Source organism: Schistosoma haematobium, chromosome ZW, assembly GCF_000699445.3.
Source record: "Schistosoma haematobium chromosome ZW, whole genome shotgun sequence".
NCBI lineage: Eukaryota > Metazoa > Platyhelminthes > Trematoda > Strigeidida > Schistosomatidae > Schistosoma > Schistosoma haematobium.
This window is the reverse complement of record NC_067195.1, coordinates 33,140,463-33,428,820: the sequence shown is the minus strand read 5'-3', so window position 1 is coordinate 33,428,820 and position 288,358 is coordinate 33,140,463. Positions and strand designations below refer to the sequence as shown.

Genomic DNA, 288,358 nt, shown 5'->3' with positions numbered 1-288,358 from the left:
TAAACATTGGTACAAGGAGATACCAAATAGATATGCGCGCACATAAACCATCTGATTTGTGTGATGGATGGGATACTGCTCAGGTGCCCAAACCAAAGCAAATGGTTTCTTTAAAAGTCCACAGCCTGAGCCTTTGACCCGAAGGTCTAATCAAAAAGGCAGTGAAACAATGTTAAAAGATGCAGTACCATATTAGACAGTGGTCAACAATTAGTTCATACGCCGTTTGTTCCCTTATGATCCTGGAGTCCATGTGCACCATTGGTTTGAAATCAGGGTTTTCCAACTCCTCCAGGTGGACCCTTCGTATCCAACAAACCGGTTAAAGCGCCGGACACTCATGTTTCGTCCTCTCAGTTTAGTAAACGATACCCCCGCCGCGAGAAAGCACTGAGTAGGACTTTCCTGGCAATGGTTGTATACACACGGCTATGTGAGACCATTTCGAGAGGGTGAACTAACTCTCCCCACTCTTGGCCATATCAGGGCACTTGGGGGCCTGGTCCCCTTTAATATCACACGAATCACGGTTACCTTCGATAATTAAGCCTCTGAATGACAAAGTATCCATCATAGATTAGTTGCAATCAGTTGCAATGATACACGGAGAACACCAATCCGATCACATTTGATGGAGAAGCTCTGGAAGAGGTGGATCATCGACGAACAAGCATGATTCAATGCAGATGTGAAGACGAGGATTGGCAAAGCAAGGGCAGCATTCCTACAAATGAACGATATATGGAACTCAAAACAACTGTCCGTCAACCAATATCAAAGTTAGAATCTTCAATATGAATGTTAAGACTGTTCCACTGTACGGAGATAAAAATTCGAGAACTACCACAACCATCAATGAGGAAGTTCAAGTATTTATAAATAGTTTTCTACACAGGATACCGAATATCCATTGATCGGATACAATCAGCAACAGTCTACTGTGCGAGAGAACTAGCCAGACAAGCGGTAACTTGGTATCTGAATTGAAACTGAAAAGAGGACGGTCAGAGAACAAACTGTGTCGGGAATCGGAAGCAGACATGAAAAGTATGGATAGAAACTGGAGAGAACTGGAAAGGATTGGCGAGACCAGGGTTGTATGGATAGTGCTTGTGAGCGTTTTATGCTCCTCCATGAGGGGTAACAGGCGTAATTAAGTTACGAAGTAAGTTTTAATGATATTTAGTTTTGTCACTATCCATGATAGTTTTGTCTAAAACTTTGTTATGTTGTTAGTAATCTTAAGCAAGTAATATCAACTGGTTGGTATTCTGAAATACGTACTGAATGGAAATCATTTAACTAGTTGGTATTTAGCACCTCTATTGACAACATCTTGCTGTATTCATTTAATCTTACCGTTTATTAGTGCTCTTTAGATTAACATTGGATGTTTTTATTAAAAATCTACTTTAGACGTTTACTATGAATATTTGATTAAGCTAAATTTCAAGCTACTATTAAGGAATGCTATCTCTGATAATAAATGAAGTCACTCTTCGTGAATGACAGTGACGAAATTTGAAGTAAAACCGTTTTTCCCAAATTAGAAGTAAGCACTTGGGGAAGTATTTATACAGTTATTTTAACTCAATTATTTATTATTTTTATGAGAAAGTGAGTAATGCTTATTGGCTTTAAAACAAATCTCATTATCAATTGTACTGAGAATATTCGAATTATTGATGAGACTAGTAAAATCAGGATTTCAGATTTATTCAATACAGTTGCACATTTACCTTCAAGAAATTATATTTACGCATTGTTTTCAATTGTTATTCGGTCTACAATGTTCAACAAATCTTTTTTTCTGTTTAGTTGGGAATTTATTTCTGTTTTAAGACATTACAATTGCCACCAGTGTTTTCAGTTGTTTATAGAGACAGATTCATTATTTTCCTTGTGTTATTCTTTCGCTAATTGTTCACTATTAATGATGTATCTTAATTTTATTTTAAAATTAACGAACTATTTATTGGACTTTATTTTCTTGTTTTGTTTAAATGAACACAACCGATTGTAAATAGATTTTAAATTTCAGTAAAATACTTGGGTTCTTATTATCAAGGTTTATTAATACTACTTCATTAATTCAATCAAGAAATAGAATAATTAAATGACTCTCGAAAGAAATAAATTATTGATCAAATTGATGAAGAAAAAGAAATAAAATTGTATGAATTCATATATCCATATCTAAAAGTAACCATTGGTAACAATCGCTGATGAATAACGTGAAATTTATTATTGCGTTGTTAAATGTTGAGGAATAATGTAAATTGTTTAATGTTTTAATTCAGTTAAAACTAAATTGACTTACCTTAACGTCACAATTCAGATATTTCATCATAGTTACTCTCGACAAGACAAATTGTAAAGGTACTCACATAATATGGTAAACTATGTCTAAGTACATATTTTATTTCCATCAATTAGTTCGTATTCTTATGCTCAAGGAAATACGTAAATAGATAGGATTTGTAATGTTTATTGAAGTGCTCATGTACAACATTGCGAAAGTATCGGGGATTTAATTGTGATATTGTCTTGATTATACACCAATCACAATCATCGAGAACAACAGATCATACGTAGAATAACATATGAACAAACAATTAGATCGTCATTAGATTATAATAAACATGAATATGAAAATGTATTAAATATTTAGGAAAATTTTGAACTAATCAAGATAATTTAATGAGTCAATGATCACAATTAAATCAATGACATAACTGCCTATATTAGGTAAGACATACAAATTGATAGTAAGATAATAGATGTACTAGTAATGATAAGGATAATAGAATAACAAAATTTCCAGTCAACAGTTCAACGTAGTAAAAAAAGTTTCTACAATTGCAGTCATGTAATAAAAATTGTGTAAATAATCATGCATACGAAGTTAGTAAAATCGTTTATTATATGAATAAAGCTTAGCAAAGAACATGATGTCACGAATTTCTTCTGAACACATGGAGTAGGTTTGTAGGTTTGAACCCCCTACAGATTCTGTTTTATATTGGAGATTAGATTGAACCGATGGCGAAATACGGTCGAACAGTCGAAATGACTCGGTTTTGTATACCGTACAACCACTGTCAATCAAGTATGCTACGTATTGCCTTCACCAAACCCTAACCAAATCAAGCTGTAAGATGTTAACTCGTTCGTTAGTTAAGTTGACTGATAGTGAGCTCAATATAACTTTCTCCTTATAAGCAGTTGAATTTGTGAATCCACATCTGATGTGAACAAAGAAACAAAAAGCTATTACAAACAACGGAAGCTACTTCTGGGGTCGTTATTTCACTCAATTCAAAGCTTGTACAATAAAAAAAACGTCTAGTTTTGATCATAGTTTATTATACAAACAATAAGCCTTTCTTTGATGTATGATTCACTGCCATACCCTTTTATGTCCCAAAGCTATTGTAATTTAAACGTAGTCTCTCGAACTCCATTTTTCTACACGGTTTGGACACATCTGTGTTTTCCTAATCCTTTGTGCATTGTGATAATGTTAGTCACATACTTATTTATGTGTCATTTTACAATAATCTGAATCAGAATTGAGAATGGATTGAGTAGTGTTCCAGTTGACTCATCTCTCTCTCGCTTGTCAACCAATCAGGTGACTACTGGATAGTTTTCTTCTCTCTACCCAGGGACATTAGCCTCAATTCGCATTCACGCATTTCTAGCCTCAAGGTTAAACTAGTTAGCCTGTCGTCAAGGCCTTAATATAGATCAATGCGATTTCTCTTCTGTATATTATTGGCTAGACAGATCGAAGATATAACGTCAAAGAGTCACTCATGTTTAAGCAAGCATTAATATAACGTAGAATGTCATTTTAACTGCCCTCATTAATCGATCATACAAGACAGCACTAGCTACGTCCGCTCTGAATTACGGTCTTAAGAATAAGGGGTTCCCTTTTGAACGACCTTCATTTTGTTTCTTCTTGCATACATGCACTTCCCTAGAAAACTTTCCGAGTTGCTATCAGAATTTTATTAATAAACTCCAACTCCTTTATAGTATCATCATTTTTGCTGTACTTGTAAGATATGTGACCAGATTTCTTTTGTAGTGGATGGGTGTAAAACTATAGAAGTAGAAAAACTGATACATGAAGGAGCTTATTTTTGTACAGGCTTCTGCTTAACGAGTTGTCTCCCTGTTTAATCAATGAGATATTAAGGACGATTAATATATTGCCACTCACCCAGACAAACAAAAGTGATTGCTATGTGTGCAGTGTCAAAGTGATTTAGGAGTTCTTTATTTATATTTCGACTGACAATGATGGGATTGTTGTCGATGTAACGGAAGTTTAGACCTAGTTTTCCGATGATCTCGTTTAGGGATCCATTTTCTAATTTTGCTAGTAAGAAATCAACTGAAATTGGACTTCAAGATGAGCCTATGGTTATTCCATCAACTTATTTACGATAAATACTGCTTAAAAAGAACGTTCATCGTAAACCTTAAGAGGGATTCCTTAGGATTATCCAACGTGAAGCCATTGTTGATTTGTTTTTCTGATATTTGTTTACACGATTTTCTTAATTAATGCTACTTTGGTGAATAGAGATATGACATCTAGTGATATATTTTTTCTGCTCGCACTCATATATCCCACTTTGGAAATGAAGCGAAAGGCATCATGGATGCTTCTCTTTAAAAATGCCTGATACAAAGGTGCGAAGATGCAAACTAGCCACTTCGCAATTTTGTGATATGGAGAAGTTTACATATCTAGAACCTGGCGGATGCGAAGACCAAACTGTAGACCGTATATTCGTGTAGTGTTTGATACAATGGGTTTAAGTGAATCATGAAGCTCAAACGAAATTATTTCCTTTAAGATGGTGGAGAAGATTTATAGCTCACATGGATGATTTAGGTGGCGCTTTGTTCTCTGATCTGGATGGTAGAAGTTTGAGATGATGTCGTTCAAAAGAACGATGAAAGCTTCACGACCAAATCATCCAGCTCAAAGAACAAAACTCCACCTACATTATTTCTTTTCATTTTAGTTCATTTTTATTGAAGTAAAAGGTTGCATCGGAGAAATTTAATTTCCTCTCAACGGTTATGACTGCTTTACTATATTCATTCCGTAAATGGCAAAACTGACTTTTTCACATTGTACTCAACAAAAGTTAGATTTTGGTGATTACAACTTTAACCACTGATGTAAGGTATTCTAATTATTTACTCGAATTCGCGAGTCGATTTTACTAGGCCGCCATTGAAAACTTGAAGGCACTGAACGGCCGTTTTGTCCTAGCATGAGACCTCTCAGCAGTGCGCATCCACGATCCTGAGCGCGAGCCTCGAACCCAGGACCTTCGGTCCTGCATGCGGACAACTGACCTCAAGACCACTGAGCCGGCATCCAACGATGTTAGTGGAGCTCTTCACAGTGCATAAACTTCATTGAATATGAGAAGACGTTTGACTGCGTGAATAGGGGAACCTTATGGAAAGTTCTTAGACCTTATTGTGTACCTGAGAATATTGTCAACATCATTCGGAGTTCATACGACGGACTACGGCTCAAAGTCGTGCGTGGAGGACAGCTGACCAATGAATTGCAAGTGAAGACCGGAGTCAGACAGTGTTGCACACTCTCCCCCTTTCTCTTTCTTCTGGTGGTCGATTGAATTATGAAGACCTCGATATCTGAGGAGAAGCATAGAATACAACGGACAGCTTGGATGCAACTAGACGATTTGGACTTCTCAGATGATCTAACCTTTCTATCCCATGCACACACACACTCACACACCAACAAATGCAGCTAAAGACAACCAGTGTAGCAGAAGCCTCTTCATCAGTAGGTTTCAACATACACAAGGGAAAAAGAAAGATCCTCAAATACAACACGGAGAACACCAATCCAATCACACCTCAGGAAGAAAGTCTGGAAGAGGTAGAAATTTTCACATAAAGTACCTGGACAGCATCATCGATGAACAAGCGTGATTCGATGCAGATGTGAAGGTGAGGATTGGCAAATCAAGAGTCACATCTATTCTTCTACAGTTAAGGAATATATGGAACTCAGAACAACTGTCTGTCATCCAATATCAAAGTCAGAATCTTCAATACGAACGTCAAGACGGTTCCACTGTACGGAACTGAAACTTCGAGAACTACCACAACCATCATCAAAAACGAACAACTATTTGTAAACAATTATCTACTCGAGACACTGAATATTTGTTGATTGGATCCCATCAGCAACATTCTACTGTGAGAGAGAAGAAATCAAGAAAAGACGTTTGACGTGGATAGGATATGTATTACGGAAATCACCGAACTGCATCACAAGGCAAGTACTAACTTGAGACCGTGAAGGGAAACTGAAAAGTGGAAGGCTGAAGAAAACTCTGCGTCTGGAATCGGGAGGACACATAAAAAGTATGAATAGAAACTGGAAAGAAGTGGAAAGGTTTGTCGAGTTAACGGTTGGATGGACAATGGTTGTGAGTGTTCTCTGCACCTCTACAAGAGGTGACAGGTGTAAGTATGTAAGTAAGTAAGTAGTAATAATATTGAGAGAAGCAGTTCACTTACGAAAAATACAACCATAAGATATCTTTTAGTTAAAGAAGTTAGGTTGACTTTGATGAAGAATGGTAATGTAGGATAACCGCTAGCTTCTGTTCTGCGCGATAACTGATAAAATCTCTAACCACTGTGTTGCAACAACTCTAACACCCCGATCTGGAAGTCGTAGAGGACTAACGTAAGCCAATCCTGTATGGCTTTCTTTCATACCACGACACCATGTCATACTCTGACTATTTCTACGCTTTTTTCAGCCAGTCCCAGCGTCGGCAAATTAAGCACGACTATAAGTGAAATAAACTCTTCACTCACGTCACCATCAGTGCTTATGCAACTACCCGGATACACGAATTTCTCGACTACTATGCTTACTACCCATGGTGAGTGCAGGATCTGTTATAGTCGAGGTTAAAAGTCTCTAGGTCAACAGCTCCACACCACCATTATCTACATTATCATAGCCGTTTCCTGAACGTTATCGATGGCAAAATTGAAGAGCAACGGTGAGATTAGATAAACCTGCCTAAACCCTTATTCTGCTCTAGGTATTTGTACATAGAGCCTTCCAGATGTTAATAAACTTTCAAGACACAAATTTTTTCAACAAACAATCGTAGAAAACAGTCATTTTTCAACGAATATCAAGAAGCACAACGATTTTTGACTTGTATTAAGTATGGCGATGTTCTAACATTTGGCGGAGGGTGAAGATATGATCAATACATCCTCGACTAGAACGAAAACCAGCCTGCTCCTCGCGAGTCAATCTTTCTCAGGTTTTGAACAGTCTAGGAAGTATGACGGAAGCCAATAGTTTAGACGCAATCGGAAGTAGACCTATCCCCTGATAGTTGTTGTAGAAACAACGTGAACACTTTTTAACGATAAGAAAAACTAATGACTCGCTGGACGATGTTGAAACACTCTTTAATCGCCAGACCTTTGTAAATAACTCATTCAGTTCCATGACCAAAAGGTTGCCAGTACCTTAAAAAACGACCGCAGCTAAGTCATCTGGGTCTGATGACTTGTGGCGCGTAAGGAGTTAAAGTCCCTTGCGCCTCATTTGGTGGATCAGTCGTCATAGATCATAGTAGTCATGACAGTCTGATCGATGTTCCCAGAACATCAGACTAATTTAACTGCTCCTTGAAAGACAGCCCGTCGTGTAAGACGTCGGTAGATGTTATTGATTGTAATCCCGTTATCTTCACAGATTATTTCACTCACGCCACACGTCTTCTGCCAGTGACTCGGATAAGTTGAAAGAACTTCCGGCAGCTATCAGATGCAGCTACTGTTTCCAACTCATTAGCACGCTCCGACCACTAGGCTTCTCGGCCTTTACGCAAGTTTTACATAATTTCATCACATAATAATCTTCTTTTATGGTCAAAATCGAGGTCACCCGGAGTAGACTGACGGACTTGAACGAGTTGTAAGGAGCCTGGAGAAACCCAGTACTTATAAGCGGGACGTTTTGCAAAGCCGCAAGCGACTTGACTTTCCATTTTCATGGCATCATGCAATTGCAGCCAATGTTCATCTTTACGTTTTGGTGGATTATTAGCTTGCCAAGAACCTAGCTCGGTTTGATATTTAGTTGTAACCAATTTACTTACATCGATCCATTCAGGACGATGAATTTGTTGGCCACTGAAAAGTAAGGTAAGGTTAGCTCATACAAGGGCATGGTCTAAATCTAGATAGGTACTCTGAAAGGATCGGCAGTCTTGTACACAATCACGACAGCGGTAGCTGATCGCTATGTGATCAATCTGAGTCCAGACTTGAGAATCAGAGGAAGGACACCCGGTAGCACACCAGCGTTGACTGTGCCGGTAGTTAGTACTAGCAGAAACAGGTTGTGGTCTGCGTACAGTTGCAGAAGAGGGTCCCCGTTATTTGACCCGCAGCCGACAAGTACCCATAGGTCACCTAAACGACTCTCTTCTGTGCCTAGACGCCTGATCTGGGCATTCAAGTCTCCAGCCAGTACTACAATATCTGTCGAACTCATTTTTTGTAGAAGAACTGTTAACTGGAAGTAAGACTCGTCCTTGATCACATCAGGGCTGCGATCTGTTGGATCATGGGCGAGATGAAGAAAAGACATCGTTTCTCACGCCGATTTCTTCGCACTTTGATGGAACTTTCTAATCTGACAGTGCATAACCGACTGTTAACGGGGATCCAATCGATTAGTGCTGCCCCAGCTCTAGCGCTTAGTGCGACACCAATGCCAGTGAAACCAGACGAAAGTGTTAATAGGGTCCCCGGATAAACGCACGTGAAATAAGATTGTTAAAGAGATAGGTGGAGACCGAATTTGTAGTTCTTCACTAGTCTTCAATATGGGTCTCGGATAGACAAGAGACATCGATTCTGAGACATAACCAACCCTACCTGTTGTACAATCTGTATTAGTGTGCGAACGTTGAAGGAGGCCAGTTTGAATAGTATACGTGATTTCGGAAATACTGTTTCAGTATTCTTATTTGACGGTAGCATTGAATTTTCGACCAGTCAGTGACTCAAGATCGTTTACATAAAACTGACTTTCCACCATAAGCGAACTGCTGTATAAGTTGAAAAATAAAATACGCAAAATGAGAATAAAAGAGTACATAAGTGGCGTTGTATAAAGAAATAAAAACGAATGTTATCATATGAATGTGAATATAATTTGTCTGAATGAGCATTGAAGCAGGAGTAATTTTTCCAATAGTAATTATCGCTGATTTGTGTGTCGGCTGTGATATTGCTCGAGTGCCCAAACCGAAGCAGATGGTTTCCTTGAAGATTCACTGTCGGAGCCTTTGACCTAAAGATCTAATCAACAAAGCAGTGGAACAACGTTAAAAGATGCGGTATCATGGTAGCCAGTGACCAACAACAGATTTTACACGCCATTCATTTCCTTAGTAGCTTAGAGCTCATGTGTACCATTGGTTTGGAATCAGAGTTTTTCAACTACTCTTGGTTGACCAAACCGGCTAAAGCTACGGATATTCGCTTTTCGTCCTCTCTATTTCATAAACAGCACTCATGCTGCGAGAAGGCAGTGATTAGGAACTCTCTGGCAATTTCTGTATATGCGTGGCCATGTGGGAGAACGTCGAGAAGGAGGGCGGACTCTCTCCATTCTTGACCATATCATGGTGTCCATGTCGTGTGTTAGACAGTTATCCACATCAGACAATGGATGACGGGTTGCGCAAGATCATGGATCGATTTAATTTAGACATTAACAGCGTTGGATGCCGGTTCAGTGGTCTGGAGGCTAAGCATTCGCGCCTGAGATAAAAGGTTCTGGGTTCAAGTTCCGCGTGCGGGATCGTAACTGCGCGGTGCTGATGTGTTCCGTGCTAGGACGAAACGGCCGTTCAATGCCTCCAGGTTTTCAATGGTGATCTAGCTTAGATCGACTTGTGAATTCACTGTGAATATACTACAACCTCCACAAATCCCCATACTGATAATAATTTAGTCACAATAATAGAACAGGTTCGGGACTTGTGACCATAAAGGGAATTATCAACCTGGAATAGAAGACTGGTAAATCCAATTTTTTAAAAAAGTGGTTAATTATATCAAACTTTAAAAAACAATTTCTCGTAAATTGCTCGTAATCATTTTTATTAATAAGTTAGAGAGAAAGTTTTTATAGACGAATGGCAAAACTTGAAACCATTGACCACTTTTAATCTTGAAATGCCATAGTCGATTAACAGATGTTCGAGTATAATTTAATTTCTCTTCTTAAATATCAAACCAGAATTATTTTGAAGGAATTGAAAAAATGTAAGAGAATCACATTTTCAGTTTTGAATAGAAAGGCATACGATCAAGAAAGAACTGGTTTCTTTACATTTTTGATTTATGGTAAGAAAAGATTTTCCATAAACAAAAAAATCCGTTTATAGATCATTAATTGTTGACATAGCAGAACTCATAATTGTATTTGATCAAATAAAGAATATGTATGTTCAAGTTTAAGTGGGACCGTATTGTATTTAATATTTTTTCATTGATATAATGTAGGCAACTTGGATAAGCACCGAACACACAGGATCACAAATTTGGTTTATACAATTTTCCCTACTTAAAAATAATATCAAGTATTTAGAGAATCAGATTTAAAAGAAATTGATTTTTTCATAGGCTCTTGTGAAGTTTTTGGTAAATGTTATAATGCGATTATTTTAACAGAACTACTTCATCCTTTTGATTGGTAGTGGTTTATTTTCGTATGGCTTGCTATTTCTACTTGAGCATTGTTATTAATGGTACAAAGGAATGATATAAATCATCAGAATTGAGTCTTATCCAAAACAAATCTCTTCAGTAATAAAGTAATAATATGTTTCTAATATTTCAATAAGAAGAACATTCAGTTACTGACGTTTCAAGATTTAGTGTAAGTCGATTTTTTTTCACAGAGAATGAATAATCTACTTAAATTAATATCAGTTTAAACAGTATTGAGTAACAAATATAAATATTTAGCGCAATCAAACAAATCTGACTATGCTAATATTAATGTCATTCAGGTCAAAGGTTGTTTTATGTGAGACGTTGATGTATGTTTTCATTCATATGTGAGTTGATGTGGAAATTGTATTTGTAGTATGAGGGAGTAGGAGTAGAGTTAATTTGTATGAATGTTCAGAGTGTGAGATGTGAATCGACTAAATATGATTATTTGAACAAACGTTTCATATTGAATGGATAGTTATGCCTCCTTCTTAACTAAAGTCAATGACGTTTAGAATCATATAAAAGCTTCAACCGCTCACCTATCTATGACTGCTAGAACTATTTTGATAGCTGTTTAGTAAATACAAATAAATACACATGTCTCAAGCAGAAACAACATTTGGTATAAATGACGTGATCCGATTTGTTTTGATTGCATTAAATATTTTGATTTCTTACTCAGTACTGTTTAAACTGATATTAATTTAAGTCGATTATTCATTCTCTGAAAAACCGACTTATACCAAAACTTGGAATGTCAGGAACTGAATGTTTTTCTCATTGGGATATTAAATTAATTAAGTTAAAACTTCATAATGATACATACGGAGTTCTTTTAGTGTAAATACTAACATTCGAAATCATCATCCATTAATAGTCTAATATTCATTAATGCCCGATATATTTGTTAACCGAAGCAATATGTGATCTCACTGGGATTAGTTTAAGTATGACTTTATACCATTGATGCAAAAATAGCTAGTATTTAGAGTAATTAGTTGCATTTCACCTCTCTTTGAGTGATATCATGCACGTCAAAATTCTCCTCTGTTTTGTATTAACACAGAAAATATACACTATTGTCTTAGTGACGAGAACATTCACATATACAAAAATTAGTGCTTGTAGTCTATCTTTTCAGTCTCCGAATTCACTGGACTTAGAGTTTGGAATTAATACTCCTTATTTATTGATTTAACTATCTTTGATGTTGCATGAAAATAAGCCTCAAGTATTTTAGTTTCTGTCAATCACAGTTTAACAGTATTCTCACTATCATATTTCTAAAGTAAATAAAGTGAATGAAATTTTTCTGTGAAAATGATTTATTTTTTCGTTTAAATAAGTATGATGATTTTTAAAAATCAACCTGTCGACAGACTTTATGTACGCACAACTATACATCAGATTTGAAACGGCTTAGGAATCAAGTTGGATGAAAAAATATGAAATACCTCCCTCTTATTTCTGATTATAATGAACGTCAGTACTGAGGCAATTGTTGCAATTGTCTAAATGTTTATTTATCAATTGAGAATAGTCGATATAATCATAATATGCTAATTATTGTTAGTTATATTTCTTATTTGCTAACTAATAAGAGTTAAATTGTATTATCAGACAAATCCATATTGTAGGTAATCCCGGAATAGAGCAGAACAGTCAAAATACATCTCACTACAGAAGTAAACAATATTCCTTAGTTTTGACTGATTCTGTAATTGAAATAAACACCGAAAACTATTATCATGGTTTAAGAGAAAGTTTATTTTTAAATTGTTTAAATGCAGATACAATAAAAGACGAATTTTTAATATTTGTTAGTATCCTGTTTATTGATTTAAATAACTGGTGAAAAATCACACGTGCGCGTGGGAATGTTTAAGGTGAGGATTGTTATAATGTTAGTTAGATCCAATCGTTCTGTACCAGTAAATATAAAAAAAACGATTAAATATCATAAGGAATCCATCGGCTCAAAGAGGTCATAAAATAGAAAGTGTATAGTCTCAAGGAAGACACATACATCTAAATGTTCCTTAATTTAAATCATTATGTGTCATATTACACATATTTTATGCAAAAATTAATACTAGACAATTCAATATTTCAATATTGTCATTCATCTCGTTTACAATTTAATAGCAAAAAAACCCCCACTTAAGACCACTAAATTAATATCTCTTTATTTTATCAAGCAGCTGTTTCATTGTCAAAACATTTCTCTTTAAGTCTTCCCTCTCTGGGATTTGACTTACGACTGCAAATAAGTTTTAAAAATCCAGTTCGAAATTTTTCAGATAAAAATGCATACAGAATTGGATTGATACTACTGTTTCCGTAAGCCAAACAATTTCCTAATATTTGTATTATTCTAAATAAATCTGTTTCTGGGTCTTTTGCATAATATTGTATTAAAAAGATAGCATGAATAGGTAACCAACTAATACCAAAAACAATGACTACAGTCACAACTAAGCGTGTAACCCGTCTCTTTGAACGTTGTGCCTCTGCTGAACGTGCCATTTTTGAAGATGGACCGCAACGTAGTCTCAATATTAGACATATATATAACAAGCAGATTACAACAAATGGGAATAAATATCCAAACAGAAAGAAAAGGAGAAAAAACATTTGTCCGCCCTGTCGATTATCTCTTGCGATATTTGTTTGTGCATCAAAATTGACTAACCATGAATATGTACAATATTCTGTAACACAAGAACTTTCACCCCCTTCCGGTGGGCCTTTTACTAAAATTGCACCAATAAATAAGGGTATGTTTGTGACCAGCACTACGGTCCAAGTAATAAATACTGCAATAGTAGTGTTCTTCTGTGTACGAATATGCATACATTGAATGGGATAGACTACAGCCACAAAGCGATCCAAACTCATCAATACTAAGGTGTAAACACTGCAATACACGGAGACATATGAAGAATAATAATAAATACGGCACAATGATAATCCCAATGGCCATTTACCGGCCACATAGACTATCGCTGCAGATGGAACACAAATTACAATAAATGCCATATCAGCTACTGCTAATGAGAAAATTAAAATATTTGTTGTATTACGCATTTGAGCGTTGGCTAGGACAACGATCATCACAAATAGATTACCAACAAATCCAATAATTAGAATCAGGCCAAAAACAACTGGAGTTACTATACGGGCAAAAACTAAGAAGACGTTGAGCTCATTCGCTTTAAATCCTTTCAAACATGATGAACTAGATGCTTTTGAATTAGTTCCTGAAGAATGAATATATGGTTCAGTTACAACAGTTGAAACATTCATTTGATCTTGAATTGCATGATTGACTCCCACAACAAATCCGATGAATAACCATATCAGCCAACAGGAATACATTTTCATGATTTATATCACATTGACAGTTTCATTCTTTTAAATATTACGTTAAAAGTGATAATCTGTTAAAATAAGAACATAAAGTACAATACTTCGTAACGTGCATTCAAAGAATTTATTTTTTGAATTTATTGACAAATAGGAAGCAGTAGGATACATCAATGAATTATAATCAGTGATTCGGCAATTTTAATACACTTAAACAGAATCAGAGTCATAAGTGGTTTTCCCACAAAATATTTGTATCAAACATATCTGGTGTATTTCGATAGCGTGGTATATCCACTAAAATTTCTCGGGTTTTATATTCTAATCATTCCTAAAAACAAAATCATTGTCTAAAAATAGACTCTTAACAATGCAGCATAATGATTTTTTGAATTATCTTAAGTGGATTTGACCCAGCTTTTATTTCGTTAAGTTCAGTTTAGTTTAGATGTTAATTCAAATCGGTAAATTAATTTCTTGTTAAAGAAGTAGTTTTTATTAAATATTTTATCAGTGAGCAGTTTAAGTTAATGTCAAAGAGATTTATTGATTTATGGGTACTCAACGACCAAATTATTATAATGAATCTCTAGTTCATGTTTAAGAGCGATAATATGACATATTACACCTTTACAAGCTGACTGAGACGTCGTTTCATTGTGGAATTCCTGCCATAGTGGTTTTAGAAATGAAAGTTGGTATAAAACTAATCAAGTTAATTAAATTACATATGAATTTATTTTTGATTGATGTTTATTCACTATTGTTCACCAGTTATATAAATATAGCACATTTTCGTCAACCCACTACTGGCTCTACTAGTAAAAGAACATTAGAATTATTCAATACAATGTCAACACATAGCATCAACGTATAAAAGAAATCTGCAGGTGCCTTTTTTAAAGAGTTCTGACGACCACAATATATGACTACCGTTTTCTAACGTCATCCGACTTATTTTTTTCATGTTCCATCTTGCTACTTCGAAAACGTTTTAGGATGAATATTGAAAAGTACAATGTGAAGAGTTGTAGTGTAAATATGTGCTACTGATGTCGATAGATATAAGTAGTATGTATCATCAATCAAAAGTGAAACACCTGGCGGCAGAAGGTTAAGAAGATCGAAGAGAATGAGAACAAAGGATGATTGGTGCGGAAATGAATGAACAACAAAATCTTAGACGATTGATTGACATTTCGCAAATGGAGTGTCTACTGTATGGTTCTCAGATTTTACTAAGCGATTCCGTAATCTCGTGTTCCAATTTATTCGATTGTCCCCACTTGTGTTCTCGTTCACTACAATAGGAAATGAATAGCACATTATGTTTCCTAGTTGCTGCAGATAAGTACTCTTTTTCGTTTTTTTTTCAATTTTATACAACTGTTTGGAGAGAAAAATCGTTGTATATCGTCTAACTTACATATCGGAACATTACTACCCTTACATTTTGATTTGTAATGATTAACGGTTGGGTAATGTGGTTTTCTTATTCTTGAGCTTTCGTCTTACCTACTAGCTATTACCGTAACTCCTTCTGTTCACAAGTCATTGTAACTGAGTCTTGAGTCTGTTACACCGATTGTTACCGCGAACACCTGATTTTTTGGTACATATTTTTCAAATTTTTGTGAGCTTTGTTCCAGCTGTCTATGTATTTAACTATGTATCTTTTTAAAGTTAGCTAGATTTGCTGGAAGCTCCAGAGGTTTTTTCTACTATTTCTTTCCATCTTCTCGTTCGTTTGTGTGGAAGTAAGTGCCTGAGAACCAAATCAGCTTCAACATAACAGATTACTTAGTCACAAGACTACACTAAATAGCATAGTTTATCGAATAAATCAATAAGATACGAGTCAATTCCCTTGCTTATCTAATTTTAAATGTAGTGGGAATTTCAATTTCATCAAAACAACATAAATTTTACGTGAAGATATTCAACCTGTAAGGGTTTAATCGTAATCCTATTTTGATTAACTTCAATTTAATCAGTTACTTGCAAAACAAGACACACATAATGTAAATCACTCTTTCATACTTTTACATCATACTTTAGAGTCACTGGTTTACACTACTTAAATAACTAGTAAACGACCAAAAAATAAACTTTCGTTTTTCAACGTAAACTGAAAATGTTCATAAATGAAACATTCTAATAATATGAAACACAAAAATCAGAAGTACCTTTCTTGGATTCTAAAATACATTTAACGTTAAATTTACGGTAATTTGTGAAATCAATAAAGCGGATCTTAAACGTTATGAAAACCAAGTGGTGCTTTTAGCATTTCTTCTATTAAACTCAGAACCTTAATATGTGTAAGGAATAGTCTGAAAATATAATACTTACAGCCTATTGTGATTAAGCGCACAAGCGAACTGTGATATAGCTGTAGTATACTATCTTTAGTGTATCCTGTTGAATGCTTTAATGAATATCGAAATATTTGAATGACCGTGTGACATCAATTCGATATAGTCTTTATTCGTAATAAAAAGTTTTGCTTCTTTGTTTTAATTACAATTCATATTTACTTGATATATAAATGAAAGAAGAATTGATAGCCTTTGAAATTCAAACGTGATAAGCTTTTTTATACTAATCATAGTCAATCTTTTTTGTGACCTATTTATCCAAACTTATGTTAAATCAGGAGAATGTCTTTTAATGAAACACGTTTTGCATGATCAAATTTCCGTTTTCATTTCAATCTTCCTGTCTTCAAAGTAATAATCGATGTTTACCTTAGAATATCCACTATAATCGACAAAAGATTACAGAACGTACACCAAATTTATAAATGTTAGATCGAAAATATTTAATTTAATGAAGATAAATAGAAAGTGTGTTATTTTATTAAAATTCAAATACCTTATCTAGGTCATTTGATTTTTCTTACTTTACAACAAGAGTTCTAATTTTGCTAACGGCAGAAAATTAGTTTCATTTTTCAATTTTTCGCTACTAGACGATACTTTACACCATTGTTCGGTATGAAGAAACGGTAATGCTGAATATAGAAATATCATGGGTTGTAATAAGAAAGATTATGAAGCTATTGTCCAGCATTAGACGAACAATAATAGCAGGAAAACTGTGTGCAAAGATAACCATTTCTATGGCTAAATATGACGTAACATATTAGCTAGTATCGTCTGAAAGGGATTATAGTGATCACCTCAGCATATAAACAGTTAGATAATCAGTAGAAGACGGAGGAGTTTTTCGATGGAGAAATATCTTTTGGTTTGTTTTGATTCGAAACATTCGAAAAATTATACACGGTGCTCAGCATCACTGGTTTATTTTTTAAAAATATGATTCTCATTTTGATAACACAGTACTGGCTTATCACTTCCTTTGAAATTTTGTATGTCCTCTTAATTTCAATTAACCCATAGTTATAGATTCTTAGAAAGATTTGAAAATACAGTTAGTGAAATGGTATCATTTCGTAATACGAACTCATCTTCCTTGCTAAAGTACTATCAACTAATTCAAGTTTATTGAAGTAATCATATTTTAGTGATTATCCAAATAAAATATTTTTAGAATGAAATTTTCTGTCAGATTGCATACACTTATATTCAACTTAAGCTGCGTGTAAAGTGTAAATTGTTCACGACAGAGATCTCTATTATCATGTCTCATTGTCATATTTCACTTCATATTCATTTATACTCGTTAAATTATATTATTTTAAACTCTGACCAAGGTACATTTAAAAAACAGTTAACAAACATTCTTATTTTTACTTAGGTCATCATAATGAAACGAATTGTTTCATCTTCGATGGAGTTACAATGGGTAAATCTGATATAAAAACGTCTATAAACACTTGTTGAATTTTATTTTTAATATGTACATTTGTTGAATGATGATTTAATCAGAAGTTAAACCGTTTGTTGAAGGAAAGATCCTTCTACGGGTATGTTAAAAATATCTACAGAGCCATGGCAGTGTCCATAATTCGTTCAAGACATCTATCACAGATAAATCTAAATTTTAACTATAAGCTCCTTGACCTAAGCATGGTGATTATGAGAATTTACTCAACTGTGCAGTCATGTGCACCAAACATCTTTATGACGTTATGAATATCTTATCATATTTATTGTTAGTCAGAAAGAAGTTCTCAACTATCATTACAAAATCTTATCTCCAAATACTCTTGAGGTTATCGATTTGTCAACATTTTCAAAACTTGGTATTCAACCAACAATAAATTTCAAAAAGTGTTTTTCATAATTACTATTAGAATAATATTTTAACTATTCTTTTAAAATATTGCGGATGAAACAATAGATTTCTTCAGTTTATATTAATTGGCAGTTTACTTCAAAGTGTAGTTATATCTTATTAAACGTTTTAATGGTCATGATATCTATTATAACAAATACTATTTAACCTTAATAATTCCTTGTACTGTATTAAATTTTATTTAGACAAGTATTTTCACAAATCGAGAGAATTCTGTTCAAGTTATAAAGTTTATTTTTGAAGAAATGGTAGAATTATGACAACTGTCCTACAATCAATTTTGTTTGTGTTTAATTTTGTCGAGCCGATTTATTAACTTATTTAACTGAGTGTTATTCCAACAAAAACATTTGTCTGTTCCTTTGTATCATTATGATCATCATCATGTATATATAAACGTGTTTGCTTGATCACAGGTGACATCCTACTCACATATTCCGCACTCTACCTTAAATGTTAATCCTTTAAATATCTATTGATGAATCAATCTCCTTCCCATATATATATATATATATATATATATATATATATATATATATGCTGGAATGTTAATAATTGCTTTTGTTTTGCCTCGCCTCGCTTAGCCTTTGCCTTGCCTTGCTTTGACTATATGCCTCTCTGCTTCAATTCTCTTTATGTGCTTGTAACTTTGTTATCTGTGCTTTCCAATGATAAATAGTAGTTACCGCTTCTCATTGCCCTCTGAGATGTTACACCGTTGGAATTTATATAGTAACGGTTATGAAGTTGATTGATAAACAATACATAAGGAATTATTTCCAAGCCAAGCCACTACAAAGTATTGGCCGATAGCCAACGTAGAATTATTTACCAAAACATGTATGCTTAATTAAATGAAGTAACGAATAGGTTTACGCACAATTTTCTGTTTGTTCAATAGTGAATTAATTACGGAACAGTTTCTACTAAGTCACTCAATATTTACAGGTTTAACAATCATTACAGTTTTACTGAATCACGCAATTTTTACCTAATTTGTATTAAAATGGCCCCGGTTAATAATTGGAATTGATAAACAGTCTGGAGATGATTGATGACTTTGTTTTTGAAATATAAACCAATAAATAAGGTTAATAGAAGCTTTGAAAAGAATGTTCAATGAATTAAATGATCATTTATTTATTTACCTATATAAGATTAATATTACGAAAGCCTATAACATTAGATACTCTTAAAAGAATTATCTTTAATCCTAGATAAGAAAAAAATATCTTTATTTATTTATGCGTCAGTGGATAAATCCATACTGATTAATGCTGTAGTGATTATTTATTGCTTTTTATAATTATCAGCATAATATGAGAAGGAGAATTGTGATTTTGAAAAATAAAAAAATAATTTAAATATTTAGCTCTTTGTTGACTGCGAGCACATTACGAGAACTGTCCGAAGATAAACTGTCTTAAATCTACTATTTTACCTTAAGCGTTTTTCTGTTTCTAAAGTAATTTCAATGAGTTAATACAAACTTTACAAATATCTAACAAAGCTGTTGATGCCCCTTTATTGATTTTAGAAGGAATTATATTCTGATCCGATCACAATTGTTTTGAAATACAAGAGAGTGAAGTGATTGTAAATTGTTATATATAAATTGCTAATCTTTGTCGAACTGTAATATTGTTTCACTGCTTTGAAGACAATGAATGACATCATTTAAAGAATCATTATTGCTTTATGATTCATCAAATATGCTGTCCAGTCATCAATATGTGAATCTAGTTAGTTATAACATTAAGCAGTCGTATGTTCAATCCAATCATTTCATTTCTAAACACATTCATAGTTAGAAATAAACCGTGTCAGCCAACAAAAAAAGTACCAAGACTAACGTTTCGGCGCTTAGTTTTAACAAAAACTTAAGTAGTAATAAACTTCATTTAAGTAACTCGAAAAGTTGTACATAAAGATGTAGTAACTATTTATTAAAACGCCTCTCTGAGCTTATTCTAGTTTCTGGACACATCAATAAAAGGAGACAAATCATTTGACATACAAATGATTTTAATGTTACTCTCTATTCTGTACACCTCTATGTATTTGCTCTTGTTAATTATCCACTTTGAAATTTGAACGTTTTTATGCATGTTTGTGTATAATAGTCGGTGTTTTTTTACTTATCTAATTGTATTTTGTACATTATTTACATAGAATGAGTCACGATTAACTTTTAGGGTGTTGGTCTATTAAGTCGTCTCCCCAAGTTTGTTTCTATCTACTCACCGTTCAGATCCTCGCATTTGAATTCCTCAAATAAACGTTCCCACCACGTTTCGTATTTAACTTTTCTTACTACTATTGCACGAGGGATTTAATCTATCACATACGAAGTTAGTTGGGGAATTATATTTCATTATCGTCATCAATAATGATGCCTCCAAAGGACTATAGAGCATCTAGGATATTATCACAATTAATAAATATTCTCACATTTTAGAACTCTACTTGGTACTACTGAAAACACAATTTATTGAGAATTTCCAGTTGACAGTCTTTTCTTAAATCCTCATTGTCTCTTCACTTATACGATGACATTTTTCACCAATCCGCAAAGTTTGAAAATGTTAGTTTTATAATCTCTTAGATCCTCTTTATACAAATCGTAGAAGCTATCGTAGTCGCTTGAAAACAAGAGTATAAATACATTTCAAGTTTAAGTATTTGCATTTTTCGAGTCATTGTTAATGTTTCCTCGAATTCGATTTTCACTTCTGATTGATAATTAGTGTTCACTGAACCAATAACCCAAATTATTTTAAAATTATTACTACTACCTAATTGTCTAGGGTCACTTGATATAGTGAAGTCGTTTAGAACGTCAGTTAGCTGGAAGCTAAAACATCATGTAAAACTTATATGCCGGTCAAATTAACTTCATTTCAAGCCGGGACATTGCGGTCAAAAGCTCAGGTAAAGAATGAGTGTTTGGCGTAGTGTTGGCAACGTCTTCCTCTAAAGAGGAACTTGTTAAGAAAACACGAATAAAAATCATTTACACTAATCAAGTTAATGAGAATAAACGAGAAGAGAAATCAACATATATTGAACGGTTCCATTTTCTACATTTTATCATTATTAAGCTAAACTGCCTACAAGTTGAACAAAATAGAGCTAAATAAGATGTTCATTATGTTAACCAGGTGAACAACATTCTTGTTACTCTTTTCAAAATCATCTATTCATGAAAAAGTTAAACATCCCAGTTCACTAGTTAAAGAAATAAACTTCTATAAAAAATATTAACCATTACACTACACAATAATCAAAATTATGTTTTGTCAGTTGTATTTCTTTCCGTCTCATGATACACTCACTGCATGGATAGTTTTGTGTTAATTATGATGAATATTTAAATTAACGTAACGTAAATTAACTTATTCAACTTAAGCACATTGAATGTATGTACTTGATTCAAATTTTTTAAAATATTTCTATTCACTGTAGAATTATAATAAACTCAATAACTTCAAACTATGTTTTCTATGAAATGAAAACTGACAAGAAAATTGGAAATCATATTGTTTTTTCACAATACAGACATATAGAACTATTGATGGATGACTTTTAATTAACTGTGTAAATAATCAAAAGCAAAAGAATTTTCAGTATAAGGGTTGTGGAGATTATTAAGTTTTTTATTGAGATCATGAACCAATTGATGTTAGACCATCGTTGGAAACCTCAAAGCACTGGACGGCCGTTTCGTCCTATTGTGGGACTCTGCAAAAACCTAATAATCTCTACAACCTCAATACTGATAATTAACATGTGCTCACTAGTGATTAGCTTCGTGAAGGAATTCTCGGAGTTCTAGTGAGAAGCCGTGACAAGTGGAGCTAATCCGTGTCGGGTAGAAACAGGTGTCTACCTCAGTACAATGGAAAATGGCCGCGTAATTTCGTGGATTGGTTGGTGTTAGACACCAACACCATCGGATGCCGGCTCAATGGTCCAGTAGGTTCGGCGTTCGCGCGCGAGACTGAAGGCCCTGGGTTTGAGTCTTGCGCTAGGCGGGATCGTGGATGCGCACTGCTGAGGAGTCCCACAATAGGACGAAAAGGCCGTTCAGTGCTTCCAGGTTTCCAACGGTGGTCTAACATCAATCGGTTCATGATCTCAATCAAAAACAAAAGAATTTATTGAGGTTTCTAGTGTTTCTAGTATTGCGTGTATAACTGATGATTTTGTCTTGAAACGAAATATTTATATCTTGTCCTACCTTCTTACATAAATCGAAATTTCATGTATCCTACATTATATTCAACTAACAAGATTGTTTAATAGAGTGTACTCAGTTTTTGTTTTTCTTCATCTTAATTATAATCGTCTGAAATCAATTTAAAACATCCAATATCAAGTAATATCAAGTATTATCATAAAATAGTGAGAGAGAGAGCTACAAATAAAATCTGAGGCAGAAATCAACCACTCAATTAATAGTAATAATATATTGTAGAACAATATCTAAGTGATTAAATTACATTAATTTAATTTAGTTGTTCAAGTGATTGTTGTACTGTGAGTCCTGAAGTATTCAGTTTCACATGGGTGTTCGTAGAAATACATAATTTAAAACTGAACTGAAATGCTATAATTGCTTCAATGCATACTTAGATAGTTAATTCAAGTAATTTATTCATACGTGACAAGTAAAACTATAGATTTTTATATTACTGTTATGCTATCTAATCGAACACTAATATTCTGATTTTACCTAAATTATTACGTGTTTTAAATGACCTCAATATTTCAGTTAAATAAATTGTAAAAATTAGTTCCATGTGCAGTACAAACCGACATGAATTAGTAAATCATTCCCAGTAGAGCACATTTCTAAAAAGTGCTAAACCAAACTGAATTGACTGTTTAATGTTCCTCGGCTTCAATAGTTTAGCAGTTAATGTCAATCAGTGTCGAAAACTGTCCTTAATTTGTTATACATATTTTTTTTCAACCTAGAATGTTTATTTTGTAAATTACTGAGTTATTCATCATTTGTAAATTTATTCAGTTTAAGCAAAATGAGATTTCAACAATCTTGAAACAACAAATTATATCTATAAAAATATAAAAGTAAAAAGAGGCAGAATATATTCGAATGCCATCCAAAGTTGTAGGTTGCCACTTACTTATCAGAAACTTTCATTTTCTTTCCCTTTCAATTAGTCTTGAACCATCTTAGTTGACTTGTTAAAGTAGTATGATACTAGTTGGTTGTGATACATAAGCAACTGTTAGCTAGATAATCAGGTTTTTAATTCACTACTGATTCTGTTAAACTACCCGAGTCTCACTAATAAAAAAACACTTTATAAATGTTTGAGAACATGATCTTATTTCGCTTATGATTATTATTTTTACACATTATGCGGTTACTAACTGTTGTCAACGTTACGGTGAATGTAAGGTAGGTGTTTGATAAGAGCGAACTAGTCAAAATGGTTTTATAGGCGCTAATGAGCATTAGGAATACAAAAATGTTGTATACTCTAACTTGTATAGTCAAAGAAGTGTTGTGGGATCAAAGTGAGTAGCTCTTTTGAAAATATATGTTAGCAGTTTTCATCATGAGAAGTAAAATGTTATTCGCCAGAAAATGAACATGATTACTGATTAAGGCACGATGTTTCTAAACTGTATACATTTAATTTGTATAAGTGATATTAGTGACAATCTCCACATTATTTTCGCTTTCGACTACATCATGTGTTCTTGTACTAAAATAAAAACTGGTTAAAAGTTCATTATACAAGGTAGGTAGTAAAATGTTTAACTGGGTAGTTATGTGAAAATCTCCTCTCAAATAATAGAAATCTAACTGAAATACCCTATCGTTTTCTTCATTTTCCTTTTTTTTGATAACTATTATGATAAATAAATATATGTTTTAGTCAAAAAATGAAACAAATTAAGGTCTTGGTCACAAATCTAAAAGTTTTCATCTAAAATAGGAAGTAATCTGAGTAAAATTTGGTTAATGAATAAATAGCGAATTGAATGCCTTTTTTCTAAACTTCTTGTTTATTTATATCAAAGAAGAAAACAGACAATTTAGAAATAGGGTAGATCAAAGCAAAAAGAAAATAGGAGTCGAAATGTTGTGTTCTCATCGAAATTCTTATCATAACAACTTGATAGGAATACTGTATGTTCCAGGTTTCAATTTTAACTAGTTGCCAATCAATAAAATATGTGACTGTTAAAAACAATGGTAGTTTTATATTCTATTACTTTGAAATAATTTTGAATAATAACGAAATTACAAGCGTCGGCGGTAAAAAAAATACTTTTTTAAATTATATATTCTCTTCACTACCTGGAAATAATTATTTTTTAACAATAACAGGGAACAATCACCATGAAAATTATTTAAAAATCGATACAATCAATTGAATATTGTCATTTAGAGATTCAGTTTGATATAAAACAACAAAAAAGTACTATTGACGAATATGAACATTCAGAGGGATATATGAAACCGTATACTCACTATTACAAGCACACACATTACATGTATATATATACATTGAAATCTAAGGACTGAACATTTCATATTAGTAAACTAAAGAACATATCAAATGTACAGGTGTCGAAAAGATCTTACATGTAAACTTGATCTAAACTGACCAAAATAAGTACTAGGTGTGATAACACACTTTATGACTCGTATTTGAAGATTTGAATGAACATTTAACCTGGTAGAATTAACTCCAGTTATGTATTATTAGTCATATCAAATAATTAATCTTATTTAAATGTCCGTGAGAAGCGTAAACTACTAAAAAAATAAAAGGTCTTATGGTGTAGCTGCGTCCTATAATTCCGTCGTTTATATTATCATATCTCGTGTCAAAACCGAAATTTGAAAAACGGCACTCACTAAAACCAAAATCACTGACTGGAGGTAAATTTAGTGTCTCTTATCCCACATAAAGAACTTGCACATACAGTAAATGTATTTGACGTCTTAGAATCCCTGAAATCATTATTCCGATTTTAATTCGTAAATAACTTGAAAATGTGTACGAAAATCAGTTAATTAGCACAAGACACTCGTTCAGTTGCTCTAATTACTGAATGGAAAACTGTTATCATTAAGTTAGACCCATACAATCTATTACATTACCTGCACTGCTTATATTTCGGCCTTATGATACCTCTAATTATCAAAACACATTCTTTTTTATCTTAAATTTCCTGTTTGATACAAAAATTTAAGGATGCAAGCCTGGAATGTCTTTGAGACTGGTTGAATTATTTGGAATTTAAAGCGCTAATAACATTGAAGATAAAAAACGCTTATTTGTAAAGATACCTCAGCAACATAATAGGATTTATCCATGTTACTAATATTTGTAAACTTGGGAAAACTGAACGTAGGTATATCAGAACTGACTGCCAAATATTCTACTTAGTTAAGTTTAAGACTAACCAAATGAACAATTTTTCTTAGGTTACATGTATTTTCCAAGGTAAAGGGAATCATATGAAACATACAATGATATAAAATTCAGAAGTAAGCACTATGTTTGATTAAGGACTATCGTGTTATTTACTATGAAACCCTACATAAAAATTTTCAAGTTTGTATATATTCGGCAATTAATACTTACATACCTATAAAATATGTAGTGAGGCTCTTTAATTTTGGGAACTATAAAAACCCGCATCTGATACGTTTCACAAGTACATTATTTTTTATGATTTCAGAAGTATTGCAAACAAACTTGAATGTTTTATTACAACAAGGTGTGAAACATTATGGTTTAATTAACTTCTCACTCCTTGATCTTTATCCATATTTGAAGTTGTAAATAACTGTTTTGGTCAATGGTTTCACGTCATAGTGTTTTCGAGGCTTCAGTAGAACATCAAATATACATGAAGTAAATCATAAAATAACCCTAATGTTAAGCAGTACATACTGAATGAATAATGACATCACTTGAATGACGCAGAAAAGTGCATAAATACATAATTTATAGAAATATAAATTGGTTTGCTACCGAAACTGGATACACTTACTTAATTTACAGGATACTACTGAAGAATTGGTTGAATGTAATGCAATTGTTAACATAGTGAATTAATATTGGAAACTTTTGACTAATATGAGAAACAAAACTTTCACTTATTAATGGCCTCGACGTTAAGTCAAATTAAATGAGGTATTTTTGATACGAAATAATTTGAAGATAATGCAAAAATCAGAAAAGATAAAAAGGAAAGGAAAATTTTGAGTTTATCAATGTAACGTTAATGACCAATACACTTGGCCAGTGATTTTGATTGGTGGATTTTTTCCTTGTACTGTTTATCTATCTCACTTTGTTAAAACGTTACACAATATTGGAAAATTTAGCTACTACGTTTTTTGGGAAACCTTAGATCTCTTGTACATTACTTAAATTATTATACAGTATCATGATATTTCAACTAGACTTTAATTAAATGAACCAAGAACTGATCGTTTACACGTAATTTGTTGGCATCATATATATATATATATATATATATATATATATATATATATATGGGCATGTGGTTAGCGACCCCATCCCATAGAAAACTAACTCGTTAAACAACGCTAACCAGAAATAATAATTCCGACTATCCAAACTCTGCCCTGTGAGTTAGAAGGTCTTCATTTAAAAGAGTTATGACGCCTCATGTTGATAGCCGATTTCCTTGAGAAGTCACGAGGCTGATGCTCCTTCTGACAACCGGAGAAGCCATCAATTTATGTACATGGAACACTCGTACAATATGAGAGACCGGGAGAGTCTTCCAAATTGCTGCAGAAATATATATAACAACCTCTAACAAATTGAAGAAGTTCAAACTTCACAGGTAAACCGTTCTAAGGACTGATTCATAAAAATATTCTTAGATAGCATGTAAATTCACGGGTTAAAAACGCTCAGTATAAAGTAGAGCATATTTTGAGGGTTTAAGTTTATGCAATCTCAATTCATAGCGTACAGAGACTTCATATTGATCACCTTGTCATGCAGCTGAAGAGAGATAATGTTCCGAAAATGGTAGGGTAAGTATATGTTGACATATGTTCAAGATGAAGTAGCATTAACAAATTCATAGATTTACAGTTAAAGGCTTACTTGCTTTGCTAATTTTATGTTCGCTTTTTCAGTTAATTCTATATCTCCGAGAAGTAAATAAGACTTTATATGTGAAGGATGAACCTGTAAAAGAAAAAGTCACACATATGAGAGAAATAACAAATTTTTGTCACAAAGTACATCAATCATTGCTCTTTAGATATGATCAGACAGATAACCAAAATGAACAATGACAAAAGAGGTTTATCAGTTTTCATCTTTCGTTTAATTCTGTTGATGTGGTTTAAGCACTTAACTTTCAGCTGTAGTACAAAGCACTAAACAAATTTTTCAGCCATTTAACAAGCAGAATAACAAAAATTAATTAAAATTAAACTAGTTAGGACTAAATTAAGGTCTAAAATATTTATTCAGTCATTCCAATAATTCACTTTGACTAAATTAATGAAAGAGCAATCTACGTCAACGATAAGCTGGTGTGCGAGATTCCTTGCATCATCTGGTATATATATATATATATATATATATATATATATATATGATGTTTGTTGTGCGAATAAATTAATGGTTGAGATAACAATTTACACAAGAAAGGTGAGTACGTCTTATACAGATACACTGTTAATAGTTAAACATTTTGAAGTTATTTCAAGATAGACCTGATAAGTCGAATTACAGATCAAGTACATATATTGGGAACATTTTTTTATTTATTTATACACCCTTTATAACTTACAAGTTATCTGAAGCGACAAATTATTTTATGGAATTCTTTGTTATTTCCAAAATGGAGATGAAGATGGGCAGCTTTTGACCCGCCTAAAGAAAAGTAACACAAAGGTTTCACGGTATATATGATAACGTTTTAAATGATTAAGCAAAGCTATTGATTGACAGCAAGGTAACTGAGTTCACTGAATTTAAACGAACGGTATATATGGTATCGACGTAAACAGTGAATAAAATGTGTCCATTTATCCTAGTATAACGAATTTTATGAAGCCAATTCAAATAAAAGACATAGTTATGCTTTATTGGGAAACATGCTTCACTATACCGTTATGTGTATGATATAAATGACTACTCAATGGTAAAACTAAATTTCTGTTTTTCAAAAGCAAATCGTGTCATTTGCATGTGTATACAACTTTTACGTCCCGTACAATTTTAAGAACTTCAAAAAGCACGTTACTATCAAAGAAAACACCGCCAGTCAACATCGAAAATAATATACAAGGAAGACAATCCTTAATCGATGTTTCATTTAGAGTCGAAAAAAATCAGATTGAAATCACAATTAATTATAGAATTAGCTTTCATCAAAGACTGACATTCTCACTTCGGACTAAGAAAAATGTAGATCAATGTTTGACCCTGTAAAAATCACCAGTATATCATTATCTCTAAGCAGAAATACTATCAAACAAACAGATGACCAATTTGTCTCGAATCAAGTGGTTATACTGTTAATTATTTTGATAGTAAATCTATCATTCACATATTTCATAATGTCAAAAATCGTAGGTGGGTTATCATTACAAATTTATTCAATTTTTTATAGATTTCTAAGTTAAAAATGTAGTCAGAAATTTCTATGAAATAGAAGTGTCTATATTTTTTATCAGCACTGGTCGACTAATATTCTTTTAACAGTTGTAAGGATATAATCACTATGCTTTTATTTACCCTTACTACGTTACGGATCGAAATTGTAGGGTACCAATAAATAACTTTGACTTATGCCCTATTAAGTATACACCGTTGATATAATCAGATCGTATGTTCCTGATCAAGAGATATATTTATAAAAAAAGTTCATTGAGATCTCGTGTAGCTTACAAAATGTCACCTTAAATGACAATTAAAATAATAATAATAGAAAGACAAAACTTAATCAAGGATAATTTTTCTTTTTCAAAAATAGACTGATCTAATAAAATACAATTTTGGGCAATAGTATTTCCATGACATTTTTTAAAAAAAATCAGTACCAAGATGTGAAATATCAAATTCACTTATTTGCAATTCAAAATCGTGATACACAAAATCTGGTTAAGTTTCAATGAAAGTGATTAGTTATTTGTGGAACCGGTTCATAAACGTTTTCTTCATAAGCATAATCTTATTGACTCCTTTTGATTCCCGTCAATGTTTTATGCCAAACGAAACTATTAAATAAATGTGCTCGATATGCACTGGAATTAATTATCATTCTTATTTGTCATGTACAAGAAAGTGACTAGTTCAATTTGATTCTCAATGCGTTGATTAGTGTGTGCGTTTTTTTAGCGTGATAAAATACTTCTATTATTAAAGATCTTTGCGACAAAACTGTAACCAAAATTCACTGATGGGAATTTTTTCTCCGTATTGGTAGAGGGTAAGATCACTCGTTTGATCTATTAGTTCACTTGCTCTTATGGATAAAGGTGTGTAAGCAGTAGCCACTACTTGCTTTCAACTACGATATGAGAACATATACTAGTATGGTTCTATAAAGGTCATAAAAATGCGGTTAAGAGTTCTATCCTTAGGTTTCCAAAGGATTCTAACCACTCCATTGATCCACAGGTCTATTAAAAAGTTGCTAATAGAATTTTTCCAAAGTTACCAGGATTCCCTCTTATTCACAAACAAATGAAGCCTGGGATGCATGTACAAAAGTTTTGCGTTTTATCATTGTCGCTACAATGGTCTTAAACTTATTATTAACATTATTATCACCATTTTTATTATTATTACTTTAATTTCTTTTATTAAACATTTGAAAAATTCCCCCTCACTTTATTTATTTGTCATATCCCTGTTGCTTTATTCATAATTATTTCTGAAGTCAATTCATTTCATTTAACTCCTCTAATACCCTTGATTATTGGGATGAAAATATTTCATGTCTTACTTCGTTCACATTATAATCCGCTGCTAAATGATTAATTTTTCACATACGTAACTGGTACCATATCTTCTTTTGTCATTGCTTACACTAACGACCTAGTGTTGTAATCTTTTGATTACATCATTATACCTATTGATTATTCATATTTCCTCATAAAAAAGTAGAGATTATTTCGCTGGACTTCGTGATTTGCAAGATGTATTCCAATAACGAAAGCAACGTAATTTTCACAAATCTGGTTCACTTCTAACCTTCATGTATAGCATCTTCGATTGCTGATGATTTTCAGTATCCATAACCCAACTACACAATGAAGTGCATATGAGCAAGAACGAATAATTCGTGTATACGTCTGTATGAAAAAATGAATGGAATTATGAACTAAGCAATAATTCAACAGTATGTTGCACGAATTTGTAAGAGCAATCATTTCATACTATAAAATTCAATCTTTTTTCATTTAGGCTGGCACCAGAAATGGTTTTTGAATATGTTATTGTTAAATAACTGATACTTTAATGTTCAGTGGAATTGTAGTTGATGCTTATAATTCATATTCTTCATTGGATAGCTTTAGGTTTAGCGTTTCAAATGGAAATTATAATAGGTGGTTTTGGCAAATAACTTACTGACATCTTTACACACACTACAACCAAGTCTCGTAAACAACCATGTTGTACTGAATTTAACCTAAAACTGAGTACCTTTAAAAGTGATCATTTTAGTGGGCATTACATAAATTTTGGGCCTTCTTAAGGTCGAAACTTATTCAAGCTAACCAAAAGTATCACAGGATTATCGAATAATGAAACTTACAGGCATTATGATATGTTAAAAAACATTGTTGCGAACACTTTCGGACCAATTTTACCCAATTTAGAATTTGTCAGAAAATCAATCCAATTCATGCGTGAATAACAAGTCTGACAACTTCTGTCTGTATAGCAAATTATACATAGACTGACAATAAGTTGATCAAATGAGGATAATGAAGGAAAATGAGATGAGTTACAAAAACTCAATGCGAAAGATCTGTTGGACGACATAAATAAAAGACAATTATTAGGAAACAGAAGCAATTCTATTTTAATTGATTTTAAGTCACGAAAATCATGCTGACAGATTTTTTTATTGTCTATTAACACTTCAACCAGTGATGAAAAATATAAATGTAACCAACTTCTCAACCAAAATGTTTCTTGTAAAATACTATTAACTCAATAGTTTACAAGATTCGAACAGTAAACCTTTGGAAAAATAATGAGCAAAGTAGTCCATTGTTGATTTCTCATAAAGAAACTACGAGGATCAATGAAGCAATAGTTATCCCCTACGGTGATGATCCATCCTTCTGAAATCTTTCGAAAAACGTGAAATAGGGGTCTAAGCATTTGTGCATCCATATTTTCAACATCAAATATTATGTTCATCAAATTTGAATAGTTCATCTAAATAATCATGGTATACTTGATCGTTTAAGTGCTCAAAGTAAAAAATGTTTAGCAGTATCATGATTTATTTTAGCGTTGTGGATTAACGAACCAAAAACTTTGCTTCTACTAAGTAGTCTATAACATGACTGGTTTCTCCTAAACGTATCTAGAAAACCTACATTTAAACTATCCTCATAAAATCAAATAAATAATGAACAGTAATTGAAACAAAATCCTGATTCGTAACACCACTGAAAAATGTATTAGTTAATGAAAGTTTCCCACTTGCAGATATATTTATATATACAAATCGTATACACTTCAGTGAGAATTTTATCAGAAAATTGACTTATCAGAGATATTTTGAGACTTCGTTAATGGTGTTGCCAGTTAATAGCATTTCACAAACATTAAGCTTAAAATAATAAGTATCATAAAGGGGGCTTCGTGGAGATTGTAGTAATTTCAATAGTTAAAATCATCAAACAGTTGAAGCTAGACCACCATGGAAAACCTGAATTGATAATTTATTTAAAATGTCTTGAAATACTACAAAGATTAAAGTTGAAATATATCTGATGAAGATGTGCAACAAACTGAAACTTTACTAACAATTTAGATCAATCATAAATAGAAAATGGATCACTATGAATTCTTTAAACTTTCCTTGAATTACTTACATTGTAAATATACATTCGCGCGTATAGAATAATTTCAATTTATTCATTCAATAACAGTTTCCATATAAACCACTAGAGATTTTGCATGAAAATTTAATTTAACAAAAGCAACATTTTAAAGATAAATATATTTTTCTTTCCAATTTTATATTTAGGGTTATGCATCAATAGTGGTCTCAGAATGATGCTAATCATTAATTAGATAAATCAGCTTATATGATGTACGTGGTTAATCAAAAAGATGACATTAAAAATATGCATTATATACTACATTTCCCTATTAACTACACGTTGTATACATACGTAAATGATCTTTATTCAGTGATATATTTGCATATATTTATTAGAATATAAACAGAATTATAAATTATTTGCTTACTTTTATTGTTTTCATTTTCAAAATTTATCTGATAGGCTTTTGTTTGAATCCAAATGTTCAAAATCATAATTCACATCAAGAATCTTGATAATTAAACTATTTAAATGAATAGGGCGGAAACAAGCTGATGGAAGAATAATAGTTGTTTGTGTTTTTTTTTTAAATGTCATTTCCAATAATTATGGGGATTTATTTAGGATTGTAAATAAAATCTTATTCATAAGAAGAAAACGAACATACAAGGATAAAACGGTTGCTAATATCAATTCATAAAGAAAATCCATGTGTTTACTCCGTTACGTTGCGGAGAAAGTGTATTGTATGTTGTGATTTATAATTGTTATTGATTTGCTATGTCGATAATGCAATCTAATGACAGGAATCCGTTTAACAACTTTTATTTCACAAAAAATGTATCTGGCCAGAGAATAGATGTTTCATAGTTCATGCAACTCTTCTGACTTGCAACAGTCCCGTAATTTCAAGACATGATATACATATAGCAGCAAAATTACGCATAAGAAAACAGATTTCCATTTATAATATCATCTATTAAAGAATTATATGACGCACACACTTAAATATTTATATGTTGAAGTGTTTGACATTTATATTAGTAATTGAAATAAAGTGTTTGAAATCTACAAACCGGCATGTATTTCAATATAGGAGAATTCGTTTCTGACCGAAGTTAGTCGAAATCATAAAAAAAAAGTTTTTTATCGGTGTATAAATTCTTCTTATCATTGCTACTCAAATACTTCTGTTTTTATTTTAAGAACATTGAAAGTTTGATTTAGGCCCGAGCCCAAAAATAATTCAAAATGTAAAATACCATTTTATTGAAGCAAATATCATTACATAGTAAGTATAATGCCTAAACTAATTGATAGATGGACTTATTATCCAAATGATCTTCTTTACAGGCTGTCTGGATTTTCAATATCATAAGATTAGAAAGGGCAATAATGTATCCAATGACAAGTTTGTGAGTATACTCCAGAAAAGCAGCAGTACCTTACATACTGTTGAGTATGGAGTGTTCAACAAAAAGTGTGATACATAATTTCATCCTTTAAAAACGATCAGCATAGTGTTTGGTAGTATTTATCAAGGAAGCTGTTTATAAACAATAAGAGGACTTTTTTCAAAAAAACATATTTTATTTGAACACTACAAATCTCAATTAGTCAACAGTAATTGTATTCGGTTATTGTCTGAAGTGATATGTTTACAAATTTCATTACTAATGTTATCGTCTACAATATTATTTATACTAAATTGATCATTTTGTGAAACTACAAACCATGCACGATAATATGTGGATGATTTTAAACGGCTACTTAACTGGAGAGTTATAAATATTTTGGAAACATAAGATGGTGGTTGGAGGTAGTCGACAGGAAACCTTGGATCTGGGTTTCATGCTACTTGGCACTCGTCAGCAAGGTGTACCTGTAATCTTGAGAGAACTGGTGCTCCCTGACGGATTCGATCCCGTGTTACCCAGCTTCACAGTCAGAGACGTTACCACTGGGCTATCCGGGCCGCGACTTGGTCGATAGCATTCGATCTGCACTAAGAAGAACTTGACACACATAACATTGATCACCACCCAGTGATCAATCAATTGTGAGTTCGGAAACATTTTAACAGTACCTCAAAATTTCTATGATTTTAACTCATTTTTAGCTAGAACACTGTTACGAAAAAATCACACCACTTTTTAAGGTAGGAATCAGCATTTTATTCATAAACGTTCAACAATCATAGTTATTCTTATTTGTAAGTCAACATGTATAAATGTTCCAATGATAACTGAAAAAGCTGTTTTGAAGAAATTTCATGAATATAAACTAACAAAACTTAATTAAAAGAAACACTATACTGGCCTATTGAGTAATAGTTTATCAGCATTTATGCCATAATAGATTTTTTTGTCCTAGGGTCCATTTATTGACACATGCTGAATAAGTGAAAACTACACTTTTCTGATTTAAAGTCATTATGCGACAAAATTTAAATGATTTCCTTTCAATTACTGAACAAAGAAGAAAATAAACTCGTGTGAACCAAAGCAGTTTTTGGCTGTTGCATTAACTGATTATTTTTATCTTGTACTAAATTAGAAAAGAACAGCTGTTGTTTTCTTTTTTTTTGTTTGTTTCAGGTACTAAAAAAAATGAATGAACTATTTATTGGAAATCACTAATTTGAAATTGCTCTATAATTTAATTTGATTACGGGTTTGAAATCCTTTAGTTTAATTTTGTCTTCCCATTTTCTATCATTATTACCTGTTTTCGAGACATCAGAAACTTTGACTATGTGACTGGGTTTGAACACTATTCCGCTTTTTTTCTTAGATGAAATATACCACAGAAAACTGAGTTTCTTCTATTAAATGGCGAAAAGATAAAAGAAGTTTACAAGTTTTATTAATAACAGTATGGGTTTTCGGAAAGAAAACCTACTAGACTACCTCTTGCATGTTTTTTATACAACCAAGTTGGTATTATTAGTCGCTTGGTTCTTCTTTCTTTTTAGCACCGTTCCATGGTAAAATTCAACAATGATTGATTGAAGAAATGATCGTATTGAATATATATATATATATATACATGGGAGATTACTTTCACCATAACCGAAACAAATAGTCAAAAGTAATCAACTAGATCAAAAAACAAGCCAGTTGAACGTATATTGTGAAATAAATCTTTTTGTATATTTTAACATCTGATACACAATGTATTTTCGTCATGACTTCTCAAGTTTAACAAGCATGATGTGATGAACGTAGAAGATTGTGCATAAGCCAGTTCCACTGATTTATATTGTTCAAACTTCTTTCCTATATTAAATTATTATTAAACTCACTTCTAATCAACTGATTGAATGTTAAAAACAGTTTTTCGATAAAAACTAATGAACAAATGAACCAATGGTATTTCTAACTGTTTAAGTGGACATACAGAAAACACTTATGCAAAACTACTCTCAACCAATTCATCTCCTTTTAAGAATAATAAAAGTCTTTTTTTTGGTGATGATGTTTGAATATCACAATGTAGTATCTTTTTTTCCTGGTTATTTTTTTCAGTAATTGACAAGTCCCTAGTATGTCAGTAAAAAAACTGTCACTGGATTAATTTCCGCGACAACTAATGAACTTAGTGATGTTTATTGAGAACACTGAACATGTTTAGTTCACTAATTTTTCTTTAGTTAATGGATTTAGAACTAATTATAAAATGCCAATACAGTTTAGCAATCAGGTACTCAAAATTTTATTTTATGCATGTATGTAATTTTTTTAAAAATCACAATGACCCCCTGTTATAGGTACATATATCGGCAAAATAATTTAAATGGTGGAAAGCAGTTAACAAAACTATATATATAACCATACAATAATCACAATCAAGAATTAAAATTGTTCACCAACCAGAATGACATTCTATATATTAGCAAACAATGAAAATAAACACTACTGATTAAAATGTGGTTGAGATGTGCACACCACAAACTAAGTGGCTTTTAATTTTGAAAGTAGTATATTGTTATTTTAAAGAAGAAATAAGTGCATCATCTTCATAATAGTTATTCTCAACAAATTTGGTTATAACACAACAAACAAAATTCAATTAAAGATTAAATAATTTACTTATTAGACGCAAAATGAGTAAACAGGCTCGGTATATTCAACGGTTGGATAAGTTTTCCTTGTAAATATATAATAGTGTTAGTGTTTACACAAATACTGTTGTAAACATTTAAGGGAAAATAAAGAAACAAAATAAATTCAGATTATTCTACTTCAGTTGTTGTTTTAGCTTTACTTAAATTCATAGGTCGAACTAATTATATGAAAATTATTTCATAACTCATAATGATGGAACCATACACTCGGATTTTTTTTCGCAGAGAATGCAATTTAACGAAATTCGATAAAACAATCCAGTTCATACTGAATATTTCTATATCAAACAGGTTTGAAGCAATACACTTTTCTACAGCCCAGATATGATTTGTAATTCGTCTAAACAAACTAGTCATTTGATGAACGAGTGAACTGATGAACAAGCGTCTAAAACTTTTCTGATGTATTTTGTCGCCTCTGTTCAAGATTTCAGTTTTTTGGTAGAACATTTGCCTATAGTTGTTTATATGCTCCAACACAAGCAAAGAAGTGTCGCAGCGCTTGACATTTAACTGAAATTCATTCAAATAAAGACGAAAAGAAGGGGCACAATGTCCGTTACAATTTGTTAAAATTGGATTAGTTTATTTCATTCTCTTTTATTATTTCACCTTTCGCCTAGCGTACGCTAGATTGAAGTGATTTCGCTAAACAAGTGATGCAGAAATACTGACCTGAAATAATGTTACCCTTTTAGTCTTATCATGGCTTCAGTGATCTCACTTGAGGATCTTGAGAGCTTTCATATGTGGTAGAATAATCAATTCTTCAGTTTCCATATTTTGTCATGAGCTTACTGATAATTTTGGCGGACTAAAATCAGTTGTTGTAAATAAGTCGATGAGTTCCAATAAACATTATTTTTCTGCTTCGAAATATTTGTGTCATTATTCATCAATAGGTTCATAGTGTCCTTCAGTAGCTTTAGTTTAACTTAAGCAAATAGGGCTGTAACGTTGAAGGATACCATCTTCTACTTGCTGATGATGTGAATGTCTTTAATCTCTTTTAGAAAATGAATAAAAATTGGAAAGTGATCAAATGAATCATTAAAATGTTTTAATTTTCTTCAAATTTCTTTTCATAGATTGTATGGCGGGGTCTCAGAAAGTTTTATAGTTAAATGTAACAGAATGTTGTGTTTGTGTATTTTCGGTTTACTGTATAATTGTAGGACAACCTGACCATTACATATCATATGCCGTTGATTTTGTTTAGATAGTTATACTGCGTTGATGATCTGTTGGAAATAAACAAATCCTGACACTGAATGATGTTGATCTAATTGTTACCTTTCATTTTAGCAACAATATCCATAAACGTTCTACTGTTGAATATGTAGTTTACGAACGTGTTATTTTTCAAGTTGTAATTTTAAAATAGTTGAGCAAATTGACATATAAAATTTATTCAGTAGACAATATGTAGTTGAAACTACTCATTTTGACTGATATACTTCCACTTTTAAAAACAGCCATAAAATTTGATTGACAAATGTTCACTGGTAAGATAGTGAATATTTTTTTGAATACATTTACAGTTTCTGAAATTTTTTAAGTCCTCATTTTTTCTAATCACGTATGATTTTTTCACTTGCAAAACTAAAAAGCGTATAAAGTCAAGACAGAGCATTTGTAGTATGTTAAAGAGATTAGTTTCCTGGCTAATTGTATTTAAGTAAGGTCTCAATCTATCGCGTCCAAATAGAAAATGATTGTAAACTGTCATTTACCAAAAATAAAACTACATTCGTGTAAAACGGTGACGCTAGGCTGAAATTTTGCTTCAATGTATAAATCATATCTGAAGTCATCTGAAAAGACCAAATGATACTTTCGTATATTACATTTAGTTATTGGTATGAAGGTTTGAAATAGGGTCTTAATGTATGTGCCTTATAGTTAATTTAATCGAACTCCGCCTGGAGCACCTCTGTGACTACTGTCGGTCCCAAGCCTGGATAAAGGAGGAGGGTTGGGCGTAGAAAACTAACTCGCTAAAAAACGCTAAAAAACGCTTATAGTTAATTTGATCTATGTCAACCTTACATGAATTAAAAGATTGTTAGACGATTTTAAGTTTTATACAAATTAAATGTACAGATTAACTAAAATGAACAAGTTAGGTGTAAATAATATTTATTTGATAGTAGAAGGACAACATTCATTCTTAATTTTGAGCTGAAAATCTGTATCTTATGATTAAATAACCGCTTGAAACAAGGCTTTAATCAGAACTAAAATAAAGCTTCCTACATAATAAGCTACAAGTAAGGGCGTAGATGAACATGTTATTGAAAATTCTTGGTCGTGATATCGATAACGTCTTGATTTGTATTTATTATCAATTTTAAATCGTAATTTAGTTTTAGATGTGATACTACACTTATATATCAATGGCTGATCAGCTACAAGTAAAAGTAATCAACTAGGACACAACGTGGTGAAACATCAATAATATTTCTGTTAATTATATAGACTGTTCCAAATGTGTTTCTCTTTAACGTTGTATTTTCACTAAGTGAGCGGAAAAATACTTGAATAAGAAAATGGATTATCTGGTAAATGCAAAATACAATCGTCGAATAATCAATTCATTTAGAGGAATAAACTCTTTAATATTCACCACTTTTACATTGTTCCGATCGAAAGCGGTTTTTCTGGTCGTGAAATAAAGGTCTCAGACAAAATGATAAATTGGTGAGGTGTGGAAAATAAGTCTTTTGAGAGTTTTAAGTATCACTATTAGTATAAACTTAGTCATCCACTTTCAAGATATTTTTGAGAGTAAGACAAAGGATATTAAGGTTTATGAAAGGAGTATCCCAGCGCACACAGAAATCAAGTGACTTGTGTGATGCATATGTATTCGGTGCCCCTTTGTACCAGTATTTACGTGTTCAAATAAATAAATAAAAATAAATTATGAACGGAAGGATTATCAGCCATTCAACAGGTTTATGACATTCTTATAAAGATAGAACTATTTCGTGCGAAAGCCGTTTAATAAACTGCCGTTTACAAACAAAACTATCATTGTAAACATCAAGTAAACATCACTGCGTAATAAATCAAATGGATATCAGATAACAATCTGTTATAGTTATGTAGTTGAACTGTTTATATCTAATTAAGAAACAAGACATTTCTTATTTATAGGTGACATACTTATCTTATTCATTTTTCAAGTGAATTCAAATTAAAAATATGAAATATGAAAGTAGGTCAAGCTGATAAAAATATCCTTTATTAGATGAGAGAAAAAAACAATCCTTGTTAAGAAAATTCAACACAACACCAAAACATGAAATATGCTTATAAAATACTTCATAGGTTAATCAAAACCTATTTTATTTTCAAATAAATTGAGATAAAAAAATCATTAATTGCTTGGACACTATGGAATATGCTTCTTAAAATTAGACGTCCCTTTGAAAAAATAAAAACAAATAGTTGTATTTATCAGCTGTTTTCAGATTACAGGTGATCTGAAGTAAATTCTTATTCAAAAGCATCCTGGTTAATTTAGTTCGTAGAATTGTGTAGGTTGCACATTTAGAATCAACCATTGTGAAAGATGACTTTGTATTATAAAGGTCAGAAAAATATCGACAAATGATATCACTTTTTAAGTTCCTTATTTCAAAAATTTCTAAAAATGGTATCTTTATTATTATTACAGTAAGTTGGTTACATTCCAAAGGACTACATAAGTACCTAACAGGCGTTTAATTTTAGTTTATTTTTACATCATTTATTTTAACCAGTGAATTAGTTTCTGATAACAGTAATATTCAGAAGACGCTTTCATATGATAAAGTACACAGATCGCAAGAATATAAAACTTCCGTAGTATTAACATTTTATGGTTTATATTTTTATGTTACGACAAGTATTACAACATATCTTCTTATCATTATATGCTTGAAGTGCTTAACTGCACGGAACTCTATAATGTCCATAAGTACTGGTTTTTGCACCTCACATATAAAACTAACATCAATCCATGTTCTGATCTATTAGGTCTTTTACACCTATAAATACCAAACTTGAAGGCTGAAGTTATTTACAGATTTATTTATTATGTAATACCTTTTATGGTTGAACGGTCTTGTCCAGCTCTGAGTTTCAGTAATTTTAAACTGTTTTATATTCCTTTGAATAAAAACTAAGGTTTAAATATCTAGACATCAAAAAACTTATTCTCATCTACGTAATGCAAAACCTTCGATTGTTGACAACTAATTATGCCAGAGAAAATGATTATGGTCTAAGAGATCTTAAATGTCATTAGTGAATATTTGTAGACATCATAGTTAGTGTTACGAGATAGGCATTTTGAGACACCTAATTGCAGAATGCGGAAATTCAGTTTCACAATGTGATCTATCGGTTTATATGAACATTCATGCTTATCTCTTCAGAGTATAATGATAAGCACACTCTAACTTACCAGTGAGTGATGACCTGTGTAGTTGCGAAATCCTTTTTTAGATTATATATATATATAGTACAACTGTTGTGCCTATTCACTTCAGCGAACAACAGCTGAGTAAGTAAACTGCAAAAAGGCAAACACTTAAGTTAACGTGTTTTATTTATGTAATCATGTTCGATGATAACACACAAAAACATGATTAATAAATTAAAAGTACTCAAAAATTATGGTAAAATCTGTGGGGACGGCTTCCGTAGAACATAAGGAACCTTTAAGAAGCTCGGAAAGAGCCGAGGACATTCCATCCAGTCATCATTTGGAAAAAATTCGAAAATCTCGACGTGTAGCTTCACGATTGGACAAATGCTAAAAACCACCGCATGAGGATCAAATAACTGTAATGCTGATTTCATTTTTACTCGAGTGTTTTGTACCATTTTTAACATTGTTTGGAATAAGATTCTTTGCAACTCATCTTTTGTCTTCTAACATGCGACTTGAAGGATTCTAGAGTTCGAGTGCTCAATCTGTACGCGGTATAGCGAAAATTCAAGACCTAGATTTAACAAAATCAATACAGAAAATTAGGTTTACATTTAATTTATATTTCAACAACTCCCTTACCAATGGACCAGAATAACTAATCACAAACTTGAACGAGTCAATACATCTATTTAATTTAAGATTAATTTATTTCAAATCAGTTTTAATTACTCCGTATCACCCAACACCAGTCTCAAATTTAAAATAAACATGGAATCCGATGAAGTACACCGGAAAACTATAACATATAAAGTGATAGTTACGTGGTTTGAAACCTATTCCCTGAAATAATTTAGGAGATACATTTTTTCTTTTCTAAATTTAGAAGAAATGAGAAAAAAAGTTGGGATGTCTTGTCAACTAGAATCACTTATTTTTATAGCATCGATAAACTATATTAGCAGGGCATACTTTTCGTTACTGTCTCTCTAACCATATTAGTCATAGACAAATGCGGTCATATTATAGTCAATTTAGTCCAAGAAACAAATTAAAAAATAAAAAAGATACTAATCAATAAATGTAACCTGAAGTGAATATGTTATGAGTTATGGAACTCTAAAATCTCTTATTTGATATTTACGCTTTGAATTCATGGAATTAGGCTGCTTGAAAATAGTAGAAAAAAGTTTCTATAAACATGTATCGTATTTTAATGATGACTATATTTCCTTCCTTTTTCTTTTATATTAAAAACATCATACAAAAAAACTCAGCATTACATTATTATCTAAGGTTAATTTGTTTTCACCAAAAATATTAGTGATTAATATTGACGATACATTTAGTTATTGGTATGAAGGTTTGAAATAGGGTCTTAATGTATGTGCCTTATAGTTAATTTAATCGAACTCCGCCTGGAGCACCTCTGTGACTACTGTCGGTCCCAAGCCTGGATAAAGGAGGAGGGTTGGGCGTAGAAAACTAACTCGCTAAAAAACGCTAAAAAACGCTTATAGTTAATTTGATCTATGTCAACCTTACATGAATTAAAAGATTGTTAGACGATTTTAAGTTTTATACAAATTAAATGTACAGATTAACTAAAATGAACAAGTTAGGTGTAAATAATATTTATTTGATAGTAGAAGGACAACATTCATTCTTAATTTTGAGCTGAAAATCTGTATCTTATGATTAAATAACCGCTTGAAACAAGGCTTTAATCAGAACTAAAATAAAGCTTCCTACATAATAAGCTACAAGTAAGGGCGTAGATGAACATGTTATTGAAAATTCTTGGTCGTGATATCGATAACGTCTTGATTTGTATTTATTATCAATTTTAAATCGTAATTTAGTTTTAGATGTGATACTACACTTATATATCAATGGCTGATCAGCTACAAGTAAAAGTAATCAACTAGGACACAACGTGGTGAAACATCAATAATATTTCTGTTAATTATATAGACTGTTCCAAATGTGTTTCTCTTTAACGTTGTATTTTCACTAAGTGAGCGGAAAAATACTTGAATAAGAAAATGGATTATCTGGTAAATGCAAAATACAATCGTCGAATAATCAATTCATTTAGAGGAATAAACTCTTTAATATTCACCACTTTTACATTGTTCCGATCGAAAGCGGTTTTTCTGGTCGTGAAATAAAGGTCTCAGACAAAATGATAAATTGGTGAGGTGTGGAAAATAAGTCTTTTGAGAGTTTTAAGTATCACTATTAGTATAAACTTAGTCATCCACTTTCAAGATATTTTTGAGAGTAAGACAAAGGATATTAAGGTTTATGAAAGGAGTATCCCAGCGCACACAGAAATCAAGTGACTTGTGTGATGCATATGTATTCGGTGCCCCTTTGTACCAGTATTTACGTGTTCAAATAAATAAATAAAAATAAATTATGAACGGAAGGATTATCAGCCATTCAACAGGTTTATGACATTCTTATAAAGATAGAACTATTTCGTGCGAAAGCCGTTTAATAAACTGCCGTTTACAAACAAAACTATCATTGTAAACATCAAGTAAACATCACTGCGTAATAAATCAAATGGATATCAGATAACAATCTGTTATAGTTATGTAGTTGAACTGTTTATATCTAATTAAGAAACAAGACATTTCTTATTTATAGGTGACATACTTATCTTATTCATTTTTCAAGTGAATTCAAATTAAAAATATGAAATATGAAAGTAGGTCAAGCTGATAAAAATATCCTTTATTAGATGAGAGAAAAAAACAATCCTTGTTAAGAAAATTCAACACAACACCAAAACATGAAATATGCTTATAAAATACTTCATAGGTTAATCAAAACCTATTTTATTTTCAAATAAATTGAGATAAAAAAATCATTAATTGCTTGGACACTATGGAATATGCTTCTTAAAATTAGACGTCCCTTTGAAAAAATAAAAACAAATAGTTGTATTTATCAGCTGTTTTCAGATTACAGGTGATCTGAAGTAAATTCTTATTCAAAAGCATCCTGGTTAATTTAGTTCGTAGAATTGTGTAGGTTGCACATTTAGAATCAACCATTGTGAAAGATGACTTTGTATTATAAAGGTCAGAAAAATATCGACAAATGATATCACTTTTTAAGTTCCTTATTTCAAAAATTTCTAAAAATGGTATCTTTATTATTATTACAGTAAGTTGGTTACATTCCAAAGGACTACATAAGTACCTAACAGGCGTTTAATTTTAGTTTATTTTTACATCATTTATTTTAACCAGTGAATTAGTTTCTGATAACAGTAATATTCAGAAGACGCTTTCATATGATAAAGTACACAGATCGCAAGAATATAAAACTTCCGTAGTATTAACATTTTATGGTTTATATTTTTATGTTACGACAAGTATTACAACATATCTTCTTATCATTATATGCTTGAAGTGCTTAACTGCACGGAACTCTATAATGTCCATAAGTACTGGTTTTTGCACCTCACATATAAAACTAACATCAATCCATGTTCTGATCTATTAGGTCTTTTACACCTATAAATACCAAACTTGAAGGCTGAAGTTATTTACAGATTTATTTATTATGTAATACCTTTTATGGTTGAACGGTCTTGTCCAGCTCTGAGTTTCAGTAATTTTAAACTGTTTTATATTCCTTTGAATAAAAAACTAAGGTTTAAATATCTAGACATCAAAAAACTTATTCTCATCTACGTAATGCAAAACCTTCGATTGTTGACAACTAATTATGCCAGAGAAAATGATTATGGTCTAAGAGATCTTAAATGTCATTAGTGAATATTTGTAGACATCATAGTTAGTGTTACGAGATAGGCATTTTGAGACACCTAATTGCAGAATGCGGAAATTCAGTTTCACAATGTGATCTATCGGTTTATATGAACATTCATGCTTATCTCTTCAGAGTATAATGATAAGCACACTCTAACTTACCAGTGAGTGATGACCTGTGTAGTTGCGAAATCCTTTTTTAGATTATATATATATAGTACAACTGTTGTGCCTATTCACTTCAGCGAACAACAGCTGAGTAAGTAAACTGCAAAAAGGCAAACACTTAAGTTAACGTGTTTTATTTATGTAATCATGTTCGATGATAACACACAAAAACATGATTAATAAATTAAAAGTACTCAAAAATTATGGTAAAATCTGTGGGGACGGCTTCCGTAGAACATAAGGAACCTTTAAGAAGCTCGGAAAGAGCCGAGGACATTCCATCCAGTCATCATTTGGAAAAAATTCGAAAATCTCGACGTGTAGCTTCACGATTGGACAAATGCTAAAAACCACCGCATGAGGATCAAATAACTGTAATGCTGATTTCATTTTTACTCGAGTGTTTTGTACCATTTTTAACATTGTTTGGAATAAGATTCTTTGCAACTCATCTTTTGTCTTCTAACATGCGACTTGAAGGATTCTAGAGTTCGAGTGCTCAATCTGTACGCGGTATAGCGAAAATTCAAGACCTAGATTTAACAAAATCAATACAGAAAATTAGGTTTACATTTAATTTATATTTCAACAACTCCCTTACCAATGGACCAGAATAACTAATCACAAACTTGAACGAGTCAATACATCTATTTAATTTAAGATTAATTTATTTCAAATCAGTTTTAATTACTCCGTATCACCCAACACCAGTCTCAAATTTAAAATAAACATGGAATCCGATGAAGTACACCGGAAAACTATAACATATAAAGTGATAGTTACGTGGTTTGAAACCTATTCCCTGAAATAATTTAGGAGATACATTTTTCTTTTCTAAATTTAGAAGAAATGAGAAAAAAAGTTGGGATGTCTTGTCAACTAGAATCACTTATTTTTATAGCATCGATAAACTATATTAGCAGGGCATACTTTTCGTTACTGTCTCTCTAACCATATTAGTCATAGACAAATGCGGTCATATTATAGTCAATTTAGTCCAAGAAACAAATTAAAAAATAAAAAAGATACTAATCAATAAATGTAACCTGAAGTGAATATGTTATGAGTTATGGAACTCTAAAATCTCTTATTTGATATTTACGCTTTGAATTCATGGAATTAGGCTGCTTGAAAATAGTAGAAAAAAGTTTCTATAAACATGTATCGTATTTTAATGATGACTATATTTCCTTCCTTTTTCTTTTATATTAAAAACATCATACAAAAAAACTCAGCATTACATTATTATCTAAGGTTAATTTGTTTTCACCAAAAATATTAGTGATTAATATTGACGATACATTTAGTTATTGGTATGAAGGTTTGAAATAGGGTCTTAATGTATGTGCCTTATAGTTAATTTAATCGAACTCCGCCTGGAGCACCTCTGTGACTACTGTCGGTCCCAAGCCTGGATAAAGGAGGAGGGTTGGGCGTAGAAAACTAACTCGCTAAAAAACGCTAAAAAACGCTTATAGTTAATTTGATCTATGTCAACCTTACATGAATTAAAAGATTGTTAGACGATTTTAAGTTTTATACAAATTAAATGTACAGATTAACTAAAATGAACAAGTTAGGTGTAAATAATATTTATTTGATAGTAGAAGGACAACATTCATTCTTAATTTTGAGCTGAAAATCTGTATCTTATGATTATACTATTTTCTTTATCATTTATCCTTAGGCTAAGTTACAAAAGTACACTAATTGAAAAACAATCAGTAACAAAACAATACTAGTAACGTTTACGTTTTATCAAAAATCAGTGATAGATTTTAAGCGCATACCAGTTTATAAAAGTAATACATTAGAAATGAATGAAGATAAACACATTTTAAGGCTTACAGTAGAATGAGAGAAATATAGTATACGAAAAACTATTTTTAGGAGTTTCAGAGAAATGAAATATTTCAAACAGATGTTACGTGTAAAATAATAGAAAGATATAGAAAGGTGAATTAGAGGACAAATTTACAGTTGAACTTATAGAAGTGTAATAAAACATATAAAGAAAGTGAGATAGGCTTTATTATGAGGCCATTTCAAAATCTACATAAATTGCTTTCACTGTCGTTATTTCAATCATTTTCTGTAACTTAAGTATGCTTGCACACGATTTTAACTAGAACCTAGGTTTTCTCGTAATATTTTGACCAGTGATTTCAGTGATTCGAATTCTGTCGTTTTTTTCCGTTCGGTACTAATGCATTGAATACAAAAAATCATTTTGTGAAAACGTACCGACCTCTATGATCAAACATTTTGATCAGTTTGTCCTTATCTAACACAAGGATATAGAAACATTAATTCTTCGTACCTGACACAACTATTTTCTGACTGACACAAAACGTAGTTTTAATCTCTCCAACACAAACCATTAAAAATTAACAGACGTTTTTGAAAATCTTGACCCTTGACTAGTAAAAAGAAGACCTAATAAATCTGTAGAACTCAAGAATCTACAATTTAAATCAACAAGAGCAGTATATATTATTTTAACCAAACATTGAATCGATATTGAAAGTATTAGAATCGTTCGAAAAGTCTCCAACAGTTACTGAGGGAAGTGTGTGGTTAAAGCTTTTATATGATTCTAAACGTCATTGACTTTAGTTAAGAAGGAGGCATAACTATCCATTCAATATGAAACGTTTGTTCAAATAATCATATTTAGTCGATTCACATCTCACACTCTGAACATTCATACAAATTAACTCTACTCCTACTCCCTCATACTACAAATACAATTTCCACATCAACTCACATATGAATGAAAACATACATCAACGTCTCACATAAAACAACCTTTGACCTGAATGACATTAATATTAGCATAGTCAGATTTGTTTGATTGCACTAAATATTTATATTTGTTACTCAATACTGTTTAAACTGATATTAATTTAAGTAGATTATTCATTCTCTGTGAAAAAAAAATCGACTTACACTAAATCTTGAAACGTCAGTAACTGAATGTTCTTCTTATTGAGATATTAGAAATATTAGATGGTGGTTGGAGGTAGTCAACAGGAAACCCTGGACCCAGGTTTCGTGCTACTTGGCACTCGTCAGCAAGGTGTACCTGTAATCTTGAGGGAACTGGTGCTCCCTGGCGGATTCGATCTCGTGTCACCCAGCTTCACAGTCAGAGACGTTACCACTGAGCTATCCGAGCCGTGACTAACCTCCTGTAGGACTGAGATGTAATCACTAATAGGGACTAGACAAGCATGAGATTGATCACCACCCAGTGATCAATCAATTGTGATATTAGAAATATGTCATTATATATATATATATATATATATATATATATATATATATATATATATATATATATATATTTCATACATTGTAATCGCTTGATCAATTTAAATAAAATGGGGAGAAAATTATTTGCAGAGTGAGATCAATCCATTATATTTAAAGGCTTTCCATTAACTCTAAACAGTCATTTACTAGATAACTAGGGAAAATAAGTTACTTACTATTCCATCTCCTATAGATCTTCCAAGGTTACTGCAGGTCCCAGGCCGGGGCAAAGGTGGATGGTTTTGCATACGATCAGCAAACCCTCCCCGTAGAAAACAAAATTGCTTAAAAGACGCTTACCAAAATAGAAAAATTAAACCACTTAAACTCTGACCTCCAAATTGAAAGATATTCATTTAGGAGAATTATGACGCCTCATAGAGAAGCTGAGATTCTTCGGAAATCACGAGGCCGATGCCACTTCTAATAACCAAAGCAACAGTTCATATAGGTACATGGAATGTCCGAACAATGTGAGAGACAAGGAGGACCAGTCAAGAAGCTATGAAAATGAGCAGATATATTTTGAGAGTTCTCGAAATCAGTGAAACCCATTGAACCCAATATGGAGAGAAAAGGATAGATTCGGGAGAGATGCTGCTGTACTCCGGTCACGAAGAAGAAAATGTTTCACACACTCAGGGAGTTGCACTGATATTGTTCAAAAAGGCAAGTAAAGCACTTGTAGTATGGGAATCTGATGAACTCACGATCTCCAAAATTTGAAAAATTCCCATATTGTGATAATTTAAATCAGCTTCACTGTTCATCGAATACCTGAGGTCTCATATTTTGGTTCCCGACAATACAATATATGCTCATTCTAATGACGGAACGTGCTACTTACTTGACATTAAAATAAAGGGTCGTAAAGACTAGTAAACGGATAATTCGAAAAATAAGCGTTCAACTTTAGGTATAGAACTATTCATATACGTTTTGTTTGTTAATTAGTTAATTATTACCTGTCCTCAATTAAACGGCGATCTGAAAATATTATCATGGCAACGTTTACATCACTTACTAGGTTTTGTATTCAATAAAAGATGTATTATTATGTAATGGTACTTACTGTAAACATAACCACAAATCCTTATAATTCACGATAGTGAATGGGAATACTGAATCACAAATGAAAGCAATTTGTAGAGGTCTATTTTCCTCCTGTTTCTACATATATCTAGAGAAGAGACAACAAAATTATATGGATTCATGACACAAAACTAAATGTAATGTTTATCCCTTAAGTGAATTTATAATAAAACATTCAGCATTCTGTGTAACAATCGTAAAGAAATAGTAATTACTTTCCAATTATCTCTCCTGAACACCTAATATGGTTCCACTTATTTCTCTTGACAACTTACGTAATAGATTACTTTCAAAAGACTGTACATGCCGAAATTTTAACCTCTCTTCCAGTATATATTTTTAAATAGTAGAACATATTATTTTCATCTTCAGTAATTACAGTTCACATCACTACTAAATTAAAGTTGACCGATATTTAAAATATGTATGCCCATTTGCATAAAATTGAAACCAAGTAGTAGTTTGCATTTTATTAATATCGACAATAGAAACTTCATAGCATTCATTATTAGACACAATGTTAATACTCAAAGTTAGTAACTCGCAAAAACATTCATATATGCTTTTTTATGATTTCGTTTGCATTCAACAACAATTGAATACATAGATATGTAGTAAATTTATGAATACACTTATAATCAGATATGTATCATCACAAACTGATAGTTTTTTTGTGGGACCCTTTATTTTGTCGTCATTTAGATCGAACGATGTTGTCGAAAGGGCTCTCCACTTTAGTGGCCCGTGGATCTGACTCCAATTAGATAGTATGAATGTTTGTTATCGCCTATCCTCGAATATAATCGTATAATCATAAATCGCGTTAGTCAATAACGAAATTAAATAAGTCAAATAACGAGAATGGACTTTTGAATACATATATTCTGTATATAAAGTGAATGGAATAGAACGAAGCAAAACGACGTGCAGTGGAGATGGCGGGTAAGCCAACTCCCATTTAACCACGCGTTAATCAATATTTATAGCTACACAAAAGTAAGTTACCGACATGTGATAAGTAATGGGATAAGAAATGTACACACACCTACGCGCCCATATAAAAACAGTCAACATTGATAAGCGAATAATTAACAAGGTCAGAATGTGACTCAAGTAGGATGAATAGAATGAGTTGTCCGAATGCTAGAATAAGGTATATGGGCTTAACATAATAACCGACACTACAAGTTTAATCACATTTGACACCAGTTTGATTTTATCCTTAAACCAAAAAAAGATGTTATTATACAGATACTTCTTTAGTAATCTAGGAGTCCCATACTAGGATGAAACGGCCGTTCAGTACTTCCAGGTTTTCCATGGTGGTCTAGCTTCAATTGACTCATGATTTCAATCTGTGAAATTTCTAAAATCTCCACAAACCCCTTCTGATAATAATCTAGTTTTTGTTCATACTAGAGACTAAGATGAAAATAAACACAGATTAATTAACAGGCCTTTTTGAAAACAAAGCTGACAAAAAGAAATCGAGTAAACGAAAATCACTTATAGAAGCAATGAACAAGAGAATAAATCAAATACCATAGAAATGACAAGCGAACACAAAACAAAACATCAAAGAACAAGCGATAATTACGAAGCTATAAAAGGAAATCACATCAAAATAATACTGCACACAAAGATGTCAGAGAAAAACAAATAGCCGAAGCACTCACATAAGATTTAAAAAACGGGATAGCCATGATAAACTGAGGTAAAAAAAAAACAATGAGGTCCCGAAATGAATGTCTCAAGGTGAATTTACACTCCAAAGTCATGACAGCATTGTACGACTTACAATGACATTTTATCCTCTACCCAACATATTATGATATGACAAACAACTACTATATATATTTTATTTATTCAACCTACGATAACAATGAGCAAGCCAAAACAAACTCAAAACGCTATTTCGAAAACTCTTGTTATGATAAAATACTGGGATTTGGATCCGATTGTATAAATTACCTCGTATTTCAGAAAGAGAACATTTCACTTCAAAAGTAAATTGATGCCACCACATTTCCTTCATATATATTTGTAATTTCATATCATAGCAAAACCATACAATTTGGAAAAACACTGTATTCTTTACTAAAAACTGAGATACATAACAGCTAACCTTTTTTAGTGAAAATGGTAAGTCACGTAAACTAAACATAGTTTACAAGCAGATTGTAACACAAGACATTTGTAAACACAAATTAAAAAGTGTCCCGTTCATGTCGACTACCAGATAGACAAGACAAAATTTGTCTTCTATTGACAATTATTGGTTTGTCTGGATAACAGTATCATCGTTATGATGAAATAATAACAACTAGGCCGTTAGACTGATAGCTTATACTACCTTATAAAACGTTTGTGACAGAAAAATTATCATTTTCGCAATTTCAACTACATATTATACTGAGGTTACGTCTTTATGATGCTACATTGAATAGAGTAGTGTCATGTTATTGAAGCAAAAGTCAGGGCTCAGAATAGAACCGCCATCAATCAAAAATAACGTTAAATATTCAGAAAATTAATGATTGAAATGAGTGGTTGAAAATCACACACAAAATGAAATTGTGATGAAGGAGAGGGAGCTGTTGCTAAATTCATATAAATGAATAAATTATGGAAATACGTGATAATAAACCAAGGCCACATTGTTTTGTCCTTCTAAAATCCTCCTTCATCCTGTAGCATAATAAAATCAATGTTCACACAGTTCTGAATTCAATTATAAATAACAAGCATTGCTCAAGTTGGAATGTAACAGAACAACATCTGTCTGCTCAATGACTGCGTGCCTAAACTCACTAGAAACATGAACAGCCGACACTAGATATTAAATGTGCAATGGATAATGTTATGTCAGCAGTTCGGCTCACTAATAAAATCTAATTAGCTCACAATAAAATGTATTCACAATATGACATAGGTAACACTAAATCATTGATGATCTTATCATTCTAACTAACCGCATTTATCATTCTTCTTTCCTGAGTGCATATTATTGTGGAGGAAACAACAGTATTTTTATGGCGTTTTCCACATTTCAATGTGAATATGGGAAGACTTCATTCAACTAGTATTAAACCGAATGATAACGACAGAGGGAGCTGAATTTAAACCAGTATACGGTGACTAATATACTGCCAATCAACAAGATGACAAATGTTGAAAACCATCATTTGGGCGTTCCTAACCAGTGTTACTTTGTTCATTTCAGAACTGTTGATGACAGCCGATGGAAGTTTGGAGGACCAGTTGAAGACTCCATGGTTAAATATGAGCCATAAAAATTCAGCGGTACAAACAGAATTGAATATCTGTACATATTAATTATCAAGTGAAGTATAGTAGAAAATAATTTGCAAGATGCAAAAAGTTGATAAACTAACCAACAAATGAATAGTTCTTCTTGAAAATTTACGGCTAGCATTCGTACAGATACTATTATAAATGATAAAAAATAACCACTACTGATACTGCTACTGCTATCATTACTAATACTACAACTACAACAATAAAACTACTACTACTACTACTACTACTACTACTACTACTACTACTACGACTAGTATTACTACTATTGCAACGACTAATGATACATATTATTATCTCCGCATATGTAGAACGGTCGCCTTATTGTGCTACGACAAATACTACATGTTATAACTTGTGAATCTGTGTGCCCTGTTTATTGTATAACGCAACGATACCGCCAATCAGAGAGCAACGAATTATCGATCGAACCAGTGACTCATAAAACACGTGCGAGCAGCCTAGACTCTTGATTGGTCTTGCTTCCTGTCTAGCCCAGCCAGTTAAGTCCAGAACACCAATCTCAGCCTCTGCAATATGAATAATTTATTCCAAACATACTCGGTTTATATACCAATCAAACAGACCACAACGTACCATAAAATATGAAACAACATTTGTACAATATTTAGTCAAAAGAAGCTGTGAATGAGGGAGATAGTAATTAATAGACAGGCCATAATTCAAGAATGGTAAATCGTATAGTAATAGTCTATCGGTCAAATTAAAGCTTATAATAAGAGCGACATGAATATGAACAGTTTAGTTACATAACAATTACACGATAAAAATATACTCATAGTAATGGCCCATAAATCGATCTCAAGAATTACCATTCATTATTCTTATCGGGATATAACACTACAACTGATATTACGCACTACATCCGGATGTCATTGTTATTCGAAAGATCTTGAGTCTGAGGGGAGCTAATTTAATTATACGAAACAATCTACATTCACTAAAAGGCGTCCACTAGTTTGCTCAAATCGGTCATTATTGTTTCTTATGTTGAAATGGCAGTAAATCAAATGACTCAATACAAACTAGCATTCATTAATGAATTACGACTTCAAGTTGCTGAATATAAATCGTTGTTTCCCTACTACGAAACAAATAAACACAGAACACCAAAAGTATAAACGATGAGTCTCTGAGAGTTGGACAGAGACTTGTTGTCAAATGAAACTTTCGCTAACTCTACTTAGAACCTATGTCATGTAGGGTCGAATAAGTAGGAACGAAAATAAACACTCGCTGAAAATGCTCGTTAAAAGCACTCGATGATCACTATTGTGTGCTGTGAGGTAACTTAATATGGAAACCGTTAACTATGTGATAGATGTCAAACCACTTAGCAAACGATAATTCGGTTAGTCCTTCACATACTAATATTGAATATTACACAACTCGTGATCGTAAACAAGTAGCTTTCTAATGATGATGAATCTTGAGCATAACGCAGATCATTTGTACAGAGTTCTGTAGTTTGTTATGCAGTGACCCTGACCAAATCAATCATCCATAATACTGCATATTACATTCGTTCCTAGTAATGAATCATCTCACTGTAAATCATGTGTTGCAGCTATCGCGAATAGCCGTTTTCTCGTAGAATCTTATCTATGTATACACACATGGAATGCAAAACAGCGACAGGCATTAAAACAAACGAGTATTCACTTTTGTGAAGTCATACAAATCGGTTTTCTCTTATTCTAACATCGATAAATAACCATTGTGGACCACGATCTCAGATATTTTAACACTTCATTCAGCTTGTGGTAGTTGAACAATTCACCTCAACTAGTCTTTCGTTACTTTTTAACAGTATTGATTTTGATTATCTCGAATCACTAACAATTAAACTAACAAAGTTTGGAATGCACGTTATAAAGTATTTTGACCGGCATGTCTGACAATAACGACCATCAATCCTGTAACTTTACCACCTACTTTCAAGTAAAATGCTTGCACAAAGGCCGTTGCATACTTTTAATTTTTCGATCTTCATGTCCATCAACTTTATTGATTTTGTTACGGTATTCACTGGTCTGTAATCGGAAATCAGAGTAATTGTGTGCGGATAAATGAAAAGTCAAAATTCGATAGTAGGGATAAACATCCATCATGCTCTCTTGCCGAACACATAATTGAAACAGGTCATAAGATCGATCTTAACTCGCCTTTTGTAGTGTTGTACAAAAGCGTAAGGTTTATTAAAGCCTTAGCCATACGAAAATATGAACCCGCTGTGTGTATTCGGAAACAGTTTGTCCTCACCTTAAACCCACCCTGGTAACATTAGCTTATTAACCAGTGATGAGATTTCATATTGTTTTCACAATAGTTTCCTTATTAACCTTGTCTCCTCTCACTCTCTACTTCTAGTATAGTTAACCTTTATTTTTATATACAAATGCTCTTAACAAGTATATGTGTGATCAGATTGTTCGAAATATATTGTGCTAATATATCACATAGTTCTGACAATCTTCGTCTTCTTATTACGCTATCGAAATTCATCAAAGAGAGTAATTGCTTTAAAGACAAAGTCAAAGTTATGGTATGAATTTCCAGTCATATGAGAGAGCTTCAGTGTTGAAAATATCTACATATTAATTACAAAACTCTTTGTGATGTTGTGCAGTCGTCCGAGTCTGATACCGAATTATACACTTCCTATATGGAAACCGAAACAAGCTACTTGATTAAGTAATAGGTTATATTAAGTAACTGAACCAATGAATTTTAAAATACTACGGTGGGATGTGACACGCTGATAGATATATCGTTATAGTAAAGCATGTCAATACTCTGGAAGCGTGCAGTGAAATTTACAATTCTTGCTTACTTACTTACTTGCTTACTAACGTCTGTTAGCCTTCATGGAGGAGCATAGGTCGTCCACTAGCATTCTCCATCAAACTCTGTCCTGGTCAATCATTCTCAATTATTTTTAAATTGAATTAATTTATTCCATGTCTTACTTTAATTCCCAACATAATCTATCTTAAACAGCTTACATATTATAAACTGCTATAAGACAAATTACTGACCATTAAATACATGAGATGATGAATCATCTGCAGTCCAAAACAATCAACAAAATAACCAACTGCCATATATAAACAAAATTATTTCTCAAAAGTGCATTGTTTGTTTACATATATTACAGAACAAAATTATTATTATTTATAATAATGTCGTAAAATAAATTCCTGCTCCAGGATATCTCCAGTCTCTTTGTATGAAGAGAGTATTATTTCTAATTAACAGATGAATTTATTTTACGACATTATTATAAATAATAATAATTTTGTTCTGTAATATATGTAAACAAACAATGCACTTTTGAGAAATAATTTTGTTTATATATGGCAGTTGGTTATTTTGTTGATTGTTTTGGACTGCAGATGATTCATCATCTCATGTATTTAATGGTCAGTAATTTGTCTTATAGCAGTTTATAATATGTAAGCTGTTTAAGATAGATTATGTTGGGAATTAAAGTAAGACATGGAATAAATTAATTCAATTTAAAAATAATTGAGAATGATTGACCAGGACAGAGTTTGATGGAGAATGCTAGTGGACGACCTATGCTCCTCCATGAAGGCTAACAGACGTTAGTAAGCAAGTAAGTAAGCAAGAATTGTAAATTTCACTGCACGCTTCCAGAGTATTGACATGCTTTACTATAACGATATATCTATCAGCGTGTCACATCCCACCGTAGTATTTTAAAATTCATTGGTTCAGTTACTTAATATAACCTATTACTTAATCAAGTAGCTTGTTTCGGTTTCCATATAGGAAGTGTATAATTCGGTATCAGACTCGGACGACTGCACAACATCACAAAGAGTTTTGTAATTAATATGTAGATATTTTCAACACTGAAGCTCTCTCATATGACTGGAAATTCATACCATAACTTTGACTTTGTCTTTAAAGCAATTACTCTCTTTGATGAATTTCGATAGCGTAATAAGAAGACGAAGATTGTCAGAACTATGTGATATATTAGCACAATATATTTCGAACAATCTGATCACACATATACTTGTTAAGAGCATTTGTATATAAAAATAAAAGGTTAACTATACTAGAAGTAGAGAGTGAGAGGAGACAAGGTTAATAAGGAAACTATTGTGAAAACAATATGAAATCTCATCACTGGTTAATAAGCTAATGTTACCAGGGTGGGTTTAAGGTGAGGACAAACTGTTTCCGAATACACACAGCGGGTTCATATTTTCGTATGGCTAAGGCTTTAATAAACCTTACGCTTTTGTACAACACTACAAAAGGCGAGTTAAGATCGATCTTATGACCTGTTTCAATTATGTGTTCGGCAAGAGAGCATGATGGATGTTTATCCCTACTATCGAATTTTGACTTTTTCATTTATCCGCACACAATTACTCTGATTTCCGATTACAGACCAGTGAATACCGTAACAAAATCAATAAAGTTGATGGACATGAAGATCGAAAAATTAAAAGTATGCAACGGCCTTTGTGCAAGCATTTTACTTGAAAGTAGGTGGTAAAGTTACAGGATTGATGGTCGTTATTGTCAGACATGCCGGTCAAAATACTTTATAACGTGCATTCCAAACTTTGTTAGTTTAATTGTTAGTGATTCGAGATAATCAAAATCAATACTGTTAAAAAGTAACGAAAGACTAGTTGAGGTGAATTGTTCAACTACCACAAGCTGAATGAAGTGTTAAAATATCTGAGATCGTGGTCCACAATGGTTATTTATCGATGTTAGAATAAGAGAAAACCGATTTGTATGACTTCACAAAAGTGAATACTCGTTTGTTTTAATGCCTGTCGCTGTTTTGCATTCCATGTGTGTATACATAGATAAGATTCTACGAGAAAACGGCTATTTGCGATAGCTGCAACACATGATTTACAGTGAGATGATTCATTACTAGGAACGAATGTAATATGCAGTATTATGGATGATTGATTTGGTCAGGGTCACTGCATAACAAACTACAGAACTCTGTACAAATGATCTGCGTTATGCTCAAGATTCATCATCATTAGAAAGCTACTTGTTTACGATCACGAGTTGTGTAATATTCAATATTAGTATGTGAAGGACTAACCGAATTATCGTTTGCTAAGTGGTTTGACATCTATCACATAGTTAACGGTTTCCATATTAAGTTACCTCACAGCACACAATAGTGATCATCGAGTGCTTTTAACGAGCATTTTCAGCGAGTGTTTATTTTCGTTCCCTACTTATTCGACCCTACATGACATAGGTTCTAAGTAGAGTTAGCGAAAGTTTCATTTGACAACAAGTCTCTGTCCAACTCTCAGAGACTCATCGTTTATACTTTTGGTGTTCTGTGTTTATTTGTTTCGTAGTAGGGAAACAACGATTTATATTCAGCAACTTGAAGTCGTAATTCATTAATGAATGCTAGTTTGTATTGAGTCATTTGATTTACTGCCATTTCAACATAAGAAACAATAATGACCGATTTGAGCAAACTAGTGGACGCCTTTTAGTGAATGTAGATTGTTTCGTATAATTAAATTAGCTCCCCTCAGACTCAAGATCTTTCGAATAACAATGACATCCGGATGTAGTGCGTAATATCAGTTGTAGTGTTATATCCCGATAAGAATAATGAATGGTAATTCTTGAGATCGATTTATGGGCCATTACTATGAGTATATTTTTATCGTGTAATTGTTATGTAACTAAACTGTTCATATTCATGTCGCTCTTATTATAAGCTTTAATTTGACCGATAGACTATTACTATACGATTTACCATTCTTGAATTATGGCCTGTCTATTAATTACTATCTCCCTCATTCACAGCTTCTTTTGACTAAATATTGTACAAATGTTGTTTCATATTTTATGGTACGTTGTGGTCTGTTTGATTGGTATATAAACCGAGTATGTTTGGAATAAATTATTCATATTGCAGAGGCTGAGATTGGTGTTCTGGACTTAACTGGCTGGGCTAGACAGGAAGCAAGACCAATCAAGAGTCTAGGCTGCTCGCACGTGTTTTATGAGTCACTGGTTCGATCGATAATTCGTTGCTCTCTGATTGGCGGTATCGTTGCGTTATACAATAAACAGGGCACACAGATTCACAAGTTATAACATGTAGTATTTGTCGTAGCACAATAAGGCGACCGTTCTACATATGCGGAGATAATAATATGTATCATTAGTCGTTGCAATAGTAGTAATACTAGTCGTAGTAGTAGTAGTAGTAGTAGTAGTAGTAGTAGTAGTAGTAGTAGTAGTTTTATTGTTGTAGTTGTAGTATTAGTAATGATAGCAGTAGCAGTATCAGTAGTGGTTATTTTTTATCATTTATAATAGTATCTGTACGAATGCTAGCCGTAAATTTTCAAGAAGAACTATTCATTTGTTGGTTAGTTTATCAACTTTTTGCATCTTGCAAATTATTTTCTACTATACTTCACTTGATAATTAATATGTACAGATATTCAATTCTGTTTGTACCGCTGAATTTTTATGGCTCATATTTAACCATGGAGTCTTCAACTGGTCCTCCAAACTTCCATCGGCTGTCATCAACAGTTCTGAAATGAACAAAGTAACACTGGTTAGGAACGCCCAAATGATGGTTTTCAACATTTGTCATCTTGTTGATTGGCAGTATATTAGTCACCGTATACTGGTTTAAATTCAGCTCCCTCTGTCGTTATCATTCGGTTTAATACTAGTTGAATGAAGTCTTCCCATATTCACATTGAAATGTGGAAAACGCCATAAAAATACTGTTGTTTCCTCCACAATAATATGCACTCAGGAAAGAAGAATGATAAATGCGGTTAGTTAGGATGATAAGATCATCAATGATTTAGTGTTACCTATGTCATATTGTGAATACATTTTATTGTGAGCTAATTAGATTTTATTAGTGAGCCGAACTGCTGACATAACATTATCCATTGCACATTTAATATCTAGTGTCGGCTGTTCATGTTTCTAGTGAGTTTAGGCACGCAGTCATTGAGCAGACAGATGTTGTTCTGTTACATTCCAACTTGAGCAATGCTTGTTATTTATAATTGAATTCAGAACTGTGTGAACATTGATTTTATTATGCTACAGGATGAAGGAGGATTTTAGAAGGACAAAACAATGTGGCCTTGGTTTATTATCACGTGTTTTTTTCATGTGTTCATTTTTCTTGGCATTGTAGTGACTAACATTTATCACGATAACCCGACTGGTTTAATAGAAACAATTATTTTTATAACCAACTTTACCAGTGTTTGTTTTAATGTGCTTTTTTTGACTGTTTTAATGACAGCTATATTGTGCTTCCATTCTTATTCTTACACTTTGATTGTTACTTCGCGCGAATTCGGTTACGTTCTGTAACCAAGCTTGTATCCTGGCACGATCTCGGTATCCTTTCGATACCACGAGATCGCCAGCAAATATATCTCGACTTGGTGCATTAACTGCCTTCTGATATTTGGCTTCTCGATGATTTTATGGATTTATTTGGTTAGGTTCAACCTTCGCCTTCTGATTTACTTGGCACATGTTTCTTGGTAGCGGTGTTCACAGTCAATCCCGACTCGACGCCACGCTACAACATGAATATCTGCTCACCATATAACACAACTTGGGCATAAGATGCCTTTGATTTCCTTTTCTAGAAAGTGATCTATAACTTTAAACGATACTTGATATCTTATTTTCACTGGACATCAATTAAACCGAGATTCGTGTGTTAAGCCTACCAAATAGATAAAAAACCTATGAAACAGTGTATTTAAATGGTACTTAAATGATGGAAAGAGCTAAAGAATAATGCATTCTGAATAAAGTTGTCGAGGTGAACGTTTTCTTCCACAAAATGACCATCACTTAGCTCATAAAATGCTTAATGATATTTTAGCCACCAGAAGAAATTAAACTTATAAAAAGAGGAAAAATAATCAAGTTAAACTAGGTAATCTCAATCATCGCTATCAATACCTATTCAATGCCGAAACATGTGAACTACGACTACTCAACCTACCAATAAACGCAATTAGGTATCCTTATCTAACAACCTAAGTATTCAAACTCAGCTTTTAAAAGTTGAAGAATTGCAAAATCTTCAACCCACCCGCATAACTACAAAAACTGTCAAGCATTGAAGCAAGCAGCTAAATAACGTTCTACTAGAATAATAGAATCTAGATTAACCCCAGAATCATATCAGACCACTGGCTAGGTGCAGACGTGATAAGCATCTTTAAAGAAAGGGTTTTAGAAAACAGGAACCATTAAAATATACTACCTATCCCATAACAACGATTCGGCATATTAAGCAGTGTCCCTTGGACACCAGTTGGACGCTAGTCATCATCCTGGTAGATCTTACAGGAGCTTCTGACACCTTTTTGATACCCTAATGAAAACTTGTCCATCAAACGACTTAATAAAATGAGCCGCCAAATTTCGAAATAATATCAGAGGATACCCGGATGGTTGATCAATTACTTGACCATCATACTACTCCGGCGCATAGCAGCGTTTCATTATATTAGTCGATTAATAGCTATACCCATGAATAACACCAACATGAAGTGCGAATCAACTCGGTTCCAAAATGACTTTAGTGAATACACACTTATTATAACACGCATATTAACATCAAATCAATTAAATAGTTAGTTCGTAAGACTCCAGTTGTGTCATTGACCCTAATTGGCCTGTTCAATTATAGGACTCTTAATGTATTTACTTTTCTCTTAATCTTATGTTTTAATTTTCCTGGTTAGCAGACACTTGCTGTATATCACCAGTTACGAGCCTGGATATAAAAGACGTTTCGTGTATGTGGGTAGCTGCGCAAGTGCTAGCGGTGACATTAGCGGTAAAATCAACCTCCGTGTAGATAATCAGCCTGGCTTATGCTAGTCTAAACTGTTTTCCGGAACTGTGATCCTGGTGTGATTGTAAAAGGTCGTATCCACCACACGTTTGTGAGAGAATTCTCGATCTGTGCCTCTGAAATCTAAGTTAAGGATTTTGAGTTACTCTCCTTGTTTGATCGTCACTGCCTCCGGATGTTTGCCGACATTTAGTGGCAGTGTCATGTTTGCAATACAGCGGTTCGAGAATTTGTGTGCACCGCGCGTTATTGACCGTCTCTAGGACCTGTTGGAAAGAGCGGATAGGCGGTCAGTGTTTGACTTTACGTCGTTGCATGAAAGAAATCTGTTCAAGGCCGGCTTCTGTTGGTCTCCCACGATTCTCTCATCTATGTCTTGGAGATGGTATGATACAGTAGCTTAAGACACAATCAGAAATGACTCAGAATTAAAGCCAATGATGATTCTGTCACAACGTTTCTGTAAAAATGAGAGTTATTTATTTGACCGTAAGAATTCCTTCTGGTTGTTTTCCCTAAATGAACTTTTGCTTACACTATTATTATTAACTTTACTATGGTTCTTTATTTCATTGTATTATCTTTTGATAACCGCACTGACATCCCTTTATCGAAACCTTGACAACCGCATTTTTATTGTATGGCGCGTATGCAATTTGATATTCCTTTATGTGTTGAAACAAAGATGAAATAATTACTGATCGATTGGGCTTAAAGTCAATCAAAGCAAGAGGAGTTGAATAAATTACTTTAGTAAGAAGCTCCGGCTTTTTGTCCAAATAGCTATCGCTTCTGCCATTTGGAAGACTGTGATTGGAAATTCTGCAGGAATTTACTGATTATAACATTAGGGATGATTGACTTGTGTTAACAATGTGATCAGCTTGAACGAAATTTTCTTGGTACCGCATGGCCTGTACAAAGTAGAGCTTGTCGTCTATACATCGACAGCAAAATATGAACTTACAGGTAAATTGTTAAAGTACAGCAATTTCTTGTTTAGCAAGGAAAATTGTCTTGGTCATCGAATCTTTAATTAAACACCCTCTTACTTCTGTTCCAAATCTCTATGTGTCTTTGAAAAATACACGATCAGTATAAGTACTTGGTTTTAAAGACCTATTGTGAGCTTTTGCCTTACAAAGTGTAATATTTGCCAAACACTCCGCCTGTAGCTGTTAGATTCCTGCCGGTCCCAAGTCCGGGTAAAGGAAGAGGGTTGTTATTGTTATTATTACTATAAACAAAAATCTTATGGGTACATAAGTGTTGTGAAGAAACCATTTCGGGTTTCTTCAAAAATGCAATAATACACAAGTTTCAATAATGTTAGCATTATATTTGCCATATTTGAAAAAAAGAGTAATAATAATAGAATAATATTAATAAATCAGGTTCTGTGTAATTGGGAAGAATATTGAATTGATTTTAAAGAAGGAAAGAGGGAAAATAAGGAAAGTATGGGGTAAGCAACTCCATTCCGTAGAAAACGATCTCGCCACAAAGACACCGACCAGAAAAAATCAATTAAGACCATTTGAACTCTGACCCTCTAGTTGAGGGATCTTGATTTGGTAGAATTACTATGCTTAATAATTAAAACCGAAAATTCTCGAAAATCACGAGGTCCATGTCTCTCCTAACAACCAGAGCAATCATTAATATAAACACCTCTCGTTTCAACTTCAAGGCACTTTTTTTAAAAATAGATTCTTATAACGCTTTTTGAAGAGTTAAAAATAGTAGTTGACGATAACTTACTAGTTTCTATTATATAAAATATTCGGGTATAATATTAAAACGAGGCTCAAACCGTTCATTTCTGAAGGGAAGTACATTTTTATTACGCATTTGTTGTTTTGCAATGATTTTCGTATAAACGTTTAAGCGTCAGGTATTTGGACAAGAGCAATCAAACAAAATCAGTCGATTTACTTCCAACAATGAGCTTTTGCATTCCTCAACTGATATTTAGTTGTAATAAAGCAGCCTTCTAACACTAAACAATACTGATTCGTTGTAAATTTTTCAAGCCCGCTAGGTATATGCAAGTAGTTGTCAGGAAGCTGATTTAAAACTCAAGATCGATGACTGTGTCTTCTTTTGTTTGAGTGAGCTGTTCCTCATCTTTAATATGTCAATAGTTACGTTAGCCATTCGCTCTACCAATCGTTCAAACAACCAGACATTAAATAAAGTCAGACGACCATATTACATATTAATCAGTTGTTCTTTATATAGAACTTTGGATCAGATAATACGCTATATTTGTAAACTATCAGCATGTGCTCCACTTTTTAATATTTAAAGGTATTGTATTTAAACAACAAACGTTTAAAAAGTGTAAAACGTACTTGAATGTATAGAGAAACGCATAGTATTAGCATGCAAGATTCTGGGTAATTCGAAAGAATATGGAGGCACAACCAGTTTGTTGAAACATTAGTGTTGTTAAGTTATTAGACATCTGAAAGTTTACCCACGTTAATATAACACACCAATACTTTTGACGTAATTGATCAAAAATAATGATCTAAGGGATCAAATAACAGTAAGAAATGTTCATCAATCTTATGGCTGTTTAATTCCCCTATTTGGAAGTTGGCTTTTAACTAAACTAATATCAATCCTAGGTCTTCTACGTATTTCCACTTCTTAATCCTGATGCTCGACTTCACCTGCTTGTTTGTTTCTGTGTATTCCAATTGTATATTGACTGTCCCTGTCCTCATTCCTCTATTGTTAATTGTTGTCGTTTTATTCTTCCTTTCTTGAATCTTGTGATGAGTTTCAATGGAGATCCATTCCTTATGATGATTCTTCTTGTGGCCCGGCGCCCAGTGGTACGTTGAAGATAATATGTTTCAACCTGTTTCCAGTTATCCTCCATAGTAGTTTTCTCTTCTATGAGTAAATTTTGTAAGGCTTGGAAGCTGTTGTTGAGAGCTATCTTGAGTTCGTTGACTTTAGCAGCATCTCGGAGGAATGCTGTATTAAACCTTTTAATTGCTGGAACAAGGGGTAAATTTTCGTGCATAGTAATATGAACCATGTAATAAATAATGATAAATATAATAACTATAATTATTTGTTATAATTCAAACAGAATATTTGGTACTCTGTGTTTCTACCTTAATGCCCAGTTTGGACACATTTGTGTTTACCTAACTGTATGTGCATTGTGGTCATGTTAGTTGTCTACTTATTCATGCATCTTTTTGCACTAATCTGAGTTGTAATTGGAATCGGAATAGGGAATAAAGCAAGTAGTGTTCGAGCTTACTCATCTTCTCTCTCGCTTATTAATCAATCAGGCCGTTAGTCTCAGTTCGGACTCCCAGGCTTCTAGACTCAGGGTTAAACCAATTGGACTTAATCTATATCGAGACAAGTCCACTTCTGTATATCATTGCATAGATAGATCAGGGACGTAACAGTGGTGGCGACAGAGATTCATTATTTTGACTGGTCCCAAACAAGATGTCTGTATCGTTGGATGACCTCAAAACTATTCTACAATTTCAGCAAGCGAAAAGCAATGCAAATTGAACGAGATTTTTGGATGCAATGACACAGAAGCTCTCGTTTTATTCAACGCCAACTTCTCAATTAGATAAATGTCAGTACATTACAAATTCCGCTTGTGAGCTCAACTATTATCCTGAATCTGATATTATATTTGACTCCTGGCTTCATCGTTTTGAAGATATATTCCGTGCCAAATGCCCAAATCTGGATGATGCAGCTAAAATGCACTTCTGAGAAAACGTGATGCCGCGAAGGTACAACAAAGGTGGAACCTTCTGGTTTACGGTCATTAAATCCGATAAAATCTTCTCTGAACAAAACAAAAGGAAAACACAACATCATGCTGACGATCCTCTATCACCATGTTGGTTTTGCGAAGCATGTTATTTTGTTAAGTTCATTTCGTTCAATAATCATAAGTGTCGCCAATGTCATCACACTGAGCATAAAGAATTTCGCTATCCATCAAATAAACGCCAGTCAACATGACGTAGCTGAAGTATGAGATAACACTCAAATAGTCAAATCAAGAGCACAATAGATTTAGAGGGAACGGAAGTATGTAAACGCATTATTGAAAAGCCTATTTGTTTTCAGATAGACACGGATTCCTACATTACACTGTTTTCCAACAACACTTGTATCTCCCCATATTCAGTCAACAGAATATATTGCCTGGGATGCTTCAGGAGATAAATTGAGTCTAACAGAAGGATTCAAGTACGGAGCGCAATTCAAAGAACAGAAAGCTTTCAAAGGTTTTTGAGTTATGGTCACTTCGCCAATGATTCAAATGCTTCGAATGTTTCGGATGCTCCAGATTTTATACCTCACATATGTAAGACCACATCTAACGTACTACATTTAAGTGACTAGCATATGTTGCTTAATAGATGGCGAGACAATTAAGTGCGTTCGGCGTTTGTGGACAAGTTAAGGAAGGATCATTCAAAACTTCTTAACAGTGACTGCTTAAAACGCCTGAACACTTGCCGCTTATCACGTCGTAGAACGCAAGGTGACCCTATAATAATACTGCATATCATTGGTAACGATTCGGGTGTTAACGTGTCTCATTATTTCGCTTCCTCTGGAACTGATAATCTTTGAAGCCATATCCAACAATTTAGAAAACCGTGTTTTAGTGATCACAGATGGGGCTCCAAATTTTTAATCAAGTGGTTGATGATGGTACAGGTATTCAGTGTTTGACGCCGCTTTAACCAGTAACACCCAATATGAAGCGTACCCACCAATAGAAATCAAAAGACAGAATCGAGGAGATGGGATGATATGTTTGTTGTCAATATATCGAGAATCGTTTGATCTAATCTGGCTAGCGATTGCAGTAGATGTTGAGCACGGCGTTCCCACACGTGATCTGGTGCGGATGCATGATCAAGTGCCTTCAGCTAGGTGAGTTGATTAAAACATCTGGTCAGCATCCAATGTCGAAAACTTACAGAGCTATTTATTTTGTGCATTTATTTACCGCTACATGGTCAACGAATAAGACTTCCTACCTGAACATGTTGTATTAGCCTCATCAACGTACGTGAATCCACACCCAAACACGAGCTGCAAGGAATACCACTGATCCCTCGACCTAATATACTTATTACTAGACACTGATTAAGAAAATTGACGAGACACACCAAAACGCGGTGACAGCTGGAAAATGAAAACATCCAAAATACTCGACAATACTTAACATCCGATCGGAAATCTGTTGGTTTTTCTATTTTCATGCCTTACTACATCACTTCGTAGTGGCAAGACAAGCATATAACCCGCCGACTGAAGGCAAATCGTTTGTGTCAAGGTCAAGCCGGGCGGTGTATTTAAGTTTTCTACGTTTCATGTGGTGATGCTGCGCTGTCTGTTAGTTTCTGAATGTTCTTCGAAACTGCAAGAGTCATCGCATTAATATACTGCTTGGCATACGCATGAGCGATTCTCATGCACCAAATGAACCTTCAGATGTTAATAAGGTAATATTTGTTTTCACTTTTTCTAGCGTATTGCAGTTTTTGCAAATTTCCCCGTCTAAATGTCTACCTAAGAGAACATAGAAACTTTTTTTACGTTATTCTCTTGTAATTTGTTCGTCTTGCGTCCTTCGTCCTTTCGAATATGTCACGCCAAATATTCACTTTCCTGAATAGTATGTTAAATGGGAATGATTAGATTTGCGTTGTTTTTTTGTTCAAGTACCTAATTGACGCACAGTTTATTGATCAGTAGCCAACGCAAGAAAAGCAAGCATCTAAATGTTTAAGCTCACGGTAGTTTTGTGTGAGGGCTTCTGTTCAGCTATATTTCATTGATTTCAACTGTGCAGCATCCAGAACTTCGTCTTTTATGTCCTACTCGCTGCCTTCTCGCGACGAGGGGTGTTGTTTACATTGTTTAGAGAACGAAAAGCGGGTGTCCAACGCTTTAACCTGTTTGGTGGATATGCAGAACCCACTTATGGGAGTTGGAAAACCCTGATTATCAACCGGTGGTGCACATAGACTCCAAGATCCTTAGGGAACAAATGGCGTATGAATCTATTGTTGGTCACTGGCTACCATGTGGACTGCATCGCCTAACGTTGCCCCACTGCCTTGTCGATTAAACCTGTAGATGTGTATTGTAAAACTAAAAATATAAGTTTTAATGAAGGGAGGTTTTGTGTGTATGGTAATTTAGTTGACTTGGTGGATTGAAATTCATGAGTCTTTTCTAAGTGTTGTATATCATGAAACGTGTACCTAGTTTGCCAACGTGGTCACATACGTTATTCTAATATTTGCTGTTACCATTCCTGGGATCAAATAAAATCTAAGGTTGGAAACTGGAGAAACCTCGGTTGCATGTATGTACTACTCTATGGATCCCTAGAAATTAGAAACGACGTCACAAATTTCTCGCTCACATTATGCACATTGTTACTTATATTTTCAGCTAACCCTCGCTATTTATTTTGTAAACATACTGCTTTAAATTGTTTATGTCAGCAGACGCAACGTTAGTTTTTCCCTAGGTTACAGCTCTTAATATCATGAAAATATTACCAACTTAAAACCTGTTTTCCATCCCTTACGTATCTACTTGCTAAACTGTTTAATTGACGTTTGTCTTTTCTAGCCTATGGCCACTTGCAAACTAACGTTTGGTTGTTATTCACATTTATCGTAAGAATAAACTGTACCAAATCACTGCTCGTATATTGAGCTTCAGTTCCGCAAATGAAACGCCCGAATCTTCCAAAAGCACATCATTTTGGATACATGAAGTGGATACAATATAAACTACCCAAATATTTCAAGGTGAAAGAGATGTAAAGTAATGCATCCGAACTACTTAAGTCCGTGACCCGAGGCCCTCATCCACTAACCTCCATCTAAGATATATGTTATCAAACTACCAGGACAATTGTAGACTTTAGTGTTAGCAACTATCAGTGGCTTTGTATATTGCTATTATTTTCAAGGGTTTGAGTCTAATGCCGTAAATGTTTAGGAATTAGAGCTGGTGATTTAAGTAGTGTTAAGTCCTTTAAAGCATTTTAATATTGTGGAATAAATTGTGCAGTTTCTAACGATTGCTTTCTTCCATTTGTCTTTTTAAAATGGCCTTAAATTAATATTAATATTAGCATTTAAGTTGGTCGATATTAAGTGTGGGAAGAAAAATTCTAGCTTTATTGCTACTTTCACTTAGTTGACTCAATGAATAAACCTTCTAATTATTATGCTTAGATTTCCAGCCATCAGCTTGTTACCAAACCAGATGTATCGACCTATTTATATTTGCTTGGAAATAGTTAACGTTAACTATACCCATCTTTATCATACTGTTTCATCATTCCGACCTCTTTTAAACAATGTGTTCGTTTTCCAAGTCGTAATATTTATCAGTTACCGATATTTTTTCAGACAGAACTATTTAATTTGGATAATCTTAGTTATCGAGATGAAGGAAATAATACAATCGTAGTATCCAATACAAAGGTTTGTGAAACTTTCTAAATAAATCACTTTTACAGACTAGTTTGATATTGCGCATTCGGAAAACCAATGTTGGACGAAATGTAAGTAATACTGTCATGTGATTTGTTACTAAGGGTTTTACTTTAGGGATACTGGTCTAAAGCTCACACCAAACGATCTGAGATATTTGCGAATCAGCGTATACTTCTTCAGTTCGGTTCGCAATTTCTTCGCAGCATAGTAAGTTCCCAAAGAATTTATTAGTCACTAAATCTAGAGTTCTGTTTTATTTGGGTTTTTATTATTATTATCAGCTTTATTGAGTATTATATTTTTGGTACAATATAGAATCCTCAACAGAGTATTTCAACGTGACGTTTTTTTGTTTCTTCATCGATATTGATGATAAACACTGTGTTATTGCCAGTTAGATATTAGCATTTCAGAAATTGACATTCCTTTCAATGCACATTGCTAGTCATCAGGATGTCTTCAATTGTAAATTTTTGTAACTTGTACAGCGAAAGGTCGTAAACTTTTCACAAACGCACCTGAATACGTCATGTAATTAATTCACATAATAATCTGTTAAAACAAACAAGGAAACAGATAACTTCTCGAAATATCTAGATGGCAAAGACAGGTAGCCCAGATATTCAAGCAGGCCGCCTAGGTATTCACTAACCATTCCTTTGTGTTCAAAGCGAATGTGTCCCACTATTTTTAAACTCAGTGGATCTTTTAAAGTTCTAAAGTCATAACTATGATTATAATCATCCGCGCAACATATTGTTAGCAGCAATTTTTCACATATGACGTAATAATACCATGGATACTACGATACAAGTAGACTGCGTGTCAGTCTGTAAATTCACTGTTTGGGTGAAATGAATCCATCCGTTTATACTAGTCGGTCGATAAAAAACCAAATAAAACAATTTAATCTGTTGTACATAGCACATTTGGCTGATCGATCATTATCAAGCCGGTTTTTTTTTCAGCGCATCACCCTCCAGTCAGTAGGACCTGGTTTAAATGATTAATTGGTTATTCTCATGCAGTATAAAACTTATGAAATTTTTTAGGTAATTAAACATACTAATTGAATTCTATTATTTTACATATAATGAGGATTTTTTGGAAATAACTAGTTCACTCATCACGTTCGACATTTTATGCGTTAGTACTTTCCAGATAGGCAAAACGGTTTACATCACATGACCTTTGTTTGAAATCGAATAATCATGTGCTTTAAAACCGATTTCGACTATTGATAGTCCTTGCACTAACTAGCAGTCAGTAACAAAACTTTAGTTTGTGCTAATTGATAATTTCACCAATATAATTTCCTATTTTTAAGGAAGATGTGTTTTTTGAGGAGTGGCTATTGTTCATTTATTTTATACATTCACCTGTGTTTTGGATAGTTTTCACTTACTGATCTGCTGAAATACTTATTATTTTATTCACGAGCGTAACAACTTATAAGGTTAGCATCGTATTACTGATTTGACTTTACGTTTAAGAAGATAGTTCTGAGTTTTTATGAACAGGCTTAACTGTTAAAATGATTAACAGAATGCTGGCCGGTAGGTTATGCACATTTATACAATATAGCTGATTAATAGCGGCTTATTATGCCGGATTATTGTCTCAAGCTTCTGAATGAACTGATGTAAAAAGTCAACAGTGATCTGAGGCACAGGTATTTCTTTTAACGAAATTATCTGGTTGTACATGGAGTGTTAAACACAAAAGTGGACATGCTTGAACCCAACCGAAGCTGCTACCTTGACGCGGTGGTCGGGCTTGCCTATCGTGATGACCCAACCGAGCTATATTGGCTGGAACATATGTTCCTGTAGGTTCTACCATGCCAGGCAGGTCGATTGGAGAACGGTAAGACTAAAAGCAGCAACTGAAGGTCTGAGGGAAAAGTCGTACTGCTGACTGTAGAGAGGTGTGACAGCAGTAAGGTGTTTCCCTCAGACAACCAGCATCTGCAGCGATGCTGCCTTCCCACAAGGAGGGGTGGTATTAGAAAAGGTCCACCCCAAAATGTCACACCTTACCTTACCTCACGGATTTCCGTCTCCGGCGGTAAGGCCCTTTGAAGAACGGAGCTAACACATTAAAAACCTTCCACGAAAAGGCCGTGCGTGACCGGCCTCAAACAGATGTCCCTTGGGCTCTGCGGTCACGCTCCCAGGTCTTTAAGACCAACACTAATTCAATTTCCTTTTCAGGTTCCTCAAGAAATACCCTTCCACGGTGTGGGCAGCCGGGAAGTGACACCAGCCCTCATACCCGTAACAGCACACGAGACCAAGTTGGTCACATTCAAACTTGGACATTTGAAACAGGTGATTGAAAGTTTTCGGTTTTGTATGCCACTTAAGAGCGAATGAAGTTACAACGTGGCCCCTTGCTATTATATATATATATATATATATATATATATATATATATATATATATATATAACTTTTAGTCCTAATGTGTTATATTCACTACACTTCTTCCTTATTCCTAATAACATCATTATGGTTTGAATTTGCATTTTAGCATCTCATCAAAACAAGTCCCACGTTTCTTCGTGAACTAGAAAAATCAATCGAACCTTTTAGACCCGGTAAATGGTTCTTCATAGTCTTTTTTCTTATTATTGTACAAATGATATTCTATGATGTATTTAAATTTGAATGAAAACATTAAACCTTTAACATTGCTTTTTTAACGATCAGATGTTCTCTCGAGGATGACTTTTTCCATTGAATGTACTAACTGGATTATTTTCCCAATGAATAGACTGATATTTTCCAGATTACAAAGTGCTTTCGGAAACTTATTGTTTATATATCGCGATTATAGCTGTACCGCTCAACTCTTCAGGAAAAGTCTTCGAAGTCATAAGCTTCTTCGTGTTTAATGAGTTCAGACAGCCATCGTTTACAAATATCGCTAAATGAATAAGTTATCGTAAGTCTGTCTTGCTATGCTATACGCTTGTGATACTTAGTATGATTGTCAGTTTGTTTGTGAGGCGAATTTTAATGTCAAACGGGACTTGAAATTTAGTATTATACACCAGGATTAATTCCTTTCTTACCTGCCTGATGGGCGTAATTAAACCAATTTCCAATAAATTGGGAGAAAGTGCAGAAAGATCATTGACAATGAACCTATCTAAATCGACCCAGACAACGCTCTCGTGAATCCAGAAGATGACTTGTTTTATTTAAGATGCATTTCTATCACCTCTCAAAACAGTTCTCCTCATATCTGGGTATCAAATGAAGAACTGAGAAATCCTATCTTTAATCAAGATTTATTTCAAAAATATATGCTAATAAGAGACTGATCAATTGCAGTCCTGAACGTCAATTAGAAAATTCAAACAAACGATACAAAAAATGCATCAAGGATTTATTTCATTTGAAACAAATAGAAATTGTTTCTCATCCCAGGTGCAGTTGCGAGAACTGTAAACAGAGATGATAAAACGACGTTGTTTCTCTGACAACTCCCTAATTTTTCTGACGTAATCATCATAAACAGTTATAAAAAATTAACCAAGTAGGACTATATTTCCCTTGGTACATGATATTACCCCAACATCAACCTGGACTAACACGGATGATACATGTTCTGTGGCTCGAAAAATTAAGTTTTTAACCCTACTTCACGAGTCTTCTGAATGCAGAACTGCATAATACAACAAGCTAAGAGCTGAGTTTTTCCATTGTTGCAACCAAAACTGCCTCTTTTCCGAAAGGTATATTACATTATTGAGAGCCAAAATAAAATTCATCTAACCTGCAGAATATTAATTTACAGGAAACTTTTAATCGCAATACTATGTATGTTTGCCCGTAGTTTCTGTACACAACGCTAAACTGCGTATATTATGTGTGAATATGGTCTCCATTGTGTGAAAAATCAGTAAATGGAGAGGAATTCCAAAATCGCTTTCAGCAGTGAGGGTGTAGTGACTGTACTTTATTTCAAAAATCCAAATCCTTATATCCTTGATGTCTCCTCAAATATCCTCCTTTACATTTCTTTTTTCACTACAGCCTACCGTAAAGTCAAAGGAGTGGACCTTTCTGAAAATTTCGTTTTTGTCACATCAGATGCTACACAGATGCCATCACATCTTGTAAAATATGCATTCGGTCCAACTTTAAGCGTAGAAATCAAGGTAATAATCATATTCTAATCCTAATATATTTTAGTTATTAAGGAGTTGGTTATCAAGTTGGCAGTTTAATTATGAAACATATTGCTTTTAATTAAACAAGAGAAAAGGTTCAGGATATCAGTTGTTCAGGTTATATTAGAGTTTTCAAGCAAATTCTATGCAAAAGATTGCTTTGATAAAGTTAAATTAGTTCCTGTGAACGTTCCTATTGGAAAAGTATGCTTAGCCACCGCGTTATCTGACAATTTTCATTTAATTGACTACGAATAATTTCCATAATTATTGTGTGCACTAGCTACGTATCATGGAGCATTATTTTCAAAACAAACTCGAACTACTGGTTGCGGTAATCTGCCAAAGCTTCGATAATATTAGTCATCGATGTCCTCATGTGAACCTACATGGAAGCTTATCTCCAAGATATATATTAGCACTTGTTAGTGAAAAAGAAATGAAAAATTGTCGTTTTGACTTCATGCGGCTGATATCTTTATAGTCACCAGTGCTATGGCCAATGTCCTCTCTTTTGTGCTTTACTGATGCCATTATTTAAATTACTGTATCACTTAATTTATTTACAACTTTAAAATCATATCGGTAATGGCAGATCTAGTAGCTGTTGTAATACGACTGCCCTGGAATTCATTAGTGTATAATCATTTCTGTCTACATATTCTTTCAACTAAAACACCAAATACATAAAGTATCTCAACCGCTTTTGGTAAAATATTTAGTTAGCTACTGAAATATGAGGCGTAAAAATGTTCGTAGCGCTGATTAGGAACTACTCAGTTTCATACATTTTAATCCTTAAATAACCACCTAATACGTTTTAGAAAACTGAACTAACAGCAAGCCAACTAAGCATGTAAACATATCGTACAGAATTTAAGCCATTGAAATGTAAAATATGTGACCGAAATCAGTTGACCGTGTTACTAACAATTAATAATTGATTGATCAAAAATAAAAGTATAAACGTTACAAAACAACTAGTGTTCATTACTTTGCTTGTTTTCTAAACTCATATTCAGTTGATAAATTTTCATATTTCTGTTCATAGTTCACTGGTCTCTAAGCCCATACTAACTTTAAACAAATATTTATATTCAGAGAACTGCATATGCCATGTGGATTTGATATTTTTCCTTTTGCAGCCAAAGTTTGGTGCTATCCCAATATGGCCTGCTACTGGAGTCGTCAATCTAGTTAAAAACTCGGCTTCACTGTTCTGTTTAAGGCAAGAACATTCTGTGAGTTTTCATAAATTTCGATCGTTGTGGATGTTTGTTGTTTTCCCTTCCCTTCAACGTTTTCCTTCAGGTTCCTCTGTTTAATTCGCATATATTATATATATCCTACGTTAGCATATATTTCATCCTTTGTCACAAGAGATCATGTCTATTGCCTTGTTTTTTACTTTATTTCTAGTTTGTCATAAATTCTTGTTCTTTCATTTTATTACCATGGACACAGTCTTGTATGGACTGGGTATTTTGAACAGACAAATATTTTCCCTTAGTCGTATATACATTTATCCTAGATGTTTAAGTTATCTTTCGCTTGAGAACCATGGACAGTAATTGGCTCATTGTTTGTTGAAGGCCATCAACTTAATCCTTATCTGTTACACTATAAAACGTAATGCTGTTGCACTCAGAAAATGTTGTACCACGTTTCCTCAACGTCAGTTGCTAGCTGACTACTTCAATTCCAGATTGATTGCATTATAAATCTGACTTTCTAATGTTGATTGTTTCGCTAATAATTAACAAGATGTAACAAATTATAGAATCAGCTTTGATGATTTGTTTATTGATAATTAATTTCAAATACTTGCTTTCACTTGTGTTATACATTCGTAATCCTCAATATTTTAAAAAGGAGTGAATAATTATTAAGGATGCATGTTAAGCACTAGCAGGAGTCATGTGAACTTTTATTAGTTTGGTATTGTAGATATTTTCGAAAATTGATTAATAGTTTCTCGATGTTTCGAAATAAACTAGACGATTGAAGTGTTTACCGCATTAACATATACCTGAATTTTCCAGCACAAGAGCGATTTTATTTATTAAAGTATATTTTATACTGTACAAAAATAAATGTTTAGATTTTTGATGTTGTATTAGCAGTTTTTTAAGTTGCTACTTTGTTTATTTTCAGAGTAAACGATCACGTTGGAAAGATCTGTCAACATATTGTCCTTGTGACCTATTTTCTGGGTGAGTGTTTACATATACTTTATACTTGTTCTGACCTCATTTTCTAACGAATAATCATTCTATACTTGTATATTTAGCATCAACTATTATTCCACTCGTAATGTACATCTGCCTAATCGTATAAATTACAAGAAATTTCTTATAATTTAATTCTAATTCGAAGTTAATAAATTTACCTCGTTAACCATATCAGGATTTAACCTAACCAATGTTTTTAAGTAGTTTTTCATATATATTTAAGCATTCCTTGTGACAATCAATAAGCTGTAATTTTGGGCCGCTTATACTTCTAATCACTCTCTGATTTTGTCGGAGATATATTTTAAGAGCTATACCTTGGTGAAATCGTGACCATTAATCCTACCAAAATGAAGTAAAAAACCATCACAAATCCCCTGAAATGGTCAGTGTGTTTATTCTCAACTTTTGAAAACAAATTTTAACTCCAAAATAACTGTATCCCTGAGACATTGTGTCTTCAAAGTAGGATTAATTATCCAACATTATTTATTTTGCCCCATGGGTTGGTGAATCCAATATGTGCTAGTTAAGCATGGTTTAGTTCTTCGGGTTATTTCTTGCGACTGTAGATTAAGGACTGGTATTTTAGTAATAATAATATGTTGATAAGCAACCTAAAATCGTGGATTCAGCTTAATAGCAAATCATTCAAATATTTCTAAAACTGTCCTTTAGAAATAGTTGCAGTTATTATGGTATAATCACTTATCCTTCATTGTAAAATGATTTAAAATTATCTGTTAATAGGAAAATATGCGGTTTTATTACTTTAGGCTTGACCACAAAGTAAGTTTACTTCCTCGTTCAGTTCATTCATACATGGTCTTGTTATACAAATAACAATTATCTTAAAAACTGATAATCATTAGAACGATGTGATAACATATATGATTGGATTATGTATTTGAGATGTTAACCTAGTCGGTATTTCTGTGGTCAGGATCATATTTTTCACTTTTTTAGTATATTGAATTTCATGCATCTGGTTATTTTCATATTTCATCTTTTTTACTAAAAATAATTTAGTGATCATGACCGGCTGGTACATGGTTTAAATGCTCTTCTGACTACGCCCCAAAATAATTTTCGAGTTTACTTGGTAAGTCAAATAAAGTCTATCTCGGTGTTTCTGTGATCTTATTACTAAGTTTTGACGTCGTTATTACAGTGTTTTAAGTTAACACATTCTTCACAACATAAATTACACTTTCGAAGTGTTCTCTACTTGAGTGCGACGCTTCTGTTTATAAAATATTGGAGACTAACTCTTCACTTAAAGGAAAGCTTTTGTGCTTGTAATTTTTCACTTTTTCAAAGCAGGTTATGCACCAGCTTTTTATCCTAGCTACCACTGTCTCAGTAAAATTTTCATCAAACCATCATGATGCTTTATTAATGAAACTGAAGTTCAAGTGATGTTTTTCTGTCTCATTAACAAATAAAGCATCTCACATTTGTTCACGATAACGAGAATGTCTAAATCCGTCGTGTTTTACGGGCCTTAAGCAGATTTCATTATAAGCTGTACTGTCAAAAAAACATCACGTCCTGTTTTTCCATGCGATAATTAAGGTAGGTATCAACTTTTATGTTGTTATTTACTTCTGTTTGCAAAACTCTTGCTCCATTCCTATACTACTTTTCTTAAATGCTGCCTGTCAGCAGTTTACCCAAGCACCCCTCCGTTCTAATTCGATGTCTCACTAAATGTACTGGAAACTCGTCATATCTTTAAAAGCAGACTTCCTTGTTATGGTTCTCAAGGTGTCAAAATTAGTGATTGAGAACTCTAAGCAAAACTTACTATCATATCCGTTATACGGAGGTGCGTTATTTTTGTAGCCTAATAATGTTGTATGTTTTCTACTTTCCCTTCCTGATAGTTTAAATTTTGAAATTGATTTCATCTGTGTGCTGCAAAAAGGTGTCACAACACAGGTCAGTTCACTATCAAAGCTATCTTAAATTGTAAACTACAGTGTGTCGAATACACCACGTATTCTACCTTTTGTTTATCAGTTCTTCTTAAACATTCAACGAGATGTCTAATTACATTTGATCGTAACATGAAACATAAATATTTAGAAAGCACATTGTACCTTGTGGTTAGCTCCACGTCAGTAGTTTGATACATTATCAAATAATTTTCGGAATGAAATTTATATATGTATGTGCACGTTCACATCACTTCCTTTTTTTTCATCATTACTGTGTAAACAGGCAATCTCATTATTCGCAGTTCCATAACTGGGTAAAACCCATTTAACAAAGCTCACCGTGATTCCTCTCATAATTTAAAGTACACAACCACTAAAAATAAAACACTTAATACCAGCTTAAAATGCCAGTAACATATACTGCTTGTCGAAATTGACTAATATGGTCTATTTTCACTAGCCATTTCTCATTTAATGTGTGTAGAGGCGTAAGATTTGCTGAAAGTAGTACTGGATAGAAATCGTCTGCTAACAACTTATCTGTTTGGTATCAGTTGACACCAGAACACTAACAACTTTTATATGTGAGACTTAAATTTCAAATGTTTGTTATATGTTGTTCGATAGATATACGTCTGTGGTCTCTTAGTCCAGGTCATCATTTTCCAACAATCAAGTACCGGTCTTTTTAACCCACGTATATCATCACTTACTTGACCATTACTATTTGTACTATTATATGCGCTGCTGTTCTACTATTTAAAATATTATTATTATTTTCATGACATTCATATTGGTAAGTGACAGTTTTTTATTAATATTGCTGAGTCATATATATATTCAGATAAGTAGATAATGCGTTCCTCATAAGTGCCGAAAGTTTCTTTTTTATTATGTAGGATAGTCATCCTATTTATTCTCACGACGTAGATAAACTAGATTATGGCTTGAATAAATTTTTTCACTTGGAAAATAATTCAATTTCTTCAAGTAAACAACAAAGTGAACTTCCTAATGGTTTTGATCATGGGAATGTTTGTAGTTGGTAGGTTTCTTCATTTCGTTTATAATGATAGGTTTATTCATGTGGTTTTTTAGTGACCGTATATATATATATATATATATATATATATATATATATATATATATATATATATATATATATATATATATATATATATAATTATTTATTTGTAGTATAAACCAATAAACCGTTAGTTATTTGTTAAGTGAAACGTTTCGAATGAAGGTAATGTCTCGCCTAATTTAGTACCTGTCTGAAGAAATGGCGTTTTTGATTAATAGGTTTTTCACACTGTCGTGTGAAATCAATATTAACGTTTATTTTCACAAATTAAGTCCATTTTTGTGAAGAAAAGATCGTGTTATCTAGTTGGTTTTTTATTACAGGTTAGTTCTCTCTTCTTCAAAGACAGTAACATATTCTGTTACCTGATTATCTATCATCGCTTTTAGTTAGATAACTTTATGATGTGCCTTGCGGTCATTGCTTGTTACAGTAACAAAATCAAGTTAAATCTCTTCAAATTTGATTTTTCTACGGAATATAAAGTTATCCTAAACGTTTCGTCTTTTCCCTCTTCATTGGCATATGCATTATTAACGTTGAAACGTTTGTTGTGTGACAGACATTCATCCTATCTGGGAATCATCACCTAGACTTAAGTTCCAGAGCCGATTTTCACCACTGGACTTCAACCTAGTAACGTTCATTTCAAACACCATCGCGTTATCCACTTAGCTACTGAGTCCAGGTAGCCACTTGTGCAACTGGTATGAAATGTCATTCAATTTAAAATGGTTCTGATTGTCTTGTCATTAATTCAAGTACATTCAACTGACGAGTCGTAAATAGAACAAAATGAGCATCATGGATCCCACTGTTAACCAAATCCCGTCAATTCTGTATTAACTTATGTCGTAGTAGTTATATCGAGACAATCCTCACAGGACGCATACATACCAACCAAGACTGACCAAGTCTCAGTCAAAATACCAATAACGGGATAATTCAAACCATTTCAAATTAAATCAGTTCCTTTCGTAGTTTTCTTTTTTTTCATAATTTGTGTGTTATTAAGAAGAATAAATTCTGTTATACTATTGTGCTAATCATAATACGTGTATGATTGCTTTTCCTTTAATTTTGCTAGAATATTGTAGTTTCATTTTGAATTCATGTTCTGGTATTGGTATGCAATGTACCAAATATTTTTGTCTCGTGATTACTTTTTGGTAGTGCTTGTAAAAAGGAAAACACAATATTGTGAAGAAATCGACCGGTGATAATGAAACAACAATAATAATGTCTTTAATGTATCATTTGGATTAAGAGATTTAGTTTCTCCATGCTTTATTACTCCTTACTTTTTTATCAAGGAGAGTAGTAAAGATATCTCAGGACAACTAAAAGACCACTCTATAGAGTTATCCTTGATAATATCTCAAGTAAGTTGTACGATATCTGATACCCTATTTATTGGGCTATAGCGTACAATCAGATGTTAGCTCAACAAAAATGTTTTGAAGCCCTCTTGTCTGGTGTTTTGAGGTCGTTGCGTTATATTTCTCTTTCACGTGTTGATTCATGATTCAAGACTACTTCTGCTATATTTTTGATCTTTTTTCGGTGTTTTGTTGCACGGTTGCTCATATTTATTTAACTACTTATGTCTTAGTTCCGAAGAATGTCAATTCGTCAATGATAGGGATCGATTGATACGTGGTACTCTACTGAAAGCATTATTGCACAAGTTTGACTGTACAAATGATGATACAAAGGCGCTCATTCCATTCAACTCAACTGATCGCCAACCTTTTTCAATGCATTGTGCATTACATGCGGATCGTAAGTAAACAATTGAATTATTTGTATTAAACAAATAGGGTTCTGTGTCAGTTTTTCTTGTTGAATAATTTGAGGGAAATACTGAGTACTGTTCATCATTTTACAAAACAAGCGAGTGAAAACTAGAATATACACTTTATTGTTAAAAGGGCCATTCGGCTCTATGATTTCACCTAGTTTATGCTTATTTTAAAAATTAGCTCACCAAAACTCAATAATCAAAATATCTAACATGATCTTTATTTCTGGATTGATTTATGCTTCAGCTATTTAACGTTGTTAGCATGTTGCTCAATTAGCAATGTTTTCATTGTCTTGTTACCTTTAATTAATTTTAAACTTCGCTCATCATACAAAATTCCAGTTATTCATATTAGGCCGTATTGCAATGTTCTGTTCGCTTGTTTGATGTTTTTATTTTCATGTTGTATTGTGTCACAGGCCATTAGTTTTTCATCATACGACATTCATATCCGCGAAAAGCTTTTCAAAATTTACCATTTTGGTGTCTTATATATTGTGTAATATTGGCTTTTCTCTCTTTCATGAACACAGAAAAATTTCATTCAACTTCATGTGATAGTTGTTATAGCATACAAAGAAATTGTACACTACCAGATGGTTGTGTTTTACAACGTATACTTTCTGTTCAATTATTGATCACGACAGATATTGCTTTTATCTTTCCGCATTATAAACGTGTACGTACTTTTTTAACATCACATGGATGGACATGGTGAGTGACAATTAATTTTAAATGGAAAAATATTATTTTACTCACAGACGTCGACTTATTCACGATCAATTAATGATATTATTTGGTGTATGTTCAAGTTAAACCCCTCAAATTAGGTGATATTTTGTGTATCTATGGTGTTTCTTTTTGGTATTTTGTGTACAGATTGTAAACAGCGTATCAACGTTTTGGATTATATGGACAGAAACGTTTATTTAGATGTCTAAGTTTTCGGTTTCTTGTAGTATTACTAAATTTTGCTTGTCAACTTACCCAATCAAATATTTATCTAAGATTGTTTGTAAGGAATTTAATCTCTCATGGTTATATATATAACAGTTAAGAAAATCACGATACCGCTCCACTTTGTTTTTTATTATTTTATATTGTGTCTCGTTGTAGTGTTTTAACATGGTAGGTTGGTGGTCGTATACTAAAAATTCTTTGTTTAGAATTTTCTGTATCTACATACATATCCACATGTATAAACATATTTCCATTAAGTTCATAAGGTTTTCAGAAAAATCAATGGTTGATTATTTTCATCCCATATCAACTTTTGATATCCATAAAATAGAGTGTAGAATGAAGAATTCACTAACAGTAATGCCATTTGTCAATATTCTCCCCTTTCTATGCTGTTGTAAGTTTTCAATGGATTGCACAACATTTATTTCCACTTTTGTAATCTTGCCTGTTTTATAACAATATTGTCTCGTCTGTCTATGCGTGAGACCTGATAGGTATACCTACAGCTACTATCACGTGCTACTTAAAATTAATGATTTACAAATTACATTATAAGTTGTTCATTTAAGGATTGTTAAAAAGGTATAATCATAGTGTCACATTACTATCTCTGTACATCTTTCTAGTTTGCTTGTTATGAAAGCTTCTTAAGTGTTTTTGTTTTCAAGCTAGATCTTAACTGTAGGAACTATTTAATTCTTGAGATTTTGTCACTATTCATTCTATCAGCAGTATACGGTTTTATTCTCTTCCTGTATGTCATTTGATTTCTTTTCATCATATGTTTTGTTATTGACCATTAAATCCCAGACATTATCCTCTACGTCACTTCAAGTGCATATCTAACTATAAATGGAATGTCAATCGTGGCGAACTTTATCCGCGAATATCTTGTGAAAGATAAATACACAATTATTCTGCTACCTAGACGTGTCTTTTTATCCGAACATAAATCGACTTTAGTTAAATAGAATAAAAATCAAATAAGAACTAGTAGTAGGCTCAATTCTTTCTGTGACTTTAACAGATTTAATGTTAGTCAACGCATTTGCTTTCTGTCTTAACTCAACAGTAAACAATTGATCGAACTATATTTTAACTCTTATTTGTAACATCTGTCTGCTACAAACTATGAGCCTTGCTTCATAATGCAGATGTAATCAAATGTCTATTTTAATCTCTGACATACTTTGATTGGTTCTATGTGAAAACATTTTAGATTTTAGACATGATTCTCGACATCATTAACGCTTTCGAATAGTGGATAGCGTTCACCTCGTAATTTATATACGTCAGAACGTATGTGTAGTAAACATACTTTATCCACTTTAATCCTATACAGACTTTTGTTATGTGCTTTTGTCCCTTCTCAAAGTGGGACATCTGTTTGTCTTCGTTTGTTATATATTGTTTGCAACTTCGAACACAATATTGTTTCTCTTATTAAAATATTGTTTTCTTTGGTCAAAATAACGCTTTTCAGGGAGATGTGGCTTAAACTAGCACAGAAAGGTGAAGTGTCAAAATATTTGGACACACAAGAAATCGCTGAAAGTTTTGACATAGTAAGCTTATTTTCTTTTTGTTCTCTCTAAATTATGGTAATTGGAACTTCTGTTATATAATCGAAGGTCTTTTCTAAAAAATGGTGGCTTTTCGTCTGTCATACGATACACTTCTCTCACCACTATGTCGCGATTGTATGGAATCACAAGGGAACCCCCCATTTAATTTTACATGAGCTTATAGGTAGAAATAATTTCTCTCAAACCTTCGAACACTCTTCACATTGCCTGTTGAAATTTCTACAATTGCAACCTATTCATTTCAAGTACCAATGCTCTTCCTTACACAAGCCCTTCGTGGATTGGGATTCGATGAGTAAACGAGGTTTATAATTGCTGAAATGAGTGAGTAAAATGTGGAGATATAAGTAATCGTGAGACTTAATTATTGACACAAGCCCTCGAATGAACCGATTTCAAATAAAAAAACCACCACCCAAAAGATTAACTTTTTAATCTAATAAGGTAACATGCTTATCTACAAATTATTGTCAGAAAAATATGCATGAATCGATGACGAAAGTGATTAGAGTTAATCAGTTTTGTACGTTACCCTCCAGTGATTTAAGGCCTGACTGTCAGGGTTAGTTCTAGTTCATCATATTATCGCCTACTTCATTTTGGAATTCAACCTAAATGGTCAGCTCGCTAATGTATTGCGATAGACTTTTCAAATACATTTTATCGTGATTTTATATGCAGTGAAACAATTTAATTACCATAAGAACCATCTTTTATTTATTATTCCTGTGATTTTTGTAGGTTGAAAAATATTTGATCGCCTTGATTGCTCGGGATTGCTCAGTTATGATAACTGTGCAACGTGCAAAACCTGAGTAAGGATTTCGCTTATTTTTCATATCACTTTAAACATAGAAGGTCTGTGTATCTAATTCGTACATCATTTTATCTATTTCCTTAAATACGTCCCCTATAAGTACCAAATACTGGTACATCTGTTTCATTTCCATACAAAATCTTACGAAGTTATTGAGGCCACTTTTATTTATACTAAAAAGTGAATGATACTTTCCTATAACAATATAAACCCTAATACAAAGTCAGTACTCCTGTTCGTCACTAGTGTGCGAAAAAAGTCAGTGGATTAATCTTTGTTATTGTGTTCTAAGTGAATTCAACAAGCATCTAGTCTAACCGTAAATGTACTATTTTGTGTTCATTAAGAGTTATCTAATCTGTAAGCTAACGTCCCACCAAACATGGAGTACTGAAAGATTGTGATAGTAATACTGATATTTTTATGTTTTGAAGTATTTTACACTTAGGTCTATTACAATTTCATTTTATTGTTATCTCCCCTCTTTTCAAAGCTGTCCACTACCATCATCTGTTATTTCGGGCACATGTTGTATTCCCAGAATGTTAATTAGTTGTGCCATTATAGATCTAGATCCGAAACCCTTGGATAAACTACGTGATCGACTAGATTTGGAGACAGCAGTTGCAATGGAAGCGATCAATCGACAGTTTAAATTGCTTTTACCGAAAAGTCTTTCATAATATATATGCTCAGATTCTTGTATTTTCTGTATTGGTTTTCAGCATTTGTTTTGCCTTGACTTTTAAATACTCCCTTTTTGGACACATATAAACCTACCCCTTAGTTTGGATATCCATATTGTGATTAAAATTTTCTCTTCTCATATAAAAAAGTACTTATGTTCTGTGTTGGATGATCTTTAGTGATAAAAGAACGTATGGGGAGTAATTCAAATACCTCTTTTTTGTAGGTTTGTACTCGCGTGCCTATTTTGTATGCATGATATAAATCATAACAAATGTAATTTATTAGAACTGTTATGTCTCTTTTGAAATCAACTGGATATTTCAGTTGATCCGAGTACTACAGTGTGCTTCCAAATTATAATGTAAGATTTTTCGTTATTATTATTGGTTTGTTTGTGCTCTCGTTTTAATGTCTAGATACGACGGCAAAGTTTCAAAGTTATTTTCTTGGTCCCCGACCTAACACTCACAGACTTTTTGTTCTTGCTACATTTTTCCCCTTCACAAAACCAACTAGCTCTGTAGAATTTCGCAACATTTTGTTATCTGTACAGTGTAAAATAAAGAAGTATTGTCATCTTGTCAATAAACTTCACAAGTCAACTAAAATGTCGTTTTCCTTGGCCACATAAATAAGCATAGATGTGAATTAACATAAGAGATGTTTCGCTGGCACAACATATAAGGGACTTATTTCCGTACGAATAAAGAGTCATACTGTCTATTGAGATGTCGGATAGCGTTATAAATGTAAATACGACCCTAAAAGTTTATCAAAAACACCACTGGTTTATAAAAAAGCGATAACAAAGATTCGAGTATGACAGCATGAATTCATTTTATTTTGTTCGGTCCTCGTCAATGCTCACAACCTATAGTGCTCAAAAATCGAAACTACAAAATGATTTCAAGTTATTTACATAAATGTGTTCATTTGTAAGCTATTTTGATGATGTAAACGTATTTAGGATGTTAAACAAAGTATTGCAAATATATTTATTACATCGAAGGATATTCTACAATAAATAATAGTTAAATGCTAAAGAGCTAGAAATAAGTGTTTATGTGGTGAACAAACGGTAACAAAAAGTAAGAATGAAGTGAGTAAAGCCTAGTTAACTAGAATAAAAAAACTGAACAAAAAGGGAGTCCGGAAAAAGTACAATCAGAAGAAATCTTTCAGTTAAGGAAGATAAAACCACATTTTACGAAGAAAGTAAAAGGTTACAGCAGGATCGCCACTGGCTTCTATTCTGAGCCATATCTGATAACGTCTCTAGCCACTGTGTAGCACCATCTCTCGGACCCAGTCGGGAAAAAGACGTAATGATCGAACTATTTTGTTTTCTATATTGCGCTATGCCAGGGAGTGGTCTAGGTTCAACACAGGCCATCCGTTTGTAGCTTTCTTTCATGGCACGACACATATCTGAAAACGTCTCTAGCCACTGTGTGGCACCATCTGTAAGACTACAACCAGGAAGTTGTGGAAGACCGACAGAAACCAGTCCTGTACAGCTTTCATACCGCGACACCATGTCATACACTGACCACCTCTTCGCTTCTTCCAACCAGTCCCAGCGTTGGCAAATGATGCTCGACGTGAAATTCTCTGGGACGACATTCGTAGAACATGTCCAAGCCACCGAAGTCGATGTTTCAAGATAGTGACACCAATTGAATTATCGTCTCTGTGCGCGAACACACGATGCTGAACCTCTGCAGTACTAACATGGTGTTGTCACTGGATATCAGCAACCCTTCGCAGACAACGATGATCAAACACAGAGAGTCGTCAAACATCCTCAACTCGGAGAGGCCAGGTTTCACAAGCACAGAGCAGAACTGCTCTCACCGACGCGTTGTAGATCCAACCTTTTACAGACAGACTGACATCACGAAGGCGCCAAACATGGCCCAGATTGGCATAAGCCGCTCTAGCTTTCACTATACATGTATTGATCTCATCGCTCACGCCACAACCAGCACTTATGCAGCTACCTAGATACACCAACTTCTCGACTACTTCTATCTGCTAACCATCCAGGGTGAGTACAGGATTAGAATCCTGCCAGTCTTGTAAAAGTACTTTGCACTTCGGAGGTGCAAAGCACATACCATACCTACGGACACTGATTGCCAACTGATTAAGTGCGGATTGCATGGCTTGAGCATTATCCCACAGTAAGAAAATATCATCCGTATACTCAAGGTCGAGAAGTCTTTCTTCAGGCAACAGATCCACACCACCATTACTTACATTCATCAGAGCTGTTTCCAGAATCTCATCGATGGCAAAGTTTAAGGGGAATGGTGAGATTGGGCAACCCTGTCTAACCCCACTGCTTGGATGGAACAATGGAGAGAGGTGGTTGTATGCCCTCACTCTGCCTGAGGTGTTTGTATATAGGGCTTTTAGGATGTTTATAAACCTCTCAGGCACACCCTTCTTCAATAATCAGTCCCAGAGAACAGTCCTGTCCAACTAATCGAAGGCACCCTGCTGTCAAGGAACACTACGATTGTTGGCCTGTGATAAGTATGGCGGTGTTCTAACACTTGGCGGAGGGTGAAGATGTGATCAATACATCCTCGACCAGAATGAAACCCAGCCTGCTCCTCACGAGTCAATCTTTCTCGGGTTTTGAACAACCTACGAAGTATGACGGAAGCCAATAGCTTGGACACAATCGGAAGTAGACTTATCCCCCGATAGTTGCTACAGGAACGACGTGAACCCTTTCTAAGGATAGGGGCAACTATCGACTCAGTCCATGAAGTTGGTGAGCTCTCTAGCTCCCAGACCTTTGTAAACAGCGTCGTCAGTTCCTCAGTCAGCATGTCACCACCATCTTCAAAAAGAGCCGGGAGTAAGTCATCTGGGCCCGGTGATTTGTAGCGCTTCAAGAGTTGGGGTTCCCTGCAAGATTCCGCTTCATTTGGTGGATCAGTCGTCACCGACCATGGAGGGCAGGACAGTCTGACCGATGTTGCCGAAGAAGCAGGCCAGTTGAACTGCCCTTAGAAGACTTCTACCCATCGTCCACGACGTTGATGGATGTTAGTGATTGACATCCCGTCATTCTCACAGATTGTTTCGCCCACACCAGACTTCTTGCTGCCAGTGTCTCTGATGAGTTGGAAGAGCTTCCAGTAATTACCAGATGCAGAAATTGCAACCAACTTGCTGACATCAATCCGCTGGTGATGATTACTTCGTTGGCCACTGAAAAATAAAGTAAAATTGGTGCAGACCAGGGCATGATCAGAGTCCAGATAAGTACTCCAAAAGGAGCGGCAGTCTTGTACACAACCACGCCAGCGGTAGCTGATAGCGATGTGATCAATCTGAGTCCAGGCTCGAGATGAAGAGGGAGGATGCCAGGTGGCACATCGGCGATGACTGTGCCGGAAGTTAGTGCTAGCCAGAAACAGGCAATGGTCTGTGCACAGTTGCAGTAGACGGTCCCCGTTATCTGTCCTGCGACCAACGAGTCCCCATCGGCCGCCTAAACGACTCTCTTCTGTGCCTAGACACCCGACCTGAGCATTCAAGTCTCCGACTAGTACTACAATATCTGTCGGACGTACTTTCTGGAGAAGCACAGTTAACTGGTGGTAAAACCCATCCTTAATTGCATCCGGGCTGCAATCTGTCGGGGCATAGGCGGAAATGGCAAAAAGACATTGTTTCTCACGCCGATTTCTTCTCACTTTGATGGAAGCCCTAGGGTCCCCGGATAAACTCACGTAAAGCAAGATTTTTGAAGTGTTAGATGGAGATCGAATTTGCAGTACTTCACCAGAGTCTTGAATACGGGTCTCGGGTAGACAGCAAACATCGATATTAAGACTTTTCAAAGACATAGTCAGCCCTATCTGTTGTCTGACATGCATAAGTGTTCGAACGTTGAAGGCAGCCAGTTTGAATGGTGCACGCGGTTTCAGAAAAACTGCTTCAGTATTCGTGTTCGGTGGTAGCATACAATTTTGAACTAGACAGTGACTCCAGAACGTTCAGATAGAACCGAATTTCTTCCATAAGCGAGCTGCTGTATAAATCGAAAAGTGAGGATAGACAGAGTTGGAATAAAAGAGAGTGAATAAATGACGAAGTAAATAATAACAATAATAACAATAGTAGTAATATAATTAATAATGTGAATCTTTGACTGTTAATCGATGCAAGAAAAGTATTTTCCATAATTATCGATCGTTCATCATATTTGTGTGTGGGCTGTGATACTGAGCGGGTGCCCAGACTGAAGCGGGTGGTTCTCTTAAGGGGCCACACCCCGGGCCTTTGACCTAAAGGTCTAACCGACAAGGCAGTGTAGCATCGTGAGGAGATGCAGTCCCATGGTAGCCGGTGACCAACGATTGGTTCATACGCCATTCGTTCCTTCAGGATACTGGAGTCCATGTGCACCATTGGTTTGAAATCCGGTTAAAGCGCCGGACATTCGCTTTTCGTCCTCTCATTTTCGTAAACAACACACCCGCCACGAGAAGGCAGTGAGTAGGACTTCCCTGGCAGAGGCTGTATACTCGTGGCCGTGTGAGAGCATTTCGAGAGGGAGGGCGGACCCACCCCACTCTCGGCCATACCAGGGCATTTGGGGGCACTGTGAACTAGGAACTTAGTCTCATTTGCATTGTTCAACTAGGTTTGGAGTCAAGTTGAGTTTCGCACCCACTTGGTTTTCCGAGATCTTAGTAAAGTCTAACCTAATTTGGTCTTCTAAATTGTAAACCAGATGACGGGACCAGCAACTTCATTTGCTAATGGAATGCTTCCAAACAAGACACTTTTATTGGTTTCTGTCGATACGACGAAAGTGAGTTGAAAGCATTTTATGGCCTACGAAATGGCGTGATAATGATCGTAAATTTAGAAATTTAACGCTTTAAAATGGGAAGAAGGAACGTAAAGTTCAAGTACGAACATCTAATCATAAGCCTTGAATTCCGTAAACTACCTTGGTGTTTATGCAAGACATCTATGTCTTTTGTACGTCTTCAACATAAGACTGAACATGTAAAGTCTATGTGTACCACCACATATTTCGTGTTATTATTGTCGTGAATCATGTGTTAGAAGCCTCTGGCATCTGTGATTATCGGGGTTCTAGAAGATGGTAAATTTGAAGTTATAATAAGAGTATATACTAGTTCCGAGTCATTAATTAGTAAATCATCTTGATAAAATGTATGCGGTATGTCAGACCAAGTGGGTCCATTTGAACAAACTATTGCCTGCAGTAGTCATCGTTATCGAATGTTGGGGATAACTGCGAATTCGAACTTCTCTCAGTCATTTACGTATAACACCGACATTACTGAGCTTACTATTTATGACTAGTATTTATTGTGGCCTTGTGAACATGTACACTTAAATTCACTATATAATGCTTCCAGAAGAGCTACTTCTCATAAGCTTCCAACTATTAGTACGACTAAAGTTATCAAAAAATGGATAGGATTTTTTCTTTATTATACTTGAGTATATTATGTATGTATGAAAACACAGACCCTTGAGTATTGTGAAGCCTAGAAGTAAGTACATCAAACCTGTACATAATTAGTAGAGACAGTGAAATGAAAGGGCAGCTACTCGTATCAATCCGTCGATTTGGATGGAACTCAACTGTAGGCTAGATACAGCAACTTCAAGTGTCCTAAGTTTCAGTCATTCACATGGCTTGCACACGCAATAATAGTCAAGCTCTGAATTGTTCTCGAACACACAATATTCTGGCTACATATTTTTCATCCTCTTCACGGATAGAGGGAGTCGATTAACCTAATCATCAGGATAGACCAGCCAATTATCGTGTGCTATAATCTCCTATTTGTTTTCCAGAAATCAGGGAACAATCATGCCATTTCGCCTGTGATCTTGAAGAAGTGAATTTGGAGGTTCAACATAGATTTCAGAATGCTTCGCTGGTGGTTTTTATAACTTTCATCATTTATCAACTCAAAAAATGACTAAAAAGCCTTGGGGTGGTCATTTAAAAACAAGTATTTCTACTAAAAAAAAGCCATATTAAATGTAATGAAGACTAGTATTGTGTAAATTACCAACGTAGATGATCTGTATCGAGTGATCGATAGCCTACTCGAGTTAGACGGGAACGTTGTGAACTCCTAGCTAACGTCAAAATCACACCTCGCGGCTATCACCTAACGTGATTTGCCCTTTTGTCATGTCAATTCACTATATCTATTTTGATGACCATGCAACACAAACGACGTAATTACTGGAATATGCTAGTAATGGTATGTACAGGAAACAGTTCGCTACCACTAGTGCATGGGCCATGTGGTTAAATTAACTGATGCCACGTTAGTTGACTTTGATTTCGCCGACGATTGGCTAACTGTTTGATATTCAGTGACCCGACTGCTTGATGGTTTGGCTAAGGCTGAGTGACATATTAATGACCCTACAAATGTATTCCATGGCACCACACACGTGGGTGAAACTTAATTTCTTCTGTTCTTCACAAAGCCATCGTGCAGCTTTTCATCACTCATGAATCAGACAAAAAGTCATCCAGATTTTTTTGACACCAGCGCATAAAACACAATCTCATGAGAGTTACTAGAAAATAAGTTAATTTTATGCAGTTCTTTGTCTCCTAGTGACTTAAATAGATATAGATGGGCTTTTAAGGATCGAATTTTAAAAGGATCTTATAATGATTATCTAACACTTGCTTCCTTAGACTAGTGGGAGGGTAGAAAAATTTATTTTTTTCTCTCGTCTGGATGAATTTCGTGTTGACAGACGGCGAACGTGAAAGGTGAAGATGGCACAGGTATTCAGTGTTTGACAACGCTTTAACCAGTAACACCGATTACAACTCCTACCCACCAAGAGAAAAAGACAGAATCGAGGAGATCAAAACTTGTATTTGACGATTGCCAATATATCGGAATTATCTGATCTAGTCTGGCTAACGATTGCAGTAGATGTTGAGCATGGCGTTCCCACACGTGATCTGGTACGGATGCATGACCGAGCGCCTTCAGCTAGGTGAGTCCACTAAAACTAATCTGGTCAGCATCCAATGTCGAAAACTTACAGAGCTATTTATTTTGGGGATTTATTTACCGCTACAAGGGCTTTAGTTGAGTTATTAAAATTGATTATAAAGCTTGTGTGAGAGATAGTTTGCCTAAGTGAACAAATCAATAGATTTTCAATACTAAGTACTAAACTCAACTTCAAAGTTGGGCAGATGACAACGGACTCACATTTAACACTTCAAGGTTTAAAGTAGTCCATTTGAGACATGTTGAAGACTACAGTTACAGCTTAAGAAACTCCTCTCTAGAAGTATCCCAAGTCGAAAATATTTAGGAGTGTTGATACCCTACTATTTGAAGTCTTACGCTGCGATAAAAATTCCTTTCGAGCAAACCTTGCACTGATAACACTGAGGCACATTTTTGGTCAGTTCGACGGATGAACTTTCCGCATAATCTTCAGCAGCTTCATTCGACCCCATTTAGAGTACGGAAACATAGTATTTCCTCCTTCACTCCGAAAGGACAAGGACACTCTGGGACGTATCCAACGGTGAGCTGTAAAATCAGTTCGGGGACCTAAATTCAAGCCTTCGGAAGAGCGCCTCCAATCACTAAACCTTTAGCCATTAGAGTACAGGCTTCTTAGAGGTGACCTTCTAATAACTTGCAGCATCTTTAACACTTCTGGACAGCTCCTTACACACATACTTAAGTTTAGCTCCAACACAAACCTCAAGGGTAATACTCAGAAACTGGAGACACAACACAGCAGAACTGACTGTATACACAACTTAAACTCCTTGTGAGTTATCAAATGCTGAAATTCGCTGCCGGCTGAGCTAGTCCAAGTGACTCCACAGGAGTCCTTTCAGAGGAAACTTGGTATATTCTTAAGGACTAAGGATAGTATCTTACTATGATTTACCAACTTCTTTTTCTTCTTTTATCGTTAATATACCTAGGTTCGTGCCTGGAGGTATTGTTGATCCACTGCGGTTAGACACGAAAGCCCGTTAAGCGAAAGCTTCGTTTATTCCGTCCACAACCATTTGAATTTGAACCATTTGAAACTGGTCAGGTTTCGAGTAGTAAGTATACTAGAAATATGCAGTTATTACCAGTCAACTGATGTATCTCTGTGAATACCATCAAGATCGTAATAATTTTTTTTGTCCGCAAATAAGTCTCAAATGACAACCTAGACTTTTAACATACCATAAATCATGTTGTATACTGTGTTCTAGTTGTTGAAATTTGTATTTCGTATGCCCCCGCTCGAATTGGTGGGGCGAGAATGGTTGTCTACTTGTATTTCCTTCAGAAATGAGCTGAGTTCGCCGACTACCAATCTCCATACTTGTTATTGATTTTCATACTGGCTACATACTTGTCAGTTATCTACGATGCGTCGACAATTGGATGGTTTTGATAGCCCTTGCATTTCAGAACGGGAGTATGTAAAGCTCCAGTACGGCCGTAAAATCGCTCAGGATACTTGTCTCCTAGCCACTATGAAAACTCCAGACTGGTCACATGGTTTTCCTGCATTTATTGGCAAACACAATATAGTTCCATGCACTGTGACCACCAATTCTGGCAATTCCACTCTAAAAATGTATCCTTACTCGGTGTATTCATGTGAGTTTAGATTTTATAAGGTTGAGCCTCATTGGATGTACTTTACATGTTTCGGCATTATCGTTTTACTACTTTCACTAGCGATGTGCGATTAGTGCTTGTCGTTTCCGCTACATGTATGCATAGTGTTTCTGATATTGTCTTTATAGGATGACGAAGTCAAAGTAAGCTGGGTATCAAAAGGCCATGAAACTACAATTTATGGACGTCCTTTGGGCAACGCTGAAGTGACTTTAAGAATATCCACACAGTATACTGGTATCAAATGATGGATATAAAATAGTGCGGGAGATCAGGATTAGAATTCACGGTTGGGCGTTATGGTTAAGGGTTAGATTTAGGGTTTTAATTACGGGGTGACATCTGTTATAATGACAAAATGCTATTTGGCCGAATGGCCCAATTTATTCGAAATTATCAAATCAAACCTTGGTAATGGTACCTATCAAAGTCCTATGATGCTGTTTCTAGTATGGTAAGCGCTATATATTGAGCAAATCAGTAGTCATCTAGGTTGGTTTGCTCGACTTTCGCTTGGATAAGGGTAAGCCATCCCATCTGACCTGTTGAACCTGTTTAGTTATGATTCTTTGCTGAAACTATGTGTTGGTAGTTCCTTTCGATTAAATGTGTTTCCCTTATGTCGAGACACGACTTAACCTTTTATTTTGTTTTGTTATCCTGGTCCCGAAACCATGCACCTCTGGGTGATGCCTTGTGTTAACAATTTGATGTTTAACAACTTCGGGTAGATATGGGCTTTTGTTCGGACGAGCTCCTAAAAAACACCACATGTTTTCAGTGGATGATATATATATATATATATATATATATATATATATATATATATATATATATATATATATATATATATATATATAATAGGATGTTTACTGAGCGACAGGCTGTCGAGACTTATTTGTACTTTCGTTTTCCCATTTTATTATTCAGCCTTCAGACCCCAGGAAACAAAGTTCCATCCTTGCTTGGTGAGACAGGAATGTCGCATTAATTAGTATGTCGATTTCCAGACATCGTTTTTCTACTCGTAATTCTCCGGTTTATCATATTTCCTCAGGCTAATCAGTTGTTGTGACGGAGACTTCCCATAGTGTCATGAAAAATGTTAATACAATTATTCATTTACCTTTGTAGGTGCTTGTCAGTCGGATCTCAGTCGGTGTCACAAATATCGGTCGAATTACTTGAGACATCGTTGCCTGTCTGGTCCAACAGTTGCTATGCTACTTCCAACAGCGGGACACGAATCCACACGCACTACTGTCCACTCCTCAGTATTTGAAAACTGTGGTCGCGGAGTAATAGATCAATCTATTCCGTTGTCTCATTTAATAATTTCACACTCTCCAGGACCGAAGATGACGTCTAATTTATCACATCTGAATGTATGTCCTAAGCCGCTTCCTTTTTTTGAACCTCACTATTTGTCCAGTACTGAATTTCATTCTACTCACGCATCTCATTCACGTTTCGCGTGTAGCTAGAATTATTTTTAGTGCTGGCGTAGTTTTAACAACTTAATGCATTTCTGATGAAGCTCGCCCAGTCAATTTTATAGTCTCGATTCCCGTTTGTCTCGTCCTTTGCATTTAACTACTGGATAGCACATTAGTACAAATCCTTTATCCCTCATCACGCAAATCTCAGTAATTTACCACCCAGTTATGCGAAGTTTTCACTTTTTCATAGTAATATTAAGTGCAGGATTTTTATCATCCTTCCCAACTTACGTTTCGTTCATTCCACACTAACTTTGGAACTGCTTTTCTTTTTATGTCAGAAACTATTTATGCACTGGCGTATATGTCACGTTATTGGTAGTTCAAATAACCTTCCTTGATTAGGTATTGAAACTAATTTTGTTTTATTCCAGTTCTTTTATACATACGCTTTCTATAATTATGCTTTTTGTTTATATTTATTTATGTACTTCGTATGTATTGTGTTTACATTTTTTTACGGATCTCTATGCTATTTATTGCTTTTAAAATTATCTATTTACTTTATGGTCACACTCGACCACATTTCATTCTAATTATTAAGCTGATTACTATAATGTCCGTGGGATTGTTTTTAACGTGGCATGTTCATTTTATAAGGGTGGTGAGCTCTTATAGTAGCAGCTACTTACCCACTGTGTGCACAGTGTCCTACTACTAACAGCTAAAGGTATGAATAAAATACCTTGTCATACTCTGTAATATCATGTAGATGGTCAAGTTTCAGATTCAAGATTACTTCGAGCTACCTTGTCTTCATTCGGACATCGAGAAGTAAAATCCCTTTTTCATAAATTAGTAAGTAATGATAGTTACGATTCTAAACAGATGTGACTGCTGTAAATGTTTTAGTGCTGTTGTCTATTTTATTGTCAAGTCTAACCATTTAAAGGCTTCTTTCACATCGTTCATTCCGCATGCGGTCGCTACGTTTTTTTTATTTAATCAGCATGACTGTCTGATTACTTCACATTTCACACAGGTGGTTCCCTTCATAAATTCAAATAAAGCAGAAACGACAATTGAGGCGTAACGTAGATTTGTTTTATTCCTTGGTTTTTCATTAGCTGCTTACAACCGTATTAGTATTAAAGTGTAACAAATATAATATGGTGTAGAGTACTCGACGTTTGCTCGGTTGCCCACACTTAGCTTGAGATCATCCATGTTACCACAGATTTTCATTGTCACTATATTGATTAGTTGGTCATGTATTTAAGGTCGTGAATAACAAGAATTGGAAAAGCCACTGATGAGAACAAGGGTTTCGGTCCTCAGGTGTGGTACTTGGGATTATTAACACTCATTTACTGATAATTCCAATTACCACTTCAGACTTTGTAAACGAAAGTGGCATGATTACTCAGTCTGTTTGTCAATTTTGATATACCACACTGATCCTCAGTATATACTGTCTCAGTCAGTCAGTCGTGCGTAACGTAGGATCTAGCACGCGTACATCAGTCCAAGACGTCACCTTGTTACAGCGAATCCCAGAGTTGTGGAGATAATAAGAGTATTAGTTGTGATGGAAAAGACTATTTATCGAGGATGCAGTTTTAGGGGAAAACATAAATTAGTGGGGTGGCAAGAACTTAAGATGAGACAGGGCGAATGCTCCTATGCCATTGCAAACGATCCTCAGCCACGTCACCTAGTATTCAACCGTTAGTTGCAATGATCAGGTAGTCTGTACATACCCACATGGCTCAGTTCAATTAGCGTCTTCATCGTCTGACACCATGTCTTGATTTGAGTTCCCTGTTCTCCTTTTCAACCAAATCCGTTGTCAGCCATAATCGAACGTGGAGGTAGTGAATGAGCATATGTGATACATGTTTGGCCATCCTTACTTAGTGCCTTGCTTCTAACTTCTAAGATTGAGCGAACTGCTGCTCAGTACACTCGTCCTTCAGTTGATAGACAGACATATCGCCTATCCGACAAGTGATGCAAGCTGACAAACGCCAACTGAGCCTTCTAAATCAGCGTCGAGACTTCGTCAAACCAACCCACCAGGGCTGACGAGGTTTACAAAATAAGTGAAGTAACTGACTAACTTATTTTTGTCATCAGTAATTTAGGCGCTGACCTAGACCGGTCTTGAAGCAAGCTCCTGCATTCAGAAAGAAATCACCCCATATATGCTAGGATTGTTGTTTAAGGCGGTTAGAACACTGTCTTAATACAATCTTCATCTGCTTATTTGGAGTCAGCAAGTAAATCACCTGATAGGAGACCGGTTTTTGATAAATAAAGGAATGAGTGTAGTCTCTAAAATGTCTGGAAAAGTTAGGTGGAACACTCCTGATGAACATTTTGAATTATCAATCTCCCTGGCAGTTCGGTATAAGCTTTGACCCTAGTAGCTTCCGAGTAGAGAGCCTGTGCAATGTTGATGTAACTCTTTGGTACATCTTTCAGTGATAGACAATGCCTTAAAATCTGCCTATCTACGGGATCAGATGCTACCTTAAGATCAAGAAGTACAACTGAAGCTGGGAGTATGTAGGTATATTCGTGTTCCAGGGCCTGTTGAAGGGAGAACATTTGGTCTACACGTTCACGCTGATACCTAAAACCAGCTTAGTTCCCCCGAATTACTATTTGATGGTAGCTTATTCACTTACACTTGATACAAGTACATAGGTAAGTACTTCATTGGTGGTAACGAGTTTACGAAATTATTCTTAAGGCGATTAGTTCATATTCGAATCTATTCAATTATGTACTGATTACATCCAATGAAATAATGGTCAAAGAAGGGTTGTCACTTTGTGTACAAAAGATTCCGAACGAATGATTAGTCACAGTAGTTAATTTTAAAGTAGGTTATTAGGTAGAAGGAATATATTAAAAGTAGGTGAGTGGTTTCATGATGTTTCTTTTCATGTCTGAACTAGTATGCACGTTAAATCTAGAAAATTAAGCTCGGAAACCAATAAGTCGATGTGAACGAAATTTAGAATCGTCATTAAGATTCTGTGTATTTTTCTCAATTCTAATCACAGACAAGAAGGAAGCGAATATGATAGTAATGGTTAAATATTACTCTTATGAAAATATCAACTGGGGAAATCCAAAAAAGAAAGGAAGCGGAAGTAGTACTCAGAAATCTAATAATGTTAAAGAAAATACTAGATGCTCACTTCTTGATAGTTTACTCACATTAAAAAACAAGATGACATTCGTGAGTCTTACTTAAATTTATGAATTTTTAGTGAATCTTATTTCAAAAAAAGATAAATGTATATCAGACGTAATTAATTTTAGATTTTCCCGAAATCATTGAGCTAATTTTATCCCCAGTCATTTGTACCACCCTTGGAGCTTCTGCTAATGTTGTCGTTTTGGTATTTGGAATGTTGGTTGTACCAACCACAATCGATGTTGTTATTAGTGATTTTGTAATATCCCTCAGTTGATCCTTTTCATCTGGAGATTTTTCTTCTAAGTCTTCGAGTTTCAACATAAAATTCCCTGTAACTTTATGCTCTACTTTAGTCTGATTCGATTGGTACTTGGATTTCTGTTGAATCGGTGATTTTTTATCGTCGTCACCGCTTACTTCTGGTACGAATGCAAAGTCAATTTCGGTTAGCTTTTCACGTGAATTCAGCTTGGGTGCTGGTATTTTGACTAGGGAGGCTAATTCTTGCCGGGCTCGTACTCGTGCATGTAGATATGGAGCACCTAAGTAGTGATGAAACAGATAATTCGAAAAATTACAAAGTACCATATATAATCTGGTTTTTAGTATGATGAAATATAATAATAGAATGAAGTTAATGTACTAACTACGATCCTCAATTATGGGTTAATTTTTGCTTGCTGCTGATTGAACGGTTTTAGGTTTTCATTATTAGGATCATGTACATGATTTGTATAATCAGTATATAGAAGCGGTAATAAACTCAAAATTTTATGTAAAACTCTGATTACTACTCATATATTGCTTAGAACTATATCTATATTGGAACCCGAAAGCTTTCTAAAATCGTCTAAACGAGAGAGAGAGAGCACTTTCGTTAAAACATTTACTAGATTAGCTAATGCTAGCCATATCAACACTTGTGTTGTACAGCATTAATGAAATACAAATAATCGAATTGTTATTTTCATATAATAATCGAAAGAGCCTTTCAGCAAATTTCGTCAGGACCACGGCTAGCGCATACCAAGTACTATTGAGAAAATTCTTTAAGATATCTAAAATCATATATTCGACTGACAGATGGTAATAAGACCACCGTTAATCGGCTGTTCATGTGTCAAATATGCTTCTGAATGCTTATAGAATTATTTACCACTTTACTCGTTCTGTCCAAGTACATAACAAGTATTTTTTTTAGTTTCACAAGGTACTGATCAAATACTATCCATTTCTTTCTTGACTTGATTAATTTTGTACATCTAAAACTTATTACATTGAATGAGTTCATAAAAATTATCTCACCAGATCCATAAAGCGATGAGGCGATTGCGGCAGCTGCTGCTGGTCCAACTGGTGTTATTAACCCTTCACTAACTAGTGAATTTTCACTTTGATTATCTTCATTTGAATCATTAGATAGTCTGGCTTGCAAAGTATCCGCACGAAGATTTTTATACATCTGAGCATTCCCAGTCAGCTTTGTCTCCCTAGGAGTTGATAGAAGAACGAAAGTCTCAAATATATCAATGTAAGAAAAAAATGAAGCACTTGAGATGAAACTTAAACTAAAAAATGGGATTTACTATTGTTTACGTGTTATAAATTCTACACAATTAGTAAATCTAGTAGATATGTAAGATTTAATCAACCAGTCAGTCATCTACAACGTAGGAACAGGCACATGTATGCATCGGTCCAAGTTGCCATACCTCATTAGCACAACAAAGTGAACACTAAGTTCATAGAAGTAGTTACTTCAACGGTAGTAATATATAAAAGAAAGATTGTATATGAAGATATAGTATAGGAAGAAAGAATTAGAAAAGAATGTATAAAGTAATTTTAATCTCACGGTTTAAGGAAAGACAAAGTGTGAACCATGTCACCCAGAGTCTCCAACCACTGGTTACGATAGTCACGCAGACCCCAACCAAATAGTGGGCATCTACCAACATGACTCAGACTAGAAGTTGATGACTTCAAGCACTGATGCCATGTTTTGGTTTGGTCGCCCCGAACATTCTTCCAGCCGTCTCCAACACTGCTCAGCATTGTGCATCGTGGTAAACGGTGTTCAGGCATACGTAACATGTGGGCCAACTATCTCAGTCGATGCAGATTTACAACCTCATCAACTGATTCACCATCATTCCCTAATACCCTGCGTCTAACCTCACTATTACTTATCTGGTGATCCCAGCAGATGCGAGCGATATTTCTAAGACATCTGTGGTTAAATACTAGTAGCTCACGAGTATCTTCTGCTCTTAATGGTCACGTTTCACAGCCGTAAAGTAGAACAGAACGAACTGCTGCACAGTATACTCGTCCCTTAATTGATAGACGGATATCTCGCCTTCGACATAGGTGACGTAAATTGGTAGAAGCCAAACGAGCTTTTCGAACCCGTGCTGAGATTTCGTCAGACACCAATCGATTAGGGCTGATCAGACTGTGTCTGATGTGTGTCTGGAATGTGACCAAGCCTCAATCTCACTTATCTAGACATCCGACCGACATAATTAATTAACATATATAATTCAGTTATGATAGACCAAATAGCAAAAAATATTTTTCTAAAGTATTCAAATATTGTCATAAACAGCACTCACTGAGTTCTAATCCTTTTATGTCCTGTTTTTTGGCTTTTTCTTACTAGACTTTCTGCAGAAGCTGTTAGAAAAAAAGTCGATAAAACTGGTCTGACTTTAAAATAATACTTTATAAACTAATTAACTATATGCAGACATAATGGATCCTGATAATATTGTCTGTAGATGGACCAATCAGTATAGCGTAATCACCATGGGGACGAAGAGTGAAAAAGCTACCTGTCTAAAAACCTTATTATGGAAATTTCGAGGGATTGTCACTATTCTTAATACCGATCAAGATAAATGACACATCCCAATCATGTTCCGACCAAATAATGGCTATCTTAAATGTCGTAAATGAACGATTTTCTGAACCGAACTGCATATTTTTGAACGAATGTATCAGAAGACTTCAAGTTTTAGGTTTATGGATGGGTAGTGGGGTGAGGTAGATGACGGTGTTAGGTACTGGTGTTTTATCTGGTTTTCAGCTGTTCCATATATAATGTGAGTTAATAAGATCAATTTAGTCCATTGTAATGTCGGTTACCATATCAAACCCACATAGGTTATTGCAGCCTCTGGACAGATCAATTTATTCATTCTTAAATCACATTTTGGCCTTGTCACTTAACCGCTTATCAACTCGGCTGTCTTTATATGAGCGTATGTGTGCACACTTCTAATCATGCTCATCACATATCTGTAACTTATTTTTGATCTGACTATGAATATCGATTCACGCTTGGCTAAATTGACTTGGCTCACTCGCCTTCATTGCGTGTTATTTGTTTTGCTTCGCTTTCTGATCAACAATTGTATGAAATATACGTATTCAAAGATCCATCCTCGTATTTGATTCCGTTATTCACCAACACGATTCGAGTCGATGGTTGTATATGAGGATAGCATGCATGTATATTTCAACAACAATCATTCGATAACGATCATTCATACGATCCAAATGGAGTCAGATGTAGGACTACAAAACCATAAAATCATTGAAGTGGATAATATGATTATCGATAACATTACCCATATGTCTCATTATTGCCTAATATTGGATGTGTCTTATATGTTGGGTGTTCCTGTAACACACAAGTTAAATTATAGATCTTCTGTATCGAAGATCTATCAACAATCAAGAGTAACGTTTCTAACCTTTAATAATGTGGCACCTTAAATTCATCTACTGTAGTCAGTCATTTTATGATTTTAACAAGAAAGTTGCATCAAACTACTTGTAGATTCTACAGGGTTATTTGTCCTTGATAGGTTTTATAACTGAATCCAAGACATAAGTAGTGAGCTAATTAGCTTTGGGGAAAACCTCGAAGTCGGGAAATTTTACGTTCTTCGCCAAAATTTCCCCAAACTTTACTATGACGGCTTCCCCAAAATTGGTCAAATTATCCCTAAAATTGGGAGATTGGGCAATTATGTTATTCTTGCTGCATGTACCTTATAACTTGAAAAAGAATTAGGTGATTATACAATTAATGGCACTGTTTGATATTGTGATTGCATCTATTATCAAAGAGGAATACTGACACCTAGAAATTACAAATAAAAATCCGTATTTTGACAAGAACGAAATAGGCGAAACTCTTGGATTTTAAATACCACACTTACCAGTTAAAATTGGATCCGCTTGACCATAATCTCTAGTTCTCACTAGGAGACAACTGCCCTCATGTGCATGGATACGTTTTCGAGGATCTCGTACTCCAGTAGTTTGTCTAAACTCCTGATTGAGGCTTTTTCTTCCAAGTAAATGCCTGTCCAAATCTAAAATGGTACTTTGTTTACAAGTTTTCAAAAATGCAATATGGACTGCAATAATTAGGTTCTTCATTATATCTACCCAGTTGAACCTTAATTCTGATGATGATTGGCGATTATGAATAAGATTCTTGAAATTTATTTGCAAGCAAAATCTACCTGGTCATATTTATTACCGGCAGTTGTATAAAAGCAAGAAAATAAACTAAAAATATTGAAATAGGCATTTCACGGACAAAACATGTCCTTCTTTTCTCACCTATTTTTTATAAGTTTGTAGTTAGAAACAAAAGTTGTAGCCTGTTTTAAGAGTTCGGAACAAGTGACATAATGAACATCAGAGTTTAAGGAAATAATAACATAGTATGGTAGACTTGGTCTATGACTTTTTCATATCAGTTAATTTAATGAGTCGAACTAACAATCGTATAATATATGTAATGCTCGACGCAGACACGTTTAAATCACAACTTTGCACTCATTTTGAAATACAAAATCTGATCGAACATGTGACCCTGTTAATTAACTTTTCCTAAACTTTGTGACTAACTGGAATGCTTTATATATGTGTCCTTATAATATGCCTCCGTTTGTTTGCTTATCGATCAATTTATCCGTCAGTCACACTCCGTTTTTCTATTGCTCTATAAATGTTTGAGATTCGTTGGCATCCTGGATCGTTTGAACGCATTTCAGTAAGATGCGGGTTAGATTCGCTGATGTGATCCTGTATTTATTTCAGCATAATACAATTCCTAATATTATTTTTATTCTAGCGCAATTGCTGGTGATTCTAGTGCCGGTGTCGATATAAATACAATGCTGTTACCATGGTGTTTTTATTTCTGGTTTCAATTCTATTGTTATTTCTCATTACGATTTAATTTTGTTTGGTTTTATTGTACATGTCAATCAATTCAATTACCTAAATATACGTTCAGGAAGATTGCTATTCGGCTTCTTATGCCTTCAGTTCACCGTTATTCATCGAGCTAAAGATAACAAAGGTATAAAGTGCAGCTCACTTTCATTTTTCATACACCCAAGTTACTCTTGGGTTAACTTCAGTCAATGTTTTTGAATCATAATCTCTAAATTAATGGTCTAGAGTACTTTACCAGACCATACAGTTAATTAAATCCAAGAAATGTTAAATATATTTTTATTCTCACTCGTGATGCCTTAGTAGTAGACATTGTCAATCTTTACCAAGATCCATATATATATATATATAGTGGAGTATAGCCTTTTAGTCAGATGCTTGAGATGCTAGTACGTTACAATTCGAGATATTGGATTTGGGACATGGAAGAAGTAAAATACACAAACTATACTGATCCTTATGGAGAATGAAACATACTCTCACTATTCACCCTTAAGCACCTCCATCTGAGGTAAATATCATTGATGCCGAGCTTCTGAATAAGAACAACCATTTAATATTTGGATAATAGTAATCCGTATTAAAAAGTTTTCAGTGTGAACAACTTTGTCAATCAGAAGTAAACTGGATTATTCTTTCGTGTTTGATTCAGCTAAACTTTGTAGTTTTACAAAAACTTATGATTATTTTGTCTATTCTGAAGAAGGATGGATTTATCTGAGAAGTGAAACTATGTAATACATTGTGCTAACTAGTGAAAATACATCCGATATTCTAAAACAGAAACTCTGAATACTTGTTTTTATTTGTTATTGCTCGCAGAAATATGTTACCAAAAGATATTGGGTTAGTGATGCCGCTAACGAAATTTAAACCCAAATCGCTCAACACCATATTCAGATATATTTACTGGAGTAACTAAATAAAGTCTGAAGTACTGCTATGATAAACTGTACAAATGTACGCTGTATTTATTACTAATCATTGTTTTGATTACTTTCAATGCCGATTGTAGCCTAAAAAGTTGCAACTGCATCGTAAATAGGTAACAAAACTTATTTTTTGAGGTATATACTGGATTTAAATATTGTCACAACATGATATCAGTTGATGGACTTCTATAAAGCTCAAGGTTTAAAATGTTGTATGTTTGGATCACTAGAGCATAATTCTAAAACAAAAAGCAGATGATTATTAAAGCATAATTGTAATGCACATTTTGAAGTTAAAATTTGTTTGATGTGAAAACTCCTTTCGAAGCGATATAAACTTGAAATATAACAAAAAATTAGCATGATCAGTTTTTTTCTTAGAAAAATTTCCATTTTAGGTCGTTGTTCTGTTTATAATAAAACTAAAAGACGCTTCATAATAATCATTAGAAAGAACTATATTATATTTAGTAACATGAGGCTCTTTAAGTAATGAAGAAAAATGTCAAATTTTGCATGCTTACTTGATATTCCAATGATATTTTCATCACGGTAATCTACACTACATGTAGAGTTCGATGTAACTGAAGCCAGAACATGTGATTGTAGTTTCTGATTTACTTGATCTTTTGAGGACACTTTGTGAGAAGACTTATGTGTATATTCATTTGTATTTTTCGATACAACTTTAGTTAATTTAGTATGCTTGTTACTACGAGCGGAAACGGAACTTGTATTATCTGATGAACGTAAACGACGCAATGAATCATGTAAACCTGACGTTCTAGGAGAAGTTATTTCGTTGTAAATTCGTTTACTAAACGCCTAGGGAACAAATTGAACAAAAGTTTGGTAAAATTTGTCTCATGATCTTTGGAAGTAACAGGTTACTACTGATATTTATAGGATTATTACAAAGTTTTTCCTTCAATTGTATTTCAATATTTATACTGTACTAAATAATTGCAGAGAAATTTGTTTTGCCCCTTAAATTTCGTTAAAAATTTCCATCATATGAAAAGAGACACAGATATCTAAACAAAGACTATTCCGTTCAGTGAATTCTCATCTGGTCTTACAATTACAAATCCATATTAACATTCCAAAGGGATAGTCACGTTTAAAGCGAAGCATCATTTAAAATCACACAACATGAAATTAAGGTTATTGGTGAAATAAAAGAAATTGTAATTATTGGAATGAATAGCGTGTGATGTTAACTCGAACAAGCTTCTAGGTCAATTGAAATTATCAGAAAAAATACAAAGAACCGTCGTGATACAAGTCATTATCCTAAACCGCTCAATAAACCATTACGTTGTAATCATGTGTATGCTTACAGGAAAACACTAAAAAGTTGTTCTAAACCATATTGATTAATTTGGTTCTTATATAAATGAATAGAAATGATTATTGATCACTGACAATTTGCCATTGATGAACTAACAGATGACTTTAAGCTCCCGTCTATGGATTACGTTACAGAAGTGACTTAACAACATGCACATGAAAAACTTATCAGATTTCTTAAAATCATAAAATATCAACCAGTAGAAACAGATTTTCGAAGGAATCTGAGAGGAATGTTAATAATTTTCTAACCATTGAGTAATTGAAGAAAACTTTGAAGTGATGGCATTGCATTCAAAGTTCTGTGACGCATCTGATTACAGACATTTCTTTTGAAAACCTCTATAGCCAGATATTGCATTTCGTTCCAACCTTCGTTTAGAAACGCAAACGATTTGAATCAAACCTAGTTGATTGTTGCTATCAGTATAATAACAATAAATATAACTACACAATCATTTAATGAAAAAAAGGAAGCCAACCGCGAAAATATTAAGGACAAAAATTCGATTGGTACGTAGCCTGGTAAGGGGGACAGAAACTGTTCTACTCAATAAAAAAGCTGTGTCGACAAAACTAATAGAGTCTTGAATGATAAATCAACATATAAGAAACTAAATTACCAGAAAGACCTCAGTAATGCGATAGAGTATGGTTCTATCAGATGTTTAAAGGAGCTTGAAGATCAATAGAAAATTTCATGATGTATGAAACGATTAATCCGATAGGAACTCATTTCAATAATTACAATTTCTTTTATTTCACCATTAGTCTTATTCACTGAACGGAATATTCGTGGTTCCTACATCTGTCTTTTGAAATTATTAAAATTTTAATATACGTATAAGCAAGGAGTAGTAGCGTACTTTTATATCAGAGTTGATAATTTGCAGTTCATTCGACAAACTTCTTAAAATTGAAGCGACTGTTTGTGGGATAGGTAAATGTAATCCAATTAATTTTTGATTAACAATTTGTTGATACGCTTGTTCCCCTTGACTTGCACACTGAAGTAGAGCCATCTAGAAAATTTTAAAAATTCGAGGTCTCTGATGAAAATTAGAAAAGGTGAAGAAAATTGAAATCGACAAAAGACATTTTAGCTGTTAGCACACACTTGCTCGAAAAACAAGCTTTCTTTACTTTGATTGTTAGTTGTAAGGAGTTTCGGTAAAACAAAAGCTTTATCTATATTATTTACACCTAATTTGTCAGTCAGTAACAATGTAGAACTTCGTACGTACTTACATCAGTTCGAGTTGCCACACCACATTAGCACAGAGATGTAGTGGTGGATTCAAATCTCATAGTGGTAGAGGTAATAAGTGTATAAGCAGTAATCGGGAAAATTAGTGTTTGGAGATGTTATTTAAAGACTATAATACAGTGAAATAAATTTGGGAAGAGAAAAAAAGAGACAAGGAGGAATGAGATCAAAATTTGGGAGAACACAAAGAGTGTATGCACCTGCGCCATTGCAAACGATTTTGAGCCATGTCATTCAGGGTCTCTAACCATCGGTTGCTATCATCTCGCGGTCCCCAACCAGGTAGTCTACACCTACCGACATGACTCAGTCCACTTGTCAGTGACTTCATGGACTTGTGCCATGTTTTGATCTGGCCGCACATAAACTTTTATTAACATGTATAATATTTTGATAAACGCAGTTGACTTTACTATGAAAGTGAAAGACTAGTCAATTGGAAATAATTCTAACCCTATGACATTGAAAATGAATGAACCAATAAATCGATTCCTTAAGTGTAATTTAATTAAATGCAGTAAATTAAAAGTTGATGAAGTATATGCTGACATGAACGTATAGGTGTGTACCAGGATTTCTTCATTCGTCGAAACGCTTTAGGCATTAAACTTTAAGAATATAAACAACGCTGTAGTCGGTTAGTTTATCAGTCATATAACTATCTTTAAAGTAAGTTACACTTAAAAAGATGAACTTTTGTTGTTTCCTATATGACGAGATTAGAATTTTTTTATTTTATCAACACTGACTACAAACTAAAGGATAGATACATAAACCCATTCATAAAATAATAAGCAGTGAATAAGATACACTTACTTTGAATCGAATAAATGGCAGTAAGTGTACAAATAGTGGTGGTCTATAAGTAACTAAGAAATCGAAAAATTTCCACAGCTGGATACCATTTTGACCATTCAAAGCTAATTGTGTTAATGCAGCTACTAGTAGTTTCATTCGAACAGCCGCATGACGCGTATACGCCACAAGAATTAATTTCAATCCCAAAAATCCAAGCCTAATAAATCAGAGGATTAATGATAGTTATGCGATAAATAGCGTGCATTAGGACAAAACTGCAAAACAATTTATCATAACAAACATAAAAAAGATTCTTTAAACCAACTACCCGAGACCACTATGATTATAATACGGTACAGATCCCTACAGAAAACAAATCAACAGCTTTGAATCAGACTTTATAATGAGGATAATAAACCATTCATATCATCAGTACATATTAACAACGTATCTACGAATATTACAAGATGAATTTATAGTCCTATTTCATTATTTCTTTTCGTCCGATATGTGTGGTATTGTTGACCTTCTATTCAAAATAATAGTCCTATAAATAATAATATATTCATATTATCGAATAAACTCTTATTTTATGACAGTGAGCGTTTTCAGAAAAGATTATATAACTGTAGTTAAATATTTCTGAAGCTTTACTTGATCATATTCAGGCTAAAAACCACAAATACTTTTATTACTTCATTTCTGATCAATGTTAGTTGTCCGATTGCAATTTTTAAGCTTAGATTTTCTTTTTATTACATTCACAGGTTGGTTTCAGTTGACTTAAAATTAGCATTTCATAGCTGATATAAGTGTCATAAGTAAGGGTTCAGTAACAGATAGGGGTTGTAATTTGTGCATACCAAAGTACCCATAGTAGGAGTGTCAGTTTTATCACCCGTAGATATAAGCCCGATTTTAACGGAATAAATTACGAAAATGTGGTAGATATGGATTACTATGGAGCCTCTGAATAAAATGAAAGTCTTAGTGGCCACTTAGTGATTGATTAAACCATTTGAACTTGCAAAAGAAACATCATTATAAACCAATCAATCTGACCATCTTGGGCTTTTTGCTTAAACGAAATCACTACAAAGAAATATTAAACGGTATTTTAAGTCATTCAAAAGCATGCGAGACATTGAATACATTTTCTTCTTACCGGTGCGCAAACTCAGCCTTAAAACTTTTAATTTTATCTATGGGAAACCCAAGATTAATTGAAGTTGGATCTAAAAGTTTAGGATAATATGCTTGTGGACGACTTTTCTGAGTTAATATACTTGTTTTGTTTAAATTCGGTATTACAGAAGGACGTGATTTTAACTGAAAACTATCTTGTTTTCCTTGACACTTATTTGAAATGGTAATTTGTACTGAAGTAGTCAAAGGTCCGCTTTCATCTGGCAGGATTTTAACCAACGATGGACTAAGTAAACGTATTAAACTGGCATACGAACCACCTTCGCAATCTGTTGATAAATTTGATAAATTAACTAGCTTTATTGAAGCAGAGTTATTATTTGAAGTGGTAATAGTGGAAATATTGTCTTGTGCAATGGATCCAGTTGCTTGTCTATTAAGTGATATACTTGGATTTGTGCGTAGTTCAAGTCCTGTAGTTTGACTTTTATTACTTTTATCCTTTAATTTACCAGACAGGGGTCCTGATTGACTCGATTCACATGTTTGTTGCTGTTGTTGAGTTGAGTTACTTATAGTGGTCAAATTGTATATAGATCTTTGTCCATCAGTATTCGATGAATAATCTGTTGCAAACAAGGCCGTTATACATACATCCAGTGCATAGAAAACATTGTCTCTTGAAAGAGTTGGTGAGTCTAAGGAAGTAAGAATAATCAGTTAAGAAAAGTTAGTTATCCAATTTGAGTCGTTTCATACCAACAAAAGTTTACGAATCTGCATAAGAACCTAATTTCTGAAAGCCGATACATACTAAGAAATAAAATGGGCCACTATGTAAATATTTGTTACCTAGATTCTTTAAAAAACTTACACCAATCCGAATAGCTATTCAAGTAACTTCTGAATTCTATCGATTGAGAACCCAGTACGAAAATGACAGTGTATGATACGACTAAAACGTCAATTAAGCAATGCCTGACTGGCACTCGTCAGACGAATGTAATTGATTTCATGTTGGTGTTGACACGAAAACTTGGACCTGGAGTCCGTAAGTTCGATTGTTAAGGTAATGGAGAAGGCCATTGAGCTACGATTTCCTGTTAGTCCTGGGTTGACTCTCAAATGAAGCACCATATACTAGAGGTAAGGTATTTCCGGTTGACGAATCTTGGTGGAGCAAAACAAGCCTTCTGTGTATCACTGCTAATATATCTGAAGTTAATATTTTAAGTGTATAGATCTGTGTGTTTCTCATGCAAACACAAACTTCCGTATAAAGAGTCTATTTAATAATGAAAGGCGATCACTGAGGTCCAATCTATGGAAATAAAAAGTTCTGGTTTTTCTGAACGCAAATGACAAAATGTCACCAAACTTCTACGTTTTTAGCTTTTCATTGTTAAGTTAATTAATATTAAATCATTTTATAAAGCTAAACCAGTTAGTCAATAGAAACCCCTAAGTTAAAAAATGCTTTTGAAACATCGTGAACTTGTTATGGACCACATTTAAGTACTTAAACTAAGTTTATTTTGAGAATGTTATAAACTGGTGAAACATTTAAACATGAAGTGCTCAAGTAAATAACTCCAGCCATTTTCACCACAAATTTTTTCTAACAAGTGATATTCAAAAAAGTAAATACATCCGTTTATAAGACTGTCGATAACCACTTGGATCATTAAATCTACTGTAGACTCCTGTTGATAAAGTATTCAGAAATCCATTTGATCAATTTAAACTTTTAGATGATCCTGTATTCACGTTTGTGCACTATTAACCTAAGTTTATTTCTCTTATTATCTAAATCCGTTTTATATATTTACTGACTAGTCCATCAACATTGTAATCAGCTTTTTGTAATATAGATTACTTCAGTATTTGAAAAGACTGGTATCATTAATTTGTTTGAAACTCTGTTTATAAACAGTCTTGTGATGAAAACCCACTTGCAGGCTGAATAGAGTCTATAAATAATTGGAGGTTCACTGCAATAGTTACGCTTGAGGTATTAAAGTACATATAGTTTCTCTGAAATTTAAAATACCTTTTTTAGCGTCATAATCAATAGTTTCTAAATAGAGATCAATTTGTGTACGATTGTTTACATAATTTCATTCTGGAATATAAAATTTGCAATAAGTACAAGGATTTTAATAAAGCTTCCTTCATATCTCTGATAGGATTGTTAATATCTCGATTAATTGACAATATAACAATATCTCTGAATTTTATTCAGTTATAGTCATGATAAGCAAGAAAAGAAATGAAATATACCTTTGCGTCCAGCACAACCTCGAAATAACATTGGTAGTATTAGATTGTTTAAGTAAATTACAAGCGTCTGAAATCCACCTTCACGTAATGTTGGAAAACGAATGTTGTACTCTGGTGAAATTCGTTCACATAAATCTTTTAAACTGCAGTGGGGCTAAAATAAAAAGCATCAGTAGAGAATATATATATTTAAAATCACACAAAGTAACTAACATTTAGTGTATGGGTACCATAGCTTTAAACAGCTTAAATTGTGAAATACATGAATAATCTAAAGTAATATTTGCTTGTTTACAAATTCTGTATGGATCATTTTTAAGTGATAGAAATATAGCTAAGATTTGAAGAATCATGATGCGAACTAAGCACAGTGTAAACGAGATCAGACAACTTAAGATATAATCTTTCATCGCTAGACTGATTTATTTTGCACAGATCAACTTTATTACTTAAATCTGTCAAAACACACTACATGAAACTCCCCTAATTCTACAGAGCATTCGACATCATTTACTCGATTTGTTTGTATATTGCATGAAATCCTGGAGTTATTCAAGGTTGAACTGTGAAAAATGATGAAATGAAATCTATGGAGATAATAGGTTCAATGGTATATTTTAACTAGATTTACTTATGTTTTATTTTTTAAAAGTACATCTCTTGTATAAACTTGTTTGATATTGAGTAGTTAGACCGTATCATTCACAAATTTTATGGACCAGATAATATATACTTACTCCTAAAATCTGTAAGAAAAGGGATAACAGACGAATCACTTCAGTAGTGAACTGGTAGGGATATTTATCACTCTCGCCAAGGTCAGTTTCAGGCCAATTTTCTTGATTGCTGTGTCTAGGTGAACAATACGATCCGGCATCGCCATTTAAAGGAATGTGTTTCATTTTGTTGGATTGTTTTGGAACTCCTACAGAAGCACTTATACTGCTTGATTCTTGCGATGTAATTCCGAACAAAACTTCTCCAAAGCTTGGTCTACCATGATGACTAGTCGCATGATTAGGTTGAATATCTAGACGTGATTTAGGAAAGCTAGATAAATATCTAGATATGTCAAAAACGACAGCTTTCTTTAAAATTTCAGCTAAAACCTAAATAACAGACACAGAACATAACATATGGAAAACATTTCGATAAACTATTTGTTTATAGTTAATTAGCGGCAAAGAGTACAATAAGAAATCTCAGAATTATAATGCAATAAATGTTTCGAGCAAAAAATTAATTTTTCTAATCACAGATAACCTCAGGTAATCTAGGTACTAAAACAGTTAATTTTCAATAGATCTTCACAACAAATTAATCTATGGTAAAAATCATCTTTAAAAATGGTTATTTCCGTAAAGGTGGAACATACCAACTACGGCATTGACCTTGAGTCAGAGAAGTATTCATACTTCTCATACAAGCAAGACTGACAAGTATAGCTGTTATGACCTTGGATGTCTGGCTTTTCTATCACACGAATTATCTACCAATTCGAATACGACTTATACGAATCTTCACACTAGGCCAACCAATGATGTTCAACCGGTGTGGGCAGTTTAGCATCCTTATTGGCCCTATTTCCTCCAAGCCCTTCCACTTGAGTCCAGAACACAATACCAGCCTCCGTAATATGAATCGAACCGAATCAGATCAGATCGTTTATTTCAGACACACTCTGTTTATATATCAATCAGACAGACCACAACGTACCATAAAATAGAAAATAACATGTGTACACAAATAAGCCAAAAAGTGGCTGTGAACGAGGGGGACAGTAATTAATAGACTGAGCATAGCTTAAGAACCGTAAATCGTACAATAATAAAACATAGGTCAAAATAAAGCTTATAATAAGAGGAATTTAAATATTCATAATCTAATTATTCAGTAGTTTTACAATAAGAATATTTATAGTCCATTAATAGGCCTCGGGAGTTACCTGTAATTTAATCTTCACTGGGTTATAACAATAGCATTCCAGTAGGTGGGTCGAGCATTGTCTATGCTATTACACTAAGCTGCTGAAACGAACTAAATATTTTGGAGAATTAACTTTTGTTGTATACAATATCAGACTCAAATGAATACATTTCTATTGAGCTTCATTATCACTGATTGAGAATACTAAAATTTCAAAGTGCTAATGAAATTTTTCTCTCAAAAAATAGTGTTTCTGTCAAACTGCATATTTTTTCTGCATCACTTTAAGAAACCAAACAAATGTAATTAAAAACCGAGTTGATATTTACAGTGACTTTCAGAACGCGTGAATGATGCATAATAAATGTTATGACTTACGCGAATTTCTTTCATATGTGCTACAGATCGATTCCTTTTCAGTATATAATAAACTGATCGAATCAACTTCACAAATTCATCCCAATGATGAGTCGTCTAAAAAAAAGAAATGTTTCCAAGATAATTAATTGGAGAATTATTAATTGATATGGATTGATATGGACTTTGTCAATAAGATCGAAATAATTTTTTTACCTTCTGATGTATGTATATTTAAAAAGGGTAATTAATTTGCATCTAAAGCAATATAAACCATAAAGGTGATCCATACGCATTTTATTTTATGTAGGGTGTATACTGAATTTTGATATAAATATTTCTGGCTGAAAATCATTACAATTTTAAAGGTAAAGCTTTTTGAAATACATACAATACTGAAGAGCTTTATAACAAAAAATGAAGGGTAGCTAGCAGTGGAATCCAGGATGCACGTTTTGTCCTTTTTGGGACTCGTCGGCTGGATGTTCACCTAGGGACTCGAACCCAGCATCGTTCGCTTCGAATGCCATCGCGTTATCCACTTACCTACTGAGCCCTGTTAGCCACCTGCTTGTGCACAAGCAGCTGACGAGTACCAAATAAAACGAAACGAGCGTCCTCGGTTCCATTGCTAGCCTCCATCCATCTTTGCTCATAAAGCTTATAACTTAAGGCATTATCGAGGCAATCCGCACAGGATGTACATATTCCAACAAGAGACTGATCAATTACAATCCTAAACAACAATGGGAAGATTCAAACACAACATCAAGTGAATTTAATACTGAAAAACATTTAATAATACATTGCTTTGAAATATGAGTGAAAGATAAACTATTACTTAAGATATTAGTTATTCAGATATATGTTAAAACGAAGCTATGAAAACCTAAAACAAAGTGTTCAGTGTTATCTCAAGAAAGGTGATTTCTTTGATGGTTGTTTCGCTTACTGAGCTGTTAAAAAGAGTAAGCTGGAACGTCGTTTGGTAGAATGGAAGCGCAAGCATAATATTTTTGAAGACAGATCTGAAGGATTTATTATTAGTAAACTTATGTGTTTTCTTAACTCAGAGATTAAGTGCATCCTAGAGGTTATATATTTGCTTTGTTCAGCAAATATATTTGTATAAGAAAAAGAGAATCCAGCGAGGAAAATTTTCTTTTCGAACGAAATATATTTGTTGGTAGTTTGTGGGGAAACTGCAGGACGACCGAGATGTGGATTTTGCTTTGTTTGAATCAATCAAAAAAATATACCCGCAGTCGTGATTTAGACGCATATTACTCAGCACTGGGTTAAAGGATCTCTTTCTTCAATACTGCATATAAAATATTTTGGCGGAATTTAACAAATAAGTAACTTGTATTCAGAAGTTCCCGTTAATTCGATGCAGTCATCTAACATGAACATACGGTGAAAAGTAATATCAATCCATATAAAATACAAATAATATTAAAACAATATTGAATAATAAATAAAATACCGTTACGAAATATTCACTTTTAGGTAGAACTTTAGACTACTGATTAGTTAAAAAATCAGATGTTAATGATAAAGCTGAGAGTGGTTGCTATCTGTTTCTACTCATTACATGTTCAATAGTAGTATTAGTATCAACATCATAATCTAACATTTTTTAAGCATTCTTTTAGTATGAACTTTGTAAGCATAACAAACCATAAAAGGGTGTTAGTTGTCTCGTTTAAATTCACAAAATTCAACCATCAAATATATTTTTCAACAAATGAATATTCATTTAAAATAGTTACATACACAGCTGGTTATCATAAGGCATTAGATAGGTCTAATAATGACTTTCACAAGAATAATTAAGCTTGTAAGATTTTATGTCTTACTACTAATAAAAGAGGAAAGAAATTTCATTAAAAAAAGACTAAGTAATCAGTATATGATATAATATGTCGATCAGAACACTAAATTCGAGATAAATGGATTTGGTATGTCAGTCGGTGTATAAAATTTAATTGTTTTCTACTTATCACTATTTAAGATGTAGATAAAAATAACAAGAGGAATCAAAATAATTCTTTGAAAATTTGATTCGATTTGAATATTCGTCAATATTTGAACGAATAGCGTAACAGAAATTGAGCACTGAGAGAGGAAGCATTATTTGTGAAAACAGTTCTGTTTAAAATTCCAGCTTTCTGAGGGTGATAATAGTAGCTTTGATAGTTTATATAAATTCATTTCAATTTTATTGAAACGATTGCTGAAAGTTTAAAAATTGCAAGCAAATCGCTTTACTGTTAACTCAAATACTTTTGTACTTCATATTAATATAATGTAAAGTGTTCAATGGAAACTACATTAATACTTATTTATATAAATGGTGAATATTTGACCACGTAAAACCATCAATCATTCATGATACCATGATATAATAATCATTCTGGTGTTTATTTCTCCATGAAAACGTACGAAGTAATCCCTTTTAGATAAGTGTATTTCTTGTGTACATGAGAATCACATAGCTGATCAGACATTTATAATTTTTAAGAACTGATTGACATCAATATACAAAATAAAAATTGAATAGGCGGCAATTAAAATATATTATTTACTTATAACAATCTACCCAATGCTCAATTTACTCGAAATTATCAAATCAAACTTTGGTAATGATACAGGCAATTAAAATGTTAAATAATACAAACCTTGGATCTAATGGCGAATTCAAGCATCTTTGGTAGCGTCCTATTCAGTCGACCTAAAAGACATTCCAATGCTTTACATGATCTCAGTGATTCATGGCTCCAATCGATAACTGGCAGCACTTCCAGAAAATAACGTTGTAAAGCTGAACTAACTAGGAAATCTGGGCTGTTAGAAACTTGTTTCAGCATGAATTGAGCTATATCAGCTAATCGCTGTGTAAATAAATTTCAAAAATTCATTTGGTCAGTTTCATGACGAATTTTAAGCTCATAAAAAACACTAGTCAATAAATCTTATTCTAAAAACAAATTATCTGTAACCTAGGTACCAGCAATAAGCACTCAATCAAAGTTCAAGGTTTTTTGTTTAAATTAAGCAAAGGCAGTTTCAATGGGGAATCTAGTGGTTGTGTAGAGAACAATACCCATAAGACTATTGATAAGTAGTATGTAACGGAATGTAGAATCGTAGTTGCTACACTTGTTAGACGAAGCGAAAACTTTCAGTGCATCGAAAGCACGGCATTGGCATAACACGTGGAGACCAGACGAGATGTTTTAGACTTCAGAACGCACCGTAAAATGCAAACGGAAGATTGAAGGTTATGTATATGTATCACGTAACTGCTTTATAACTTCTCAATATTGCTTTGTTATACAAGTGTAATATTTAGCTGAAACAAAACACTTCAGATTACAACATTCACTCACCTGGCGATTCAAGCATTTCATAATGTGCAGAAGCTATCAGCTTATCTTCAATATCTAAACTGACTTAATTATTGATTTGGTAAATAAGAGAAACTGAAATCATATATTTTTTCATTTTCAGTCAAATGGATAAGTAGTTCATTGGTTGTTATAATAAGCAAGTTAGTTAGATGTATCGGTAAACATTATATTTAAATAAATAAATTTAGTAGAATATGCACGAAAGCACAGTCTAGCTTGTATATTTCAGTCAAATAAGGGAGACTAGTTGTCCAAACTCTGTCCAATTTGTATGGTAGGAGACTTAGAACACTTGAGTAATAGTAATAAACTAGGAAGCAATACTAATTTAAGGATTCTTAAGTGTTATGAACTGCGCACTCTATGTTGGCTTGAACCTTGAATTATTTGTAACAAGTTGTCTCTGAAACTGTTGCTCAACCTATATTTGCTTTTTTTAAACGTCATTTCGATGATCTACTGACAATATACTTCAATTCAAAGACTTGTTGGACTTAATACAATACTGTTACTGGCAATAAAGATGCGAAGCAATCGACAGATTCTTTTTCGTATCCTTCTCCATCCATCCAAAAATTAAACTTTAGTTCACATAAAATATTAACTCGAAAAATCACTAGTTTCGAATAACAATCCACAGTATGTTTTCGTAAACGCGCACTACTTTTAAATGAATAACAATACTCTAATTAATGATATTCTGATAAACCTTTTGAAATCTAATAAACTATCAAAACTATTAGAAATATTTGTAAACCATGATGACATCGTAGAAATTTTATTTAGTTCTGACTGTAATAAATTATTTGTAAGGCTAAGAAACATGGTAAACGGAATAATGATGTAACAACTGATCGACGAACGTTGAGCTTTGGTGAACAAACAAATGAATGCTTGTGTAAATAAGCTTAAAATATTTAGTTAATATGTATGAATAGATGAAATCAATGATCAACCAAGTAAGTCATATTAAAAATTTACGGAGTAGGTTAATTAGTTAGGTAAACTACTTTATAAGATTCGCTTACAAGATTTGTTCCATCGAACTCATGAATTGATCAATATTAGAGCACTATTGAAAACCCAGAAGCACTGAACGACCCGAGACCTTCGGTCTAACTCATGAACGCTTAACCTCTAGGCCACTGAGGCAGGCACTAACGGCGTTAATATCTAACTTCAGTCAACCCATTGCGCGACCATGTTCCACTGTCTTCGATGGGTATTTCCTTTGCTTTGTATACGTGGTATTCATTGTTACTTTTTTCTGAATACAAGTTATTCCTTATCTCTGATTTTGGATATATAAACATTTTAACCTTAGTCTAAAGGCTGTAACATTTGGAGGTTAATACATGCACTTATGAAATATTTAATAAGAAAACTGTCGGTAACTTACCATGTGTGATTTAGCGTCTAAAAGATCAGATATACGTTGTTTTTCTTCCATTTCCAAAAGACGCCCGGAACAGGTAGATAAAAATTCGCAAGCCAACTGTAAAACTGCTTCTCTGGGTTCATAAGCTGTCGGACGGTGATGACCACTTGTTACTGCAGCAGGATTTCTCAGCATTTGATTCGACTGAATCTCCCTTTCACGTGATGTATTTGAACTTACTGATAGAGGAAAACCTTTATTTACAGACAAAGTGTTGATTTCACTACAAAATCCACTTCTTGTTGTTTTCTCAGCTGTTTCGTTATATTTTGTTTTATCTAATGACTTGAAGTTACTCTTTGCAGCCTCATAATTTACTAGCCTGGTGGCTACTCCAGTCAACAAGAGACCAGGTGTTTCCTTACGACATTCAGTTGGACCACCTGGAGCAAGGTAATTCAGTTGACGAATGTCTTCAATTCTTCTAAATGGTAAAATTTATGATGATATCAGTAAATAATTTAGAATGTAAAGTTGAGGTTTAGTGAAAATCTCCTTAAGTTTATCCTGGGTAACATGGTTTTTGAGTGGGGACTTAATTACCAAAGAGGGCTTCACCATATTCCGCGCTGTACGGATTTCTAAACGTCAAAGTCCTACTGAAGTAACAAAATCAATCAACTTGAAAGATGTAGGGGAAGTTACAATTAGTGATCAACATCACAAGCTTAGGCTTACTAAGGTTTAAAAACACGAAGTTCAGCGAAGGAATCTCTTTTCAATTAATTTATTATCAAGCTGTACAATCGTATGTATGAAAGTTTTTGTATAACTACTAGTACTAAGGTTTGTCAATCAAATATATTACTAATAAACCCACAACAACATTGACGATAAGTTTTTAAAGCTATTGGTCATACAACTACTGTCCATTGACACTATATTTCCTGGCGCTAGATAAATTATTTAGTAGGCACGTCCTAGATGAAAACAGCCAAAATAAAGTTTTCGTGATAAAACTGAGCCCATATCTTGCCAGTAATCAATAAACTAATGTTGTAAGATTGCGTGACACTAGTACTTAATTCAGAGACAAGGAGCGAATAGTATGAGTACACAATTGCTTAAAAGAACCGGCTTAAAAACATACTCAAAATAAACTGCAGGTGAAATATGGGTGAGCCTATTAAAGATCAATCATTCTACAAGTAATCTAATCGGTCATATTATAAAAAAATTCGCATCAGCAGAAACTTTTCCAAAACTCAACTACACCACTGTCCCCTGAAAACAATTCGCTAATTCGGAGGTACAGTTCTTATCGTGTTTGTGTCTAATCACGTGAAGAGGAAAATCTATAACTATTGTATTGCACTGAGAAATATTGTATTTTAAATTAGGACTAAACTCAAGTAAGTCATCAGTGCGATAGTTTTAACGATGTTTAACACATGAATTTGGAACATTACTAGGGTATTGGATGTATTGACAAATAAATCTAATGAAATCTTTCATATTTTTCATCATAATAATAGCAAATGTTAAATAATTACAGTTTCATGGAACTAACACACCTGCTCATGAACTCGGCTGTTGAAGTAAGCTGACGCATTGCTATTGAAATTTTCTGAATAGCTGTTAACTCTGCCTTTTTTGGATCAGTACCATTGCCTTCTTCTGCACATATGTATGGCAAGTCTTTAAGAATTAGTGGCACCAGAGCTTGGAGAATAATCTGAATTTAAAAGAGTTAAATATGAATTATTATAATTCATTTGCTGAAAAGATTCTTTTTTATATATGTTTGATGAATGTGAAGCTAAGTGAATAAAAATGAAATTAGTTTTAGGCTTCCAAGTCACATTTCTTGTTTTAACTATACTTCTGTCGATATGGTTTTAGATTTAAATAAAAGTTCCAAGAAATATCCGACCAAATGGTAGGCATCAACCTGCTTTTTTTCCCAACGTTCGAGTTAAAAAAATTTGGGTTATAATTAGCTTTGTTTTACGTTTAATGATAGTGAAATGTGATGCTGAGATATAAATATTGCACTAAATATCGCGATAAAAATTCATTAACTAAAATGTTTAGCAGTTAAACAAAACGTTCTCTGGTAAATCGTATTCTCAATAAATACGACTATCGCTGCTGTTCAATAATTATTTCGTAATTGTAGCATAAGGTAAATGTGATCACATATTACTAGAAATAGAACATCAATTGATGATTTCATAATTAACGTCGAATATCTTCACTTTTAATGATCTTATCTTCACTGCAGAAGATCCTGAGCACTCCCTTCCAAACAAACAATCACATATACGAAAACATCTAATTACTTACCAACATTTGCCTGGATCTATATGAATCAGGAGCATAGACTATGACAGCCACACAGAGATTGATTACTTCCAAAATAGACCAGTTAGCCTCTTCATCGTCATAACAAAAATCCTGTGAAAAGATCGTTTGAAACGTCTAATGAATAAATGTCCCTTTTCAAACTTAATGACTTTAGAAATGTCGGTCAATTTAAATTTCTAAGATTAACTCTTGCAAACCGATTAATTGTAAAACTAAACACTGCTTACAAATCAATCAGAAACACTTCGAAATTCATGACTTATCACAATTTCAACCAACTGTTATTTACATATAAAAGTTAAACAAATTATTATTCATTGACTAAAAAGTATGACATTTTATGGTACACAGAAAGTGAAACTAAGCATTATTTATTCAAAGGTCTATGTAGTTTCAGCCATTCCAGGTTCTATGAAATAATGAGTTATATATACCTATAGATTTAATAGAATTATAACTTTCATATCAGTTTGTCTTATCTACTGTGATTAAGTAAACTAGAAAATGTTGCAAGATTTTTCAGTGTACATCTACGGATCTAGATATATTTGCCCTGAGTGATTACAGAATCCGATTCATTGTTTGCAAAATACGTGAAATGTAAGCAGACAATATTTAGGTTTATCCTTGAAAAACAGAAACGTATTCAGTCTGAATCGCTTTAGAATATCAAACTGTAGGAAAAACGCTATCACAATTATTCAAACGGAATATATTGTAGCAGTATCAAAAACCATTACGTGTGACTTTACTAATGCAAGTTTGTTTTCCTTGTTTCAGGGCAACAGAAAGGGAACGTACTGAAAGAAGAAGAACAAGCCTTGCGCAAGTTAAACCTGCGGGATAATGAGTAAAACCATTTTGTAATAGACTTCCCTTTTTTGTACTTAAACCGCGTAATTCAATTTTTAAATATATCGCTGTTGTGCTCGTACGCTGTGTTCTCACTTGAGTAGCATCTGTCGGTCCTGACTGTTGTGTTGTGTTTCAGATCGCTCCTGCTTGCAGATAAACGCTAATAGTACGTGCTACAATATATATATATATATATATATATATATATATATATATATATATATATATATAACATTGATGCTATAATATTTTTTCTGTAGCTTTTAGTCTTTAATTTTTTGCGTCATTGTCATGATAAGTAAGGTTGATTTTAGGCAAGAAAATTATTGGAGTATGCAAATTTGGTAATAACACAATTTGTTCAGTGTTATTACTCTATACAACTAACAATTTTTCATTTATGTGAAAAAGATCTAAATAACTACTCTGTATACATTATGATTACAATAAAAATGTTCATAATCTTTATGTAAACAATCCAAATGTCAGTTGATTGAGTTGAAAATAAAATAATTCAACAAAAGTGGTCTTAATAAGGCAAGTTAACGTGAATTTAGAACAAATAAAAGCAAAAGCTATTCTAGAGAGTTTAAGTGATATATTAAAGGGACATTCCTATATTAACAGTAGGAACATAGGATTTTTAAATAATAACATCCATTGATTGCTTTCGAGTTATTAATTTGTAATTAAAAATCCATCACTTATTGTACAGTTTTTAGTTTTTCAGTCAATTGAACTTAAAGGCATCTTGGTTGTGAAACGATTTAGAGGGTAGATGAAAAGAGATAAGTCGAAAATGTTCATGATGTCAGTATGAAAAACAAACTTACCAAAGCTTCCAACGGCTTCTGAATATTACATAACTCCAAAATACGAAGGTTATCATCTAAAGGACGGCTTATAACACGTAATAATCTGTATACAGCCCCTGGTTGAATCTGTGGTAAAATGAAATAATTCATCAAAGAGTAATACATAGTCAATGTTTATCAATTTTTTACATAGTAGGTTACTCAATTTACTCTCCTCATCTAAGCGACCGTAAAGATTTTCGATATTGATTAACTTTATATGCATCAACCATAGGAAACAATTTTTATGTTTCACTAAGTAGGTAGAAAGGAGCAGGTAAACTACTGACCGGAAGGTCAAATTTTGTTACAACAATCTTTCTGTAATACAAATTAACTGAAGAGAGGTTTCGTTTTCAAACACACATTACCATACAAAGCACAAAGAACCAGGGAGACATAGACAATTTCCTATTTTGGTAACTAAAGTGAAGAAATTCACTAATAATAGAATACATTTTGATATAAACGAGGACAGAATATCAAATTTAAATTATAAAGATTCTCAATAATAAGAATAAATAAATTCCCCAACACTGGATTGTCAATCTTTCTCAACAAAAATGTTTTTTCGTAGAGGCTCGTGTAACAAGTAATAACGTCCAGCACACTGATAAGTTTCTATTATCAGTTTTATTAGACGAATGCTTTTTGATCAATTCAGATAAATTCATATGATCGATATGCTATTAGTCCAATTTTACTTGTCTGTTATGGTGAACCGACCAATGAAGAACATAGTATCGATCATTGCATATGATATTTAAGATGAATATTCAATCTTGAAAGTGATTAGGAATATCGGATTCTGACAGATATAATTTTATTGTAAATGTACATGATCTGATATAAGCATACCATAAGTGAATAGTCATATCAGACTATTGTAATTATTAAATTCTAGCAATATCATGAGTTTATTCTGATCATATAGATGAATGAATTTTCACAAGGTTTCATCAATATACCTTAATTTGATGTGAGATATATGGTATTCGTTCAAGTAACCTAACAATAAATAATGGTCGATGTACTTTGGCGAATAACAATTAGAAGTCTTTATACATTACTATAGAATAATCACAAAAATTCTTATCATGTGTAGCATTATTGTGATGAAACCACAATGGTGGAAAATAGTGTTAAAAGAAACACTATATACTCACTTACTCGGTAAAATTCATCTCCCACACCAATTATTTCATTATTAGTCGTTACATAATTGGCGATGCATCCTAGCAGTTGTAATATAAATGGTGTTCTATGCATTACATAAAATTGTCTAAATGTAAATTCAATAGCTTGTGTAAGTACTGGATTATGTGTATTTTGGTTATAAACACGTACCAATGTCGGTACAATACCAGAGTAGCCTGTGGTTGCAAATACTGTTTTGAATTGATAACAGCACTAATAAAATAAAATAAGTTATACATTGTTATGAACGAAATATAGTTTATAAAGTCATTACAGATTTGTCGATCAAAAGAGAGAAATTGTAGTAGAGTAAGAGTAACGAAAACCTTTTAGGAAAGAGTATTTTGAGACTATTTGTAAAACATGGTGATAACCAATTATCGCTCTACTAACAATAGAAATAGATTGGTAAGAATTGAAACTATTGATGGCAATTGACTTGAAGATAACATATAGTCCATTTTCAAAATAACTTTGTATTTAATATGAGTATTATTATCATCATAATTATCTAGTAAGGATTGTTAATGGAGTATGAATCTTGATGGTTGGCCAAAAAGAATTTCATTAAATTACAATATTGCGCTTTGGCTGAGCAGCATAACTTTGTTTGAAATAAGTTTGGGTGGAATTACAAGTATTTTTTAAAATGACTATTTAGTAGTAACTGATACAGTACACCCTTATTTTTGAGCAAAAAATTAATCTCTGCAGGCGATCCAAACCAATAATAGACGGCGTAATAACACTTTAAATTTAAGTGTGTCTAATTAGTTACTTAGACGATAAACAAAGTCAAAGTGTTAAGTTGAAATCATTCTGCGTTGTAAATTTGAGAAAGCCAGTGTTAATTATTGAAATAAATTTCCAGTTGATCGGTCATTTTTTATGAAAAAACCTCTCCTTATTTTCTAATGTTTAGTTTCCGTGACGAAAAACTGGAGATGGGTTTGACAGCGTCATCCGAAATCTTCTATCCTCAACGGCAGTTATGGAGTAATAATATCACAGCACTGATTTTCCTAAAGATGTTAACAAAATTTTTAACCATAAAGGATTTCTTGTTATAGCTTGTTGTAGAGAGTATTTGATTTGAATTTTCACATTGCACGGACTGATCTTAGTTAGATGTTCGTCGCAAACCAGACAGCACTAGACAGTTGTATTACTCCACATTTCTTTCAGCGAATAATGTATTTAATCATTTGGAATGTGGAATATTTGTTTTAGGCTAACTGTGTCATCCTCACATAGGTTAAAATTACGCACATATATTATTGTAAAGCCTTTACAGAGAGCCACTGAGGACTTGGAAGTTCAGCAACACTTTTGCCTATATCCTTCTCTTTTCTCATGCACACATGTATATCCTTTGATCAGTAAGAACAGTTTCGTTTCTGCTGATTAACCCATGATCTTCAGTCATATTTGTAAACTGTAGCGCATTTTCAACACTGGTTTTAATCTGACTGTAATAAGATAAAACTGGCTACTGAGGTCCTATAATTAGGTCAAGTTATCAAGCGCTCAATGGGTTTTGATGGTTGAAATTAATTCCTAAAGTGAAACTTAAAGCCTTTTACATTCAACACAGCTTTGATATCTAATATTGAGACAGATGTTTGCGATGGGACTATTTAATTAGACTAAATTGGATACTGAAGAGGACATTTGATAATGTTCTATGCTTGTGTAACTGGACAGACGAATGAAATTTAATTTGCTTGACTATATCTTCTCTTGAAATAGAAGTTCACTGACTTAATGAAATATTAACTCACAAATAAGATTTGTTATTTATTTGAAACTGACCTGTATGAAGAATGCTAGACACTGTCGTAAAACTGATGAGTCTTCTGCATGTAATATCAGTGTACCATTGTATACATTCAAAAATATTTGTAAATCCGATGACCATGGATAAGTTTTAGGCATCATCATGAATAAACTGGATATTAAATGACACCAAGATAACTTGTGTATTGTATCTAATGCAAATAGTGGACGCCCATATGTAGGCCAGTCGTAAAGACTGAAGTCGGATTCTAATGCTTTACGTGGAAATGATGGTAGTTTAGTTAACTCTTCATGTAAGAAAAAAACGTGATTGGGAATCTAAATTATGAGAGGTGGAGATAAAAGAATCAAGTCAAATCTTCAGCATTTCATGGTTAAACTTGAGATAAGGACAGATAAAGTACAACGCCAATAATATATCAAAAAATATAGATTTTCAAGAATTTTTTCTGGAGATTCAATAACAATATTCATAGTGCTTTGTTAACATTCTCAAATATTATTGGTGAGTTTTTTTCTTTATGTCGAACTCATTTAAATCACGATACCATAAAAACTAACTTAGTTGTTTGTTGAACATTATGATACATTGGAAATTTTCTTTCGGAAATATACGCTAATGTTAGTAAGACACATAAAAGATCAAGCTGAATTTGCGGTCAATGAATAAAACGCTCGGCATTTTATGGCAGTAATCACAAAATCGTTTGCTTTGTTGTATAAATAGGTTGTTTACAAGATATTTCTCAATTAAGTGCTTTAGTGTAGGTTATTTAAATTAAACGACAAATAATGTCTTTCTCTCATGAATTAACTTAGGTATAACTGAATCCAACTTCATGTAAAATATCTGTTTGCTGGTATTTGAGATTCGAATAGTTCAAATATGACATGGCAATTCATAATAATGTAATGATGATGATTACTTTTCTTTGCTTAATCTGGAATTACATTTCTTTCCCATACGCCAGTAGTGAAAGTCTGTTGGTTATTCCGAATAAATTTGCAGTATTAATAAGACAAGTTATATATCTCTCATATCTATATTTATAACTAAGTTAATGACTGAGTTGAAGATCAATTTAAATGGATCTGATTGTTGCTGAATTCGCATTAGCTAGTTTGGTAGTGGCTAGAAGTGGGAGTAAAGACAGTTGATACGCTCTCATCTGATTTGATCGATTGCAGCCACATGGGAATTCTAATTAATGTTAATGTTCTTATTGTAAACCTAATTATATCACCAACCACCTCTTATGCAGAAGCGTTATTTAGTGGCTAAGTAAGTAGCTATAAAATTACAAATTTGTTGACATTCTATATTTGCTGATTATTAATGGCAGATATTTTGAATAAGTTTCTTTTCCTAATCAATAAATACAAAAACCACTGACGAATTCATATACGCCTTAGATCTTGGAACATTTCATGATCATATTCTGAAAAATGTAAAAGAAAACAGTCAAATGAATTATTATATATGTTATAGCTCATTTCATATTGGAAACATCGCTGTTCTATCTACATACCTGTGCAGTTGGCGTACATCGAAGTACTGACAGCGTAAATGATACTTTACCAATTTCTTGAAATTTCAGACTGAGAGCATTTTGTTGCAGTAGATACATGCCGTGTTTCTTGTCATACTGACGCAAGCGTAATTTAGGAGTATGATTACGTTTGAATGAATAGAAATCACGAATGTAATGGGAAGAGTTTCGTATAATATCTGCAACATGGTTAAAATGAAGTCAATCAAAGCATATACAAAACCATTTAAAAAGCAATAGCACAAATCCAAATAAAGATTACTATCAGAAAATTGTCTCATGTTTCCTAAGTTGTGATATTTACCAGTATCCTTGTCATTTGCACCATATGAGTTCGTAGTTTTTATACCACCGAGAATGAGTTAAGGAAGTTTCTCATTGACGTAACATTTATTTACCGACCTGACAGATCAATGGTCCCTTATCTCTTACAATAATGTTTTTATTCAAATAATTACCAAAGAGGTCAAATATCTAATAGCCAGCTTATTTACCAGTTTACGGTTACTACTCCAGCTTAAAATTTTGCAAGCTTGCAAAATTTGGCTTAACTGGTTATAACATAAATCATCATACTATATAATCACTCCATCTGTAAACCACGTACTCCTACGTTTTATACTCAAATGAAAAATGTCCCTTAATATATGTAACGCATTTGGGTAATCATTATACATATTGGCTCATAAATGAGCTAACAACAAACATCTGCCTTGGGCCACAATAATTTAGATTTACAAGTTTACTTTCCGTTGTTAAGCGAGCTATATTGGCAACACAAAGTGTACTATTTTGAAAAGTGTCTCCTAGCACTAATTTTCTTTGCTGTCAAAAAGAGTAATAGAATTAATCAGTAACTCAAATCCGGAATATCTTGTAAATTTCAGTCACGCTTTTAAGACCATACATACTTAAAAAAAATGAATAATAAACTCATGCACTGAATAGGTTTTAACCATTCACCGATTCAAACCTGTGTTTTGTAGACTAAAGGATTATTCCAACCTCTCGTTCTACCACAATCTTTAGTTACCTTAGTATTTTAAATACTTAATAGTCAGTTGTTATTTATTCTAATTTTTTTTTCAGAATTATTAGTAAACTTTTATCATAATATCCAATCTTTTTCTCCTCTCCATGCTCACCAGGTGTACAATTACCTCATCTATACACCACTTCTTATTTTACTAATCCTCATCAGATCATTTATCGACTTGATTCGAATCATTGAAATTTTCAGCTGAAGACAAACATACTTTTCATTCAACTAATATATATGATGAGACTATAATCTATGGACGACTTTTGAGAGACACCAGAGTGACCTTGAGAAGATTCACCTACCTACTAAGATTAAATGAGGGTTACAAATTAATTTGAGAATTCAGAATCGGGATTTAATGTTAGAAGTTAGAGTTTGAAATTGGAGTAAAGGTTTTGATCACGAACTGACATCAGATCTAATACTCACTATTTCAAATCTGGTTGGTTCTTCCATAAAATATAGTCTCGCCCTTTAACTGTAATAATAGATACCATATCGATGCTATGGCTTCACGTTTAGTGTGAGATGACTTCAATACATAGTGAGGAGCTTCTTGATATATATTTCGGGCTTATTTGGTCCTAGTCAGTGACTTACATTGTTGGGTTTTTTATTTGCAGACGTACATATATATACTGTATGGAGATTCGTACTTACGATGATTACTGATAATTATAAAATAAATTATTTTAAGACAAACTGTGAAATATCTTGACTCAGATGTTTATTCTGTGTGTTTTCAAATTGAGCGTTGAAAGTTTCTGACTTGCTGCATATGATAATATCGTTATCAACAGAATCATAATGAGATAATCAAATCATATGGAAATACATGCATACAATATCGCTAAGTTGTTTGTTGATTTCTTGTAACAAGCAACTTTCCAGTTGAACTTGACGATTAGGCAAATACCAAATATTAGGTGGTTGGTGATAGTCAAGTAAACAAATATGATTCTAAACCCCTTTTAAAATGAAATATACAAATATAGATATTTATGAAACGGTCTAAAAAAAATTGTGCTTACTAGAACGTTCGTCACAAAGGTAGTAAGAACTTCTTTCATCTTCGAGTATGTCACTCGCCGACAGAACATCTTTCAAAATGTCTTCAAACTGATAGTCCTAAAAATTTTTAAAGAACATTTGTATGAAACAGGTTAACAATGATGATCTTCATAGATAAACTTTGTTAGTCGGATCTGCTGAATATAGTAGTTCAAAAAGAACCTGAGTTGGACTGAGTTAATATTTAAAATAACACGAAAACTTCGTTCATTTGTGAAATAAACATGCTTCTTATCAATTTTAACCAGAATAGAGAAAATATATCACGTTAACTAATCTGTTCTCAAAATCAAAAAATCACAAGATCATTGTCTTGTGTAAACTGTTGGTGTCCATTGAATAAAAGGGTTAAAAATTGTGTTCATGAAGTATTTGTGACAAATAAATAAAATGCATAATTCGAAGACACTGTTAAAGTGTTCATGAACATTCTTTTTACCAAATAACTATCAAACGTCAAATAAATCATATGTGAAAACATTTATACTATTATGAATATTCGAAGCATAGACATTAGACAGATTGAGTCAAGAAGATAGGTTTTTTTACAAGTTGATCTGTAAGTCTACATCTACGAGACTAATTTTAGTATTCTGTTGAGATATATATTTCCTGGAACCAATCGTCATCACAAACCTCAATTACTTGTAGGCAGTAGTGAAACGTTTATGTGATATAATTACGACTATTTCAACCTATCTTCTAATAGTCTCTGAAAATTATAAAAAACTGTTTACTGAAAGTTAGACTAAACGACAGGGTGAATGATAAAAGATATTATTTGATTATTATTGAGATTAAAACATCTTAAGTGATGATTGGAGTGAGATAAAAAGTTAGTTACCATATAATAAGAGGGTAACCTTTTATAACCCGATAAGTGATTTCCTATTTGATAAGAAATAAAATGCCGTCAGATGATAGAAAAGAATGTTATAAATCCTGAATTGATTTTATATTTGGGTTTCTGAAATAAGAAATCAGTGGTTCGTTGGTTTATATATTGAATTGTTAATCAAAGAATAATAAGTTCAAACCCTGATGCACCTGATACAGTTAGAATATGTCGGTGACATAATGGCCTAGTAAACGAATTCGTATATCATTTTCGGTGCCATTGTATGTATGTTTCTGTAGAAAATAAAATTGATCTCTTTCCACTGTTTGCAATGCGTCAATACATATTTTTTTGTTTACTGATCGTTCCTCACCTTGTTTTCGTCTTGTAAACGAACTAGTTGAGCGACACCAATACTATTATCAAACACGTTGAATTGTTTAGCACAAGGTAAGTTAGCTGTTAGTAGAAGTGTAGACTAGAAAAAAAGGAAAAGAATTAGATATAAACATCCACGTATATTGGATGAGATGGTTTATTGTTTGGTTAGTTACAGATAGAAATAAAAACATTTTACGAATCGTTTCTATGAAAGTAAAAATTGTTTCGTTCTCCTCTCGATAAGCTTTCATTTTTTAATTATTCATGAAGCTAAAGATACATTTCCTATATTTATTTACATTGGCTTAAACATTCAATCAAACCATTCTACCCTGTTTTATACTTTGTTATGCACTTGCATGATCATTAGTGATACATATTGCTTCCAAGCATTTAGTCAGAGGCCACAAAATACAATACGACCGTCAGTACAAATGATGCCATTCCATGGTATAATGTTTTGGTACCATGATTTCAATTTTCAGGTTAACGTCCTCCATTTGAGTGGGGAGAATAGAAATGTATTCTCATTGAGTCTTAATCAATGATCAGAAAAAAAGTAACAAGACTAATTATCCCATTGATAGAGTAAATATGAGATTCTGTTCAACTGTATTTCTGTGCAATCTGTTAGATGATCGGTTAATACAATGATTCAAACCCTATATTAATACCGCCAACATGCAGTATCAAAAATTATTGAAAAAGAAACTATTCGCTAGGTTAGTTATACCTGTAATAAAACGACACCCAAGTACTTTAAACTATTTCGGATCAATAAACAATTATTACGCTGGGTATATCGTGACTTTAATGGAAGAAGAATATGTTAAATCAATAAACAAGTCATTGAGCATTGTCACATATGGCTTGTAACCATATGACAGTGTTGATGCTAGTTTCATCACTTATTCCCTAAGTCTCTCATCCTTTTGTGTAATTGATAGTAATCTGATTTCATAAGTCACCTATATATTATGTTGTAATTGATGTCATTAAATAATTTATAATTAGTTTTAACTATTTGAAGCCGTGAAGCATAACAAGCATTGTTTATTTTCTAAGTTTGCAGCTGAGACAGCGATCAAGACTATTTATTATAGAAGTCAATCCCAGAATTTGTAACAGACGTTTTCTTTACTTTTGCAGGTAAGCTCAATGAATATGAATTGAAATTTCTTTTCTATAATAAATTGTTTAGACCATTAAAAATTTATCAAAATGAACTCAAGCCTTAATGAAAATGATCGATGCAAGTTGACTTGCAAATCCAATAATTAAAACGATTGAACCGTATACTTTTAATTGTCATAACTTGAAATTTACAAAGTACAGAAAATCTATTTATGGTTGAATAATATTTTCATTTTGGAGATAAAATCGTTTACTTGATCAAAAGTTGACTTTCTATACCTAAACGTTGATTGCATATTTTCACGTTTCAGAAAATACTCGGATGATATGCAGATAAATATATGGAGCTAATCATTATTTGAAATAATCTTGAATCGAAATAAAGGATAACGTTCTAATGATCTCCTGGATACAAAAAATCATTGCAGGATCAAAGGTTTGGCGGAAATTTTCTTGAATACATTCATGGAACATTTACGTTCCTTTTTCTCCGTAAGCCTTTACAGTATTTATGTTTTGTGTTTTTTGTAGTGTCTCTTATCACCTGTGGTGGCAATTATTCATTTAGCAAAGTTAAATATAAGTGAATGATCAATAACATGCCAAAAAGTATTTAAACAAGTATCCGCTCAATCCATACTTTACAAAGAACTTACATCGATTTGTTCTCTTCTCATTGTCTGTTTCAAATCCTTAAAGTAGATATTTTGAACGTATGGAATAATCTGAAGAATCAGTAAAAATACCAGGTTGGTGATTGCAAATTATAGTTGACTCTTCATTACTAGTAGCGATCTCTGTCAAGTTAGTTCTTAGTATTTAGGGAAATCCGTAAGGTACTTCGATGTTGAAAAGTTTTTAGGTTCGATATAAATAGATTATGAAAAGTTTTAATAGTTAGAATGATGATATGTTCATCGTAGGAAATCAGAATCTTTACTTCAACTTCAAGAAATGAGTTAGTCTCTTAACACATTTCTGAAATCGTCAGATCTAAGGCTACAGATGTTTCATAGAGGTATTGACCTTTAATAAGAACTAATTCTGATCATATTAGTAAAATATAAAACACTAAACGAAAATTGGTTATTGGTCAGGTTCAACTATATTGTTAGTCATCAACTCCCACTGATTGTTATGCTTCGTACTAAGGCCAAAAGCTCATAATCTCAATCTCTGGAGGGTTCTAAACATTGCATACTGAATAGACTCAAACGAAGATGAAACAACTGTTTGTTGCTTCGTAGTTTTCAATTGTTGCATTGCTAATCTTAAACTTTGTTGTTTTCTATTTTCAGGATTCTGTAATAATTCACAACCTAAGGTTTGTAATTTACACTCACATTCAAAATTCCTTCCACTAATTTATATAAAAGACTTTTGTAAGTTAATAAATATGAATTAGCTTTAACGTTGTGGATGAAATGAAATACCGTGTTTTAGACATAATGCTATGAATGCATGTCTAGAAAACTATATGGTGATAAAGCACTTTGTTGACAGGATGTGTAATAAGTATATTACATTCATGTACATACCATTGTTTTCGTAGAATTTCCGGAATACGAGGGCATAATGAAATATTTACTTTGACACTCAAAAATTAGGAATTAAAAACCTGGAATTTTTATTATGGAAAATAACGTTAAATTTTATCTAAAGTAATCTAATGAATTTATTCAAGTGATGAATTTCTTAGGTATACTTGTGGATTTTTATATCATTCTTGAAATATCTCTTATAGCGACCAATAAACTAATATAATACTTCATAAAATAAAACTAATTAAATGGAGAAAATTTAAAAATAGACTTGTCTTGATGTTATCCTTAGAGACCATAATTTTATAGGGGGTTAAATTTTTACTTACCAAATGAAGAACTGATAACGCACTGGCAATTGACTGAGGTGCATTGAAACTTGGTGTACGAATATGAAACATAATATAACCGACCTGTTATGAAAAATAGAATTAGTGACGATGATGACAAAGTCACGATAATAATCTATTTGTATGGAATTATCTATAATTTATGTAATTGAACATGGATTAAAACAAAATGAGGCATCTCTCTTCAAGAACTGCAATTATAACAGCATTCAGTAATATATTTTAAATGGTTCTCTGCTCGTCTATAGTTAATTCTCAAGTCGTTTGTTGACCAATGTTATTTATCGAACTTCTAAAAAAGATTTGAATGCCTACAACGTAGCATTGGACTCAGCTGAAATTGCACTAAAATGACTTAAACGACTCAGATAGAATGATTTTTTTCTTCAACTTTATTATTAAATAACCCATACTTCAATAGTTTCAAGTTTTGTTGTTTAGAGTAAATATCTTCACGACGGATGAATATAATGAATATGGAAAACGCTTTAAATACATGACAAATCTTAATATTTAAATACACTTGATAACTAATGAACACTGTGTAGCACGTCGTAGTAAGGAAACTGACTTTCAAAACATTATAGGACTTTGATAACGGAGATTTTAAAATATTTCAAACGTTCAAATGTATATACTTGTTATGTTGTAAGTATTTTTATGAAAAGTAGATAATAATTTTCTTTTAAAAAACAAGTATTAAGAGGAATCTGTTGCAACAATAATTGTGTGTGATTTACTTCAGATTTGAAAACAGTGTATAGTTACTAAAGTAAACATCGACTGGATCTGTTAGGTGGCATCAATGCTTTCATCACCATGGTCTACTCAATCCACAAACCTTTTTATTTAGTTCTGTTTTGGCAAAGTCAAACATTTTCATATCGACTCTATTACTCTCTGGAGTCGAAAGTCTTATGATTAGTTTCATAATCAATCTACTTGAATCCAATGTGATACTAAATCCCAAATCTATATATTATTTAAAGAAAATAGTTTTAAGGGTCGTTACTTGATAGATCATCGATTTATTCAGTAGGTTTAATTTTGTTAGTGAATAAAATTACATTTCAAGTGGAAATTATCGTGATAGGTTACATTACATAAAAACTAGATTTGACTAATTGAAAAGAAGACCGTCATTCTTTCCCGTTCACATTAACTCAACATTCTGAAACGTACATCGTTACCTACGAAAATATGGCTGCCATCATTTATCGATTCTACTGTTCACGTGTATATTTTTACCTACTAAAGACATTATGTTACGGAATGGGTTTACACACACACTATCCAGAAACGGAAGTATATTAAATTTTTAGTAAACCACTAGTCGTTAAAACTTCAGAATATAGGATGAAAAAATAAAAAAACAGAAAAACGAATATCATCACGATTCTCATTCTTCGAATTTAGTTGGAATTTACGACAGTTGGTGGCATCCAAAAATTCTCAACTCTCAACAGTTATGTGACTCGCTTTTTTGTTAAGTATAATAAAAACTAGTCAGAGGTTTTTCAACACTTGGTGATAAAAAAGTTCGAAAAAATACAAACACTCTTGTTAAAATATAATTTAAAAATATTATTCTTTATATCTATATATCTTAGCTTATCAATTCATAGCATTTTAAATAGACCTTATTAAACTTATAAATGGTGAGTACATGAACTTACTAAGTTATTGAACAGAGCATGTGCTGTTTGCATTGGTAATTCAGGTAACCGTTGAATCATTTTACGTAAAATAAATATAAGTTCATCTTTATTTTTTATGCGTGTGAGACGCTCGAATATAAAGCGTAAAAATAATGGTGTATCTTCTAGCAAACAATTAAATATCACATACTCAGCTATTGTATTTACTGAAATTAAACGAAATAAGGGTATTCCAATTATGTGCTCAGATTTATAACTATTTAAAGTGAAATTTATATCATTTGGAGAAACACGTAATGTACAGGGAAATATATTGACAGTAACTACAGTTTAACATACTAACCAGAAACCTAAAAAATATTGGGGAGTGGTCACTGGATTAAAATTGAACGATTATTTACTACAATTTGTGTAAATTCTTAAACAATATTTTACAAGGTGAGCATTGTTGGTAATGCGAGATCTCCAGAAATCACTTCGTAAACGTCTTATTTGTGTAATATTATTTTTGAAATTTGAATTTCTCGTTTCCGCGCCAATAGCACCCAGTTTTACCTTCAGATTGCATTCCTCACTTAGAAAGACCCTAAATGTCATTAGTTTGTTGCATTTTTTAATACTCTATTTCGTGACGTTTTCCAGGTAGCTTTTTATGCTCTATATATGCTTGAGTTGTGTGCATGGTTTGTTCATGCTTCTGGCTGCTTGTGGAATATATATTTTCCTCATCTGAACCTGGTCTTCTCTCTTTAGTTATCAGGGCTGGAACGCATCGAAAGAGTTTAGCTTGTTGTTGTGTTGGTGATCCTTCGTTCTTTTCCTTGGTTTAAGTGATCCCATAATTTCTTAAAACACCAAACCTTTTATAACTATATCAGTAATAAGATAAACTTAACTAAACCACGCATTTTAGGCTTTCATTTTGCACATAACTAGATTGTTAGATTGTACAACTTCTTAAAATTTGGAACCGATTAATGGAATTGGTACAGTTTGAAATTGATTGTACTCAAAAAAGGATATAGATATATTTGAAGGAATAAAATTTAATGAGAGTTACTGAGTACAGTATAGAAATGCTGTCAATTACAGATGCAGTTGCTCACGAGGAATACCTGTTGTTCTTAAAGGTTTACGTTTTTCGTTTATGAAATCATGAAGATTCAGTGACGAATGTCAACGCACTCTACTCAATGACAACCTCTAGTCTTTTTCATGACTACACATACATATATATGTGTTAAATATGTGAATGTCTTTCAAATATTAGACATATTTTCCTTTACCGTAATAGAAAACACACGATACATATATGAGTTGCGTGGTCTGTATAAATATAAAGGAAATCTATCAATTTTAATAATTCGTTTCGGAACCCTATGATGACGGATTTCATTTAAATAATTTACGGTAGCTTGTAGAGGCTGGTACCATGTCAAGCGCACATAGGTTATTTTAGCTTCTGGCTAGATGAATCTATTCGTTCTTTTCAAGCCACATTTTGACCATGTTAATTACTCACTTATCATCCTTGACTGTTCTTATATGAGCGCATGCGTTCGCTACAAACCTCTGAGTTACGTTTTGGTTTGGAGTATTTTGAAACGCCTATGAACAAAGGCAGGTTTCGTGGAAGACAATGTTATACCAAAAAAGGATTTGAAATACAGTAATCACTGTTCTTTCATTTTAGTAAATCAATGAAAGTTGTTTCTGTGTATAAATTTATGCATAATTCATAAAATGTTACGTAAGCAGTATATTCAAACACATTGAAAGAATAGGATTTATAATTTTGCCCGTGTATAGCATTTCAATGACTACGCAGCTTGTCACCTCTTTGAAAAACCATTACCGGTTTCACAGGTCATTTTTAAATTCCATGGTCAATTAAGTCTGGGAAAAATATACAAGTTAATTGTCAGAGTAAGCTTCTTTTCAGATTTTGGCAGAAGAATATTGTAGAAAAGACAGAGATCGTATTGATCCAAAACAATAATGATAATCCTAATTTAAAGGCTTAGAATGATAAACTACTGAGGATTGAAAAAAATTTAAAATGAAGTATGTATAAAATTGCACCTAGTTGTCAGTGTTCATTAAAAGTTGAAGGAAAATAAAGTAACTGTTAAGTCAGCATAATTCGAATTATTTCAAGACAAGTATCATGAAAGTTATATGAATTACCTGCTGTTCCATGCTCATTTATCGCCGTATCATCTAAAAGATTAATCAGTAAAACTGATGCAGAGCATAGAGCAGATGGGAAGACCAACTGAGCTTGTTGCAATGGTTGTGATGGGAATAAAGAATGAGATCCACTTAACCAACGGTCTTCATCTATATGACAAATAGAGTAAAAAGTAAGTTTTACAAACAATGAATCTGTTTTACTTATAAATTACTATATCTCACTTTTCAATAAATGTCATTATTGAATTCACTGCTTAAGTAATAAAGCTAAAATACATCGATCAAAGAAGTGAATGACGTATTGAAAGTCTGTTCACGCTTTATAATTGTTAACTAGACTTATCAAAAGATGATTGGCAGAAAACAATCAGAGTAATACTTATATTCCTATAGTAACTAACGAAAGAAGTGTGTACGCCTTGAAACAGAATATGTAATCTACTTTACGCACTTGCTACTAGATCTAATGCAGTAGTTATCAACAACAGATGCACTAGAATAATGCCACATTATAATAGCAAGCTACATTACGATTTCCAGTGGTTGTCAATTCAGATTTAAAACGATTTTTTAGGCGATATACTAAAAAAATCGTTTAAGTCATTTGTTCAGATTTGGACAAACCAAACGATTCAACTGAGCGTGACAAACATTTGGGAGTTTTATTTGCCATTAATTAAAAGATGTAGGTTTCTTCTGTCCGATAACTGATTGACTCTTCTCAAATTATAAACTGTGTTCGCCTTCTTATTTCGCTTCCTCTCATGAAATTGCCTATAATCCAAGATACAGTTTCTAAATCTCATGTTGTATACTTATACAACATTATCTGGCATATGGTAGATATGCAGTCTGAGAGAGTACAAGAATAGTGAAGATGCCGCTGACCTCTACATCTTTGGAGATAAAACAGACCGATGGCAATAAATCAAGTGCTAAAAATGTATTCGGGTCCTTTCCTATTGACACTGATCTGACATAAGCAACAGTGTTGACTAGTTTTAACATCACCTTGATCTGCAGATCAACTTATGAGTGTCGTTGAAATTTATTCTGCAGTCAGATAACTCGCTAAAATATTGGAAATTAATTTTCTAACAATGCCTCAACAGATTCCACACATGTTTCCTTTGGCATAAGTCCCAATTCTTTATCTTTGTTATTTAAAACTATTTATCCTATTATTGGTATACAACAAACATGGGTTTTTCCCTTCCATAAGGTACCTACATAAACCATTTGCATAATGTGTTAACATGAAATACAATTTCGAATTCCAACTTTTTAGACAATTAAAACCAAGAGTAGCTGAAAAATTCAGTTTGGAGATCATATATTTCCTGATACTTTAATGTTGGCTTACCGTCATGGGCTATAACACTGTTCCGTAACCAAGGTATTGAGCTCTGACGCCACGATAAATTGCGAGCTTGATTGAGAACTGTACGATTAATTGGTGCAAGACTTAGTCTCCGAACAGCAGCAGTATATTCATCTTGTGTTGAACTGGATACTCCTATTTGTCCACCACCTGCTCCACTATTGAATCCTGCAGAATTTGCGATATCTGGGAGGAAAACGCATGGACAGAAACAGTAACAATTTATACGGATGTTAGATAATTAATTTAGTCGACTTTAGTATTTTGAAATTCGTATTTTCGGGTTGAGATAGGTTTATTGTAATGGTTTCTCGAGGGAATATACAACGCGAAGTTGAATAATAGAAATAATAAACATATCCAGTTAATAATGGTCAACAAATGACAAAAATGTGTTTTCATTTACGTCAAATATCCAATGCATTTATTTGTCTATCATATTTACTGCTACACATGGTTTACAATAATTATCCACCTGATATCAATTCATGCTAAAAACTAAACCCAATCACAGCTAAGGCAGAGTGTACTTAATTTACACGAAATCTGACGTGCATAACAATATTTAATTTCAATATGGTAAACAAACATAACTCACTATCATCAATGTTGCCTTCATCCCTGTGTTCTTTGCTGAAAGCTGGTTCAATGGTTGCACGTTCCAGAACTGGGCATGTTGTTAAATGAAAAGACTGTCTGGCCTCTTTTCTTCGCATGGTTTCTGTTGCTATTGCACGAGCCAAAAGTTCCTGTTGCTGTTTACGCCTAGATGTTGAAGCTGTTACAAATGTTTTCTATAAAATAAATAGTGGGGAAATCTAGTTATATATCTGTAAGATTATACCAAGTTAACACAAAAACTGAAAATAAACTAAAATCAACTAATTTAAAGAGACAGTGTTTCGGTAAATTAAAATGAACAACGAAAGAACAAAATTAATTCCAGATAGTCTGAAATATACAATCATTATGATTAAATATCTAAAGCATTTTATTCCTAGCATCAATAGGTCCACAGTAAATTTTATGAACCATTAGACAAACTGTTATATCCGAGTGGAGATTAAATTACAGGTAACTCCCGAGGACTATTAATGGACTAATATTCTATAAATATTCTTATTGTATAATTATTCAACAATTACATTACGTATATTTATATTCCCCTTATTATAAGCTTTATTTTGACCTATAATTTATTATTATACGATTTACGGTTCTTAATCTATGCTCAGTCTATTATTCACTGTCCCCCTCGTGCACAGCCACTTTTTGGTTTATTTGTGTACACATGTTATTTTCTAATTTATGGTACGTTGTGGTCTGTCTGGTTGATATATAAACCGAGTATGTTTGAAATAAACGATCTGCTCTGATTCGAAGCTGGTATTGTGTTCTGGACTCAAGTGGAAGGGCTCGGAGGACATAGGACCAGTAAGGACGCTAGACTGCCCGCACCGGTTGAACGTCATTGGTTGGCCTAGTGTAAAGATCCGTATAAGTCGTATCCGGATTGGTCGATAGGTCGCGTGGTAGCGAAACAAGACATCCAAGGTCATAACACAAACTGTACTCCTAATTTTATTATAAGCGTTTGAAATACATATGTTAACTGCCTTATAGATGCTTGCAATGAGGAAACAAGTTTAATGAAAATAGATTTTATACATTCATGTGACGTATGCTACTTTTACTGATATAAGTAGTATACAGCACCAATCAGAAGTGGGGTGTTTGGCAGTATAGGTTGGGAAGATAGAGTTGAAGAGAACGGAAACAGTGAGTAATTGTTATGGCAATGAAGTAATGATAAAGTTCGAGACAATTGATGGAAGATTCGCAAATTAAATATTGAACGTATTGTTTTTCACATTTGACCAAAAGCTCTGTTAGTTTGTATTAAAATACATTGGTTGTCACCACCTGTGTTTTCGTCCACAGCATTATCACTTTACGTTAACACGAACAGACATTTAAACAAAAAAGCCATGTGATGTGAAAACGTTTTTTGAAGGTTTTCAGGGACGTTCACTCAACTAGAGGAAATATAGACTTCTTTTTCAATGAACTCAGATCGAAAGCTCAGTCATACGGATGATACCAGTAGAAAATAAAGTCGGCAAGTACTAACTTTGATTTTATTAAACAACAATTATATAAAAGCTAGAGCACATTAGGTTTTAGAAAGTGTGTAACAAAATAGTTTACAAACACATTCCTAATGGTGATAAATGAAAGTAATAAGGAGAGGCGCCTAAACCTTGATCATGTTTCTCCATCACTGTTGAGTAAAAAACTTAATATTCTTAAAGTTGTCTTTGAGAAATGTCATGCTTTCTTTGACAGATGATTTGTATTCTGTATTCCCTTTCAAAACGCCTGACATCAGTTTTTTACCAACCATTCAAATAAAAAATTTTTATCAACAGATTTTATTCAGAAAAATGTATAGTGTTAACTAAATGTTTCCACTGAAAACTTTGGTAAAATAAGTTAAAGATTTATTGAGAAACAACATAATGTTTAGGTGATAAATTAAAACAAAATAAATATACCGTAGCCTCGTTTTGTTTTAGCTGAACCTCTTCAGCCGATGTTCCTTTACGAATCTGCCAAACAGGATCTGGTGCCTCGAATCCAGGATAACCGAGTGTAGGTGAAGGCAAAACAAATTCAATAAAAGATGGAGGTACTCTTAATTGACTAGGTGCATTTTCTTCAAGTCGCGACCAAACATGAAAACGATGACACCACAAAGTCCTAAATCTAGGAAAAAAACAGAGAAAGTGCAGATTAATTATGTTTTTATAAACTAATTCTCAAAGACATTATTTGTTCATTACCAAAAAATATGCATAAACTAAAATTTGGTCCCACTCGATCATTTCAAAAACAAAAAGTAATGGTAATTTTTAAATCAAACACCCAATGTTTCATCACGAAAGTTGTTAAAACACTTGCTTTGTTAATTTAAACCCAGTGGATGTAAACATTTCATCTATTTCACACCCATATTATAATACTATCTCAGAATAGTAGACATTTCTTGTCAAATCGGAAGGACATATTGATATGAGGGAAAGAAAAGTCAAAATTCGATTGGTTTGCTCATTACGAGTTTGTTCAACTTTACTTCCGTTCTGATTCAATGTAATGGTTACTTAATGTAGTATTCGGCTTTGTTTTCTCGAATGATATTTTATTCTGTATAATATACGATATTCTTGTTTTCCATTGACATGAACTATGCTCAGTATGTGATTTGTTATAACTTTAAGTATTTTTCATGTATGTGATTTCATCCTAATTATTAATCGAAATGGGTGTACAATCAATATATAAAGGAGTGTATTTTCTACTAGAGTCGTCGTCGTCGTGCTTTGGGATTAATAAATCTTCACTTACACCAGTCTTTGTGTTCTTACTTTCGCGTCATGGGAATTGCAGAGGTCCCTCTTTCCAAGTATAAGTGGTAAACGTTTCCAACACAACAATCAGCAACGACTAGATATATCAAGTAGCATCCAAACCACAGGACATAACAGTAGCGACGGGGATCGTCAAGACATTCAACATACACAATTGTCGTTGATGTCCTTGAACGACATTGGTTGTTAATTTGTCCTACTGTATTTTCTATTACCGTGCTGATTTATACACAAACAGAAAATGGCTCTCCCTTCCGATTAATTACAGTTGCTATTTCAGCGACAACAGCAGCGTTTTAAAAAGAATCAGTTGAAATTTATAGACAAATTATACACATTGCTTCTGAATCATCCATGCTTAGGAGATGTGACCGGAGTTAATCAGCTAATACCTAAATTGCGTACAGAGTTGGAAAATGATTGCAAAATGTCTGAATGTGTCAGTGAAAGCCTCCATGAATCCTTGACAAGCAGCATTGTAAGCGAAGCAGTAGCAGCCATTCATGATCTGCTCGGTGGTCCAGAAACGTCCATTTGAGACATGCCCAGTAGCGGGTTCAAAGCCCATTGTCCCCGAAACACAATATACAAACACGAACTTGTTCAGCTCACAGAAAGACGATGTCTTATTAAATGCCCATAAAATTATTGCAGTACCTGCCCACGAATCAACAGAAAATGAATCAAGCATCATAATGAAGACAGCTGCATCAGACGTCGGTTTCTTGTTATGTTTCCCTACTAGGAGCACCTAATCTAATCATTAAAAAATGTGATTATGTCTTCATTTTATCGAACTAAGTGATCCTATTTTTATCTTGCCTCAGATGAGTGCATTTCATTTGAGGTTACAAATTAGTACACATTGCCTTTTAGTGACGGGTTTCATTAACAAACAGGTATAAGTTCCTAACTGTTTAAGTTAAAACGATACTTGTGATGGACCACATATTTATTCTTGTGAGTTATACATATATAAAATCACGACAGATAATAAGGAACAACGAAAAGTTTGAATCCCAAAGCCACTTATTATTTGATACCGCAATTATATAGTGCTAAAAAACCCAAGTATGTCATCTAGTTATCACTTTTTTATCGTTTAGAATAAGCAACGCTGATTATCAGAATTTTGACTGCCTCTGACCAAGCATCTAATTTTGGTGAAACACAGGGTTTTCATATAGAAAAGTGATATTATGATTATCATTACGGCTTTTACTGTTTCCAACTGTGAAAATCAACTCCAATTTTAAGGTATTCCAAGCCTTATGTCAATTCAACGTACAGAAACATAAATAATAATATCTCAAAGTGATTATTAAAATTCTGACTTCAACTACCGTTTATGAAGATTCAAATGAAAATAACTGTTGATAGGTTATCATAAAATAGATACGAAATATCAGTGTTTGTTAGTGTTATATTTATCAAACAATACTTCGGAAAATACTATTGATTATTTATTCTTAGTTGCAGTTGAATTTAGGTGGTATTTGAAAATATTAGACGGTTAGATAATTAACTACGTTCGGTCGTCAGTTAAACTTGAAACACTTAAAAATAAAATCTAATGATCTTTATCTTCAACTTCATTTTTACTCCATAGAGTATATTTTTGGTTTATGAACAGGACCTCAATACTCAAATGATAAATAATGATATGTAGTCAGCCTGATGGCTATGCTTACTTGAAAAGATAACACTAGTTTTAGTAAATTGATTGATTGTCAAATATAATAGGATATGTAGAACTCACCGTAGAATAGCATTAAATCTCTGAGAAGGTTTCTCATGTCGCATTTCGTCTAGAATCATTTCTTGAACGATTTGAGGGCAACGTACACCACAGAAAAGTATGAAACATGCTGTTCAAATATAAAAAGCGTTAAATCAGGATTAATATATAGAAAATATCTTTTATTTGTCCTTGTATATATATGCTAGTCGTTATTTAAACAAAAATGAGCAGATTCCATTATGGAAAAAGACTCGAAATTAAGAAGCATCAAGATATAACTTTTCAGTAGTGCCTACTAGTGACTTTTTATAAGACTGAATCTAGCACCCATCAGAAAAACATATGGCTGTAGGAAACAACACCGCCAGTTCACTTCTAGCTAAAAATTTATTTTCTGTCGTAGTGTTACTTTGATCGACATTTGAACCATATTTTATTCAATCAATTTGTTTACGAGGATTAGAATTTAATTGAATAGTTGATTTAAAATAACGTTTGGAACATATCAAGACCTTTTTGTCTTGAAATGTCAGAGAAATGGACTTGAAATTCAATTTAATTGTTGTAATTATATCAAGATAACGAAATCCTGATTTTATCAAAAAGTAACAAAAAATATTATATTGCAGTGAAAACAACAAAAACGAAAAGCACATACCATAAAAGTGTTATACTTTACCCGGACTCTTTTTGTAAAAGATGAATGGATAATTGTTTTGAAAAAAAACATGAGAATTCCTTCAATCTTGAAAGTACGAACTATCCTAAAAATAAAATAGTCAAATCCTAAGTAGTACGAATGAATTTGAAGTAAGCGTAACTGAATTGACTGTTAGAAAAGAAAATCTTTCAGGCGAATTAAGTGTTCAAAAGTTACCATGAAAATGTCCCTAACTTTCCGAAACTTATTTAAGTTCTAATGACTAAGGTTTTATAGTTTATCTCCACATATTCCTGAATCGAATTTCATACAATTATTCCTATACCAACACTAAACGAAAAGCTTTACTTTATCCAATTAAAGTATATAGAGATAATTCCAAAAATATTCAAGGACATACCTGCACTTGATGACAATTCTGTATCCGTTTCTAGCAGCAACTCCCAAGCCAACGGAAGCATCTTTGCTAGTTGATTATTTGTAAGTAGTAAAGCTGCTTTATTCAAAAGATTGAAACCACTGCTACAAAGATTTTTTACCTGAAAACGTAAGTAAAGACAACAAAAAATGTGAATCCTCTTAGTAAAAAATTGAAAATAAGTCGCAGCAATTAAGCGATTTCTTATAAGGTTTGCGTTTCAAATCAATTGTATGTGAACTAAATGTTACGTACCTAGTTGAGCATTAAGTTTAATCATTCATATCTATGGTAAAATATTGTTAAACTGTCATCTTTTCATGAGTTTTAAGACAATAATATAACGGATAATATGACAAGATACATCACAAATCAACACTTACATGAGTATCCAAATAACACTGAATAGGTAATTCACCTAAATGATGTTTACGAAATCTAACAGGTTTCCTAATCTGACTTTTAACACCATCATCATCTTCAAAACCTGGTAAAGTTTCACTTGCTTCGTCAGCCTCAATCCCAAGCAGTGGTGGATTCAGACTTATACTTTGGCGAGAACTCTTCAGCAAACCCGCACCTGCTCCAGCCAACATACTCAGGTTAATTAATCCTGTCAAACCCGGTGTATCATTCTCAAACGAGCTTGGATTGATTGAACGGTTAAGTGATTTCATTCGAATCTTGGTCAGTAGATTCATGTTTTCACGGCTTGAACTTGGTCCAAATATATTAGATTCCTTGTGATAAAAATCAGTGAAAAAAAGTACAGGAAGGCTTTATGGGAACTTTCCGATGATTAAATGCTATAAAACTAATCATAAATGCACCTTACTACTAGCAAGTAGTAATCTGTAAATGTAAAACATTTTAGACAAGGTAAAATTTTATTGTCATTGAGTTACTATCGATTGCAAACTGAACGTATTGGAGAGTATAAACTATCTTGCTAACAAATTAATTTCAATGGATCTTGTTCACTCAATGTACTTTGGTTTCTAATTTCTATTTCACTACATGACAATCCTAATATTGATAAATATAAAATTGTGTGATATAATAATAATAATGCTTTATTGTGAGTACAAATTTTGTTACTGTTATGGATTTTCAGCCCCAGTTGTGAGATATGGCAATGAATTTTTCATTAACATACAATCGAATCGTAATTAGTCAAAAGTTATAATTTACAAATTTTTTTTCAACAGTCAGTTTCTTTTACTCATCTTTAATGGTGAAAGCTCTTCCATCAGTTCAGTTGTTACAATTACTTTTTTCATTCATCAGGGATTAAATGCGTTAATTTAAATATAGGAGTCACTTGTTCTTTTTTCAAAAGATAGACAAATAAGAGTACTAACGTTTCAGCCTGAGATTTTCGGTACAAAGAGTTATGATTAAATATGAGCCTTTCAAATTACCGCGCGAGTAGAAACAACTAAGTTCAAAAAATCTAGAACAGGAAGGTTTACTGGAACATTTGCACACTCGAAGAACAGTTGGCCCGAATGCCTCACCAGGCCGACGCGATATTGTCCTCGGAGAAATAGTCACCAAACGTGTAGAAAAATATTAATAAGTGAAAGTGAAATGCTTGAAAAATGTCGTCTGAAATATTTATTCAGATCGGTTAACATTTCTACATAAAAAAGGACCAGAAAAACATATGATATCTAAGATGTTATCATGTTTATTGTACAAAGTACTCAATGAACGAACTAACGTGGAACCAAGTAAGCAAGTCGTTCTTAAAATAAGTACTCTGTACAGAATAATAATTAATAATCGCCTGATCATACTTCAATTTAAGAGGATCATCATTAGAAACATATAGATTTTTTAAAGTTTCTATCTATATGCCACCACCTTCCAATAACTGGTGATAATACATACTCGAATATTTTAACGATATCGTTATTGTGTAAGTAATTGTACAAACTAGTTGTTAGAAAGTATTTCGATTGGATAAAGTTTGTTAAATGTTAAAATATTTCAAAAAGTATTTAAACATTCAGCGATTATGTTCACTTTATCAAATATAACATAATGAAGTTCAAACGGACGAATCGAAAGCAACAGAAACAATTGAGAACTGATAATAAAATAAGATTAATTTACTTTTCTTTTTGCAGATTTTATAAACAGTTTTGATCTGGCTTTCCAAAAGTCACTACCGCTACTTGCTGCCAGTGCACCCTGTTGCATTAATAGAAAATTATTGACATCAAGATCGTTATCAGCTGATTTGCTTAAACCAGTTAAACTGTCGTTAGATTGAACAATATTTGGTAAACTTTTTAGTGTGCTAATTTTATGCTTTACATGTCCTGGATTAACTTGTTGTTGATGTGTGACATCTGAATCGGATAAATCGTCAGTAGAGTCTAAATGTGAGGAATCTTGATCGGAAGAGTTTTCTGAGCGTGAATCATTTGGTCTATGTTGGCGAATTACATTAGACGATGCTGGTGAAGTTGTACCTGTATCACAAGTTACATTTAAACCACGATTAAGTGTTGCACTTGTATTTGTAGCGGTAGGCGTATTACTAACAGTACTTAGAGAATATAAATACTGACGATCAACAGATATAACAAATTTACTCTCAGTTTCTGATTCATACACCTGTTTCATTGCATTTAACAAATTTCGGCATTGGTGCTGTTGATATTCAAAGCAATTTGAAGCACATGAATTTGGATGATCACAATCAAAACTGGTACTGTAAAATATTGGAATAAACAAACAATTTATAGAAACATTATTTGTCACTCGGCAGTAAATTTAAATTAATATGCTACTTAATCTTTATTTGGTACAAATTCACAAATGAAAGAAGCCCATAGGAATTACATTGGACTGAAATGCGTAACGCACAAACTGTACGACTAAACACTTTACTTTCAAGCCAACATGTATAGTCTACCGAAAATACCAAATCCTAGATTATGAGAAATTAATTTAAGACCTAATCTGATTTAGGTGGAGTTTTGTTCAATGTACTGGATGGTTTGATCGTGAAACTTTTGTTATTCTTCTTAACTACATCATCAGTACAAACATCGAGTAGAATTGAAGTGTTGGGATTTCTTCAAATATGACTCACAGCTTGTCCTATCCACCTTAATCAATAGAAGCAAATCTAATCAAAATGTTAGACAACCAAATCTCAAGGACCTTAAACAAGCTTGTCAAACCAGGAAAAATATCAAAGAAGGTTCAATAGAGAATGAAATCCAGTGGACCAGTAGTCCCTCGATTCTACGGTGGGCCGAAAATACACAAAACAAACTACGTCTAACTGTATCACTTTCCGGAACCTCAACGTACAATTTATCGAGAGAAATTTCAAGAATATTTAAACATTTAATGGACTCATAGAATGACCCTATCAAATCTACCATACTGTTCTTGGATAAGGTTAAGGACATTCAAATCAACAAAGACCAACGGATGATATCCTTCGATGTAACAACCTTATTCATCTCAATTGAACTAAGCTTAGCAAAGGAAATTTTATCCTTATTCATCACCAACGATACAAATCGCTCAACGTACACGAAGCTTCACAGTCAGAGTTTTCTAGAACTCGTCGATTTATGCATAACAACACATTTTCAATTTAATAACACAATTTATGGACTAACGAGAGAAACGCCGATGGGATCACCAATATCAGGATTTACTGCAGAAGCAGTGATGCAGAGACTGGAAGCCTTGATCTTACCAGTGATCACGCCATGTATAAAGGTCATAAAAGAGATTACAACGAGACTATTGAAGCCGTTTGGAATAGTTACAGCACGCAAACAGGCAAGATCATTTCAATCAATACCATGCAAACTAAAGGATGAAATGACAAAAGAGTAAAAACCGAACATCATCTACAAAATAAACTGCCCCAATTGAGAAAAACACTACAACGAACAAAGTGGACTCCCCCGTTACCTTCGTTAGCATGAATATCAATTAGCAGTCGAAAAACGTGGACACAAAAATGACTGAGAAATGTTGAGATCTTGAATAGAAGGATTACTAAAAGAAGCTTACCACTCGGGTCAATCAGAAATCAACAAGAAATTACAGATTGATAGCGATATATATTCAATGAAACACCAATGACAGATAACTGAAAAGTCATGTAAGGGATTTATATGAATTCTCTAGTACTCTTTATGTTATTATACCGTAAACGACGAAATGACATTTATATATGCAGTAATTATACTCTGGGAAACTCATAATAATTTGTTATCACGGTACACTTTTGAAAGATTTATGGAAACTCTAACTAATCTTGTCAATATATTAATCAAGTCAAATACTAACTTTGTGAAAATATATATCATCAAATTGTACACAATAACTCACTAATTTGCAAATTCTATAACAGCATCAACCCACGGCATATGAGATGTGTAATCATCCACATGATAAGTCTCATTATCCCCAAAAGCTAAGGCATGATGGATTGTATTAGATTTCAAAGACTTCTTCGCAGAAAGGGCAGCTGATACAGATCGTCGTACAGATGTATGGGACTTGATCGTTTCATCGTATCTGGAATGATGACCTTGTCTTGGTTTTAAACGTAAGGGATTCGAGTGAATTAGACTTTTATTGACATGATTCATTTGCAGCAAATTTTGTTCTTCATGATAAACGTCTTGATTATCATCCTCAGAAACTGGAGTTCCAGGATTATCGGTTGAATCGTCAAAAACGTCAGTACAGATATCACCGCTACTAGTTCGATTCATTTGCCCCATAAGACTAGGGCGTTGTTCAAACGCTAAAAGTCACAAAAGGTACAAATGATAGCATTAGCCTACGGAAAAACGTAGTAGATTAATTGGCGTGAAATACAAATAGCTACGTCAAACTGATTTTGTATGTTCATTCTGAAAAATCTACCTACCACATATTGTTACTGTGGGATTTTTCCGAAACCAGAACAGTTGAAATAAATAATGATTTAAAACATAGGTTGTGAATAAAAAATCGAAGTGAATGAAACTTTGAAGATTGAACCGACTTGTAAATTAACGAAATGACTAACCATTAGATAAATCGGACCCGTGAGGAGTAAAATATCTAAAACTCCCAGAACCTCGATGTTTCTGAAGATGGCCTTTGCTCACTGATAAACGATCTGCCAAAACAATAAGGAAACAAAATACAATAATCACTCTTGAAACCCGAATAACTATAAAACTAAACAAACCCAGTATTTCTGCACCAGACAAATCTAAACTTGCTTATAGCTCATAATACCTAATCCTGATAGAAATTTATATTTAAAAAAAGAGATCATCTTAGCCAATTCAACTATAAGTTAGTGACTGACATTACTAATGAATGTGTATTTATATCTAAGGTGGAAACGCGGAAGATAGTTCCCATGCACGAACTTGTTATATGAAGATAGAGTTACGACTCTGAATGTTCAATAAGATTACTAACCAAAACATAATATAAAGTGCTCAAAAATGGAAAATCGCTATCAATGAAGAAGTATTTCACAGAAGTAAATGTTGTGAAATCAATTAAATTATATGAGCATGACAAAATGATGATAAATTGAAATAATTTCGAGAAACTTAAAAAGACTATTAAATATTAACATAAACTTCTCAGTTAGTTGAAATGTTTCTTAAAATCTCTTCTTATTAGTTTTAGATACTAAATTAATTAAACTATCTGTCACATAGAGTAGATATACAAAAATTTAGAGAAAAACTTTAGAATTTACGTTGCGATTCATTTGCTTCTAATGATTGATCAAGATAGTTCGCACTTGCATTTGTAGAATCAGTTATATCCTTAGAATCGTCCATTACGGCGAAACTGATACGTCTGGATGAAGTGCCCCGACGCCCACTGAAAGATTTATCTGTACCTAAAGAGATTAGTTAATTAAAAATTCAAAGTATATCTGAGTTGGACAGATTATCATAAACTGTTCATTGTTTCCAATATTATTAATCGTCTTTAACAAATTTGGCTTGATAAAACGAATATGTTCAAAATTAAAAACCAAACACAATCATTGCAGATAAGAAAACTATTTCTCTTTTTCAAAAACTTCAATTTTGAAAGTGACATAGGTAGCATCACTCTAATTTGCGCCCTATATGGATCATTTGAAAAGATACTAAATACAACCAAGCTATAAATCAACCCAAGCTAATGAGTCCTCATATTATGACACTCATGATAGGTTCCTTCATTTGTATATACATATTTAAATGTTCTTGTGGAGCTGGTCACAGTGGTCACAATCGGAGAGGCTTATTCTTGAGCTCTTGCTAACTGTGCCAGGACTATTGGAAGAAGGGAACAAAAAACTATAAATAGAGTTAGCTAAACGATAAATATCGGTAATTAACCAAGAACATTTGAACCTTATTTTGTCATCCATCCCATCCGTCCATCCGTAGCTGGATTTCAAAACATTGACGCTGAATCATATTGTTAAATATTACGATTTAGATATATCTTCGACTAGTTTTCACGTTCACCATTATAACTAACTATATGATTTTTCTCATTCTACCTAAATCCAATTGTATGTACTTTTATATTTATAATACTTCCTTGATAATGGCCGCAGGATTCATTTATTTACTGAATTCTTAATCAGCAATAGAATACGGTTCTATACACGCACAATCATATTTCACATTCTGAATATATTTTACACCTAATGGCTAATTAGATTACTAAAAACAAAATCAACATTTAAAAATGATTGGATATAATTTCAGTAAATTTCGTTTTGCAAACCATATTTTTATTTTTGATAATTTTGATTACTATTATTTCTCTGAAGTAGTTCGCGTCAGTTTCCCAAGAAAAACTTTGAGATTATTTCAAATTTAATTTTCAAATATAATATCTTCTATATACTCGACTCTTGAGTTTTGTCAAACTCATAGGTTGAATTTGACTTATGTATCTGTAAATCTTGAATAATGTATTGTCGATTCTTTAGTTTTATTTTTGGGATTCAACTTGGATGTGTTAAGCAACACCAAAAACGACAATTTGTCAAGTAAAAAACTTCAAGTTTGATTTTTATTGGACATTCCGTTTCTTTAATGAGTTATAAAAATCGGACAACAGCGATATCTGTGAGGGATTAGTAAAAAATAACTCATGTAGATATCATGAAATCTTGTACCTAAACAGGAATATATCAAGTACGATTTTCAACAATCTATGTCAATCTGATAACGTTTTAGAGTTACAGTGTAAGCACATGACTTTTGATATGATCCTAAACCACATTGAAAACGCTTTTAACTTCCCAAGCTCCTGAAAAAGCGCTTCACTATGAAATAAAACTAATGTGATTCTTCTAAAATAGTTCATTAGAAATATTTTCTGTAAAACAATAATGCTGTTACGTACCTTGATATTGAAAAGTAAGTGATTGATGAAACAGTAATTTTGAATCCATAAAACTCTTTAGCTAAAAATTAGTTTTATTGTTTAAATTAATTTAAAAAATAGACTACTCGTAAAAAAGAACGCCCGGATAAAAGTCCTCTGTTATTTTACCAGCATTCCTTTTATCGTATGTTTAAAATGTCCATTTGTGCTTAAAGCAATCATACAGGAATTAAAGCTTCTCTTTATCAAATTTTATCTTCCATAAGTGGACGCTCAATAACAATATATTCTCATGAGATATATGAGTCAAAACGTTAAGTGGGAAATTTAATATGGTGATCCCTATGATCAATTTTCTATTTTGAATGGTATTATGTTTTGCTTAACTTAGATCAGTACTTGTTCTATCACTGAATGATAAAAAAACGTTTGATATTTAATAAAACTAATATCCTATTTTGGTGTCATATATAAGTTGACATACATACAGAAACACATAAAGCATTTTTTAACATATTTCGTTAAGAGTCTGGTCACTCTAGATGTCTTTCTAAATAATTTAATTCGTTCACCACTTCTCTATCCAGCTTTACCTTATCGAAACAAACATTTATTGATTTGGTCAGTTCCTTAGTTAGTTAAAACAGAGATTAGCAAAAAGCATAATCGATGGTGGCTTTTCGCGGTGAAGAGAGTCGCTCGTAAACGAATTTACAGAGTGATATGACAGTTCATCTATTCTAATCAGTATTGTTTAAACAAGACAATACATAATTTATCTAGGCTAATCAGAGTTTGTTGAGGTACATACGTAGTTACGAGAGTATTTGAAGCAAAACCAACAAACAACAGTCAACAAGATGAAGGCCAAGATGTGTTTAGCTAATTAACTTAAACATTTATCATGAATATAGTTATGTAGTTAAATTTTGTGTTGTTGTTGTATTCGTTCCTTGTAGATATTTTCGTTTGTAAAAAATTAAATCTTTGTGCTAAATGATAAAAACAAACAGTGAATCACTAATCCCATGAATATTTCTCTCTTATAAAATAACCCATATGACATACAAGTTACTTGTGTAGGTTAATGATAAGACGAGGTTAAAATTTTTGTTCAATAAATTAAATGTCTGTAATTACAAATAACAGATTTCTAACATTATTTCAAATGAAAGAGTTTTCATTCATTGAATTAGTTTCACGATCACATAGAAGTTACTGTTATCAATGTAAACTTACTGGTGGTTATTACAGGTTTTACAGTGGAAGATGAATGTTTTTCTATTTCGTTTGCAATACCATCTTCAGGGCTGTTGTTACCTGCACTTCCAAATATCGGCATTAATATACTGAGACGTCTTTTAGCACCTTTAAAGGATGCTCCACTGCTACCTGAAGAATAGGTGTGTTTAAACGTATCAGTTTTCTTATCACCGCTTGCTTCACGTGTTAATGAACGTTTGATTACTGAGTTTCTGGATGAATGTTGTGCTGATTGACCATATTTCCCATCGTAGTTTGGATTGTCTTGTGGTAAACGTTGGTGTGTTTCTCTAAGATAAGTTGTTATCTCAAACAACAATTGAACACCGACAGTTAGTAAAGCATACGGGCAACTTTCTCCAGTTGGATTAACTGACGCTGAGATAACAATATGATTAAAAAACATACACCGGTTACGTTCGATGAAGAATAACGCTAAATTTTTCCCAGTTCATACTGCATCTCTTAAACTGACAAAAAAACTAGAACCTTTTGTTTACACTACTTAAACAGACTATTATACGAATAACCCATCTAGTTACGCTAATTTTGTAGGTCTTCAAAAATCGAAAAAAATTTTAGAATTAAAATAAGAATGACTTCCGTTTTATGACGAGTAACAAATTTGAATTTCAGTTAGCAAAATATAACCATTAAGTTATTAAAAAAACCGGACAAATTTTTGACTGAAGGTTGCGGTATTCCTTTAAATCAGTGAACGTAAAGATGGTCACATGAAAAACCATAATATATTTCTTTCATTCTCATTACATTGAGTAATTCATCTGAATTCACACAATTTGGTAATCTGCATTTGATTCTGCAATAACAATTGCAATCCAAGTTTAAAGGAATTGAGTTTTTCAGGGTTGTTTTAGTATTTTGAGTGTTTGGCAGAATAGGGTCGTTCTGTCCATATCAGGCATCCTATACAGCCGAATTTCTGTTCAGAAAGACTGTCGTTACATTTTACTACTGTTTTGACAACTGAATATGCAGTTTTATGAATATTGCATACACTCTTCCATTCTGTTTACACCTTATAACAATTTGTCTTTTGATTAATTAATTTTCTTACTTACTGTATTGAATAGATGTACAGTGTATTTCATAATAATACTTAACAGCTTTACTCATCACGTATGGTAATATTTTTTTAATAGGATAACTACCCAAGTCCGTCTCTTGAAAAGTGGAAATACACAAACTAACTCAGTATTACAAAAATAAGATAGTAATAGTTTTTCGAGCATACCATCATCCAAAAAGTTTTGTTCCATTTCGACATTTGATCGACAGTTTACGTCTTTGCTTTTATCACTTCCATAAACTTTATCACCAGTCGAATCCAAATTTGTAATAATGGATGAATTAGACGAAGACATTATTGACGTAAAATACTGCAACCTATGACCCAATGCCTAAAACATTGAGGGAATGAATAAATAACCAATGCTTTAAAGAAGTCTAACTTGTAACTATATACTAATGCAATATTCTTCCCTTATTATTACTGTTTGAATAACTAATGAAAATTTAAAAGTGAAGAACAACTAATTCACCTAAACTTCGATCGTTTTAAAGATGTCAATTATATTTTACGGTATCGCAGTAATTGTATGGTAAATGGACGCAAATTATAGAGCATCCAAATATTATGGGATATTTACACCTTTATAGAGATGAATATAGGTATAAATGTACTGTATCTTTGTTCAAGCAAATTATTACTTACACTCAGAAACCAGATTAAATTAGGAATAATTAGATTTCACTTGCATTCTAAACCCTGTTTTAACAAGAACTTGTTTATCTACAAATAATTTAGTGATTTCCTAATACAAGTAACAACTAAAATGCATAATTCCCCTTTACGAAATTTTTCTGAAACTATTAATAGGGCGCCTCAGACATATTCATTCCTGTTAAAAATGACTGGTCATCTATCTCCCTCACAACTCATTTAAATAAGACATCGATAATGATTCGTCGGATAGACCAAAATTTGGTTATCTTGTAGTTTCGAAAGCAGCTTCCAGTTGATAGTTAGGTCATCTTATAAGAAATGGGATGCATATTTAACATATAGTAGTAACTTATTGCTTACTTCACCCCAAGCATAGAATAGGTAGCCAGCTACACGTTTGATTTCCGATATATCCACCGGATGAATATTGTTATTATTATTTTCGTTTGCTTGTGAAAGATTATTGTTGCTATTAGTAGTATTACTACTAATGAATCCAGCGCTTGATCGAAATGAACTGGGTAGATTGAATTTCATCCATCCAGCCCATTCGCCTCGATTACAACGGTGAACTAAAAAGGCACATTCTAGCAGTAGGCAGGCCCGCGCTAGCACAGGAGCATCCTAAAACAGTGATCAAAGAAAAATAAGATTGTAAAAGAATGTAATTCAGAGCATATGCGACGACATCTAATGAATCTTCTACAATAGATAGACAGATAGTCTACAGCCATAGTGATGTCATGTTCTTACCGATGAAAACATAATGATCAAGAAATATAATATGATTAGTAGGGTAGATAACACTAAATCGAGACCACAAGATAAACTTACATTATTTTTGGTAAAGAATTTTCAATAGCATAAATTTTATTGGATCCTAGCATGATGTTTACGTAATACGTACGTCTCATGCTAAAGTTAAGAGTCCTTCATTTAGAAGGATTAAGTGTGAAACTATTAAAAATAGACCACCGTTCAATGAACGAAAGGAACTTATTCATTTCAAGGGGATTTGAAGCAGAAGAAATCAGCGTAAATACAATGCAGATGACTGATCATGAAGAAAAATGAGTAAAGTAAGGAAGGAAAAAGAGCTTACCGAAAAGTATCAGTTTAAGTTATTCAGAAAGTAAAATACTTTCCTTCAAGCACATGACATAGTTTTCATCCAGAGAATTAAAAACGTAACTAGTTGATTAGCCTGTTCCCAGTGTTAACGCCCCAAAACTTATTTCATAACAGCGGTCTTGGAACAAAGTCAAAGCTTGAAGTGTAGTCTAGGAACGCGCATCAAACGTACTTCTCACTGTATTTCAAACGACACCTGTGATGCAGGGCAACATCAGCATCTAACGTTCTTCTCTTGTATTTGTATGTAAATTGATATTCACTTAATTTATCCTAACCATAGCTTCTACCTTGACGTGGTGGTCGGGCGTGCCTATTGTGATGAGTAAAACGAGCCCTATTGGCTGTAACACATGTTCTTTTAGGTCTTAGCATGCGAGACAGGTTGATCAGAGAACGGTGAAAGTAAAGGCGGCAACTTAGTGTCCAAGGGCGAAAGCGTACTGCTGACTGTAGGGGCTGTGATAACAGTAGGGCGTTTCCTTCGGACAACCACCGTCTGCAGAGATACTGTCTCCCCATAACAGAAGGAACGGGTTAGAAAAGGTCGACCATAAGAATGTCACACCTCACATTACCCCATGGATTTCCGTCATCGGAAATAAGACCTTTCAAATTGTAGAGCGATCACATGAGCAATCCATGAAAAAGCCAGGCCTGGTCAGCCTAATGAAGTCGTCCCTTGGGCCCTGCCATCGCACTCACAAATCACTAAGTCCAACATTTGTCGGGCTTCCTCTTCAGGTCCCTCGCAAAAAATATTTTCCCATGGTGTGGGCAACCTGAAGGTGACAACCGCCCTCTAACCCGAGATCATTTTGTTCACAACCAAATCCATTCTTCATATGTTAATAATTCTCCCAACCCCACAACTGACTGATTTAATTAACTTAACAACTATTTTTATTTAGCCTTAAGGTTCAGTTATTGTTGTATGAGCCCCTTTAAAGAAATATCCCATTCATTGTAAGAGCTTTAGCTAATAATTACAATGTATAAATTCATATTTGCTAATTTATCTGAAAAAACTGACCATGACCGGTCCGCTGTTAGAATTCATCTACGTATAGAGACCGCTCAGAACATACGTATCTACACCGTACATTAAAATATCGATAAAGAAGTTTACTATAATGTTGATACCTTATTACTCTTTTACCAATTAAGAAATTCGAAATAAGAGCTTACGTTATTTTGAAGATTTAAATGAGCAGTTTACAGCAAACATTCATGTTCAAAGCTCCAAAAAGTGACACAAAATAAAAGTGAACGATAAACAAGTGAGAAACTCCGTCAACTAATTGTGGTGAAAAACGATAAGTTCGATTGATTGGTGCGATGAAAATTGGCCTTGATGAAACATCAATTACTTCAAAATGGAGTATACACTTTGCTGACGTGTTAAAACCAGATTAACACCTAGTTTCACTGTTTCAAACGAACTAACATACGAATACGTACTTAGTTATCAAGTTATCTTAAACTATTACAGTTGTAGACAAGGTTGAAAAATGGTGGTCAAATAATGTGATATTTTTTCCACATACAGAGTTTTCATAACTAACTCGTTTATTATTCTCCAAGAAGTAAGTGAAAAAAAGGCGGAAAAACACAAGTGGTTTATATTTAAGGACTCATCTGGATTTTTAGAACGATCTGAATAATCTTTGTTAATGAATGGGGCGAAGAAAATCCTTTCACGAACTTCTGGGTTCGCCACATTCAGAAACACTACCAGAAGTCTTTAGATAAACGTTCAGAGACTGTTACTTTGTGTAAATAACTCATCCTGATTCAAAGCTAACGATAGGTATTATTTCGGACTTATTTTGATGTAAAAATAAGTTGATATTAGTTATGAAATATTTACTTAATGACTTGGAGTAATGTATATAGGTTGATTAATCAAACAATCTATCCATCTCCTAAAGAAATGAAATTGGATAATAAGCGCTCCGGTTGCGTTTATTTCCCTCTCAGCCTGTTTCATTTTGTTTGTTTTTTATCTGATTTTTTCAGCCCCGAATTTATCTGTTAGCTGATAATCCAGTTGTTCACTAAATCATATCAATAGCTAACACACACAAAATAGTATATATGTGCTTGTGTTATATCACTATTTACTTAACACATAACGCCCCAAGATTTACTTACTAAGTCAAACAGAGCTGCAATAAGTTGTGGTTCTGGTATTAAACCTGGTTCACAACAGTCTAACAGGAAAGCAAAATCAAATAGACCTTCTTTCAGCGCTGATAAATTAATCCACCGGTGTTCAATTATCATTTGACCTGTTGACTGATCAGTGGAAGGACATTCTGACTTAGATCCGCTAGGATACTCTGAAATGGAAACCGAAATAAGCGATTATATTGTGTTTTAACAATTGTGAATTAAAATATTAAAGAGTCCTGACGTTAAAATTAGAACAATACATATAAGCGAGCAATATTGTTTTCACTTAGATTATAATCAGGATTTACTCTAACATACACGTATATTTATGGGTCAGTGATCACAAAAAGTAGATTGCATAACTATATATAATAGGTAAAAGAATTCTGGATTATGCTCAAACAAATTATTTTGTAATGGTAGTACAATTAGATCAAGTAGTAACAGTTTCAGTAATACAGAGCATTTGTGAAATATAAGTGGCTGCAACCACTTAGAATCCAGACTAAAAAACCTTTAAATTTGATCATGATCGAAATGCTCAAGTTTTAGCTAGTAATTACTTAGTTTTAGAATACAGACTGTTAGACATTTTTTACCTGTAACTTGTGAACAACTTCAAGTTCACTCTTCTCACTATCATATATTCCGTTTAGTCAGAAATATGGTGAAAAACAGAAAAAAAGTTCTTGGTGAATAAAAGCTATTTGGAAAATTGGTGTGCAGAACATTGTCTACACTTCAAGACATATTCTATAGATAAAAAAAATAATACCGATTTTTAAATAAGATAGAACTTAAACGGTCAATAAGATTGTAACTACTAGTTTTGTGACAAAAAAGTAATCAAACGATGAAGTTTACCTAGTTATCTAAACGCAAGTTGTTCCTCCTTTGTACAAAACGTAATCGGGTTGATTTCGTAGTTTAACAACAACGATACTCAGAGCTGTATAGATCTAGAAAAAATTATATAAAATAACCAACACTCTTCAAAATGCTTTAGTAAGAATAAAAGGATTGATCTCCTTTGCTCTTACACGATTGTGTGAACAGATTAGGTTGTGTCGATAGCGACACTTTCTTAATTGAAGTCTCGTAGTGAAATCTCGACATATATCAAGGAACAACTATGTTACACCAAAAAGACCTCCTAACATTCCCATGAAACTGGTGAACTTACAAATGAAGTCAGTAATGGCAAAATATGCCATTTACATTGAATATCAGAGCAATAATAGAACTATCATAATAATTCGAAAAGTTTTCAACATTTGTAGAGAAAAATGCGTAAATTAAGCTAAATCTCACTTCTTTCAGCTAAAAGGGATACCCAAATATCCAACAAAAGCGAACCTTTTTTTAAACATCCATGTTTAAGATTAGAGGGGGATGGTTTACGAAGATTTTTGAATTTACAAGGTTTAAATCACGGACTGGAGTAAACTATGACGGTTAATCAATCTCCGCATACTCTTCAGTACTAATAACCATGTGCTCACTAGTGACGAATATCGAGAGGTAATTCCAGGAGTTCAAGGTTGTCAGGTGTGAAGGAGTTATACATCGTACGTAACAGAAGTTTGCGGAACAGTATCTTAAACGCTCGAGACAGAAGGTATTAGACCCCCGGTACACTTGTAGATAAGTACAACTAAATTATTTCATACTGAGACGAAACAACCTAATGCTTCATGGTTTTAAATAAGCTTAATCGATGATGTAAATCATAAAAACCAGATCTAAATTGTTCGAATTTGACACCAGTGACACGCGTATTAACTGTACTCGTTCACACTGCAAATATCGCAGTCTCCTCAGATTCATAAAAGGTTACACATATTTTGTTTCACTATTTGACCTGAATTACATAACATTAGCGTAATCAGATTTGTGTTGATTATACTGAATATTTCAATTTTTTCTGTGTGACATTTAAACTTGTTTTAATTTCATTCGGTTATTTATTCTTTGATGAAGATACACTAAGTCTCCAAACTTTTGAAATTCAATTTTTTTCTTATAGGAATATCACTGAAGTATGATTATTTTATTATCATGAACAACCAATAAAATGTTAACTCTATCTCGTACTGAAACTACACATATTAATACACAGAATAACATTTTGAAACGACTACGAATATACTCTGGTACATTATTTAAAACCCACTAAGTCTATTGTCAGATGTGCAAGCTACATTGTGATAGGACACGATAAATTTCTTTTAATGATAATTTAAGTGAATAACGATTGTTCATTTGGACTAAGATTCACTTTATGTTATCCTTTGAAATAATATCCTTAAGACTTGAGGTAAAACTCTGATCAAGGAAGTCAGTTTTTAACAAATTTCAGTCAGAATAATCTGAAAGTTTTTGATGAGTGTCATAGAAATAAGTCGTGGTATTTCAGATCCCTTGAATTAACACATTTTCGCTATAAACCCATCATCACCTATAACTCAAATTACTTGACTTGTGGTGTTTTGGGTGACAATTAGCTGGAATCGAGAGATACTCTCAGAGAATATTAACGATGTGACACAACAATGCTTAAAGTCCCTCAAATGAGATCAATCTTGAGTGCTAGTTTAAAATTTCATGTAATCAGGGCATTGTTTCATTAGAATTATATTCAATTAGTTAAATCAAAAAAACTGTAATATGATGTGCCTGATAAGAAAATCGAATTAGATGAGATTTACCATTTCATTAAATAAGTATACTTTTCATCATTCATAGGGCAGTCCTTACGAACGGATTAAATATCCCCTTTATTTAACAACTACGGCCCTCAATATTAGTAGATATGATAAGACTGAACATTAGAAATGAACTTGATCAATTAGTTTTTCAGGGAAAATTAATGTAAAATAAAAAAAATCAAAATGCACGTATGTTAGCATAATTTATGAATTCCTCAGAATAATTTAAAAGCTTTTAACATTTGAATTATCTGCATAAGTATTCAACACCACTACTACAAACTATCCCCTTTCTTGGAACCAAAATCCTAACCCGAAACCCTTACTACCGATTATAGCTCCCAACCATGACACTTTTTCGTTTATTGTATTAAATGATTCAACCTGTAAAGATTAGTCAGTCATATCAAAACGAATTGAAAATTCTCATTATATTAAAACACTAAAAATTGAACGAAGGAAGTTCCCTTCAGGTTCTACGGTTAGTTATACATACATATTAGGGTAAAAGAAATAATAATGCAATTACAAATTCGATCAAATATTTAGTGAATGACTATAACATCTATAAAGTTGTATGAATCTAGTAAAACAATAATAAATAAGTACAAAGATGTATGAAAAAATATCGAAGATAACGAAAAGTTGTATGTACATTGGTTAAATTAGGTCATTCTCTAATTAAGGTTACTATTGATTTTTTCTTTGAACATTACTATTACTCACTCAAACACGATCCATTTATTTAGCGCTCACTCCATTTCATAATTTTTTACTGAATTCATACAACTTTACACGATATAGCCATTCACTAAACATTTGATCGAATTTGTAATTGCATTTTCATTTCTCTTATCCTGTAGGGCCCATATTTATTCTGATCATTGGTCTTACAATTTCATTTGACGTATAAGCTTATACAAGATAAATATTCATCTCAATGTAAGCAATTTTTTATTGAGACCACTATTGAAAACCTGGAAACACTGGATTGACATTTAGTCCTAGTATGAAACTTTTCAGCAGTGCGTGTCCATGGTGCCGCATGTGGGACATGAACTCAGGACCTTCAGTTTTGCAGACGCTTAACCTCTTCCAGGTTTTCAATGGTGGTCTAACATTGATAGTTTCACGATATATATATACAATAAAGTTTAGAGCCTGGAGAGAATTCATACCAAAAAAGCTTATCCACCCCAGTTCCCTATTTTCTCTATTATAAATCGTCTTAGAACTAAACACAGTTTTCTGATTGGTTGACAATCTATTCAAGGTCGACCGTAAAGTTTATTACTATCACATAGTCTTGCTGGCGAAATGAATTTCTTTGTCCCGTGATTCGCTTAATCTATGTTATGTTTGTTGTGCGTATATATATATACATGTATATATATATATATATATATATATATATATATATATATATATATATATATATATATATATATATATATATATATATATAGTTATTTTAGGTTTGCTCTGTTGCCGAAATATCGTACTCGCTGTATCGAAATGAATCGATGAGCATGCATATATGTGAGGGAAAAATTTAGAAATTGGAGGATTAGAAAGCTGCTAAAACCAAGATTAATAAATAGAATGAAATAAAAACACTACATATTCATATAGAGATAATCAATATCTTGAAGATTTTATAACAAACACTGAAGTAGTTTGTACCATTTTATTCTATCCGATTCAATATGTAGTATGTATAGGAATCATTATTTTCTATCTTTTCTACATCGTCGTTTGTCAGTATTTGTAAGCTTTTTCATTTATAGTTTAACGAGTTCTGATTCAACAATTTAATACTCCAATATAAGTTAAATATGATTTTCCTAAAAAGCTAGCTAGTGCTACATCGATGTTTTAGTCAGTGATACCACTATGGTGAAAACATTCGTCTACTCAATATCATGTCAAACTGTTAAGTGTCCAGTCAGAAAGGTTTGTTGTGGCCTCGATCAAAATACGTTAACTAATTTACTGTCGTTCCTTATCCCTTTAATTTATCCCAACGCTCTTGATTCTGCTACTCTTAAGGAGTAGAGCCTTAGAGTAAAGCCTGATGATGATCTAATCGAAAACAATATTGTTCGCTTGTATATCAGTTTCACTTTGGAAAGGACAGGAGGCTTGATGGTCTGTGTTAGTCTAAATTACAATATCACTTTGTATTAACGAACTATGCAGCGATTTTAAAGCCTATCATATACTGATATACAGTCAGCGATAACCAATAAGGTCATCAAAATAAAAACAGTTCCAGCTCACAGTAAAGATAATAAGAGAACTTATATGACATAGGCAAACAAAAATAAGGCTGAGATAATTAAATTATTGGTAATAGGTTTTATATGAAAGAAAACAGAAATATGCTTGTTTAAATAATGCTATTAACCAAAAGATAATGTTAAATGGTTTGCAAATAAAAACACTTTGAAATTTACCCTAGTCATAAAAACATCGAAAGTTTATAACATTTTCTTTGTACCCCGTATTTCCAAACACTAAAGGTCTACTAGTAGTTAGCTTGCAGTAGTGAATTAAGTGGTGCCTGTTGAAATATAGCCTCTTCATGCAAATTTCTCGGGAATGTTCGCACTAGTAACTTCATTAATTAACTATTGGTAGGGAGCAGAAACTGAATTCAGGAAGTTATTTTAACTTCATTCCCAAGACGTCACCTAAATTTATCAATTGTTAACAGTAAGCAATCCCCTGACTCCATACAAAAAGCGTGTGTATCAACAAAAATTGACAAATTCCATTTTGTAAATCGACAGTGAAAATACCCGAGCTCTATTAATGAAAAAATACTCATTAGGACATTGAATATCGCTGGGATACCTGAAGTGATGCATGTTGAGTTACTGCCTAAATAAGTAGACAAATTCACTAAGAAGAAGGTATATATATAACACTAGTTATCAACCTCATCACTATGGACATTAAATGCACAAGTTATAGATTCAAACTATACTTCCGAAAACTTACCGTGTTGTATTTATCTAGGTGGTTGGTAACCAGCAGTTGAATAATGTAGTGCTTGCAGAGAGGTTGATAGACTGTCTTGTCGATTATACATGAGGTCATGGGTGTATACCAGTCACATACTAACCAGGAAAGTTTAATCATCTAGTGCTTTTTAATTCCATTGAGCACATTTCTAAAAATCACCTTACTATGGATAGTCAGTGCATCGATGCTAAACAAGTCATTGTTATCTATTGTAATCAATCGATAACAAATAAAATCCACTACTATGTGCAATATGGAAACTATTTACAAATTATTTTGTTTCAATCCCAAAAATAACAGTTTGCAAATCCATACACCTTAATGATGAGTCGCTTCTCAACCATTAGTGTTGACTTATAATTTCAAGTAATTCCATGATAAACTTCATATCAGATTATTTTGATTTTCCCTATCAATGAATCTCAGGAGTCATATTTAGTCATTTCCTCGGCTCATCAGATGCACATAATGGAATCTCGTTTTGATATTCTTGGTGACTTAAACTCAGTATCGACAGTCACAAATGCCAACGTATTATTCACAAAGTAACTGAGCCCTGATAGACATTAATACTTCCAGAGAGCATGGAATTTACTGGCTTCCAGACTTAGTGGTATTCCAATGTAGAACTAGAATTCTATGTCTTAGCTAGAAGTCTTGAATTCCACTCGTGATCAAATTTCAAGATATCTAATAAAGGTATAAATATACGCGTTATCAATGCTTCCATTTAGCAAAAATAATGTTGACAGAAATTAAACAAAACTCAATTTTGAATCTCAGCAATGGCGAAACGCAAACTTATACTAACAATAAACGTTACATTATTCAACGATTATACATTTTTAAAGTAAAATCTTAGGGGGACAACAAATAATGACTGTTGGATAAATTACCATTTTCGAATGACGCTGCTATTATTGATGAACTTCCATTACTATGTATTCTTACACTTCTTCCTGCAGTCGACGGTCTACATAACACATTATACAATGAACTTTCCCTGTGACCACTTGAATAGCTTTCTGTTTCTGCCAAAGGATCAATAAACACATTGAAAGTTGAACGCCTTTTGTCGTGACGAGGCACAAGCCACATAGAGTTTCTTGCTGACCTTTAAGAAAAACACAAAAATTACCTTAGGAAACTATTACACTTTCGAATCCTGTAGTTACAAATTCATAAATACCGTATCATAACAGACAGTATAAAGCATATGCGTAAAATTTTTGTTTGAACTAATCAGTGTTATACATTGATAAAAGTGCATTTCACATCAGCTACCAATTTAAGACCTAGTAAAGGTGTGATTACATAGGATCTACTCAGAAAAACCTATTCATGAATATTCGCAAACCTGTATCTGCACTGTTTGGAAAAGTGACTAAATCTACAACTAGAACTGTGCTTTCTCATGTGCCAAATAGTGAACATATCAGCAAAAGGAAACTTTTTTGACATTCAATAATTTACTAGACGATTGAAGATTGTACCCCTTTTAGGTACAGAAAGTTGTCAGAATCAACTCAAAGAACCAAAACTGTGTCTGGAAAGGTTACATACATCCTGCTTTTTCCTTATCGACTGAATCCCGAGTCTCTGAACCTTTGTGAACTTTGTTTCTGATAAAAATAAAGACATAATAAACTAAACAATATTTAATGTTAATTCAATAGATTGGCAAGTTATTAGTCATGTAGAAATATTCTTACAAATGATAATTTTCAACACTTCTAATGTGAAAAACCGACCAGTGTTTTGACAGATTTTCATTATTTGTTACCACAAGGAAGATTTCATCCGTTTTTATCGTGAAAAAATGTGAACTTTCAAGTTTAATCACGCGCGTCCTGGATTCCACTGCTAGCCACTATCCATCTTTGCTTATAATGCTTGTAAATTAAGGCAATATCGAGGCATACGCACAGTATGCACATATGCCAATAAGAAACTGATCAATTTCAGTCTTAAAACATCAATGGGAAGATTCAAGTAAAACAATACCAAGTGAATTAAACTCTTTGGATAGTTTTGATTTCTGACTAGACCTACATAAATGTTTTGCAAATTTCGGTTTCCTAATTGAATGAACTTATTTATTTTTTGTATTTCAGCAAAAGATTTGAATATGTCAACTGAAATTGATTATGTAAGCTCTCTTATTAGATGACAATTTAGCTTTAATCTTCTGATACCTGTTACTATTGAACATTACCGACTTACAAGTCCCAACGGAAATTTTACAACTGACTCTATCAGTATCATTCATTGTAAAAATTACCTGGTGAAAATTTCATCACTAAGAGCAGTAGCTGGGTTATCCTCGACTGGCGTCGTTTTACAAAAAACCTTTTCCCTCATAGATACTAATCTTCCTTTAAGTATGATTAATAACGTTCCGCCAACAAATTTTCACAGGAGAGTGAAAACTTTTAAAATCAACAATTGATAAATAAAGACGCACACATCAACTCCCACAATTAAGAACACAAATAACTAAATCACTTGTTGATTGGATATTTTTCAAATATCGTTGAATCAGTAAAAAGAAATATTGAAACAGGAAAACGGACAATAGTAAAGAATGTATGTAATAAACGAAATGAGAACTTTCGTTTTTCGTATTCAATACTGACGAGGAAAGATTAGTTCGTTTCTTGTCAGTTGTAAGTTGAAAATAAGTAATGAACATTTTAATGAACACCCCTGAAGTCAGAAAGCCGAAACAACAAAAATCGGATTTGCATTTCAATTTATGATTGTAAAGGTAAGGAAGAAAGATTGTCTACAAAATAATGAGAATTTGCAGACCATAACAAAACTATTTGTTTACATTTTAGAATGCTGTTTAATTTTTCACTTGTTCACGAGGTTATTCCACAGGACCATGAGAATTATAGACCGCTTTGAATTTATTGTGCTCCACAAATTACTTGCAGATTTACATTTATGATGTACTTGTTATTTATTTACAAGCAAAACTTTTTGGAATAATTGATTTTGTGCAGAGAACGAACCTAAATGATCATTATAACATCTACCTGACGAGCCACAAATGCATTCAATTAAGTACAATGATCAACAACAGTATGACCTAATTAATCAGTATGTTTAACGTTTACACATAGGGGCCCAAGCTGATAATTGTTCAACCAAATCATTCCTTTTTGCGCAATAAGAATGCTGTTAATAAAACTTTAATGCACTTACATTCTCGGCAATGGAGTTGAAGGTTTAGGAGTAGTAATCTCACATATTCTCTGTACTGGACACAGTAAAGCAACTAACATGTTTTTCCGAAATGTACTGCCGTGAATTTCACGAATATATGTGAATAGTTGTCGTATGTCAGAAAATAAAGAAACATTCTCTTGACTGCTCAGTTCACGTCTGCACCTGACTAAGCGCCGGACAAAAGGGCCGAACAAATAAGATACAATCAAACCTTCAGCTCCACGTGTATCTTGGCCAGTATCATTCTGCCCAAAACTATTTCCATAATTTAAATAAAATTTTCTGTTTTGATCTGTGTAAAAAACAAAAAGAAGAGATAACAACTCACCACATACACCATAACTTTTAAATTACCCATATATTCAAGGTTAGTTTATTTGATTATGATCTACAATTAAATATGCTTATCATAGCAAAACAATACGAAACTCAATAAAATAGGAATCTTTAACAACTGCTAAACGAAGAGTACATATGAGGAATGTTTGATTGTAAAATAACATCAAATCGATCTTGTTCAAAAGAAACATATGGATGTGAATATCAACAACACACCCAGTGTAACCTTTTGTAGACTGGGAAAACGTGTGGACGCTTCAGAAGAAAAATTAGCAACTTCTCAATTGAATAATTAGGTCTGAGATATGATAACATTGATATAAAATGTAACTTTATACTATACCAATTATTAAGGCTTTACGTGCTGTTCAAGGCTAACGTGATTTATTTCTGTCTTTAATGAACGCGTGGGTAGATGAATCGTCTATTTACAAGAAACTGAAGCCATGTCAATAGTCTGATCGCTTTCTTAGATAACGAACTATTGAATATACAACTCAAATCAAAATTTTCCATTGGCTTCATACATGGTTTATTGCATGGTGCCAGTGACTACCCATTACATACTGTTTTAATTTGGAAGTGATTATAACTTTATACGTCTTTCCTTATACAGTAATATATTAGTGTTATATCCCGGTGAGAATAATGAATGGTAACTGTTGGAATCTGTTTATGGAACAATACGATATATATATTTTTGTTGTATAATTATTAAGTAACTAAATGATGCATATTCATACTTCTCTTATCATAAGCTCTATTTTGACCCATAGACTATTATTATACGATTTACCGATCTTGGGTTATGCCCAGTCTTCCACATTCACAGCCACATTTGGCTAGATTTTGTACAAATGTTATTTCATATTTTGTGGTACAATGTGGTCTGTTTGATTTGTATATAAACCCAGTATGTTCGAAATACATGATTCGTATAGCAGTGGCTGAGATTGGTGTTCTGAACTTAATAGGCAGGGCTATGTTGGAAGAAGGACCGATAAACACTCCAGAATGCTCGTACGGTTTTTATGCATCATTGGTCCGGTCGATAAGTCACTGTTCTCTAACTGATGGTATCATTACGTTATATATTAATAGGGAGCAAGGCTACAAGTTATAAAAATTAGTGTATCATCTTCGTAGTAATTAAGACATTTGAACAATTTTTCTATTACTCAATAAAATAATATATGTTTGTATTTTTAATTTGAGTCCACTATTTGACCATCAACAGGACAAGTACCCGAATTTTTCAGCCAAGACTTTAACTAAATTTATTATTATAACAAAAGAAAACTAGGAACAAAATGATTTACCTGAACGTTCATAACAACGTGTGACTGGATCTAAACAAAACCCGGTGAATGAATGAAGTATTTCAACTAAATCGGCAACAGTACTTGAAGATACAATTCGTATTATCACACGTTTAAACAAATTAGGATTTAATCGGTGTAGATAAATAAGACAGTCATGTGCAAGTGACCGGAAATGGTTGCTTGGATCTACAGAGTTTTCGTGCTGCTCTTGTTGATGGTGATAATGGGAATTTGTGAAATTCGATGAATTATTGTGCCCATGTCTACATCCAACTGAACGAATAATTCTAATGTACAACAAAATACATGAAAGTCCAGTTTACACACACGAAAAAAGTCAAATAAAACTGCGTCAACAATGGAAAACAACCAAACATTATGATTTTGTGGTAAAACTCTAACAAGTAGTCTATGGATAAAAATCAAATGGTACCATCGATAGTTTTCAACTCCAAGGGCTATTTTCATATCTAAACCACACAAAAATATGTGATAAATGTATAAAATACTGATATCTTGACTGTATAGTCAATGAATACAGGGAAATAGACTATTTCTGCCCATTCTAATAAACGTATCGGAATAGTCTTCATTCTGTAGGACCTGATGAGTCCAATAAATATCGAATAATAACAATGTGATTCCGTTTAGCTTGCCAGAAATATTTAATTTCTACTTTAATGAACACTTCTAAAAGTTGGAGTGGCAAACTTTTCACTAACAATAAATTTTTTGGTTTGTTTAAACAGTGAACACTAAATGCTTGTCCTAAACATCTTGGTATTCGTCGTGAAAGTCCATCTGTGAATCTTGAAATGGTCATTTTTATCTAAGTTGTTTATACACCCAGGTATGAATGTTCAAAGGAGTGAAAGACATATTTATAGCATCATTCACAACGTTTTCAACTAGAATACACGTTTATATATTCAGGCGGTATGTACATTGGATTTTGTCAAAAAAGTTTAAATGAAGGTAAAATATGTAAAGTAATAAATGCATCAAGTTTACCTTATCAACATTTCAGCTGCTAAAGTAAAATGCGTACGGACCAGATGATTAGAGATATCACAGCTCATTCCTCGTTTCTGTTGAGCACGAGACTTCAATCGATATGCACTTTTAGACACTAATTTTTCGTTATTACGCAGCCTAGATTGAATATTTCCTGACGATTTTATCCAACGTGGCATTGAACAAGGATCTTTTTCGAGATCTATAGATGATTGAGGACTCCCAAGTGGGCTGAAGTTTTTTGTGCAAACAGAAGCCGCGATGCCGTCTTCGCTTATCAGTGATTCGTTATCAACTCTATTAGAAAATTGCCTTTTTGATCCTACATCAGCGTCTCCATCATCCCCATTTTCACTTCCATAAGACTCGCTGCAAATTCCGACAGAAACTCTAGAGGAACTTAAGTTTGCGGAAGAAAATCCTACACTCTGATCATGTAGTCTAACTCTACTGCCTGAATGTAAGTTTGAGCTATCATATCCACCTCGATTGTTGAAATTTGGGTTGGTGTGACTTTCTCTTGCCACAAGTTTATTGAGAATAGGTGTCTTAGAGGATTTCGAACACTTATTTCTCTCACATTGATTTTTTTTTCGAAATCGTCTGAGATGACCAGGTTTTTCAAAAGAAACATTTTTTAACGAGCAGGCTCCGGGCTTCATGTCGAAGATTCCCAAATCAAATAAAGCACTCAAACAGCAAACCAAATTGAAACAAACACGACTTGATGTGTGTACTGTGCTACACCAATAAAGACTTCTCAAAATAACAGAATAATCTAAATGACCATTAGGTGTAATGTAGTATGCAGCTCCTGGAACTTCATCTACCTGCAGATTGAATAAAAGTAATAACCAGATGCTCAAGAGCCATTAAACTATTAATGATGGCTTAAAAAGTAAATGGGTTCTAAAATCCTCAAAACAGGCCCACTGAGTTAGGTTTTCCGATGTTCAAGTTATTTATTTTCCGTAAAATCTCAAAAGGAAATCGGTAAGACAACTTTTTACATTCTTCAAATTGCATGCGTCTTTTCAATTTTACTTTAACCCCTTAGTACCTCAGCCTTATATCCACAAAAAGAGAATAGTTCATATCAAAAATCATTTCTTACTTAATGAGCAACGTTCGTAAGCACGTTGCGTATTTCGTAACATCGAAAATTTCCAGACATATGTACCTGTGACAATTAACTATGAAAATATTTCAGCTAGTTTCCCTATCTATCATCAATATGTAATTCAGTGCTAGTATTATTTACTTATTTCAATAAGTGATTTCATTATTTTGTTTATAAAAGTATAAAAATATTTAGATAAAATTGTTGATGGTTAGAATTTTAAAGCAGATTTATCTGATAACAAGTGATTTTTCACATAAGATGATTGTTTATAATAAATCAGGGCAGTAATTTGCAGTAGTTCTGTTAAAATTCCAACAATTAATAATTCCATATCAGTCTATTTAGTAGTTTTAGTGAATTTGTAATAAAAATACTTTTTTCTTAAGAAATTCAATTTATCCGTCATTGATGTAAATTAACTTTTCCCTAAATTTCACTTCAGCTTTACTTAGTAATTGTCAAAGATATTCACATTTATGAAATTAAGAAGCTAAAAATAATCATCCAAAATATAAAATTACCTTCTCTGAGCTATGATATATTATATCTGAATCAGTAAGACTGCGAGGAAGTGTCTTAGCAAATAACTGTTCATCATTCGAAACTGTATCTGTGTTATCAACTGGCTTAATAGCCACTGCTATTGAAGGTGTACAAGGTGGTAAACCAAGTTTAAGTCCACTATGAAGGGAAGAAGCATTGCACGAAACAGGTGGATCACGTTTATTAGCTTCAGAATCATTACTTGTCGTGTCGAATCCTTGAAACGGTTTTTCATTTGGCGCTAGCCGTAGCTTTTCACTTCCTGTTTGAGCCGATCGTTTTGTCGGCGTGTAGGAGACTTGTTTTTCCCCAGTCATTACCGACGGCTGATCACATTCTGCAGCAACAAAGAAAACCAACAAGAAGTTATTATTACAAAAAGTACTTATTGTAGGAGAATCGAAAACACTTACCGCTAGAATTCGCAAGCAAAAAAGTAAAACAGTATTTCTACCTCAGTAACGGTTAACATTACAAATGAAAATACGAAGTTTAAATGATAAATTCCACTCCTAAACTACAGTCAGTAGGAAAAAACCTCCATTCAACATCAAATACATTGTTTTGTTACTTTAAACCAGATCAGTAGTATGGCTTTTAGTTTGTAACGAAAACCCAAGCAAATTAACGGCTGACCTTTAATATTTCCAAAATAATATTTAAACGCTAACATACTTTTACGCGTGGTGCACATAGGAAATTGTTAGTGACATAGTAATTAAGGTAGAAGATCAGTTTACATTCTGTAATAATAAAAAGAATCATTCATTACTGATAGAACTCAGATTTACTTTATCTGAGCCAAGTTAGTTAGAATCCCTTGAAAAATGTGTTTCATTAGTCTTCAAATACGCCTTATTGATGAGGTTATTCAGTGAAGAAAATCCCAACAGAGTTTAAGTTTGACTTTTATTTACTGTTTAAAATCTTTGTGAAAAATAACCCCGAACTGTACTGCCTCTGACTAAAAACTTGAAATAAGGTAAACAGCTACTCAGTATTTTGTAAGAACATATAACTCAATTATTGAATCAACCTGCAAAATCGCTTTTGTTTTGGTCTTGTTTTCATAGTTTGTCAATCTTCAATTCAACATGCATTATTATTGTATGGATATGAAAACATACCGATCAGGGTGTTTATGCTAGTCATGCCTGGTGCTTCAATAGAAGATAAAGGTTGAAATTTCATACTTGCATCCCCAGATTTGAACTTTGACGCCCGAGTAAAACGTTCCTAAAGTATCAATAAAGAAGATAATTTTCATTTTTCATGTGTTATATTTATTCGTGAAGAAAAACAATATTTTCACGTATTAGAATGCAAACCAATGGGTTACTGAAAGTGCACATAATAACTCATTTATTTCTGTAAACCAAGTGAGTACGCAACATAGCGAGCCCTAAACTTTGCAGTAATTGAGAGGACATTCCGAAGTATCTGAAGCAAGCAGTCATGTCAGAGTACTTTAGATTCATTTTTCTTACTTATTATCATCTACAAGATAAAATTATACATTTTTATAGATTTACGTGTATGCTATTTCGGTGCTTCTTGAGAATCACAATATACCTAGGTTTCATCAAAAGACTACTCGTGAGTAAACGGTCCTAACAACTCCTGGGTTTTTAAAAAATTGTTCAAAATACTCTCTACGCTCTAAGGCTTATGTAACTGATATCGATTTTTTACATAAAGACCTTACATTTTTATGAGTATTCAGTGGTACTGATATTGCAGAATTTATGTGGCAGTATGAATGAATGGAATGTTTCCATCTCTTAGTAAACCCAATGAATGTTTATGTGGAGAGTTCACAAATGATATCTTAGTATCCATATTGTTCTCGCCATTTTCGCCCAAAAATGTGGAAGAAAACAATAAATTGTGAACTTCGGTAGAAATTGTAAATAATAATTAGTAATTAAATCACCTTAATATCAGTAATTCTTGAACGTTTAGAACCTCTCCATGCGGGTTGCTGTTGTTGATTTTGCTGTTGCTGACCTCCAAAGTTAACAATGGGCAGTGGGAGCGTAAATGATGAATCACTGAGACCAATATCAGTTAGCAAAGGACTAGTATTAAGTTGCTGTGGCTGCCATTGTTGTTGCTCTCTATCTTTTGGGCATTCTAATTTCATAAGGTTAGATTCAGACTTATCAATATTCAATAAAGATGAAGATGATCCAACTATGCAAGATATACCTTTACGATTTAACGATTCATCCAAATGACTTGATATAGTGGAATGTTTGATCGAGGAAGGGGTACCACTGTTCCCAGAGTATGACTGGATGATGTTACTGGTACTGTTCGACTGAGCTTCACAAAGTTCTTCCTGTTGTTTCGTATGCTTATGTTGAGTTAAGCCATCTGCGATTAGAAAAAGACTATAGTTTATAAACTTTGAATGAGAAAAATCTTATTACCCACAGTAACTACATGATGTTACAATATTGAGTATATACCTCATCTAAGATACTAAAATTTACTTATTTTAAATCGCATGAAATTATTTATATTTTGATATTTATAAAGATCATAGTCTCCGAGATGTAATTATTTTCATCCAAAAATTTATGCACAATATATCTTCAAATATTTTTATACAATGAAGTAGATTCACATGTTTGCGAGGTTTAAATCTGGTAAAGAATGTAAGCATTTATCGAATTCTTTCATAAGAAATATAAATACACTAACTTCTATTGGAAAGTACAATCTAATACATATCATGAAGCATCATTTTTAGAACTGTCAACGAGAGCAAATTTTAAAGAATAATGAACATTAATTGTCTGCCGATAATTTCCCCTGAGGATCAGTTAATTTTAATATTTGGTATGAGACGAAACTCTGGATTCTGAGTTTTCAGGGTGATTCGCAGTTCAGTGACCAGCAATTTCACAGTTGCTTCACATGTTATAAAGGCCAGCCATCCAACTACCTGTTGACGACTGAGTGTCAACCAAATATTTAAATACTTCATAAGTACACGGACATTTAAAATACCAAGTTTGACTGAAAAGTCGTAGATGGGTTTTAAGGAAATTAGATTATAAAATATGATGTATCTCCTCATTTCTAGCTGATTGTACATATCTTCTACAACTTATCTGCTTGTGCTAAGAAAGACATTCAAACAAAAATACCCTAGTGGAAATAATCCTTTCTTTTTAAATAAACTAGGGACAAAAGGTAGTAAACACATCTGGATATTACAAAAGTTTAAACCTGTGTGACTTTTCATTCATAAGAATAAATAAAAATTACAATGGTCACAATTATTAATACAGAAATAAGAACGTTTTTTACTGTTCCGAACATGTAAATTTTATACGTTATAGTCACATATAAATATATAGAACAGACAATAATGAATAGTATAAACATATTATGGGATTCTTGATGTTGCCTGACGTTATATCTTTTTTGTGTCTAGTAATTGATAATGTTACCACCCAGACTTGAACGCATGAAACAAGTAACAGTCGTCCTAAAATCAAACCTCAAAAATATTGGCTAAATTTACTGTTTTTACTGTCTTGTTCAAATTCTCTGTTGCACTGTTCAGTTGGATTATGCTGACAAATACTTGACATACACCTTGACGATATATTAGGTAATGATAGACTCCGAATTTCCTTCACCATTTCTCCAGTGATATGATTTATCCTTGCTTGATGTGACGATGCTGCTGACCACAATCCTGGTATCCATTTAAACAAGTGTTCAGGCGGAAGATTGCCTCTGCGTAACCTTAGTAATTTACGGTTATTCGGTTTAATTTTGATCCATTCTGAGCGTATTTGCAATAAACGATTGAATAAATAGCATAGCGACCAGTAGATACCGGATTCACACCATTCAGGACAGAATAAGCACCGTATTACAGCCAGGTCACAATGTGTAGCAAACATACAATAAGTTCCAACAGATGGTTGAATGAATTCACTGTCGGCCACAGAATATTTTAACTTTTCAGATAATTGTTTATACGGATCCGTGAATGAATTTAAAAATTTTTGAATGCGTTCGAATCCTGGAGCTACATGTTCTTGTTCCTAGTAAATAAATAAAATGAATTATTGTTAATCTACTAAACTAATTTACATGTTTAGTTTTTCAATCTGGATTTGTGTATTCATTTATTTGAAGCGCATATATGATGGGAACTTCCAAAAAGATATTTATTTACGTACAGTTAAATAATTTCACTGAATAAAATGTTATCCTGTGTCACAAGTACAAGTAAGAATGTATTTCCACGAAAACTAAAAATATCTTTTTTAGTAAGAGTAAAATTAGAGGCTCAGAGTACTTCCTTACTCAAGAATAAGTTTCTTTTTCACACACCATAACATGATCGTTTCTTTAACTAAAATTCTTCATTGTATTATTAAAAATGACTTTGCAACTAAACATTTACGTGCTTTACCAAAATATTTTACGTTTCACAAAAAGCACTAATTCTTTTTTAATTAGGACTCTTGCTATAACAACCTATGTTTATTTTAATTCGGAATGGTTCTCAAGACACAGACCAATCAATCAAAGTTTAGTCATTCATAAGAATCAATGAAATGAAATTAACAGCCTTACACAGTACACGAAATTGATATATTTAGTAGTGACGAATATATGGAAACCTAATGTTAGATTATGAAAGTTAATTGCCAAAAATTCATGTGCGTAAGTCATATGCGGGTTTGTTCTCATCAGAAAGTTTTATTCAGAATCTTAGGAGAACCAATGTACCATTAAAATTCTGAACTCACATCACACGCTAATGTAGTCATGAAGTTACGACAAACCCAATCTGGTCGTAAATGATATTATGTTGGAATAGCACTATCATGACAACAAGCAACTGAATAATAAATAATTTCATATTGTTTAGTCCTTGGTGCTGAAAGAAATCCATCACTCAAGCTTCCCCATTGCTTTCGAAAATCAAACAGATTCCACGACAGGATTGACCAACATCCCAAACATGTTTCAAAGAAATCAACCCTTTATGATCCTCCTTCAATAAAAATCATTCTCTCTATGGTTTAGTTGGACAAAAGTGAATCTCAAAAAAAGGTGCATAGATTCAGAAAGTTCAGTAATATATTAAACACTGATTTCTTGTATGAGATTTTCCGATGATATCCACGAATGCACTTCGAAATTCATAGCGGTTTAGTTTAATATCGGTTATTTAAAAGCACTATGTTCTTTGTTTTGCGAAATATTTAGCCTACCGATCATCTTATTAATCTTAAGCTAGTGACTAGAATCTAGAAACCTTGCTAACTTGTGCATCCAAACAATGCGTGCATGAAAATGTTTGTATCACAAACAAACCATTGTGTGACCTATCTTTAAGAAATTAAGGTTCTGTTGGTGATAATTAGATGAGTCGGCTATATCACGAGTGGTCGAGTGAGACTATCAAGCTACTGCTGTTAGACATTCCACTGACTAATAACAATAATGCTTCAAACTTCGATTCAGTGTAAACTACATGCGCTAGTGAAATGAATGTATGTAACTAATATCTCGTTAACAACACAGTTTATTGTATGTCTGAATATATCAATTTTCCACGACAGTTTTCTTCCCTTTACAAACCCATAACATTCTATATTGCGTGCATACTTACTTGCTTTGGTGGAAAGACATCTGGCACAACTGCCGCTGTAGCCGTCGTTCCTGTGACTGCAGCTTCTGAAATGGATTTTTCGCTGAATTCTTCCTCATCATCCAGGTATTCAGGTGTAGCTTTGGGGGGTTGTAAATATAAGATATGCCCAGTTGAGTTATGCGCATGAGTCAGTGAAGGCTGATAGTTATCTGGAATATTTATTGCACTGCTTACTGACTCCTATGTAAAATATAAATATTTAAATGAATAAATTATCTGTTTTGTCAAAGGGATTTTAAGAGATAGAATGTGAGATGATTACGAAAACTTCATCATCATGGATAGATTGATTGCACACTGACTAGTTATCAACATCACGTTCGCCTAGTACTTACAGCTAATGAAACTCTATCGATGATGCTTAAATGTATATATTAGCGTAAGTAACTGGACATCGAATATCTTTGTGTTGTGTGGTTGTAAGTAGAAGATAAGAAGCCGTGAATCTAGGCTTTTCGCTAAAAAACAAACGTCTAAGTGGCCCGTCTTGGGTCCCGATTCGATCATCTCTCCTCTCAATATTTCAGGTATCCCTTGAAGCATGAAGGATAACTGTTCATTAGATTACCAACCAGTATAATAATGAATATTGTAAGGTTATATGAGACCTGTGATTAGAATACATGACTTATGAGTTCTAAGTAATTGTATAATGGGATTAAAACATAATAGTGTTTTTGCAAGTGTGGTTTCGTACCAATACAATAAATTTCAATGCGAAAAGGATAATGTTGAGAATCGTTTATTACAAAACGTATTTGTTTCAACCCTGGGTTTTTCACTCAAAGTATTCCTTTCTAGCACAGCATTCGTTGAAACAATGGAGCTACTACTCTACATATAAAAGTTGGCCAATGAATAGAATCACAGGGAAACCTTATTAACACATGACACTGAAATTCGCCGGTTCAGTTGGAATTTGAGAACCACATGTAAATTATTGACATATATCAATGTTGCCTTTAACGAATTCATTGACGATATATCGAAAAAAGTGCTTACTCGTGGAAACAGTTCGGTATTTCGGAAAAATGATAACAAGCAATGAAGAGAGAAACATAATAAACAAACAGGTGACCAACATAATTTTATCAGTCCGTTCTACAACTCTTTGTCATCACACTTCCGTAATGGATTCTAAAAATGAAGTTTCCAGTAACGAACTTTTACCCGTTTTCGTTCAAACGCATAAATCAACAATAGATACTGTATACCTTTTTCAAAAAATTATGAAAGACTATTCCAGATAATTTTGGCTAGCAGGTCAACTTATCAATATAATCATAATAACAATTGAATTTAAAAGAAAACAAAAATCGAAGGATAATTTGACTCAGAGATCTTCAAATAACTTAATTTCTTTTTCATCTTAACCATATATAAAACCACAACGGAATTCAGTAACCATTGATTGAAGTTTCATTATTAGCAAGGTTTTTTTATTTCAAGCCATGGTTTCATTATCAAAATAATTTCTATAATTTCTATGCAGCAGTCATGACCTAAAACATTTTTAGCCTTATACTCCATATGAAGTTATGTTTTAAGTATATTTACAATCTATGAGTACTACTCTTCCCAGGTCATACTGAATTCAAAACCAAAATAATCCTTATCAGCGTAGAAGTTCGTGGACATTATTAAATGTTACTAATATCACGAAATAACCTAAACTAAACATCCATCGGAAATCAGGGATCACTGGACAGCTATTTCGTCCTAGTACGGGACTCTCCATCAGTGTGCATCCGCGCAGAACTAGAATACAGGGCTAAGCCTTTAAACCACTGAACCATAATCCAAGTCCGCAGATATCCTTCTAACTTTAGTCGATTCGCGATATTGCGTGACCATCTTCCAGAAATAACATTCAATAACCTGTACAAACCTCTATTCTGATAATTAGCATATACCAGCTAATGACTAATTTCAAATTGTAATTTTGGGACTAGTGATAAGCCTTGACAAATGGCGTTCAAATATGTCGGGTGTGAGGCTGTTATCCATCGAAGACAATAGTTAGTTCATGATATCAACGAAACAACAGTTAGTAAAATTTATATAAACATAAACCGATGAGCACACTAAGAGTTAAAACTGATACATATTTTAGCCTGTGAAAAATAAAATTTATGAATACATAACAAGGGGACTTCTCAGAATTAAACACAGAAAATGAAATGGAATTTAGATTAAGCATTATCATAAGAAGTGAAAACATCTACGCTACTTCGTCAAATAGAAACGTATTCACCATTTGGTCCACAGCTGATTATGTGTACGATCATGTGTATCCGAGCGTTTTCTGTCGCCAATGATCTACAATGTTGTACACCCAATATTCATGATAACGTGAGTTCTAAACTGAGTAAAAACTTTGAGTTTATTTTCATTTCTAATGAAATCTGATCACAATGAAACAAAACAATTTCGACTACAGCTAAAGTATCAACCAATAAATGGTTTCTACGAACTACGATGATATTCTTTTGAAACAGCTCTTTTATAATATGGCATAAAACCTCTGAAATAAAGTATATGTTAGAGCACGGTTTTCAAAGTAACCTAAAGGTTAAAAACAAACTGCTAGCTAGTTTAAATGAATGATGCTAAACGTATCGTAGTATTTAGTAAATATTCGTCTCGATTGACAGACTAGTAATTTGGACGCTATGTATATAGTGTTTTCAGACAAGAGATATTGGAGTTGATAAGAGTTTAAGCCAATGTGTAGTTCTTTTACTATCAAAATTTTAACCATCTATTTATAATCACCAGATTGTACTTTTATTTAGAAAATGAAATATGAGCAATTACGGCAAACAGTGAAAAACTCACATCTGAATTGGCTTCAACATGGGGGATGGAAGCACTGTCAACTAAGAACTCGAATGATTTCACAGCTAATGGTAATTTATGATTGATTTCGGAACCCTTATCCGATATATTAACAGTATGAACATCCGAAGGTATTTCTTCAGAAGTTTCCAAACTCAAAGATTTCCTCTTAATATAATCGTTTAAAATGGATGACGTTTTAGGACTTTCTATTCCATCTATATTTGTTACAACTGGCCGAGATAGTATATTTGAATCATGAGTAAAAAATTTAACAGGTGATGATAATGTCCCACGATTTGGTTGACAATATTCCATTAATGGAATCCATAAGCGTAATCCTGCTTCTAACTTGAGAGTATCGAAATCGGTTGGCTTAAGTTGCTCAATAATTGGAGCATATAAATAAATGAATAACTGAAGTGACGCCAAGTCGTGAACATAACGATCAGTTGAATGTTTGGGTATGGAAGCTTTTTTGTGAGAGAGAATAAGAAGAAAATAATGTTAATTCTTTTATACCGATACATATTTGAGAGAATCACCGAGTCATAAATATTAAACAGATCCAGAATTAGGTAAAACCTAAAACCTTGAAAATTTCTTTTATTAACTATAATTTATTTCAAATATCATTTGAAGAGGTTGTTTTCGCTAACTTATGTGAATGGAGGACGCTATGAAAGAAATAAAAAAAATATTGATAAGAGTCTTAAAAAAGAAGCTTCCGCTTAGACAAACCGGTTACAGTATACAATACTAACTTCTCACTAAATCAATCAAAAATAGTTCATTTCAGATTTCCTTTTGCTTCGTTTACAGACTTGAACGTAGTCATTGGAGAAAGTTAATTAGAATTGCTGAAGGAAGGTCAAACGCCTCGACAAACATACTGGGATCGAAGAACAAAATTTACAGGTTAAGTTGTGTCATACCTAGCGAATAGTTTGCGTACAATGAATATTGCTACCACTCTTGAGATAGCAAGCAAACAAAACAACTTCAAATCAAACTCAATTCGGAGAGGTTATTTTCATTAAAAGTTTCAAGTTTGACTATTATATACAGAAGGATAGTGTGGTTTACTTGTCTTTATTAATGTAAGTGAACTAATATGTACGGTAGTTTTTAAGATAAGCTGATTAGAAATGTTATCCTGTCAGGATACTAGATATAAATCATAAAATCCTTTAATAAAATATATACTATTTGTGATATTTCAGTGAGTTGAAAATTGCATTTTAGACGTTTCGTGAGAGTAAATAAGCCATTCTCTACTCATTGGGATATCACAAATAGCATATTTATCATTTACTTTCTAACCAGTGCTCAGTTTATTTGAGACTATCAAGTCCAACCTTTGCACCGATATCTGCGAACTCACTATAAAATATTTTATCACTCTATTCACAGTTAAACATCAGGAGTGAGACATTTTTGTAAGAAAATGTTCATTTTCAGTTTAACCTCTAATTACATAGATGATAAACTTATATACAAACATATCTGACTATTCGGTCAACGAACAGTGACGGTAGAGCCTGATGAAGTTTCGGAAAACGATCGTTCGCTCTAATACTCCTTGCTTTTAAATACTCTGCGGGGATTTTTAAATATTTTCGTCCAAAAACCTTGTTTATGGACTTGAAAGGTGGCTCATTTATCACCCTGTCTCAACATATGTCCATACGTCTATATGCCTAAAAATTGATCTAACTGGATGCATAAAAAAGATGAATAATTTAAGATCAATATTTCAAAAAACAATTAGGTTAGATTTTCCTAAATTTGCTTAGTAAATGATGTGTTCCTTGTAACCGCTGGTAGCGAAATATGTGAGCAAACGTACTTCCAATTCATTTAATCACTTGTTCATTCCTTTTCATGAATTGGATAGATTTTTTTCAATCTCTTTTCTCTATCTTTAAAGGTTAAGATTTGATGTCAAAAAGAGATTGAATTGTAACTTAATTCTCTGGATATATAATTTGAAATAGGAAAAATCTCCATATATTTCTATAGCTTAAAAAAGTATATTCCTTGAAGAAAGACGAAGAAAAAACCACTGAACCGGGATAGTTCCTTTAGAGCAAGCTTACAAGCACATAAAATCAAGCATGTAATCTAACCTCACCACTTTGAAACACGTTATTTTGCATTACTCAGCTCATATGTTAGAGGATGCACAACAACATGATGATAAACTCTTCAGCATCGGCTGAAAACTGGATAATTGACTCAAGGGCATCAGTAGAAGAGGCATGGACTCTTTGCAGGGAGTTAGATAATCAGTTAAATCAAGCGTATATACCCTGGACAGTCCCAAAGAAGAAGAAGCACGGTCATCCTTGGATAGGCCGGGATATTAGACGTTTACTAAAACGTTGCCATCAGTTTGGCACAGCAAGTACGATGGAACGTTACAGGTTGGTAAGAAATAAGTTTATAATTAAAATCTGGGAAGCTCAGAGAAAATATGAAATGCAGTCGGCACAATCTGCAATCAAGCATCCTAAGATACTATTCTCGAATATAAATTACAGAACGAGGATGTAGCATTGGATTCCCAACCTAATTACGGAAGGGAGTGGATCTAAAATGATAGATGACCAGGAAAAAGCAGAGGCTATGACAAACTATTTCAGGACAGTTTTCACTCAAGAGCCTCTTCTAGACGAAGAACTAGATCCAAATACAAAGTCAACAAACCGTCTGCTCACCGTGAACTTTAGTCGAGATGACGTGCTTAAGACCATTAGTACTACAGGCACGGAAAGATCAACAGGACCTGATGAAATAAACCCCGAAATCCTGAGACAACTTGCATAATATATTGCAGCCTCACTAACTGTGATACTCAACATGTCACCTACCTAAGGTGTGTTACCTACGGACTGGAAAGATGCAATCATTACTTCAATACATAAAACAGAACCAAGATAACTTCCACCAAACTACAGACTTATCAGCCTCATAAGTGTCGTAGTTAAAATGCTGGGAAGAATAGCCAAAAAGACACTCGTGGAAACCAACTTGGTAAACAGTGAACAACATGGTTTCAGAAAAGGTTTATCGTGCACAAAAAACCTCGTTGTACCAAGGGGGAAATGGATAAAGGCTCTAGACAATGGACAATCAGTGGATGTTGTCTACATAGACTTCATCAAAGCATTCGATAAGATACCAACAGTTAGACTTCTCTTGAAGCTAGAAAACTAGGCATTGCCGGACCTAATATATCCTCTCTTTTTCATCTCACTAGATCAGGACATCTCAGAGGACATAGCAGGCGAGTAGAAAATCCAAGAACGAACAAAATACCCATGGCATACAGGTTTGCACACCGAGTCATCAATTCTTGGAACCTGTTACCCAAGGCAGTGGTATCCGCACCTTCAATTGACTCATTCAAGAGAAGACTAGACACTCACAGTAGCATACTAGAACAGGAATAACATAGACCGTAAGCCTTCTGTCCTTACTACACAGATGTGAAACCAGTTTTAGATAATGTAATTCACAGTTAATTTTTATTCAAAACGTTAAATCATTTTCCCTTTAATCAGCTTCGGAAATATAAGCAGATTACAGGGATTATAGTATAGTTTCAAAGAACGGCCACCGTAGACTACTGACTAAGTTAACGAATTTCAGAACCAACAATAAGGTAAGATTCATTCGTAATTTTTTAAAATGTGGTTTATTTATATGTGAACAAATAAAGTCAATACAACACTTTAATTACTATATATTTTTACTGCTATGTGGAACAAGCATGAAAGTCCAAGTAACACAATTATGATTGGACATCAATGACTTAGCTGAACTAGATGAAACATTTCCAAAATATTTTAGTTATGTGTTTAGCCTGTACTTTGTCTATTTATAAACACTGGTGGTAGTCGCTAAGATGTAAAACCACGTATACCAGAATTTCTTGTTTGATGGGACTCATCAGTAAAACAAAACAGGAACTTGGCATAAATCCGGTTTTGAATGTCGGAAATCTGACGTTTCCAATGAACACTAGGTAAAAATGTAGTTCAAGTGATCATACAGCATATTGTATTCGATGACTTGATTTCATCCGTGTAATTAACCTTTGATATCGGCAAACGAAAGCTATATTCAAATGAAGCAAGTATCAAAAAGATCGACGAGAATATTGTTGAACAACTTCATTAACTTATATAACAGTAAATATTTTTATTCACTTTTCGACCTGAAACATATTTCGATCTAAATTTAAATAAGTGTAAGAAATACTGAACCACGTCTCATAAAATTTTACACCATTTGCAAGTGAATTGTATTTACCTGGAACGCTGATTTAATTCATTCACTCTTAAGTTCAACTTCTTTTTTGCTTTGAATCACGACGTAAGAAAGTGCAGATATTTCGCGAAAACAAGTAGATTCAGTTAGCTCTATCCAAAGTGGCTTTACAATTAAAAAACCTTTTAATAGTGACTCCATTCATCAATAACAGAATCATTCTCAACTTTATTCAAAACAAACACTAAACTGCATCATTACCCGACATAGATTTAATTGCAGTAATATTCGAGTATCATAAAAAATTGGTGACGTTTGGATAAACCTAATTTTCAGCTTTCAATAAATATTGGAGATAATTAAAACTGTAAAATATAGGTATTTGAATTATACTTCATGCTGAAGGTGAAAAGAACTACTAATTATGCGAAACAAGATTTAAGTTGGATTATGAAATTAATTACAAAAATCAACTCTTTTGTTCTCCGACCTGCTAGATGGACATCATCTCATATAGTAACATAATTATGATCAAAAACAAGATCTAGATGCGAATTTTTCATCATTATATCACTGTCATGGAAAATACATTTAGTATTGTTTTGTTGGGAATAATACCGAGGTATTATTGAGATTTAGTTTAGCTTACTTTGATCTAGATAAAACAAAACTTTACCTGGATGATTAGAAGCCTCTATTTCTGCATCCTCACACTCTGAAGCGGCATCTAATAGAATCCAGTGAAGTGTGTAGAGCAACTTTGTTTCTGTCTGACTGAAATTCAGTCGTGTTCGATCATGAGACAATCTGCAACTGTTTAATGCATGTTTTTGATGAGGTAGGTCTGCATCAGATTTGTCCCGTAACTTTTCTCGAAGCATTATAGCACCACAATGAAGTACATGAGGTAATGCAGCCTTCACAAATTTCCATCTGCTTATTGAGTGTATAGCCTCGCACAGAACTATTGATCGACCATGTAGTATATTTTGTACTAAAACCTTCTCAAAAGTCTGTATTATTTAAAAGTTAAAAAACATTAGTACATAATTGTAAAAAAAATCGTCGTTTAATGTACACTGAAACTCAAGATGCGAAGAACTTTTGAAGAAGCTTACTGTGATAGAAAAAATCACTATATTTTAAAGACCTTGTTCAAATCATTACGTTATCTTGAAATGTTTGATTGTAAGTTGGGTCTTTCACTACGTGGTGGTCGCATTTGAATAAATTTCTCGTTCAAAAAGCAGTTTGCAAATCGACTTACGTTCCGTCCATCCAGTTACGTTATGTGGAAAATTTATTTTCAAAATATTTCATAAGAATTTTCATGAGAACAAAATATTATTATCTTACGACAAAGCTTATCTTAGAAGGCTGGTTAAACAAAAGTATTTCTACAGCTAAACTATTTGAAATAATGAACAAAAACTTTCTTTATGTGTCTCTATATAAACATGCAAAATGATTGATATTATCAGACCACAACATTTATGTTGAGATTTGATTAAATATCATATTAATTTGTATTGTTGTACTATTTTTTCAATAAAATATTTGTCCGTATTCATTTGTATGCACTGTTGGTTATATTAATTAACTGGTACTCCCATAAGCTACTTATTCTCTCATGCTTCATTTCAGTTTGAATGTTATAGAACGCGATCAGGCAAGTGATAATCTGAAGCAGCAATGGGATAATATTTCCCTTGTCCGATTATCTAACTTAGTGATCACCTTATATTCCTTAACTGAAGAAGTGAGGATGACTCTAAAGTACGGAATCGGCTTTGACATAATGTGAAATTAGTCGATGACATATCTAGTAATCAGTTTTCTAAACTGTATACCAATTAAAATGATGGTTCTACCACTGAATCATGTTTAATTGAAAATGTACTTGTGTATTATCCAGGAGCCCTAATGCCACTGTTTTAACATAAGTTATTAACAACTATGAGTAGAAAGTCGTCTAACATCTAAATAAATGCATACATAAATATTATTTAACTTTTTTAAACCTCGCTTACTACTGAAACCAGTTAGCAACGTCTTAGGTTTCATCCCTTGAATTTAACCAATTTGAAATAACTGTAAGATGAAGGCATCCTCTATCCTGAAGAGCATTCTCTATACAAGCCAAAGCCTGCGTAATATAACTTTATTCTGAATATTTTAGTGTGAAATAACTTGAAGCTCAACTAGAACACAGAACACTTATTTCTGGGTCAAAAACATCGACGAATATTTGAAAAATATTCAGCTCTTTTCCTGAATGATTCCTTAATATATTCGTTATGATAATTTTTAAGAAAAATGTAGCAATCTACAGCCCAGTCAAATGAAATTTATAGACTATAACTGCTTAGAGAAAACTAATCTCTACCAAAACAAATTTTATTCATCCTCATTACTTATATAAGAACTTTAAAAATGGAAAATAAAACTTCAGTGTTCTTATATTCAAAATGGAAATTGCTTTGGATATTTTTTAATGACAAGTATATAAGTATTTATAAGGAAAACATTATCAGTCTTACAATTCCTTACTAGTGTCAGTCACAAATCATTTTTATAAACGTATGGGCATGGAGGAATAGGCAAGACTTAGTGGAACTAAATGAATTTTTAACATGAACAGAAAGTTTTTAATCGCTGAAGAATTCCCATTATATTAAAACAGAAGTGTATGAACGAAGAATATTCTTTTCAATAATTTCTCATTATTATTGAAAATGAATTGAATATTCTTCGTTCATATAATTGTGTTATAAACAGAAAGATTAAACAGCGTGTAAAATCGCGAAAGAAACCCACTGGTTAATTTTGAGATAATTTGTCCCGTTTCAGAAAGAACAGTTCATTAAGAGAAGAAACTTGCAACGAAATTAAAAAACGATAAATTTTCAAACGCGAATGATAATTTTATGGTGTTGTTTACATTGTGTCAATAAAGATGGGCAGAAAATTCATCTACACTACTGTGAAACCATGCTACTGATTCATCGCACTTTAAGAATCTTAAATTGTAAGTCTTAATTCCCCAATGGAACTTATGGATCCTTTTGGTGGTTGTATTTGTTCATTTTTTATTTAATTTTATTCATATCAACATCTCATGTTGAGATACAAATTGGCTTACTACGTCCAGCATGAGAACTGAACACCTCAGCTACTACAAGTAGAACGCGTAAATAATCAATTTACTTCTCTTTATTTTTCAAAACTTTCTAAATGATTGTTATTATCGCCATTTACTAGCTTGGAGATGCACAAACAACCATCTAGACACAATTATGATCGAATATCTGTAAAACTATTATTTCCTCGACTTATAATAATTTAGAGTAGAATGGACTGCCGTGCAATTAACTTGTATTCTGACACTCGTCCAAGGCTCTCATCGATGGAGTAGATGATTTTAAATTGAGTACTTAGTAAGTTTCCGTATTTGTCCGCATTTTGCTGTTATGCCAATCAGCAAACAAAAGTAAAATTCCTCCAATTAAATGGATTAAATGTCTATGAATGAGAAAATGAAGGGTTTTACATAAGACAATCACAGATTACGGGCAAACGTTTCTGAATTACCAAGTTGAACTGTATAACTGTAAATTTACGGTTTTATTTTGTTCATGATGGGCAGATAATAGCAAGCACTTTTTGTACCAATGTCATTCGCTTCCTGTTACTTCTTTTGAGACTGCACCGCTTGGAATTTTTGTCCTCTGTGAACTATTAGTACTGTAAACAAACCCCAGACAACTTCCTGCAATAGCACTACGTATAAACAGCTGGATTCATTGAGTCTGACTGTTTTAGTGATACAGCATCATAAGAACAATTATTTTCAAATCTATATTGGTTAATATAATTTGAAGCGTTAGTAATGATACGAACTATTTTCTTGAATATCTAATGATTAGATTAGTGAGATAAAATATGAAAAAACTTGTTACCGACCACCTAACTTAACACGTCTTCTCTTAACATGTACAGGACTGCTTACTCGATAGTTTTCAGAGGTGTAATAAGTACACAATTGAAAACGGATGGTAACAAGCGTAAAACGTGCATAACAAATCCATCATAATTGACTTCTCTAAACATCGATAGTGAAAAATCAAATTGTTACTGTTTTAATCTTGTTGAACTACTTTTATTTATTTATTTTATTTCTCAAAACTTTTTAGCCACTGCCAAGAATACATTTAACTTTTCAAAATGTTTTTGAACACATTAAACTTTATACTGTGTTAGTCGAATTTTTTTAAATACAGTAGACATTGTACATTTGAAGACAAATAAAAGGAATTATTTCGAAACATTGATTGATCTTATATTGTTCTTTGACATCATTAGATTCCCAGTTTAAACATGTAATCACACACAACAGTTTAATTATTAAGTTTGACATCCATCTAAAACAAGAATCCTGGTCCCGTCAAAATCTTCGACCGTACGACCAAAGCGGGTAGAAATCAACTGAACACCTCAAGATCCTTATATCCTTGTCGTTGTTCGGTGGTTGACCGGTAAAACGCTTTTATTTCGAATCCATAAAATACGTAAGTAATGTTCACCAAACACTTTATAACATAGATTTCATACAACGTAATGACTACTAATTCTGACAAACAAATTTTATAAAAGAAGAGTCAGATGAATAAAAGCCAATACTGGTGCCAAATTTAGTTTTGGTTCAGTTCATAATTGTAAACAGAATAAAGAAAAAGATTGCTTGCCTACTGAAGCTTTCTACTCTTCTTGAGACAGGCTAGAGACCTATTCCCGTTTAGGTCAAAATCTACACAGCACTTTAGGAACTAGTTTTTCGGTTTGCTAATGAATTGATGTTTTTTATGCTAAACAACATTTCTGATCCGCATTTGTCATAAAAATACTCGTTTGATAAAATGATTAACTAATCATATAAAAGTCAATTGTTTAATTGGTAACAAACAGATTAAGAAGAGGAAAAATGAAGAAAGTATTGAGTAAGAAAATGAGATAGAACAATGAGCAATGTACCAAGCACCAAAGGGCCCAATATATCTAGCAGCTTGACAGAAATATGTGTCTATATTTGGCCAAAAACACTTACAAATACGTTTAGATGTCTAAAATGTAAGATAAAATTGAAATTAAATGGAATCGGTCAGTCAGTAACAACTTAGAACTTCGTACGTACGTACATCAGTTCGAGTTGCCACACCACATTAGCACAGAGATGCAGTTGTCGATTCAAATCCCGTAGTGGTAGAGGTAATAAGAGTATAAGCAGTAATCGGGAAGATTAGGGTTTGAATATGGTATTCAAAGAGTATAATACAGTAAAATAAATTTGGAAAGAGGAAAAAAGGGACATGATGAATTCAAAAGATTAGAATTTGGGAGGACACAAAAAGTGGATGCACCTGCGCCATTGCAAGCGATGTTGAGACATGTCATTCAAGGTCTCTAACCATCGGCTGCTGTCATCTCGCGGTCCCCAACCAAGTAGTCTACACCTACCAACATGGCTCAGCCCACTTGTCAGTGACTTCATGGACTTGTGCCATGTTTTGGTCTGGCTGCGCCTAGCTTTCTTCCAACCTACTCCTACACCAGAAAACGTCACACGTCGAGGCAGTCGGTCGTTGGGCATACGTAACACATGTCCCAGACATCTCAACTGATGGAGTTTCACTACGTCATCAATTGATTTGCCACCCTTACCTAGTACCCGCTTCCTAAAAACTGCGTTACTTACTCGATGGTCCCAGGATATACGAGCACTGCTTCGAAGACACCTATGATCAAATACTAGTAAAATGAGAATATCCTCTACTCTTACCGGCCATGTTTCCCTGCCATAAAGTAGGACGGAACGAACTGCTGCACAGTAAACACGTCCTTTGGTTGATTGACAGATATCTCACCTACACCATAAATGACGCAAGTTGGTAAAAGATAGTCGAGCTTTCTGTATCCGTGCTGAGATTTCGTCACACCAGACCGCAAGGGCTTATGAGATTCCCAAGATAAGTGAAGCAGTCGACACGCTCAGCTACTTCACTCCCTATCATTAGTTCGGGTGTCGATGTAACCCAATCCTGAAGCAACATTTTGCATTTCGAGGGGGAGAACCGCATCCCGAACATGCTTGCATTGTTGCTTAGAGTGGTCAGAAGACTCTGCATTTTGTCAGCGTCTTCACCAAATAGAACTATGTCATCTGCATATTCTAAGTCAACAAGTGAATCTCCCGGTAGAAGTTCAACCTCTGCAAGTTTAGATGAGGAAAATGTCATCTTTAAAAGCATGCATACGATAAGGTTAGACAAGACTGGAGAGAGTAAACAGACCTAACGAACACCACTTTAGGTAATCAATTCTGATGACAGTTCGCCCTAAGCTCTCACTCTACCAGTTGTGTTCGAGTAGAGAGCCTTTACAAGGCTAATGTACTTCTTTGGTACTCCTTTCAGTGACAAACACTGCCATAGAACCTTACGATCAACAGAGTCGAATGCCATCTTAAGGTCGAGAAATACTACGATTGTGGGGCGTCTGAATGTGTATCTATGTTCTAGGATCTGACGTAGTGTGAATATATGGTCTATACAGCCATGTCCAGGTCGAAAACCAGTCTGGTTTTCTCTAGTCTGCTCTTTACGAGCTTTAGTTAGGCGTGGAAGTATTATTGAAGCTAATATTTTAGACACTATATTAGTCAAACTGATCCCTCTGTGATTGTCACAAGAGGACTTTTGTCCTTTCTTATAGACTGGCACAATCAGTGATTGAAACCAGTCAGATGGGATTACGTCTAGTTCCCAAATTCTACCTAAGACTTCAGTCAATCTCACTGCTAATACTGGACCACCATCCTTAAAAATCCCAGGGGTAAGCCTGTCGGGGCCCGCTGCTCTCCCTCGCTTCAGAGTTGAAAGACTTACATCAACTTGCCATTCAGGTAGCTGGAGATCGTGGGAAACCGAAGTGTGGTTGAACGCCAGTTGAACTGATCCCTGAAGTGTTCTGCCCATCGATCCAATCTCCTGGATTGAGAATGTATAATATGTCCATATTTCTCCGAGACTTTTTCGTTAACAGTCAGGTTCCTAATACCGGTTTCCTTAATAAGTCTGAACAGTTGTCCACTGTTACCTATTGCCGCTGCCTTTTCCATCTCTCTTGCTTTCGCTACTCACCACTGTTCACGATAATTGCGTAGGCTTTTTATCAGCTTGCGCTTAAGCTGACTCCGCTCTTCGTTATGCTCAGAGCCAGATGGAATCAGTTTTTGAGCATCTATCAGTGCGATAGATGCTACTGAGATCCATTGTTTCTACGTAACCTTGTGGTTTACAGGACTAGGAGATATCACTGCAGTTTCCAAAGCTTTTCGGATATAATCCCAAGCTGCTTTGGGGTGGGCATCATTTACATGGCTGCCTAACTTTTTCTAGTTGTTTCTGAAATATATTCTTAGCTTGGCAATCATTAGGTAGAACCCTAAGAGGTTTCCTTGTAGCGTCTTTCCTACGTCCAGTAAGACGCAGACAAATACGCGCTCGCACTAAAGAATGATCTGAATCTAAGCATGTGCTCCAGAACGAGCGACAGTCTTCTATTGAGCCCCTCCATTCGTGGCTGATGGCGATGTGATATAGTTGGGTCCAACATTGGGATGAGTTCGGGGGTTGCCATGTCAAAAGATGTTTTTCCTTATGCTTAAATATAGTGTTTGCTAGAAACAGGTGGTTATCTGAAAATAGCTGCAACAGACGATCGTCATTATTTGTTCTTTGAACCACGACACCATAAAATCCACCTAGGTGTCTTTCCTTTTCGCTTAGTTTACCTACTTGAGCATTAAAGTCACCAGCCACTATTGCTACATCAAAGAGCCTAACTTTTTGGAAGTCAAAAAGCTTTCTGCATAACTCATCTTTTACCTCATCTGAGCTGCAGTCAATGGGAGAGTATGCAGAGACGACGAAGAGTGTCCCTATCTTCCCGAGTCCTTACCGTTCCGTTTAGTTGGACAGCGCACAAGCGACTGTCTACTAGGATCCATTCTAAGAGAGCTAGTTTTGCCCTAGGACTCAATGCTATACCTACATCAGCGAGGCCACGGGAAGCAGAATCAGGGCTTCCAGATACACGAAATAATTAAATTGAATAAAGGCAAATAATGAGATTCAGAAGCTTAATGAGTCATAGGATCCCTAAATGACTCAGGAAACGAAACATTTGTTCAATCAAAGTAGAGTAGGCTGTTATATACATATATCGTCTTTCTAATTGGGGAACAATACTGTTTAGCAACTAGGTAAAAATGTACGCTCTAAGCTACAAACTACATTCCATTTGTTATTACCAACCTTATACTGATAGGTGACTTGACAATCAGACTTCTGGAACCAAAAACAATAAATGGAAGTTCTAAGTTATCGGAGAGCTACAAGAAGGACTTTCACGCCATTATAGTCAGATTTTTCACAGGAAAACCACATTTTAGTTTTAACTACCAGTAATCCACCGGATTGAAACATATTTTCATTATAGTGAGTCCAAGGCAAAAAAATATCGGATTAAGACAGAAATATTGGCAGTAAACTTCACAGCAATTTGTAATGTGCCACAAAAATAATGCAGATCCTGATGGCCTTAGAAGCTGTTCAGTTGATTTGATTATCATGTTCATGTATGTTTAGTAAAAAATAGCTTACAATAAAAATGCTATATATCCAAGGGAAAATCAGGAGAATAGTTTGTGATTTTCGTTAAAATGTTTTAATGACATTTCGCAATAAGTAACCGCCACTGACAAATCGTCAATATGACTTTCAAATCTTTTATGGAAATAGCTTTTACACTTATAGAAATGCCGTGACACTTATCACCATCTTCATGTTCGAATCCCGATGGGTTCGAGGCTCCTATTAAAAGTCGCCAGACTTTTGTCGCAAATCCAAACGCTCGTACTTTAGCCTTGAGGAAGCTTAGTCCTAGGATTTCAGATATTTACAAGTTACCAACATCCCTTCATTCCCAGTGTTCACTCTACCAATCCCATTATAAGACAGCAAAACGACAATTCACAATTTTCGATTACACACAAACATCTATCCTATAGACGGGTAACCAATATATTTAAAAAGCCTTGAATCGTTCTTAATGGTATTAAAAGTTGTGACAAAATGAAAACTTGTATTGTAAACAGATAGTAAAATAAGTTGTTTTCAGCATGTTTTCGAAAGTTAGTATTCTTGGTCAGATGAAATCTAAAACTTTCACTACATACCGGCACTGTTACTAACATTTTTGAAGCAAGATTCTTTTGATGTAATTAACATGTACTTGTAGTGTGCCTCATGTCGATACACACTCACAAACAGCTACTTAAAAAATGGAAATATGACATCAGATAACTATAAAGTAATGTCTTGTGTGTATCGTGAATTAATTCTAAGTTTTCACCAGTAAGATTCATTCATAAGCTGCTCGAATTGCGATCTCAATGAAACAGTACACACTACCATTCACCATGACATTCCCTGGAATCCCATCAAAAAACATGGTAAAAGCTTAGAATCACTGAGGTTCTATCCACACTTCTAAATACAAAAACATCATTACTCACAGTACAGACCCCGTCCCTTGCCGAGGGTTTCTGCAAAAACGAACTGTAAAAATATGACACATAGTTAATTTGCGACCTACCATGTCTGCGAAAATAGAAAGCTTTGGATTGGGAGTGGAATGTGAGATGATGAAGACTTGTTCATTGATAATTCACACGAATAGATCAGTTCATCAACTCAAATAACAATGAGATTTCAAACTAAGTCAATTCTTGTACCGTATTAAGGTGCTTTGTGTACTGTAGAAGTATCCACAGCTGCTTATACGTAAGAATCTTGAGAAAAGAGAAAAATCAAAAGCGATCCGAAGACTTCATAGGTACATACAACCCATCTGCGTTTAATAATGAAGACAATCTATAACAATCATTGATAGTAGTAGCCTGAGATTAGATGGTCTAGTTATTGAAACACGGAGTTGGCAGTGGCGTTTCGAGCGAGCGGGTTATAAGTATAGCATTTGAAAATTTGCCATTAGAGGGTGATTAAAATTTTACACCGTTAAACAATTCCAGAAGTATATGCCAAAACATATTAGACAAAATAGTAGATAAAGTATAACTCCTCTTGGAGCCCCTTTAGGGCTACTGCTGTTCAAAGCCCGGATAAAGGAGGAGGGTTGGGCGTGGGGTTAGCGACCTCATCCCGTAGAAAGCTAACCCGCTAAGAAAACGTTAACCAGAAAAAAATATATTCAAAACATTGAATCTCTGCCCTGTGAGTCAGAAGGTTTTCATCTAGAATAGTTATGACGCCTCTTGATGAATGCCCAGTTCCTTCGGAAGTCATGAGGTTGATGTCTCTTCTGACGACCAGACCGACCATTTATTTAGGTACATGGAATGCTCGTTCAATAAACTGATCATAGGCGGCACTATATTCCCACTTTAAAGCCTAAACAAAACCAAATGGACTGCACTGGGTCACATTACGCAGGACCAAATCGACCATATCTGCATCAACAAAAAGTTCAGGAGGACAATGAAAAATGTGAGAACCAAAAGGGGAGCTGATATAGTATCAGATCATCACTTGCTGGCCGTCAAGATGAAACTGAATCTCAAGAAGCACTCGACAATGAGGCGGACAACATCACAAAAGTTTAATGCGGCTTTTCTTCGGGATACTTGTAGGATTACGATCCACTTCCATATTAGTACTGCTCTAATAATAGACCTAATTCCAAAACTGTAGATTTGTTGTGATGCAACTGCCTAATCTATAATTTGATGGTGCGCGAAATTTGAAAGCGGTAACTGTGGTTTAGGACTTCTTAGATTAGTTCATTTGTAGGGTGTATTATACGGAGACTAACATCCTATCTTGTACATCGGGTACATTTTACCCTGAAAACATTTTCAACGGACACGCACCAGTTAATATTATATCTATCACGGACTTAAGTATTAAATAGATCTGGAATTTATTATATACTCATAGTCTCTGGTCCTAGTATTAACCAGGTAAATACTTGATAACAACTAATACCCAGATATTATATTTAATTCAACCAGCTCTGTGCTCACCCAGTTTCAAATCATGGTCGATTACTCCAGTAAAAGAGGAATTTCACCAAATTCTAAGCCAAATAAAAGGTCCAAATCTGTAACCTCTACTACTGACGACTAAGTACCTGGCAATGCCGAAACTTTAACTACTGAACAATATGCGTATTGCACACAAATGTCACTATCATCACCTGTTTCTACATGTTATAACCCCTCTATCTCTACGTGCAGTATGCCAACGGTAAGACTGGTTGACATACAAGACACTATACCGACGTTAATGGAAAAGTCAACACAGTCTACCAGACAGTATGTTCTACCGAGGCCTGAATCTAAAATTTCAAAAACTAAAGAGACCAATAATTCATCTCATACACACGAAAATACTGACAGATATAGTACTGACATCAGTCAGCTACAAAACTCTCTATCCGAAATTAACGACAGACTTGAGCAACTAGCACCCCTCACATATATGTGGGGCCTAGACACTGATAGAAATCTTGGGCAACTCACTAAAGCTGAGTGTATTCTGAAGTTTGTGGCTGAGGAAGTGACGAAAAGAGTGGTGTCCTCCTTCAATGCAGTTGCGTATAACCTCCCCGACAGCACACTCCCATCTAAGTTAAGGGATATTTGCCTTAGAGCATGCGGTATGCCGAACGTTATCTGCAAAGTCATCCGCCTTAGAAAAAAGTCAGACAGATCAACTTGTCCCCTCCTGTTTATGTTTGGCTGACGTAACGATGCTAAGCAGTTTATTGATTCGAGCAAAAATATTAGCTCACTAATTCCATACAAAAATATAAAAGTCACTCCAGACCTTACGCCCTGTCAACGTCGTGTGGGAAGACGTGAAGCGATAGGGCTGCATTGGAGTGTTACAGTAAATAACCAGCCAGAGAAAGTTCGTAACACAGTAAGTAGATTAAATCACATGAACAATAAGCATGACATCACTCTATAAACGTCTGATCACTTTGTTGATCTGGATCAGTCTGCTGATCAGAAACCTTTGGATAAGATACGGACCCCAACTGACACCAAAAAGAATAACGATATGTCTAATCCCGTCTGTTCGCTTAGTAATGTACTAAGACGTGAGTCGTGTGACAACACACATCCAACTAAGCCTATGCACTTGAAAATTTGCCCTCCTAAAGACACCCCACAAGTAGACTTGAATGAACCTAAGTTCATCTCACAGAGACAACGAAAGACTCCAGCTCTGAAAATAAAGGGTGGGAAGACAAAACTCATGATACTGAATAGGGAAACACGTAAGATTGAACCCAACTGCCCTATAGGTATCCCAAGAACAGTGAACAGGTTCTCCCCACCTCTAAGTTGCAAAATGGGTGGTGGGCTTCAGTGTAGCAAGCCTTCTTACACGCAGACTAACGAAAACTATCAGAGAACTGGCCACCCAAATCACCCCCTGAAACCTAAAGCCATTAATAAAAATGTTAATAATAAGTTTCTCACTCCACACCCTATCTACATTCCCCAGGATCACAACTGTAATTACTCTCAGAAAGAAACCTTTTCGCACCCTTTAGTACCAACCCATCACATAAAAACGGCTCCCATGTATAATAACAGTCACAACTCCTTCCAGTTACGCTCAGCAGACCCCTCTCACATCCCAATCGACTTCACTAGTTCACTTGATACATCTCCCACTAACTCTACCTATCAAAGTACCGAGCTATTGAAGAATATTCAATCCCCCACTTCAAACTCATCTCACTACCGCAAGGGTTACGACGAATTTATCCGAGATACTCTCACCCATTTTAACTTAGTAGGCCATTAGTTTAATATATGTCTTATCAACGCTAGGTCGATCTGCAATAAAAAGACGGGTTTAGCCCTGTTTGTATCCATATACCAACCATCACTTCCTAACCAGTAATCCTATTACAAGCAAACTAGACAATTCACTAAAATACGTAGCCTGCTGAAGACCTTATAAAATCTACTTAAAAATAAGAAAGCTCTAATAGCGATCTCAGCAAGTGTGATAACTACAGAGGCATCACTCTTCTCTCAATACCGGGAAAAGTCTTCAACAGGGTATTGTTAAACAGGATGAAGGACTGCGTAGACCCCCAAATTCGTGACCAACAGGCAGGATTCCGTAAGGATAGATCGTGTACAGACCAAATCGCAACTCTACGGATCATTGTGGAACAATCAATTGAATGGAATTCATCACTCTACATCAACTTCATTGACTACGAAAAGGCATTTGATAGCGTGGACAGAACAACACTATGGAAACTTCTTCGACACTACGGCGTGCCTCAGAAGATAGTCAATATCATACAGAATTCATATGATGGATTACACTGCAAAATTGTGCATGGAGGACGGTTGACAAAGTCGTTCGAAGTGAAGACCGGTGTTAGGCAAGGTTGCTTACTCTCACCCTTTCTCTTTCTCCTGGTGATCGACTAGATCATGAAGATGTCAACATCTGAAGGGAAACGCGGGATACAATGGACATCTAGGATGCAGTTGGATGATCTAGACTTCGCAGATGATCTGGCCCTTTTATCCCAAACGAAACAACAGATGCAGGAGAAGACGAACAGCGTGGCAGCAGCCTCAGCAGCAGTAGGTCTCAATACACACAAAGGGAAAAGCAGGATTCTCCGATACAACACAGAATGCACCAATCCAATCACAATTGACGGAGAAGATTTGGAAGATGTAAAAACCTTTACGTATTTGGGCAGCATCATTGACGAACAGGGTGGATCTGATGCAGATGAAAAGGCGCGGATCGGCAAAGCAAGAGTAGCATATTTACAACTGAGGAACATCTGGAACTCGAAGCAACTGTCAACCAACACCAAGGTCAGGATTCTCAATACAAATGTCAAGACAGTTCTACTGTATGGGGCAGAAACCTGGAGAACTACGAAAGCCATCATCCAGAAAATACAGGTGTTTATTAACAGTTGTCTACGCAAAATACTTCAGATCCATTGGCCGGACACTATTAGCAACAACGTACTGTGGGAGAGAACAAACCAGATCCCAGCGGAGGAAGAAATCAGGAAGAAGCGCTGGAAGTGGATAGGACACACATTGAGGAAAGCACCCAACTGCGTCACAAGACAAGCCCTCACATGGAATCCTCAAGGCCAAAGATAAAGAGGAAGACCAAAGAACACATTACGCCGAGAAATGGAGATAGACATGAGAAAAATGAACAAGAATTGGATGGAACTAGAAAAGAAGGCCCAGGACAGAGTGGGTTGGAGAATGCTGGTCAGCGGCCTATGCTCCATTAGGAGTAACAGGCGGAAGTAAGTAAGTAATAGCTTCAACAACAAAAAGATAGTCAATTGTGTATCATAGTGTTGTTTTTAGCACTATATTTTATAACTACACATAATCCCATACTCTCAGCTCCTTTCTGAACCACCTCAGATTGTCAGCTGTTTATCCACTCATACATTGTTTACACTTATTTTCTTTAACCCATTACAATGCCTTTGCTTAGTAAATACTCTAATAAAAGAAAATTAGACTGAGTAGCCATATCTTAAATATTCTTTCATGAACATTGGCTGCTCTGCCTCTCGCCCTTTCTTTTACTTGCTCCTTCTTTCAGCCCCCTTGAGATATGGAACGAGTGACTTCATCCTGCACCATCCTTAAAGCCTTAGATATTCCAAAGGGACATATTATTGCGAGTTCTAGAGGCTCCCACCTTCAATAGAAATATCCTTGACCATCAATCGCACGTCGCAACGAAACTTCCATGAAGCGCGCCAACATTGATACTGACTAAAACCCTCTACATTCATATCTTTTTAATTATCAACCCAGATGAGTAATTTACTACAGTGAGTATTGTATCATTTGTAAAAAGTTGATCTTGCCTGTAAACTGTCATGCCTCATGTAACAAACTGTTATTTGAGAATAAATTATTATTATTAATAACACTATGATCAATTCATTAACCCGATCAAATGAAGGTAAGTGGACGGAAATGCCAAATAATCTGTTTGTAGAACTTTATTTTCTGGTTAAAGGTTATACCCGGTCACGGCTAAATATATAATTGATCCATATTTCCAACAGATCCTCTGGATTTTACAAAACATGACCAAAACAGCCGTTTGTAGCCAGGAATATTACGCACCCCATTACGACTACAGGACCACATGTATTTTCGAGAGCGATACGATTAGCCTATGAAAACTTGGGATATTGTATCATTTGTAACAATTTGATCTTGCCCGTATACTGGCATGCCTCATGTAACAAACTGTTATTTGAGAATAAATTATTATTATTATCTTACATGGAAGTCACATTATGATCCACACCAACTCATCGCGTCGTAGGAATCATCAATATACGATGGAGGACACATTCAGGCTGGAGATGGAGCAATATATTTAATACGAATAAAAGGCATGTGTTAACAGTCAGTCGTGGCCACGCTTGCAAGGCGGAGACACGCCATCCGATCAACTCGAATTAAGTGGATTCATTCTTCCCGCCTTCTTCATCGTTGGGTTTTTCTACGCGTTAAATGTAGATTATCTATCCTCCCAGTTGTCTCGTGTTCAGCCTTAAGGATTGTGTGGTTAGGGCCCAATGCCACAACACTACTCGTTCACCAAAATCAACGTGATGTTGGTTCGATACCGAATTGAGTAGGATTGTTGCGCGCCGGAGGTTACTAAGAATAATAAGAATCCCCCGGGTATTGACAAACGGCATCAACTGGTCGAGAAATATATGCAGTAATTTCAAAATGTTTGCTTTAATTATTAAAGCGCGCAAAATGAAAACTTAGATGGAGATCATTATGGCTAAGTTAAGTGGGATTATAAAAAATAAGAATGATTCTGTGTAGAGATATTATAATAAGTTGTCTTTAAATGCGTAATAATAGCCGTTGGTTAATAACTTAACTTGTAGGCAGTACAAGTATTTTGTGTTTAGAAATATTAAAAACGATCAATGTCGTGATTTTAATATTGGTTCTACTATTCGTTTAAATTATGAAATCAAATAACGTTTATGCCGGCAACCCGTCCATATGTGTTGATTTTCAATTGCGTCTGTATTAGTAGGCTAACTGAAAGAACAAAAGTAGGTACAGGCATCCAGCAGTGCCATCTCGAGAAATCATTGTCGCAGGACATCAAGTGGATGCGCTGAAGTTTTTTAAGGTGACTAATGAACGATCGCACTTCATTATTATGAAATTTGTGGAGACTATAGCGATTGCATGTCTAAGACCTGATCTCCATGTCCAAAAACAAACAGTACTAACTCAATCTTTACCCTGGTTACATTACATCCTTTTTGCATCATTGGTTATTTCAACTCTTTCTCAAGCTTTGATCGCATATTTTTTCTTTGACTTATTTCTATTCTAAGTGGTTGATTTCAAATCACATCTTTCTTCACCATCATTAATCTGTTTTCAGTTGCTTCATTCCACATTTATCTAATGCCTATTAAGTATGTGATTTCTAATTGCTAGCTCGATGTTGTGGAACCTTTCCCTCCACACTTAATTTATCTGAAATGGAACTTTTTGTGACCTTATTAACTCTTTTACAATCTTTGCTATATCAAGATACACATATTCATCTCTAGTCACCTTTGCGTCTATAAGTATGTCAATATCTATGATAACTTTGGTTTCAAAATATTGTAGGGTTGTAAGCAGCTGATGAGAACTTAGCAAAATAAGATGAAACAATATTATTCTGTACCGCTTGTTCTTGTTGCTTTCTTGAGGATTATTAATATTCTTTTCTTTTAGATAGTACTGTCGGTCGGATCGGAAAGAAACACTGTTGTTCACAGTTGAAGTCAACTCAGATATATGTGGGTTACACTACGTTTCTGTGATAAGTAAAATTTCCCGACGTCAGAGGAAACATAAGATACTCATGATGAGTAGTTTTATTGAAAGTTAGATGTTCAATGAAAGTATGCAAAACCGAGGAGTGTCATGAAGAAGCAACCTGGACAATAGGACGTCAACTATAATTGACCAGGTAGTTGCAGACTTAGCTGATTCCAGACTTTAAAAGTGTTTAGAAGGGGAAGTGAAAATATTGCGCTTTTAAAAGTCTGCAGTATTCTTCCAACTGCCGCCTGGTAAGCCGGCGTAGCGCAAACGCACTCAAGATTGTTTTAGATACAGAGGATCAACCCCAAACGTCACAGACATCTATGGAGTCAGATAAACATGATTATCAGATTTGCATACGTACCTTATTTACAAGGTCTATATGCCTTATTGTGTCTTTTGCAGCTTGACGTGATTCAAGTGTTGTTTGAGATTCTAGTGGTTTCTGGGTTTGGCGAACTTAAATGCCTGCCTCACTGTCTCGAATACAATTTTCACCACATTCTCCATCTTTAGTTAGCTCACAGTTACTACATCTAGGTGTTTCACCAGCGAAACATTCATCCGCTTTACGAACCTACGGAAAAGCAGTTGTTTAGAACCCAGAGATTTGAATATTTTATACAGAAGATTAAATTTGTAAACTCTCAGCCTATTTACATCGTGCATCATATTATCAGATGTTAATGTTTGTCTAATATCTGAATTGTTGATAACTTTGAGGGTTTGGACCTGGTTTAAGTCTATAAAGCAGCCGTAGTTTCGTTATCAGCTTGAAGATAGCAAAGAGATTGAGTCCAATAGTTTTGAAAACTCTTCCCAACCTTAACAAACATTACAGACTGACAGTTATCCCTTGTATGACATCTTATTGTTGGATTGAACACCTGTATTCGTACAACCAGTCGCGTATCAAGTTTAGTTTGTTTTGTTGTTAGTCTGAGATAAGCGACTTTCAGTATTTTCAGAACTGCGACAACAGCCGAAAAATTTTGACGAAGTATGGCTTCAGTCTTGAAACCAGATATTATTTTAGGATCAGCCAAACTTTAACGGTCTTCATGATTTGCATCAGTACAACATATTAAATCAAGTAGACCCCTAATTCCTACGTAAATTTATATGTTTATTCCATGTTCCTCGATCTTTCATCAGCTATGTACTGGATAAAGAAATTCTTGTACTAATCAACGTCCTCAAGTAATACGCTTAGTGCGTGGGCGGTTCTCCTAAGTCAGTATATCTGCATTACATAGAATAAACACGAAATTTCGAAACGAATGAATGTAGAAAACTCACTGAATTTTCTATCGTTATGATGCTTAGTCTCACCAGATTCAAACGGCCAGCTCAGAAAAACCTCATCTGGTGACCAGTTTAAAACGACCACTTACACACCGATTCCCTTGTCTTTGACCTAACGACTATAAGCATTCAGCTGGTTCAAGTTACTGCTATGTTGTACAAACTATATAAATACCCTATGAGAAACTAATCAACGAGTAAGTATCGAATTTCTGCTACATATCTATGGTATTCTAATTGTCGTATGAACTAGGAATTCCAGGATTAACGCAATTCAATTAAGAAGTGAGACACAAACACAAACGAATGTATTGTATTTGGAATTCGCAATCGAGCATTCAACAAGTACAAAGGTATTATTAGTTCGTTCAAACACCACATCCGCCACAGCTTAAATAGAAGTATAAGCGTTTGTAATCGGTTGTACGTCTTCTTGTTAAGTTCATCCTGAGTCTGTCCGACATTGTATAAGATAAAAACTTTGTAGTATCTAGAAAGTGCTCATTAGTATTAGAATTAACAACTGAAATCGGAACAGACTCACCCGGGTCCTGAAATTGTATACAATCAGCATGTCGATTTTGTAATGAAATCATTAATATCTAGAATTCGAACCATAGATTTTTCAATCCTATCCTCCCCCACGAAATAATGTTGGATCTTTATATCCCCAAGTTATGAATGATGTGGCTTCATTTAAAACATATTTCTCACATTGTTTAGAGTAAACATTAGAACCGTTTTTGTGATAAGGGTAAACAGCAGTTGATATGAAATCATCCGAAATGTAATCAAACTCGAGGTCACTTAGTACTCGTGCTTCGCATTGAGCAGGTTTTTCACAAGGATCAAATGCATTATGAGGAGAGGTAATATATGATATGACATCAGGATTTGATTCTTCTGAAATATTCTCATGAAATTCATTAGGACTGTCATTGCAGGGCGTAGGATCGTTAGAAAAATCAGCATCTATCCAAACCACATCAGGTTTCCCATCATGATTAGGTTCATTTAACATATTTTCCTCAGAATTGCAAGTAATTTCATTAGAAATATGTGAATCATTAGGAAAAGTCATACCTGGTTCAATAGCATGAGAATTCTGATAAATCGGTTGATTAGGAACTGTTGTCTCACAAGAATTCTGGATTTCATTTAACTCTGAACTGCCATATGACTCTGCACTGTCTTTTGAAATCGTTGATAAAGATAAATGATCATCATGAATACTCGACTCAGTAGAATCAGAATTACAAGACTTAATATTAGTTGCAGTAAGGTGAACATTAGCATTACAGACTGACTGAATATGTCCAATATCACCACACTTAAAGCATTTAGAATTACGAAATTTACATGAATTAAAAGAGTGGAACTTGCCACAGAACAAACATTGACCAAACTTGTGCCCATCCTCGTGAACTGCATCGCAACTCCTCAATGAATTATCTGCATAACCCTGAGTATGCACTGGGTCAGGATGACGTAGTAATGTAGTAGAATTTTTTATATCCTCATGAGTCATTTTATGAGATCTTCCTCCTTTACCGCATTTGAAATTTGTATAATTAACATAGTCTAGCAGCAGTTCCTTGAGTGTTGTATAAGGAAGCGAAATGAGCTTTTCCGGCATAGCCAGAGTTCTTAATAAGCTGTATGCTTCTTTTCCAATGAATGTGAGGAAGTGTGCCACAATATTAACATCCTCATCATCTACCTTGGTCACTGCCCAGATTTCGAACCTTTCAAAGTAATCTTCAAAAGCTTCAGAATTTGAATGAATATCTAACTTTCCCATTACAGGCTCCATCGCGACGCCAATATAGTATTCAAATTATTGTATTAACTAGGAATTCCATGATTAACGCAATTCAATTAAGAAGTGAGACACAAACACAAACGAATGTATTGTATTTGGAATTCGCAATCGAGCATTCAACAAGTACAAAGGTATTATTAGTTCGTTCAAACACCACAATATCGCTCCAGTTCTACTTCCAGCATAGTACGCTCCAATCCTACTAAAGTAATGGACGTTGAACAGACGGAATTTAACCTAACCAAATAAGGTGCAAACAGTATCTTTTTGCTTAGATTCTTGAGACTGTGTCTAGGCTTACAGCATCTCCTGCTGGTCCCTTCATGGGAATTTAGATGTTCACCTTAGTCATGACTTTACTGCTGAAGACTTACTTTGGTGTAATTCTGTCATCATATTTTTTACCACTAAACAGTGTTCTCATTCTTTATGGTTTCTACGTTTGTGAATCATAAACTATACCTCTTCGTAGTCAAGAAATCTCTCTTCCAGACTAGATACACATCTCAAGGAGTAAAGAGCCTAATGTTTCTGCTCAAAAAAGTTCAAAGTTTTGATTATCTACAGCATAGTAGCTCGGATTACAACTGGTGGATTGATAAATTGAACCATTTCTCACTAAGTTGTTGCAATTTGACAGGTGAGCTAACCGAAATCAACATGGTTCTCAAAATTGGCCTCAGAACTGACATACCTTACTCTGTCATCTAATCTACGTCAGAAAATCTCAGGTGACACAATAAACAAGTTCAAAAGTAAGGAAAGAACAGAATCTCTATATTGAGCTAGTAATCAGAATAATGTATGATCAGAACGAGTGGGGTGAGGGGTGGTTTCTAGGCCTTCTTTTAGCTCGCTCGTGAGGCTAATACGCAAAAAGTAAGGATAGTGCGGAAGGACTAACGCAGTGTACTGTTTTCTGTTCTCAAAGAGCAAGTGTAATCTGACTAGAATTCAATCTGTTCCAGTAGACGAACTGAAAGATCATGGTTTGGAGTGATCTTAGATAGTATTTTGGAGCTAAGGTGAATGTCTGATAAAGTTTTATTAAAATACAGAGAAAGCTAGGCTCCTGAAAGAGCACATCATCGGAGACTGAGTTCACTCAGTCCAATATACTTCCTATCTTGTCACCAGGTACTCCATAAGGATCAATAACAAATGTTGAAATCATTATTTCTAGTTATTTTAAAGGGTTGTTTCAATTTTCTTTAATGTAAAATTATTGTAAGTTGAAGATTTATACACTTGTCATCAACCTGTCCGCCGTTTTGAGGTTCTAGGTCGTTCGCCACGCATTCTCCTTGATATCTTAGATTAAACTTTGTTTACCATTTGAGTGTTTGAAATAATTGATCTCGTTCTTATATTATTACAAAAGTCAACACTTATATTAATGCTCGTAGTCCTGTAAGCCCCATAAATTTCAAAAGAACTCATTCTTAAAATAAGTGATGTATAATAGTAAAATTTTTAAAACTCCCATATATGACTACACATACATGTACTCTTTGTAGCGTTGAGAATGTAGTTCTCACGTTATTTATAAGGAAAGTGGGAAACATTAGCTGCTACCGGGCCAACTCTGAGTTTTTTTCTTAAAGTTCTCGTATAGTTTTCATGATCAAATGAAGCGTATGTAAAACTACAACACTCTTGGTCAATTAAATCCATTTTACATTTTCTCTATGTCTAGGTTAATTAATCCCGTTGTGTGCATACTAGCCTTATTAATGAAACGACCAATGGTTTTAAATTTGACCGCAAACTTTCTTGATCAAGTATCAACTAGTTATTTGTTGTATGTTTTCGCGGCACACCAATCTCATCCTTGCAAGGTGGCCCACGGAGTTGCTGATACATTGAGTATTTTAAGGAAATGTATCCCCTTAAACCTTGACTACAGCAGGTTTTCATGCCGTTTGTCCCTTTTAAAATTGTCCACATATGCACAGAACTGGTTTTTAAGCAGTGCTTGCTCTTAACTTGGTTTAAGCTCCTAGGACCTCTCACAGTAAGGAACAACATATTGCGTCATATGGAAACATCTCTGATGGTGAAGCAAACACGTGCTCTTGTCTATTTTAGGATCGTTCTAGGCCATTAATAGTTATCATTGATTTGTGTGAGAGATGGAATACTAACCGGGCGCCTAGACCGAAGCAGGTGGTCTTTTCAAGGAGCCTCACCCCGAACCTTTGACTTAAAGGTCTAGTCCACAAGGCAGTGGAGCAACATTAGGAGATGCAGTCCCATGGTAGCCGGTGACCAACAATGAGTTCATTTGCCGTTTGTTCCCTCAGGATATTAGAACCCATATGCACCATTGGTTTGAAATCAGGGTTTTCCAACTCCCTAGGTGGGTCCACCGACCCGGTTAAAATACCGGACATTCGCTTTTCGTCCTCTCAATTTTATAAACAACACCCGCCTCGATAAGGGAGTGAATAGAACTTCCTTGGCAGTGGCTGTACACTATTGAAAGTTAGAGGTTTATGTAGGCTGAGGATGTGCTATGATCTCATAGCTGTAGAAGCTAATCCTCAACAGCTTAACTGGCTTATAATACGTATCTTTTCAACCTCTAAGTTTTGATATTCAATTAAAATGCCTTCCTAAACACTTGTAAAGTTTTATGAAGCTTAAAATATTGCCTGTACTCTAACTCCCATAATTCATCAGTAAAACTTTGAAATTCGGGTAAACAACGTAGAACTTTGAGAAATTATTGCTCTCTGTTGTGCGACAATAGTAACATCAACTTAAAAGGCAAAACTTGGAAGTAATATGCCTTTGCAATTTATGGATTCATATCATGTAGTCTTTAGTCACTGATATCAGTTACTATGAAAGTATCAAATATGTATATTCTTTCATATGGCTCGGATCAGTTGGTGACATATTTTGACCTTACCGATTTTGGCCGTCGCCGACCCAATGTAGTTCACGAGTGTAGTCGATGGTTGATGTATTTCGTCTCAGATAATGGTGAGCTGGATTATATGGTAATTAGTTATTCAGTTTTAAGCTTTTGATCCACAATCATCAGTCCATGAATTTACTTTTGTGGCTATTAGTAGAAGTTAGAAAGTATATATTACTCTTGTACAACATTCCATACGTAGCCTTTAAACCAAATTATTACTTTTTGTTTCACCTACGTAGAAGATGAGAAGTGGATAGCCGTATAGCAATTCAAAACTCTTAGAAGTATCCAAGAGATGAGACCTTCGAGCCCTAGTGTGTTAGTACCTAATGAAATACCAACATGGATTCAGAAATTTCATTTGGCCTTTGCCAGCTTGCATCACCTAGACGCGAGATCCCTGTTCAATAACTAAAGGTTGAGTATACTGCGCATCATTTTGTTCTGTTCTAATTTATGGCTGTGAGTTGTTGTCTCGGAAGATATATTCGTGTGATACCTTCAAAGCTTTGCTAGTGTATGTTGGGATCTTTCGCTGAGCAGCAATAAGGTTGGACTCTGGTTATTACGTAATGATTGATAAAGTAGTGAATCTCCATCGATCGAGGTAATGTATGTCCGACCTAACTAGACACGTAATTTTTGGTGGTGTTACAGTAGGGCAAAAGAAAGGTAGAGGCAACCAAATCAAGAAATGTCATCATTTCACGAAGTTAATGACCGTCGGTAAATGCAAGTTACTTTGTTGGAAATCTCCAATCATTGTAAACAATGTCTGGATATGACAAGTGAAATGGTTCAGGATCGGTCACTCTGGCACAGATTCATTTACTTTGTCTTCCCGTGGGTCTTCAGTTTCAAAATTATCTCAAGCTTCTCACCACGCGAATTCAACATTTCGTCTCAAATCATATTTTCTATGCCGAATTTTTTGTACTGTCACTCACTCTACTAATGCTTTTACTATGGAATTTGTCTTGATAACTCGGTCTCTGTGTCGATATTGTGACGCAACTGGAACCGATGCACATATGTGGTGCATTCTACGTTTCTTGTGATTGACTGATTTCTCACTAGTGTGAAACCAGTATTTGTTAACGTACTAATCGAAACCAGAATTAACAATTGCACTTAATTATTTTAGAAAGTAATCTACAACACCTGCAGTTTTTTTCCACCAACTATTTAGAGTCCGACTATCATATAAGTCTTTCATTTCGTGCTCTAATTCATCAATCATCTTTTTTGTTGCTAAATCCTTTTCATTTTTCCTCAGCTCCTAAAACATGATCTATAGTGTTTGATTTTCAAATGCAGTGAATCCTTAGTATTTATATATTAACAACTGTATAAAAATTATACATACAAGTAGAAACATGTATTACTTGAATTGCCTCAACTTTCTACCCACATACAACGTATTCAAGTGGCTTAACGAGCCAAGTTATGTTTGGAAGATAGTTTTCCTTTGTTGTTTGGCGAACTTCATTAACGCAGCTGATCGAGTTATCATGCCTATTGTTATAATTCCCATATCGAATCACTTTGGCTGGAATCTTCACCAATATGGATTAGTTCTGAGTTCGTTTTCTGTAGGCTATCTTGGAAGTATGGTAAGCACTACCAGTTCTTTGCTTTTAATTTAAACTAGATTATAGGTGAAAGAGCAGCAAGACGATATGGTGGAGGTCTGATCCTTAGTTTTGCCATCGCATTCTGGTCATTGTCATCCCTCCTCACTCCATTCTTTGCTCACTCTATTCGCTCTCTGATAACTGTGCGTATACTACTTGGCTTAAGAGAAGGAATAGGTAAGAAAGATATTTTGTCGATCTAAAATTGAAAATCATAATCAAAACTCAAATCTGAATGAAAATTTGGTTGTTAAAAGATCTAAATGATGTTCTATAGCTTAACATATTTGATTTGGAGAAATCAGTTACGAAAGGATTAGTTGAATAAATCATTAATTATAAACAGTTATCGCTTGTATCCTACCCACAAAGCAAGCCTATTAGCGTCAGGCAGAGTTATGCATATTCCCAATCTCATTCTGTTAAGAGATTCTTTATGGTATGTAAAAGTATTGTTGTTTCCATCATTTGGAATATATTTTTTGAAGGATAAGTGGTCTGAAATTTCTACCACAGGATAGGGTTTTCAACGTCATGTTTATATACAACTCAATAACATGGTATTGTAAAATACATTTGATTCTTAAAAAATTCTTACTTCTTTCACCATGTACCAATCTTCAGCTAGACCAAACAGGTTCATAACAAACAATAAATTATATTGTGCTGAAAAGTCAAATTACCTGCACACAATGAGTGTTATTACAAAATATTTCAAAGCCTGACGTTCGATATCCTGTGGTATAACTCTACCTGGAACTGTTTACCCATCATTTCTTACTATTATTATTGGTTGCTTTGTATGTCAAATACCTTTTATTAGAAGAAAAATTTCTCTAGAGCTTATCTGGTATGTCGTTGTAGCAAATCGATCTCATCATCTAAAATGAATAATTTCTCATCCACCTTAATCAAAAGTTCATTTGAAAGCCTAAGTTATTGCAATATATTGATATGTAATATATGCTTACTTAGTAATGTTCCGTGTAGTCACAATATTTGTTTTTCGTCGTCTAATATAGGTCTTCCTACGGTATTCCACATATTTTCTTATGTTGTGCCTGTTGAAGAACGCAGTCGATCTTTCAGTTATATGGTCACATTTGGTGCTGTTGGTCAAACAGTAGCTACCTTGGTTTGCCCTCACTTAATTTGGTCTCATTCGTTTTTCATATTTGGTTTTATTGGTCTTGTGTGGATTTGTTTCTGGATCCCTGTCTTTAACGTTGTTAGAAGAGCTGAGTCACGAATTGAGTTGCCTGCTCAACAATCTCAGGTAAGTTTTAACTCCTCTATTTTTTCCCTTCGGTTATCGACTCGGAAAAGGTGCAGATTATATCATATACATTGTCAAACTGATAAAAACCCAATAGATAAGTATATTTTCATCTATCGCTACTAAGTTAATTCCACAGAAGACTCATTGTCTCCAGATTACCTCTTTTTTCTGTAAACTCGATCTATCTGTGCGTTAATAATTCGTGGATACACCTGGAAGATTTTTGTAGTTAGTTTAGACAGCTGTAAACTAGTTCGACAATTATCGGAATCAGATAAAAAGACCTTTATATCGTTCGTTTTTATTAGCGTATTGAGGTCCTTGGGAAATAAATGCCAAGTTAATCTATTTCATGAGACCTTAAGTTACTGAAACTAAGTATGAGTATGTGAATTTAACGGAAAATGTTTTTAAGACCTAGCCCTTCAAATGCACATAAAGTAGTGAGCAAACTCACATTCTAAATCAAAGATGAATATTCCGATAACTTTATGGTACAAACTTTTTCACAGCACCAGCTAACATGTAAATATAATTTCAAGTCAATGACTCAAAGGGAGTGCTTGTCACAATCAGCTATTTCATTTCACAAATACATGTTAAAATAAAGGAGGAAATATTGATGGGAAGAAACTTTTCGCTACTGCACGAACCTTGATTCATATCAATCCTTTTAGCCTTTGTTTCACTGATTAAATAAGTTACTCAAAAAAAATAAATGCTTTCAATCTAGGGGACTAACTGAATTATTCATTACTTGGGTCAGCTCTCTAAATAGAGGAAAGTTATGAGAATGAGGAAAGCATATTCCATAGTGTGGGAACCCCTTTTTTCATGAATTCATTGTCTTTTGATAATGTTTGAAGAGTTTTTATTTGGACTCACTACAAATAGTTTTTATCTTCAGATAACTTATAACATTCTGGATTTATCGTGAATTTCATTTCACTCTTGAAATTCAGTCATCTATCTAAAAATAGTGTTATATGAAGCTTTACAGTCATTTAATGGTTTCCAGTTACTAACCAGCGTTAATTTACTCGTGAACTATCGAGTTGTAAGTACGTTAGTGTTCTCAGTCCTCCCTAATAGCCCTTGAAATTATTCAACTAGTGTATGTTTATGGTTAAATTCAATAATCGTGAGATCCCATCAACTGGCATACTGTAATCATGTATTCCTCATATCTGATAATCGTTAAATCTGATGCTTCTGATTTAACGTCTTTCCAATATTTTCTGTCTATAGTTATCCCCTTAAATAATTGTCCTGTACTGAGACAAATCTCATTTTCTAACTAGTAGAGTACAGCAGCTCTAAGTTTTTCCCTGCTTTTCTTGTTTACAACGCAGCTATCGACCCTTATGTCGTTGATCTGATGTCCGGATTTGTGTCATTATTGTTGGTTTTTAATCCTCTTTAAATCGACAATTAGATTTTAAAGACTGATTCTATTTCAGGATTAACACCAACCTTTCTTTTTATGTCCACCCTTGGTATACATATGTATATTTGTGAATAGAACATAGAAATATGTTATGACTTTCATTACCTTTTCCTTAAACTACCTAGCAATCGTAAATTAAATTTTAACCCGATCCAGCCACGACACGAAATCGTGGTCTTATGTTCAATTATTTCTGTTGAGTGTCCGTATTGTTTCTTTATTATTATTATTATTATTATTATTATTATTATTATTATTATTATTGTGCACAGGTTTTTGTGCTCATCTATGAATTTAATAAGTCGAAATGTCCATTGTGTGTTAGAGGATTCGAATTTATTTCCCAATTATTAGTTAGTTTACAATCACATTTGATATAAACGCGTCAATAAGAATAGGTATATCATTAAATAGATGGATGGGTGTTTATACGGCTAGTAAAATAAAAATACTTTACTACAAAGTTTCTATCAAAATTACTAATATTGTTGTTATAAAAACGGTTATGGCATTTTTAAGTACGCTCTGACTGTTGAATCGACCGAATGTCAGTAATTGGTTATATGATCTAACTGATTGTTAACGGCTCATAAGACTAAATTTATTTACATTAACTAACGATTTCCAAATGATCGACAGCCGAAATTACTGAACCATTTATTTTTGATTGTTCTGTTCTTGAGTTTAACTAAATGAGACAATTCTTCATGTACAAAATAATTACACTGAATAAACTTGCATACTATGTGACCAATCATTGTTGAAAAACATAGAACGGCTTTTGAAAATTTGATGAATTTCGGATAATGACCAGATTTTTGTATATTATCTTACGTTAAATATTTTAAATTAACCAGCTAGGATCTTTTTGATCCACTTTTCATGCTGTTCGGCAGTCATCAGTTATCTACAACCTTGAAGATACTTTTGCTTCTATTGAAATCGTCGCCTAAAATACCCTGCACTTCTGTGTCAGTTATTATTGATAAAAAAAATTACAGGAGTTGTTTATTTGGTCATATTATGCTGATAAGTATATTTGTAAAGATGATTTGTTGATAGGTACTAACAAACCGAATTGGAAACTGAGTCAACCCATTGATGACATCAGATCACCCAAGGTTGAATAGTGTGTCCCAAGATCATACAATTTAGTACTAAGGCTGATGTCACCATATGACAAATCAACTCGTGATTTTGGATATTTTGTTAGTTTGAATTTACTTAAACCCTGTTATAATGCCGTTTCAATAAGATTAACTTTGTTTATCTTATCATAAATTTCTCTGCTGATTTTTCAAATGAAGCCTTCCAAACCGTCTCTTCGTTGGACTGAATTCGTTTCACACTGGCCATTATGGGCAATTTACATTGCTCATTTCAGTATGAACTGGTCAAATTATATTGTAATGCTATGGTTACCGACCTACTTAGTCCGTTATTTGGGAGCTACTGAATATGCCATAATGCTAACAGCTATACCTTATATATGTAATTGTATTGGGAGTGTTAGTAAGTTTACATTTTTAACTAATATGTAGACTTTCTTAGTATCTATGAATTTTTTCGTCATACATGCTTGGACACTTCATAACGTGCGATTCAAGAGAGGTTGGGGATGAATTCCGTATTTCTAAATCACGTTAACATATTAGTAAACGTTTAGTGTGGAACTTCCTCATATACTCTCCTACTCGCTTTAAGAGTCAGAGGTCTGAAATTTACTCCTAAAGTACTACATATCTTCCTGTCTCATGGGTTTTAATTACTTGTCGGATTTTTTGAAATACGAAGTAAACTTTGAAATTCTATCTGCTATTGATATCAGATGACCATTAACTAATTGTTCACTCGTCTAGATATGCCGACCAAGTAGCTTTATTTGGTTTTATGTACATCAAAAACAAGTAAAGCGATTCAGATATTTCTCGTTACCCACTCTCGAGCAACAGAAGAGCTCCGTAAAAATCGATACGTTTTACGTTTTACCCTATTCTAATATCACTTACCTACCTAACCAACACGTTTTCGTTTCCACTAGTGATGCTGACGTTTAGGTTTTATAGAAAACATCCCTAGTCCCAATTAACTGGATATAATCGCATTTAATTTATGTACCTCGTGTTAAATCAGACAATAAACCTCGTTTACAGAAGTCACTGTTAAGTGCCACCAGTTTGTATTGTTTCCAGAACTTATTAAGATAATCGAAGTCTATTTCCTTGTTTTGCACAGTGAGTTGAGCTTCTACAATCGTATCAAACAGTAATTCATCTGCATTAATAGTTAGAGGACAAAAAAAGGTTAAAACCAACTAAAAACCAAACCGTGAATAAATGTTTTTAAAATATTCTGAGAAAAAGAAAGAATTCAGAATGATTTCGAACTATGTTATCTCGGATTTTCACTCTCTGATTGTAGTGACTTTCATGATGTTTACGATTCTCCACACATTGTAGATCAGTGATTGATTGGTCGGATGCCTTCACGTATGAGAACTTCCTTACCCCTAAATGCCCTGGTACGACCGATGTTGGGGAGAGTCCACTCTCTCTCGAAATGCTGTCATATAGCCACGCGTACGACCACCGCTATGGAAGTCCTATCCACTACCTCATCGCGGCGGAGGTTTTTACGAAATTGAGAGGACGAAAAGCGAATTTTTGGTGCTTTAACGGGGTTGATGGACACGGAGAATCCCTCTAGGGGAGTTGGGAAACCCTGATTCCAAACTAATAGTGAACATGGGTTCCAGTATCCTGAAGGAACAAATGGCGTATGAACCAATCGTTGGTCACCGGCTACCATGCGACTGCATCTCCTAACGTTGCTCCACTTCTTTGTGGGTCAGAAATTCAGGTCGAAGGCTCCGGGTGTGGTCCCCCAAGAAAACCACCTGCTTCGGTTTGGGCACCCGCGCAGTATCACAGCCCTCGCACATATCAAATGAGATTTGTGTGGCGCATATGTATTTGGTGCCTCCTTGTACCAATATCTATGTGTTAAAATAAATAAGTGAAACAGTTCTTCTACAGAAAGTGCGTTCGACAGATATTGTAGTACTAACCGGAGACTTGGTGAATGCCCAGGTCGGGCGTCCAGGCACAGAAAAGAGTCGTTTAGGTGACCGATGGGAACTTGTTAGTCGCAGGTCAGATAATGAAAACGGTCTACTGCAACTGTGCGCAGACCACAACCTATTTTTGACTAGCACTAACTTTCAGCACAGTCATCACCGATGTGCCACCTGGTGTCCTCCATCTGCATCTCAAGCCTGGACTCAGATTGATCACATCGCGATTAGCTACCGCTGGCGTGGTTGTGTACAAGACTGCCACTCCTTTTGCAGTACCTATCTGGACTCCGATCATGCACTTGTTTGCGCTAATGTTACCTTGCGTTTCAGTGGCCGACAAATTCATTGTCCTAAACGGATCGTTATCACTAAACTAGTTACAGCTTCTGTTGCAACTAAATATCAAACCAAACATGATTCAAGGCTAGGTATTAGCCCACTGAAAAGTATGGATAAGAAATGACCGCTCTGCATGACACTATGAAAAGGGAGAGCAAAGTCACTTTTGGCTTCGTGAAGCGTCCTGCTCAGAAGCATTGAGTCTTTTACAGGCTCCTTACCTATCAGGACTCTGGTCATGCACTTGTTTGCGCTAATCTTATCTTACTTTTCAGTGGTCAACAAATTCATCGTCCTAAACGGATCGATGTCAGCAAATTGGTTGCAACTAAATGTCAAACCGAGCTACCTTCTAGGCTAGCTAGCAATCCACCGAAACGTATAGATGAACATTGGCTGCAATTGCATGACGCCATGAAAATGGCGAGTAAAGTCGCTTGCGGCTTCGCGCAACGTCCCGCTTGTAAGCACTGGGTTTCTTCTGGCTCCTTACAATTCACTGAAGCCCGTCGGTCTACTCTGGGTGACTGTGAGTTTGACTACAAACGACGACTGTTACGTAATGAAATTGGGAAAAGCTTGTGTCAGGACCGAGAAGTCTGGTGGTCGGAGCGTTCCAATGAGTTTGAAGCAACAGCTGCATCTGGTAACTGCCGGGAGCTCTTTCAACTCATCCAAGACACTGGCAGCAAGAAGTCTGGTGTGAGCGAAACAATTTATGAGGATGAAGGGATGTTAATCACTAACATCAAACGACGTCTTGCACGATGGGTAGAGTAGTTCCAGGAGCAATCGTAGTGTTTCTTGACATCAGGGCCGCCTCCGATTCGTTGGACGGGACTGTTCTCTTGGATTGTCTATTGAAAAAGAGTATGCCTGAGAAGTTTATTAACATCTTAAAAGCCCTATATCCAAACACCTCAGGTAGAGTGAGCGCATACAACCACCTTTCTCCATTGTTCCATCCAAGCAGTGGGGTTAGACAGGGTTGCCCAATCTCACCATTCCTCTACAAGTTTGCTATCGACGACGTTCTAGAAACAGCTCTGATGGATGTAAGTAATGGCGATGTGGATCTGTTCCCTGAAGAAAGAATTCTCGACCTTGAGTATGCGGATGATATTGTCTTACCGCGCGATAATACCCAAGCCATGCAATCCACACTTAAACAGTTAGCAATTAATGTCTGTAGGTATGGTATGTGCTTCTCACCTTCGAAGTGCAAAGTACTTTTACAAGACTGCCAGGACCCTGATTCTGCACTCACTCTGGGCAGTGTGCAGATAGAAGTAGTCGAGAAGTTCGTGTATCTGAGTAGCTGCATAAGTGCTGGTGGTGGTGTGAGTGATGAGATCAATGCACGTATGGTGAAAGCCAGAGAGGCTTATGCCAATTTTCGCCGACTTCGGTGCCTTCGTGATGTCAGCCTGGCTGTAAACGGTCGGATCTACAACGCGTCGGTGAGAGCAGTTCTGCCCTATGCTTGTGAAACCTGGCCTCTCCGAGTTGAGGATGTTAGATGACTGTTTGTGTTTGATCATCGTTGTCTCCGAAAGATTTCTGACATCCAGTGACAACACCATGTTAGTACTGCAGAGGTTCAGCATCGTGTGTTCGCGCACAGAGACGATAATTCAATTGGTGTCACTATCTTGAAACATCAACTTCGGTGGCTTGGACATGTTCTACGAATGTCGTCCCAGAGAATTCCACGTCGTGCATTATTTGCCGACGCTGGGACTGGTTGGGAAAAGCGGAGAGGTGGTCAATGTATGACATGGTGTCGCGGTATGAAAGCTGTACAGGACTGGTTTCTGTCGGTCTTCCACAACTTCCTGGTTGTAGTCTTACAGATGGTGCCACACAGTGGCTAGAGACGTTATCAGATATGGCTCAGAACAGAAGCCAGTGGTGATCCTGCTGCATGTTTATTTTACTTTATTCATAAGAAAATCGACGTAACGCAAAATTGTAAATTTCCTTAATAGAAATCTGAAGTGCGTCTACTTATTCAAATTCACCTGTCGTAAAAGATATTTTGTTTTTTTACGCTAAACCGATTCTTTCCTTTCAGTCGCCGGACGGCTAGCGAATTACTTAACTAAACGGCAGTTCACTGTACTAACTGTTCGACGCTTAATGTCATCTATTGGTCTTCTTGGTCCAGGTGTGGTACTTTTTTTGTTTTCCCTATCAAGCAGTGTAACATCAGCTATTGTGTGAGTTTTTAGATTTTTATTTGTAATTTTCTCGTTATCTCTGGAATATTGAATTGGAATAGCGTTTTGCAACACTCCTTCAGGTAGGGAGTATCTAAATAAATCTGCTTGCTAATACCACAGTTAGTTTACTTAATGCTGTCAAGTTCCATCTTTTCCAGCATTATTATCAATGTGTCTTCTATGTATTTCTTTCCGGTATTAGATTAATCACGATCCTAATAACTTTACGAATATCCTTTTTGTATTTAATTAAAACATTTTAAAATAAGACATCTGTCTTCAAATTTCCCAACAGGCATGTAACGTACGTCCATAATTTTCTTTCGATTCCACCCAAAATTCCCTGCACTAGTTGCAACGAACTACCACATGATCTCGCTATTTTGGTTGTACTCTTCGGAAATGTTGTGCTTTCCCAAAGTTATTAAATTATTTTCGTTTGCACAGTCCATGTAATGCTGTTACTTAGTATCTGCTATCCATGTATCGTGCGCATCAGATATTATATATAATTTGGTACTGACAGTCATATCAATTTTGTCTATATATATTCAATGTAAAAGTTAAAAACATTAAGTTTTACTCATAGCATCACTTATGACTATTTCTTATACATTCTTAGTTTCCATTGAAATTTATGGCTACTTGTTACAGGTTCTGTTTTTCTCTGCTAAATATGCTCAAAAAGTATAGTTTTGTTTCAGGGAAACATACAGTGGTTAGAACTGTTTTGTTAGTCAACAAAAATCAACGTTGAAGAGTTCCACAAATTATCGGGTTTTTTGTAGAAACAGTGAAAGGAACAATGGTAAATAGTAAAAGGTTAGGTTGAAGTAAAACTAAGGGACGAGCTAACGTATAACTTTGCGCCACTTAAGTTAATTTTGAGGTACGCTTAAGTCTTCCTGCATGGAATAATAATTTGTTTTAGCTTGAATTTTCTGATGCTTCCTGGCACATTCCTACTCCAAAAAAACACTAGAAACCTTTATTTTAGATAGGTGGTTGTGGGTTATGACCTGTTATCGAACTATATCGATGTCTAAAGGCTTGCAGCACCACGAATTTATCATCTTTACCTAAAGCAGTGTGACTCTTTTCATCACTGTGTAACCAAAAATTTCGCCACAACGGTATTGATGTTAAAATATCGCTAGTTCAGATACTTACAGTATTCTGATTTCATTTATATTCTTTGACCACATCGTATTACCTTTCAGGGCAGTTTTCGCTATTCATCTATGCATTTCATTTTGCCTCTGCTTCTAAAGTTGGCGTAATCTGTTGACTATCAAACGATCTCTGTGTCCTCTAGTCTGAGCCATGTTGGCAGATGCAGACTACTTGGTTGGGGTCCGCGTGACTATCGTAACCAATAGTTGGAGACTGTTGGTGACATGGCTCAGAATCGATCACAATGGCGTCGGTGTATACACTCTCTGTCTTCCCTTAAACTAAGAGATTAAAGTCGCTTCATATCTTTCTTTCTACGAACTAATTCTTTCTTCCTGTACTATTTCTTTATTGCAATCTTTCTTTTATATATTGCCACCTCTGAATTAACTACTTTTATGAATCCGGTGTCCATCTTGTTGTGTAAATGAGGTATGGCAACTTGGACCGATGCATATATGTGCCTGGTCCTACGTTGTAGCTGACTGACTGACCTCTTATCAAAGTGTCAATGGAATTCATTTTCACTACGACACTCCAAACTACTTGTCCGAATAAGTCACTTTCAAAATCAATTCTTCACTTCATAATCCTTTATGGCTCCTTTATAGGTAGCCTGAATATTTTCTTAAGGTTGATGGCGATTATCCACTAATAGCTATAACATTGTTCTTTTTTGAAGGGGACGTTAACATTCATTTTCGAGTAGCACTTGGTGAAACTTAGCAATGATGTTATTTTCTGCAATTATCCAAGGGGAAATGCAAATTCTTCAAGTATGGCGTAACTTGTGTCCAAATGCATTATGGGAAATAAGAGAATTTTTGCAATGCGATACTCTGGACACCAGGTTTTTAATTGAGATTTAATCTATGTAAAAGCCAATGAAGTGTGTTTCATTCAAAAAGTGAAGATGACCAGTCAAATTCAAGCTGGGCGGAATGGGTTATTTGTATTTATAGGAAAATCGTCGTTCATGAGGTTGTAATGAAGCGTGATGACATTATAGTTAAAACATCTGATCCGAAAGACTCCATGATGGAGAAATTTTATTACAATTCTGACACTAACATGCAATCACATATGCGTAACCCTACAGTCATTTAGTTTTCATCGGAATATGTGAATTTGATACAACGATAAAAAAATAAGGTAAATCTACAGTACTTCATGGGTATGCTTGTCTGTATATTCCTGTGTACAATATGTATCATTCATGTAAACAGAAATTAGTTTTTCCCTTTTGCCTTAAAAAAACGTAGCATGATGCTGGGATTTTCTTCGATAAACATAAAATATTATCAGGTGTTGACTTTTTTACGGGACTGAATTGAATGAATATTCTCATATAGCGTTCCTATGAATTATTTTTGTGTTGTCAGTTGGTATTCCCTATCATTTATGAGTAATTACTTCTAGATTTTGATTATTATTTCACTGAGTGTAAACTGCAAAATGTTGGTACAGAAATCTTTTAAATCCGTCTGTAGCCTTATGATTTGTACAACATTCTTTTGCTATATTTTCCAATTGTTCAAATTTTTACATATCATGAAAAATTGTTTTGTTTTTCTTTAGTCAGTATTGTTCGTCAATGTTAAATATTTAGAAATTGATACTGTTAATAAGCTCGAACATAAATGTAGATTTTAAAAAAACACTTAGAAGCCTTCCTGTAAAGAAATTTCAGTTTTTGCGAGTTCATGGTAAAATGACTTATCTTTTATTCAGTCCTTAACGTAAATAAAAATTAGCTCAGTAAATTAGATCCAAATGTGTGTGATAACTGTGAATCCCACTTAGTATGCTTGCTGTAAACCATCACTGAATTATGTATTCCTAAGTGAGGTAAGTTTCATTATCACATCTTATAAAAATGCATATTATTATAAGATGATTTGATTACTTGTCATGAAATAGTATTTTCTTGTTGACTTTCCAACAGAACTCATCTAACAGAATTTATTTTCTGTAGTTTTACCACTAGCATCAGCTGTAAATATACCTGAAAAGTTTATAAAATTATCGTTTATCATATGGCATTCACGATATTGCTGTCAGTATCAAAATATTATGAGTGTATTATATTCTTTTTTCGATCTTTTACTTTGATTCAATTCATCTGATTTAGCCTGATTTCTGTGTCTATGACATTTTCCGCCTTCAATTCTGCTGGACATTTATGTAATCATGTAGAGGTTGCACCTAATCATGCAGGCACCACATTTATCATAAGCAATATTTTGGTGAGTATCATTAGCTTTTATTTTGTTTTATTGGAAACTGATTCAGATTTATCTATTTAATACTGGTGTATGTTTTTGGTATCTCCTATGTTGGCCATCAAAGTTTATCGTTAATTGCAGTGACATTTAGCCTATCAACATAAAAAATCAGTACTACGGTTTAAAATAATCGAAAAAGCACAAGAAATTTAAACTATAAATATCGGGCTAGTGAAGCTTGAGTAAAAATGATGATTGGTTTTATACTGCTGTCTGTATTGATTATCAACATTCTCACTCATTATTAAATAAACAGAGATCAGTTCATTCCGTTCCTCTTAAATGTTAACGTAATGGTGCTTCATAATTGAGGGATATTTTACTACGCTTATTGGATCGTTGACTCTTTCATCAATAACTAATACTGTTACATTCGTGTGTAATGTATCGATTAAACGTTTCTCCGTTAATTTGTTCAGGCATATTAATCTCATACTATCTTAGCAAAAGATGTGCTTAAAAATTTCAAGGTTAGTGGGTTGTATTTTATGTAAATGTTTTTAGAAAAGATATAAAGCCCACCTACGTGCTTTGGTAATAGAGTCTCAAAGTTATTTTTTTTAGAAGCTGTGAAATTGAAAGCTGTTGTTTCTTGCATATTTAGTTTATAATTAGTTAGTGTTCATACTCAAGTAGAAATAGATCAACAGAATTATTGTATCCTGAGCACCTGTCGACTTCATATTATGCAAATTTGATTAGTTTTGGGTTATAAATAATTCTCATGTAGTCGGTTTCTAAGAAGTAACGTAAACAGTTTTCTACATGCTTTGGTGTAACTCCCGCTACAATGGATCGTGAGAATAGAATGTTTAAATTCGATTAAATCATATATTCGTGTCGTCCTCCTGAAAATCAATGCTATTAGTAAAGTTGTAGTTGTTGTGTGATCATCCTCCAATGAATTTTTCTTTCTATCATTCTCAGAGAGATTATTATTCACCCTCAGTAAAAATTCCTCTACGGTCTTGAAATAAACTTATACCGTTGTACGAAATGAAGTTAAATAAAACATCCACCTTTCATTTTTTGTGAAAATTGATACCACTAAACCGATTAAAAATAAAAAATAAAGAGGATAGAATGGGTGAACGAATATCCCAAGGATTTAATATTTTGTACACTTAAATCATGAAATGACATACAGGAAGTCATTGAGTCTAATGGTCTGAACTGGTGGTCAAAAGTACTCAGTGCTACATATGACTGTTTTGTGAAGAAAGGTGAGATGAGGTTTTGGTTTATTATTTAATATTTCTCTGCCACTGCAATTAGTGATAGCGTAAGTAAATACAGTTTCACGATTGAAACTTTGTGAGTATTCGAAGTAGATGGGAAGGATTAATTCTATTGATTGTCGTTAAATCACAGTATCTGACTACAACTCAGGTTTTCTTTCCGCAGTAATTTTTGCGTTAATGTGCGAATCTGTTTAGTTGTTCTGTTTACTCACATTCTTATTGTGTAAATTCCGGGCTGAATTTGTCCATGTGATAATTAGTGCACACTTAGGCATCAACGTGAAGACGTAGATGCGTAGCCAACTCATGTTTCAGACATAATTTCAATAAACTATTATTTTTTTGATTTTGTGAATTTTGAAGAATGTTATCACAGTTAATCTGTGATTAAAGTTTTTCAGTGAAGTGATTCACTACCGCTGTTTCGGCGTTAACCCATTCACTTCTACTTGTTAATTATTTCCTCTGTTGCATTTCCAACTACACTTTCCTATGTTACTTCTAGTGACCACTTGTAGCGTGCTTTTTACTATCTGAGCTGTATATTACCTCGAAACACTGGTCTAAATTCTAGATAAGGTGATTCTAATTTAAATGTAGTAGCAAATAAGGCTTGGAAATAGTATTTAATATAGCTAGTTTTTATATTGCCTTATCGTTCATTGCATTTTCTACTATATATAGGCTACTATACCTGGAATAGTATGTGGTCCACTGACTGCCGAATTAGTTATCACATCTGGTGGAAGGTGGTTTCCTGTATTCATACTAGCTGGTTTTATAAATGTAGTTGGTGCTGTTGTGTACATTAGCCAGAGTTCTACAACGCAAGTATTGTAATCATGCGAATAACGTGTACAGATGTCCATGTACATTCACTTTTTTTTATTCTTCTAGCTTTGTATCTGACTATTTTCCTACCCAAGTCTATAATTTCTCTCCTTACTTAATTAATTTATCATGAACTGTGCCTTCAACTTTCTGTTTGACGAAATTCGTTGTCAAATTTACGTATCAACCATCCATGGTATCTTCGCAAAGATATAGCCAAGATTTATCTATTGAATTTATTCGGTTAAAATTATTCACCCTTTACTATAATGAAATCACAATGTTTCGTTATAAATTAGTGAATCGATAAATCATTGTTACTTATCCCTTGCTTTTAACAAATAATACTGAGTGTTAAAAATGACTTAATACAGTCAGTCAGTAACAACGTAGAACCTCGTACGTACGTACATCAGTTCGAGTTGCCACACCACATTAGCACAGAGATGCAGTTGTCGATTCAAATCCCGTAGTGGTAGAGGTAATAAGAGTATAAGCAGTAATCGGGAAGATTAGGGTTTGGAGATGTTATTTAAAGAGTATAATCCAGTGAAATAAATTTGGAAAGAGGAAAAAAGGGACATGAAGAATTCAGAAGATTAGAATTTGGGAGAACACAAAGAGTGGATGCACCTGCGCCATTGCAAACGATTTTGAGCCATGTCATTCAGGGTCTCTAATCATCGGTTGCTATCATCTCGCGGTCCCCAACCAAGTAGTCTACACCTACCAACATGACTCAGTTCACTTGTCAGTGACTTCATGGACTTGTGCCATGTTTTGGTTTGGCCGCCCCTACCTTTCTTCCAACCTACTCCTATACCACTGAACATAGCACGTCGAGGCAGTCGGTCGTTGGGCATACGTAACACATGTCCCAGCCATCTCAACTGATGGAGTTTCACTACGTCATCAATTGATTTGCCACCCTTACCTAGTACCCGCTTCCTAAAAACTGCGTTACTTACTCGATGGTCCCAGGATATACGAGCACTGCTTCGAAGACACCTATGATCAAATACTAGTAAAATGAGAATATCCTCTACTCTTACCGGCCATGTTTCCCTGCCATAAAGTAGGACGGAACGAACTGCTGCACAGTAAACACGTCCTTTGGTTGATTGACAGATATCTCACCTACACCATAAATGACGCAAGTTGGTAAAAGCTAGTCGAGCTTTCTGTATCCGTGCTGAGATTTCGTCAAACACCAGACCACAAGGGCTGATGAGACTTCCAAGATAAGTGAAGCAGTCGACACACTCAACTACTTCACTCCCTATCACTAGTTCGTGTGTCGATGTAACCCAATCCTGAAGCAACATTTTGCATTTCGAGGGAGAGAATCGCATCCCGAACATGCTTGCATTGCTGCTTAGAGTGGTCAGAAGACTCTGCATTTTGTCAGCGTCTTCACCAAATAAAACTATGTCATCTGCATATTCTAAGTCAACAAGTGAACCTCCCGGTACAAGTTCAACCCCTGTAAATTTAGATGAGGAGAGTGTTATCTCTAAAAGTACGTCGACCACAAAGTTGAACAAGAATGGGGAGAGTGGACAGCCCTGACGAACACCACTTGAGGTAATCAATTCTGATGACTGTTCGCCACAAGCTCTCACTCTACCAGTTGTGTTCGAGTAGAGAGCCTTTATAAGGTTAATGTACTTCTTTGGTACTCCTTTCAGTGACAAACAATGCCATAGAACCTCACGATCTACAGAGTCGAATGCCGCCTTAAGGTCGAGAAATAATACGATTGTGGGGCGCCTGAATGTGTGTCTGTGTTCTAGAACCTGACGTAGTGTGAATATCTGATCTATATAACCACGTCCAGGTCGAAAACCAGTCTGGTTTTCTCTAATCTGCTCTTCACGAGCTTTGATTAGGCGTCGAAGTATTATTGAGGCTAATATTTTAGACACTATATTAGTCAAACTGATCCCTCTGTGATTGTCACAAGAGGACTTTTGTCCTTTCTTATAGACTGGCACAATCAGTGATTGAAACCAGTCAGATGGGATTACGTCCAGTTCCCAAATTCTACCTAAGACCTCGGTTAATCTCATTGCTAATACTGGACCGCCATCCTTAAAAATCTCAGGAGTAAACCTGTCAGGGCCTGCTGCTCTCCCTCGTTTCAGATTTCCTATGGCTTTTTCAACTTCGTAAAGGGACGGAGGACCTACATTAACTTGCCATTCAGGTTGACTAGAGATCGTGGGAAACCGAAGTGTGGCTGAAGGCCAGTTGAACTGATCCCTAAAGTGTTCTGCCCATCGATCCAATCTCCTGGATTGAGAATGAATAATATGTCCATCTTTCTCTGAGATTGTTTCGCTAACAGTCGGGTTCCTAATTCCGGTTTCCTTAACGAGTCTGAACAATTGTCTGCTATTACCTATTGCCGCTGCCTTTTCCATCTCTCTTGCTTTCGCCACCCACCACTGTTCGCGATCATTGCGTAGACTTCTTGTCAGCTTGCGCTTAAACTGACTCCGCTTTTCATTATGTTCAGAGCCAGGTGGAATGAGTTTCCGAGTATCTATCAGTGAGATAGATGCTGCTGAGATCCAGTGTTGCTGCCTAACCTTCTGGTTTACCTTACTAGCAGATATCACTGCTGTTTCCACAGCTTTTCGGATATCATTCCATGCTGCCTCGGGGTGGGCATCACATACATGGATGCCTAACTGTTTTCCTAGTTGTTCCTGAAATATACTCTTAGCTTGACTATCATTAAGTAGGCCCCTAAGAGGTTTCCTTGCAGCGTCTTTCCTACGTCCAGTAAGACGCAAGCAAATACGCGCTCGCACTAGAGCATGATCTGAATCTAGGCATGTGCTCCAGAATGAGCGAGTCTTCTATCGAGCCCCTCCATCGGTGGCTGATAGCGATGTGATCTATTTGGGTCCAACGTTGGGAAGAATTAGGGGGTCTCCATGTTAAAAGATGTTTTTCCTTATGTTTAAAGTTAGTATTTGCAAGGAACAGGTGGTTATCTGAGCATAGCTGCAACAGACGGTCGCCATTATCTGTTCTTTGAGCCACGACACCATAAGATCCACCTAGGTGTCTTTCCCTATCGCTTAGTTTACCTACTTGAGCATTAAAGTCACCGGCCACTATTACTACATCCGAGCGCTTAGCTTTTCGGAGAAGGTCCGAAAGCTTTCTGTAAAACTCATCTTTTACATCATCTGAGCTGCAGTCAGTGGGAGAATAGACAGAGACGACGAAGAGGCAACGACGAGTGTCCCAATCTTTCCGAGTCCTTATTGTTCCGTTTAGTCGGACAGCGCACAAACGACTGTCTACTGGGATCCACTCTAAGAGAGCTAGTTCTGCCCTAGGACTCAATGCTATACCTACGCCGGCGAGGCCACGGGAAGCAGGATCAGGGCTTCCAGATACACGAAGCGTAAATCGAGTCGGTTCTTTATTTTGGTTTTTGATTGAGATCTTGAACCAATTGATGTTAGACCATCACAATTGCCATGTGCTCTGTGACTAGTAACTTTAGGTCCACCCAGTGAAGCAGAGGTCTGTCCAGAGCTACGGATCCCGGAAAGTCATCAGGCCTAGAAGATCTATAACGAACACCACAAATCCTCAAAAGCATCAAAATCTGAATGTATGTCTAACCATTCCATCGCGACGCCAATGAGTGTTTGAATTATGGTACGAACTAGGAATCCCAGGAATAACTCCATCTAATCAAGAAGTATTAGATGAGCACGAATAAACATATTTTGTTTGGAATTCTAAATCAAGCAATGAACAAGTACAAAGGAATCTTTAGTTTATAAAAACACCATACGAGGCCATGTTTGTAACTGTAACGTTTTCGTTCATTTATTTGTTCATAATACTACCTTGTCCACCATATCATCACTATGTTTCCACTCTACTTAATTGACACTATTTTTGGTTTCCTAATATACCGGGGTTTATATTCATTCAATAAGATAACTAAAAATGTGTAAATTCCGGTAAGATATATTGAATTGTACCTTATGAATATGCTTACTTGTAGTTACATTATAATTACCCTATATTGTTGTTGTGTCTTGTTATTGGGGTTCAGTTCGGCCCATGATGTTACGGATCTAAAAACGGAAACGATTGAGCCTTTCTAATACGATCCACTCTCTTTGGAACTGACAACAGTAAATTATACTCAATACATTAAACATCGATGGCCAAGAAAAGAATAAGATGGAATTGCAGATAACTTGATATTTGTGGTAGAACAAAAGTTGTCTCTATGTTAGCGGAATATGATATTTGAGCGTGGATCAATTTAGCGATCTAAGAAACATAACAATCAGTCAGAGGGCAAAGGTCATGCGGAAAGTCGAACTATTTCAGTTTCAATTCGGAAAGGACAGGAGGCTAGGTGGTCTGTGTTAGTCCTGGCAATGATGGTCTCAGTCGACTCAACATTTTTTGAAAGCGTCGATAGATGGAGATAATGAGTTACATTCGTTGATGATTCGACCGAGTTTGTTCTGGACTTGTAAACTTTTTTGGAGTGCTATTATAAACTCTTTTTTGAAAACAATATATATTTCTGCCACGGCAGCTACACGCCATTTTCACAGGCATGATCTACATATTACAACATTAGTTTCCTTACAGTATGCTTCCCAAGCAGAACCGTAAAATAAATGAAATCAATATATTGATTCCCACTTTTATAAATGTAAATAACAGTACATTCGTGCAGATATCTTGGAGCGCTAATGATTAGGCTTGTGCCTTAGTATTACCCTGAGTACAGTCTTCAAAATATTTTGGTATTACGTCCACGTTACACGCCAGATCTAATCTCGACCTAATTTTTTTAGAATTCTGGTCGTTTAAGTATTTATGCAATACAACTTTTTAAGTTTATAGTCTCTGTAAATTAGATTTTTAAAGCGTTTGGTGTGAACTATGACCTTGAGAAAACGCGTACGTCAAGTTTGTCCCAGATGGCAGAAGTTCCATAGCTGTGACCTTAGAGCAAGATTTTGAAAAAAAGAGAAACAGTCTATTTCCCCAGATCTGGGGAATTTCCCCTAAATTTTGTGTTTTTCCCCAGAAAAGTCTGGCGATTTAATAATCAGTACCCAAAAGTTCCTACTCATGAATTGCATTTTTCCTGTCAACTTCTAACAATAAACGCAGTGCAAAAGCAATTTAACTACAATTGGTAACCAGAACCAATCTGTCGCCGTAATTAAAATACTGACACGTTTGACATGGTAATCTTTATTCCAGTTTAATAAAGTACAGATTTTCAATCAATATATTAATCCTTTTAATGCTTCACAATTGCCCGTATTTTAAATAAGTACGTTAAATTGATGTTAAGCTTTCATTCACTGTATTCTACAAAAAGAAAAAAAGTACTCTTTAGTAATCAAATGCCATGGCAATCATCCAACTTAAGAATCCTGAAAGTTATGTAAAAGGTTGATGACGTACCAACGGTGTAACAATATTGTAAATAATCGGGATAAAAACACTTGCGAATCCAGCTGAAAATAAGATGGACAAGAGATAATTGTTTCAGTATCAATGTTTATCACAAAGTAATATCAAAACAAAAACCAGTATTCAATCAAAGATCTAAAGTGCATTTAGCTCACCCTTTCTTTGGACCGCCATACACACTGACTTTATCTCTTGCGTCGTGCGAGAAAGCCTGGCTTGCGTTACTTCTTTCTCTGGACCGGTTGCACTTCGGGACCGTGAACACAGAACACCGACTGTAATGTGAACTTACTTTGAATCGTCCTTTATAATTTGTAATTACTGCTACCCAGTTTACTTTAGTACAGCGTATAGTATATGTGGTTTCCAGTTCCGGCATCAGCATGTAAACTAGGCATACTTTAGTTGATTTCTGAGGACCGTCACATATGATCTCGTAAAATCTGGCCACCTAAAATCTTTTCAAGCACCTTTTATAACTTACGAACTGACCACGAAACTTGAGCTCCTTCAAAGGAAAGCAATTCCTCATGTGTTTTTTTATTGGGAATGAAAAACTTGAAGTGTCTGTGTGGTCGGTGCACTTGTTCTTCACACCCATGGATGAGCTTTTAATGTAAGCAATCACTTTATCAATCTTGGTAGACAGATCGCTGATTGCTTTCAGAATCACTTTGTCAAGATTTTGCTATCATGGTTACATAAACTCTAACTTACGGTTGACTAAGTCCCGTTGAAGTAGATGGAAATGGTGGTGGAAAGAGCTCTATTTTCGATTAACTGTCTCATTAAAATTCATTCAATAGGTACTTACTTCGTTATAGGTGAAAAGTTCCCAGTCAGAATGTTGACAACCGGAAAGTCGACTGGGACTCATGCAGCCTCTAGTTCTCCAGAAGTGCTCAAGAGTAGTTCATTTTGCGTTTGACAGTCCTCACAATAAACTAATTGCGTACGTTTAGCAGTTTGCCTTTTCGGCTTCTCCGTTACACACAGTGGCGTGTCATCTTCGGGTTCATTTATGCTTTTGCAACCGAGTACTGTAGCAAAAGATACTTTCAATCCCTCGGCTGTATGGTAGTCATCTGAAAACAATGAAATCAAAGTGATTACAACTTACCACAACGATGCAATACTGTGCATTTTCTGAAACAAAAGCTACTGTTGCAGCCGTTACTATCACGAATATCGGTTACAGTCACATCATCATGATAAACAAACAGTTGGCTTTTCAACAGCCATTTGCTAGGGATAAATATAACTTGCTTTTTCTCCTTGTCGTTAACCATGATGTATTGCCCTGATTGATGCTAAAAATCAATGCCATGGTGTTAAAAATTGGAGGTTTATTACATTCATGGACATTCGTACTAAGTTCCTGGTGAACGAGGTCAAAGCACTAACCAACATGCATACTGCACAAACTACTATATTTTCGACAGGCCTTGAGAAATTATGTCATTATCTATTGAAATGTGTGTACCAAGGAAATGATAACCTCATAATGCTGTGTCATTATACTGATACACTTGCAAAGTATATCTGTCAACCTAATCCACGTACACTCGTAGCTTACGGCAGAACACTTGAATATACCTATAGTACTGGAGGGAAAGTCGTCAGTAAAGAAATCTAAAAGGTTACAGTATGCCCTAAACCTAAGCCTTCCTCCATCACTAATTTGTGTGATGAACCCCGGTTGACCGTTGGCAACTACTACATTGTCAGGCCTGGCAGTTAATAGCTTTGAGTTTCTGCAAGTGATGATTTCCATAGATGAATCATAACTTACCTCAGATTCAGTCACATTGTCTGACATGCCCTGATTCAGTAGACTTTGAAAGTAAACTTACTCGGCAACTTTTTTAGCCGCCGCGAATCTGCACTGTACTGAACGCCTAATTTTCCGCATGTACGATTCAAAAGGAAAGGCAGAAAATGACTCGGGACTGCCATATTCAATCACGTCTTCAGCAATGTGCTTTAAACTATGAGCATTATCTAATAAGTGTTCCCTACCTTAACAGCAGTAGTAACTCAATAAGTTGTTCAGATTGACGCGAACACTGCTATGAAGGTGGTGTGTAACTTTGGGTGGGATAATAAATATGTTGACAAAGATAGGCACTGGAAGTCCCTGTTCATTGCTAATAGTAACTTATCATAAAGAACTACAGGAATTAAGTATAATAAAAACCTATATTCAGTTGCTTTCCATACAGAAACTTTGTATAATGAACGATATTTCCTTTGAAAATCGCATGTAGTGTGATTTCTACATAAGTCTAATGCTACACTGATGGATGCGAAAATATATTGTGTCGCTTAATAGCTTGATCCTTCCATAAGGATGTCAGATGAAATTAGCTAGGTCGAATGTCAGAAATTTCTTCATCTCTCCCACCCATTGTATAGTAATTAATGTCTTTAGTATTAATAAGGTATTTACGAATAAGAGAAAATCTTGATTTATGGATGAAACAATAAGTAAGCAGCAAAAGTATAGTGTACCAATTCTGTATGAAACTATTACTTTGTGTTTAGTTTAGCTAACAAGTAAAAAATGTATTTGTTACGATGGATTGATTTATTTGTCATATTACATAAATGACCAAACTTCTATCTAATGATGTGACTAAATGTATTATTACTAATTAAAAAATATAACATATTTAAATACAAATATGCGATTGAAATAAAATGTCTGTATGTTATTCGTCTAATGAATAATCAAGGACAAGTGTAGATATTACAAAAAACTTAGTTATTGATCTTGACTTGTGAAGATTAAAAGTTATTTGTCATTCACAGACAAGACCGTGCAATAGTTTTAAACCAGAAATAGGACTCTTGTCTACTCGTCTGATTAGGGAATTCAGCGAAACGATACAACTGGCGAAAAATTTACAGTTGATAATTTGAAAACGTTGAAGAGCAGGTAAAGCTTCATATTTTTTGTAACAATTTCATTTAAATAAGCAATGATACTTAATAGTTCATTTTGACTACGATTTTCTAATCATAAGCTCGGTTCGAATTCCTTGACAGCAAGTGTAGTTGGGACAAAGTTTACTTTTAACAAGTCATCGCTCTTTGACATCTGTATTTTACACATCCCATTTATATTATGTTCACTCAGTGGATGGTCTCAACCATTCTTTCTTTGGTAACGTGGATAAATAAGGTACATTGCAGTTGATTGCCCAAGTTAATTTAACGCCTCTCCCATAAACATCTGTAGAATTATGATGTTTCACATAATATCAAAATGAAATAAAATTATCGTTTTAACTCTTAATTTTGAAGCCTATTTGTTTGAAAGCCACAAGCATAAAAATGGTTTATAAATAAAATATTTAAATAATGTAGCATTGAGTGGGATAATATTTCCACATTCTACCAAAATCTTCTTTTTTAGATTTAGTCATTAATGCTACTGTTAATCCATTTTCGTTTAACATATTTGATTTTCCTTATATTCAATTTTCTTTCAATGACATGCAGCATGTTCGGTCATGTACTTTGTCAAGGTAATCATTTACTACATACTGTATGGACTGTTTTTAAGAGCATTATCCGATAGTCAGCGATATATTTTATCATACACCTCAATAGTGTGATAAGTTTTATCCATCTAAAATGAATTTTGGTTTCTTATCATCCTTCCTTTATCCAAAGCCCGGATTAAGTGAAGTAGTAGATTTTATAAGTATTAAATGTTATCTGGCTAATTCCCTTCTAATTTAAGATATGTGAACCTGAATTTTAATGGACAATGAGTACGTTAAACATAGGATTCAAAGGTGTAGATAAAGGTTGCGTCTTATGTACCCTGTAACGTTAATTACAATTATGAAAGCTAAATGGAGTGTTAATGGCCCACAAATAGGTAGGATAAACAACTGTTTCATTCACTGTGAACTTGGGTGTGAGCTATACTCTAGTTGTTAGCGCTAAAGATATTACCTGGTTAACTAGACAAAGTACGTGAGCGAGTTCGAGCCTAAGACTTAGTAGTGACACTACTAAGCTTCCCAAAAATAAGTACAAACCTGTGATTGGAAAACGAATAACAATTTGAATGGTGAAAACCAAATCCTATGGTTACTTCTTTTAGTGTGTTCAGTTTATGTAACTCACACATATCGAATAGTTAGTATCTTTAACACAATACTAATAAAGACTGTTTATTCCAGGGTCATGTATGCCTACAATATTATGGGTTTCAAGAACACTAGAAGAGTTATTAGCTCGCAATAATCGCTAAGTATCAAAATTACCAGCCATCCCAGAAGTTGGATTATATAGATAAGATAAAGAGCACTCATACCTCTGCACTGAATGAAGACCATTGTTGATGTATGTTGGCTTTAGTTAAGTATCGAATGATTTTTACAATTATGTTTAGGAAATTTATGATCTATAATTCGACATTTAAGTGATATGAGAATAAAATCGTTATTCACCTGTTTTGCTGCGATTTATTGGACTACTTAGAACTAGTTGTTAACTTTTGGTAATTAGCAGACATCATAGATGAGTAGCAATCAGATGTACAGAACTAATAGATCTTCATATATTTTCCAATTTATTATTAATTCAGCTTAAAATGCTCTGTATGTCAAGCATTTTAAAATGGTAGAATATGTTCAATATATTATTGAAGTGCAACAGCATAGACATTACTAGATATTCTACATACCTGAGCACTTTTGTTATACATAAAAATGACTACGTTTATACTAACAAGAACTGGACCACTTAACCTATCCTATTCGAACAATTTCTGATTCTAGAGAAATATCGAGATCACTGTATAGCTCCCTTTTAGTGATCCGCAAGGCCTTGATGGCGAATTTCTTTGCATAAGTGGATTTGTACTGACCTATGTTAGTAGGAATACGATACGTCAACATAACATCTTTTGGCAAACCTTGAGATGCCGATAACAGTGAATAATCAGAATTTTAAGGAGCTTCCCTTCATCCCAATTGCTGCGTTTCAGCATAATAGCTCCTGGTCGCTAATATAAATGGGGAATTGTAGCATTCGTGTGAACCAATCATTCCTTTGTACTCGGTGACTGTCCGATTTCGAATTCAAAATACAACACGTCCCTTTATGCTCACTTAGTTCCATTTGGCCTTAATTGTGTCGTTTCTGAGATTTCTAGTTTGTATAATAATTCAAATACTTCAAATTATCACAGGGACTTCTGAAGTTCGTCTCAGTACCATTTTTAAAAGATTTTTGTGGTTGTAACAAGCTGTGAAATCAATCACAAGAAAATGACTTAGTGATCATTAGACATCACTATTAGAACAAAAAGAATATACAATCACCTAAGACTCGTTATCTTGAACTGTTTTCACTAAAACACACTGAAAGTAAGTTGTCAAGAGGATAGAAAACATCAGAAGAAATACTTTGAAGCCAAAATTGAAAAAGAAACTATTGAGCTCGTTCGCTTCTATGCATTGATTGTTTGACTCACGGATACCCAGGCACAAAGATTATTATTATTATTTGAACACATGAATATTGGTACAAGAGAGCGCCAATATATATGCGAATATATATAGGCACAAAGAAGCCCTATATAGGACTGAGACGAACGTCAATCCTAGCAATCAGGAGCTCAATCTATTTTAGCTTTGCTCCAAATACTGTACAGCTCTTAGGCAGGCACGCACACATGTGTCAACTGACCCGGCGGAAAAAGATTCATTCCTTTCAACTCTCAATAGCAAGACAAGCATTGTTTTACCAGTGTTTTGCTACGCACCAGACAGTGAACAGCAAAATTGTTTTTTTTTAAATAAAGATTTGGATAAGCTTTTTATAATCATGTCAAGTAAGCACTTAGAGCCGGATTAGCTCTCTATGAAAGCTAAATGGTGAATAGATTAAATATTTAACCCTATCCAATACTTAGTTTATGTAAGACTTGACTGAATAACAAAATTTTACCTTATGAGCACCAAGTTCAGAAAACTTTTCAAAGGTTAACGAATTTAAATTAACATAAAATTTATCCCGAGATGTTTGTAGAATTTCGTAAGTGGAAAACCTAAGCAAATATTGTGGATTTTTGTGATCCATTGACTCTACTGCCTAGTTTGATGCAACGTTCACTACTTTTTTGCAGGTCTTTCAAAGCGACAATACACACCTCGAAAGCAAATTTCTTTTAGAAAGTGATTGAAAGTTTCCAATCTCTTCGAGTGAAGGGGCACTGACTGATTTATAAAATTTCTAATAAATGAAATATTTAATCCCTTAATACAACATTTTAATGACTACTAGGACCCTCTAGTATGACATGTGAGTTCTCTTCAGAAAATAGTTAAAGCCTGCTCAAACTAATTAGATTAACATATACATATTTTGAAACACTAATGCATATCACTGGCTACTGGTTGAACTTCTTATGCGGGAGTCATAGGAATTAAATAAACCCGTACTGACTCACTAAAGTACACATCAAAACATGCAAGCTTACTACACAACAAATCTAATAATGTCAATAGTTGAAGTATGGTGAAAAGAGTGCACCGATATTCATTATGGCTGATTGCTTCAAAATATAAACTTAACAATGATAATTTAGAACTAAATTTGAGATTTCTCCCTATTAAAGTTTAGAGATATTAAAAAAAGGTAATAAGCATTACGCAGTCATGGGAAACAATTAGACATACTACTAACTTGACTTCACACTTTCGTAGACGAGATTATACATCATGCATATATAAATGGCGAATCGAAAACAGTTCATAAAAGGTCCAACTACCGCTCACTAAAGGCGATATTATAGTTTCCATGGCAAATACTATGCTTGGAAGGTGAAAGATATCGCGATCAAGTTGCCTAGATCCTTAAAGTGAAGTGATGAATCGAGTTAGGGAAATAAACCCCTGGTTTACTGTGAGCACCTGAATAATAAGCATAAGTGTCTTACGGTTTATCCAAATTTGTTTGAAAATTCAAGCGAGACGCCATCTAGTCAAACACAAGAAACAAGCATAGTTGTATTCTAAAATGTGACTGGTTTGTCATCCAAAGAGGAGACCGCTTTTAAAAACACTTCTTGAGAAAAAACTCAACAGGAACGGAAAAAGGCGTGTATCAATAGGAAAATAGTAACCAACTTCTGAGCTGTGAGAAAAAATAGTCCGATTTTAGTAGAAAGGAAAGTGGGAAAAACATTTAAAACTAAACACTACTAATTATTGTAATATAACAGCTCTTTGAGTTCTTCCATCTATGCACATATTTCTTCTTTTTTTTCGATAAATACTCAATAGATAAATAGACATACACACATACAAGTGAAAATAAATGCTGCATTGAAGAAGTAAGGAAGGAATCACAACGGCATTTCTAAAACCAAAGGTACAACTTTCATTGAACCTTTCCGAACGTAAATAAACACATGGAAAAAACTAGCCAACAGATTAAAAGAATCAACAAATAAATGAAAAATTCTAAATTTTGATTGTCTCTGGCTCCTTTTTCCTCAATAGATATATTTGTGTGATTCTGCTTCTTCTATCAGTCTCTCGCGTAACCAACTGGTTGAATAAGAGGAATAAGAGCGTTAGCTAGTTCTGGAGTTCCCGCACATATAACATTTCTCGCCATTAAATCTACAGGTTTACCTAAACAAAATTTAAAAAGGAAATATGTAACATTACTGAATTGTTATGACACAGTAATTCAGTTTGGTTGCTCGTTCACAAATACAACTGACACATGCAATTAGGAGGAGGATAAAAGTTTGCACATATAAAACTTATTTTCTAGGCGGATAGTAACAACTGGATGTCCATGTTGCCTTTTTGAATAAATTTATGTAAACTGATGTTGAAGTTATCACGACCAGAACCGAAATAAAAGGAATGGTTGTATTCAAAGATTTATAGATGAAATTTCAGACTGAACTCTACAACACTGGATGGATATGATAACGTGGAATTAACGAAATAGCTTTGTATCCATTAAAAACGCCAAATTACAACTAAGCTTGAGAAAATAAAAATTTGCAAAGATAATACATTCACTGGTGTTCAAAGCCATCACAAATAAATATTTTCTAAAGTGAAACTAGCTGTAATTTTTTTCGAATAAAGTGTATCGATATGCGTTTGTTACAAACTCGATTAGAATATGAACATTCCATCACCAACCATTTATAAGATCAAGTTGAGTTTACCACCGGTAAGTCGTCCAGTCACTATCAATAGTCCGATTTTGTGGTTTAAACAAGAAGTTATTGTTCCTACAATGTAGTTATTCTTTCCTGTAGACTTGTAGAAACCACTAAATGACGTCGCTTTCTAAAGTTTACCTTTGACTCGCATATTCATCATGTAAGAAGTCTTTCGGTTCAATTATTAGTACTAAAGATCAAAATGAAAAGGAATCATTTAGGTACTACTATTTTCCAGAATTTTTGTGTAATTAACATCAAAAGTGAGCCTAGAAATATACAATCGGTCATTTTTGGAACAACGTAAATTAAGTCATTAGTTACACTTACATGATAGAACTAAGAAAAGAGTAATATTAAATCATCAATGCATAGTTAATTGTTTTGGTAGTACAGCTACCGAATCCGATATCGTATGGTAATTATGTCAATGCCATTTAGCGTACAAAATGTCAAGATACTAGACTTTACAAAATACGTGTTACTGACTTACATTGAGCTAAGTCACAAGTCAGAATTCCGTTTAAATGAGGAGATTCAAAGGAACTACATGCTGCGTAACCTTACAGTTTCAAAAGACACCTCGACAATCGGCATAATTTTGCTTGGCTGATAAATATTTCATATTGAAACAAACGAAAATGACACATTCAATACGTAAATATGCATTATTATAAAATATGATTATTATTTACATCGTTTATAATTTAGTATTTACAAATCAGATTGATAAACATTCGGAAATATTGGGACTTTCACTGTACAGCGGATGGTGGAACCGTATAAGATGGACGTAACGAAAAATGTTAAGACTTAAAATCAATATTATTGTTGCAAGCTTGCCAGAAGCTTTCATCATAATTTATTCATTAACAAATCTCAAACTAGAAGTGTTGTTCACTTAATATACTTCTTACCAGGATTAAGATATACACAATGAACATATCATGTTCATAATTCCTTCATTTACCTTACCTTTAGTTATTACCGAAAGCAATTTTGAATTTTGAGACAGGACAGGATCACAATATGAGTCACTCAAATGGCAGAAGTGGAAAATTCGTATGAAATTTCACTTTCGTTTACAAACAGAAAGATTTATCAGCCTGAGTATTCATGAATAAAAATTGGAGGAATAAAAGTAGACACCATAGATTTAAACTGTGATCATCACTATTACGAATTATACTTAAATATTCATGTGAAATATAAATAAAAATGTTGGAACTCAGGAAAATACATAAATTCTAGACTTCCTTTTCTCTTATGTGAATAACAATAATTTCTTATTCGGATAGACAAGTAGCGTGCCGAAAACACAAATTAAACGCGCATAATTCACTTAAAACTTTTGTTTTACTCAGTGGAGCAATTAACCCAAGAAATTGTCAGCGAGCTCCCATACAACCAGTTGAATACCACTAACGTGATTGTTAGAGTTGAGATGTTTATGTACAAAATTACAACTTAATTGTCAAAAATAAGTTCTTTTCAAACAATAAATCATTCATAAGACGATGATAAATAAACTAGTACTCAATCACGGTATGTAACTTAGGTCAATGGATTAAGAATTGGAATTCTGATCCACATTCTTTATTCTCACCAAATAATTACAATCACAAAAGGAAGTTATCTGCCTAATTACACAGTGGTTTATTACCGAATTCTGAAAACTTATTTTTCGGCATAATACAAATGTATAAGCTCGATTTGTTGAAGAAACGAAACCAAAAACTCTAAACCACATAACGTACCGTCAAAATTACAACAAAAACCTCCTGCTTCACGAACAATCAATACAGCTGCGGCATAATCCCAACAGTGAATTCCAAATTCGAAAAATATATCACCATTACCGGCAGCAATCTGACACATATGCAAAGCTGCTGAACCCATGGTGCGTACTCTAAGTTGCAAAATAAAAAATTACTCAATCAAATAACTTTCAAACAATAGTTTTACGTTTGAAATACCAACAACTAATTTCGGCAATGCTAATTTTTGAAAAAAATTAAGCTGAATGATTTCCAGACTTTCGTAACTTGAAAAGCTCCTGGATTTCACACTACAGGCGCAATATTGGCAATTAATACTGATATAAATAAAACAGTAAATAAAGGATGGTAAGATATTTCAATATGATTCTAAAAACTTCCGTGATTTGTGACAAAAATCACTATCCATATGATTCGATTGAGTTTTAACGTCCTGTATGCTACAAAGAACTGTTTACACAAGTTCCTGAGACTAAAGCGAACCTAATGCAATGTTTTTAAAACTACTGTGTAATCCCATCATACTGGGTTTTTATCCACTTAAACACATGTAGTATTTACAACGCGATTTCGAAAATTACTGCCAAAAATGGTTATTAAAAAGATTTAATCAGGAACTGACATCAGTTGGAAAACTGTCGAAAGCTATGGAGTATTAGACAAATGTTTTGTCGTCTGCACAGCACTTTTCAGTAGTGCACACTCATGATACAGGACTATCAATTCTGGTGTCGAGGACAATAACGTTGATCCATTAAGTAGGAATGCAGTGGTTAACAACCCCTATTTGAGACAAATCTGTGATATAGTACAATTACCACCAAAATCATCTAAATTTATATATTTTCACGATCATTCTCGGTAAAAACGATATTTTGGGAAGCAACTCCAAAATCAATGCAACTCTGAACAAATGTTCTGTCTATAAGTTGAATAAATTTACATCGTAAATTGCTTTCATAATAAAATAATAAACCCAGATTATACTGCGTCTCTCACAGCACATTGGGAGTAAAAAAAAGCTTGAGAAATGTAGTGAGATTACAAACAAAATCAAAAAGTACTGTTCATGTCCGACGCCACATAATTTTTGGAAACGAAATCGCAGAACACAATAACGGGTGAATTGCGAGTTTGGCGTAATAACAACAAACAGTATTATAAATCTTGGACCATGCAGTTTTAGAAGTAAAGTCTCAGATAGATAGTTTTGTGACATCCTAGTACATTTATCAATTTATTTGGAATCCCGAAAACAATTATAAAAGGATATGAGATCGAATTAAAAGTTGTTTAATATAAAGTGGACTGACTACTAAAATCATATAGTATTGTTATTGGTTCATTTGTTATTAAAACGCTTTGTGGGACTGATTACTCTGAGTGGTTTGTTCAAGGGTACATTGTATTAACCTTAAAATTTGAATTATTTGTATCAGACAAATTTAAAGTTGTATGTACTCCATGTTTCACTAATGTATTCTGATCTCATGCCATTGCATAAAACACGTAAAACTATGGTGGATTTCTAGTCCAAATCGCCCATTTGGAATGAGTTTAAAGTATAAGCTGTAAGTAGAAAAGAATTTGCAAAAGCTTTAAAGTAAGTCGCTATGCAGGACCCACTGACGAGAGACACAAAAATATATTGAAGTTGATTGTCTGTCATTCTTAGTTCCAACGAACATTTAGTGATCTATAGTGTCTGCCTCATAATCTTGATTTCGCCTATTCTCTAAGCGACGAGAAAATAAATCTTTTAAATCCAGTCAGTAAGGCATTACGTGAGTAGGAACTGGCTCACCGATGTTTCGAAGTTACATAAACACAGAGATGAAAGCAGTAATAATAAGTGTATTGATGACTAACTGATGGTAAATATGTAAATAATTAATATAGGATTCCTCACTACCTAATCAGTGAATATTTTAGAAATATCTAGACTTTTATGCTATCTAGTTTAAATCAGTGATTCTTAGTCATTTGTGATCTTTGACTCGTGAGGTCTCAGGAATCACGATATCAGTTTCTTAGTGTAATGTTAAAAATTACATAGGCAAATCAAATTCGGTATTTATTCATTGAATACCTGTGGATTATGTAGTGACAAAATGTGATTTTATCTCTTATAAGTTAATGAATTTTCAGTGGAATAGTATATCGAAGGATCGACATAATTATAGATTACACGTTAAAATTTAAGTGCTCAGAATTCTCTCAGTGAATTATTAGCGGGCAGCATTCTTTAGTTTGAGGATACCATGTCAACCGTAAATGCTTATTTTCTTATACTTATATGTGGATTTTGGGCACAAGTTCATTCGGACGGTGATTTCTCAAAAAAGTACGATTTATCATAATTTAGTTAAATTATTCTTGGGAATTACTTTTGATACAAACTGAAAGATATTTCATTGGTAAATAAACTGGTTTACATTTAGAAAAATATGGATGCTGTCACTCACCAATTTTATCATTTATTTACGACATTAATTTGGCCCACTTAAATAACCTGTTTACGGGGATAGTAGATGTTCTGTTTCAACATCAACTACTGAAATGTTGGTCCATTTAAAATTTCTCATGCAAACTATTAGTTCTGATTAGTAAGGAAACCATCTACTTAACAGTTTGCTATAAACAACTGAACTATCCTCGTTTCTGTTCTTTGAGTTGTTTCCTCTCCAAAATATCCACTCAGTATTCTTGGTTCCAAAGAACCTTTAATGTCTGCTCTACGACCACGACTTCGCCTATTCTCTAAGATATCTCTGAAATCTAGTCGGTAAGCCATTGCCAGAGTAAGAACTGACTCACCCTACGTTTCCAAGTTACATAAACGGAGAGATGACTAACTATAGGGGACGTGCTTAAGAATAATGACAATTTGCGCGAAATGATATTAACACGAGATAAAAAGTGAACCCATATGTGCCACTCCAACCACCAATTACGATTGTCAGGCGCATTCCAGCCACGTATTTCGTATCTACTCACATACTTCGGACCAACACTCAATGACTTTGTAGGCTGGTGACATGTATTGCTTTGATCGCCCCTACGCCAAACACCATCTCGTGTCGAGGTAGTCATTGGTTTGGCATATGTAACACATTCTAGTCACCTCAGTTGAAGAATATTCACAGCCTCATCAGCTGACTTGCCATATTTACTTAGTGAGTTGTTTTACCACACACGAAGACCTCTATGATCGAATATTAGTAGTGTAGAAATGTATTCTACTCTTGAAAGCCATACTTCATAATCATAGAGTAAAACCCAGCAAACTTCTACATAGTATACTCGCCCCTTAACAAGTAGATAGGCATCTCTCCTACCCCATAGGTGCGAAAGCCAATCTAAATTTGCTTACTCTTCACCCGATGGTCACACTAGGGTTGGATGCAGAGCGGTCCTGAAACAGTTTGCACTAAGAAGTAAAGTGACCCGTCTCAAGCATTCGTGTATTGTTACTCAAACTGTTCACAACACCATATATTGTCGGCATCTTCAGCAAACAGAACTACATTAACTGGACACTAAAGTAATTAATGAGTCAAATAGTAGGTTAACCCTTGAATGTCAGGCGGATGAAGTGCTATTTCTAAGTGTATAGTCGTGGATAAAAACTGAATAAATGTTATTATCTATTTATTTATTTATTTTAACACATAGATATTGGTACAAGGAGGCACCAAATACATATGCGCCACACAAATCTCATTTGATATGTGCGAGGGCTGTGATACTGCGCGGGTGCTCAAACTGAAGCAGGTGGTTCTCTCGGGGGACCACACCCGGAGCCTTCGACCTGAAGGTCTGGTCCACAAGGCAGTGGAGCAACGTAAGGAGATGCAGTCGCATGGTAGCCGGTGACCAACGATTGGTTCATACACCATTTGTTCCTTTAGGATATTGGAGCCCATGTGCACCATTGGTTTTGAATCAGTTTTCCAACTCCCCTAGGTAGACTCTCCCTTTCCACCAACCCGGTTAAAGCACCAGGCATTCGCTTTTCGTCCTCTCAATTTCGTAAACAACACACCCGCCACGAGAAGGCAGTAGTAGAACTTCCCTGGCAGAGGCTATATACGCGTGGCCATGTGCGAGCATTTCGAGAGGGAGAGGGGACTCTCCCCACTCTTTGCCGTACCAAGGCATTTGGAGTCTGTATGACTTACACTTTTTGACGCTTTTCCTGGGACCTTGATCAAGAAATTAGAATGTCGAGCATGAATTAGAATAGACCCTGGTGACAACTCTGTTGTTAGTTATATCCATGACCAACCAATCAATTTTTTGCTTAAATGCCTACCTGGCCTAATGTGTCTGTAGAATATCCCTGTTGCATGTGACCTACCAAATGAAGGAAATTATTATCCTATTAAATTATTGTGACTCATGATTTTTATTCATTTCGATAAGACACGCAATACTGGTTGGCATGTTTAGGTGTTTCACTTAATGACTATAATTCCTTTAATTATTATACTAATCGGATTATTTTTACATTTAGAAACATAACGTTGTCCTTGTTCTGACTATAGCTTTCACATAGACTCTGGGGTCGCCAGTATCGCGTTTACAGTTCTAGTAGAATATCTGTAGGACAAATTAAATCCTACATCTATTATCCTTAAAATTTAAATACGGCTTCGAACAGAATGAAAACTTTTTTATTTTTACTTGGACTTCGTCATTTCTTACTTCTTATAATCTCTTTTACCGATTAGCAATATCGTTTTTCGTCTCAAACAGTTCATTTTTTGGTGACTTATATCAAAAACGTTGTTCTAGAATCAATTTAATGTAACTGGACGAAACAACACTCAATGTAGTTGAATAAGTTAAAGTCAGATATGATACCACTATATTCTAGAAGAAATCTGCTTGATAGCCGGAAAGCATAAACCGATAGTAATTCAAGACTGAACAATTCAACTTCTGTCACTGATGGTGGCATTTAGGGTAATACTCTAAAAAAACGTTTGCTATACTACTGATTTTTATGTTCATACAACTTAAATGATTGTGAACAATGATAGTATAATATGAACATTATAAAGACTGGTAAGCATAAGTCCCTAATGACTATGAAAACAGCATAAATTTATAACTGATGAGTATATTATCTTTTGATAATCATTATTTGGACCACACAGTTTCATTTTGATAATGGTCAATTATTCGAGATTGTTTGGATTTGTTATCAGTTGGGTTTGAATTGTTTATTTTAGTTGCCCGTATGGTCAGTACTCCGATCTCCAGAAAGTTCGAATTCAGTGATTCATAAGATAGATACTTCAAATTACTTGAATAATGATATTAGTGAATCAGTACTTGACTACACTCAGTATGTCGTATCGATTAACTATGACAAAAATTGTTTTATTTATACCTTTACTGTTTACATTTATCAAGACTGTGATTTTGTATATTTATTTCAAGCTATGGTTTGCAATACCTACCTACTTTATGTTTCCTAGTGTTTTCCCTCTGCAACATTTCTAGCCAATTAACACCTATTTTTAGTACTAACACGAAACCTCAGTTAGCATATTTGGTGGACATAACTACTGCAACAACTACACATGCTTTGCTGAGATTAAAACCAATCAGGAAGGAAAATGCAGAGTAAAATGAACTTATCACTATAACCATTTGTATATCTGAGACTATTTAGTCTCAGCATCAATTATTGAAGTGCTTAAGTCTAGTTGCTCCACCAACTACAAAGCAGTAATGCATAAAGAAGCGGATGACTGAATTATTGCTTGAGCAGAAGTTGTGTGAATCTGCTGAAAACTGGCAAACTATATCAAGGCCACAGAAAAGTGCACTAGTCACATTTTAGACTACTCAAATTTATAGATAATCATTGGGGATTCTATTTGCCCGAATACAGCGTATGAGAAAGAAAACCTACCTTGATTTCGCAAGTAAAACTAAGGCGATCTTTAGTCAACACTGTTAAGTCATATCAAATTATTCGTAGGAAATTCTGTTTATTAGATTTAAGATGTAGTTACTCATTTGATTTTAAATACATTTCCCTGTACAGATTACTTAACTGGTTTTGTATTCAGTGATAATTACTCAGTTAATGGTCACTGAATAATCATTAAATTAATAAATCACTGGATTGACTTTGATACAAATCAATCTTTGGTTTTTCCTAATAAGTCTTTGTGAACAAGATTCATCATTTGGTGTATCTGGGCCTAAAATAGAGTCGTTATGTACGGTATCGATGTTGTCGTCAGGGTTATCACTATTATCTTGCTTCATAACGAGTATCAAGAAATGAGATTTAGAAATACTAGAAAATTAGGTGAATTTATAAATTATGAACGACCTGTGTGAGACGCTAAAGTGACCTTGAAGATGTCCACCTAATAACTAGGACTAAATGAGGGTTACAAAACAGTGTGAAGAATTAGAATTACGATCCAGAGTTGATGGTTAGGGCTAGTTATTACATTTACGGCTTCAGTCACGAACTGACATCAGCTAAAATGCAGAACGCTACTTAGTCAAATGTATGAATGAATTTCGCGCCAAAACCCAAGACTCGTCATCTTATATCTGATTGATTCATCCATAAATTATATTCTCGCCAAAAATTGTTATCACTAGACAGAACATTAATAAGTATAAATGGAAGCTGTCTACGATTTAAAGACAAAGCACTAACATAGTTGTGTTATTGTAACTTGTTCCAACCTAAGTTATCAACGACGGTGAAACTAATTTATGGACTTTTGGGCGGTGCTAAAATGAACTTGGGAATGTTCGGCTACATACTAGTGCTAAATGATGGTTATAAAGCAGTGTGAAGAATAAGGATTACGATGTACAATTGATAGTTATGATTAGGAACTAGATTTACAGTTCTTATCACGAACTGAGATCAGCTAAAATGCAAAAACGCTATTGACACAAATGGGCGAATGAAGTCCGCGCCAAAATCCGAGACCTGTTATCCTAAATCTGAGTGGTTCGTCCATAATTTACAGTCTCGATACAACAAAAAATGATTAAGTATCAAAAAATTCGTCATAAGACGGACGGCTTACCCACGAGCTTTCGATATTATTTGGCGAATATTGTTTGACTTAATATCTAAAACACTTGGATTCCGGTCACCTCCCCAGTCGGTCAAAACCAAAGCCTGAGACAGATCTAAAAAAAAGAAGCCTATCAAAAACTTGCTTCAAAAGACGTCATACCACTGAGAATTCATACATATTAATGGTATCAAGGGTCGCATTGGTACTCTTTTGTGATAGTCAAGAAAAATAAGTTTCACAGACAACCCGTCTGCGTTGAGCCAGATATTCACATTGTTTTATACATTATTTTCTACATTATATCTCAACCATTGTTGGATGTCTTTGTCAGGTAAGATACAGTGGCATGATTTACCGTGATCTTTTCGCGATCAAATATATAAACACTTGTCATTCTGAAATAATATTCCACCATATTCCATGTGAACACAATATGATCTGAAAGGTAGATATAATTTATATCTTGATGTATTCAAGATTCAAAGTGGTTCTAGTCCTTGATTCAGCTTTCCTGAGTCTAAAAATCTCCCACTGACTCATACTGAATAACGAGGGTGCCTGTATATATCGAGTGATACATTTACTATCTGACAATGAAGGATCATATCGAGAGTCACTTGACAACTACATTCGTACTCATTCAATACAGATACTTGCTGTTACTGACAACTTCCACTGAAACATACTCTTACCCTGAAGTTTTGATGTATGAATTTGTTTGTCATTCAGAAATGCTCCTTGATTACGAATTCCATGAAACAGCCATTTCAATATCGGATTATAAACAACAGCTAGCTCGGGCTGTGAATCTGAAAAAGCATGTACATCAACTAACCTCTTTGTTAACATAGTAAGCAATTGAAACGCAAACAAAAGGGAACCTGGGAATTACTTGAAGGTGATATTACCTGCTAACAAAGTTTGAAGTTCCATCAATCGGGTCGATTATCCATGTAGGCGAACAAGTAAGCTCGGCGTTTCCAGAATACCCTTCCTCTGCAATAATTCTAAATATAAGACGGAATGAAATAAACACTTTTACTTGTGAGTAGGGAACGATGAAAGGATTTCTTGACAGATATAATTCTCGACAGCTTTATCCACTTCAGTTACCAAGTCAGCATATGATTCTTTCTTGTCATACGGAATACTTTTTGAGAAGCCAGCTTCAATCATCTTTTTGTTTTAGAAATAAGTATAAGAGTAGCGTACCTTCCCGGCTTTCACGGCTAGATTACTAACGAACAAGATGTCAGCCATGACTTTGAAATTATGGAAATTTCTGAAGGTTGCATGTTAGTGAAACTGGTGATTTCAAACACTAATCACCAGATATCCACAATGAAACTGTAGGTAGCTTTGAAAATAAAATTTGTCTTTCGGATGATAATTTTCAGTTGATTTATTTATAGTGAATCACCTGGTCCTTTCCAAAAACATGATGATGAGAACCTTGAAGAAACCCAGTAATTAAACTTTATCAAATGTATCCAATATCCTTTTGACGATCTTTCATTGACCGACATATTTACGCTTGTCTTTCGTTGTTTCGGCATGGTTTCGCTTCTTTTACGATGTCTAATAGGCGACGTTTAGCCAATTTATTTCACCAATCCTATTTGGCTTAGTAGTTATTTATAGGCTTGCATATCTTGTAATCTGAGTGATTGCATTCGTGTTAGAGCAGTGAAGTTTTTTAACAAGCAGCTGTCACCCGCCAGAAAGTTGACTAGTTGGCCTTAATGTGAAACATTTCAAGGCAAGAATTAGAGTACTAGGAGAAGACTATTGTTTCAAAAGATAAATTAATAAACAAGTCAATTGATTAGTGGTGTAGTGTGAGTAGATAATAATTTAAGCTTAAAAAGGAAAGCGTATATGATAGAAACTGATGTAAGAATGAGTTAGTGATATATGATAATGACAAAAGTAATTTACGTAACATTCTTAAAACACGACTAGACCAAGAGGCAGATGGTGATCAATGATAAAGTAAGTGTTAGTTAGGTTTCCTCTTGAAGCTAGCTGTCAACAGAAGTTGCCGTGTGCACCTCGGCTGGGAGACCATTCTAAATGGGGGCTACTCTTTATGAGAAAAAGTGGGGGCATCCCTGAATTTTTTCCTCTTTCATCTGCAATGTTTTTAGGGTGCCTCTAGGAAAATGTTCGGGTGACTTGACGTACTTAGTATGTCGTGGATTATTATCAGATCACTTCTTCTATTGTAAGAATAACTTCAATTTTCGAAGCGTATTTCGTAAGACTTGTTTCTTAGTTGTATCATCTACTCAGTCACTCGTCTCTGCATTTCAGAAATGTTGTGGACAGCAGCGTGAGATCATGAGTATACTTTAAAGTGCCAGAAACACTTCTGGAGTGATTACGCCAAGTTATCTTTGCATGAGGAAGTTGCATTTGCTTTACTGCTTCCTCATAGTAGTTTTGACAAGTATTTAATCTCTTTGTGATTACTAGCAATTGATCTTGCTCTGAGGAGACAGTCAGGAACGAATTTTAGTAGATGTAAGTTATTTGTGTCCCACGGACTTAATGTCATGACATTTTGAAAGGTTAGCTTGTGACTCACTGTCTACTACCTGTTCTTCTACTGAGCAGTCCTTTCGGAGCTCAGGCGAATCTTTCTTGTTTCTTATGGACTTCAATATCCTTGATCCGCCATCATATATTACTACATCTGAACTAATATTACCTAGAAGGTCATTGGAAAATATTCAGAAGAGAAGTGTTCTTAAGTTGGTCCCCTGTGGAACTTCTGGTGTTTAAACCTCCGGCACCTGCGAAATCTATTTACCTTAGTGCGGAGCATCCTGACTTCTAGGTGGTCTTGGTAAGTCAGTAAAACCCACAGTTCTATCTTCGCCATAGGAATTGTGCGCAATACCACCTGAAACGCTTTCGTGAATTCGAGGGATATAACACTGACCTTTTATTTTAGGCTTCGACAAGCTGTCCAACTGTTCCTTGAAAACGTGTAGGACTTTTTTGTCCCGAACATGAGCTGCGCATTATGAAGGAAGTTACTTTCCCACGTATTCATTTCCGTTTCTCGTTATAGTACTGACAGTCATACCTCTAGTCTATAGCAGACTGTGTCTTACCGATAGTTCTGTGCCTCGTTTAGGCCAAGATCTTTTCGCATGGGTTTATTTTGCTTGAGGAGCGTTTTGCAGATTAGCTTCCTGAATAATGTGCCTCACTTTATCCCAGTAGTCGCCCATTGTTAGCATCCAACACTCTCATGGCCACAAGGCGTGTTGAAGATTTGCTCTCGTCGTTGTAAATAATTTATATGTATTCGGAGCTTGACAACGTCTTTACACTTAACACCTTTATAATCGAAGTATAACAAACCGGTTAAATCAGAAGTCGAGAATGAATGAATGCAAAGATATGTAGTGGCATTGGACCATAACCACACAATCCTCAAAGTTGGACACGAGACTACTCGGAAAATGGATATTCAATATTTAACGCGGAGAAATAACCAACGATGGAGAAGGCGGGAACAAGGAATTTAATTAATTGGAGTTGATTCGATGGCATAGCTCGGCCATGCAGGCGTAGTCCCTGCTGAATGTTCCCTCATATCCTTAATTCATATTAAATATATTGTCCTATCTCTAACCTAAGCTTGTTCTACATCATGGACTGGTGATTGTTACGATACGATGAGTTGGTGTAGACGATGGTATGACTTCTACGTAAGATCTTATAGATTAGGCAGTTATATCATGACAAGTCTACAATTTTGGGATTAGTTCTATTATTAGCGCAGTACTAATATCATAGTAGACCATAATTCTACAGATATACCGATATGTCAAGAAGCGTTTGATATAAGCTGACCGACTGTTACAGGGAATGTTTCACACAGAGTATCCACTCATGATATATCTAACACCATTAAATTCGGGAAACCATAATTATGTGGTGATGATCTCAAAATAACATACAGCCATAAGCCTGAGACTCTAAGTGTAAGTGTATCCCTGATTCAAAATGACCTCAATCTGGAGCAAAAAATGGCAATTACCATTTAACCCCAACAAGTGCGGGGTCATGCACTTTGGAAGGCATCCCTATGAACTGTAACTTTACCTGAATGAATGTAGAGTCCAGACACCCAAATCAGTACATGATTTAGGAAATAATTACACAGAAAGCCTAAACTTTGAAGAAAATGCCTCCTCTATTATTTCTGAATTTAGACAGCCAATTGGTTTTATAACGAAACATTTCTTCACAACAGACGCTAAGCTTACTCTCTACAAAATGTGTACGGCCCCCCTTGAATACTGTTCTTTTATCTTCTCTAATATGAGTACCACAGACAAGATAAGAGTAGAAGATATCCAAAGGCGCCAACTGCTAAGAAACGACTCTACTCTCGATCACACAGATAGATGAAAGAACCTCTTTTTAGAACCTTTATGGCACCGTCAAGTAAGGAACAATCTAATATTTCTCCACAAAGCAATATATGAACTTTCATTTCCAACCTGCTTGACTATGATCTACGATCCAGCCTATAGACTAATAAACAACGCATATATACTGCTCACCGTAAAACACCAAAAACAAATGCGTTATAAGTTTTTTACAGTGCGGTATAGTTTATTGTGGAGCAGGTTGCCAATACTTATCCGTAACTGTGACACTTTTATCAGATTCAAAAGTCTAATAACCGTGTTATTAAACTTTAAAAAGCCTCAAGTTTTCCTTGGACTCCCGCCCACCAATGAGGCACTTTATTATGGACCGCCTAATATCTAGGTGGTACAAGAATATACGGAACCCTATTATTAATAATATGAATATAACTAAATTGCAGAACTTATGATTTGTGTTTTCCTATTATTCGTTGTTTATTATTCATGGCCTTATGCTCGTAACCCTCGCTTTCAGATCCCACACCTCTCTAAAGGTAAAGATACATTATTCTTCCTAAGTGTCATACTTATTTCCTTTAACATATTTAAATGCTCTTGCCTAATAAATATCTTAATAAAAGAGAATTAGACTGAGTAGTTATGGTTTAACTATTCTTTTATGAACATTGTCTGTTCTGCTTTTCGTCCTTTCTTTTTCTTAAACCCTTTTTCAGCCCCCTTGAGATATGCCACCGAAAACAGATATGAAACGAGTGACTTCGTCTTGCACCATCATCAAAGCCTCAGATAATCCAGAGGGATATGAGGTTGCGATTTCTAGAAGCCCCCAACATCAATGGACCTATTCTCGACCATCAGTTACACGTCGCAACGCAACCTTCATAGGGCGCGACAACTGTGATACTGACACTACGATTCTTACTAAAACCATCTACATTCATATATCATAAAATACCAACCTAGCTGAGTGGTTTACTACAGTAAAAAATGTATCTTTCGTAGCAGTTTGATCTTGCCTGTAAACTGGCATACCTCATGTAACAAACTGTCAATTGAGAATAAATCACTATTATTACTGATCCAACTTATAAAGTTGCATTGCATTTACTGTGCAACTAACCGGTGGAGAAAATATTTGTGAAACCGTAAGTGCTAAATAGAGAAAACTGTGGAGAAACAACAATTTTTGTGGAAATAGTTAGCAGTCAGATTATCAACTGATTTGGTTCTTAGTTTTATCGTTTCGATCAACAGTATTACGTGGTTGTTAAATGGTAACAAAGCCTAACGGCAATATCAAGAAACAATTACTAATAGCTACTTAAAGTTTTGATTCGGCACTAGCGATGAGAAAAAAGGTAGGGCTGCTTTGGATACCAAAGATTTTCATAGTTCATATATCATTCACATTTATTGATTCGGAATCGTCAGCAATTAAAAGAGGTTGTTATTGCGAGGGTACATTGTCTCAGTTTATGGTACTCAACGGGAATTTTCTCGATTTTTACATCCAGCTTTCCAATTGTCTTCCTCTGTTAGCGAAAAATTCTAGATAACCGATTAAATTCATACGCAAAGACTGCTCACACTACTCACCTCAGTCAGAGATTCTTTGTTCCTTTATGACACCCCTTCAAACACACAAACTTTTCAAAATGCAATGTAAAATATTGGTAAATATAATCCATAGACAAATATGAGTGTGAATGAATGCTTGAGTTTTAATGTTCTGAAATTTACTAAGATGTTTGCGGTCAACTCATAACCAATCAGTCTAAGTTGTTACAAACAGAAGGGTAAATGGTAATTACGTACCGTGTATTTTTTACTCATGTCTAGTAAAGTGTTTTTCACTGATCAATAATCGGAAAATATGTTCATTTTGAATACAGCGGCTAATCAACTTGGCTTACATCTATGTAATTTCCTTCGCAACCAAGATGACATGCCTTTTCCGAGTGACTTCAATGAAGTGATTTGTTCACCATAGTCTTTTCGTATAGGGAAGTAACTCGATTTTTATAAAGTGATTTTGAACGACCCTTAGAAAATATGGTTAGGGAATTATTGCATCCTACAAAGTCATATAAATTCATGCATGCAAGTAGAGAGTTAAATAGTTCGCGAACGGCGACTAGTGAAAAATGGTCTGTAGGTCTGTCATTCGGTTAACATACTTGCCTGAAAGTATATCTTACTGTCAGCAAACAGCTTGACTTGAAGATATAATAATATATTTCTGCATGAGCAGGTACACGCTATTTTTACAGGTATGTTCTTTAAATTACAACATTTGTTGGCTCGCTACATGCTTCCCAACTCATTAAGTTTAAAGTTGTTATAAAGTATACTCGTAGAGCGCTTGCTGTAAACCGTGACCTTGAGGGGACGCGTACGTCAAGTTTGTTCCAGACGCCAGAAGTTCTGTAGCTGTGTCCTCAGAGGAATATTCTGAAGAAAGAAAAAAGGGAAACAGAATAGCAAAGAGGCACTTGGATATGAATGCCAAACGTTGCTTAAAATTTTGTAGCAGAACAGACAGAGGTATAATAAATTATAATAAATTCATATTATCTCTTGCTAGAGTCAAATGAAGTCAGAGGCTCCATATAAGAGAATGTAGTAATAAAGAACAATGAGTTGTGTCGTTTAACAAGTTGGAGTAAGCTCACATGAAGGAAGGGAAGTCATGGTTGGTACAAGGAAAGCGGTATATTAGAAGAGAGTGTGCATATAGTGCGTGGTGTTAAGAATATTAATGACTATATCTTTTATTTCACAGATTGAAATCATGAGTCAACTGAAGCTAGACCACCATGGAAATTCTGGAAGCACTGGACGACCGTTGCGTCCCAGTATGGGACTCCTCAGTAGTGCGCATCTAGTGCACCCAGGTTTCCCATGGTGGTCTAGCTTCAATTGACTCATGATTTCAACCTGTGAAATTTTTAAAATCTCCACAAACCCCTTCTGATATATCTTTAATTGTCTAATTTTTTCTTTCTTTTCCTTCTTTTGTCCATCCGATGCCAGCCACACAATCTTAGTGTAAAAGTCTGAGTTAGCATGTTATAGGTTGTCTTAGTAGAATAGCTAATCCAGCATAATTTCGGAAACATGAGTCTGAGTGGTGGGCGTAGGAAGACAATCTATATCACAGATTGATTGGCTTATTCTCAATCATGAGGAGCCTGATAAATACAAAATGTTCTGTCCCCACAAACACGGGTGGATTGAAGTTATCGCCCTCACCATCAATGCTTGCTGGTCAGTAACTCCACCCTCCCTCCTTTTGTGATGTTAGGCTCATTTAGGCTTATTTTTGTTTACACGCCATACCTCACACAATCCTCTGTTTCACAACCTGTTGGAAAGCACTATTTCTATAAGTACCATTTTACAAGCTTATCAGGCAGTTACAAGCTATGGACTGTGGGTAAATCATTGATGCAGTACCTCCGTTGACTATAGTATAAAGTATAGTTTGCCAGAGTATAAGCGGTAAGAAGGGTATAATGTAGGATAGTTGTTTATTCAAGCAGGCGGAAAAGTATAGAAGTATATTAGTTGTGGATAAGGGAACGAGTGGAGAAATAATATTAATTGCTAGCAAACATAGTGTACAGAAGAGTAAAACGCTAGTAAAGAATAAGCAGGAAGAAACTCACATTAACTTGGTGCCGATGTCATTTTGTGTTGTCCTAACCATTTGATGGGTAACAGGATACATAGATGCAAGACCACTGATAGCAGGCAGTTGATTGTGCGGTTCTCTCGACTTTTGAGGGTGGTAGTGAGTGTCCCTTAGCGACCCAGTTTAGTTGAACAGTATCGATATGTCCAGTGAGTTACCTGTCTACTTCAAGTGAAGAAATAGGATGGAAAAAGTAACTGATACAGCTGCAAAGTAGGAAAAATAAGGCAATTGAAATTGAGGTCTGTTTTGGTCTAGACTTAGAGAGAGCCTATGATGTCTAAGTGGGGCGCAGATGTGTTCGTACGTGCTAAATCAGTGCAAGTGAGGGCTTGATCTAGCAGTTTTACAAACGTATGTAGTTCATCTGCCATGCGTATATTTCGGAGGGAAGACTGTTCCATATTATTTCATACTTGATGAGGAAGAAGTTTTCCCGGGTTTTCGATTTGTATTTCTCAACTTTGACGGTAGATACGTTGTTTCGAAGTTCGTATTCATGTGAATCTCGGGCGAGAACTATTTTACATGTTGAATAATTAAGGTTTTTGAGTAGTTTAAAGTAGAGAATCAAATTAGACCTAGGCCTTCTCTCCCAGACGTGTGCCATTCCTAAGATTTGGCATCGGGAATTTATGATGTTTGAAAGTATTTGAATTATAGCATGAACTAAGAGTCCCAGAAATAACGTGATCGGATCAAGAAGTACAAGACAAGCACGAACGAATGTATTGTATTTGGAATTCGAAATCAAGAATTCAACAAGTACAATGGTATCATTAGTTCATTCAAACAGCACAGAACTGTAGTCAATGACTGATTCAGTCTTAAGTATTTTGCGGGTGAAGTCTTGTTGTATTCCTTTCACCTTTTACTATATCAGATAGGCGTAGGTTGGAAAATAAGAACGAGCATTATTCAACGATAGGTCTTACACAAACCTTATAAAGAAGGATTTTAGATTCAGATGGTGGTTGGAGGTAGTCAACAGGAAAACCTGGACCCGGGTTTCGTGCTACTTGGCACTCGTCAGCAAAGTGTACCTGTAATCTTGCGGGAACTGGTGCTCACTGGCCGATTCGATCTCGTGTCACCCAGCTTCACAGTCAGAGACGTTACCACTGAGCTATCCGAGCCGTGACTAACCTCCCGTAGCACTGAGATGTAATCACAATTGATTGATAGACAAGCATGACATTGATCACCACCCAGTGATCAATCAATTGGGATTTTAGATTCATTTTGATAGAAATTACAGAGAATGAAGCCAAGCAATGTCCGCATTTTAGATGCTTTGGCTGAGATGTGTTCAGTGAAATTAAGACTGTGTGAGTAATTTACTCCTAGGTCAGTTACTGATGCCGGTCAGGGCAGTGTGTGATTGTTAAGTGTTAGTTTTATTTTAAGAGACGTGCCTCCTATACATAACCAGCCACATTTCTCTGTGTTGAGCTGTAATCTCCAGCATTTGCACCAGTCGCCTACCATATTGAGTTTATGTTGGATTGTTTGCATAGTACTACGTACATTGCAGATGTCAGTTTTATAGATGACTTTTAAGTCATCGGCATAGAGGTAGGTCTTACCTGTGCTAAAGCACTTGTTTATGTAGATTATAAAGAGCAATGGACCCAAGACACTACCCTGCACAACACTGGTTATTGGTTGAGGTATAGATGTTGTAGAGTTAATCTTGGTTATTTGGTATCTGTTCGTAAGGAAAGACTTGATCCATTGCAAAAGGGGATTTATGATTCCAACTGACTTAAGTCTGTTGATTAGAAGATCATGAGGTACTTTATCAAACGCTGTCTTCATATCGAAATATAGTATAGCCACTCGTTTCTTCTGGTCATGCATGCGAGTAACCTCGTTAAAGGAGTCTATCAGACACGTACCGCAGGACCTTGTTCTAATGAAGCCATGTTGTGACGGGTCTATTGATTCTTCCTTAAACAAGTGGTCAGATAGTTGATTTTGTATCACTTTTTCCATTATGTGTGATATAACTGGAGTGATATTTATGGGTCTGTAGATTTCGACTAGGTTTCTCGGTCCGGATTTGTGTTTGGATGAACATACGTTACCTTCCAGGATTCCGGATATGTACCTGTCTCCAAAGATAATATGTATATTTTAAGTTATAGCGTCTGTATCCGGTCCTGTTATTTTATAAATGATTGGAGGGATGTCATCGGCGCCAGAACTCTCATTTGGCTTAAGGGTTTTGATGGCGGTATGTGTACTCCTAATGTCGAAGTTCATGGTACTAAGATAAGTTTTGCTGATGCACCTTATGTTGATATCTGGGACATAAGATATATTCCCATTATGAGAAAACCATTCACTTAATGGATCACCTATGATGGTTCGGTCATTATACGTCACTCCATCGTGCTTTCAAAGCACAATGGACCAGAACGTGCCGTCCAGTTGATGGTGGGAGGGTTGAAATCATCACATACAATTTTGTAAGTGAATTCAAGCGAGGCAGCCTGAGCAAATGATCCACTTATGGTAGTATCAGTTGAACTAGGAGTGTTAGAAATTCGATATATGCATCCGAATAGTATTTTACATTCATGAGTGTGCACAGTAAGCCATATCGAATCGGGACGTTTGCTGAGAACATGGTCGCTACAGATTTTGGCTCTCAAATTTTTTGGTACGTAAAGAAGACAACAACCACCCTTCTTAGTGACTCGATCACAGCAGAAGAGCTCACAGAAGTCTGTTTGTAGATATGTGTCTGTGGTATCGGAGGACAGCCAACTTTCCGTTATTATAACAAGTGAGCCTGAATAAAGCGCCAAAATTAGTTCCACTAAAAACAATCGTGAGTCTAGACAACTATTTTTTCTCCTGATAATAATTTACGTAGAAGTCATATCTGGCCACTAGAATAACTATGTGCCGTCAAAGTAGTGATGGACGAGCGATGGAGGAGTTCTACCAAGTCAATCACGTGCCTCAGCTCTTTCTATTTGATAGCTGATTTGTGATGAGTGTCTGAAATGTAGCCGCTTGTTTTCGAATATAGAACGTTGAGACTGCTTCAGCCACTATGATTTCATTTGTTAAGACATTTTATAACAATTTATGTCTGAAAGTGCATATTTTGAGACAACTATTCACAGTCGCTCATAGCAGAAGGTGTATTAAGTCGACCTGAGGGAGAAGACACATCTATTAGGTTAAAAGAAAAATCTATCAGTTTCATTCACATGTCAGTTTACCTCAGCTGCAAGGGGTGTGTACACGGTGTCTTTCATGCGTGATCTGGTGAGGATGTTTTACCCAGAGCCCTCAGCTAGGGTGTGTCTAGTAAAACAAACGAGACCAACATCAATGTTGAGGACTGGCAGAGCTATTTATTTTTGGGAATTGTTTATCGCTATAGCTTAGCCTAGTGGAGTGGAGGTGACCCTGAGACGTGGCCAGCCAGAAGTTTAGACCCAGCAAGCTCGTCGTTGGCAAACACTCTCCTGATAGCTTGCCACTTTCAGCAGCATCTGGTCGTCTTTCACTAATATAGGGACCATGTGTTCCAATGTAGCAATGAAAAACAGGTACAACGATAATTGCTAGCCATCATACTCTTCGTCAGTTTTTCATCTTTTCCTGCTGCCCCAGAAAAAAAGAAATTATATATGCATTTTGAAATACACTCGAACATGGTTAGGGACACAGCGTGGTAAAAAAGAAAACTGGTATACGCACGTGTAGATAACATGTGATAGAACAAACATATTGCACAATGCTTATTTTGGACAACTTTTAGGAAAAAAATACACTCACATGAGCATATTGGAGGGAAAACACTTTTATTACAGTCTGTTTTACACAACAACAGAAATAAACGAGAGTGAACAGATATTGTGCAGTATCCTACTCGCATTGGTCCTTTAAGTGTTCTGAAACCCTTACACTTCTTTCAAAGTGCATTGCTTTTAGCCGGCTGTCAGGTTCCAGAAAAGTTTCTTTGTTATTGTCGATTATCTAGCGGGCTATTGTGATTGTGAGACTCATGCCGTTCAAGTGTATAGGGGAAAACTCAAAGTTTTTAGGGGTACTTTCCAAATACGCGACTTCCGGACAGTCAATGCTGACGTTATCGTTAGTTCCGTTCCCACTGATAATACAGTATTCAAGTTTGCGATGAAAGACTTTGAAGGGTCTTTCGTATGCCATTTCGAGAGGTCGACGAAATGAATCGCGATCTACAAAAAGGAGTGTACTACATCGTAGAGTAGGTTGAACGAAAACATCAGTCAGGTGGTTGCTCGAATACCTAGGCTAGGAGGACTGTGCGACGCATTGAAGACTCTGCGTCGACTATGTTTCGGAACTATTGGACGATGGAGATGTCACATAGTAAAGTTGAACATACTTAAGCGTTTGAATGTGGTCATTTCCGGGTAATCCAGAATGGTAGCCACTTTGCTTTTCAGAGGGAGCATACGTCGAAAAGCAATAGTTCACCAGGGAATGTTCAGATAGTCGGTTCCGGTCTGATATTTCTGAATATTTACAATACTGCCATATTTTTGTGGTCATTCGAAAACAAGTTCCAGATGATGCAAATGAGCAGTCATCAACAAACTGTCGTCTGCGCACGTGTGTACGGAGTTGTGACATCGAAAAACGTTGTTGATGAATCTCTCGAACGTTTGTGCAGCAGTATGGTTTAACCCGATTAACTTTCGAAAAAAAACGGTTGCATATTTTAGGGTAGCTATGAGGTCGCGGGTTTGTGGCAGAGGTTAACGGTTGGCAGTGGTATTTTTTGTATTCGGCCGTTGATAACCATCATCTAGACAACAATCCGTGCTGTCTTTTGTAGAGACCAGATGTAAAGGAGCTGCTCACGGATCTTTCGATAGCTGAATATTTCCAAAGTCTACCATATGCTCAAACAGGTTTTTGACTAATCCCAAGTTTTCATGGGCTAATCGGATCGCTCTCGAAAATACATGTGGTCCTGTAGCCGCGATGGGGTGCGTAACATTCCTGGCTACACACAGCAGTTTCGGTCTCGTTTTGTAAAATCCAGAGTATCTGTTGGATATCTGTTGGAAATATGGATCATTCATATGTTTAGCCGTGACCGGGCATATCCTTTAACCAGAAAATAAAGTTCTACAAACAGATTATTTGGTATTTCCGTCCACTTACCTCCATTTGATCGGGTTAATGAATTGGTCATAATGTTGTAGCAGGTCTTTACCAGTTGCTGATATAAAAACACGTGCAACAACAAAAATCCAGGTAAAAGGGTTTACGTAAACTCACGTTAAGATAAATATATCGCTTACCGTTTGTGCTCATCGGTTTTCCACTTGCGGCCTGTAAACTGGAGACCAGTTCACCCAGACAGTCGTTAGAATCCGTAGGAAGAACTCTTATTTCTGCACCAGCGTCACTATTTCGTGCCTTAAAGTAACCCTCGTGCTATTGATAGAAGAAACCAGACAAGTAGTGAGTAGGTCTTTATTTCGATCTTAGCGCGGTCACAGTGGAGCGTGGGATTATCTGTTCAGACAAACAAAGGCTCTCAACATTCAATATAAGATAATAGGGAATATAACGCTTATACAAAACAAGGAAGTGAATGAATACTTGAACAATACTGTTTTGGCATATGCTTGGTTGTTTGGGGTCAACTCTTAACCAACCAACCTAAGCTGTTACATTAGCTTCCCCCTAGAATCGACTTCCGTAGGAACGTCGGTTCGATTAACCTAACTATCGAAAACACCTTAGTTCTATTTCTCATCTCAAGGGAAAATTATCAACTCCCTCACTGTTTGACTTACAATCAGTGACGACTGACGCTGTCAACGATAGACCATGGATGTCTCTTCTTTACTAGCTTGTCATCTTATTTTGTAGCATGTGATTTCTTCTACAACTATCGCCGACGGTTTGCTGCGTGCTTTCAAGAGAAAGAGTGTGAGAATGTGGAATAAGAATATCTGAGGAAGTGCCGCGAGCGGGCTACCCAACACCATGTTGGTGAGGTACGATTTTTCCGTGCTCAGACCGGCTATCAGGTGTTTACTCACCTGCCTCTTTAGTCGCCCTCAAGTAAAAAGTAAAGAAGAATCTACTTCGAAGGTAATGGTGAAAATCAAGCAAACCTGAAGAACTGCTCCACTGCCTGCATAAAATAATAAGATACAAAATGGAAATACATAAATGTAATTGATAATTGTTCGGTTCCATGTAAGTGCTTGGTCTCCAGAACGGATTGGTATTCTGGAAGAGAATAGACATAGTGTAGATATCTTGTGCACGAAAAACCATGAAAACAAAAAAAATACTCTTTTGTAATGCATATATGTAAAAGGGTGAACTTGCTAGAAGTTGGACTCTTTAACAAATTCGATCAAACGCGTGACCCTGAGTCTGTGATGACCGCGTTTTACAACTAGGTGCGTAACCAAGGGTGCATCAGAGTACTCCACGAAACGGAAAAGAATATACGGTTAAGAAGCAAAAAAAATTGTGTAGAGTATGCGGATCAAGTAGAGTTGTGTCAAATACCCTTTTCTTGTTTGATTCAGGTATGCATGATATATTGAAGCAATATATCGTCAATTCATCCAAGTAACGAATTGGTTTGCACCTCAGAAGTGTGTAAGTCCTATTACTCATTAGTATTATGAGTGATTAATTGGTGTAAGGAAATATTGAAGTCACTTCCTCCGTGGTCTGATGTGGCTTAACGGCTAAGCACGCGGTCTAGCATTCAGGAGGGCAGAGGTTCGAGTGCGTGTGGGGCCTGCGTTTTTGTTCACCAGACCCACCTTCAATACGATGTTTGTTGCCCGTAAGTCGCGCACATATGAGAGAAAAAATGACAAGAGGACAGATTGATATATCAAAGTGCCATATTGGAAAAGTATAAGTTCTTTGTTTACATGAATATTATCACTATAGAAAAAAAACTACAAGTTTAGTAAATTTCCATTTTACGTTATATTTAAACTAACGCAAATATATATATATATATCAGTTATTGACATAAAATGTCTTTCTTATAACGCTAATGTTAAGTTCCAGGACTTTGTATGGGCCACTAATAATAATTGGTTTAACGTTAGCATAGTCGTGATATTCATATTGTCAGTTCAATGTTATGATTACTAAACAGTTCCCTTATAAGTTGTTTAAAATTAGGTATGTGGAATCAATGCGGCTGACATAGTAACCTTACAGTAACGCACTGTACTATATATTCACGGTTATTGATTCTTAAATGTCAGAAATTAAAAAAAATCTGAATATTGCCAATAAAGATGGGTTATATGATCACACTAAAAAGCATGCTACAGGGAAACTGGTTAAGTCATTACGTAAGTTTCCTAAACATGAAAAAAAATGATGAGAACTTTAATAAGTACTTGACCATGGTTTAATCCAAAATGTTTTGTCTAGAAAACTACTTATTAATGGTAGTATTAATCGTATCAAGCTACTAAACATATCCTCAACCGAAAACTTTTAGAAGTAGTTCATATGGTATATATGTATAGCCAGTCTACGTGAAAAATGTATATAAATATATAAGAAGTACAGCCAACATGGTTAATTAACCAGAAAAAGAAATTATAAAACTCGCCTGGGTTGCTTTTTGAATTCGTTGTATTTGCCAGTGTTGTATGAGTTTGATTAAAATCCTCAGCCATCGTTTCGGAATACCTAGCTTATGTGTCCAGTATTTTAAAAAAAATATTTAACATAACATGTATATATCAAAGGTAAAAGGTCTGGGGAGTTGTCGGTGAGGCGGAATGAGGAAAAAAATATATTTTTAAGTAGATGCAGGGTGTGATTAGCTGCGTGGTTAGATTTTATCCTGCAGCCGAAACTGTCAACATCCTTGACTGACTAATTGGATGAGCCCAGCGAACCGTTTTAGTCATTTGTAAAGATTTATCATCTTTACGTTTCGATTCCGTAATGGATTTGTCAGTTAAACGATCTAACAACACGTACGGTGGTTCATGATCTAGATAAGCCGGCTTTAGCCCATCAATACTTACGGTGTCGGTGTTTCCATGTTTTTCTATCACGAAATATTTAGATTTTCTTGAGACGACTTTGAAAGGACCTTCAAATGGAGGACTGAGTGGTGCTTTTATTTTGTCACATCTTATCCAGACGTGTGTGCAATTGCTTAGGTCTTTAGGTATATATACGGCGCGCGATTGTTCACGAGTATTAATCGGCTTAATTTTAGACATGTGGTCCCGTAGTTGATCTACATAACTTTCTAAATTAAGTTTTTGACTGTTAGTATTAGGGTTAATAAATTCACCTGGTAGTCTCAGAGTTGTTCCAAAAACCAGTTCCGCAGCTGAACACTGTGCGTCAGTTTTGACAGATGTTCGTATTCCCAACATAACTAATGGTAGGAATTCTGTCCACTGATTGGGGTTTGAGTGAGATATAAGGGCAGTTTTTAGCTGACGGTGAAAACGTTCTACCATCCCATTAGCCTGAGGGTGATATGCAGTGCAGCGTATCCTATTGGAGCCTAGAAGTTTAGCCAAGTTATTAAATAGTTCGGATTCGAATTGCGCTCCTCTATCCGTCGTTATTGTTATGGGTGTACCAAAAATGGTTACCCAGTTCTGCATGAAAACCCTGGCTACTGTTTCCGCTGTGATGTCCGCTATCGGGATGGCTATAGGGAATCTGGTAAATCGATCTATGCATGTAAAAAGATAATTGAAACCGTTTGAACGTGGTAAAGGACCTACCAAGTCGATATGCACATGGGCAAAACGTGCATCTGGTTGCGAGAAAACACCTATGGGTGAATTTGTGTGACGATTAATCTTTGATTGTTGACATGCTGAACACTCTCTAACCCATTTGTGTACATCCTTCTGTAAATTCGGCCATATATATCTGGCATTGATTAGTTTTGTTGAAGCTTTCGCGCCAGGATGAGACAAAGAATGAAAGTTATTATATATTAACTTTCGCATATTTTTGGGAACGAAAGGTCGCGGCATTGCCTTGGTCGTGTCACAATAAATTAGAATACCATCGATAGGTGATGGGAATTGTTTTAAATTAAGACTTGAATTGTTTGTTTTAAGTAGGTTTTGTAATTCTAGGTTCTGCTCTTGTTCGTGTCTTAACGTCTCGAAGTTTACTGTAGACTGCTGTAGCACGTTAATTTCTAGCCTAGATAAAGCATCTGCCGCCTGATTGTCCTGACCTTTGACATGTCGGATATCGCTTGTGAACTGTGATATATAGTCAAGGTGTCGGACTTCTCGAGGTGAGTATTTATCGGCTCTCGCTTTCAATACATTCGTCAGAGGTTTGTGATCCGTAAAGACTATAAATTCCCTACCTTCTAACATGTGTCGGAAGTGTTTAATGGTCAGGTAGATTGCAAGAAGTTCTCGCTCGAAGGTAGAATACCTTGTTTCGGCTGGAGCGAGTCTTTTCGAGAAGAAAGCAATTGGTTTCCAGGCGTTTTTAACCTGTTGGTTAAGGGTACCGCCTACTGCTTTATCTGAAGCATCCACCATCAAAGCAAGTGGGGAAAGGGAATTCGGATATATCAACGTAGTTGCTTGAGCCAGTTTATCTTTAAGCTGTTTGATAGCTTCGATGGCGTCAGAAGACAGTTTGAATTCTTTTGGTTTTCCTTTCAGTGAATCTGTCAAAGGTTGCATTAATTGTGCACAACCTGGTATGAATCTGCGATAAAAGTTAATTAGGCCTAGAAAACTTCTCAGTTGTGTTAGAGAACTAGGTACGGGGTATTGTTTGATGGTATCCACTTCTTTTTTGATAGGTTTAATCCCTTCTGGGCTTATTGTGTGACCGAGAAATTCTAAAGTTTGAACACCGAAAACACACTTACTTTGATGTATGTCTATTCCATGTTCATCCAGTCTTTTCAACACTGCTTGTACATGCTGTTCGTGTGATTGTGTTATGACCTTGCGTCTCCCAATTATTTTGTTTTTGCCAAAATCCCCGTCGCCAATTGTTATGACCTTGGATGTCTGACTTTTCGATCACACGACTTATCTACCAATCCGAATACGACTTATACGAATCTTCGCACTAGGCCAACCAATGACGTTCAACCGGTGTGGGCAGTTTAGTGTCCTTATTGGTCCTATGTCCTACGAGCCCTTCCACTTGAGTCCAGAACAAGATACCAGCTTCCGAATCAGAGCAGATCAGACCAGAATCAGAGCAGATCGTTTATTTCAGGCATACCTAGTTTATATATCAATCACACAGACCGCAACGTACCATAAAATAGGAAATAATATTTGTACACAAATAAGCCCAAAAAGTGGCTGTGAATGTGGGAGGCAGTAGTTAATAAACTGAACATAACTTAAGAACCGTAAATCGTACAATAATAAATTATAGGCCAAAATAAAGCTTGTCATAAGAGGGATATAAATATACATAGTGTAATTGTTGAGTAGTTATACAATAAGAATATTAGTCCATGAATAGTCCTCGGAAGTTACCTGTAATTTAATCTCCACTCGGATATAACAGATTGCAAATCAGGGCTGGCAATTAACAAGTCGTCTATATACCCCTGCGCAAATGGCATATCTCGAAGTAGGTTATCTATGAATCTTTGAAATGTCTGTGCCGCATTTCTCAGGCCGAATGGCATGCGTACAAACTCGAGTAAGCCAAAGGGTGTAGTAATAGCTGTCTTGGGAATATCTTCATCAGCCACCGGGATATTGTGATATGCCCTGACTAAGTCAATTTTAGTGAATATGTTCATACCCTGTAAACCGTTGGTGAAATCTTGGATATGAGGTATTGGGTACCTATCTGGTACGGTTTGACGGTTTAGGGCTCTGTAATCCCCGCACGGTCGCCAGTCACCTTCATTCTTCTTTGGGACCATATGCAAAGGGGATGCCCATTGACTATCAGAGGGACGGATAATACCCAATTGTAGCATATAATAAAACTCGGCCCTAGCTATTTTGAGCTTATCTGGTGCTAGTCTCCTGGGTTTTGCAAACACCGGTGCACCTTCGGTTTTGATAGTGTGACTCACTTTTAGTTTGTCTTTGGAAGGCTGTGGGTTTGGTTTAGTTAAGTTTGGAAATTCCGCGAGTATATCTTGGAATTTCGCTGTTGTTACTGGAGGAGTTTGAATCAAGTTAAGAGAGCTGATGTGACTTTCTTTGCCTTTTGTGTAATACGAAGTTTCTTTTAGTGTTAATCGCCGTTTCTTGGTGTCAACTAGAAATTCGTATCTCTCTAGAAAGTCCATCCCCAGTATTGCTAGATCTAAGTCGGCTACCGTGAAAACCCAAGGGAATTGCCTCCTGAACCCCAAATCTAGGGTTAAAGTTTTCTGCCCAAATGTCGCAATTTTAGTTTTATTTGCAGCTTGAAGTGTAATTGATGATATTTCTCGACTAATCTCAGTTTTATTTCGAGGGATGATGCTAAGAGCAGCGCCAGTATCCACCAAGAAATTCAAGCCAGAGTTTCTGTCTCTAACATAAAACAAGCGACTGTTTAGGCGCCCCTCCTCAGTCGTCGCGACCTGGGGAGGGGTTACTCGTTTCCCGCTGTCTTAGAACTATGCTTAGGCCAGGCGCATGGTTGCATGCACTTGGTTGAGTTGACACCAAACTTCCAGTGGTACCAACAAAACTGCCCAGATTGTCTGGACATTTGTGACCTGTTTTTGACTTGGATCGTGGTCGTTGTGGTGACCTGCTCCTGTTTCTATGACCCATTTGCATTCTGGTGACAGCCTCAGTGAGACTCTTAACACTCGCAATGAGTCCTTCTATGACGGGGCCTTTTGCTGATTCTACTTTTTGTGTGTGATTTATTGTGCCTGATCCAGTTGGAGGACCTCTTTCCATTATTCTGTCGGCTATACGCGCTAAATGAAATAATGAGGTTTCAGGATCTTGTGCATCCAAACAGTGTTGGACGTAGCATGGGAGAGCTTGTATCCATCCTTGTTTTAGGACTGCTTCACCCACTGTGTTATCACCCACTAAGACTTGGAGGTGACGTAAAAACTGTGACGGCGACCGATCACCTAGTGTTTCACCTTGAAAAAGTCTTTGGATTCTTTGACTATCTGATAATGATAAGCGGTTCATTATCTCTCGTCTTAAGATGGTGTATGGTTGTGGTGATGGTGGACTTAAAATCAAGTCACGGACTTCTTTGGTGACTGAAGGAGGAAGGATAGAACACAAGTCTCTATAGTGAATCCCTTCAGATTTGATATTGTGTCTCGTGAAATAATGCTCTAGTTGAGCAAACCACAACTCAGGATCACTACGATCAAATTCTGGAAGTCGGGATTTCGTAGTCATAACAGTGTCTATCTCCACTGGCGACAAATCCTCCTGATTATGGGTTTCTATTGAGTCTGACATGAGGTATGTGACAAATATAGCAATAAAGTTAGCACAAGAAGTGGTTACTATAACACGAATAACTTAAGATAATACGGAATAAACTAGTTATATACTCAAATTAGTTTACGGATACTCAGGTCTACTTTTACGATTAAAAAAAATGTTAATAACAGAAACGAGGTTAAATTTGTGTTCAAAAAGGGGCTCACCAATTTCGTGCCTTAAAGTAACCCTCGTGCTATTGATAGAAGAAACCAGACAAGTAGTGAATAGGTCTTTATTTCGATCTTAGCGCGGTCACAGTGGAGCGTGGGATTATCTGTTCAGACAAACAAAGGCTCTCAACATTCAATATAAGATAATAGGGAATATAACGCTTATACAAAACAAGGAAGTGAATGAATACTTGAACAATACTGTTTTGGCATATGCTTGGTTGTTTGGGGTCAACTCTTAACCAACCAACCTAAGCTGTTACAACTACATCAGTGATGTATAACGGACGTTTGTTTTCACTAGCTGCGGCTGACGTTAACGCGTGCCGGTAGGGGAGTTTCCCGAAAATGTTTTCGTATTGGACAGTTTAAAGATTAAGAAACTGCAGGGTTTTATGTAATTTCTAGAAGACATACCATCGGTGTTGTGGTGCCAACAGTAATCAGGATCATTTGCCTCTCGTGATCTCGAGACAGATCGTTTTCTTAGCCACCTTCTTCGAGGGGTTCGGGAATGTCTGTGTTTACGATGAATATTAAGGTAACGAGTGGAAGCATTACAGAGATCTGCATTGTCATTTTGTGTCATCTGAGGCTTTTCTTTAACAGAACAATTCTCACTTCATGGAGTCTGGTAATCTCCGGAATCTGACCGTCAAGTTCAGCTAGACCGTCCACGGCCTTATTTTGGAGTGACACAAGAACTGTCTGCATCTGTTGGAGAGGCTTAAACAAGAAAAGCTGCCTCAACAGACCCTCGTCAAAAGTCTGTAGACCAATGACCTCCCTCCTTTGTGGTAACATTTCTGTCTCTGAGTCATGATAAAACTCTATATTGCGTGATAGCTGGTCTTATCTTCGTCGGTTGGTTAGGTCTCTACGTATAAGTATAGCCTTGTCGAAGTGTCATAAGGTTCGAGGACATCACTAGTAAACGTACTAGGTGTGGCATACTTGCTGAAACCGCGTAGTGGTACCTTCACTACCGTGATGTTATGTGCACGTCTGTCTGCCACGCCGTGCTCGTGGAAGTCAACTACTGAGTAGCAGAACTGGTCCTCTATGTTGTCAGGCCAGAATAGAATGAGTTGAAAGGCAGGGGGGCTAGTCTTGATCTTAAACACCTTAGGTGTCTGTTCCGTCATGATGAAGATGAGATATACAAATAGGCCAGAAAAAAAGTACCTGAAAATATAATAACAATATCATTTTGTAAAAATGGGAATTAAAATATATATTACCTTCCAGTAAGAATCAAGGAAGGCTATTTATATGTTGAGAAGAGTTTGATCTGTGCTGGCCAACAGGTACACATGCTTGATCCGGTACGGATTCACGATAGAGTCACCTCATCTAAAATATTTCTGGTAAAACTAATGAGGTAAGCATCAATGCAAAAGACTTACAGGACCATTTATTTTGGCGATTTATTTACCATTACAAAATATTGTGGTGGAAATATGATCACTTTTCAGTACCTTTCTTCTCGTGGATTATTAACTCTGGAATCAGTTACAATCAGTGTCTACTATCAGTGTTTTTGCGGAGTTAAGTTTCATTCTGTAAGTCTTCGATATTGATGCTGGTCTCATTGTTTTACCAGACACACCCTAGCTTGGGGCTCTGAGTAAAACATCCGCACAACACCACGCATGAAAGACACCGTGCACGCACCCCTTGCAACTGTTGAAAAGCTTAAATCAAACAATTACGATGCATCAATAGCCATCCAAATATATCTTCAAACCCCTTATCCCTGTCGTTTGGTTTGACCGGTTCGGTATACCTCGATTATAAAGGTGTTACATGTAAAGGCATTATCACACTCCAAATACCTGTGGCATCTTTACACTATATTCTGTCTGGTGGTGTCGACCCCATGGACTGACTTATTCTTTTCTGAACTTGATATATCCTAGAAAGCATACCTCAAGCTAGAGACGCAGTTGCTTCGGCTTATGTTTACATCATACTGATGTAATAAGTTGAAGACTATTTTCATACGATTTTCATTTTATTTGAATCAGAACCAGATAATTACTGGGGATTGTCTGCTACCAAGTGTTCGACCCTTAAATAACAACCACTTATAGTCCTTGTTTAATAACCGCAGATATCGATGGGTCCTATAGACCTAAATCTTGACAACAATCGGTTATTTATTTTGAAGCTAAAAAGTTCTGACAGTATATTGTGTAACCTAGCCTTCCACACTAGGATATTTTGTACCAGGCTCTCATAATCGATCTAACTCTATAGGCCAAAGATATGACCTTAAGGTGTTAGATGTGTTGGCCATGGTTACAGGTCCTCGCGTCTCTGAAAGGTCTAATGGAACCGTTGCTGTCTCTTAATATGTTGCAATAAGCACCCAACGCTACAGTTCTTCAGTTATTTTCTGTTCGAAAGTTTTAATATTTGATTTGTTAGCAGCCTGATGCAAAATTGATAAGGTTTTCATTCCAGCTGGGCTTTATATTAAGAGATGATGGCAAGTCCACCAAATACTCTACACCGTCGCCCTAAAACCAGGCATCAAATGAGTGTCCCTTCAACCACTATTTCTGTGTACCCCAGTATGTGGGATAGAATTATTACTTTTTCAAACTATTAGATGTTGATTCAAGTTAAGTGGATGGTCAGGCATACTTGGCTAACTTAGGAACAAATTTTTGGATAGTCCAGGCAAACTTTCTCAGAGCTCTCGAACTATCCTGGTTAGCCCTGCGGTTTTTGCAGCTTACGGAGTTTTGAATCAATCCTTTTTACAAATCCTAGTCATATCTAAGCATCGGTCTCTGTGAGAAATGATGACTGGTTTAACTAGGACTCAGTTATATTTCATTAGCCCTACAGACTGTAAAAAAAGAACCCAATAAAAACAAGCTCCATTATTAGGATTTTTATTCAAATATGAGTTAGAGGCTTTTGAAAAATAGTAACTGGTCATAAATGATACATAAATTTTATCCAACCAACTGTAGCGTTACTTCGAAGTCTATTGTTGGACGTATTTGCGCGGGATTGTATATCTGATCTCGTAGTTGTTAGGTTGGCGGTTAGCCAGCCTGTCTGATAGGTGTTTTATCTCCCTCTTTATATTCAGCCCTGGTCAGAAGTAATATGGATATACGTACCGGTTCTCAATAATTTAACCAGAATATTGCTGTATATATATGTCACGTCGGATATGTATGCCACATCCAAATTAATTATTCCACCCAAACCTGCAAGGGATACACCTTTTATTCCGAAGTTAAGGATTCGCCTGCGCCACTCACCTAGCAGTCATTGTGGTGCTCGCGACCAGGTTTACAATGTCGCACACAATGAGTCTCCACATTTAATTGGAAATTTTGGTGATCATGATTCATTTCATACAAACATTGAGTCTTTGGTGGGCGTTTGCTCTTTTTCAATGTTGAGAAATACTGCTCAAAAAGGTCCTCATCCCAACTCTTTTGCTAAGCTAAGCAAATCACGACAAAGACAGTTGTCTAGTTTTACTTCTGGATGTACTATTAGGAGAGCCACAAGCAAAAGAAAACAGTCATCTGCGTTTGTAGATACACTGGATCTGGAGAATCCTGATTCACTTTTGACGAAGGTTAATCTAAAAGTAAGTTTCGATGTTTTTTTAAAATAATACTCTACTGTCATACCGCACTTATATGTTGTTTGATTGTCCTCATTTCAATTTCTTCGTAGAGTTGATCGACAACTTTAGTATCAAGTCAACTGGCATATGATTCTCAGATGTTATTATATCAAGTTAGGTCGCGTGGCTGCTTGTGATGTCTTCATCCGAATCTCCCAATTTTGGGGAAAATTTGGTGAGACTATAGTTTATTGCCGAACTTTGGGCGACTCTGAAGTGACCATGTGGGTGGACACCTACTGATTAGGACTAAATGGAAGTTATAAAGCAGTTAGAATTCTCATTTTCAGTTGATGGTTAGGGTTAAAAACTAGATTTACGGTTCTCATCACTAACTGACATCAGTTATAATGCCAAAACTCAATTTAGCCAAATATATGGGTGAATTTCGCGCCAAAACTCGTGACTCGTTATCTTATATGTGGTTGGTTTGTCCATAAATTATAGTCTCTTCGAAAGTTTTATCCGTTTTGGGGATGACCATTAGACTTTAGGGGAAGCCCTGAAAAACGCCTTTTTACTGTTGTTGGTATGAGTGCTTGTGGCAGACCTAAATATTATTGAAGGAGGCCTAATGAGAATGATAGCCGGAAATGCGCCTCGCAGATATAAACTCATCCACTCAGTCTACATTTATCAGATGTTCACATAGGTGTTTGGATATATTCCACTCAGATATGCATGCGCACGCAGTACATGTGAGTCGCTATATCTCTCATTACATGCTGTGACTTCAAAGACTAAGGGAAGTTGGAGTGCCTTGTTTATCCACACTTCGTAATAATATGAAACGAAAAGCTAGGGGTAGAAATGTACCAAAACCAAGGGTATGAGCGCCAAATGGCAAATAGTTGGTACTAAGATATTCATGGTTTAGATGGAGATTAGGCATGAACTCAACTGTATCACTGACAAATTTTATAGCATACTGTGAGTTGTTTTCGATACGTAATATTGAGTGTTTCACTCAGCAGGCTTACTTATGTACAACTTTGGTAAGAATTCAGTGAACTCAGAATGATCAGTCCTTGAAATAGCTGAACAAGTGTGAATATAGTTAATAATAGTAATAAAAACCACATGGTAGTTGAAAAGTCTCTGTTTCTAAATAAATATACAACTTTAGTATTTTTCAGCTCACACTACCAAAACACTTCATTGTGTAGTGTTTAGTGCTTCTCTCGGTGAGACTATAATTTATGGATGACTTTTGAGCGATGCTAAAATGACCTTGAGAATGCCCACCTACTAACTAAGACCGTAGCCGCTACCTTGACGTGGTGGTCTGGCTTGCCTATCGTGATGACCTAATCGAGCTATATTGGCTGCAATATAGGTTCCTGTAGGTTCTACCATGTCAGTCAGGTTGATTAAATAACGGTAAGACTAGAAACAGTAACCCAAGGTCTGAGGGCGAAGTCGTACTGCTGACTGTATACGGGTGTGACAGCAGTAAGGTGTTTCCTTCGGACAACCAGCATTTGCAGCGGTGTTGTCCTCTCACAAAGAAGGAGGAGGTCAGAAAAGGTCGACCCTAAAAATATCACACCTCACCTTACCTCACAGATTTCCGTCTCCGGCGGTAAGGCCTTTTAAAGAACGGAGCTAATACGTTAGAAACTCCCTACAAAAAGGCCGTGCGTGACCGGCCTCAAGCAGTTGTCCCGTGGGCTCTGCGGTCAAGCTCTCAGGTCGTTAAGACCAACACTAATCTAACTTTCTTTTCAGGTTCCACAATAAAATACCCTCCCACGGTGTAGGCGACCAGGAAGTGACATCCCTCATACCCGTATCAGCACACGAGAGCAAGTTGGTCACAATCAAATCCTTCCTACACCTCCTAATAACTCTTATCTCCACGACTAATCCTTCTCACGTTCCTTTATCACCTCACACTGCAGTCAGTCATTCATTTGACCTCATCATATCAAAATAACGAACCAACTCGATTCACGCTTCCTGTATCTGGAAGCCCTGATTCTGCTTCCCGTGGCCTCGCTGATGTAGGTATAACATTGAGTCCTAGGGCAAAACTAGCTCTCTTAGAATGGATCCTAGTAGACAGTCGCTTGTGCGCTGTCCAACTAAACGGAACGGTAAGGACTCGGGAAGATAGGGACACTCTTCGTCGTCTCTGCATACTCTCCCATTGACTGCAGCTCAGATGAGGTAAAAGATGAGTTATGCAGAAAGCTTTTTGACTTCCAAAAAGTTAGGCTCTTTGATGTAGCAATAGTGGCTGGTGACTTTAATGCTCAAGTAGGTAAACTAAGCGAAAAGGAAAGACACCTAGGTGGATTTTATGGTGTCGTGGTTCAAAGAACAAATAATGACGATCGTCTGTTGCAGCTATTTTCAGATAACCACCTGTTTCTAGCAAACACTATATTTAAGCATAAGGAAAAGCATCTTTTGACATGGCAACCCCCGAACTCATCCCAATGTTGGACCCAACTATATCACATCGCCATCAGCCACGAATGGAGGGGCTCAATAGAAGACTGTCGCTCGTTCTGGAGCACATGCTTAGATTCAGATCATTCTTTAGTGCGAGCGCGTATTTGTCTGCGTCTTACTGGACGTAGGAAAGACGCTACAAGGAAACCTCTTAGGGTTCTACCTAATGATTGCCAAGCTAAGAATATATTTCAGAAACAACTAGAAAAAGTTAGGCAGCCATGTAAATGATGCCCACCCCAAAGCAGCTTGGGATTATATCCGAAAAGCTGTGAAAACAGCAGTGATATCTACTAGTAAGGTTAACCATATTTATTATTTATTTATCTCTTCGAAGTATTGGTACAAAGGGGCATCAGATATATATGCGCCACACAATATTAATGAGAATGTGGGGATATAAAGAATGTAAGGTGCGTATAAAAAAAATACAACACTGAACAGAAATTATTGTATGATAGTGAAATAACAATAATGCAAGGGCCAGTTCAAATAGCAAAAGTACAGTCACAGACAATTCTTCCACTTAAGGAGGTTACGTCTTTCTTTTTATGAAGGAAGTAAAATAAAGTTGCAGCAGGATCTCCATTGGCTTCTATTCTGAGCCATATCTGATAACGTCTCTAGCCACTGTGTTCCATTCTCTCAGACCCCAACCAGGGAGTCGTGAAGAACCAACAGAAGCCAGCCCTTTGCAGCTTTCTTTCATACCACAACACAATGTCATACATTGACCACCTCTTCGCTTTTCCCAACCAGTCCCAGCGTTGGCAAATAATGCACGACGTGGAATTCTCTGGGACGACATTCGTAGAACATGTCCAAGCCACCGAAGTTGATGTTTCAAGATAGTGACACCAATTGAATTATCGTCTCTGTGCGCGAACACACGATGCTGAACCTCTGCAGTACTAACATGGTGTTGCCACTGGATGTCAGAAATCTTTCGGAGACAACGATGATCAAACACAAACAGTCATCTAACATCCTCAACTCGGAGAGGCCAGGTTTCACAAGCATAGGGCAGAACTGCTCTCACCGACGCGTTGTAGATCCGACCGTTTACAGCCAGGCTGACATCACGAAGGCACCGAAGTCGGCGAAAATTGGCATAAGCCTCTCTGGCTTTCACCATACGTGCATTGATCTCATCACTCACACCACCACCAGCACTTATGCAGCTACTCAGATACACGAACTTCTCGACTACTTCTATCTGCACACTGCCCAGAGTGAGTGCAGAATCAGGGTCCTGGCAGTCTTGTAAAAGTACTTTGCACTTCGAAGGTGAGAAGCACATACCATACCTACAGACATTAATTGCTAACTGTTTAAGTGTGGATTGCATGGCTTGGGTATTATCGCGCGGTAAGACAATATCATCCGCATACTCAAGGTCGGGAATTCTTTCTTCAGGGAACAGATCCACATCGCCATTACTTACATCCATCAGAGCTGTTTCTAGAACGTCGTCGATAGCAAACTTGTAGAGGAATGGTGAGATTGGGCAACCCTGTCTAACCCCACTGCTTGGATGGAACAATGGAGAAAGGTGGTTGTATGCGCTCACTCTACCTGAGGTGTTTGGATATAGGGCTTTTAAGATGTTAATAAACTTCTCAGGCATACTCTTTTTCAATAGACAATCCAAGAGAACAGTCCCGTCCAACGAATCGGAGGCGGCCCTGATGTCAAGAAACACTACGATTGCTCCTGGAACTACTCTACCCATCGTGCAAGACGTCGTTTGATGTTAGTGATTAACATCCCTTCATCCTCATAAATTGTTTCGCTCACACCAGACTTCTTGCTGCCAGTGTCTTGGATGAGTTGAAAGAGCTCCCGGCAGTTACCAGATGCAGCTGTTGCTTCAAACTCATTGGAACGCTCCGACCACCAGACTTCTCGGTCCTGACACAAGCTTTTCCCAATTTCATTACGTAACAGTCGTCGTTTGTAGTCAAACTCACGGTCACCCAGAGTAGACCGACGGGCTTCAGTGAATTGTAAGGAGTCAGGAGAAACCCAGTGCTTACAAGCGGGACGTTGCGCGAAGCCACAAGCGACTTTACTCGCCATTTTCATGGCGTCATGCAATTGCAGCCAATGTTCATCTATACGTTTTGGTGGATTGCTAGCTAGCCTAGAAGGTAGCTCGGTTTGACATTTAGTTGCAACCAATTTGCTGACATCGATCCGTTTAGGACGATGAATTTGTTGACCACTGAAAAGTAAGATAAGATTAGCGCAAACAAGTGCATGACCAGAGTCCTGATAGGTAAGGAGCCTGTAAAAGACTCAATGCTTCTGAGCAGGACGCTTCACGAAACCAAAAGTGACTTTGCTCTCCATTTTCATAGTGTCATGCAGAGCGGTCATTTCTTATCCATACTTTTCAGTGGGCTAATACCTAGCCTTGAATCATGTTTGGTTTGATATTTAGTTGCAACAGAAGCTGTAACTAGTTTAGTGATAACGATCCGTTTAGGACAATGAATTTGTCGGCCACTGAAACGCAAGGTAACACTCCAAAAGGAGTGGCAGTCTTGTACCTTGGGATTTATTCTGTTTTCATTTTCGAGGTATTTATATTTCCTAAATATCTCGAGCGAATGGTGAATAATCCGTGCTGAACGTGTTCCCCAATCATTTAATGGTAACAAATTCGGTTTTACCCGTATAACTAAATAAGTCTTTGAGACAGTAACTTCCATCTTTCAGTTGTGTAAATCTGTAGATCGTGGTGGCTAATCTTCATTGTTTATCCTGTCGAGGTCTGTTATTCTGAATTTAGCTAATACAACCAGGCAATGTTAGACTTTTTAGTTAATTTACCAGCGTACTTAGGAATTATACTTAGGGTTTCCTAATGCCCATCTCATAGCCCCAGAAAATCTTAATTTTTTATTTGTGGTCCCATTACTAACAATAAATTCATATAAACAAGACTCTAAAATTGTATTTATCTTCAGTACCAGCAACAATAAATAAATAATATATTCTGGAAAGAATTACATAATGCATGGTGGCTTGCAGTAATGATGCAGATAGCGACATTTAAACAAGGACAGGTACAAGATTTTAGATTGTTTGACGTGTTACAATTCAAAAATTGTTTGGCGAGTACATTTTTTTCACATGAATTACAACAATGTAAGGCATCACTTGGAAACCACTAATTCCGTGTAAGGGACATCCTGTCAATGTGTGAATGGTGTATCCAAGGTCATTAATCACAAAACTAGTGAAAAGAAAGCGGAAGTAGAACAGTACAACAGCAACCAGTCAGTCATCTACAACGTAGGACCAGGCACATATGTGCATCAGTCCAAGTAGCTGTACCTCATTAGCACAACAAAATGAACAATAAATTCATAAAGTAGCCTCTTCAGTGGTAATAATGTATAAAAAAGACTGTGTATGAAGATATGACAAAGGGAGAAAGAATGTGTTCGTGGAAAGAAAAGTATAAGGTAATTTTAATCTCATCGTTTAAGGCAGACAAAGAGTGTATACACCTACGCCATTATGATCGATCCTGAGCTATTTCACCCGGTGTCCAACCATTGGTTATGATAGTCTCGCGGACCCCAACAAAGTAGTCTGCGTCTACCAACATGGTTCAGACTAAAAGTTAGTGACTTCAAGCACTGATGCCACGTTTTGGTTTAGCCGCCCCCAACTTTCTTCCAACCATCCCTAACACTAGTCAGCATTGCACATCGTGGTAGTCGGTGGTTGGGCATGTGTAATACATGACCCAACCATCCCAGTCGATGAAGATTCACAACCTCATCAACTGATTTGCCACCACCCCCTAATACCCTGCTCCAACCTCACTACTACATACCTGGTGATCCCAGCAGATATGGGCTATATTTCTAAGACATCTGTGATCGAATACTGTTAACTTGCGGGTATCGTCTAACCTTAATGACCACCTTTCCCAGCCGTAAAGTAAACACAGCGAACTACTACGCAGTATATTCGTCCTTTAATTGACAGACAGATATCTCGCCTTCGCCATAGGTGACGTAAGTTGGCGAAAGCCAAACGAGCTTTCTGAATCCGTGCTGAGATTTCGTCAGACACCAACCCATTAGGGCTGATCAGACTTCCAAGATAAGTGAAGTTATCGACACGTTAGACTGCTTCACTCCCTATCTTTAGTTCAGGCGTTGACGCAGGCCAGTCCTAAAGCACTAATTTGCATTTAGAGGGAGAGAAGCGCATCCCAAACATTCTGGTATTGTTGCTCAGTGCTACCAGAAGACTCTGCATTTTATCAGCGTCTTCACCAAACAGGACTATATCATCTGTATATTCTAAATCGATAAGTGAACGTGCTGGTAAGAGATCAATTCCCGAAAATTCAGACGACGAGAACGTTATTTCCAGTAGTAGGGCAATGATGAAATTGAACTGAAATGGCGAGTGGACAGCTTTGCTGGACACCTTGAAATTACAAAATCAAATGACAGTTCACCACAAGCTCTGACTGTAATGATAATGTTCGAATAAAGAGCCTTCACAAGGTTTATGTACTTCTGAGGTACACCTTGCAATAACAGATACTGCCACAGAACCTCTCAGTCTGCAAAGTGCTGCTTCTAAGTCAAGAAAGACTATCATTGTCGGACGCCGATAAGCATGCCTGTGTTCTAGAACCGAACGAATGATGACTATGTGGTGAATGCAGCTACGATCAGGTCCAAAGCTAGCCTGGCTTTGTCGTGTTTGCAGTTCACCAGTCTTTGTTAGGCGCCCGATAATTATTGAGGCTAGCATTTTAGATGCTATATTGTTCAAGCTAATTCTTCTATGGTTATCATAGGATGATTTCGATCCTTATATATTGAGACGATCAGTGATTGCAAACACTCAGATGGGATTATGTCCAGTTCCCAGGTTTCAGTTAAAATATTAGTCAACGTAATCGCTAATGAGAGCCCCCAAATGCCCTGGTATGGCCAAGAGTGGGGTGGGCCCTCCCTCCTCGAAATGCTCTCACACGGTCACGCGTATACAGCCTCTGCCAGAGAAGTCCTACTCACTGCATTCTCGTGGTGGAGGTGTTGTTTACGAAAATGAGAGGACGAAAAGCGAATGTCCGGCACCTTAACCGGATTTCAAACCAATGGTGTACATGGGCTCCAGTATCCTGAAGGAACAAATGGCGTATGAACAAATCGTTGGTCACCGGCTACCATGGGACTGCATCTCCTCACGATGCTCCACTGCCTTATGGGTTAGACTTTTAGGTCAAAGGCTCGGGATGTGGCCCCCTAAGAAAACCACCTGCTTCGATCTGGGCACTCGCTCAGTATCACAGCCCACACACACAAATATGGTGTGGCGCATATATATTTGGTGCTCTCTTGTACCAATATTTATGTGTTCAAATAAATAAATTAATAAGTGAGATGTGGCAACTTGGACCGTTGCATATATGTGCCTAGTCCTACGTTGTAGCTGACTGACTGACATCTGGACCGCCTGCTCTTAGTCGTTTCAGATTAACTATAGTTTTTTAAACTTCAATTAGAGTCGGTGGACCTATTTCAATGTTCTATTCAGGCTGTTCGGAAATGGTGGGTAGCTATAGAGTAAGTGAAGGCCAGCTGAAATCCTTCTTAAAGTGTTCCGCCCATCGTTCTAACTGAGAGCAGATAAGAGTGTCGTCTTTTTCCGAGATTGTCTCACACTTGACTTTCCGATTCCCGTCCCTTAGTCTGAAGAGCTGTCTTGTGTTACCTACAGCTGCTACCTTTTTCATCTCTTTTACTTTCGTTGCCCACCACTGCTCATGATCGTTCCTTAGACTTTTGGTTAGCCTGTGTCTGATTTGTCTCCGCTCTCTATCGTGTTCGTAGCTTGATGAGTAAGTTTACGTGAGTCTATCAGTGCAATAGATGTCGCAGAAATCCACTGGTTTTTCGTGACCCTTCAAATCACTAATAGATGTCTCTACTGTTTTCACAGCTGTCTGTATCTTTCCAAGCAACATCTGTGTTAGCCTCGTTTTCAAAATTGTCCCTGGGGTTCACCTTTGCTTTCTCATGGCTGAGCTCAACTCTAGTGGGTCTTCTTAATTTCGCAAGCAAATGCGTGCTCGTTTTAGAGCATGATCAGAGTCTAAACATGTATTCCATAACGAGAGGCAGTCTTCTACCGAGCCTCTTCAACGATAACTGTTGGCACCATGGTCGATTTGAGTCCATCGTTGGTTTGGTGCAAGGGGTCGCTGTGTTAAACGATGTCTCTCCTTGTGCTTAGAATTAGTGTCTGCTAAAAATAAGCGATTGTCTGAGCGCATTTTCAGCAGACGGTCACCATTATTTGTTCGCTGAAACAGAATATCAAAATACCCACCTAAGTGTCTTTCTGTTTGGTTTAAGCTACCTACTTGGGCAACAAAGTCACCTGCTACGAGTACTATTGTAGTGGCTTTGCTTCTTTGATCAGTCATCTTTTGTAACCATTATTATATCAATCTCAAAGGTGTTTGAAATCAGAAAGCAATAAGAAGCGGCAACTACAGTTTATTAGCGGATAGCACAGACAACAGTTATGAGCACATCAAGCGAATTCGAAACAGAGAAGTGAACGTGTGTGTACGAGCAAATACAGAGGCAAATATATAGTCAAATCGCATAAGGGCACAGAAAGACTAATAGCAGGATTCGCGTACATATATACATGAGGAAGACAATGAATCATCAGGCGGTATTTATGCTATCAAAATTTTAGCTAGAGTCTGTCATGTGATCAAGCTTACATGTTTATGCAGACATGGTAGGATTACAATGGTACAAATAATTATGCGCATTGTTACTATACGGATAACGTCTGTTAAGGTAAGCTAATAAAAGGGTTTAACCAAAACGTAACCATAATCAAAATTGATTGTAGGAGAGTTGCTATACTATGTCTGAGTGTTCAGCTTTCTGAAGAAGTTCAGTAAGCTGTCTGTAAAATTCATTTTTCACTTCATCCAGTCTACAGTCAGTGGGAGCGTAGGCAGAAATGACGAAAAGTCGTGTGTGCCTATCCTTCCGAGTTCTTACGGAGCCATTTAACCGAATAGCACATGGACGACTGTTAACAAGGATCCACTTTAAAAGTGCTGATTCTGCCCTCGTACTTAGTGCTATACCTACACCTACCAGTCCACGAGAATTTGCCGTCGGGTCTTCACGGGAATCCGTGGGTAAGGCGTGGTGTGTATTTTTAGGGTCGGCGGTTTTTAACCCCACCCTTCCTTTGTGGGAAGACAGCATCGCTGTTATGCTGATTGTCTGAGGAAGACATACTACTGCCGTCACATCTCTGCACAGTCAGCAGTACGACTTCGCCCTTGGACCTTGAGTTTGCTCCTTTTAGTCGTACTAGGTGAACTCAGTCACAATAATGATCAAACATTTGAAGTTCCTATAATGTCACTGGTGAAATAGAATTTGTTTAAGGATTCCACTGCATGAGATCGTGCTCTGATATAGTTTCTTTCTGCCCCTAGTGTAGAGTTTCATATCTTTGTTATATGTCATGGTTTTTAATTTGATAATGTTAACCATTCATTTGTCACTGCAAAATATTCGTGTATATATAATCAAAATCCCATCTCACAAAATAAACTTCCAATCTGGAAGTATTGCCGTGGAATAGTGAACCATTTTACCATTTGTCTTATTTTATCAAAAGTTTAAAAAAAAGTAAAAGGTCAATTTTGTATGTCTTCAGTCTTCTTTATTTCTCTACTAACCCATTTTGCTCTTTTTCAGTTGCTCATTAATAGGGAGACATTTTATTCTCTACCTTTGGATGTCCAGCAGATGCTGTCTCAACTTTTACCACTGTTTGATCATTGCAGAGAGATGTCTCTTAATAATTCTGTTTTAATTGATGAAAATGATTATAGTCCATCACTTTCTTTATCTTCTGGGATTGAATCATCTGAGCAGTCAAATACTGTATGGTTACATCCTACTGCCCTCAACAACGAATTTTTTACAAAAGCCCTCCAAGACTTTTCTGATCGCCAAGCTAAAGGTGAATTCACCCCACGTATCCGTAACCGAGCTGGTCTACGAGCCCATGTAGGCAACCGGTATAGATACACTTCTTCCAGTGATATGCTCCAATCAAATACAAACAATAATAAAAAAAAGACATTTGTTCATGAAATACGTACTAAGAAATCGGTAAGTACTGTTTCTATCAAGATCCAATTTATCAAAATCGATAAATATGATCCTGCCAACTTATCAGAATTATAGCTATTTGTTACTTGATTTTAGGGATACGTAGATTTTATGGTAAATACACTTTAAAGATGGTAGTGTTTAAATAGTTGAAAAACATGAACTTCTTAGATTACTTTTCATATTTGTTAAAATTGAATGATTCACATAAACTTTCCGGAGATATTGAGCTTGAATCAGAACAACAGACACGTTAATTGTCAGTTGGAACTCCAAGTTACAAGTACAAAGAACGTTTTTTTCCAGAGGACTGAACAACGAAGTAAAATTATTGCTATGGTTATGTGATATTCTGACGATGTTTTCTAAGCAAAGTAATGAGTTTTAGGGACTAAGTTAGTTTCATTTTCTAAATCATGAGTATTTCCATACACTGGATATCTCTTTGCTTATTGGTGTTCTTTCTTCCGCCTCCTGTCACGTAAACCTGTGCATTCTAAATGAGCATCATTAAATCATTCCACCACCTATTGGGAGGTTATTTTTGTTTCAGTACTATCAGTCCCTGTATGGTGCGTCGTCAGTTTTCCCGTTTTATAAATGTCTTCGTAATAATAACTGGTTTCACAAAAGCAATTAAAACTATCGATTTAGACCTGTAAAGTTAATTCTCGATGTGGCATATCCTACTTGTTTTTATGTTTTTTTTCTTCACTAGACGTTTATCTTATGGTAAAATTAATTTACGTCCCCATATTGCTTAACTCTGCTACGTTAATTGATCAGACAAACCTTTTGAATGAGTTAATTTATCAGGTTTGGATCTCTAACAGAGTGTATTTTGACCATCATATCAAACATCTGATTCTGTATTTTGTTTAAAATTTAAGAACTTGGCACAACAGAAGCTAATATTGAGAAAAAATGATAATTTATTGAAGGTATTAACAAATTTTAGGTTAATCGGAATTGTGATCAAACAAGCGCTCTTTATATGAAAAGCGACAGAAGTATGTAGTTGGATTTTCAGTAGTCTCAACCATAAACTATGTTTAAAAATGCTATTATCTCTATGCAGTTCACTGGCTTAAGGCATCATCAAACATGGCTCAGAATATAAGCTTTCTTTTAGGTAAGAGAAACTCGCTTGACTGGAAGAAGTCTTTCTTGATCATGTTAAAAAGGAAACGAATATATAATTCAGGGAAGAATTATAAGTAAGTCTTCATTTACAGTCTTGTTTTCTTCTTTGCGTCGGCATAGCGACCGTGTTCCGTTGCAGTAAGCAGCAGGTAGCAGTTATCCCGCAGTCATACCAACACAGCCTTACTGGTAGCTGTAGCAGTAATCGGCGTTTAGTTCGAGTCGCAACAGTGACATCTCAATCTTCTCCCAAGTCTTTACAAATGTTATTTTTATCAGCTGGATCTTATATGCCATTCTTAGTTGCATCTTTCTCCTCATCCTTCCCAAAATGAGGCTGGTTGTGTATATGGTTTACCTATAAGGAGGTTATACGTGCTTCATTCCTCCCAATTAAAGTTACTTTACATAGACAACGGCTAATCTGACTGCTTAATCTATATGCAATCACAAGTAACAGTCATCATTTTCAATGACGTCTTACTGGTCCTGGCAATACAACACTACTTTCGTTTGTTTGTTCCAAACTGGTCAAAAGCAAAATTAGAGGGAAGTAGCTTAGCCAATCAACCTTGCCTGACCCCAGTACAGAGGTGACAAAAAACGGTAGTCCCTTTAATATTAAGATTTTTTGCAACCGAAGGTCCAGGTAAGTCTGGTACGATAATCTTTTATCAAAATACGGTAATAGCTAAAACAAAGGTTTCGAGTTGCTGTCACTCAAACACCGTTTGGAATATTCTGTCTCAAAGTGAATACTGATCTTGTCACGTTTTCCCCTAACTAATTATCTACTAAATTCCTTTTGGATTGAAAAATATGTACTATTGTGTCTCTTGTTTAGTACTTCGAATTTGTGAGCCACATAGTTTTGCTCATTTGTATAACTGGTAACCACTTTTTTGTTTTCTTAAAGTCTGGTCAAACAAATTCACGTCGTTCATCCCGATCGAAACCAAAGAATTTCAATTGCAGCGCACCCAACAACGATTTTCATCATCCATCACTTTTTACCAACTCACCACCAGTAGATACCTCTCTTATTTCTTCAACACTTTCTGTTTCTGGTTCATCTGTTAAGAATTCTCAAAGCAAAAGAAATCGAAGCACAAGACCTTCATATTTGCAGAGTGATGGTAACAATGAATCTATGGTAGTCTGCTCCCCTTCAACAATACAACTAAGAGAAAGATTGAAAGAGAAGTCAGAATGTTCTATGGAATCCAACGACATTGAGTTTGAAGGTAGTATTGAGAATAAAACCTCGGATTTGTCAGAACTCTGCACTTTTCCTCTGGATGATACTTTAAATAACAGTATACCCAGCTCGGGCAAATCATTTTATCCAGCTGATCTGGAAAACAGTGAATTCACAGATTCTGTTTGTTGTTTATCAGATAGAAATCGTGATGATCGTTCTCTTTCATTAAGTCCTGCCTACAACGGGCCATTAGTTTCACCTTCATCTGTAGGGGATTCAAATAAAGGTTTAAAACTTTGTGATAAGACCCTTAAGTCGGAAGACCTTAAGTTAACAGATTCTCCAAACACGAAGCCAGTGAGTCCTAGTATTTGTCGATAATTCTTATGGCACTTACTATTATAAATTTTTTAAACTGAGCAAGTTTTTGATTCAGAACGACATGAGATTTTATTTAAATTGAACTACCGAACATTTGTCTTGAGTAGCTTAGTAAGGTATCACTTTGATATACACAATCTTTCTGTTTGTTTTTTACTTAATAAATAGGAGCTTAGCACCATAAGACATATAGGTCAGATTGTAGGTTCTATCGTTAGATTAGTTTGTGATCTACAAAGCGTTATAACTTGTGACCCTTGTTCTCTGTTAATATATCACGCGATGTGATCGTCAATTCAAGTCACTGACTTATTGACAGGACCAATGGCACATAAACCAGTACGAGCAGTCTAGATTTCTTATTGATCCTTGAGATAGTAGCTTCTCGTCTAATCCAGCCGATTCAGTCCAGAAGGCAAATATCAGTCTCCGTTATATCGAATCATATCTTTCAAACATACAAGCAAAATCAGACATCACACCATAAAACAGAAGATAACATTTGTACAAGATCAATAAAAAAAATGGATATGATTGTGAGAAACTGTGACTAATAGGTTGAGAATAACTTGAGAAGAGTAAGTCATATAACAGTACCAAATAGGTCAAATAAAAGCTTATAATAAGAGGATTATAAATCTACATGGTTTGGTTTCTTAGCAGTTATATAATAGGAATATGTGTATAGTATTAGTCCATAAATAGTCCTCAGAAGTTACCTATAATTTAATCTTCACTAGGATATAACACATAGGTGTTCCTCTCAAATTGTTTCACGTCTGTAATAATTTGACTAAGTGTAAAATGTTACTTATCATTTGTAGCTCAATAATATATGTGATTATGAACTTGCAACGTTTGCGGTTATCTATTCACGGTCTATGCTTATCAAGCTACCGTTTGTGGAAATTAAATGTAGATGTCAATAAGTTAATGTGACCAAATTTAGCTATTTCAATCAGTAAAAGCTAATTATTCCGCTGACTATCTGATATCAGCATTCTTTGTGGCATGTTTACATAATTTGTGTACAAGACTTTGAGAAGTGAACGAAAATTGACTTAAAACATAGATCATATCTTTTGCTATTGGTTTTGGTTCACAATCACACGTGATAAAACGCGTAACTATGCTGAACACTATAATTAGCAAGTGAATATTTAGTTTAACCTATCTGTCACATTAATAGATAAGTAGACAGTTGTATTTATACTGGGTTTTAAAAGTTTTTAAGCCTGTTTACTCTATCCATCGTTGCCCAAGTACAGTAAGCCGTTAATTTGATCACTATTGTTATTGATACAGACTATCCTTGCTATATCATTTTAGTTGTCAGTGGTCTAGCTCATGAACTGAGTATACCAAGATTTTCATTCAAGTAATAAGGGACTTTTAGATTCTGTGCTTTTTGGTTCAATAGAAGTTGAAGCCTACGCTTGAAGAAATGGTTTAAGAATAATCTCAAAATACATAACTTAATTCAAACGCAGCGAATGTTTAAAAATACTCAGTTAGCTGGCATCCGTTACCATAACTTGGAGGTAAATGTAATCACAACTTGGTTGTATTTTTCACATTATCAATAAATCATAGAAATTACCACTTTCACAGCCCCTAATCATATAGCTAAAAGACCAAACGTGCGGTATTAACTGCTCTAATATTGTAATCCACAGCTCACGTGATTAAACAAGTAAAATACCAGACTATATCGTACCACAATTTATGAATCATAATAGGTACGTAACTAAAACATGTTTACTACTAAATCAAATAAACCATTGATAGTTAACTGACTTTTTTTGATCAGTAAAAGTTATAAGAGGGACTACATAAAACTACCATTGAATAACTCTGACAAATACGACTTAAATCTATACATACGTACATACTAACTCACCAAAGAGTAACTGTGCAAGTTTCATGTTTCCTTACTTTCCATGTTTTCATAACAAATATAAAATAATCATTCATAAGATAAGTGTATGCATATATATTTTCCTGTCGATTCGAACTATCTTTTTCTCAATTAATAAAATGTTTATTTATAGACTCATGCACGGCGACTTTCACTGGATTCAAAGCTAGTGAATCCCTCTCCTAACAGACAAAATAGCACCAGTAATTCTTCACGTTCTGCGCGACCATCACGTTCTTCTAATTCCAATAGTTCTTGTGGGTCACCGTCTATGCCTCCACCTCGACAAACAAAGACGTTGGCTGCCATGAGAGAGAAGCTGCGGGCAAAACGTATGTTAAAGGAATCTGAACGCAGTATAGTAGGTCAGCGTTTTTATGGTCTGCCGGGCAGTATGACTCCACATCCTTCGAGTGGTTCAAGTGGGTACTTCCAGAATCGCAATTACTCCACCCCTGTCAATTTTACCCCTTTGGGCGAAACCGAAAATAAGCAGTCACCGTCTATGTCTTCGCCTCCACTCAGAACTCCTATCTCTCCATCAGCAAATGATGGAAGTGTTCATTCTGTTAACGTGTCATCTTTGCAAAGTGAAAATCAAGAGATAACTAGACCTAATTTGGCATCTGAAAGCCCTTGTTCCCCACTTTCTGCTCCTAGTATTAATGTCATGTCTCCACTACCTTCTGTAAACAACGCCTCTTCCGAAAACATTACTACTACTACTAACAACAACCTCGATAACTACACTTACTGCTCTAATAGTTTCGCTCAGTCGTATCCATCTTCTCCTCATCTGTCAAACTCGAATGCTAGCATTGTTCTACAACATTCAGTTTTTTCACAGTTGCCTAGTCCTATGCATCCCACTAAAACACATCGCTTCGAACAGAGTGTTTCCGCACCACCTACTCCCTCTAATGTTCAGTCAGGGCAGAATTTTACAAACTACCTACATCAACCGGGGCATTCTTTTTCATCTATAGGACCATGTTCCAGCTCTTCCGCTCCTTTACACACGTCTCAAGTAAGTCCAACTGCGTCTTTTGGTTCATACCCATCTCCAGTGTTTGGCGGTAAGTCCTCAGTACCTTCCAGTGTTCGAGCTAGCACTTCTGATTCATACTCTTCACAAATTGTAACTCAACCAGTTTCAGGTAGTAGCTGTCCTACGAGTAGCATAAGTTCTGTAGTCTCAGAAGCTATAGTACCGTCAAAGTCATTTTGTCAAGCTCTCCCTATTCTTATGGAACCTACAACTTGCCCAGTTCAAGCAACAGTAAAATCTATTCCATCCTTGGACACCATTTCTATCAGCCCTTTGACATCTGTTTCTAGTGTTACCAAACTACTTACTTCTAATTCACACCAAAGTCGCTCTTCCACAACAACCCGCGCATTCTTTGTTGATGGCGATAATTTATCTGAAGCCGTCGCGTTCCTCCAGAGTTTAAATCCAAAAGCTACAATTACTCAACAACAGTTTTTGCTCATCCCTGGTGCAAATAAATCTCAAATGATTTTGTGCAGAGCACCTGTAACCTGTTCATCCGAAATTATATCTCCTGTTGCAACGCAAACTTCAGTTTCTGTATCACGTGCTAATTTAACTTCTTGGTCCAAAAACGTGTCTCATATAACAACTTCAAGTACAACAAGTGTGGGGAACACACATATTACTGTTCCTACGTCTGTTGTTCCGAACGATGTTTCACTACCGACAAACGTTACTGAGAGGAGCTCCACGTCATGTAGTACACCATTTTTTGAACCCTACCGATCCAACAACTTCTACGCAACCCAGTGCAGTAGTGACAGTTCATTTCCAAAATTAATGAAAACTTCAGAATTACAAATTCCTCGTTCTCTAGTTTATTCCAAATCAATTAATGTTCCTTCATCAAATGGGTCATCATTTCCTCTCAATATTCTAATTTCTCATCCTAAAGCATTGGAAGCCAGCAGTGAGCGTACGTCCCTACTTCAAGTTGTAAAATCAGTTTCCTCTCCTTCCAAGGTAGCTATTCCATCGTCTGCTAATTCTGTTTCATGCTCATCTCGCACATCTGTTCCTACTGTTCTTAATTACAAGCAACCTGTGTCCCATTCACAGCTTAATGTATCGTTGTTAACCCCTGGACCTTCCGTAATCAATAATGAAGTCCCTATACTTTTTGTCCAGGATCGTAACCAACATCCTATAAGATCCCAGACTCCAACTCGACCTGTCAACTGGGTTCAGCGCAGTTCATTCGATCAGCATACGGATCTTACCGATCGATCAACCATCAGTTTACCCATTTTGTCTACCGCAACCGTGATAACAACTCATGCAAACAACACCGGTGAATTTCGTTGTTTTTCCCATCCAGTAGCTCGATCTGGACCGTCCATGCAACTTTCTAACAATGGCTCTGTCTCCAGCCACTTTGGTTTCCAACCAATTCAATCTGTGCAACCGTCTAACCCTACAGGAAAATCTTTGGATTGTACTCCATTCTTATCCGGTCCAACTGCAACTATTATGTCTCCATGCCTACCTGCTGTCATACTTTCACATCCTATAACAATTCAGTCAACTAGTAATATCACTCCCTCCCAACAGAACATTTTTAACCGATCTCTGCCCTAAGCAGGGTACTAAAGGATTTAATTGATTTTTCTGAATAATTATTTACCAGTTACTTAGTTGGTCGCTTATCAAATGGGAATATTTGGATAGTATATGTTTTGGATACATTAGGAAGCAGTTCAGTCATTTTGCAGAACTCAAACATGGATTTTATGTTTTTTTCTAGAGCTCGTTAGTTCTCGTTTATTATTGAGTTCCTACAAATAATAGCATCATCAAAATTTAGTTATGGTGTATCACTTTTGCGTTACTTTCTTTCAATTACATTGGGATGCATTCTTTTCCGTTTTAATTTAAAACCAGTTTATCCCCATCAATTGCTAGGTTACAATTGTTATTTCAGCATACTGCCTTCTTAATCTCACTTTCTGAAGCAAAACTAGTCCCTTTTTTCCTTTATACATAAATATATATGTATGTCCTCAAACTTGTTTGCGTATGGACGTAGGGCATGGCATATTATGTTTCTTTTTTCCTTACTGTTACCTACGTTTTATAGGTCCTTTGTATCTCCCTCTTTTTACAACCAGTTTCACAAATGTGAATTTCGCTGTTTTTAGCAGTCCATTATTTTTAAAACATTGGGTCAATTTCCTTACACTGCAATGTTTAAAATAT

General features: G+C 34.8%; 7 protein-coding genes across 13 annotated transcripts; 4 read left to right on the top strand and 3 right to left on the bottom strand.

Annotated features, from left to right (window-relative positions):
- Nucleotides 1-12,594: 12,594 nt before the first annotated feature.
- GALR2_1 (Galanin receptor type 2) lies at nucleotides 12,595-26,713 on the bottom strand. Of its 3 annotated transcripts, none has more exons than XM_051211107.1 (3): nucleotides 26,521-26,713; nucleotides 13,538-14,285; nucleotides 12,595-12,768 (listed from the first exon to the last, which is right to left on the bottom strand). In XM_051211107.1, coding segments are annotated over exons 2-3 (693 nt in total). In that variant the 5' UTR covers nucleotides 14,230-14,285; nucleotides 26,521-26,713; the 3' UTR covers nucleotides 12,595-12,767. The 3 variants fall into 3 exon arrangements, with proteins under 3 accessions (XP_051071141.1, XP_051071140.1, XP_012796783.2); XM_051211106.1 differs by having other exon boundaries at nucleotides 13,974-14,285; XM_012941329.2 differs by having other exon boundaries at nucleotides 12,595-14,285; nucleotides 26,521-26,695.
- A 40,295-nt stretch (nucleotides 26,714-67,008) lies between these two features.
- On the top strand, nucleotides 67,009-85,320 carry MS3_00003341 (uncharacterized protein). 2 transcript variants are annotated; one of them, XM_051211105.1, is made up of 15 exons: nucleotides 67,009-67,202; nucleotides 69,135-69,209; nucleotides 69,245-69,289; nucleotides 69,336-69,428; nucleotides 71,753-71,819; nucleotides 73,264-73,388; nucleotides 74,546-74,641; nucleotides 75,555-75,613; nucleotides 76,661-76,733; nucleotides 78,471-78,616; nucleotides 80,271-80,440; nucleotides 80,996-81,176; nucleotides 82,909-82,990; nucleotides 83,753-83,826; nucleotides 84,322-85,126. In XM_051211105.1, the coding sequence occupies exons 1-15, from the start codon at nucleotides 67,158-67,160 to the stop codon at nucleotides 84,509-84,511; spliced, it is 1,521 nt and encodes a 506-aa protein (XP_051071139.1). In that variant the 5' UTR covers nucleotides 67,009-67,157; the 3' UTR covers nucleotides 84,512-85,126. The 2 variants fall into 2 exon arrangements, with proteins under 2 accessions (XP_051071139.1, XP_051071138.1); XM_051211104.1 differs by having other exon boundaries at nucleotides 80,271-85,320.
- A 7,323-nt stretch (nucleotides 85,321-92,643) lies between these two features.
- On the top strand, nucleotides 92,644-95,226 carry MS3_00003338 (uncharacterized protein). Its single transcript, XM_051211101.1, has 2 exons — nucleotides 92,644-93,193; nucleotides 94,145-95,226. Exons 1-2 carry the CDS (start codon nucleotides 92,959-92,961, stop codon nucleotides 94,207-94,209), a joined length of 300 nt encoding a protein of 99 aa, XP_051071137.1. The 5' UTR covers nucleotides 92,644-92,958; the 3' UTR covers nucleotides 94,210-95,226.
- Nucleotides 95,227-96,804: 1,578 nt separating this feature from the next.
- Nucleotides 96,805-194,349, bottom strand: UNC80_1 (Protein unc-80). Of its 2 annotated transcripts, XM_051211099.1 has the most exons (52): nucleotides 193,971-194,349; nucleotides 193,891-193,933; nucleotides 184,933-185,269; nucleotides 179,982-180,454; nucleotides 177,102-177,323; nucleotides 174,987-175,518; nucleotides 173,385-173,827; nucleotides 172,579-172,687; nucleotides 171,430-171,788; nucleotides 169,783-170,615; nucleotides 168,769-169,058; nucleotides 167,087-167,402; nucleotides 164,773-164,990; nucleotides 158,121-158,308; nucleotides 155,196-155,459; nucleotides 154,344-154,509; nucleotides 153,065-153,466; nucleotides 150,183-150,329; nucleotides 149,490-149,582; nucleotides 148,802-149,222; nucleotides 146,549-147,152; nucleotides 144,814-145,170; nucleotides 144,413-144,551; nucleotides 143,370-143,478; nucleotides 140,738-140,948; nucleotides 138,781-138,976; nucleotides 138,165-138,368; nucleotides 136,796-136,948; nucleotides 134,627-134,814; nucleotides 132,930-133,013; nucleotides 131,716-131,784; nucleotides 129,918-130,022; nucleotides 128,667-128,763; nucleotides 126,573-126,772; nucleotides 125,059-125,361; nucleotides 123,220-123,459; nucleotides 122,029-122,136; nucleotides 120,320-120,430; nucleotides 119,548-119,708; nucleotides 117,995-118,457; nucleotides 115,864-116,076; nucleotides 113,204-113,299; nucleotides 111,637-112,008; nucleotides 110,900-111,053; nucleotides 108,639-109,317; nucleotides 107,492-107,690; nucleotides 106,275-106,430; nucleotides 104,583-104,883; nucleotides 102,094-102,249; nucleotides 100,480-100,540; nucleotides 99,170-99,354; nucleotides 96,805-98,406 (listed from the first exon to the last, which is right to left on the bottom strand). In XM_051211099.1, the coding sequence occupies exons 1-52, from the start codon at nucleotides 194,033-194,035 to the stop codon at nucleotides 97,967-97,969; spliced, it is 13,035 nt and encodes a 4,344-aa protein (XP_051071136.1). In that variant the 5' UTR covers nucleotides 194,036-194,349; the 3' UTR covers nucleotides 96,805-97,966. The 2 variants fall into 2 exon arrangements, with proteins under 2 accessions (XP_051071136.1, XP_051071135.1); XM_051211100.1 differs by lacking the exons at nucleotides 96,805-98,406; nucleotides 99,170-99,354; nucleotides 100,480-100,540; ... (13 more) ...; nucleotides 123,220-123,459; nucleotides 125,059-125,361 and adding an exon at nucleotides 126,072-126,482.
- Nucleotides 194,350-205,689: 11,340 nt separating this feature from the next.
- On the top strand, nucleotides 205,690-224,380 carry PHT4;4_1 (putative anion transporter 4, chloroplastic). 3 transcript variants are annotated; one of them, XM_051211098.1, is made up of 9 exons: nucleotides 205,690-205,834; nucleotides 208,627-208,963; nucleotides 209,002-209,161; nucleotides 210,007-210,260; nucleotides 213,018-213,222; nucleotides 217,200-217,344; nucleotides 219,203-219,672; nucleotides 220,652-220,766; nucleotides 222,731-223,205. In XM_051211098.1, the coding sequence occupies exons 2-7, from the start codon at nucleotides 208,727-208,729 to the stop codon at nucleotides 219,210-219,212; spliced, it is 1,011 nt and encodes a 336-aa protein (XP_051071134.1). In that variant the 5' UTR covers nucleotides 205,690-205,834; nucleotides 208,627-208,726; the 3' UTR covers nucleotides 219,213-219,672; nucleotides 220,652-220,766; nucleotides 222,731-223,205. The 3 variants fall into 3 exon arrangements, with proteins under 3 accessions (XP_051071134.1, XP_051071132.1, XP_051071133.1); XM_051211096.1 differs by lacking the exon at nucleotides 219,203-219,672 and having other exon boundaries at nucleotides 205,690-207,412; nucleotides 222,731-224,380; XM_051211097.1 differs by having other exon boundaries at nucleotides 205,690-207,412; nucleotides 209,002-210,260; nucleotides 217,200-219,672; nucleotides 220,652-224,380.
- Nucleotides 224,381-235,066: 10,686 nt separating this feature from the next.
- Nucleotides 235,067-246,692, bottom strand: IMPA2 (Inositol monophosphatase 2). The gene is made up of 6 exons (XM_051211095.1): nucleotides 246,631-246,692; nucleotides 246,461-246,594; nucleotides 246,111-246,425; nucleotides 245,425-245,530; nucleotides 238,328-238,479; nucleotides 235,067-236,019 (listed from the first exon to the last, which is right to left on the bottom strand). The coding sequence occupies exons 3-6, from the start codon at nucleotides 246,265-246,267 to the stop codon at nucleotides 235,913-235,915; spliced, it is 522 nt and encodes a 173-aa protein (XP_051071131.1). The 5' UTR covers nucleotides 246,268-246,425; nucleotides 246,461-246,594; nucleotides 246,631-246,692; the 3' UTR covers nucleotides 235,067-235,912.
- A 22,483-nt stretch (nucleotides 246,693-269,175) lies between these two features.
- ASXL2 (putative Polycomb group protein asxl2) lies at nucleotides 269,176-287,740 on the top strand (the record flags this gene model as incomplete). Its single annotated transcript, XM_012945763.3, has 4 exons — nucleotides 269,176-269,768; nucleotides 280,046-280,465; nucleotides 282,525-283,166; nucleotides 285,242-287,740. The coding sequence occupies exons 1-4, from the start codon at nucleotides 269,340-269,342 to the stop codon at nucleotides 287,738-287,740; spliced, it is 3,990 nt and encodes a 1,329-aa protein (XP_012801217.1). The 5' UTR covers nucleotides 269,176-269,339.
- Between the last annotated feature and the right edge of the window lie 618 nt (nucleotides 287,741-288,358).

Bases quoted from the DNA above. Each gene is read 5' to 3' on its own strand.
- GALR2_1 (XM_012941329.2), bottom strand. From the start codon at position 14,229: ATGAAAATGTATTCCTGTTGGCTGATATGGTTATTCATCGGATTTGTT.
- MS3_00003341 (XM_051211105.1), top strand. From the start codon at position 67,158: ATGAGCGATTCTCATGCACCAAATGAACCTTCAGATGTTAATAAG. The intron at 75,614-76,660 runs GTGAGTGTTTAC...AAAATAATTTAG, and splicing joins CCTTGTGACCTATTTTCTGG to TGATCATGACCGGCTGGTAC. The intron at 80,441-80,995 runs GTAAGTAAACAA...TCATGAACACAG, and splicing joins TTGTGCATTACATGCGGATC to AAAAATTTCATTCAACTTCA.
- MS3_00003338 (XM_051211101.1), top strand. From the start codon at position 92,959: ATGCGTCGACAATTGGATGGTTTTGATAGCCCTTGCATTTCAGAACGG. The intron at 93,194-94,144 runs GTGAGTTTAGAT...TTTATTATTCAG, and splicing joins TCCTTACTCGGTGTATTCAT to CCTTCAGACCCCAGGAAACA.
- UNC80_1 (XM_051211099.1), bottom strand. From the start codon at position 194,035: ATGAACAAGTCTTCATCATCTCACATTCCACTCCCAATCCAAAGCTTT. The intron at 180,455-184,932 runs GTAAAGTTTTGT...CTCACAAAAAAG, and splicing joins AGAGGCTTCTAATCATCCAG to CTTCCATACCCAAACATTCA. The intron at 147,153-148,801 runs GTGAGTTATTGT...AATATTTTACAG, and splicing joins GTTATAGAATTTGCAAATTA to TACCAGTTTTGATTGTGATC.
- IMPA2 (XM_051211095.1), bottom strand. From the start codon at position 246,267: ATGTTAACAAAGAGGTTAGTTGATGTACATGCTTTTTCAGATTCACAG. The intron at 245,531-246,110 runs GTAAGAGTATGT...TCTTTTTTTTAG, and splicing joins TCATACATCAAAACTTCAGG to ATCTGTCTCAGGCTTTGGTT. The intron at 236,020-238,327 runs GTACGTTATGTG...AATTTTGTTTAG, and splicing joins TTTTTGTTGTAATTTTGACG to GTAAACCTGTAGATTTAATG.